Below are 240794 nucleotides of genomic sequence, written 5' to 3' on the forward strand. Positions count from 1 at the left end.
TGCCTTCCCTGCCTCGCGTGCCTCGCTGCCTCGCACTTTGTTACTACCCACCCGCACTCACTCTATATCATGGGCTAAGATCCTGGAGGTACTAATAAATTTATTTTAGATTTGAAATTAAGTGCCATTTCCGGCCATTGAGCAGCTCTATTTTTTCAAATTTTCTTACCTCAGCCCCAACCATGAGGTCCTGGAGACACAATTAATATATATTTTTATTTCCTATTTTAAATTATAATTGCCATTTTCGAACTATGATGGGCTAAGATCCTGGAGGTACTAATAAATATATTTTTATTTCATATTTGAAATTAAGTGCCATTTCCGCCCATTGAGCAGCTCTATTTTTCCAAATTTTCTTACCTCAGCACCAGCCATGGTGGAGCTGAGGTCCTGGAGACACTTAATATATATTTTTATTTCCTATTTTAAATTATAATTGCCATTTTCGAACTATAGTGGGCTAAGATCCTGGAGGTACTAATAAATATATTTTTATTTCATATCTGAAATTAAGTGCCATTTCCGGCCATCGAGCAGCTCTATTTTTCAAATGTTTGTACCTCAGTCCAAACCATGGTGGGGCTGAGGTCCTGGAGACACTTAATATATATTTTGATTTCCTGTTTTCAATTATAATTGCCATTTTCGAACTATGGTGGGCTAAGATCCTGGAGACACTAATAAATATATTTTTATTTCATATTTTAAATTAAGTGGCATTTCCGGCCATCAGCATTTTTCAAAATTTTCTTATCAACCATGGTGGGGCTGAGGTCCTGGAGACACTTAATATATATTTTTATTTCCTATTTTAAATTATAATTGCCATTTTCTAATTATGGTGGGCTAAGATCCTTTCATATTTGTTAATCAATTAAGTGCAAAGATCGAGCAGCTCTCATATTTCAGCTCAAAAATTCTAAATTTCCATGGCTGTAACAGGTTTTTTTTGGGGGGTGGGGGGGGGGGGGAGAAGGGTTCGTGGGTTCGTGTTTGTGTCATTTGCAATCCCAGATATTTTTAGAATTATTAGTTATTACTCACAAAACTAAAAATACAATTTTTGAACGACATAGGGATACAATTTAGGCCCTATTTTGTGTCAGTTGGGGTTTTACAAATGTTTATTAGACATACAACCGTTGGTGGCGCTGTTTAGGACCACATTTTGGGGATCTGGCATTATTTTTCCCAATCTGGCATTATTTGAGACAGGATACGGCATAATTTAAATTTTATCGCTGGCAACGCTGAACTCTGCATGCATCATCCATGATCCATGTGCAATGCATGCGTGGTGTGTGTGATGCTGATTGAGAGAACGAAGCTTTAAAATTAATTGTGTTTCGTAGCCCAAACAGCCCCTCTAAAATTACTCAAATTGTTTTTTTCTCTGCTAGTAAGATGTGTCATTATTTACCTGGGGCCTAGAGATATTGTTCACTTTAGTATAATAAATGTAAATATGATTAGGCCCATGTCTATGTATGGCCTAATAAAAGCCTAGGCCTAGGCTTAGTAGGCCTAAAAATAGTAGTGTTAGATTCGCCGTTGGTGGAACGTTTCGGCACGGGACGTGGACGATTCGCCCCATTTAATAGTATTGTCTAATTTGCAATTGATGATATGCATTTTTATTTTTATAACATGCACTTTCGCAAACAATCTCTTGAGCTCACCCAATTTAAAAACTTTAAAATTTAAAAAGTTAAATTGGACTGGTGAGTTAAATTAAACCGTGCAGTCCAATGCCCAGTTCCGTTCTAGGTGAATAACTTTGTGTTATTGTATTTGGACTCCTGGATAGTTTTTACGATTTCGATCCAAGTCGGCCCTAAACCGTCTCGGCCAAAGTCAAGTCGGCCCCAAGTCAAGTCGGCCTCAAGTCAACTCGGACTCAAGTCAACTCGGCCAAAAAATAATCGGTCAACTCGGCCCCGTTAAAGTATGGAACGCAAAAAGTGCAAATGAAGGGGATTGATAAAATAATATTTCTTCACAATTTTTTAACTATAAATAATTCTGACTTTTAATGAATATTAATATTTAGACAATAATATATTTAGCATAAAAAATAGGAATGATTTCACCAACTTTCCTTTATTTACGTTTAATAAAATTTCAAATTGCACAATTAAAAACAATTTGTAGCTGCGCCTCCCTGCGCCTTTGGCAGCTTTTTCGATATCTATAACTGCTACGTGTTTTCACTGACCGAAATCATGGACAAAAACGATGTACGATCATTTTTTCCATGAGTGGCCAAATGGTGGAACGTACTTTAGGCCTCCGTCTTCGATTTACTAAAATGCGGTACCTGCACGTGTTTTTGTAACACGCGGGTACTTATATTCATATCGGGTTTATATATTATTTAATTATATTTTTTTTTTTATTTCCTCATTTTTTTTAAAGCGTGGATAGTAAGAATCATAATAATATTAAGCACTTTTTGCGTTCCATACTTTATTGTAACAGAGTTTTTGGCCGAGTTGACTTGAGGCCGACTTGACGTGGGGCCGACTTGACTTTGGCCGAGACGGTTTAGGGCCAACTTGACCTGCACCCGTTTTTACCCACCCCGCTTAAAATTGTTTCAGTACTTACTCACAGGTTGTCTACAACGTCTCCCAAGTGTTAACATTTTTAAAATGTATTTTTTAACTAGGCGTAGGCTCTCTTTTAGATAATGAATGATTGCACACCCTTTAGAAATACATTTCACCAGCTTTGTTTTGCAGACATTAAAAAACTACATTTTTTAGAATTTAATTTCTAATGTGCTTTTATATTTTAGAGATCTTCATTTGATCTGCTTTGTGTAGTCATGGCACCACTTTGCAGTCTTTTATTCAATACAGCAGTTATTTGTAAGTACACTATACTCGCTATGATGTTTTATCTACTGAATTTTAAATGATAAATACTGTATATCTTGAATAGATATTAATACATTTTTAATAATTTTAAAATTTCTATTTAGATTTGTGCCTAATTTTGAAAGGTGTCATTTGTAAAGATACTTCTGCAATAAATAAACAAATCGAACAAGTTTATGAATATCAAGGTAATATCCATAATTTGTATCATTATTAGTTATTTAAAAATCATTATTCAAAATTATGTTAACCCTGTATATTAACAGAGGTATAACTATTTTAAAAACAAACCACTGGATAGTTCAATTTAAATTAAAACAAAAATTAAGTGCAATATTTAATAAGGATATATTGTCTTCCTGAAGCAATAACTTAAAAATGATTTTGTATAACTTTATAAATATGCCATTTTAATGTCGCATAATAATTATGATATACGGTAGTCATAAATTCACTTTGACCAAAATTTAGATTGAGAAAAAAAAATTGATTTACCTAAAAAAACAATAATTGAAACCATCAAATTGCCTGTCAGACAATGGCCATTTTTTTGGTTAAATTAAACTATTTATTTTGTCAAATACAAATACTTAGGTACTATAATTGACAACAAATTAAAATGGAAGTCAAACTCTCTCATGATTTCCAAGAAGGCATCTCAAAGGCTCTACTTTCTCAGAAAACTCAAGCAAATTAGAGTTGATAACACTATTTTAATTCTATTTTATCAAAGTATTATTCAAAGTATTTTATCTTTTAGCATTGGATGTTTTTATGGTAACTTTACTGAAAATGATAAGAAAAATATTGAGAGACCACGTAAAATTGCACAACGTATTATTAAAGCTGATCTAACGCCTTGTTCATTTATCTATGAAAAGAGTATTCTAAAAAAAAGTAAACAATATTATGAAAGACCCCACTCATCCGTTACATTACTGTTATAACTTAAATAGATCAAGCATTAGGCTACGACCTCCAAGAGCAAATCTTTGTAGAACTAGAAAATCCTTCGTTGTAAATAGCATTCATATTTTTAATTCTAATGTAAGACGTTAATGCAATTTTTAATAGTTTTACATTTTTAACAGTATTTTTTACTTTTTATCTTGTATTTTTAATCTGTTATAATACTGCACGTTTTTAAATTGTTGCAATACTGTTTTTTTAATCTACCAAGCAAAGTGAATTTCCATTTTTATGGACAAATAAAATTTCTTGAATCTTGAATCTTGTCTTTTGTGAAATTATTATTTTGTTTTTCTATGGAAGTGAATAACTTTAAAACTGCTATTTAAAGTGTGATTTCATATCTTCAAATTTGTTTTTGGGGGACAATATACATCTTTAATTTAGTAATTGTCTTTTGTATTGTAGATATTGCAAACAAAATAATAAATTTTACAACAATTGGAAAAGGCAAAGGTCAAGTGTACACTCGACTGGCAGACTTTGTAGATACATTTGGGAGCAGAATTGCTGGCTCCAAAAACCTTGAAAATGCTATTGGTGAGTCTACTGTTCTTAAAACTACTATATGTACCCACATTCTTCCAATCAAATGACAAAGAATCTGTTTATTTGTTTTATAATACATTATATAAATAAGGTAGCTAATACAATATCATCATCATTATCTACAAACAGTAACTATCGGCAAAAATATCTTAGAAGGTTATATATTCAACTTTTATTGCCACATAAAAAATATGGACTTGGTTGGAGACACAGTTTTATCATTGTTTGCTTCATCATCAAAGCCTGTATTTGTCAGCTGAATTAAACAACAAGGATCGTAAGCCTCATCGTTGCGCATGTATACATCCAATTGCTATTATTACTGAGTGGGAATACAGACATGCACAGTTTTTGTTTGGTATTTGATGGCTTGGCATTAAATATACAACAGAGCTATTAACCAATCAGATGTCTTGAAATATAATTTAAACTAGATTTAATTCGTCACTATGACGAATTATAGGTTATATGCATTGATTTAAATAAAGATAATTGATTGATTTAAGATATTTTGATTGATTGATTTTCTCAGAATCTTTAGTTATTTATAATATATGATAGGATCTTGCTAACGCAAATACAATAGCCGGTATCATAATCCGATCAAAGATCCTTCTGCGTATATAATGTCATAAACCACATTTGTGTTTTTAAATAAATTTCATTATAAATCATCTGTATAATCTATACGCTAAGAAATACAATTGAACAAACAATACGGGTAATAAAAAAAATCTTATTTCGTTTCGTTTCCCAAGATGAGACTCGAACTCGGTACCTTGAATGCTATAGACACGAGCACAGACCATCGAGCCATACACAACTGACTAAAAATTATGGAAAGATTCCTCCGTGTATTTACTATGCAGTATCCACTTTGGTGCAGATAGATTATTACATACCGCAATGAATTATAATGTTTTACTATGATGACATCTTTAAAGATTTTTAAAAATGATGCACTGTCAAACTATATACTTTTAACTTTAATATATGAAATTCTTAAGGAAGAAAGTTAATGTTAAGTTTGTTATTTCGGCCTAAGAAAATGTTATAATTTGTTTGATTGTCGAAATTAATTTTTGTAAATTTAATATGCCATTAATGATGACTTAATCAACTTTTGTTCTCTTAATTTCATAATAAATCATACATATGATACATACACTTCAAGAAAATGAAATAAAAAATCGGTGTTCCCGAGCATTCTAACGATATATATTAATTTTAAAATTTTAATATTTTCACCATTTTGTTAACTTACACGTGCGTAGCCTGTCACTTTTGACGTGCTCGTATAACGCTGTTTCGCGTTGAAAAGTTAATACAATATGATGATATTGTTAAAGAAAGGTTATACAACAGTAATCGGACAAAAACAGTGCGCAATAACGTTTGACGCGCAGTGCGCATGCAAAAATCTGCGCACTTATGGCAATTTTTTAAACGCTTAAAATTGCCTGAAACGTACTCTAATTTCATCGAAAATAAATTCTGAAAATTTTGAACATTTTAAGCGCGCGTACGCATGCGTTATATGCGCTACGCACGTAATTGTATTGCCATATAATGAAATGTGACCTGAAATTTATGAGTACCAAATTTTGTTTAAAAGTGATTCATGCTTGTGAAGATATGATTACAAGCGTGATTTCGTTAAATCGCGCGTAGACCGCGTAATGTTTGATTGCGCACCGTGAAAACATAACCACATCGATTCCTGGCCATAAGGAATATACTCTGAAAAATTGACTTAGTTAGATGAAACTGATATCAAGATAATTGACGGACAAATAGTGCTAAGGAAAGAATAAATAAATAAACTAGATTTAATTCGTCACTATGACGAATTATAGGTTATATGCATTGATTTAAATAAAGATAATTGATTTTTAAAAGAAATATTGATTGATTGATTTTCTCAGAATCTTTAATTATTTATAATATATGATAGGACCTTGCTAACGCGAACACCATAGCAGGTATCACAATCCGATCAAAGATCCATATGCGTATAATGTCATAAACCACATTTGTTGTTACATAATAATAAAGACATAAGTTAATTTTTATCTAGATTTCATTATAAATCATGTGTATAATCTATACACTAAGAAATAAATTTGAACAAACAATACGGATAATAAAAAAAAAATCTTATTTCGTTTCCCAAGGTGAGACTCGATCTCGGTACCTTGAATGCCATAGACACGAGCACAGACCAGCGAGCCGTACACAACTGACTAAAAGTTGTAGAAAAATTCCTCCGTGTATTTACTATGCAGTAACCACTTTGATGCAAATAGATTATTACATACCGAAATGAATTATAATTTTTTACTATGATGACATCTTTAAAATGTATACAAATGATGCACTGTCAAACTACATACTTTTAACTTTAATATATGAATTTTTGAAGGAAGAAAGTTAATGTTAAGTTTGTTATTTTGGCCTAAGAAAATGTCATAATTTGTTTGATTGTCGAAATTATTTTTTTTAAATTTAATATGCAATTAATAATGACTTAATCAACTTTTGTTCTCTTTATTTGATAATAAATCATACATATGATACATACACTTCAAGAAAATGAAATAAAAAATAGGTGTTCCCCTGCATTCTGACGATATATATTAATTTTAAAATTTAGCATATTTTCACCATTTTGTTAACTTATACGTGCGTAGCCAGTCACTTTTGACGTGCTCGTATAACGCAATTTCGAGTTGAAACCTGAATCAAATATGATGATATTATTAAAGAAAGATTGTAAAACAGAAATCGGGCAAAAAGAGTGCGCATTAACGTTTAACGCGCAGTGCGCGTGCAAAAATCTGCGCACTCATGGCAATTTTTTAAACGCTTAAAATTGCCTGAAACGTACTCTAATTTCATCGAAAATAAATTTTGACAATTTTAAACATTTTAAGCGCGCGTATGCAAGCGTTATATGCGCTACGCACGTAATTGTATTTCCATATGATGAAATATGACCTGAAATTTACGAGTACCAAATTTTGTTTAATTGTGATTCATGCTTGTGAAGATATGATTACAAACGTGATTTCGTAAAATCGCGCGTAGACCGCGTAATTTTTGATTGCGCATCGTGAAAATATAACCACATCGATTCCTGGCCATAAGGAATATACTCTGAAAACTTGACTTAGCTAGATGAAACTGATGCCAAGATAATTCACGGACAAAATAGTGCTAAGGAAAGAATAAATAAATAAATAAATAAAGATTTTGACAGAATCAAGAGGTTATATGCATATCATGCATATAACCTAATTAATTGCAGTTAACTACATTTATTTCAGATTACATGTTAAACACAATGAAAAAAGCAGGATTAGAGAATGTACATGGAGAAAATGTGACAGTAAGAATGCTTTAAACAGAATTTATTATTCATAGCAAAGACCCAATTTTATTCTCCCAATATACTAATAATGTCCCTGTTTGCATATCACTTGTTGTAGAGTAGTAGAAAAATAGTAATATCTTTCAAAATTTGGCCATTCACCATTGATAATGATTTGGCACTGATCATGATCAAGACATTTTATGTGTACCTAAATTGAACAAATATGTGATCCGCTTAATCACCCTAACATGATCTAATGGAGAAACATAATTTATTAACCTACTGTAGTTTAACATTATTGTACTTTATTGTTTATATACAAGAAACTTGTGAATAAAAGTGATATCACTTTTAATTATACTTTGCAATAACTTTATTTAAATCAAAATCAGTATAAACCATGTACTTTCCTTTTTGACTTTGACTTTATTTACGTTTGCTTATTCGATTTCATTTAAACAGGTACCTCATTGGGTGAGAGGAAATGAATCAGCAACTATGTTAGAACCAAGACATTACAAAATTGCAATGATGGGTCTTGGAAGTAGTATTGGTACTCCAGAGCAAGGTAACCGTATTTATTCGAATAAACGAGCCTCTAATAACCTTTCCCGGCATTACATACGCCCCTAAAAACCCTCCTGAAGAAAAAAACGCCCCGCATTCATTCGAAATGAAATCATAAGAGACAACAAAAATCTGTTTTTTTTATTGTTGGGTATACCAACATTCTGCAAAAATGTGGGCTGTGAGACTGCTTGAGAAATTTGTTTACAAAATAAATATGCAGATTATTTTTTCCAGCAGCCACACTAGCGGCACAATGTATGTATACATAGTCATAGTGTATAAACCTACGTACTACACCGTAGTATAACAAAAAGTATTTCACCCGCCTTGTTATATTCAACTTTGTCAACGATGTGGATGGGCCAAAAGCAATACATGCACCACTATTGGATGGACTGTGGACTGACACGACACAGTGACATGATGTTGTGTGCAGTATAATGGGGAGACACCGGGCTATGATGAATTTGCTTTACAATTTTCTGTGACCTAGAGGGCCATATTACCATTTTTTTAAGCTCAACCATATACTTTTATGTGTAATACGATATATTTTGGATGTTATGAACAAAACACTTTAAAATCAGTGTGATTGTAATACAAAACGTATTTTATGAAATATATATCAACAGGTCTCACAGCTGAGGTTTTAGTTGTTCATTCTTTTGATGAGCTAACAAAGAAAGCAGACCAGGTGAGCAAATTTATACATAGCACGGCAATCTAACAACTTTGACCTCAGTATGTCTGGCTGTGACAAATACCAACAGTACTGTACTATGTACACATTCTCCACAGCACAGTGTCTATTAACCAAACATTTAATGAAGCCAATTGGCCAATAGAAAATCATTCAAAAAGTTTAGGGTGCGTGGAACCGATTGTGTCGCTCAATAAGCTTAAGGTGCGTGGTTGTTAGATTGCCTTGTACATACCACCAGTGACATTTTAAAACATTTAATGATAATATTTGACGCAACAACAAAACATGTTTGCACGTTTTGTCATAAAGTTTAACCAGATTCTACTATTCTGTCGAAAGTTTAGCAGCATTATGCACGACATCACCTTAAACACTTTGCGGTGTTAATCAGTCAATAAAAAAAACACAAAAGTTGGAAAAACATAAATGCAGCAGCTGACATAAACCACTTAAACAAATGTATAATATTTAATGATTAATAGTCTTTATTCTATTATTCAAACTGATTGTTCTACTTAGCTACATTTAATTTTGTTTTCATATTATTATTGTTGTATTACATTTTTGTTTTTTTTAGGTGCCCAAACCTAAATTTGAAATGAAGTGTAATAGTAAAAAAGCTAAACATTTGTTTTACTTCACTTGATCATCTCTGTTTATACAGGCTAAAGGCAAAATAGTGGTTTTTAATCAGGGATACGAGGGATACCCAACTAGTGTTGCATATCGAGATTATAGTGCGAAAGAAACAGCGAAAGTTGGCGGAGTAGCTAGCCTAATACGATCTGTTGCATCCTTCTCTATTCACAGTCCTCACACAGGTTGGCAGGTAAGCTGTACTTTAAAAATAGATAATTTATTAGTAAGCATAGTTTATTTAGCAGATTTTCAGCATTAGTATTGCTTGAATGTTTGCAAGTTTAAATCAATATGTTGTTAGGAGTGAGGATACGCAACAGTTCTTTTCAAAACTATATATGTGGTGTACTGCAAACTTGATATCAACATATTTTCAGTAATATGAGGAACAATGCTAACATGTAATAACATTTTTTTTTTATAAAGTTTTAAGTATTTCTGAAGGTTCAAATAAAATAGATGTATTTATTTTGCAGCCTGTAAATTGCAGAAAAAAGGTTGTGGAAAATAGATTGGTGGAACCAATTCCAAAATACTTAAATAGGTTGAAATGAAGAGTTTACAATAATTCAGAATGCCTAAACAGTACATACAACTAAACAATAACAAATATAACAGTAACAAAATACAATGCATCAAATCTAAATTTATTCAATTAATACCCTTTTCACATCAGCAAAAACTAACAACTTGTTACTTTTTAACAATTTATGCCTTTGCCAATTTATGTAAAAAGGGTTATTAAAGTTTAATATTTTCATAAATAATATTTTCCTTATTCTTCACACACTGTACTGTATATGTAGCAGTAACATTGGTCTTTACAGGATTATGATGATAATATCAAAAAGATACCTACTGCATGTATTACTGTTGAAGATGCTGAGATGTTGGATAGAATGGCAAATAGAGGTAATATTAAATTACTGGTCTCCCTGCAATTAAAGACCATTGCACTGCGGCCCTGGGTTATCGTCTATAAATCTTTTAACATTAGCTTCTCCCTCTAATGATTGACTCCCTCTAATTAGAGACCAAATAGGCCAATACATCTTGGATCAAAATGTATGCTTTAATATAGCTGTTACAAATTTGATTTGAAATATCACCTATAATTTATCTGTTCTGTTTTTTCTTGTGCAACTTTTGTCTCTAGGAACAAAGATTGTAATTCGTTTAAAAATGGATGCTAAAAATCTACCTCCGGTTACGTCTCGGAACACAGTGGCTGAAATCAGAGGAAGTAAATATCCTGACGAGGTACTGTACTAATTTTTGTTTCCAAAAACACAGTAGCAAGAACCTGACTTGCAAGATGTGAAACAAACCTATCAATCCAGTTCAGCAAAGTTTCAAAATCATTTGTTTTGTTTTATTTAAATTAGGTTGTGTTAATATCAGGTCATCTTGATAGCTGGGATGTGGGTCAGGGTGCAATGGACGACGGTGGTGGCGCTTTCATATCATGGCAGGTAATGATTTTTCAGAATTCGTATTTTCATTTTTATTTTTTTTTAGAAAATCTTTTTTTTTTTTTGTGGCTTGCACTACCTTTATTATTATTATTATTTAAAGTCACAATACAAACTTGTTACTTCTCAATTTAACATCAACAGTGATGTTATTCATGTTTTAATTTATTTATTAAAAAAATTGAAAATAATATCAATAATTATACACATTCATATGCACTTTTAAAAAATAAAAAATATATATCATTTAATAAATCATTACCTATAAGCAAGAGTTTTTTCTTTCTTACACCTTTATTTGAATTAATAATTTATAATACTCACAGAGCTTGTAATTTGCAATGACTAAACTATGTATGTCACTTCATTATGCATGTGTCCTCACTCCTCACCTCACCTTAGGTCCAGACTACATATCGATTGACCTGACCTACGTTGGTTCTTGGTTGTCGCAAATCAAATGCTTCCTATTGTTAACTCTGTTAAAGCTCTACAACTTTATGTGACAAAAAAAATGTGATGTGACCATATATGGACATGATGACGTCATATCACTATTATCATTTGGGCACATACTCACTTGTCAAACTAGTTTGATAGTGTAGACCAAGCTTAAGGCGCTGTAAAAACTTTGACCTAGCTATATACTTGTACATTATTCATAACAGGTTTCAAAGACATTTTAAGCAAAGCATTGGGATAAAATAATGTGTTTACTTATGTATTTGTGTTTGCTAGGCGTTGTCTATTATGCAGCAGCTTGGTTTACGCCCAAAGCGTACTGTAAGAGCAGTGCTGTGGACAGCTGAAGAAGTTGGCTTAGTTGGTTCACAACAATATTATCAGAGGCACAAGGTAACAAAACTGAGGTTTGAGCACGTATCAATTTTTTAAAGCACTTATTATTATACAATAAATTAAATACCGTATTTATTAGAAAAAATTCCCTGTTTTGAGTAAGCAGTCATCGTTAAATTTACTCCCAGCTGGGAGAAACGAATTTGAGTATCGACCCATCCGCACTGAGTCTACCGCTTCTACCAATGTGGCAGTGAGGAAGATCAGGATGAAGGGGGTGGCACTCTTCTTCAATCGTTCACGGTAGCAAATCGTAGACTGACTCCATCGGCGACAACGAGCCAATCACTCCTATTTCTCTTTCCAACACCTTACATATACAGCCCTTATCTCCCTTGGTTATATGCCCACCCCAACCTAACAAACAATAATCCCAGATTAAAAAAATAACAGATGAATAAAACAGTATGCTAAATAATTGCATAAACGAGTTAATGTAAATACTGCAGTAACTGCAGGAGAATAATTTTTGACATAAGCCCATAATGAGGTTTTCATTTTTGCTATTACTCTGTAAGGAAATTAAATCTTAATGAATCCATTGATTTGTCTTGTAGGTTAACATAAGCAACTATGATTTTGTAATGGAATCGGATATGGGAACATTTAAGCCTTATGGCATTCAGTTTAAAGGTTAGATCTCCATATCACACACATAATTATTATCATCATAACTTATCGTGAGGGTACCTCCCTTGATTGTCAGCATATGCTGTTTAGGGTCACCATCTATAAACAAGGTTAAATAAATAAATCATATTTTATATATTTTTGCAATTTCTGTCACCAAGTCAGTTTTATTGCTGACATTTTATAAACAGCATATTATTTTTCTATTTATTTTCTATTTATATAATTACAATATCTTGACAGGGGCTGGTTAAGCACATCAAAAGATGACAGTTTTGTATAATTACAATATCTTGACAGGGGCTGGTTAAGCACATCAAAAGATGACAGTTTTATTATTTTTGCTTTTCCGCTACACAAATAACCATGTGTGGTTTCAAACAATGCTCCAAATCATGTGAATAAATTTGCATTGTTTTTTTTGTTGCAAACAAAACCGTTGCATTTGCTCAAACATATTCACTTAGTGTGAATCAGGCTTTGTTGTCTTTTTAACACAGGTTCACAAGATGCAACAGCAGTTATGAAGGAAGTTGTAAGCTTGTTATCATCGATAAATGCAACAACGCTAAGTGACGATCCTGAGGGTGGTGATGTATCATTCTGGATTCAAAATGGGGTCCCAGGTGGCAGCCTTTTAAATGAAAATCAACGATACTTTTGGTTTCATCATTCTGATGGTATGATATTGAATTTTTCTTTTTGAATCTAGTCTATCACTTACCATAATTAATAGAATCAATGCCCCGCTTTGAATTAATATCATTTTGAATAAACGCCCCAAAGGCCTTATTTATTTCCTTGAATGAATGCCCCGCCACATGCATATACACAATATTATATTACAACACATTTTTATTTAGAGTAGAATTCGGGTCTGTTTCTGCTGCATAATGCAAATTAACCGTTTATTTTTAAATGGATTGAAAATAACAATACCGCGTTTCTGCTTAATTTGTGCTCCGAAATAACTGGTTAAATCAATGGGTGGTCGTTGACAACAATTTAGAAAGTTAGAATTACCCAAAAAGCAATTGGTCCTGGCGGTTAATTCAAACGTTACTGCCGTGTAGTTGACTCGGGGTCAGCAGCTATCAATCAAATAACCGTTATTTTGTGTTGTAGCTAAAAGTTTCCCAGCGATAACTGGTTAAATGGAGTTCTGACACTGAATTGAATGGGTGTTTTTAACCGGTTATTCTGCGCTGCCTTTTACCCGGTTACCACAAATTTGTCCTGTTATTAATTGTAATATTTTTACCTAATACAATATGTTTTATCTATATATTTCACAGGTGACACAATGTCTGTGCAGAGTTCGTATGAAATGGACTTGTGTGTAGCCGTGTGGACTGTTGTAACTTATGTTATTGCTGATTTGGATGAAATGTTACCTCGATAACATAATTCAATCATAATAATATTATTTATTTTAATCACTTTTCAGTCCAAGAAGAACCTACATTTTTTGGTATAGACATAATTCCGTAAAACCTTTAAAGAAGCCCTTCTTGTTTTAAGACTCTTGGGTCAGTTTTTTTTCGAGATGGTCTTCCTTTCAAGAACAAAAGAGGGACAAATTGGACAATATTGATGTATACGAAATTCAGCAAAAGTTTGGCCTATCAACATGAAAACTCAAATGTCATTATTTACCTATTGATATATTTCATCCTAAGACTATCAAATCAACTGTATTTGTTACAGTACATGGAATAAGAAAAAAGGAATTAGTCTGTTTAAGATTATTAGATAATATTGTATAACGCTCACGTTTGGTTTATTAGAATATACATTTTTATTTATTTGTTTAACCATTTTCTTTTTATTTTTATTATAAAGTAAGATTGCTTGTAGGAGATCAACAAAAGAAGAAGCCAAATTAAATTCATGTAACTAGTAGTTATAAAAATAATATATTTATTTGCTTTAACCAATTTCTGATAATATTATACATTTTAATGATTTGTAGAAAAATAGTTAATTTCAAAGTACATTGTGATATTTCGTAAAAACGATTATTGAATTGAAAATTATTATTAGATTGATTGCATTTTATTAAAATAATGTAATTTCTTTATGGGACAGCTGAGTGAATTACAAAGTGTTGATCCTGATGGTACAGCCGATGTTAATATTCCATGGCCTTGGTACGATACCGATATATTTTGCCACTCTCCGCATAACGAAGATTCGGATGTTTCTCTGTTGTGGTAATAAATACACAAATTGCTTTGCCATTCTCAGCTGAATGAAACACTCGACTAAGTAGTGTAACCGTCAAAATCATACGTATCAACAACGGCCAATTCGATTGCGGCATGAATTCAGAATGTGATCCAACTGGGGCATATACATCATTTTGAAAGCTGGTGATGTAATGATGACTTCTGACGAAATATGATAGGCACAAAGCTCGAGAAGTGTCACTATCTTCACCTAGGAGAGGCATTACGGCAGTTTGCCGGCTCATGCTGGGAATAACGAGATGCATTAAACCACACAGGGCTTGGTAAATATGGTATAGCAACCAGTATGCACCAGATGCTGGTGTTTCATTTAATGTTGTCACACTTTGGTTCTCAACACCATTGCTGTCAGCAAATAGCATCCAAATTCTGGTAAGCAATACAAAGATTAATCGGGCTTGTTCACTTTCAAAGATCATATGCACTGAAGACTGTAAAGGCTTATAACCAGCTTGTTGTAGTAGATGGCCGATATGCAATGATGCTGTTGATAGACACGCTGGTCATCTGCTGGGTTTCAATCGCACAATGTGTTTTCATGACGGCTCTTGCATGGACTGAACCAACATTCTTTACCACAGAGTTGGCAAACTGACCTTTAACAAGTGGTTGAATGAGTGATGGAACCGATTTGATTGCGTCCATGTTAAACTCTTTCTAATGATGTTTAGTGCGGCAATGTGATCAGGTTCTGAATTGGCATTGGAAATGTTATCGTTCTGCTGACAGCTGTTGTCCAAGATGACCAGAGCTCTGGCGTATTGATGTCCAACGTTGGGTCTGGGGTTTTACCAATGAAGTCACGTCATCGGAACTACTTTTTAAACAAAGTATTAAAACGAGAGTGCCTGTTGGTAAATAACATCCAATTATTTAAAAATTCCTATACCAGATTAATGTTTCTTTTATTTTAATTTCGGATGTTGTACCTTTATGTGTAAAAAAAGAAATAGTATATTTATCTTTTTTTACCACTCCTTTTAAATATATTTCTTAGTCGTCCGGGCATAATCTATAAGAACGATGTACTGTGTACTTGATCTATTATTTATAAATGATACATAAAATAATATATTGGTTGATAATAAATATGAAAGTTAAAATAAATATTAACAACATTTAATTAAATAAATTTTTTACCAAAATCAATTTTCTGGTAACTTATTGAACTTGAAATGTCTGTATTCAATACAAATAATATAAAATGTAAATATAAACAGGGGTATTTTTCCACAAAATGGGAAAAATTTTCATGGGATACACTAGGCCTATGCCTATTTGCCATCAACTGCAGCTGGCATATAGGCTAGTTTGGGAACTTCAAGAAAAATGGGTTATTCGCACCTTCGAACTCACCCATCCCCTCCCCTCCCTACCAATTCAAGTCGGCCCCGGCCCTCCCTAAATTTTGCAAATTAAAATGCAAAAGATGAGACACTATTTTCAGTTGGGCACTTTATTTTTTTTTACTTATTATATATTTACGCTGCGGATTAATATTGAAAATATGCGTTTTCAGGCGAGAATATTTCAAAATAACAGTACCTCTAGATAGGTGTCTAGAAATCGCATTCTTTTTAAAAATCTTACAACTTCGTCAAATCAGACTCATGGTTAATTCAAGTTGAGACTGAGGTGGTGGATCCTGTGGCTGTATTCACACTTAGGCTAAGGGTAATACTTACCCTTGAAATTAAGAATTCCCTTAACAAAGTGAAACACTTTAGGGGCATTCACATTCACTTACTTACCTAAGGAAAATACTTAATTTAAATAATCATTAATATTTATGAGTTTCCACTTCTATCCAATCACATGGCCTACATGCTATTATTAACAAACCAAACTTCTGTGTAGGCAACCCTCTGTGTTTAGGCATACATATCCTAGGCTGGTTGCGATACTGGGCATAGCATCTCTACCTAGACTCTGAATGTCAAAAAATAGGAAAAGGAAAATAGACCAAGTTAAGGATTTCAAATAACTTTAAACCTTGAGTATGTCGAGTGAGTGAACAGACTTGTCAGTAGTGGAGTTTTGGCTACCACTTCAATGGTCCTGGGTCCTGGACCCGTCACATGTCAGGATTTTTTCTAAGGACAAAATTTACAACTACACTCCCACAGACTTGTAATAAGACTTTGTTTATGTAGAGCATATTGTGTATATGTTTGTCTTGTGAACCTCTGAGGGTCCCTAATGATCAGCATTGCTGGATGGATCACCCTCAAATATAAAATATAAATATAAATATGGTTCTATCTAAAATTATTCAGTACGCTAACACTACTATCAATTGTAGTCAGTTATTTACCAACTGAGCTTTAATTGATTGAATTCTACTTTATAAAAGGGTCTTTTATATGTATTTTACTGCTCCCCCCGTTTAAAAAATCCTCAATCCGTGCTTATGTTGCCGTTCGACACTACGGGGCGCCGTTCCACACTACGGGGGGGGGGGGGGGGGCGTTCCACACTACGGGGCGCCGTTCCACACTACGGGGCGCCGTTCGACACTACTCGTTTTTTCTTACAAACCATGGTGTAAAAGACAAACTATAGTTTAGACAAACCATGGTTGTTTAAAGACATGAAAAAACATGAAAATTGATAAAATTAAATCAGACTTTGAATAGGTTATTTTGTAGTTTTAATCAAGTTAATCACTTCCGTAGAAAAAAATAATGTTTTCACTTACAAAATGACAAAATAAATGGTTAAATTCAACCAAAAACCCATTGGCTGGCAGCCAAATTGACTATTTTTCGCTTTAAATTACAGTTTTTTAGGTAAATACATTTTCGTATTCGATCCAAATTTTAGTCAAAGTGGTTGAACTATTAGGTGACATTAAAATGGCATATTCAATTTAAAAAAAATGTAAGTATTATTTTTTCAGGAGCACAATATTTAATTTGTTGTCGTGGTATAGGCCTATACTGTACAACATTGGTTTGTCTTTTTACACTGAACCATTTTATCAATAAAAAGACAAACCACAGTAATTTATGGTATGACTACTTATATTACTATTTTATTTATTACTAGCAATTATACCCGCCCCAGGGCGGGTTTCAACATTGATTTAAAACCTTCTCAGTACATAACTGTATACCACTCACCTACCTCCATCCCTCTTCAATAACATAACACTCTTTTTTTTTAAACAAATTCTTCCCAGGACAACTTCAGCTTCAAAATGAGAGTGGTATACATAGCTGTGATAGGCCTATGGTTTAAGTACGTTGTAAACTGTGTAAATGAATAGGTGTCACTGATAATTAAAATCTAATTTTGGTATTGCAGCCCCCAGCCTTCTTTCTCTTCTAACCATCCCAGCCACAATTAACTAACCTTAACTCTACTCCAGGACAGTTCAAATGTAGTAACTTTTCCTAGTACAATTCCAATCATATACTTCATTACGCCAGTATTTCCGCTCCCCCTTCTCTCCCCTCCTTCCTCCTCCCTCAACATACCCAAGATACTGGGTGATGTATTTAGACGGTTCCAGTAGGCCTACTATTTAATAATAATGTTAGCCATCACTCCCAACCCATAATCCCTCAGTGGCAGTTTTCAAATGTAGTTTAAAACATTCCCAGTACAGTTTCAGTCATGGTGATAGGCCTACAACCCCTCCCAGCCCCTTCCCAGTGATAATTAAAATAATAATAATTAACAATTTTCCTATCATTTTGATACTCGATATGTTAGGTTGGTTACGTGCAGTAACAAAAATTTGTATAACGAACAAACAAACAAACAGACAAACTCTCTCACTTATAATATCGATAGATAGATCGATAGATGGTGTGTGTAATACAGAATAGGTAGTGTATCGGACGGCTAATTTGTTTTTTATCGAAAACTATGGTTTGTAAAAGACGCAAATTGAATGTTCAAACATTGTTAAAATTGCAAAAAGTTACTCAACTTGTACTTGTCCTACTAATCGAATTAGATTTTGAGAAGAGTTAAAATAACGCAAATCTGACACTGTGGTATTAACTATTAGACAAACACTAGGCCTATAGTTTGTAGAGCATAAAGCTCTGTCTACACTATCAAACTTTACGTGACAAAAAATGTGGTGTGCCCATAATGAGTTGGACACGATGATTACCATATTTGGGCACATCACACTTTTTTTGTCACGTAAAGTTTGATAGTGTACACAGAGCATACAAATAAACGATGAGTCAAAATACAAACACTTGGTGTTTATAAAAAACAAAATGGTTTGTAAAATACGAACTATGGTTTAAAAATACAAGTTTGTTAAAGACATGGTCTGTATAGCAGGCCCGTATGCAGCATTTATAATGGGGGGGGGGGTGCGAGCGAAGCGAGCAACAATGGCTGGGGGCCAGGGGGACGCCAAGGGCCCCCGGTGAGGGTCCAGGGGCCGAAGGCCCTGGCAAAATTTGCGTTATTTGACGTTCTAAAGACTGATTTAAGACTCTCTGTTGTGGCTTGGGCTAGTTGAACGATGGACACCAGAACTTAACGCTTTCATGATGAGGCCAACTCAGCAGGGGTGGCGCCAGGATCTTCCCGACGCAGGGGCTACATTCCCCGACGAGGGGGCTATGCGAGCGAAGTGAGCATCATCACTAGGCTGAGGGGGCCAGGGGGCCGCCAAGGGCCCCCGGTGGGGGTCCAGGGGGCGAAGCCCCCGGAAGCAACGCGTTCTAGCGTCATTTGAGGTCTTTTTAATCAGATTTAGGGTAGCCATTTTTTCCATTTTTTATAATGCATAAATAAAATACTGCGTGCAAAAAAACGATGCGCGATGACTGTTTCAATCCATATTTTTCAATTTAAAAAATAAAAGTTCAAAGAAAATTTAGAAAAATAGAGTTGGAGGTCCCAGAAATTGGACTTATTATACTTCAAAACATGAAAAAAATATATAAGTCCCTATCATGGGTTGTGACTGAGCTAAGAAATGTTTGAAAAATAGAGATGTTAGGTCCCGGAAAATGTACTTCTTGTTCTTCGAAATATGACCAGCTTTATTGTTGGGGCTGAGCTAAGAAAATGTTTAAAACTAGAGCTGCAGGTCTTCAAAAAATTTCATTTTATACTTTGGAAACATCAGGCCTAGAGGCTTAAAAAACGCAAGCGTAGACCTTTTTCAGTCGGGGAAATAAGTTTATTCCTCCCAGGTGTATGCATGCGTACCATCTGGACTTCCGAGTGGTGAGAAATTCATGACATGCAGTTACAGGATATTGAAAATGTAATAACTATAGCTATAATGTTGGCTAAGCGAAAATGGCATGTTTTTGTTGTTTAGTAATGGATGAAAAATTTATTTTAGGTGCCCCACGGTACAGAAGGTTACTTGTAAATTAAAAAATTGGTGAACAAACGAACAATTAACATAATTCGTTTTTGTAAGCCAACTATCAAAATGGTTATGAACGAGTTAAAAAGGTTTTATGAAACAGAACAATTTATTTATCATCAGAATTTTGAGGACAGTATTTTTAATAGAAAATGGATAAAATTAGAAGAATTTATAAATCAAATATAAAATGGTTTATAGAGTAGAATAATTTTTATGAACCTTTATTTAATTTGTTAGATGGATATCTTTGTTGTTTTTGTTTGTTGCTTTTTATTTTAATTTTTTATTTGATTATGTTTTTCCTTTGTAATGTATTATATGATGAAATAAAAAAAAAAAAAAAAAAAAAAAAAAAAAAAAAAATAATTCGTTTTTGCTGTAGTGTAGCGTACGTCGACGCAGTACACGACGTAACCGTCGGTAAACTTCGCCTGGAAAATAACACATTACACATTTTGGTCCCTGGATGAAACTTGATATCACGCGTCTCGACCCAACGTTGAACGATTCGTACAAAGGGATACCGCCAGACAAGTGCGTACCTAGCTAATGTTTAGTAGTAAGTTAGATCGCTGGCAATAATGAATGCATAAAAATGCATATTAGCCCTCTGACGTACTCTCACGGTCAATGGAACGTCGTGGTTTTTTACTGTATATTATATTCCCCGACAAAAAGTACCCGTGTTCCCCGACGGGGGGAGGGGGGGGGGGGGGGGCTAGGCTCCCCGACGAGGGGGATAGAGCCCCCGTAGCCCCCCCCCCCCCCCCGCTGGCGCCAACACTGCAACTCAGACAGCGTCGTACGACGCTGTCTGAGTTGGCCTTCCCTTGTTGCGCCGTATTCGATAGTGTCTGTATTTCCAGACACGTCTTTACCGCCGGTTAAGTTGTCTGTATTTCTCCAGCAAACACTTTACCGCGTACCGCGTACATGAAGCGCTAAGCTATTCTTGTCGTCACATGATCGACTGCGCATGTTTTACATCGAGTTTGTAGTCAGTTCAGATTCCCTAATTTAATTACCGGTATTTTTTCATTTTATATTAGCATATTTTTGTTTGTATACCATTGATAATGTAAATTTTGTATATATATATAATGATATTGTCTTTAATTAAACAAGACAAGAAAAAATACCAACCGAGGAAATAGTGGACCTTTTTGGACTTGGGGGGGGGGGGGGGGTGCGTCCAACGCATCCCCCCTGGATACGGGCCTGATAAGACAACCCATGGTTTGGAAGGGGAAACCATGGTTTGTCTTAAAAAACAAATTCTTGCGTGATTACTTTTGCAAATAATAAATGAGCTTCTTTTCGAGGTTTTTAACAGTATTTTATTGATCATATTGTTTTTAGGCTATTTTAGGCCTAATGTCAGAACAATGTTTATTATCAGGGAATTATGAAGACGATTACTTAATTAGCCTATTACTTTTCCATATAGGCCTACCACCTCCTATATATCTCATCACGGCAGTCTGTAAAGTCTAGGCCTATAGATTTAGCAGTTTTTGCATCGAAAAAAATTAACACTTAAATGTAATGGTAGTATAGCCATTTTCCTAGTAGGGCTATCATCAGCAATGAAAAAAGTAGTCTGAAGACCGGATGACGACGGAGAGTCTTTTTAATTGTTTTATTAAAGTTCATACCAATAGGCCTAGTTACGGCTATTGCATTTTAAGTGTTTTTGACTGATGTTTTCTTTATATATTTAATATGCCTACAAAATGCCTAAAAAAGTATTTAATATGAAATTATTGTCCCCAAAAACATGAAAAATTAATTTAAAAAATTGGTCTCGGACCCATTGGTGAATGACTACACTGATTTTTTAATTTTTTTTTCTCGATCCAATTCATTTGGATTAAAATAGAATTATTCAACAACAACAGAAATTATTTGTTTATGAGCATGATCGCTTTCTTTCTTTCTACAGTGATCGCCACTCGTTTTTGAACAGTTTAAACCCCATTTTTGTAAACAAACTGCTTCGCGCGTTATTTAAACACATTGCATTATGGGAAGCACGTGGGAACCAAAATCTACCATTTCATCGCCGAAGTACGAAGATGGCGGACCCAGAAACAGTGGATAGCAGCGGAGAAGAGGAGAACACAATTGCTGAAGATTTGGTTGTTACCAAATATAATTTAGCGGCTGGAATGGTGAAGGGTAAGCTAACAAATTATATTAAATTTCGGTCAAATAAAATTATCACAAAACCGTTAACTTGTCACTTTTCTTCGCCAGCTGCTGTCATGTAAGTTGTTCGGAAACCGCGTGTTCGCGATGTTTGCTTTTCATAAATAAGGTATTCTGTGTTGCACATTTTAGCCTAAGCATGTAAATGAATATAATTATATTTATAAAAAAAGCAATATGGTTGTTCTGTTGTTTTATTGAAGTAGTGGATATCTCAAATTACTCTTGCATTAATTTAACGTCCAAAATCTAGGCTAGGCTATATAAAAAGGTAGGAATTTACCCACCCGGGGTGACAAGAGTCCCCTCATCACAAGGCTGCATTGCCTGATGATATGTGAGCTATTTCAGTATTTAAATGGTCTCCTAGGCTAGGGTGGACCATTCCAGTATTTCTTTGTGTTTTTGTAGATTTATTTAAAATAAATAGTAATAGGCCTAGCATAGGCCTACTATTTAAATGCATTACATTAATTAAAAAGATTATGCCTTGCTAGGCTAATGCTAAAAAAAACAGACATACTAAAAATAAAATACTATCAATTAATATGCAGATTGCACAACAGTCTGAAAGCCAAAACCTTGAATTGAATCTTGCACAATTTCAGATTGAGGATTTTGAAAAAGTAATTGTTAATTCATTGTTTTTTTTAATTAAAAATTGTAAAATGAAACTGCTGATCTTAACTTAATATTGAATAACTTTTTTTGTCCAATGTTTAATTTAATTTTAAACTGACCCCACTTTCATATTTAATACTATAATAGGACATCAGTTGTCGGTCTTGTTTCCAAAATTGAAAAATTGTTACTTACTGTACTGTTCCATATGTTTTTGTTTGTATCATTCATTAATCATTATTTATGTAAATGAGTGTAAAGCTGGTAATTGGTAAGTTTACAGAGTGTTATGAAACCTTCATAAGCTATTATGTTAACAATTTAACATCAAACAACTACTATTTTTAAGTATCAAAATCTCATTTGAAACATGTGTTTTTGTAAATTTACTAGATCAAGTTTTATAGCATAATTAATAAAAAAAAGCAACTAAACAGTAATGAAATGAAGTTGTGTAGTATAAAAAAAAGAAGATATAAACAGTATCTTAAACTTTGCTACACATTTAACTATAAAATCATGGTGGGGGAAATGAAGTTGGTTGTGGTATCAACATGACCTAAATTATACTGGAAGGTTTTAAACTACTGGTGTAGGGTGGGGCTAGGGAGGAACACCCTCTGGGACGTAAGTGGCATAAGAAAATGTAAACTGGTTTTTTTTTCCATTTCAGTTGTTCTTAAAAGCATAACAGAAAAATGTGTTGATGGTGCCATTGTTCTAGAACTCTGCCAAGATGGTGATAAAATGCTTCTCAGTGAAACCTCCAAAGTTTACAAAAAAGACAAAGAAATGAAGAAAGGTATGTATAGCATTAAGGTAATGTAGTTCTAGGTGTAATAACATGTATAAGATTTATAAAATAAAAAGTGTTGTAATAAAATATTGTGTATAAATCCATGTGGCGGGCGTTTATTTCTAAATTAAGCAATTATTTTGGTACAATAAATTTCAAAGAATATTGAATAAAATAAGTGATGTTTTATTTGTTGGTTTCTTTGCAGGTATAGCATTTCCAGTTTGTTTGTCCGTCAATAACTGCATTTGTCATTATTCACCTCTGAAAAGTGAAGGGTCTGTGTCACTAAAGAATGGCGATGTTGTCAAAATGTAAGAATTTATTGTTAATTGATTCATTATGGTTTGTGAGGTAAATCTTTGATAATGTGATATTAAAACACATCCTTTAAAAACCACCCAAGTACTCTTGTTGCAGGTAAACATCAAGTCAGGACTGTTATTAGCAAGCCCTATTTACTAGCATCTGAGCCTCTGCTTGTCTGTTTTGAAAAGGGTACTTCAGGAAAAGGAAAGTTTATGTAAAGTGACTCCTTGGTTCTACGTGCTTCCAATGCTTGTAATTTTATGTCTTTTTTTGCTTGACAGTGATTTAGGTGCCCATGTAGATGGAATGATTGCCACAGCAGCGCACACATTAGTAGTCGGCGCATCGGCAGACAATAAGATAACCGGTCGAAAAGCAGACGTTATCAAAGCGGCGTATTACTGCTCAGAAGTAGCTCAACGTTTAGTCAAGCCAGGGAATAAGGTATGCAGTTCAAATAAATGCAATTAGTTGGTCCATATTACATTTAAATGTTTGCAACAATTTTACAATCCCTACAAATTAACAGGCCTCGAATTTGGAGATTTTAGGGGCAAGGCCAGTTGGCCTCTGGTTTTTTGTTAACTTGAAGGCAGCAAGGCTAACTTGTAAGGCACAGAGGCCATTATTTAAAAGAAAATTACCGGGAAAAAAATAGGTCAAGCCTAGGCCTAGTAGTAGCCTAATTATAATTGTGTAGAATTACGGGAAAATGAAATGCAATTGATCACTACAAATGCTATTTCTTGTAGGCTAACTTGAGGATTCCCCAGCTCCCATACGGCTGTGGTTGAGAGCGATATACATGTGATACGCAGTAGGCTATGTTTTCCAAACGGCAGCATACCCCTTAAACAACATATTTTTAATAACCACTATTTCGTGATAACGTACCAAAAATGATATCAGATAATAATTAATGGATGCGCTTCCCAAGACAGGGCTGTGAAACGCCCAAAAAACTTCTAGGAAGCGCAAAAAATACTGAAAATAGTGCTGCTGTGGAAATGGCCAATATTGTACTGTGTAGTTGAGAGCGAAATACACGGTTTTAATTAGACGATCAACAGTCTAGTTTTTACTTTAATTTAATTATTAGAACTGTAGCTAGTTCGCCGGTGGTGGAACATCGTGCCTCAAATTCATTGTAGAAAATTTATATTATATTGTTTTACGACCACCTTGTGTATTGAACATTTTAAAATTTATTTATGAAATAGGCTAAATAAAAAGATTCATGATTTCATTTATTATTTGATGAGGGAGCTTTATTCTTAGCTATTAGGGTTAAAAATAACAAAAAGGAGTAAAAAAAAAATTAAAGAAGATGAAAGGGACCTCCAGGGTAACCACAGGGGCTTGTGATTGGCAACTAAAAAGGCAATGTGAATACAATTTTCATATGAATTTGTAAATGATTTATTTCTGTAGAACAACGATATTACTCGTATAGTTGATACTGTGGCAAAGGAGTTTAACTGCAAGCCAGTGGAAGGAATGCTTTCTCATCAGCTAAGGCAGAACGTCATTGACGGAGAGAAATCCATCATCATTAACCCTACTGATCAACAGAAGTGAGTATTTAACATAATAACGTGGTACTAGATGACTTTCAGTAAATGTGAGAAAATTGCTAGGGTACATGTTTGAAATTGTCATAAATCTGAAATTATTTCTCAGATGTGGAGGTACTGTCCATACCTAAACTATCCAAGTGATTAAGCCCTGTAATTCAATAACTGCCCATAAACATCAAACTATATACCCCTTTTCACAGCCGAGCTGTGTCCGGATAGTTTTACTTTTCACACCTGATTTAGTAATCCGGGAATGACACAGGTTGCTTGTATTTGCACTGCAAAATACCAACCCGTGTAAATGTTATAGATCAATCGAGATATTGCTCTCACGCCTTAAGAGACACCCTAGTAACGGCATGCTCATTATACCTCCTACAATCTTTTTATGGCAATACACACAAAAATTGAGTTTTACACCGCAAACACGGGTTCATCCCGGGTTGACTTGACGCTGAATACTATCCGCATCACTTACCAGGTTGGTTCAGCAACCCGGGTAACTTTTACGTCGTTTGCAATGACCTACATTTCCGCATTATTCCATCCCGGGTATAAGATAAGATAACTTTGATTGATCCTCAAAAAGGAAATTCATTGCTCGTCAACACAATAAATACAAAAAAATTGGTAGAACAACCATTCACATAAAAACATCTAAAAAATACAAAATAAGTTAAGTTATTATCATCTTGACTTCCTGTTGTACTGGATGATACCGGAAGGGATAAATTAAGGATTTACAAGGAGGAGCTTCAATCTACCACTTGGATTAAGTTGGTCTTGATTACTTTGTGGAGAGGATGAGAGGCATCAGACTCAATGCGTTCGAAATCTTTCTGGATGTGTTCTAGGTACACATCGGTAATGGAAGGTAGTTCCAGACCAGTCATTTTACCAGCCCGGCGGATGAAAGTTTCAAGGCGTCCTTCATTCCCTCCGGTAACATTACCAGCCCAACAGGAGAGGCAGTACGTCCAAACACTACATACAACGGATTTATAGAACGAAAGTAACATCAGTTCACCGGAGTTAAATTTAGATAAAGTTCTCATACAATACATACATTTAATTTTTTGCTGATGAAGTCTGTATGGTCTCCCCAACTTAGTTTATCATTGAAGACAATTCCTAGATACTTGTACTGGTCAACAACTTCAATTTCGTTGCCTTTGATAGTGATTAGTTGAAAATTAAATTTATATTTAGTCCTAAAGTCAATGATCATCTCCTTTGTTTTTGATGCATTTATTTGGAGATAATTATCGTCACAAAATTTAACAAATCTTTGTATTTCGCTACGATAATTTTTATCATTGTTTGAAACTATGAGACCAATAGTACTAGTGTCATCAGCAAATTTAACAACAGGGCAAAGCTCATCATTTAAAGATCAGTAATCGGAAAGTAAGAAAGAAAAGTTATAAGTACACTTTTGTACATAAATAATACATTTAAATTGGCTTGATTTTTCAGAAATATATTGTACAATAGCAGTTTGGAATTGCCTCCCATAAAATAAAAAATCTGTATGGTTTTTCTTAATGCATCATCTCTATTTAAAATGTTTATTTTATTTTCCAGAAAAGATCACAAAGTGTGCGAATTTCAAGTACATGAAGTGTACGCTGTTGACGTCTTAATAAGCACTGGTGAAGGCAAGACTAGAGAGGGAGACGTTAAGACCTCCATTTACAAGGCCACTGGCGAACAATACTCACTGAAAAGCACAGCAGCCAGGCAGCTGTATGCCAAGTATGACAAACACATGCCTGCATGTTTGAGGTAAGGCCACTAGTGATAATGAATAAAATGGCTTCTTTTTAGTGTAGTGGTGAGAAATGCAAAGAGTGTATATGATGTGGCTCTGTCAGCTAAACTGGTGAAAGTTGCTTTTCTGTAATTTAACTGGCAGGTCAGAGTTCATGAAAATTTAAGTTACGGTACAGTGCGACGTGTGACAATAACATGCCTTTGTTTCTATGATACAAAGATTTGTGTTCAATGCCTCCAGGTTTGCTTTTTTTTTCATGGGTGCATATTAGCTTAAAGATCTTAAAATACATGTCTTCTTAATGTACATATACACCTGGTGTATGTGAGAATAAAGAACAATTGAATTGAAAAATTGAATTTGTATAGGATAAAAGTATTTTTCTTCAATTACAGAGATTATGAGGAAGCAAAAGCCAGGCTAGGAGTATCAGAATGTGTACGACATAATCTGTTGCAGCCATACCCAGTACTTTATGAAAAACCAGGTAAGACTCTTCTCATATTTGTATACAAGGGTGTTGGTGAAGTGGTCTCCCATTATATAAAGAAGAAGAAATAAAGATAATTTTCAATTTATGTAGCGCAAAACACAGGGCGCCTAAACAATCAACAAAGTCAAAATGTAAATAGCACAAAATTAATTAATGTTGAAATAGACAAACTATTGTGGGCGAAGGTAGTATATCAAGTTTGTTAAATATATTCTTTGTTTTGGCCGACAGGGGAATTCGTTGCACAGTTTAAATTCACTACTCTTTTGATGCCAAATGGGCCTCATCGTATAACAGAGGACAAGGTGAATCTAGATTTGTACGACTCCGAATATGCCATTAAAGATGAAGAAGTAAAAGTAAGTTACAACTTATTTTTCTATTGCCAATAAAAAAGTAAATATAAGTCCATTTTTAGAAATAAATGTATTTATTGCAGGAGAAACTGGACTATTTAAAAACATGCAATATAACAAAACAAAATGGAAAATAAACCATTTTAGCTGAACTTTTATAACTCCAGCACAAAAGCATCAATTTGTGCCCTTTTTTTAAATACTTCCTTCTTTTTCTAATTTCTTTTGTTTTATATAAGAAAAATGTGTGTATCTATTTATCATCAATCGTTATCGCCATAGTGTAAATGGGTCCTTAGCCCAACAAAATGAAAACTTCTTAAAGCTCCATAATTTCAACTTGAGAACTAGGAATTTAAAAAAAAAGTACCACAATACTTTGTACGTTTTGATTTACATTAAATAATTTCAATGCCATTGTTTTTTTACAGAATATTCTTTCAGCCTCGACCAGTCGTAAAGCTGCAAAGAAAAAGAAAAAGAAGGTATGCAAGATCACGAAAAACTAAATTGTATTGCTTGCTTTGTATTTTTTTTTTGCATGAAAATGTCCATAATTACTATATACCATGCAGGACAATTTTATAAATATAAAAGGCAAATTACTGAAAAAATGACAATGCTGTATTAGTGGCTGGATCTCAAAGGAGATGCAAATATAATAAACTAAATTTTAAACAGCCAGAAAATAATTTGTGTAACCTAAAATGTTATGTTGACACGGAACTCAACTTTGTGTCGACGTGTACAGAACCAAGCTTATTTCCTTTCAGTTGTCATTGTTCTACTTCGAGCACATACCGATTCCTATAAAACCACGAAGTGCGTCATGCGCCATGACAAGTTGCAGTGAAGTAGCACTCGTACACTGGTTCCGTTAAGTTGATATAAGCGCTCTCACGCAAATACAGTCGAATTCGCGTAAGTCGAAAAATCGCGAAAGTCGAATTTTTATGAGAGTCCCAATTCTTTCCTATACATTACTGTGTAATTTTTATTTGTAAGTCGAATTTTTCTAAGTCGAAATTCGTCGACGTCTTTTTGCAGTCCGAATAAACACATTCTTTAGTGATTTATATCGTATAAGTCGAAGTCACAAATCACGCGGCAACAACGCGCTTAAAAAGCCGATGAAACGTACGTAATTCGATAAACAAACGACAGAGGAGATAATGTGGGACCATGTCGGTTCTTTCAAGCAGGTTGTATAGTATAGGCGGCGTCCTACAACTCGCGCTAGTGTATAGTGTATGAGTTGTTTCAGAGGTGAGAACTTGAGCGGCGTTTTGTGGGTACCCATTTTGTGCTAGACAGATGGCAATAAACAATGGATACCGATTTCGAATAAGAACGGAAATGTATTTATTATACGTTTTCGTATTGTTTCGGGCTTAAACCATAAAAGAAAATACAGTTTATCATTGCCGATAAGAGGCTTAGCATTTATTAGGCCTAGCTAGCTAGCTAAGCCAACTCAATTCAAGAAGGCTCATCGCGTGGGCCGCGACAGGGCAGGGTCTACTAGGCCTAGCCATAGCGCGGCTAGTGAGTGAGCCTAGGCCTAGCATTTTTTTGCAAATCTGTAAGTCGAAGTTCGCGTAACTCAAATTTTTATACCGGTCCCATTAGATTCGACTTAGGCGGAGTCGACTGTAGTTCCTTTTAGTTAAGGCGAGTTCCGCGTCTACATAAGCCGCCTGCCTTAATAATATGTAAAATATTTGTGTTTTTGTTTAGGCTGCTAGCAAAGCTGCTGAAGCAGCTGAAGACCCAGAACCACCTGAACTAGTACAGAGTTAAAAGGCTGGAGAAACACTAGTAACCAGCTAACAAACCAGTCCTCATCTTGGCCTAGCCTAAATCCCAGCTGTGTAGTTGGATGTACTGTACTTCCAAATTGTTGGGCTCACTACTATGCTCGCTGCTTTTAGAGTGTGCATGTGGTTGGGATAACAGTTCACAGTGAAGTTTTGGTTGTAGATCAAACTTTTTTATTTATTCCTATAAAAATTTTGCTATAAAATACCACAGAAGCCATTAATTGAATTAATTTTTAAAATTATTTTGGTTTATATTATAAAACTGCATTTGAATTCATTTCAATAGAAACAGAAAATGTATTTAGTTGTTCTAAATATCTTTAAAAGATAAAAATGATTTCAATAGAAAACGCATTTTAAAACTGTTTTTAAGTGTACGTATAATCGTAACAAATGTTCTTTAAAATCAATTTTACAAAGGTAATAAATTTATATTTTACAACTAATAGTGGGAAAATATAAAAAAGTATATTTTCAAAAAAACTGAAAAGAAGTTTGATATCGCAACAAAATGTTGGGGTGCTAGTATGTTTAAATCATTGTGGACATTCTGTATAAAACACTTACAAATAAAAGCAAAACTTTAGTGTACACCAGTTTAAAATTGAAATTCATTGATTTTATTGTCTACTCATCACAACTCAATTAAAACATGTCTATTATTGAAAGCGTTAGTGTATGTTCATGCTCATACTGTTAAGGAGTGTCAAGGCAACACGGCCACACAACAACTGTATTGCCTTCAGTAAAAATAAAAGGTATGTATGCTAGAGCAAGACTTTTCACACGTCCACCTTTGAATAACGCCCCTTAAAAAACATAATTTTGAATGAATCGCCCTGGGGCATTTATTGTGATTGTCAAAGATCATCTGATTATTTTTTGGGTTTTCTGTAATTTTTGTGTCTTGTGTATATCTAAAACTTGCAAAGATAACATTTTGTAACTTTCTCAACATATCTTCATTCAAGTTGTGTGGCTAACATTTTCATGACGTTTACAATTGCGCAACGTGACTTGGGCGTGATTTTATGAATTTCATGATTTTAACATAGATCGAAAACAAAATAACATTTTAAATTAGCAGAAGTGTAATTTATATCATGAGCTAACTTTCTGTTTAATAAAAATGCACACGAGCCATCGAATTGGACAATTCCTGTGCGTTTTTGATGAAAAGGTTAAAAAAATTGATGTCAAAATTATGCCTTTTTTTAAAAACGTCATAACGTGTGGCGTCCATAGTGACGATTTCAAATCTAATTTGATTATACATTTTAGCATATTGCACCAACTAAAAGCCTTTATTCAATGCCACATTGCAGTGCATCATGGTCTGTAATTCAAAATAAAGTTAAGACTGAATTTGTACTATCCATTTGCGGTTTTATTGCACAAAGTGATAAATATTACAAAAAACCATCAAACCTATTTCTACTTACATTACAAGGTGCTTAGTTATGAATAATAAATAAAAGGTTAATTTTAAATTCACATACTTCTCTGTAGTGCATCTTCACATATGGCATTTGTCTAGTAATACAGTGTCACATATTTATCACATTTTTTTTTCTTTTATTTATTTGTGTTTTTGTGCGCTTTGTTTATATGGATAGCAATGAATATTATAATTTATGTTTACTAGGCTTATGGACCTATAAATTAATTTTGTATAGGTCCATGGATACATAACATCAAATGTGACATTGTATTATAGATAAAGTAGGCCTACAGCAGTGAGAGTCCGCAACTTCTCTAGATAGGCTGAGTTTGGGGTTAGTTGCAAGGGCAAGCATACCCTTCGATCAATCTACATGTGCTATCAAAACCACAAAGTAATTAAAATTAGCTTATTCATTGTCCCATGAGAATATCGAGGTAGCATGAAATCAGCCACCTATAAAATTACTGCTAATTTCCTCTGATTTTCAGTAGGCATATTAATAGCATTCTGCACATAAAAAAAATGACTATACCAGTAGATATTAAAATACTAGGAACTAACTACTGTACTGTATCAGTTGGCTACAAAAAAGTAACTGATCAATGGTACTTTAGGTACTTGTGTTGGAATTACTGACAGTTATTTTAGTGGCCCCACCTTTTGAATGCTTATGCCATGATAAAATACAGATATTTGGTGATACAGTATTTGAAGAAATTATTATTTCAAATTAACATTAACAAGTGAATTATAAATATTTTGAACCACCATATTTTCTCACAGATTTACAGTAATACAAGTTTAAATTGTTTAGTTTGTAAGTAGTATTTACATAGTTGTTTTGATGGTTATGCATCCGCTAAATTCTAACTGCTGACCAGTCCAATACATAGGCTACCACTTACATTTTGCTCAAAAAGCTTGATCAAAATATATTATGACACTTTCAACTTTTTCTTATGTGTTTATTCTGTATTATGGTACTTCTAGATGAAAAATGAAATTGACCCTGTTGCTTACATCTATAAAACATCAAGTGGTAGTTGTATTTGGACTGCTCATGCACTGGGGCCCCTGGCTTTAGCGCTCAGCCATTACACCACTGACACCTAACCATTTTAATTGTACTAATATTTATAAAATGCTATACTAAAATCCTTCCATTGCACAGGGAAACAAGGTTTTGAATATTTTTTTTGCTGTAAAATTCAAGCAAAGTTTACCAATACAATAAAATAATAATACATCTAAAATAACTATCAATCAATTTTAAAACTTATACATTCCACTTATCTAGCACACAAGGTAGGGTGGATTTGGTACTTTTTGGGCGTGAGCAAGAAGATGGCTCCACACACCAAATTTATAACCGACAAGCTAGTTTTAGTTGGTAGATTCCTGGTTTTCTTGGAATCAGTTGGTACAGTTGTTGGCATGCCATAGATTCCTGGTTTTATTCTTTGAGTTTCACAGGAATCAGTTGTACACTTGTTGGTGTTGCTGTAGATTTCCGGTTTTCTTGGAATCAGTTGGTACAATTGTTGGTATTTACATTGTACATTTTCCCTTTCATTAGGGTAAATTCAAAATCGGTTTTAAGCTGTAGATTCCCGGCTCCTAAGGAAAGCTGATGGAGATGAAATCTTTCTAGATATGCCTGTTGGAAAAAAAATCTATGATTTTGAGGTTAAAAAATGAAAACTATACTTTTATACTTTTTTTTCTTGTATTGAATCAACAAATAAAAAGAATGTACACAATAAAATTATTTGCACCATATATGAATTAGTATAAAGTATTAATAAAGCAACATGAATGAAGCAATGGAATTAGTTATTATTATAATATGAAATGGGAATGATGGATTTTATGGTTTGAAATAGAAAAGATCTATAGAATATGTTTAGAAAACATGAAAATTAAATATTACCAGGTTTTAAAACTGGCTCAGAAGGTTGTGCAGTCATCCCCGGTTCACTACATAGAAACAAACATGTTCAAGAAAAGCAAACAACATTTGCATTATGATTAACTGAGTAGCATAATGAATTTATTATAAAGCATTGCAATGACTTAAAGAAAAAAATAAAATAGTATTAAATTCGTATTTGTATTTTGTAGTTTTATTTTTATTTATTTATTTATTATTTTAAGGCCAATTTACACAGATGAGTGGTAACAGTAAGCGGTAAGCGGAAAACAAAAATATAGAGTCTATTTTATTTCTTATGAACATTTCTAAAAACGGGCGGTTGAGCAAAAACCACCTTAGGATAGATAGATTCTATGTGGGACAAGCATACTCATCTATGTAAATTGGCCTTTAAGCGTGGTTCCCACTAGGACGCAACACAACAGTTTCTTTCTGATTGGTCAAATTGCTTATGGAACTGTCTAAGCTAGCTGTGGAAGTTGGAATATAATATATAAATATAACAACAGGTGTGAATGTAGCTTTAGAAGTCGTATACAGCCATCTAAAAAGTGATCTTATAAATTAAACATGTAATGAATTGTATTTGTTAAAACGTGAGAGTGTAGGTGTGATACAGTAGGCGTATAGCACATCTTGATTAAATTTTGTTTGGTTTTAATGAAATGAATAAATGCAACAATGAGTGGAAGTTAATATTACTAGCAGTTTTCCGTTTAATTAATGAATTTATGATGCCTAGCTCTCTCTGCAACTTCATTTTCAAATTTGTTTAAAATATACAATACATCCAAATATATCCAGACTAATGACTGTTTTAATCATGTGGTTTATGAGGAGATAGATTTTGTATCTCTCTATTGAGATCAAGCCACAGAATTTATATTACAGTATATTTAGTATAGGTTGTAGACAGCGATTTAGCATAATATTTTTTAATAAAAGGTAAAATATTTTTGCACACATGGCATATACCCTAACTATATTTAAACTGGAATGTAGTTTTTTTTAAATGCCTGCTGGTGGTGCTACATAAAAAGAAGACGTAATATGTTTAGCGAAACAACAATGATGTTAATATTGAATTGTTGGCCTACTGTTTGTACTAGTGTTGTCTTACACATCATAAATTCTTGAAAATTAAAGTTATTGGTAAACTGTCATACAAAATTCCAATCAGGAAAACTTTGGAATTGATAAATATAACAGGAAAACATAACAATAAAAAGCATTTTAACGGTTTTGGTCAAATTTAATCACAGTTTTTAGATTATTTCTATGCGGTAAGACAAATACAGTAGATAAGCGTGAAGTCGTCATGCTGGAGCCGGATCTAATTATTTATTGAGGTTTGATCAATTAAAGTCAAAATTAATCAGCATAAATGCATGAATTCTGTCGTTTCAGATTTAGAAAATTGCTTTAATTGTAGTACAGCCATTGAGTTTAATAGTGTAAAAAAACAATGTAAAAGCTCTGCCTTGGTTTTATAGAAATAAAATGGAATTTACACATTGTAAAAAAGTGTATATTTCATGTATTTTTTTATCCAATTTAATGATGTAAAAACTCAAATCTTTATATTATACCCAACTAAATACTATTCAGTTCTTTTGATTTGGAAAATACATTGTACAAACCAGCTTTAGTAAAGGGCAAGGCAACTTGTTGAGATTTCAAGCTGAAGTAATGGTATATACTGTACAGGCCTAACTAGACTAGCTTGTGGCGATTGTTTCCCCTGTAGTAATTTGGTGCGCTATACTCTATATTTACGCTATATTTTGAATAGTTAAAACTATTTTGTGTACCAATTTACTATGCTAGATATTATCATATATTAACTATTTCTCTAGCAATCTTTTTACAATTTTTTACGTTAAACCAGTCTGGCAATTGCTATGATCTCTGGTAAAAATGGGAGATATTTAGTTTTCAGCAACTGGATTGATATGATATGAGCATTGACTATTCAATTTTGATTAGCAATTTGCTATGATGCTCTGGAAAGAGATCATATATTAACTAACCATTCTCCAGTGGAAATGCTGGATGAATGTAATTTATCAACAATGCTATTTAAACTGTATTCTGTTTGAAACCGATACTAATATAATGGCTTTCTTTCTTGGTTATTTCCTAATTATTCATCTATTCCTTGTTCTTATTCCCTTTTGAATTTCTACAATTAGTTACAAATGTAGTAAGAAACAAAAAACATTTGGTATTGGTTTGTGAAAAGTTAGAGCGTAACATGAGAAGTTATAGAACTGTCAACATGAACTAACTGTAAGGGTTTAAATAGCATAAAACTAAGTTGTAAAATACAGGTTTTTCTTATTAGTAAGTGGCGTATTGAAGATTTAAAATATGGTTAAAATAGTAAATGAAATGCTGATAGACAGATAATAAATGTTTATGAGTGCAGTACAAATAATTTCATGAGTTGAAAGATTTCATACTTCACCTCACGAAATAATTTAACTTTTAGTGTTAATCTTTTGCAATACTTTTGTCTTTGTGATGCCACCGACAAGCGTGCACACAAGGTAACACAATGTTAATAAGCACAAACATGAACATAGTCTGCTCTTACATAAAACTTGTTTCTGCTGGTGGTAGTGGTAGCAGACGATAAACTGGTGGTGATGCTTCAGGGTTGGCTGCGGGTGAACTGGTTAGTGGTTCCTCTTCAGATGATGGCCTACTACATTTGAGAAAACGAAAGAGTTTTATTTTGATATTCTATTCTTTAAAATCTATAAAGGACCATTTTAAATAGAGCTACTGTAACTTTGGGTTAACTTTCCAATCCAAGGGTCTGGGTTTAAATTGTGTATGAGTCAGTATTTACTAAACAAAGAAAGAAAGACAGTGCATCAAAACAACTTTATATACACATTCCCATTCCCACACAATACCCCGGGACGGGACTAAACAAAGAAAGAAAGACAGTGCATCAAAACAACTTTATATACACATTCCCATTCCCACACAATACCCCGGGACGGGACTAAACAAAGAAAGAAAGACAGTGCATCAAAACAACTTTATATACACATTCCTATTCCCACGCAATACCCCGGGGCGGGACTAAACAAAGAAAGAAAGACAGTGCATCAAAACAACTTTATATACACATTCCTATTCCCACACAATACCCCGGGGCGGGACTAAACAAAGAAAGAAAGACAGTGCATCAAAACAACTTTATATACACATTCCTATTCCCACGCAAAACCCCGGGGCGGGACTAAACAAAGAAAGAAAGACAGTGCATCAAAACAACTTTATATACACATTCCTATTCCCACGCAATACCCCGGGGCGAGACTAAACAAGCACTATGATGTCATTTAAACAGGCTTAAAAAGGAAATCTGCAGTTCAACACACACAGTGGTACCAAACATAGATTTTAGCCGAATGTGATAATCTACCCCGTCAGTTTGAAATTAAAGAGACCCTTCTGATTTGGAAACTTGAACAAAGGGGTACGCAGATTAACAACATGTGACCGGGGTTGATGATAGACACCATGTGCAGCTTTATTTAAAAACATATATTCAGAAATTAAAAACAGTCATGTTGATTAATTTGATGCATATTTTCAATAATCGTTTAAGTGGGTAGAAAGAGTTCTTTACCCAACAGTGACTTGCAATTCTCATGCGAAAGGCTTTCTGATTAATAAAGGCTCTGCCTACACTACCAAACTTTATGTGACAAAAAAAATATGTGCCCATATATGGATAATGTCATATCACTAACATATCATTTTTTTTAATTGTGTCCAGAAATATTTAGTTTATACCAAAAGATTTATTAAAAAATGTTTCCTATTTTGTAATACATATTTCCAACTTCTGTGCTAAGCTCATATTTATTATATGTTGCAGAGGCTCCTCAAGATTAAGGCCTCTGAATGAAATATTGAAGAAAAAAAACAAAAACAAAAAAACTTAAGAACATCATTTTAATTTTTAAATACATCATGTAGTAACTGTTGTTCCATTGTAATATGCATGATTTGAATTTATGAATAAAGGTTTGTAAAAAATGTTATCTTCAGACAACAGGATTAGAGACTGACGACTGTTTGCTCTAGATTCTATATGCCAGGCATACGTTGCAAACAGTGCAGGGTAGGTTTAAAATGAACATGTTTAATGTTAATTGAATATGTGATGACTAAATCTATTTTGTACTTCTACTGGGACCTGAAAATTGGTTTTGTTCAATAAACTTGAAGGCTGTTAGCAGGGGGCTGCAGGTAAGAATCAATTCAATTTTATTTAAAATATTAGGGTATTTTATAGTCTAGCAGTTGTAAAACATACTTTCTTACCTTTTGTATTGGTTTATTGTAAGGTTATATTCATTGCTTTTTCTAGGCCAGGTCATGCCTACAAAGTGTGTAGGGTGCCTCTTTAAGACCCACCCTCAAGCTCACCTCTGAGCCTCGGCCATTTTGAAATTAATGATGATCATTTTTAATTCTTATCTGCAATTGAATCCGGGTCTTCTACATGATAGTCAAGTATCATAGCCAGCTACCCTAACACATAAACAATGTGCAGTGCCATAAGTTGTTTGTTATACTTACTTTGACCTGAATCTTGTTTGATAGACTGAGTTTGGACTGTTGGGATGTGATACTGTTCCAGGGTTCTTTCTTCTATTGTTCATCTTCCTTAGGTCTTTTGTTGATTTTTTGATATTTTTATGGTAAATAAGTTGTTCTCTGTTAAAAAGAAGTAACATTTTAATGCAGTAATGAGAGCTTGTAAAGCTTGGTTTCCACTAGGACGCAACGTAAGGTTGTAATGCAACGCAAAGTGATTTGACCAATCTCAAGCGATAGAATATTTGAACAGTCGAGTGTGATTGGTCAACTTGCTTGTTGTGTCTACGTCCTTGCATTGTGTCCTAGTGGGAACCAAGCTTAAACAAGGCACGTAATACTCTATGGTGATAGTGCTGTAATGCACCGACACTTTCAGAAATGCTTTGCAACTTTTGAGAGAACATAAATTCAGTTTACTCGGTAGATTGTTTCTTGTGAAATACAATTTGTATTGTTCATCTTTTATTCTACTCTCTGACCAGGTAGAATTGTGAAAATGTTTGCAAACCATTTGACTGTTGGGATATAGCCTGCTTTTTGGACCTTCTTTAAACTAACATTTCCTATAAAGAACTATTATGGGTGAGAAGGTTTGAAACTGTACTGATTGTATAGATTTGGTTTGTAGTGTTCCTGCCTTTAACCAGTTACAGTTACATAATAACAAATACAAACACAATTTGTAACTTAATAACTTTTATAACTTACTCTGGTGTGTTAACATTTCTTTTAACGCTGAAAAAAAAAGATGAAACATTTGTTAATAAATATTCTTAAATATTCTTCTAGCCTTCAAATAGTTTTAAAGATTTTATGCAATTGCTGTAGTTTATGTTTACCTCTTAAACCAGAGATATTGGGGCTAGTTTATGGGTAAACTTATACACAAAAATCAAAGGTAGTAGGTTTGAACAGTTGTACAAATCATAATTAGTGATCCATGGAAAAATAATATCCTCATGAGTATGTATATAATTCTTGCAATGCACCCTTAATTCTTCTATTTCCTTTGACTTACAAACTAAAAATTTGAATATTGTAATGCATGTTATAGACCTAAATCACATAAAAACAAAGGAAATGTTTATAATCGACTTAAAATACCTGTTACTAATTCTTTAAGTGTTTTAATTCCTGTTTCCTTTCTTAAGGCTATGTTCATATGAGGGGGTTATGCCTGAGCTAGAAGGTGTACAAATATAAATGATGAGTCATGGGCAAATTGCAACTTGTGAAGAGTACATTGCCTTTAAACTAAAAACAAAATCAGAAAATTATGAAGTCCTTTATTTATAAATTATCATCTTGGCAAAAAATAGAATTTGGTATGAACATATTGTAGATAAATTATTATTTCGACTCATACGGCATAGCGTTTAAAAAAAACTAAAACGTTCTTGCTTTATATAGCAAACTTACTGTATTGGCCGACTCTTGACACACGATTAAAATTACAGTTACATTCAAGAAGGGGTGTTTTCATCCCATTTGAAACATGACAAATTAGGTAGGCCCTATAATGGTATCAATGCTTGTTTTAACACTTTCCTATTATTTTTACTACTGAATTAGAAAATTGAATTTAATTTGTTTGAATGTAATAAATACTAAATTGTAACATTTAATTAATTAATTAATTCATATATACATTTATTCATCAACAGTTTATTAATCAATAATTTAATTTAACAATAATTAATCAATAATGTTAACATACATTGAATAATCAAGAAAATAAATAAACTGATGATTTTCATTTCATTTCATTCATAAAAAAAAACACAAAAATTATAAAACATGTCAAAGATAAAATGCATAAAAGATGAAAAGGATCAACAACAAAAAGCTAAGAGCTTGTACAAGGTTGAAGACCTAAAAAAACTAAACAGCTAAAACTATAAAAGGATATATACAATATATTAATATATAAACAAATCAGGCATAGAACATTAATTCTAAACCGCCCGGTAATATACTGAAATTTAATTAATTAATTTGAAACGATAAAGATGAGGAAATCTGTGAGAATGAGAAAAAGTCGCCCCAACCGAGACTCGAACTCGGACCGCCTGCTTGATATGCAGATGTCCTAACCGTTAGACCACTGGGGCTTTCACGGTATTGTTCGAACTCGATTGGATAGCGACTCTTTAACATTCTCGGCGTGGTACGGCGGAACAGCACTAGTCCTCAGTTGTACACACGCGCACCAGAGATCAAATTGATACGCCCTCATCTTACAGTATTTTTAATCACGAGGCGGGATCTCCGAAGAGATACTTATATATATATAAACAAATCAGGCATAGAACATTAATTCTAAACCGCCCGGTAATATACAATATATTAATATATATATATAAAATAACATTGACATCGGCAGAAATTAAGATTTGTACTTATTAATTAAATTCAACTTATACAATTTTTTAAAAACATTGATGGATTTTGCATTTTTAAGTCATATCTAAGTTGTTCCAGACATGAGGACCTGAAACAGCAATACTATGACTTGTAGAAACTAGTCTTCGAAGAGGAGGTCGAAGTTGACATTTTCCTCTAGTATTGTACTATGATCAGTAACATTTTTAAGGTTTAAAAATCGTAAATCAGGATTATTCAATATTCGGAACATAAAAATGCCAATTTGGTAATTATGAATATCGTCAATTTTTAATACATTATGTATGTGGAAGAGAGGAATTGTTGGTGCACAATAATCAGACCAAGTTATAGCTCGTATCACTTTTTTCTGGAGTTTAGCAAGTTTATCAAAGAAGCATATGAATTAAACCAAATAATGTTACAATAGCTGATAAGAGGTTGACGTAGGGTCATGCGCGTAAAATCGCGCGTTCAAAATTTAAAAAGCTCAAAATTAAGTTTTAATCAATTTAGAGCATGAATTAGGCCAAATGCGTTTTTCAGCGCGCGATTCTTAAAAAGCGTAAAAATACGAATTTTTTGTAGAAATCGCATTCTACTCACCATCCTTAGTACATTCACCGAATTTGAGTTCGTTCCGACTTAAAATAACGCTACACGAGCATGTTAAAAATGACAAAATGCGCACATTAACTGCATAAAAGTGCTGAAAATGATGAAAAATAAGGCATTTTTAAAATGAAAATCATTCTTCAGAATGCACGATGACCCCCAATTTTTTTTAATTATTCTGGAAGCCATTGAGTTCTAGATATAAATTCATGTACACATTTGACGTACAAAATGTTGTGAGGTCACCAAATGGCCACTCAAATTAAAAAATTAGGTTTTTTTCTCTTTTGTCATAGATTATCACATTCAACTGAGCGCATCTCGGTTATTTTGTGCCCGATTTTCGCTAAATTTTTTGTATATGATTGCTCATTTAATTATCTTTCTCATGAGTTGTCAACATTTTCATTTTGATGACGTCATAAAAACTTGAATAACGTAGGTCGTGTAATTTCATCTACACCATACATTTGAATATCTTACAGTTCTTCCGAATTAAATGTGACCTTGATGATTATAATTTATTATGAAAGCTGATGAAATGTAGATATGAATTCATATAAAAATTAAGCCTATCGAATGTTGTGATGTTATCATATGGCTAGTTGAAGTTAAAACGTTGTTTTTAAATTTCTTTAGTCGAAGTTATACAAATTTCAAAGAGCGCGCATTGCGCTTCTACGTGTCAAATTCTCTTCCAATCCTTATATTTATTTGCTCAATAATTATCTTTCGAAATTGTCATCTTCGAGTTTATTTTGATAATTCCATCATACCAAAAAAATAGAACATGATGTGGGTCCCGTAATTTCACCTCTGCTACACTGTATATAGATATACAGATACTGTACATATTGTATATGACACATAATAGGTACAACTCAGCACTATACGGTAAGTGTATATGCATCATGTCATAGGATGGCGTACATCAGCTTTTTACGATCGCATGTTAACGTACGTGCATGTTTAAAAAGTGTTAATTTCATTAAAATGATAAAAATGATCACCTATAATTCGTCAAAGTGACGAATTAAATTCTAGTTTTACTTCTTTTAGTTCTAAAAATTATATATCTAGTCTTATCACAGTTAAGAGAAAGTTTATTACACCTAAGCCATTTATCAATTTTAATAAGTTCAGAATTAACAATATCAATAAGTGTATTCAAATTGGGGTTTGATAAGAACAGATTTGTATCAACAGCGAATAAAGTCGTGTTTAAAATATTTGAAGAAATAAAAATATCATTTATATATATGATAAATAATAATGGCCCAAGAATACTTCCTTGGGGTATTCCATAATTATTAGTTGTGTGTTCAGAAGAAATTACGTTAATGACTGTATATTGCCTTCTTCCATATATATACTTTTTAAACCAAGATAGTGCAGACCCCCTAATACCATAGTATTCAAGTTTCCATAATAAAATCGAATGGTCAATCGTGTCCTTGCTCAGGTCAATAAATATTCCAATAGCAGTATCTCCTCTATCTAAGGCAGCTTGTACTTTTTCAATAAGATTAAGTATAGCCATAAAGGTTGAACTTTTTTTAAGAAACCCATATTGTTCTTTGTGGATGATAGCAAATTTATCTAAAAAGGAATACAAACGGTTATAAACAATACGCTCTAAGATTTTTGATAGAGCAGGTAAAATGGATATTGTACGATAATTATTAAACATGTTTTTATCACCAGACTTAAATAGAGGAAATATCCCTGCTATTTTGCTTAGCTCAGGTACAACACCACTTTCAAGTGATAAATTAAAGATGTATGATAAAGGTGATGCTACATATGGAATAATATATTTAAGTAATTTACTGCTAATGTCATCAATGCCTTCAGAGTTAGATGGTTTCATTTTATTAACAATAGAAATAATTTCTAAATCATCAGTGGGCTTAAAATAAATTGAATTTGGAAAATTGCCATTAAGGTATTGCTTGTAGTTTTCATTTACAGGCAAGACAATATTTTTGGCAAGAGTTTCTGCCGAGCACATCATTAATAATTGACCAAGTCTGCTTTGCGTCATTAGAAGCATTACATAAAATACGAGAATAATAATTACGTTTACTAATTCTGATTAGATTAGTAAGCATATTTCTATATTTCTTAAATTTTGATATATTTAATTGTGTTGGGGATTTTAAATGTTTTTTATATAATACATTTTTTTTATTGATTGACTTAAGAATACCTCTAGTAATCCATGGTTTTTTTTATATGATTTTTTCTTGGTTTAGGTGTTTTAGATGGAATGGTTTGTTCAATCGCATCTTGTATTTCTTTAATAAACATATTATAACTAGTATTAGTGTCATTTGAATTGTAAAGTGGATTCCAATTAATTTGCACAATTTTAGTAATAAGATCATTAATTGTAGTTTGATTAATGATTTTAATTTTTGTAGATGATGCTGTGTTATGTAAGGGCATATTGAGATCATTCAAAATAATATAAATGGTATAATGGTCAGTTATTTTAGATGTGATAATACCAGATTGTAATGGTTCAGGATTCAGATTTCTATAATTAGTTAAAATATTATCTATAAGTGTTGAAGTTGTTTCAGTTACATGAGTTGGATTGTTTATTAATGGAAAGTAAGAGGAAGATTCAATGGTATCAATACATGTTTTGGTATTAGCTTTATTTTTACTAATATCAATATTGAAATCGCCTAGAATAAAGCAGTGTTTATTTTCCTTATTAACTGCATGGAGGACCTTTTCAAGATTATCAGTAAAATCGGAAATCGGAGAGTTAGGAGGACAGTAAATAATACCAACAATAATATTTTTAGTTTTTTGGGAGATTTCAATGAAGAGTGAGTCGGATATATTATCATCTATAGTCAAGTCAGGTCGTGATTTGAAATTTAAACTTCCTTTAACATATAGATTGACTCCACCTCCATCTCTACCTTCTCTGTTTTTGTTTATTATATTGTAACCATCATGTTTAAGATGATCAATATAGGTATTATCCTTTATCCATGTTTCTGTGAATCCTAGAATACTAAATTTGTGTCCAGAGTAAGATAATAGGGTTGATATTTCATCACAATGAAGAGGCAGACTTCGGGAATTTAAATATAGCGTCATTACTAAATTTATCTAATCTATAGATTTCGTTAGGTGCAATATACGTATTATTAATGTTTGCATCATAGGCAGAGGAGACCTGGTCAATTACGTTATCATAAACGTTAAAAATGATTTAAAAACAAGACAGTTTGTTAAAAAAAAAATATAAATATATAGGGTCACAAACTGTCTCGTGAGGATCCTAAGGATAATTTTGTTTTGGCTGATCTTTTAATAGTGATGTATACATTAAACAACTAAGTACTTGTTCCTTCCAAATAAAACATTATTATTTTTATAATGATCTAATGATTGATTTACCAGTTCTGTATTAGATCAGTTGAAATAATAATACATACAAAAGCTGATTCCATAATTGAATTAGTTTTATGATAATATTACAACACAAAAATGTTATTTTTGTTATAATGACTTTAAATCCCACAGTGTTTATTTTGATTGACAGTATTATTAATACTTTTATTAATATATTAAATGAATAAATAAAGAGCTGTCATTTATGTGCAATAAGTAGAAAGTCTTTGTTTTAGTCCCAATGCGAAAAACGTTGGCACAGCAACATTTTGTGACAGACTTTCTTACATAAAACACTGGACATTTAATATTAAGGTGTGCAAAGCGATTACATAGTAGTTTTTATAACTTAATTACAGTAATATCCAAGTTTGTTGTCGTTTTGATGTTCAGTCAAAGATAGGGTTGGGTTTATACTCAGATTATATTAACAATAACATTTTAAAACAAAGTTTTGTGTCCAGATTATCCTAAATTAGAAGGTGGGATTATACTAGGGCATGGGATTATACTCATATAAAGTCCAACTCAGACAGCGTCCTACAACCAGGCCAGAAAATTAGGCATCATGGTTAAAGTCCTCGCGACAACGTAAAAACTAAGCCTGGCACATATCAAGACGACTCGTCTCGTCGGGATTCAACAGCTCCGACGAGTCAAAATGTTTTGTCGGGCCTCGTCATACGACGCTGTCTGAGTTGGCCATTAGGTGTTTGAATTATTAATTAATTAATGATTAAAATTATGATTATGTCATGAATAAATTGATATTCATTCGTTCATCTTTTTATTTCGGAATACCATGATCACATAATATATCCAAAGTTAAGGTTGTATAACATACAGAAAAATATAGTCAATGCAAGAAGTCACTAGAGGGCCCAGGACCTAGACAATTGTAAAATGAAGTGCTTATCTTTTGCATTTTAATTATGCTAGGGCTATCCGTCCCACTAGATCCGTCTATTTGGAAAAACTATCTCCACATAGTCCATATAATTTAAAAATTCAATATGCATACATTAATAAATATTCATCAAACTATAGTGACATCATACAGAGAAGCAATTGAGATAGCGAAAGATCAAGAATAATTTTATCTTTTAAATCATTTTTTTCCCCAATTTAAGAGCAAAAAGAAAGGCCCATGAAGATGGGTATATGTCTTGATCTTTCTGTAGTTTAATTCAATATAATGGTGTACACATGGTTTTAAAAACATCTTTCAAGTTATATTAAGTTCTTTGTTAGTTTTTATGTGTATCAGCATGGTTGATCTTTTCATTTTGTCACTGTGATGTATAAACTATATGATTATATTATTAGTGATGCATACATTACATCTACAATGATGTTGAAGCCCATCACATTTACAAGGCTGGGGGTTAGTCGGCCTGGGTCAAACAGGGTCAAACATTGTTTCGCGTCATCACAGGAAATGTTCTGACTGGATACAACGTTGAATTACAGTAGGGCCATACACTAAAGCAGTCCTCTATTCCATTTTACAATAATACGCTACAACGTATTGTAGGCTAATACCCTACAGTATCTGTTGGCGTTGTACACTAAAATGCTATAACAAGCTTTTTATTATGCATAATGTAATGCCCATGGATATAAGCAATATGGCACAAATACAGTAGGTCTCTAACCTATACCTCTCATATTATATACTAGTTCAAAAACATGAGAAATGTAGATTAATTAAATCAGACTTTGAAGAGGTTATTTTGTAGTTTTAATAAAGTAAATCACTTCCGTAGAAAAAAAAAACGGGGAAAAATAATGTTTTCACTTACAAAATAAAATGATAAATGGTTAAATTCAACCAGAAATCCATTGGCTGGCAGCCAATTTGACCATTTTTTGCTTTAAATTACAGTTTTTTCAGGTAAATAATTTTTGTTTCGATTTTTGGTCGAAGTCAATAACTATTATGTGACATTAAAATGGTATATTCAACAAAAAAATTTAAAAAAATTATTTTTCAGGGGGACAATACATCTTTAATTAATCCATATTGCTCTTTCTATTAGAATACTCATTTATGTGTAGATGTGCAATATATACATTAATTACTATGAATTATTCAATATTAGTTTAAGTGCAATTTCCAAGAAGGATACTCATAGGTAAATATAGTATATCACCAAAGGTTTGTTTCTATTGAGTAGAATTTCTTACCACAAAATGGCTCCACACAAAAAAGAACCAAAATTATAAATAGTTTCAAAAACCTCAATTGATTCCAATCTTGTTCACCACAAAATAGTTTACATGGAATAAGGTATAGCTGCAACGTTTGCGGTCTCAAGCTGACCCCAACTTACACTAAAACGTACAGAAATTGAAATATCAAATTCATTCTACTTACACTCCTTCACGTCGGCAAAACATCAGGTAACCAAGAAGACATGTGACAAGAAACGCAACAGCAATAGGCAACACCACTATCATGTAAAAGCTCTGACGAATGTCTTTTATGCGGCCAGATGTGTATTCTGGTGCTTCAAAATCTCCGCCAAGATTTAACGGTGTAATTTTTTCTGCCGCTTCTTCTACAATAACCTGGAAAGCAAGAATTTAATAAACGGTATTGCTATATTTACACTTAGTGGTTAACATGCTTGCCTTTCAATTCCAAGGTGCAGGGTTCAATACTGGCCTAGTGGTAGGGGTAAATCCTGACCCAGTGCCAGGGCTGTACTCATACTGTAGCTGTTCTACTCTTTCACTTTTTACTTTCTCTCAAATGAGACTTAGTTTAATACAAGGATGATAAAGTTTAGTTTTAGTTTTAGTTTTATCCTGTAATTGGCGAGTAACTTCCTGTTGTATGTGTATGACATTAAAACAAGTAATATAAGTATGTAATGTGTTACACAAGTGCATCGCTATTCAAATTTGGAGCTACAGTACAGCCTTATATATCGCAGTCTGTGTGGCAACAGAAACAATTTGTCTGCTGTTTCTTAGTACAGTAGACCTTTTATTTGGGACACCGTCCTGAGATTTTCCTTTTAATGGTTTTACCAAATATTAAATAAACAATATATATATAAAAAGTTAGTAGCCACTGTGTGAGTAACTTAAATAAGGTATTGTTCAGAAGAAGTTTCATAACCTTAATTAAAACAGGTTGTATGAGGTAGACTAGACATCAAATGATTATTCTTTAATCTTATTTTAATTAAGTAACATATTGTACTTTATAGAATATATTAATATTACCAATTAATTTAAAAACAACCAACTTGTAAATTAAATCGTTAATACATGTTTTGTAATATTTTGTTCTAATAGTGTAATTAGTATTCATTAAAAAGAATTTTTGATCACATAAAATTTAAATTTAAATAATTAAAAGTATAACAAACCAATTTAACATAACACCAATCAATAACAAACTCAGGTGCATATATCTGGTTCCACGGATGCGCCAGAGTATCAGTGTTGTTCCCTGCGTTGTCGCAATCGGAGATGTTGTATTCGTTTATTAACTTGTCAGAAAATGAACTTGAAGAGGCAACTGTAACAATCACACTGTAAAAGTAAAATTAAAATGTTAATGTGTGAATAATTCATAATTAACACGGCTATTGCATAGTCACTTTCAATTTTAAAAAGAATACAACATCTATTAAGGGGCCTCCTTCCATGACCAAACAAAGTGACCCCTTAATAAAGGTGAAACATATACAGTATTTCCTCTAATTCATTTCACATGAAAGTGTCCCCTTAATAGGGTTGTCTATTGAATAGGGCTTGATCACAGTGTTGAAACATATATTGCTTCTTGTTCATTTCTCATGATAGTGTCCCCTTAATAGGGTTGTCTATTGAATAGGGCTTGACCACAGTGTTGAAACATATATTGCTTCTTGTTCATTTCTCATGAAAGTGTCCCCTTAATAGGGTTGTCTATTGAATAGGGCTTGACCACAGTGTTGAAACATATATTGCTTCTTGTTCATTTCTCATGATAGTGTCCCCTTAAATAGGGTTGTCTATTGAATAGGGCTTGACCACAGTGTTGAAACATATATTGCTTCTTGTTCATTTCTCATGATAGTGTCCCCTTAATAGGGTTGTCTATTGAATAGGGCTTGACCACAGTGTTGAAACATATATTGCTTCTTGTTCATTTCTCATGAAAGTGTCCCCTTAATATGGTTGTCTATTGAATAGGGCTTGACCACAGTGTTGAAACATATATTGCCTCTTGTTCATTTCACATGATAGTGTCCCCTTAATAGGGTTGTCTATTGAATAAGGCTTGATCACAGTGTTGAAACATATATTGCTTCTTGTTCATTTCTCATGATAGTGTCCCCTTAATAGGGTTGTCTATTGAATAGGGCTTGATCACAGTGTTGAAACATATATTGCTTCTTGTTCATTTCTCATGATAGTGTCCCCTTAATAGGGTTGTCTATTGAATAGGGCTTGACCACAGTGTTGAAACATATATTGCTTCTTGTTCATTTCTCATGATAGTGTCCCCTTAATAGGGTTGTCTATTGAATAGGGCTTGATAACAGTGTTGAAACATATATTGCTTCTTGTTCATTTCTCATGATAGTGTCCCCTTAATAGGGTTGTCTATTGAATAGGGCTTGATCACAGTGTTGAAACATATATTGCTTCTTGTTCATTTCTCATGATAGTGTCCCCTTAATAGGGTTGTCTATTGAATAGGGCTTGATTACAGTGTTGAAACATATATTGCTTCTTGTTCATTTCTCATGATAGTGTCCCCTTAATAGGGTTGTCTATTGAATAGGGCTTGACCACAGTGTTGAAACATATATTGCTTCTTGTTCATTTCTCATGATAGTGTCCCCTTAATAGGGTTGTCTATTGAATAGGGCTTGACCACAGTGTTGAAACATATATTGCTTCTTGTTCATTTCTCATGAAAGTGTCCCTTTAATAGGGTTTTTAAACATATACTGTATTGTTTCCCGTTCATTTCTCATGGGTTTGAACGCAGTGTTGAGACATTGCTTTTCATTCATTTCAAATGAAAGTGTCCCTTTAATAGGGGTGTCAAAAAGGAGGTGTTCTACTGTACTAAATATAGTATAAAGCACTTTTATACAAAACATGTTACTGTAGGAAGTATGGCTAAACTATTTTAGTGTTCGATATATAATTTGAAGTTTAGCTTGGTAAATGATCCACTATCAATCCTTGGGTCTTCGATCCTATTCGACTCATCATTGCTTCATTCAACTCATGATAATATTTTTCCATTCAACTCATAAACATTAACTATTTGTATACCACTATGTTAGTACTGTATCTGCAACACCTGTGAATACATTGAGTTTTATCCATTATTGTAAGTTAAGTACATTTTGAAAATCTGCAAATTTGCATACTATATCAACGACAGCAAATTTAAATACTATGACAAGTCACTTAATAGGCATTTATATTTTAGGCTCTAACAATGTACCAGGTGGTTCTGTGGTAGTTACAGGCTGATACATACTGTAGGTTAAATGACATGAAGTAAACCATAAAGGACTATTAAAATTATTTATTATTAGAGCTAAATAGTACAGTGAAGGATTTTATTTTTTATTAGATCACAGCATACGTTTTTAAACAAAAAGAAACAGTGGAGGATATAGTAATAAGGAATTTGGAAAAACAAAATATCGGCAGGTCTTACGAAACTATAAATGATGATAATACATTAAACTATAGAGGGTGCTATGAAAAAACTAAAAATATTAGCATCTATAATTGATTATAAACATATATCTTACGGACCGATGTTTGTAAAGCAACTACAGTAAAATATGCACATGTTTCACAGGCAAAATGTCAACATTGTCATATCTTCTTATTGTTTCTATCACCATTGAAAGTCGAAGGTTGGTTTATAGTGAAAAATATTACAAAATGTAATACATTTTTTTTCAGTTTATATATAGTTGGAGAAACACGCCTTTTTGTGACATTTGAAACCTTTTATATGCTTCACTGAAAGTAATAAAATAAACTAAAAACAATCTTCATAAAATGCTAACTTCTGAATTTGGCAGTACAGTTTGACATAACTCTCCTCCAAAGCTATCTATTGCTTCTCTCTTTTGCTATTCTTAACCAGTCTCATTTTGGGTTTGCCTCTTTTCTTTTTCTCTATCCTTGGTTGCTCAACCACAGTCCTGCTTGTTCATTTATTGTTCAAAGTCTTCCAGCATAGCCTGCCCATTTCCACTTAGTTTTAGCAATTGCTTGAAGCAGATCTCAGATTTTTTTATCTTTTCTTCATTACTTTGCATGGTACTGTACATTGTCCACTATTGTTGCTAATTTTATTGTAGATAAATTTGAACTGATTCCAATAATGCAAAAGCAAAAACTTGGCTACATCTAATTTACTGTCACATATGTCATAAGGGAAGATTGTCTGCTGCGACAATACTCTATTATTAATGTATAACTCCTCAAAAAGAAGGTCATTAGGGTTATATCTGGTGCTCTATCTTTATCTCCATCTTTTCTGTAGTCTCTACTTTTTCAAACTGACATTATTTTATTTCAACATCATTTCTTCTGTTGACTTTAAAACCTTCCTAACCATTTTAGTTGTGCATTTCAAATTAAAAAGTCAAAAAATTATAGTCACTGCAGTAACTACAGTAAAATAATTTTAACATGGTCCCTATGAATACCCACCCTTTGTTTTGGTCTTGGTGTTCCAAGCTTGGAGTTCTCTTTCCTGGATCAATAATACTGTAAATAACCAAGTTGATCGCAGTAGGCCAGATGACACGTGTTTTTTCAAGGAAAGTGTTTTGTTCAGATATAGACAACAATTCGATTAGGTTCTTGTTCGTAACATTGAAGACTGTTCGATAGCTCGACGAATCTGTGAAATGAAAGCATGGTTAAATATATAAAGAACTTACATTAATGGGGTGAAATTTGACATGTAGACAATACCAGTTATATTAACTGTTAAGGCCAACTCAGACAGCATTGTACGACGAGGCCTGACAAAACGTCTTGACGAGCCGTCTTGAGATAGCGTTGGGCATAGTTTTTAGGTCGTAGAGAAAACTTTAAACATGTTTAGTTTTTTCCCAACGAGACAATTCATCGAGCCTCGTCGTACAACGCTGCCTGAGTTGGCCTTTACAATGCTGGATTGATCCTACCATGAATAATACCCTAAAGATTTTAATTTTAACTGTAAAATATTACATGTAAAGGCTGGTGTAACCAAGAAAAGACACATTCTAAATTAATTATTATTAAAGGTGCCATTGTACAAGAGAACATAGGCCTATAATATCTTCTATTTTTATTTATTATATAAATCAAAAGGCAAATTACTGACAATGACAATGCTATTAGTGGCTGGATTTCAATGGAGATACAAATAAAATAAGCAAAAAGCTGAATCAATACAATAAAGTAAGAGTAGAAGTAGAGCTTACAGGTAGTACTAACCCTTCCTCAGTGCAAGAAGGAATGGTTAGACTTTTTTATATTTATATATATATATATATATATATATATAAACAATTCAGGCAAAGAACATTAATTCTAAACCGCCCGGTGTATATATATATATATAAACACATTAGGCAATGAACATTAATTCGAAACCGCCCGGTGATATACTGAAATTTAATTAATTAATTTGAAACGATAAAGATGAGGAAATCTGTGAGAATGAGAAAAAGTCGCCCCAACCGAGACTCGAACTCGGACCGCCTGCTTGATATGCAGATGTCCTAACCATTAGACCACTGGGGCTTTCATGGTATTGTTCAAACTCGATTGGATAGCGACTCTTTAACATTCTCGGCGTGGTACGGCGGTAATATAAACACGTTAGGCAATGAACATTAATTCGAAACCGCCCGGTGATAATATACTGAAATTTAATTAATTAATTTGAAACAATAAAGATGAGGAAATCTGTGAGAATGAGAAAAAGTCGCCCCAACCGAGACTCGAACTCGGACCGCCTGCTTGATATGCAGATGTCATAACCATTAGACCACTGGGGCTTTCATGGTATTGTTCAAACTCGATTGGATAGCAACTCTTTAACATTCTCGGCGTGGTACGACGGAACAGCACTAGTCCTCAGTTGTATGCACGCGCACCAGAGATCAAATTGATACGCCCTCATCTTTCAGTATTTATATTATATATATATATATATAATATGACGTTATCCAAATTCCTTCACTTGCACTGATGAAGGGCTAGTGTTGCCCGAAAGCTCTGCTAACTTTTCTGGCTGTTTACTTTATCGTTTTGATTTAGCTTTTCGCTTTTTATTTTTGTATCTCCATTGAGATCCAGCCACTGATACCCACAGCATTGTCATTTTTTTCAGTAATTTGCCTTTGGATTTATATATATATATATATATATATATATATATAAACACAACAGGCATAGAAATAAATTCCAAACCGCCCGGTGATACACTGAAAATTATTTAATTAATTTTTGAAACGATAAAGATGAGGAAATCTGTGAGAATGAGAAAAAGTCGCCCCAACCGAGACTCGAACTCGGACCGTCTGCTTGATATGCAGTTGCCCTAACCATTAGACCACTGGGGCTTTCATGGTATTGTTCTTTAACTCGATCGGATAACGACCCTTTAACATTCTCGGCGTGGTACGGTTGGAACACAACTAGTCCTCAGTTGTACGCACGCGCACCAGAGATCAAATTGATACGCCCTCATCTATAATTCAGTATATTTATTCACTAAGCGGGATCTCGAGAGATACTTTTATATATATATAAACACAACAGGCATAGAAATAAATTCCAAACCGCCCGGTGATACACTGAAAATTATTTAATTAATTTTTGAAACGATAAAGTGTTCCAACCGTACCACGCCGAGAATGTTAAAGGGTCGTTATCCGATCGAGTTAAAGAACAATACCATGAAAGCCCCAGTGATCTAATGGTTAGGGCAACTGCATATCAAGCAGACGGTCCGAGTTCGAGTCTAGGTTGGGGCGACTTTTTCTCATTCTCACAGATTTCCTCATCTTTATCGTTTCAAAAATTATATATATATATATATATATATATATATATATAAATAAATGAAAGACGCTAGTAAATTACCAACTGAACATTTTATTGCACTACAGGCTGTTTCATGAGTATGAACTCAATCTTCAGGTGCTTGGCTCTGAATGATAGTCACAAGTGAATACAAAAAGCTATAATGAAGTCTTAAGGCAAACTGTTTATGTGAACAATAGTATGCTAATTAGCAAGTACAACACATCTCTATTTCCTGGACAGTCTATTGTTAACCAAATTCTTATTATCTAAATTACTGATAATTTAGTAGAAACTATATATATATATATTTTATAGAGAAAAAAGAGCTTAAATCCTATTACATATGTGTTACAATGATGACAAACATGGCACAATGCCTTGTTCAGTGCTGTACAATGACTAAAAGATTTGATAACTAAAAATAGTTTTTTTTCTCTCTCTTGATATAAAAGAACAGAAAAATATAAATACTTTTGAAAAAAAACCCAGTTGTTTTATAGGTGTCATATCTGATATATTTTCCAAGTGTATATTAATTTTTGTGCTTTGCAAATAAAAAATAGCGATGTTATTTATAGATTAAAAATGTCAAGGTACAAGTTGAAAACATATTTAGGTCAAAATAGGATTTTAAAAGTATTATAAATAAAAAGATCACTGTTCAAAATGTCAATTATAAAAGATATTTGTTAACAATTTAATTTTTTTCTTTCTTTTTCTTTTTTTTATTTCGGAAATATCATCCATATTAATAAACGTATAAACAGAAAAAAAATAAATAAAAAATCGTAAACTCTAAACTTAAGTATATATAGAATGCTTCTCCATCTACAATACATTTTGGAGTTATGGAGCATATTTTTGCAAACACAAGCAACAAGGATGTTACCACTATTCAACATACGTTGCATAAAACCATAGGTAGATTTTCGCATGTACTCATTAAAGGAAGGGACACCATGTTCAATAAACATTGCACTGGCACTACTACTTCTAGAGACATTAAGTATACGGCGCAGAGCATTATTGTAACATACATTAAGAGATCTAATATTCTTCATACGATAGCTACACCAAAGGGCTGCACAATACATATTAATACAGTAAGATCTAAAGAGACAACATTTAACATTGGTAGAGCATTTCATAAATTTGCGATTGAGTGAGTTGCTTCTTATACATAAAGATCTGTACTGACTTTGAATGTCAGCCTCATCACTGCAATCACACATAAGAATATGACCAAGGTAGGTAGGTACCTTTCTCAACATAAGCAAGTTTTTTACCAAAAAGTTTAGTAATAGAATTACCTTCAAGTTTGCAAGTACGAGGACAGAAACACATACAAAAAGATTTCTTATCATTAAATAAAACATCATTCTCTTGCAAAAACTCTTCACAAACATGTACCAATTGCTGGAGACCAGCAACTGAGGGGGCAAGTAGAACAAGATCATCCGCATAACTAAGATGATTCAAGATAATGTTTCTACATTGGCAACCCTGGCACAAACCACTTAGTCTACAATTAAGAGTACTAATATAATGTTATAAAGGAGAGGGGACATAACCCCACCCTGTCTAACTCCATTAGATACTGTAAATGCATTTGAAACAGAGTTTCCCCAACGTATCACAAAACTCTATTTCTCATACCAACATTTGAGCAATTTAACAATACAAAGATTAATACCATTGTTAATGAGCTTATTATAAAGAGTCCAGTGATTGACTCGATCAAAAGCTTTACTGGCATCTAGAAAGCAGGCAAAAACTGGACTACCATTTCTATTGTAGTAGTCAATTACATGTTTTAATACAAAGATACACGTATCAGTCGAGTGCTTCTCTTTAAATGCAAATTGGTAGTCATTGGATTCCAGTGAGTTACCGCAATGACTGATCAAAATAGATTCAAACACCTTAGATAATACAGACGCTAAAGCAATAGGTCTATAATTATTCTTATTAGTAATATCACCTGATTTACTCTTAACAATCGGCACTAGAATAACTTTAACAAGATCTTTAGTTACATGACCATGACACAGCATAGCATTAAAGCATAAACTCAATAGGATATGAAGTCGTTTACTACCATATTTAAGATGTTCACCACCCAAACCATCAAGTCCGGGTGATTTTCCTACAGAAAGTTTATCAATGCAATTAGATACAAGATCAGGAGTGACATTAATACCAACCTCAGGCGGACAGTATTCTAGAGTCTCCTCTACAAATGCTTTATGAGTCGTGTTATCCACACAGTTAAACAGATTCTCATAATGTTTGGCCCAATGGTTACATATGTTGTATTCACCACTAACATTATCAATAACTTCAGAGGTATTAGCTCTAGTATCATTCATATGCTTAACACCTTCCCAAAAACCTTTGTAGTCCCTATTTCTGTAAGAAGACTGAGCTAATTTATCAGCTCTCAGTTGTTGATCATTCTGTTTACACGTGCGTAACGCCAACTTAAAACGAGAACGAGACATTTTCATAGAATGAAACAAGGGCCCATTCCTGGGTTTGCCGTTAGTTCTCCATAATAAGAAGGCTTCACGAGCAACGGAATGCAGATCAGAAACATACTCATTCAAGCCCGGCACAATATTATATGACTTACGCCCCTATTCTTAAACCGGACTTTAGTCGTAGTTCGAGCTAAAACTAAAAAAATGACGTCATTTTAATTCATAAATCGAACTTCAACTAAATCACCGACTAAATCAGGCCAACCTCGACTAAATCGAGACGGATTTTGATCGATTTTTTTAGTCCTGGAGGGGGCAGGCTAAATGGTTTTTAAACGATGTTTATAAAAAACGTAACAGTCATTGAGTTGTTTTATTGGCCAGATATTGAAGAATGAAATATCTATATTTATATTAGCTTAATTAAATATACATTGGTATAAGTTATAATAATGAAAATCATCTTTATTTACAACCGTATACAAACTACATTATTTTCTTCGCGCAAGTCCGACTTGAACTACGTCACGCCATAGCGACAATGGGAGATGCGGCAATTCACCACGCGATGGAATGTTTAGGGGGCCTAGCGCTTTCTTGTCACGCTAGGAAGTGCGTGGTTCGTCGCGATCATACTTTGTTGGAGGCCTAGAAAATATGAAAGTTACCGTATCGCCATGGTTCCTAAATATATTTTGAAGATTTTGTTTGTTGTTAATCAAAAGTACTTCACTGTTAAATTAATACTGATCTTGTTCTAATAATTAACGATTAAAATTATTTTTCATGTATATAGTCCTGATGCGTAAAAAGTTTTGTAAGAAAATGGAAAGTGATATCAATGCGCAAAATTTCGTCTGCTCCTCAAATACTCTCTTGTCATTGGCCAATGTTTAGCCTTTGTTACCCAGACGTGTGCAACTCGACTAAAAGCTCGACTTCATTAAGTCGAACTGCAAACTTCGACTACTTCATTTTTGAATCAAATTTGAAGTAATAGCTCGAACTACGACTTTTTCAAGTCGAACTTTGAACTACGACTAAAGTCCGGTTTAAGAATACGGGCGTTAGACCTAGTGGGCTTCAAACATTCACTAGATGCACGTTTTAGGCAAGCAACAATATTGTTATACAGGTCATCAATAGCAAGACGGTGACGCTCATTGCTACAATTAATATTATTACAAGTTAGTGCATCAGTACAAATTTTAACATTACTGAGTAGATGATCAGTACATGTAGCATAATAGGTAATACTTTTAATAAATATAAAAATAGGCAGGTTTCAGCTGTATAAAAAAATCATTTTATTTAAATAATTTTTTTTATGTGTTTTTTGTATTTTGAATGGATGAAAACATTTTTTTCAAATAACATGATACGTGGCAATCAATTAAATGGTAGTTTTGTCGAGATTAAGCTGACCTCCAAAATTAAAAAATTACGCCTGTTTCTAAATTTCTATTTTTTATACCAAACTAAGGTGTAGGCCAAACAGGGGGTTGTCTATTGTATATAATTATTACGGTTATTTTTATAATAATGTAGTTTTTAGTTGGTGACAAAAAGTTACAAATTAGTCATCATTCCACAGCCTAGAAGTAGTCCAGAATTGGGATTCTGGTCCAGATAACCTCCAAAATTTAATGGAGCCTTCCAAGATCATATATCTGTCTGTGATAATTTGGTAAAGAATCTTCTTTTGGTTTTGATATTATCCTGCTAACAGACAAATAAATATTGCCGAAAAAAATTGAACCTCCTTGACGGAGATAAATATTACTAAGTGATATATGTTTAAAAAATAACAGGCTCAGTTTTCAACCTGCCATACAAAGTTGAAAAAGGTGGTTGCTCTAAAGCTATGTCTACAATATCAAACTAGTTTGACAAAAAGTGTGATGTGGCTAAATATGGTAGTAGTGATGCCTAATATGGTAGTAATATGACATCATTGTGTCCATACATTGGCACATCACATAAAGTTTGATAGTGTAGACAGAGCTTAAAAAAACCTTTTATGTGGTAAATACTGCTGACAGATGTGTGATAGTCTTACCAATCAAACTTGAGTCTGCATTTTATCTATGATAAACACTACATATGCGAACTCAAAATAATCGTGTGATTCACAGAAAGCCTCTAGTATGCTGCGATTTTAATTAATAACCATTAGATAAAATACAGCAAAGAAATCATAAAGATATTACTGGGAGTAGAGAATCAGCCGAAAAGGGCAACAACCTTCTTGGTCAAATTTGAATGTCATAAAAGAAGAATGTTTAAATGTTGTTTTTTTTTTGTATTTTAGTAACTAACTTCCTGTATCACTGTATGATCAGTACTGTATCTTCACATAATGACAATATTTGTCGAGTATAATAGGGATATTAGGTGGTACAGCTTCTTGTGTGTATCAAATGTGGTGCCTGAATCATTTAAGATTAGGTTCATGGTTAGGTTATGGTCAATGATACATGTGATGATACATGTGATGATACATGTAATGTTGTATTACATAATATTCCTGAAATCTAGATACAGCACCGAAAATAAGGTGGTTTAAAAGATCATTAACAAGACAAGATTTTTATATCCACTATCCTGATTTCAATTGCAATTTGATACTTTTAACGAAGCGAAGCCACTTATTCTAATCAAGGACTTAATAACTGGAGGCATGAATGTAAAATGCGAATTCTCAAAGAGACCACGTTTCTTATTGTCAGATGTTTAAATAAAATGTCAGGTATTGTATGTGAGTACTGAATTTAGAATGTGAGACAACTCTAAATATAAAATCAGCCTGTTAAAACTATTTTGATATCTACTATCTTGATATCTACTATCTTGATATTGACACCGTAAACACAATTTTGGGTTAAGGTATTGTAAGAGAGTACTTAAAATATAGGGAGGAGACTTTCTAATAAGTTATAAAGTCAGTACTGTCTGTTACTACTATTTTTCAATGTTTTTACAATAACTTCCTTCTCTTGTCCATGGAAATAAACTTTTAAAATGTAAAGGTGAAATTGCAAAGATTATGAAGCACGTTAGCAAACGTCTGAACATGGTACGAACCAATCAGTGTTAGCTACCCATCACTCCACATGACACTCAAAATTTGGCACAGTTTTATTTTATGTCATGTTGTGTAAACAGTTTTCAAAAAACAACTTTTGAAATGTTCACAAAAAACAAAGTGATGAAAAATTGAATCAGCGTATAAAACCAGCCTTGATGCATCACAGAGACAAGGAAATTTTAAAACTACTCCGAATTAAAAATTGATAATTGGCTGAACATGCCTCTTCCCATTGTCATCAATGTGTGATTCACCGTTACTTTCGCATACGGTAAACAACGTGCAGAAAAAAATGCGTGACTCATTCTGCAGCTGCCAGCAGGAAGACTTTGAGTATAATATTGCGCCTGGTTCACTCTAAAGCCACTGACGCTCTACAAGATTAAGGTTAGATGTACACAGCTTTCCCTCAAAATATGGGCAACTAGTAATACTGGATCAGCAGCTCTGTTTTATTTCAGAAAACAAGTGCGAAGGTAAGATATATCAGATTTCATATTACATAGAGTAATCAAAATTATTAAATTAATTCCTTGCAAATTCTAATTACATATATTTTGAGAAATGACTAAAGTTTCAACAAAAATAGTTTTGACTGTTAAGATTTTGTAAACTATGAATTTGTCTGGCATAAAATTGTGTTTTAAAAGGGGGGGTTTAAATGTCCTTAAAGATTATTTTAAATTACAAGTTGTGTTTGTTGAGAAGTTAAGTATTCAAAAACTAAACTGCATGGATTGCTGACCTGATGCAATTTTATGGTATCATCTTCAGAGTTATTGCATGTACAGTATGCATTTTTGAGAAATTTATTTCCAAAAAAAGCTTTCGTACCCAAAACTTTGCATCATTTTATGTTTTTTTTTTTGTTTCGTTCAATTACATAATACTGGTAAATTATATTATTTTTATTGTGGAATATGTATTTAGAAGTAGTTTAGTGCAGTGGCGGATCCAAATTTTTTGAAATAAGGGTGAGAGTGGGAGCCTAAAAAGTGCTGAACTTGCATTTTATTTATAAAAATTTTCGATTCGTACCGTAATAAAAACAAAATGGATTACTAACCCATCAATACTATTTTCATGGATACATACATATTACCTTCAGAGTAGACCTACAGTATTGTTTTTGAAATTGTTTTAATTGGCATAAAATTGAAAATGTTTTGATAGAAGTTAGCAATGACGATCTTCTATATTGTATTTAACCATATTTTATATTGTACTGCCATTTTTCTCTTTCAAACAGACTTGAATTGATGATTGTGTTCGAAGACATGTTTCAATCATTGAACATTTTCATATTTATATGCTAGCTACTGAGTTGATTTGACCTTTGACCCTTCATCTAATCACAATTTAAATATCCCGTCTAATGGGATGTTTATAATTAATTACGTATAACTTAATTACAAGCGCTCTGACACTTGTTCAAGAATAGTGTGATAACCAGCTGAGGATACTCAGATGTAAAATGATTCACACACGTTCTGTAACAAACTTGAAGACAAATATCTCATAAAGGCCCATCTACACTAGATGCTTGTTTGACGATAAATATTCATTTTTCCTACATAAAACAAAAAGAAATTCTCAAACAAAAAAGTTTTCAAAAGAAGCTTTCACCATAGAACTATAGGATAACCATCTATGTTGCCTTTGATGAAAATAATATTTATTCAGCAACTAATTTTACAATTTTTATGTCCTGGTAAATACCACCCTTTGCCTTAGTATTTCAAAATCCTGGGTCCACCACCGAAAATAATTTTCAATTTCAGTGATTTTACCCATGTGGCAAATGGGACTTCTAGAAGTTTCTTGGAATATAAGCGCCCTTCAAATAATTTTCCCTCAAAAACCAGAAAAGTTATTGAACTGGAAATATTAAAGAAAATGGTTTTCTAAAAAGTTCCCCGCCCCCCCCCCCCCCAAACCCCACTCTCAATTGCATTTCAGCATTAAAAGTTAATATGACGTAATAACCACACTAACACTTTTGTTCACCTATCTGGAATACTTACAAGGTTGTAGTCTATTATATTATTTAAATGTAACTTCTTATCTAATTTACATACAAATCGATAGAAATATCTATCAATTTGTATGTTAATTTTATTATACTTATTGCTATTTGTTATAATCTGAAATCTCTAAATTTACCTAATGGCGTTTCTTATCATTAATAAAATTGAGAGGTAATTAAGTGTCAAAGTGATTTCCTTTATTTGACATATGACCTCATTGTATTGAAAACACCACTGACCTGGATATTAAACATAAACACCACTGACCTGGATATTAAACATAAACACCACTGACCTGGATATTAAACATAAACACCACTGACCTGGATATTAAACATAAACATCACTGACCTGGATATTAAACATAAACACCACTGACCTGGATATTAAACATAAACACCACTGACCTGGATATTAAACATAAACATCACTGACCAGTGGAAATCAAACATACTGTAAACATGACCCTAGATATAATGCTGCATTATTTTTTGTATGCCAAGCTTGTGCAAGTTATGTTCCGAAAAGTGTCCCTTAACAAGGTAATCTACTGTTAAGGCTTTGTTCCACTAGGACGCAATGCAAGGACGTAGACGCAAAGCAAGCGAATTGACCAATGACAAGCAACAGTTTGAATAATCCATCGCTTGTGATTGGTCAAATCCCTTACGTTGCGTTATGTCGTTGTGTTGCATCGCTAGTGGGAACCAAACATTAAATAAGGCATTGAACATTGTTATAGATTTGTTAAAGTCATTAAAAGTTAGTAGATTATGTAATTCTTTATAAATCATTAAAAAAGTGATATTGTGTTCAGAATTTTGTTGGTACATTTCCAAGGGCTATTTTCTACTACGCTCTTATCAACATAATATGGACAGCATTCAAGACAGGAAACCATAGAAACTAATAATACCATTCATCCAATTACATAAATATCCTGTCCACAGCCAAGTTATATGCTAAAACAAATTATTTTGACTTGGAAATTGGACGGTTGGTTAATGAAGTTAATTCGTAAAAGCTAATAGTTCAGACAAACATAGATTCTGAAACCAAACTCTGTGATCACACAAAACAGAATAATTTAATTTAATTATTTTTAAAAACCTTTGTGCCAGATTACATTTCTGGTCGGAACCTCCTGGTCTAATTAAGGTCCAATAAAATGTTGGTATTCAATACATTTTTTTAATTAAAAGTAAAGTTTCATAGCCCTTGTTACTGTAGTGTAGCCATTATGACTGTATGTTCCAGGGGGCCTAGGTATGACATTTGGGGAAAATTCAATGGGTTGCATTAGGTTTTAGGGGGTAGGTAATATTCTTGAGCATAGGCCTATTCAATGAAATGAAATCAATGAGTTATATACAAGAGCAAGATGTTTTTATTGACTGCTTTCAAACCAAAATCGTTAAAAAAAATGTAGTTACTGCAATACCTGCAGCAGTATAAATTTGACAGACATGAAATTTAACTTTCATTGCAAATCAAACTAAAATCATATGTTATATTGCATTACGTGTTCAAGCAGATAGATATAGAAGTCTAAGTGTGGGTGGTTTGGAAAACCGTACATTTAGATACCCAGGTTTTTTGGTGGGTGCTGTGTTGAAATTAGCCTGGTGGAAGGCCATAAAAGAACTTTAAATGTGGGTGACAAAATGTGATGGTTATTGTCTCCACACAGAACAAATTACATCCACGCTTGTGATGTATAATTTAAATTGATAACTTACATCATTAGGTTAAAAGCATAAAACTATATTGGATAGATAGCCTAAAGGTAAAGAATAAAAGCGTTCGCATTGAATATAAAGACAATGTACAAAACCGAATGTCTGGCCACCAACCTGATCTGCAACTATTTTAATGAAAATGTTAGTACTTAACTGTATATTGATTTTATATATTTGTGTAGTCAACTGATCTATTAGTAGTTTCTTAACTACATCATTTCAGTATGTGAAGATTAAGGATGAACCGCCCTCAGCTCAACATGGACGATTAAATAACCAATTACAAATTTTATTCGTGTCATGCTCTTCAAATCAAGACTTATGCAATCTGGTTAAAATTGATTGCAAGTGACCCGACTCCAGAAAACACCAACTTGGTGTGAATCTATTTTAGAGACTCGGTGATAATCATATTCAATCTGTGTAAGGTAAAAAGTAGTGCACATACACCCACCTGTTACCAATCTTTAAACGCAACCTAATTGATAATAAAATGGCCTTCAGTTTATTATACAAATCATGAACAAAACGACACATAGAGATCATGTCACAAATTGGCAGAACTCACAATTATATTTGTTTTACTTTTTGAATATATTTTTACATATTTTCGACCTTGTAAAGTTTGAGACATAGTTTTCCTGGTAGAGTTTATGTTATATCAGCTAGTGTAAGTCTAGAAAGTGAATAATACGTGTTAACCTGAACATGTAAATAATTAATTTGCATAGCATGAATAGCAAATGATTACTATGTATATCAAATTAATATGTATTTGTTCCTATGTAGTACTATATCAACTAAATTGAGCAACTTTTAAAAATAGTGGGTGAGTAAAGTTTCTAATAATAATATTATGTTAAACATAATATTAGAAATATCCATATCATATTATTCCAAATAACCCCTGATTAACAAAAAAGACAAATCGATGACACACCACGAAAAAAACAGCTTTTTGGTTTTCTGCTACAATAAAAAAACAATTGGAGTAGCCTGTCAGACAGACTTTACATTTCCATGACACACCAAGCAACTACACAATACAACCATTTTTCAAGCATTGCTTTTGTTTTACAGTATACAGTCTATCTAAACTTGTTATGTATGTTTTTACAATTGAAAATAAAGATTGATTACTATTCTGTGAACCCCTATAATATTTGGTAGGCCTGTAATAAAGTGGTCAGGTTGAAGCGATCAACTGTCCTGGGTAACTACAACCCCCACAAGTTCAAGGACTATAGAAGAATTTACAGATGGGGAGGTTTAGAATTGATACAAGATAACAATCGAAACAAACTCTGAGTTAATAGTGTGCACAAGTTTAAATAAAAAGTCCTTGAAAGAGAGACAAGAATGTGAGTTAAAAAGTAAAATTAATTGGGAGGGGATTGATGACTTGATTCTGTATCAAAATGAACAATAATGTATTCTGCCCTGCCTCTTAATCATCAAAATTCTAAAGTATGGAGACACACAGGCTGGCCGAGCTTAGAATGTAATTATGAGAGGCAACGATATATTTAATATGACAAGGCCTTTTAAAAGTTATGTACCCTGCTATGTGGTGGACACAAGCATGGGTTGAAATTTTAACAGAATAATATGGTGAAGGGTAGACCTTATTACATTGAGTTTGAAATTATACGGTTGAACAAATTTGCATTCATTAAAGAAAAATGTTTTTATAAGTACTGACGGAAGACATCTAATGTGATAATTAAGATGTAGGGAGAGTAGGGGACATATCGTGGCACAACAGAGCATTAAAACCTAGTTCAAAAGTTTAAAGGAAAACATTCATTTTCAATGACAAATCTTTTAAAAGGTAATTGTCTATTTATTCATTTGACAGTAAAGTTCAGACAACTAAAGACTAAAACTAGTATCCTATTCTCACTACATACATATGTTACAAAAATCAGAGTTTAGAGCCTGAGAAGACAATAGCCATAAAATATTAACAGGATAAATGTCTTCCTTCAATGACCATAGTTGAAAATTTAAAACTGGTTCAGTATCGTGCTCATTTTTAAAGATGTATTGTCCCTTTGACTAATTAAAAACAAATTTTTTTTTTAATATTTCGAATAAAAGTGTGTCAATTTGAAGTATCATAATAGTTATTAACTTTCACCAAAAATTTGTTGAAAAAAAAATTATTTACTGAAATACGGACGTTTTTTTGTTCAAAAAAATAACTTTGACTTCCAGTCAAAGTTTTCGATCAAAACATATCTCATAATGCAACGTGCTTGTTTGGCTACTCTGTATGCATAATCATAAAACTTCGCGATCTGTGTGAAAACAACTTCTCAACCGCGACAAGTTGTAAACCATCCTAATTAGCATCATGCATAATGCATACTCGTGGTTTGAAATTTTTGTTTACTTTCGCTCGTGACGATTTTCCAGACGAAATGTAATCAAATCAATTTACCTGTTAATTACGTAAACTTGTTGTTTTTGCCTCAAATTTTCGACTTAAAGTGAATAACTTTAATATTACTTTGATATGGTCAATTTAAATTTAGAATATTTTTTTTTTTCATTTTTTGTGTTTCAAGGGACAATACATCTTTAAAAAACCAAGTGCATCTTTTAGGGGGAGGGGAGGTTACTCTAGTGTAAAGAAAGAAACATTGTTTTAAGCCCAGAATAGAGCATGAACTGGGGGCTGTTTACTAGCATTTTCTCTGCTTATCTCTAGATTGAAAACGGCACTCCTGATACAGAATTGTTTTCCCCATTCTTAGATTTGACATGTGTCAGAGGACTACAATTTTTTATTTCAAGATTCAGACTTATAATTGACAACAGAGCACTATAAGCTACAGAACAGACTTGTGTTGTGTCATAATTGTGGTATATTCAATTGACCAGCTCTACATAAAATACTTTAGAGTGATAATTAAGGTCACCCACTACTTCCCCACTCCCAGGCCTGAGTCATACTATACATACAGTTAATAATAAGTGTTAATTATTAAGATAACTATTACAATAAGAAAAAAATAAGAGAAATACTTATATTATGGGAACACCTTTGGGACATAAAGTGTCTTCATTATAGAGGGTTTAGGCTAAATATAAGTAACAAGGGAAGGGTCCATTATTAGGTATATCCCTGAATAGGGGTATCTAGTTCTAGAAAGATATCTGTGATCTGAGTTTTCTAGACACCCCCTCGAAAATGATAGCTTTTACTGTATTAGAGACTAAATATTAAATTTCAACCATTGTTACCTGTTGTCTCTTCAACACTGATCAACAATTCCACTCTTGCTGTTTTATACGTAGCTCTGTTTAAAGCTATAATCTAGATAAAAAAACAAAATAATTAAATTTAAGCTAGTATAATCAACAATAGTACAGTATTTTAAAGTGTCCTCAATAGATGTGTCTGTTAAATAGGGAGTGTCGCATATATAAATATGAACTATCCAGTAAATTTATTAATTCTATGAAAATAAAAAGATATTTAATTTTTGATTGGTGTTATAAAACATTACTTATTAGAAAACAAAAATAAATATACAGTAGTGTCAAAACACCGCACAAGAGTAACTTAAGGAAAGTGTACATTTTACTGAATTACATTGCTAAATAGACTAATCTTTATTTTCGTTGAGCATAACATGATTTTTTTCTACAAAATCTCGGAAATGGTGATCTCCGTGAATATCCACAGGTTTTCCCAATGGAGAGACACACAAGAAAAAAAAGATAGAGGATATGAAAATAACAATATGATTGAACACCATGAGAGGATATGATTCATAAAGGTAGGCATATCGCTGTCATCTATTTAAAAAATATGGTGTTTAGAAATTTGGTTTTGTGATTCAAAGATGCTATAGGCCATATCAGCAATTCGCATTGAATTAAAGCTCAAAACAAGTATCACTAGTCATATTCAAACACAATACTGCCTGCAAACAGCCAATCAGATACAGTATACCAATTTGAAACTACGTCCCAGCTTACTAAATCAAGCTCTCCTTCGTCCATGTCAAGTATGTCTGAACGTAGTAACACGTTTATATGTTTATATTCTAAACACAATTATCATCATCTTTGACTTATATAAGTTTTTATTTTGTTCTGGTGGAACTAGTCTTAAAGCCCCCTGGGCTTATTTAAGTTTCTCCAGCATAAGTGCATTCTACTTTTTAAAAGATCTAATTTTCTTTTATTACATATTATGATGTACACTTTTGAGATTGAATTGAATTGAATCTTCAAAAAATGAATTTGATACACTGTCTTTCAGTTCCAGTTGGTTTAATCTTATTATAATACTAAATTTTGATTTTTAAATATAGTAGATTACACTTAAAATATCAGGTTACCAAAAGAAATGCTGATTACAGAATTAGTTTTTGATGAATATTCAATATTTATATTTTACCATTGTTAGCTTAGAATTCTTAACACATCTTACACACTTGTTTTGCCTCTGGCGCCTGGATGTAAACACAAACATAAGGTTAGACGATAGATAGCTATTGTTTCCTGCTCTGAATGGTCACTTTACCAGATAGTAAACATTTTCTCTAAAATACTCATGATTCAGATATAATTGAGTTTTCATTGCCGATGAGTAACCAATTGAAATTTGAATTTTGTTTTTATAGTTTGCAGACAAATTTCATATTCTGTCAGAATTGCCTACAAGTCATAACGCAAACACTAACAGATAGAAGAACATTGGAATCATTCGATTTTTTTAGTCAATTTCAGATTTAATTTATGGGAGAGCAAAATTTAACTATTTGTTTATGCATCTTTCTCATACAATGTATTATATGCTGATATAACTTGAAGTTGAACTTGTAGTTCAAATTTGAATGAAACCTAGATTTTCGAAGAAACAGTTTATGGCATTGGCTTGTCTGTGGAAAATCATATTGATTAATAAATTTACTAGATATTTAGGAGCAAAACTAAAAAAGATATGTTTAAATAAACAAATATGAACTAAAACTATATACAATCGGTTTTTTTGGCATTAATCAGCAGAAAAAAACACCAGATCTAACACTAAGTACCTCTATGTTGGTGATTCCTACATCACCCAATTGTGGTGTACCATACAAATAGCCATCAAACTGTGTGTCCTCTTGATAATATTTCAGCAAGCTAGGTAGTCCTGCTTTGCCATCCAGGGCAGGCCGGAATGTGATAGGATTTGAACTTTCTGCGAATGAAGGAAATAGGTCAATTTGATTTAATTATGCAAAAGGTTAATAAACTTAAGCGATGATTTGTAAAAAATAAACTAGTGACGCAAAGACATGGTACATTTTTCTAGAGGATACATTTAAAAGCCAGCGATTTACTTGTTTTCCAGTTAACCTTCAAAAGTAAAAATAAAACTGTTTATAAATAACACAAGATCTTTTCTCATAGATAAGAAATCTCTTGTATTCTTAATCTACAGATCTTTTAACAGAACATAAATTTGTAGTTTAGAAATTTTAGATTATTTAATTTTGCATTTTAGAAAATATTCATAATTGTTTCCTCTTTAAATTCCATTCCATACACTATGTTATAGATCGATTGATTGATATTATAGTCAGAAATGAATCTATGAAATGTGTTAAGAGAATTTAAACTTTTAACTTGGAAAATGGTTAATTCATATAAAAACATGGATTAGTTGAAATCCTTATCAAGGAATACTCATCAAAAGATTAAATGTGTCAGGATAAAGTTAATCTTTTTAAAAATACACAATTCCCTTAGCATTTCCCTGTTGAACTTTCTTTCTAATACAAGTTTGATTATATATTAACAAAATTAGTGTTCCTGCCACTTGATTTCATATCATTTTCGCGTCATATTTTCTACAATTTTTTCCTCCCTACAATTAAAGACTCCCTCCGCCTATAAAGACCGCTGTACTGCAGCCATAGATGATCGCCTATCTTATATTAGCTGCTTCACTTAAACATTCCCTATAATTAAAGACCAAATACCACAGATCAGGTGGACCCAACTGAAAATTTTCCTTCAAATTGATTTACTTTGACATTATCCTCCAGGGAGCAAGATAACCATATAGGGTAATTTAAAGATCCATTTTAGTGCCATTCTGTAGTTGGATGGATTCTAATTACAGACCAAAGCTACCAAAGACCACTAAAATCTTTTTAGTACAAAAGTGGTCTTTAATTGGAGGGAGATGACCGATCATCTTTTTGTAAACATTTTGAATTTGCTGTACATTGTGGTTTGCATATACATTCCCTATAAAAAAATTGTCGGGATCCGGTAAAATCAAGCGGGATTTTCTGGCCAAATGTTTGCATGGGGTAACCTTTGACATTTGATTCAGGATAGAAGCAGCAAACTAATTGAAGTTTGATATAGAATAGTAGGTTTTTAAAAAATTATAAAATAAATAATGAATGTTTGTTGAACAATAATCATATTTTCACTTATTGAAAGTCTGTTAACCTAAATTTATTGAAATTAAATAAATTCATCTCTTTCCATCCAAATATATTTTTTTTAATTAATTTTATATTACGTTTCGTTTTGTGTGTTGTCAACACACTTTATCAAGGTGATGGTCTTGCTGACAACAGCCTTGATGAAGTCACCTGATGTTCTGTGACTTGCATCCTATATTGAATTTATTATTTATATACTATTAGGCCTAAGTTACTTACATTGCTACTAAATACTACAGAAAATGTAAACATGTAAAATAGTGTTCTCACATAAAAAATAAATGTGAAACTTCATTTACTTCTGATATCAGCAGTGGTTTCTCATCTATCTATTTAATGAGGCAGAACATGCATTTATTCGTTTAACACATACTATTCTAAAGTAAATATTTAATTAATCAGCATCTTCCATCTTTAATCAATGTCAAAATCAAAGTCATTCAAAGTCAACTCTAAGATTTTGGATGCATGCAACTAAAGATGGTGCACAAGTGACCAGCTTGTGATTTTCATAAAAACTAAGGGCCACTTTTTTCTGTAAATTGAAAAAAAACCTTCAAAAAAAGTTTTAGTCATTTGTCACAAAGACAACGTTGCAGCTTATTTCTTAGACAACATAAAACCATATTTTATGTAATTGTTTGTGTAATGACATCATTATTATCTATCCAACAATTGTGTTGCAGCTAAAAATTACTCCACAAAAAAAACAGTTTTTTAAACAAATTTTTTTTCAATGTCAGTAGTCCCATTTCTAATGCCGGAGAAAAAAGAATGATTTAAAAAATCGTTTAAAAAACATTTTTTCTTGCCAGCAGAAGCACAGACCCTATATGATAGTATTTGATACATACAAAAATGATTTACTTTCTATAGTGGCATTACTATGATACATTGCACAGCTGAAATGATGACAATTAAAGTAATAAAATTAACTATGCATTTATTCTTCGGTTCCTGCATCAAAATGCAAACATCCTGCCTTAAGGTGTTATCTATTTATAAAATATACTTTATCATTAGACAATAGACCAAGGTCTATATGTAAGGGTTAAGTAATGCGTTATCATTCTTATTAAAAACAAATTAGTGAGAAAGATCGTGTTGATAGGCTTGAATGTTAAAATAGTGGGTGAACTGCACTGTCTATTACTGACCCTAGGAGCTATGTCCGCAGGGGAGAAATCCACTGGCCGAATTATTGGTCCAAACAGGTTGAGTTCAAAGAGGGGTTGCAGAAATAAAAAACACCTTAGTCTGTAAAATTTGATTACAAAATACAGGTATTTCTACAATATTTATGCAACCCTAGAGAGGGAAAAGCTATACAACCTGCCAGACAATTCAAGAACATTTTCTTTCATGGGTCCGTGAAGATATAATGGATGTAGGTGAAAGCTGAATGGAAGCCTACATAAAGGATGTCTCCAGAGGCAGAGAATGAAAACAGGGTGGGCAGAAATATTAGGACCTGTTATCCATGGGGAAGAGAAGTAATTAATATATACAAACAACACACAATATATAAAATTTTTCTTGACATAAGTAAACCAGTGGCGTATATTTTCGTGTATTCATTGCATATTATAAAAACAGAGTTAGTGTATGGTACTTTTGGGAATCACACAGAGAAAACTTGATCCCATGATCTACTATTAACCAATGAAAAACTGACTGAACAAGACTGCACACATGGATTGAACAAAGCCCATTCAAATATACATCAAATTACTATTACCTGCTGCACATTTAGCAAACCAAGAGAATCATTCACTCATCATAGGAAATGAGATTACTGAATAATATTGTAAACACATAAATCTCAATGAAAGATAAGTTATCAAGAACTAAAAGAACTATCAACTATTCATTTATTTATATATACGATTTAATTTTACTTTCATATCATTATTTATCAATAATTTACAATAGTTGCAAAATAATAATTGAAAGTATAATTGCATCGTATATCGCATTCACAACTGCTTTATCTACTAGATAAAAGTACATTTTTATGTCAAATCAAAAAAAATATTACTGTACTTGATAAAATTCTTACATTTTGCAAAGACCAAGCTGGTTTTAGAAAAATAGCACAGTTGCACATGCAACTGTATACAAGACTTTGGGTTGGATTGGATTGGAGGAGTTTCGAGCTTGGATGTGATTAAAATTTTCTATAGTCTCTATCTTTGCAACATACAGTACACATTAAGCCTACATTTTGCCATACAAAATGGCTGTTCTTCTACAGTATCCTGTGTTTTATAAACCACACACCTTTCTGTTTTAAAATTATTGTTATTAAATACAACTGTTTGCTGGTGTAACATTGAATGATGAGGTTGGATTAGATTAGAGTTTTGAGATCAAATTTGATAATTTTGCATAGTATTTCTAATATTACAATCGTTATTTACTGCTTCCGACAAAAAGAATGACTACTACTCTGTAGGAATTGTTTATCTAAGTCTACAGATATGAGATGTCTATAGTATTAAAGTGGGGGACCCTGTCCTTGACAAAATTTACTGGATTGTCAAAGGAAATGCATAGCATGTTCAGGATTTTGTAGGCAAATAAAATTACTTAAAAGTCACAAACCAGTGATTATAATTAATAATATTTAATCTTATGTGCATATATGGAAATCTGTAAAATTATTGTAAAACTATTGATACATATTAAGACTGATTTCACAAATGGTTCTTTTTTTAAAAACTGACACAGACATTTAAAAAGCTAAAAAGAATAAAATGTAATGGGAATGTTTAGTCAATGAAAATATTACTTAAATTCACAAAACAGTCATTATAATCAATCAGGTTTAATCCTATGTGCATATATGGAAATCTGAAAAACTATTAATAAAAAATACTGATTTCACAAATGTTTCTTTTTTTACTCGGGGTACCCGAGTCTAGGACTTACTCATTTTCTCCTCCTCTTCCTCCTCCATCTGGACACTATTGAGTAAAAAGTGCGATTTTTAAAGTACTACTCCTCCCTTATTAGTTGTAGTATTGAGCTGGGGTTTGGCATGAATATACTACAGGCACATGTCCTCAAAGCTATAGAGCCGCATTTTTTATTTTCAAACCGGATGCAGCCATAAGACGTCTTGAAGATGGTACCATATAGCCGTATTTGGTAGGTTATTGATGTGTATGTGACGTCACATCCCGTCTTATGACGTCATTACAGCTTCATTTGCTGTACCCCGAGAATAGTATCGCACATTCCTTTTTTGTTTGTTAATTAATTTGTTTAATTAAGAAGCCACAATGTGTGACGCACACCACAGCGTTATGTTGTTATATGCGGCTTCTTGGCGTAGTGGTTATCACTTCTGTTTAACACGCAGAAGGTCTCCGGTTCGAGACCGGGCGAAACCTTTTTTTTAAAAACTTTATGGTGAAAAGTACTGTATACGCAATATGATATACAATATATCTTTTTTAAATACTTATTTTGTGTAATCGGTAATTATCACTTTTACACATGTTTATTTTGCTTTGTGCTTATTACCATACTTATTTGTAATTTAAATGGATTAAAAAACATTGTGTAACCCACATTTTTCCAAAGAGGTTTCGTAGTGTAGTGGTTATCAAGTCTGCTTAACACGAAGAAGGTCCCCGGCGAAACCTATTTTTCTTAAACTTATGGTGGAATATACTGTATACGTAATATGATATACCGGTAGAGTATATCTCGTTTTATTACTCGGGGTACCTGAGTCTAGGACTCTCTCATCTTTTCCTCTTCTTCTTCTATCCGGACATTATTGAGTAAAAAGTGCGACTTATAAAGTACTACTCCTCCCTTATTCGTTGTAGTATTGAGTTGGGATTTGGCATGAATATACTACAGGGGCATGTCCTCAAATCTATAGATTTTTAAATTTCAAACCGGATGCAGCCATATCACGTCTCGAAGATGGTATTTGGTTGCGAGGTTATTGATGTGTATGTGCATCCGGTCTTATGACGTCATTACAGATTATTTTGCTGTACCCCGAGTATCGCACATTCGTGCTTGTTTTACTTTGTATACACAAATTTAGTGAGAGTGTGTGGCGCAGTGTGTTGAACGTTTGTTGTAAGAAACACTATCTCCTCCTAAACCGCACAACCAATACTCATTCCATTCGAGAGGGGGAACCTTTAATTTCCCTTTTGTCTATGTTTTTGAAGGCATTTTTTTTTTGGCCGAAAAATATGTTTTTTTAGACCAATTAAAAATCACAGGTCATAGATAATTGACATTATGAATTCATGGTGCCCTTCCACTGAATAGGTAACTAGAAATGTAGAATACATTCACAAATATAAGTATATTTTGGAATGTTCACTCCCGACAGGATCTGTCTCTATTAGTAAAGTGTCATTTCTACCCTTTCTGCCAAGCCTTTTTTACACAATTTTTTGAAAACTGTGTAGTATGATAGACTTACCAAGATTATCAAAAGCAAACTTTCTTCTGTCAATCACATAGTGAAAACTGTTTCCCACGATTGCACTTTCTTTAGCAACGACGACGAACAATGCTGATATCAACATTATAAAGACGGATTCCATTATTGCAATGCTATAATGACAAAAGAAAAAATGTATAAATTATTAATAATATCATATAAATTAGTATGAAAATGACAGTAATAGTTGACTTTCCCCAAATCTGTAGTTCTTGTCTATTTTATGTTAGTCCTCCTGTCTGCGTTTCGATTTTTTTCTGAATACGTATGAAATGCCATATGTACCAAAATATTTATTTTTTTAATAATTTTGGTCTGGAACCTAGATCATTAATAGCTAAGTGAGTATTTTTTTAAAGATTTAAACCTTTTTGCTTTTTGGCAGCTCTAAGCTGATTCTATTGGCAGAGTTTTTTTCAGATTTGATTTGAATTTAAAAACAAGAAAATCATTATAAAAAAATAAGTGATAACATAACTACTAATATTAAGAATAAATACAAAGAAGGATATCCAGGATAAGCCTAGCCCAAAAAGCTTTTTTTTTTCAAATTATAAATATTAGAATTGTGTGCACTTTTGGAGAGGGTATACTGGTCCTCTGATGCGGACAGATGAGAACACATGTTGATAAGTGCAAAAAATATATGATTCACAGTGTACTTTTGTTTACACAAGTCATTAGACTTTCTAAACCAAGTCTCAATACAAAGACCTTGGGTAAGCAAGAATTTTAATCCACACAGTGTCTTGATTTATTACAGTATTTCTTGGCTTTGAATTGAGATGAAAACGAATGTTTCTAGGAATTCTTGCAGAAACCTTCTGAGGACCTTCTCAGTCGTTTCAGATTCAGAAATTATTTCTTTCCGTCAACGATAATACTACTACAATAGTATTACATTTTACTTTGTATTTCTCTAACCTGTAAACAAGTATAATGAATGAAACTTTAGAAAAAATGTAGGACAGATGATATTTCCATTTTTACAAGAGTATACAACCATAAAGAGCTACAAATAAATAAATGCAATAATATGTGTCAAGGGAAGGGAAGTAATAAATAAACCAATTGTTGATAGGATCAAGACATGGAGTAGCCCTATCATCGCCACTAGATAGGCATGGGCTACCCAACAACTAATAGCCTAGACAGGGGTGGCCTGGATAGAAGAAAAGCCTGAATTTTACGTTCGTCGTGCTCGATCGTGTGGTAAAGTAACCTGTTGTGTAGGGCTAGGAGTAGGAGTAGTAGGAGGATAGCCTAGCTAGGCCTACTTAGAAACAGTCATTTTATAATTCTACAAACTACAAATAACATTCATCTTTTTCAGAATGAATTTATGTTATTAACTTATCAAAACCTGAGAACCATTAACAATTAGGCATCCTACGTTACAAGTGTACTTTGATTTTAAAAACAAAAACAAAATGTAAACAATGAAACCGCCTCCTCCTCCAAAAAACGGGTCAATCGAGGTCAAATAAAACAACAGACCCATCCATTTTCAGTTGAGGATGTGGTTTTGTTAACATAACATACATTTTTATACAAAATGTATATATATATATAACCACGACCATCAATTTTTAATTTTTTGTTTGTTTTAATATTAAAATGCACATACTTCAATAATATTTTTAACTAAGTAATATTAAAGTCATGTGGTTAATGTGCTTACCCATATTCTAAAAGTGAATGCTGCCACTCACCATTGCTGTCAAAATGGTGGACGTCGAGTGAGGAAGTAGCGAGAAACACCTTGTTACCCATTAATTTTCGTTTAAGTACTCTACTTTATTGAATTTTCTGAAATAAATTAAAAGGAATTAACTAAACTTCGATATATGATTGCTCTGGTAATATTGTGTTGAATTAATTATAAGGTAAGTGTTTGTTGATGAATTAGGTAAGAGAGTTTACTCGAAAGGCCGTAACGTTTGCATGCATAAAAATGCGCAGGAGAGGTACATAAAGTTGGGCAGGCACTGTACTGTGAGTCACTGCTGCTGAATGGGTAGTGGAGGTGGACCGTGAATGTGGTGGCCTACCAAACATAATGATAATAACCAAAAGGTCAGTTTGAAAGATGAAAACATCAGTAAATCGTGGTCGATAATTTAATCTTTTTAAACGAGATGCTTTTTATTTAAATGAGGTGCAAAAAAATGTAGATTTTGGTATATTTTTTACTTTTTAACTTGTTTTCTGCATTTAATTAAACGTAAAAAATACACCTGGTATACAACTGATAGATTGGGCCTGTCTTATTTTACCTAACCTATCGGAGGTAAAGTTATATCAGATTGTATCTCTGAAAGAAACCATTGCGACAGTGGTATTAATTATTCGCCGTGGCTAAACATACAGTACCTTATTCTAACTTCTAACTCTACATACAACAGACCCAATATGAAAAAAAATCCATATCCAGAAAGTCCTTATACGATGACGTTACACACATACCAGCACCCCATTGGCTGGTTATGACGTAATGTAATTTTACCGTACCTTAGCAAACGGAAGTTAGGATACGGTACCGTATCTTTAGCCACGGCGTTAAAAATTAGTAAGGGTTACTGTACGTCAGAGTAGGCCTAGGCCTATATCAAGGTTAACAACGCAGGTAAGCCTACAGTATTTTAAGAGAATTTAAACTGATCACATGGTACACTTCTCGCAGATGTAACTACTGTAGGATACGATTCGGATCAGCTTAAAGCGTGCATGTAATGTAAACAAATTATTAAATTAAAACCATCTCAAATCAACCCAAAAAAAATGATACATTGTCAACATGTCATTTAGTTTGGTACACTAACTGACAAATCCTATATTTTCACTTTTTAGCAAAAGATCATGAGACCTCAAATATTTCAATTCATATTTTTATTATTTATTAATTTTAGCATTGAATATGAAATCAAAGGGGAATCGTACAGTATCTTGGTTGATACAACATTAACATATGTAAGAAACGTTTTGACCTTAATTTAACCCATTTTTACTGAAAATATAATTTGCCATGTAAAGATATAAATTAGAGATTGTTTTTTCCATATTTTTGAGAAAATGCTTTTCAAACTTACAAGTCTAAAATACAGTATTGTATACAAAATATGAACAAGCAAGTCAATTAATTGACTTGTTTATTGATACAGTACTTACTGTAATTTACAAGAGTTGGGTAACTAAACAAATTACACACAGCTAGGATTAAACTGAGATCTGGCAATTGTCAAACCCAAGTGCATTTGTAGTACCAACCACAGTAATCATGTAGTGAGGCTTATTAACCAAGGTTAGGTCATATAACACCATGCCATCATGTTTAGTTAGTATTTGATATGACAGGTACAGTACTGCAGATGTTTAGACTTTAGTAAAATGTTCAGAGATGCATATGGTTATGTTGCTTGGCTGTACAAAATAATAGAGGTTTCCTTAAAAATCGCAGATTAAAATGGTCTTCCCTATTATTAATTATTTTTCTTAATGTCTTACCTTTAAAATCTTTAAAAACCTGTCTATACAGTATTATTAAGTCCAACTACTGTATGTTAGTGTTAAATCATTTTTAAAAGGTTACTGATACTAATTACAGTACAGGACAGAATTATTGCAAAAATCCCAACGCATTCAACACGTTGTCGTTGCGTTGTGTTTGCGTTGCGTTGAACGGCTTTCAACGTTTAGTTGTTTATTCAACGAAAGTCATTATCAGCATGTCAAGTAAACAATTAGTTATTTCAACGCTAGCTGCTGCAGCGCTAGACTGGCCGATTGCACGCCTGAACGATCAGTAACAACAACAGGCAAAATACCTATCGGCAGTCACTACCAGATATTTCCGGGGGAAAACACGATCTCACGTCGTAAAATCAAACAACGTGGAAATTACTGACATCAACACACGAGGCCGCCACCCTGGTTTCCTCAAGAAAAACACCACGTGTGTTATGACGTATTTAACGATCGTTAATGACGACGAAGTAATTAATTTTATTTAGGCCTACATTTTTTAGCTGTTCGAGATTCAAGAGATAAAGTTAAAATATTGTTTCTCTATTTTGGTTTTTATTTTATAATTGTCCCATTGTTTGTTGTAATGTAATTTGAAAGAACTAAAAAATTTGACGTGTCCGACACCCATGAACCAATTTAAATCTTTATAAATCGAACAACATTACATTTTTAAGTACAAAAAGCGTTTTGAATACGTTAACAATAGAGCGTGTTGAATGTGAATCCCATAGCGTTGAACGCGTTGAAAACGTTGCGCGTTTTGAAAAGCATCACACTGTAAACTGATTTAAATGTTGGCTGTTCGCTCGCATATTCTCGCAACTCCCATCCCATTCATACAGTTTCAGGAGGAGGCCAATATAATTATATTAAGAAACAAAACAATAGTATGTTACAGAGAAAACGCCTAAACCTCGCCTGTAATAATATATTGTCTTGCATCAGAATAAAGTGGTTCTTTATTCTGAATTGTTTGGTTATTCAAATATTTGTGGGTTACACCTTGGCGTGAATAATATGGTATGGCACAGGTTTTGATTTTAAAGAAAACGCCTAAAATTGCCTATTGTCATCAAATTGGTCATTCCTATTTCTTGGTTATTATATTTAACGCTTTTCTCTGCATGGCTTACGTTAGGCATCACAATAATTAATTTATAATATATTACATGATAATGATATATTTATGGATAATAATAAAACTAAACGATTTTTTCCCTTTTAATTACGCGTTATTTCATAATGAATGAACTCTTCACCTTTCGATCAGTTCGTCCCTCACGTCACGAAAAGCATGCGTGAAAAAGACGACGACCATGCTGGATCGTTATGTTGGTGGTGTATTGTTGCCTTCCATGGCGGCGGGTGTAGGCTACGTTGTTTTTATAAATAATCGAGAAAAATGTAGTACAGTACTGCGAAGTTTTTAGTTTGGAAATAATTAATTACGATGTGACCTAGCCTCCAAGATTCACCGCCGCCTTAACTTTGGTATTTAATACTCCAGTTAATATAGGCACACAGTAATTAAGGACATGACCACTACTTTTAACTGCGATGGCAGACGCGGCTCATATACACACGGGGCCTACTCGTTAGTAGTAGGCCTAGCCTAGTGTAATATATTAAGCTAGGTTTCCGCGGAAAAATACACATTATGTTTGTTTTCTTAAATATTTGTAATACTGTATTTTATACTATTACTACTACTACTAATACACACTGGCAATCTGTAAATACCATACGAATCCGATTGTTTGTTATTTCAACGCAAACTCAACGCAACACATTGTGTTGGTTGAATAAACAGTTCAACGAACTCAACACTTTCAACGCCAACGGACAACGCAGTTTCAACGCGTTGTCAACACTTTAACAATGCGTTGAATGCGTTCAAAATCTGCAATAATTCTGTCCGGTACTGTACGTACTACTGTACATTCCATGATTGCAGTGAAACTTTAGTCTAGGTGGTGAAATGGATGTCCCTATCCCTCTTTTTAATAAAGAATGCTTTAAAGATAATATACCCTGTATTAAAGGCTAATTGTATGAATAAAATGAATTGTCATTTCTAGTACTGTAGATCTGTGCCATCCGTATCCCAATACAGTTTACTATACTGTACAAAATGTTGTTTAAGAAATAGGATTTTGTTTATCCAGTCTTATAAACTCCTGATTCCTGGTACAGGAATTCCCATATCTCACAGATATTTGACAATAAAGTTTTATCGTATCATAGTCTAAATGGAAAATTACATTGTATGTTATGTTTTGTTGATTGAGAATTGTGTGTACCCTCCCCAGGGCATTTATTCTTTAAATAATTATATGTTATATTGATTTGTCTATATTCAGAGAACATCCCAAATGTCCCCTTCTTTTTCAATGTATGTTAAACAGTATACTCAGCTTATTGTAAAATTTCTCTAATTCTGATGTTAAAGTTTGTTAATGAATAAAAATAATTGTTTCTGTTCACTCGTACCTAGCTCTTTAACTTTAGATGATAAAGTATGTTTAGAGACTACTATTACTAAACACAGGATTATAATCAAAATGTTTTTTTACTCTACCTGTGTAAAAAACCTTTTCCATGGATTTGAAACAAAGAAATTGCTCTTTGCCATGCTTACTTATGGGATGATGATTCATGCTGTATTCCAGGTCTCAAAGGTATTGCGTCCACTGTCATTATTTTACAACATGACACTACTGTATGGAAACGGAGTAATTACTAATAACATGCTACTTATGTACTGTATAATTAACTATAACAGTGTACTGTAGAATGATTACCAGTTTGTGAACATGGTTTTTTTAAATATTTTTATTATTGCATTGGAAGACCAAAACTTGTGCCAATGGTGCTGGTGAACCTTATTCTACAAAAGTCTATAACTAACGTCTAATAATACTTAACTTAAGTATAATATAAAACTCCAAACAACAAAAGTCAAGCCATGATTCAATGTTTTGATATTTATTTGAATGATGATCAAATAAAGATCGAATCGTTGAATAATGTTACTATGTTAGATCAGTCCCTCTTCGTTGGGTGGGTATGAGAACTCGGTGATATATTAATTAAAATAATTTATGATGTATACAGTAGTTATCATTTTTGCAATTAAATTTGCATGACCACTGTATTACTGTACTCGTATTATCTGCACATAATCAATTATTTTTTAAGAGTTAATTTAAATACAATTCTGTATAAATAAATTACTAGAATGCATACAGTACATTGATCGTTCAGGTGTGACTAATGTTTGTATGATATCAATCATTTAGCAATTAATACTCTATTTTGATCATTTTGACAATTATTTTCTATTATAGTATAATACAATATTACTGAAGCATTACGAGAAGGCATTGATATCAGATTAATATGAATATTCTATCTTTTCCACTGTACAGAAAGTACAGTATCTTCTCATATTCTCTGTACTCGGGTACAGTATCTCCACGTGGCATTATACTGTATACTGGCCTACAGTAGTATCATTTACCGCCATGGTATCATACTCATAGGCAAATTCTATACAATGTCGCATGTGGTGCCTGTATTGCTGAGGTTAGGTTAGGCTCTCTCGTGGTACAGGCACTACATGCGATACATACAAAGATTCAGCTAGGTTCAGTCTTTTTACTCGGGGTACCCGAGTCTAGGACTATCTTATCTTCTCCTCTTCTTCTTCTTCTTCTTCTTCTTCCATCTGGACACTATTGATCCAACTTTCAAGTCCTACTAGTTCTTTACTCGTCTGACAGCTTTGAAACATGGCATGCATACTAGGGTAATAGGTGAACAAAGCTATAGAGAGAGAAAATGTTCGTACTTCAACCGGATGCAGAATTATGACGTCATAAACATGGTACCAATCGAAAAAAGTGCGATTTATAAAGTACTAATACTCCCTTATTCGTTGTATTATTGAGCTGGGATTTGGCATGAATATACTATCGGATTTTAAAATTTCAAACCGGATGCAGCCATATGACATCTCAACGATTTTCGTCGTAATATAGCCGTGTTTGGTGTCATTTCGAAGGTCTTGAATTGGAGAATAAGAATATATACAGTGAAACCTATATGATATTGTGACATCATTACAGCTTCTTTTGCTGTACCCCGAGTATCGCAAATTCGTGCTTGTTTTAAAGGAAAGGAACACCCTGGGCTAAATGTGCCACTGTGCTTATAGATAAATGTAATAAAAACATGATTACAATGGTTCAAGGTACAATAGTAAGCAATTCAGTTAAAAAATAGACTTTTAAATGACAACATATCGAAAATTGAACAGCGCCATTTTGACAGGTTAAGAGCAATTATGTGACGTCAGATTAGGTGGACGCATTCAAGCAAATCCAAGCGTCCATCGTCTTAGTACAGTATTTCAATATGGAAGTGCGGGATATAACCATAAATAAAATCAATTAAATAGCCTAACATACCTAATATTTTCGGAATATGGCTTGGAGTTTTTATAATTCAGAAAATTTGGAACCAGGATATACAGAAAGAGAGTTAGTTTTGCGTCGTGCTGATGAGGAAAAAAGAAGAGAAGAAGAACATTCTCGAGCATAACAAGCCGTCGAAGAATAATGTACTTTCGGCCAGTGTATCTGTACTGTATGCCTTACTAGGCCTAGAACTCGTGTTGCACGAAAATAAAGTAGACACTGCATCGTCAACCAACAGCCTCCGTTTGGAAGGTTTGCCAGTTAATTCCCCTACCAAATCTCGTTTGAAACAGCTAGGCAATAAAAGTAACAATAGATTAACAATAGCTGAAAGATTTACGAATTGGCTTGAAGAAAAGATCGATCGAAGGTTTGTTTACCAAGCCAGCGCATGCTCATACCGTGTCATCGCCGTCCTGCATGACCGCATGTCGCGTTATTAGCCAATCATATTAGCGGATTCGCTTAGCCAATAGAAGTGCCGAATGCAACCTCAAATCTTAAAATTTTCGTCGGCAGTATCTGACGTCACAAACAGGCTGCCATTTTAAAATGTCTTGAAAACAGCTTTAAAATCCTGTTTACTAGAAAACTACAAATTCGATTTAAACATAAATTGTGCTGAATATTAAGTTGGTAGGGTTACTTTTATAATAGTTAGGCAAGATAATCGGGTGTTCCTTTCCTTTAACTCATATTCATAAACAAACCATCTGGCACCCTGTAGGTATACCATGCATACTGATAGCATGGTATACCAGGGAGTTGTAACTCCCTGGTATACCAAGCTATCAGTATTTTAGTCAAAATTAATTAATAAATTGTCTATATTTAATACATTGTAATTATTTGATTTTGACTATCCACATGACGAATTACACTTTCAAAGAGTAGCCAAAAATAATGCAAAATTAATAAAGTTGTTAAAACATTTCATTACTTTGTTTATTCTGTTAATTTTCTAAATTGTTAGTATTCAACTATGCATAAAACAGAGCTCTGATTCAATTGGTCAGTAAATTGATCAATATTGTTATTTAAATTTACACAAGGTAGTCAAAAGCTGTATTTTGTTGTCTTTGCCCACAATATGTGTCATCTTTACCACACACATTGTTGAGTTACTTAACCTCACACCTACAGTGTTCACAATAAATGAAAAGAAATGATCACTAACTAAAGCCCAGTTTATATTGATGAATTATGATGCTTTATGCTACAAACAATGCTAACTAACAAAGTTTGTGTAGGCCTACAGTTAGTGTTTTAGGATATATCATAATGCGCCTTACAACAGTACAGTGTATAAAAAATATGTTTGTACCTAATGACTCTGATGTTATTAATGTTGTAATCAAATGAAAGGCCCAGTTCACACTGATGAATTACAATGGGTTGGCCTAACAACCTTGGTTTACTGTAGGCCTGCAGTTAGTATTATAACCCTACTGTTAGTTACCCAGCATAATGTATTATATTTTTTGATAATCCTCTAATATTGAATTTACATTTCTGTACAGTGTGTATTCAGTATGTTTTGTTTTCACACTTGTGGTACAGTCCATTTGTTTAATGGGGTGTCCACTTAAAAAAGACACTGTACCTCATCAAATGTGCTTGCTAGTTCAAAATTGGTGTAATAATGGTTTAAAAGAAAGATACAACATAATATTTATGATTGATATTAAAATTTAGCACTGTGTACTAGAGTAGCCCAATATCTGATTGTTTATTATTATATTAATGATATCAATTTGATTTTCATTTTGCCCAAAGGTGATTTCTCTTAAATTAAGATTATATTTTAGAGTAAATATATTTAGTTTTTAATTTTTAGGTGTGTTTTTAATTTCCTTCAATTCACAGTTGAGTGACAGATTCAGGAAAAGGATAGTACAGTATAATAATTTAGAAATTACTGAAGCATACTGTACTGATGCTGTACCACAAAATACCAATGAAAATTGTATGCCCTGTCAATCATAGTCATATTTTAAAATGCAAACAACAATATTTAAATCCTAACAAGAAATATTCCTACAAAAAATTGTTTATGGTTTTAATTATTTATCTTTGTATTCTATAGTTATTTAATAATTAAAAAAATAATGTTATTTTTAACAATCAGTAGTAAACATTTTGTGTAAATATAGACCCCATTTACACTTTAGCTTTTAGCAAGCCTGTGGCCGGCTCCGAGCCAACAGTGTACAAGTGTAAACACTCTGGGAACAACTGAGCCGGCGCAATTTTGATCTTAGTCTAGAGTAGGCTTCGGGCCGGCAATTGTGGGCTTCGGGCCGGCACTTCGCATAGTGTAAACACTCGCGATCATACAATGAACGTTCTGGGTCAAAGTTTACGAAACTAACTTACCGCTGAACCGCCTTAGCCTTAGGGTCACCAAATCACCCAATGGGTTTAATGTGTCCGACTCGGATTTTAATGAAATTGGTACACTTCTTGTATCAACCTCCAAAAGATCTATCTAAAAAAAATAATCCCTGCAATAGGAGACCATGGATGTAAACATGGAGGTCTCTATTCGGGGAGACAGGCATTCTGTGAGCAAAGAAAGAGCCTGGTAACATTTTCAATGTTTACTTCGGTAACTATAAACTGTCAACTAAATTTCATAACTACAGTCGACTCCGCCTAAGTCGAATTCGCGTAAGTCGAAAAATCGCGAAAGTCTAATTTTTATGAAAGTCCCAATTCTTTCCTATACATTACTGTGTAATTTTTATTTGTAAGTCGAATTTTGTCCAAGTCGACGTCTTTTTGCGGTCCGAATACACATTCTTTAGTGATTTATATTGTATAAGTCGAAGTCACAAATCACGCGGCAACAACGCGCTAAAAAAGCCGATGAAACGTACGTAATTCGATAAACAAACGACAGAGGAGATAATGTGGGACCATATCGGTTCTCTCAAGCAGGTTGTATAGTATAGGTGGCGTCCTACAACTCGTGCTAGTGTATAGTGTGTATGAGTTGTTTCGGAGTTGAGAACTTGAGCGGCGTTTTGTAGGTACCCATTTTGTGCTAGACAGATGGCAATAAACAATGGATACTGAATTCGAATAAGAACCGAAATGTATTTATTATACATTTTCGTATTGTTTAGGGCTTAAACTATAAAAGAAAATACAGTTTATCATTGCCGATAAAAGAGGCTTAGCATTTATTAGGCCTAACTAGCTACTGTAGCTAAGCAAACTCAAGTAGGCTCATCGTGTGGGCCGCGATCGCGACAGGGCAGGGTCTTCTAGGTCTAGCCATAGCGCGGCTAGTGAGTGAGCCTAGGCCTAGCATTTTTTTTGCCAATATGTAAGTCGAAGTTCCCGTTATTCAAATTTTTATACCGGTCCCATTAGATTCGACTTAGGCGGAGTCAACTGTATTTGGAATCTTGATTTAATAAAAAAGTATTGTTTTCTTATCCTGGTATGCACATATTTTTACGTCAGCTCAATAAATCTATTCTTATATTGATATTTGTTACACAATACAATTAATACTTTCATGCTTCATTGCACATTTGACCCTTAACCTTTCATTTCAATCTGGCATGTGTGGAGTCGATCTTTTGATGTACTTTGTACTAGAGTTTATAAACACTTATTATGAACAGAAGGGAAATTACCATTGACTAAATAACAGGTATTTTAATTTAAAATAATTGTAGTGTGAAAGTGTAACAATTGCCATAGAGTAAATTCACAATTCGAACATATTAGGGGACACTTTAAACAGTCGACTATCTTCAAGTAATACTTAACGGAAATTCTTAAGTACAGTATGTGTTGACTTTAGTAAAACACTTTTATGGGAATATCTTACTTAAGTGTGATCATAGAGATATACTTTATACTGTATGATTGGTTACTTACAATACAGTACAGCACAGATAATTTTAATTGAAGACTATTTGAATTGAAGGGTTCAGATCTTGGCTATTAATATTATAATGAATTGTTTTATTTAACTTTCATCAAGCAATGGACATAGGTTCAGTACAATTAGTACTGTAGGCCTTTACCTAAATATAGGTTTCAATGGGTTAGTACACTTATTTTGAGGTTATTTTAAATGGTTGTAGGGCCTAGTAACTGTATGTATTGTCTACTGTAAATTTAACACACTCTATATCACACATACTGTACAGTTACCAATAAAATAGACCAATGTTGCCTCTACTGGTCTGACCTTACATTTCCAGTTAGTCCCTAGTATCCTTGATTTTTAGAGCTTATCACCTCCTTTTTTTATGATTGTTTTCTCACCAAAAATCTGGGCTATACTGTAGGTAGTGAATTAGACAATAACCACCCGGACAATAACCAGTAGGACAATACCCAGCCACCTATTATGGACTGCACCATTGTACTTAAATTTGAAATCCAACATACTGTTATTTTGAACAACATTTCCTCAAACATGTTATTTCACAATTAACAATTAAAATATTGCATTAGATAGCACTGTTTACAACGACGCCAAGATAGTCAACAAAAGAAAACAATTTTTTTTTCTACTGTAAGCCTTGTTTTGCGAATTAACAGCCCACTGCTGGATTATACATGTTAGTACTGTACAAAACATCCGGTGTCCCCAAAATATGGATAGAAGTGGGTGGTGAGATGAACTTTTTTAATAACCTGGAAACTGGTCATTGAGACACAGTAATAGTAGGCCTCACAACTGGAAAGAGCACCTTGCACATTAGTAACATTATTAGAATAAGTTTTGTATAGTCATCAAATTAAGAAAAAAACCAGCCAGTTTGTCTAACGGTAATTCAGTCTAAAACGCTTCTGGTTCAAACACTTTAAATATTGGCATAATGTTATATGAAATAAAGGTGTTTACCTTTACTGGTTCAGTAGGTATAATCAGAAGTCAGTAGACCGTAAAAGGTGACACAGCTAATAAATTTTACATAATAACCTTAATAATACCTGTAATATATTCTTGTACCTCAGAGTATGGCAAATAATACTGTAATGTAATGATAATTATATAAATATAATAGTTTACAGTTTTGGTAGTTGAATTCTTTGCAAATATATTTTTCCATTTGTTTTATTCCCATTCATTTAGCTTTGTTACCTCCGCCAAGGAGTTTACAGTATGTGGTCGATCGTGTGTGTTTGTTTGTTAGCAGGATTATGTGCAAAGTTATTGCCAGATCTTTAGAAAATTGAAACCACAGATAGATATGTGGTCACGGATCACTCAATTAAATTTTGAAGGCAATCCCGACGAGGATTCTCAACTATTTTTGTATGCAGTCGATCGTGTTTGTTTGTTACCTTCGCCAAGGAGGCTAAGTAGTTGTATGCAGGCCCGGGTTGGATGGTGTGCTCTGTGATTACTCAAAAAGTTATTGCCAAATTTGATGAGAATGTGCTGAATACATGACAGTAGTCATGTGGTTCATTGTGAAAACAAAAAGTCATCTATTGAAAGGTTTAACATCATGACAGCAAGTATATTCATGTGTACACTGTAGATCAAGATATTGGATATTAGACCAGTTTGCCAGCTAGTCATATAATCAGGATGATCATGTCCAAGTTGTACATACGAAAAACCCAGAACCAAATATCAATATGATGGTGCCATAAATTTGACAATACTCTGACAAAATATGTGCCTACTGTACGTATGGTGGTCGCAGGCCTATCTATGCTCATGAATTTTAAGTTTTTTTTGTGAATAAAAAAGAAGATATTACAGAAGAACAAGAATGTACAGTACTGTACTCATACACAGTAATGATAGTAGCCAAAATGACAATTAGTTTGGTTCTTTTGCATAATTCCTATTCATTCAATAGGAAATAACTGGTAGTACAGTATGAGACTTTAATTGCTACCTGTATTGCTACACTGTAGGTTATTGACCTCCAAATCCTTGTCTAATAATGACATCTTGTACAAAAATGTCTCTGTGCAATCAAAATAGACTTGTTCAGTCATTCCTTGGGGAATTTTCTTATGTCAATTTTACTCGGCAAGAAAAATTAATTATAGTATGTGCCTTTGTTCATGGTATTATTAATGCTATGCATGAATGTGTCGGACAAACGAGTATACCTTATTATCATCAGATAATAAGTAATTATTTTTAATAATGGTTTTTTTTGCGACCCAGGTTATAGCAATACTTTATAACATAACAATAGATAAAAATACTGATGATTATAGACTACAGTACATTATTATATATTATCCAACATGGAACGAAGTATGCATTTTTTTGTTGATAAGAAATTAACGTTTGGGACCCAGGTTTTAGTGGACGTTTTTAGTAGCTTTGGTCTCTAATAATTATCATTTCATCTACAGTACAGAAAGAATTTATAGTCTAGGACAAAAATCTGAAAAGATGCTTAGAAATCAATTTAGGGGGAGTGGAATGTTAGAGGCTGTCAACATAGCCAGATATCCTAATTAATCCCTTCTGATCACTCTAGGCCCTGTTGACACTTAATTTTTTGCCTCGTCTTGAAATGGCGGCCATTTTACAAAATGGCCGCCAATTTTATATAAAATGTGCATAAAATCGGATCTAAATAAGATAGATGCACGATCTTGGTGTCTAAACACATGTACTTCAGACACGGAATCCATTAGGCCTTGTTCAAACTTCAATTTTTGCCTAGTATTGAAATGGCGGCCATTTTTCAAAATGGCCGCCAATTTTATATAAAATGTGCATAAAATCAGTTCTAAATAAGGTAGATACAAAATCTTGGTGTCTAAACACAAATACTTCAGACACGGAATCCATTAGGCCTTGTTGACACTTCAGTTTTTGCCTCGTCTTGAAATGGCGGCTATTTTTCAAAATGGCCGCCATTTTTATATAAAATGTGGATAAAATCAGATCTAAATAAGGTAGATACACAATCTTGGTGTCTAAACACATGTACTTCAGACACGGAATCCATTAGGCCTTGTTGACACTTCAGTTTTTGCCTCGTATTAAAATGGCAGCCATTTTTTAAAATGGCCGCCATTTTTATATAAAATATGCATAAAATCAGATCTAAAAAAGTTTTTTGGACAAGTAGTTCTCGAGAAAATGCAGATTCAGTTTACTTTACTTTAAGACTGCTCGCCGGCTTTTGAAAATTCTCTCCTATCTCTTAAAAATAGCAGGTCTGAAAATAATACTAAAAAGTGGTCCAAAATTGGGACCGTGGTCCGGATTGCCTCCAAAATGTAATGGAGTGGAACTTGACCACATATCTATCTAACCCTAATTTTGGTAAAGATCTTGCAATAACTTTTTGAGTAATCCTGCTAACAAACAGACAAACAAATGAAAGCACTCAGAAACTGAGTGAAGTACTTGGCAAAATATATCCACTGATAGGGAGCATGTTGAATGATACATTTTTTTGCTTTAGATATTAGCTTGACATAGTTCAAATCCAGCTGGGGTTTATAATTTGGGTACGCGATAGACTACATATATCTCCTTAGCGGAGGTAAATAATATTAGTTTATGTAGGCCTAATAGGAGGGCCTACACAGTCAAGATGAAACATCTGTGAAGTTACATGCAAATGAATTCAACAAAAGCTGATGCTTTAAAATCCTAGTCATGGCTCTATACAAACTAAACCTTTACCAATTTGTAAAACAAATTCCAGATTTTCGATTTCATGAACAGATAAATTAGGTAACCGTTTTGAAAAATGTTAGCTACTGTGCACTTAACTTTAAAAATTAATTAATTAATGGATTCCTTGCCTGAAAAAAACATGTGTTTAGACACCAAGATCGGGCATATACCTTATTTAGATCCGATTTTATGCACATTTCTATAAAATTAGCGGCCATTTTGAAAAATGGCCGCTATTTCAATACGAGGCAAAATCTGAAGTGTCAACAAGGCCTAATGGATTCCGTGTCTGAAGTACATGTGTTTAGACACCAAGATTGTGTATCTACCTTATTTAGATCTGATTTTATCCACATTTTATATAAAAATGGCGGCCATTTTGAAAAATGGCTGCCATTTTAATACGAGGCAAAAACTAAAGTGTCAACAAGGCCTAATGGATTCCATGTCTGAAGTACATGTGTTTAGACACCAAGATTGTGTATCTACCTTATTTAGATCTGATTTTATCCACATTTTATATAAAAATGGCGGCCATTTTGAAAAATGGCTGCCATTTTAATAAGAGGCAAAAACTGAAGTGTCAACAAGGCCTAATGGATTCCGTGTCTGAAGTACATGTGTTTAGACACCAAGATTGTGTATCTACCTTATTTAGATCTGATTTTATCCACATTTTATACAAAAATGGCGGCCATTTTGAAAAATGGCCGCCATTTCAAGACGAGGCAAAAAATTAAGTGTCAACAGGGCTTAGAGTGATCAGAAGGGTTTAATTAGGATATCTGGCTATGTTGACAGCCTCTAACATTCCACTCCCCCTAACTCATTTTTTTCACATTTTTTGCCTAGACTATTACTGCTTCGTATCTACGCGTAACCTTTCGTAGGCTACGCGTATGTAGATCCTAGGTCATTGTTCTCTCCTACGATGTATTGTTCATAGCCTACGATGTATTGTTCTTTCCTACGATGTATTGTTCTTTCCTACGATGTATTGTTCGTAGTCTACGATGTATTGTTCTCTCCTACCATGTATTTTTCGTAGCCTACGATGTATTGTCCTTAGCCTACGATGTATTGTTCGTAGCCTTCGATGTATTGTTCGTAGCCTTCGATGTATTATTCGTAGTCTACGATGTGTTGTTATGAAATCTAGGCTACGCCTCAATCGTAGAGTGGTTCGTAGAAGCATAGACAATGCAAACAAACAATGTATTGTTTGCTAATTAAAATCCTATCTAAAGATAGTAGACGTCAATTTTTGTAGCCGCCCTACTCATCGGTTATCCTAATTTGGACGGAAATCCGCCGACGAAACGACATTGGGCCGGTGGACCTCAGCTCACGTAGAGAGAGCCGAGGCTAGCCTGTTTCGGCGGCCTACACTATAAATGATTTAATCTTACCTTGTTGGGTTAGCGAATTAAAAAAACGACACCTAGGCTAGGACACCAACAAAATATATGCAAAATAAATATATATTCCATATTAAGATTTAACATACATAGACCTTTTTTTAAAAAAATGATTACGACATGTATAAAGAAAAAGGCCCGACCAGAATTTGGAGGGGAAAAAACATGTGAGCTGAGCAGTTTAGAGAGAGTTTTATGTTTCATTTCATGTGACACAAAATTCAGGTACACGATCTTAATTACTGTTTTCTATTGAAAATTTCTATTGATCATACATTCCAATAATTATCGATCTATAGTTTCCCCTATGTTTCATAATTTTTGGGATTTTATTTGTGTTACACGAGCTTGTTGAAAATAAGCACTTTCTTATCAGTGGGGGGATAGTTCAAATTACACAGTAAAATCTCTATTCTTTTGTACACAAATTTTGTAAATAGAGAGGCATTTTAAAAAGCTACGAAAAGTAAACAGTGTGGTAAAAATTTTTTTCAGATGATTAAGTATAGGTAATATAACTTGAATATTACATTTCTGGAATTTTTATTCAACTTCAAATTTTTATTTTCATGCTATAGCAAAAATTATCCACCGTATATCCACCATCTTTTTTCACCTTCTAGGGAGTCACAAGACATGTTATTACATTACGTTAACTACCTAACTACTGAAAAAAGGTCTTCCTGGTTTTTATGGAAGAATTTTGCAAAATTTTGTATTTGGCCATATTAAGGGAAATTCATGTTTTTTCGTCTTGATTTCTGTTACAAATATTTGATTTATGTACAATTAACCAAATATTATATTTAAAATTCATGCCTGTACCTGAGCTTTAAAGTGGTTTTATGGGAAAATTTGAAGGAAATGTTCACTTGGGTCTCCCAAACTGTGGTTTTTGGGCTCTAATTACAGCAAGTCTTTAATTGAAGGGAGGGCTATAATGGTGAAATATAGGCGGATCATTTGTGGCCATATCAGAACGTCAGTATAGTAGTTTTTATCATTCTTCCGTCAAATTATGCTTACATGTTTCTGAGCATGCACATATTTGGACCAAAGTCTGTATTTATTAATTATAGAAAAAGTTAGTTTGGGAAGCCCTGTATTACATGACATGACATGACCTGAATAAAAAGAATATTTTTTAAATAGTCAAAGAGTCAACTATTCTATTCAATGAAGTGGAGCCCCATTCAACGAATAAAACATTCATAATAACACAATTAATTAATCTGCTGCTTCTATCTTTAATTTTATTTGAGGCATGATTTGGTTACGAATATGACTCTACATCAAGTATTTGATTTGATTTGATTTGATTTATTTCGAAATATCCTTAAAAATATATACATATAATACAAATTGATAAACAAGAGACGACTAGAAACAATTAAACTTACATAAAAACACTTACATTGAACATAAAAAATGGATATAACAAGGATAACACAAAAAGTTTAAAATTAATTAAACTTATTTCCATTGTGGTCCTTTAAGTTAAAAAAAAATTAAAAACTACCATACACTCAAAATACATAAAAAATATAAAAATTAAACTTCGCAGAAGGAAGTCTATTGAAAACATAATTGATAAGTCTGAATTAAATTATAGATTGATCTGCTGCTTTTAAAATGTTGAAATAGTGGTTCTTAACATTACGTTTAAATATCCATAGACTTTGATTCAATCGGATTTCTTGTGGTAGAGCACAACAGCAAATAAAAAAGAAATTGTTAATTTAATATTAATGCCTTCAGCAAATTGCTTTTGTGTATGCTAATTCTCTCAATAGTGAAAAAGATGGTGTTTTCATTTTAACCATGTACTTTAGTTACTCAAAAAACAGTACTATAGTATGCTTAAAACTGTCCCTACAAAATCCGGTTTAAACTATGTAGGAGATATCCCCTATTATTTCTTTCATCCCTTTCTATTCTTAGACTACTGTACCCTATTGTAAACCCTATTGTATTACCTTCCCAATTGTATTGTGTGCCAAGTTCATTTTTAATGTTATGCAGATGTACTGTAGTGGAACTGTAATGTAAGTAACACTAATTTATAATTTTGATGGGGACAAAAAAAACATGCAGTATAAACTTTCTAATTTAATTCAATCTTTATTTTGTTATTAAAACATGAGTACAATAAAGACAGTAAAAAATCCCTTAACATAGGTTGTAGGTATGTGTTCAGTTTCAATTTCAATATAAAATGGTAAAATTACATATATTTAAAAATGGCGTTAAAACAAGAAAACTATAATATAAATCTTGTAAAATTACAGATACAAACAACATTTACATGTATAAGACGTACATAATGCACAATAACACTTACAGTATACTATAGTGTTATCCAACATTATCTGTATTGTGTTGATTTGTTCATACATACATTTGGAATCAGTGATATTGGTGGGAATGCATATGCCCATAGTCCGTCCCATTGTATGGACAGGGCATCCACTGCCCACGCACAAGCATCCCGGAACCGTGGGCAAAAAGTCGGGCCGCCCGAAGTGGTCGAATATAAGTGTGGCGATGCTGGGTAGAAGGCGCCATTCCGTAGGACATACAGTAGTGTTTGTCGGGACAGGGCGTCCGCAACAACGTTGAGGCTGCCCGCAATGTGGACAGCCGAGAGTGTGATGTTGTTGTCTATGCACCACAACATCAGTGTCCACAGGTGGTAGCATAACGTCAGGACTTTGTGCCCCCTTGATGATTTATATATGCTACCACGGTTGAATTGTCGGAATGGATATGGGCGTGACGACCGGTCAGGTGAGGCAGAAAGGCCTTCAGGGTCCTTTCGACTGCCCAGAGTTCTAGTTGGTTGGTGTGGGAGCGCACCTTGGCCGTCCAAATGCCGGAGGCGCGAAGTGCACTGGAGCAACCGCCCCAGCCTGTCTCGGACGTGTCCGATAATGATTTTTGAATTGGCATTCAACCTGCCTTTCACCAGCCACCACTCGAGATGCGTTTGAATGAATGCATTTGACGGGACCACTTTGAGTAGGGAGTCTATGTGCGGTTGATAATAAGCCAGCAGATGAAGCTGTATAGGTCTCATGCGTAGCCGGCAATACGGAATTAAGGCAATGAAACTAGCCAGACAACCCAGTGCTCTGAGCCATTCGTAAGCCGTCGGAGCACGAGCAGATATTCGATTGCGTATTGCACTCATTGCAGACGCGATGCGTTGCTGGGATGGACACGCCAAGCCTGTCACAAGATTTATCTGTGCTCCGAGGTAAATTGGTGATTGAGTCGGCACCAGGCACGACTTCTCCCGATTCACAATGAAACCTGCCTGTTCCGTTACGAGAAGGATGTATTGTAGACTGCTCATCAGTCTGTCCTTGGACTGGGCCACGACCAACCAATCGTTGAGGTACATGAACACTCTTATGCCATGTTTGTGGAAGAACGACGCCAGCGTTCTGACTATGCGTGTAACCACACGCGGAGCCGTTGAGAGTTCGAACGGCAAGGCAACGAATTGGTACAGCTGGTCGAGAATTCTGAAACTTAGCCACTGTCGATCTGCCTCTGCGATAGGAACGTGAAAGTAAGCATCTTTCAGGTCTACCGAGGCCTCCCAGTCTCCACGACTTAGACCCAGTAGGATGGATGAGATTGTCTCCATCCGGAACCTCTGGGGTCGAATGAACTGCTTGTTTAGACTCCATCAACTTACCTTGGCTAGCTTCTGAAGGTCGATTTTCTTCTCTCGTTTGTGACGTATAGAACGTTCTCAAAACTTCGTGACTTGTCTTTGTGACAGTACGAAAAGAAATGATGACGGTAACACGTGGAAGTGGTCCCACAAGAGGGCGCTAGAGCAAACTGTACCATTCTTAATGAGGTGATAACTTCAGTAAAATTCTTCTTTTCGTAATTGTTTCGCACTTCGTGGAAAAGGGCTATTGTCGGGTTTATCCAGGTAAGCAGCACTTATAGACTACCAACACTATTTCTGGTTTGTGTAATTATCTGTATGTATGTTGTGTTGATTTGTTAAATGCATATAGATATTAAACATCAAGATAACTGCTAAGTTGAAAATTACTTGTTTACACATGCAGCAGATTGGGAAACCTGTTTTTTAATCAGAAAAAAAGTAGTGTTTTTTTGTAACTGCCAGAGATAAAAAAACAGAACCGTCACTTGATGGCACTGATTTTGTTTCTGTACTGTAGGTTTTAGTGGTCCATTACGATCCGTACTATACTAGTACAACAAGGTACAAATCTGTATTTAAAAAGTAGTATTAACCTTCCCAGTACAATCCTGGTCATTTGGATCCTGATGAGTACATCCATACAATAGCAACTATTTGTCTTGCACACGTACTGTTTAATGCAACCTTTGGTGAAAAGTGGGGATTTCAGATGCCATTTTGGCCATCATTATTACTATTTAGTTTCCAGAATTTTGGACTTAATTTCCAGATTTGAAAGCTTTCAATGGATGCATGCCATAGCTTTAGCACAGATTTGCGAACTTTCTCTTTATATAGATACTGTATATTATTATGTGATGTTTATACAGTAATTATAAATTAATTGTTGTTGTAATATTAGCTAAAATTAAAAAAGCCACTATTCACCAAACTGCAATAGTACTGTATGCCTGTAATCAATCAATGATGAACCATGATTTTAAAACGAAAGCTTTTAGGGTGTAACTGTTATTTTTTGTCTTCATGGTTGAAAGCTCTTAGTCTTATTATTATATATTGGATTGTATATTAAAATATGTGCCAGCCACCCACTGTTTTTATAATAAAAAAAAGAAACTACAAGTAGGTGAGTCAATTTACACACTAAGGAAGGCATGTGTAATTAGTGAGTTATTGTGTTTTTTTAAATAAAATAATAAATGTTAAAGAGTTGAATAGGAAGAACATTTTCATAAGTTGAAATCTTCACTGTTCTATTCTATGGACAAGTTGGCTAACATAATACAGTATATACTGTTCTATCCCGTTGTACATAACTGGAATATTTACTATTACTTTAGTATTTAATTGAGTCATCATTTTACTATTATTAAAGGCTGTACAGTAGGAGATTTAGTAAAATACCACATGATGATAGCAAACTGCTCCATGCAATTCCAAACAAAGAAAGCCATATTCCCTACATTTTTTATCTAATTTCAGAGCACAAACTGCATTTGATGTAAATTTATTACTAAGGCTTAATGCAATAATTTTTTTTTCTTTAAACAGTAAAAATGTGAAATATAAGTGGATTTTAATAATTTAAGCGACCCGCTATAAATAACAGCATGCATTGCGTGCGGATTGATATTTTTTATTTGCTTATGTGATGCACCCACTTTTGATTGATTGCGAAGACAAAACAAATGGAAGAACCGTAATTTTTTTCACTGTTTTGTGTTGCAATTTTTACCTCCGCCAAGATATATTTCCCGGAGAAATCTTATGTAGGAGAATATTACAGTAGGCAGAGGTATGCACTCTCAGAGTGGCTTTCTAGTTTTACTATTGTGTCAATATACAGTAGTGAACAATGATTGTTTGTAGTGGAAGATTTCCTAGTAAAAATATGGAGACTGCCTGCCTCAAGATATTTTAGCATTTTATAGATATATTGGATTTCTAATTAGCTCTTCTCTTACTTATCAGGCAGTTGTTAACATTTGTAAAAGTAATTTATTAATTGTGAAGTCCTATAAAATAATTTTGTTCTCATTGTAGATCAAAAAATTATGTTATATCAAAACTCAATAATTATGTTTGTTTATACTGTACCAACATGCAATCAAATCGTTTTTATAGTTTTTCTTAAAGTATTGAGTACAAAGTAGTGCATGTCACTAACTATAGGCCCTACTGTAGATAATTGTACAGTAGTTGTTATACCTTGCAACTAGATTTATTCATGCAGTAAAGATGTTTAATTGAAGAAGCATTTTTTATCATACATCATTGAGTTTGACGCCATACAACGGACAGACACTACCACCGTGGTCTGTGAGTTTGACAATTGGTAATGAACAGAGACAACTGAGCTCAGTGATGATGAAACTTCCATTTGCAATGCTACTCATAGGAAAGTTAATCGCAAACCTTTTAGAGATTGTGCTTCCACCCATTCTATTGTTTCTCCAGTAGAATAGATCTACTGTAGATCGAGGATAAAAATTAACCATGGAGTTGTAATATCAACAGATACAGTATTGAAAAAAACATTGTACTACTGTACTATTGTATTTGATTGAGAAATATCATTTCTATTTTTTTAGGAGTCTGAATCTAAAATAAAAATTATTGGATTGTTCCACAAGCCAGAACATTTTTAGAAAAGTTTAGCGTTGTGTCCAACAACTTGTATAAACATAGCCTTACACTGGGCGAAACTACATAATAGATGGTTAATTTTTAGAAAGTGTGCTTCCGACCATTCAAAAGTTCCTCCAGCTGAATGGATCTGAATAACAATGATTATAATTGACCTGAGCAGTGGTGTACTGTAGCACAGTGCATAGGTTTTGGACAATCGCGGGATTGGGAGTTCAAGACCCACGCATTGCTTAATGTCTTACGCAATAAACTTTACTTAGGTTGGCCTCGTACACAAGGGTGAAAATGGGTACCTGGTACGGTCAAACCAATTTCACTGATTACACATACTAGATGCAAAATTATGGGAGTTGTCCATTTGTGTTTAATCCAATAACTGGGGTAATAAGGTGAATTGCTTTAGTAGCTTTGAGCATTAAGTACTACAGTTATTTTAGGATTGACATATCAACAATTTAGAGTGACCTTTCTATGATAATTTACGAGAAAAATATTATGATTGTAAAATAAAACAAGCCAGAAGATAATTGAAGATTCTTCAAGAGCTGTTTCAGATCATCCAATTAAAGATAGTTGCATTAGATGGAAAGTAACAAAACAAAAACAGGGCGCACACAATGGTTCTGTACTATATTACTGTCATTTCAATTCATGTGCTATTTTGTGCCTAACAGTAGCTTACCTGGATAAACCTGGAAACATTTTTGGGTTATCCTAAGATATTTTATGGTCATTTTTGTGTGTAAAGTGCTTAGAAACAATGTATTAGGCGCTATATAAGACTACCATTATTGATATTGTTAAAAATGTTAATTTCTATTTTACATTGCAGGTGTGCTGAGTAACTATGGCATCAGTAAAATCAGGCGGCCATCGAGAACCAGGTGTTAGTGTCAGCAAGTTACGTATGCTTTTTGACCCATCTAAAACAGGAACGACGACGACGACAACAACAGCAGCACATAATGTTCAAATTCCTAGTAATGGATCAACAAAACCACCCATTGCACCACGTACAGATTTATCAAAAATTGTTGGGAGAAAGGGAGATATTAAAAAGGACACAATAAACTTTGATGCCCCATCTGTGAAATTAATTGAAAAAAAGAATGTAGGGGTTACAGACAGACGTGCAATCTTTGAGAAGGTCGACAGTCCACCACCAGTTAGAAAAATTGTACCATCAAGTCCACAAACAGTACATAAACGTATTATACCTCTGGTTCATGATAAACAAGCAAAACCAGAGCCTGTTAAAAGACAAAAAGTAGATAGCAATAACAAAGAAGGTAAAGAAAGAATTGAAAAAAAGCATGATAGTGGAATTTCTTTAGATGAGAAATTGAACTTAAAGTCGGATCCAGAACCAAGACATCAAAGTGTCAGGCTCAGTTCGTCTGACAGTGACGGCGATCCTTACGATGAACGCCAAAATCGTATAAAAAACGCAGACGTTACTGAAACTAAACCAGTTCCAAATGTTTCTGAAGTAACAATGCGACATAAGACAAGCCCACGTTCACCAGACGATGGTAGAAGACGAAGTGTGACGGATCCACCGCCATTTATGAAAGGCTCCCACGATGTTCATCACGTAGCAGCACCAAAGGTTAAAAGTCGTGGTCTAAGTGCATCAGAATTAATCAGTTTAGACAGTCAAAATTTACGTAAAATTGGATCTGATCGATCAAGCTCGGTTATGTCGGACGATTCTGAGCCCTATGACACATCGGTCAAATCTCACCGATTTTCCTCACCCATAGACGATGACTTTAAAGTTACAGTAACAAACAATGATAGAGTAGAACAAGATAATTACCGCCATATTGACATTCAAGATGATAATTTTAATAAAGATACTAACAATGTTATTTCTAATTCCTTTGATAATCTACATTCCTATAAAAAACCGGACAGCAACTGGGAACCAAAAGTCGAGAATACTCTTATAGATACCTCAAAAGAGGAATTGAAATCCTCTCCGTCTTTCAGCAATGATAATGCTCCCGGAAAAGAGGACATGAAAATGGATTTTAACAGAATAGAAGAGAAACAAACAGAAAGAGATTATCACTACCAGGTGAATGAGGAAGAGGAGGAGGTAGAGACACAGAATTCTGGAATGATTCAAATTGGATTTAATGTGGAAGAGACAGGGGACACAGAGGAGGAAGAAGACTCAAATGCCGATAGTGATGTATCAGAGATTGGATCATCTGATTATGAGTATACAGTGAATGTTGATGAAGATATGGAAGAGGAACAGGTTGCCAGTGAATATGAACAAAATGAAAAGACTGAAAGTTCACCAGTCAAACCCTTGGTAAGTTGAATTATTGTGTTGTATTTTTAAATATTTACCAGGCCTGATCACTCACCTAACACACTCTAAAATGATATTGAATTGTGCAATTTACAGTCAAGCCTAGTTTGGTCAATTTCTAAACACCAAGATACAAACAGCACACCTACAGCATCCCTGGATGTGCACACCTATTTTCAAAAGACAGGGCCCGATTTACATACTGGTCCTTTTATAAGAACCAGTCTTATATTATAGGCTTGAGCTATTGATCAGTTTTCTAGTTTGATTTATAATTAATAACTTGCGCAATAGGACTGTACTAGTACAGTACCTACTGTAAGTAATTGTATCTGTCCATACTGGCTACATTTTCAGTTTTAGAATTAATTGCCCCTGATTCAAGAATTTGCTTACAATTAAAAAAAAAGCCTGCAAACAAGCTTACATCTTAATAATGTAATTACAGTTAATTCCTTTTTTACAGTATTTCTAATATGTAGTACAGTAGAGTACTTCTGTACAATTATCAGGTGGTAGAACTATTATTGAGGGCAGCAGACATGTTTTTGTTGATCTGACACTTGAACAATGTTATACAGTAAATTATACAAGTAAAATATGATTTAGTATTTAACAAGAAAAACGCATTAAATGAAAACATTGTTTTTTTAGTTTTTTAGTTTTAAGGTTACACAAGACATGTTTTTGTAATAAAATATGGCCAAGGACTTTTAAACATTAACAAAAATTGTGAACTTTTTTAAACTGAATTAAAACAAAATTGTTTAATGTTTACATTGACAGACACTAATAAAGTTATAGAAATTAAAAAAGGTGCACTACAGTATTTCAATTTTGAATTGAAGACAACAGAGCAGATTAATTTCTAAAAAGATAGTCTACAACAAGCTTTTTTGTTGATAGCTACATTAATTTATACTTGAACCACAAACTTCCCTACATAAAGAAGGTACCGGTACTCATTTTAATTGAATAGTGTCAATTTGGTTTCCTTTTTTTTTAGTAATTTGGTCAAACTTTCTTTTTGTTTAGTTCATTCATTATTAATTGAGCATACTGTAGCTCCTACTTGTCAAGTTATACTGTAGCTCCCACTGGTCAAGTTATACTGTAGCTCCCACTGGTCAAGTTATACTGTAGCTCCCACTGGTCAAGTTATACTGTAGCTCCCACGGGTCAAGTTATACTGTAGCTCCCACTGGTCAAGTTATACTGTAGCTCCCACTGGTCAAGTTATACTCTAGCTCCCACTGGTCAAGTTATACTGTAGCCCCCACTGGTCAAGTTATACTGTAGCTCCCACTGGTCAAGTTATACTGTAGCTCCCACTGGTCAAGTTATACTGTAGCTCCCACTGGTCAAGTTATACTGTAGCTCCCACTGGTCAAGTACTAGTCTTGAGGAACTATTTTTTTGTTGGTTGTACCTTTTATTCACTGATAATATTGCGTTTTATGTATTGGTTGTGCAAATTCTTACATTAATAGAACCTTTTCTTTATTGGTTGTGTGTTGAATACGCAAAGGTGTCGTACATACTGTATCTTCAGCGATTTTGTGGCATTTTATTCACTTGTGTAGTGTTTTATTTACTGGTCGAACCTTTAAGTAGTTACTGAATCATTTTCTCCACTCGTAAAGGAATGGTCGGGTTTTAACTCGAATACTTTCTTTGTCACTGGAGTTTTAACCTCTTTTTGTAAACTTTTATTCAGTGGTGTACAGTAAGTTCATCTTCATTGCGAAAGGATTAATTACATTCCAGGAGTATTATTGAAAGAGATGATAACATCCAGCATACCCACTGGTAATTGCTTTCTTGTTCAAATTGGAATTAAGAATAACTTGTTGTTGGAAACAACACAAGGTATTATGTTGTTTCGTTGCAGTTTTTAAAGTTCGTTTAAAAAGTTCTTTTTAATTTCAACTTTATTAAAGAAAATAACCTTTCCAGCTGGAAAAAATAATGCCTGATTTACAGGACCTCTTGAATTCCAATAAAATACACATATAAAGGCTATGTCACATTATTTTCTCAAAAGTACACTTTGAGAAATAATTTTAATTTAAAATGTATTTTAGAGCACCTGTCTCCTCCCTATCAAACAGGGATTTGATTGTATAGGCCCTACAGTAATAAAATCAGGTATACAGTATTAACAGTTTGTAGGTCTATGAGTGGGTTTAGCTATACATCATGAGGATGAATACAGGAAGTGTGTGATGACCAAGCAGATACAGTAGGGGCTCTGGCCTTAAAATATGGTTTAAGTTGTGTGTGGAAGAACCTTTTATTGGTGACTAACTCCACTCCATACAAACTATTAATTAATCAAAAGTCAAATACATATGTTTAATGATTGTTTCTTGGTTTACTATAGGATCTGTCTTCTGATGATTTTGCCCTCGGGCTGCCGGAACCGTACGAAATAGAAGGACTAATCCCAGAAAACACTGACTTCATTGAGTCGGGCGACATCAAGAGGAAGCGTACTCTTCAATTTAGTATAGAACCTATTTTGGTAAGTACTTACTTAACTTCATGTCTATAGCATTTAACTCTAGGACAAACTCATAACAGATTCACTTCTTTGCATTGGATAAGAATTTCACTGAGGTGTAAAGAAAGAGTCAGTGGACAAAAGTGAAATGGTACTTTCAACAGGTACAGTTGCATCTATGCATGCTATGACCTATTTAATACATTGTATTATCAGTGATGTAATTAAAGCCATAAATGCGCCTTGAACTTTTTTTGGTAAGAATTGCCAACGGAATAGTAACTCCTGTGCGAAACCAAGAAATTATCATGTAACGGTAGTTGTGTCGAGGAATTTTAAAGTGACAGAAATTGATTCTGTTTAGTAAAGTAATATTATTTAAACATCATTTTTATTTAAATTATTTAATAAGCCACATCATCTTTTACAGATTTAGTATTTTTTATTTTTCAATTTCAATTGCACAATTGTGACATATCAAAGTATGAATTTTTGTTGTATTTTACTTCAAATACAAAAGTTATTCACTTCTGTAACAAAAAAATAATATTTATTCATGTATAAAAACAGAAAAGAAACGTTTAATTATAACCCAAAAACCATTGTCTGACAGACAATTTAAGTATTTCTTTGATTTATGTACAATTAACCAGATTCATGCTTGTACCTGAGCTTTAAGTAGAGATACGGTGTATTTGCTGTGTATCATTTATTCAGTGTTCAGTACATGTCCAATCAATATCTTAACCGCAGCTTCCTTTGGATCAAATGTTATCCTACACTAGCCATAGCCATCAGCTCGAACTTGAGATGTCTGGTCTTATGGTATAGCATAGGTTAAGCAACCTGACCATCATGATCCAGAAAATGTCTGAAAAAATCCTGACATATGTGACTTTATTGCTACTCCACAGTAGGATCCAGCAAGAGAAACCATCGGTTACTTGTTCCAAAGTAGTATTGTGGCAGCATGTCACACAGTAAACAATACAATATAAATTAAATCCTACAACCAGTATAGAAATATGATTTGTCCATGAACAGTTTTTATTCAATATTCAGTATGATCATCAAATGTAATCCAGACTGATTCTGTTTGCACAACAATAATAATCAATTATAATTCAACAAAACTCCAATCTATATTAAATTTTATTCTTTATTAATGTTATTTTTTTATTTGTTTTCTAATTTATTTATTAAGGCTCGCCCACTACAAGATGTTTATCTTCATTTTTCCGCCTTCATTCTCTGACACATTATCATTATATTATTTGCATTGTATTTTTCTATACCCTTTTTTCAGAGTTTGTAAATAAATGTTATGAAATAAAAAATCTAAAAAAAGAATGCTTTCCTGTACAAAGAAACTATTAATCATTGCCAGGACATTCATTTTTAAGGAACGGTCCAAATTAATGTGCATGTACTGGGAGGAGACTATCTAGAAACATTTCTTGGTGATGAGGAATAAGGAATGGATTTATACAGGAAAGTGAATAAAGAGTAGCTAGGAACAAGAAGACACCGCTAGGAATGTTAACTGGAGTAGGAAGAAATAGGGAAAAGGGGTTGTTGACTGATGGTAAAAGTGTTACAGTAGCGCTAGGGTCACCTCCCCTGGATTCAATGTCATTGTAAATATTGTACTTTCTGACATACTGCCCTCTATTGAAATTACTAAGTTTAATGAAGAAATTGCTCATGGAAAAGTTTCTACTGAATTTACAGTAAATCAGATTGTGAGTGGACGAGGTTGGGGGTGTGGTGTGGTTCCTGATGATGATGATGATGCTAAACTAGATATGTTACCACAGTTACACCTCCAAGATTTATTCTATGTCAACATTCACATACTGTACAAGTACTGTACTGGTATGTTACAGTGTGCTTTCTGTCCTCTATCACCTGATTTGATGTTTCCCTAAATTTCAATGCAAAAGAATAGGACATTAGATTAAGTTCGACAATTAATTTCACTATTTTATCGCCATGCAATGTATAAAGTGAAAGAGATGAAAATATACAATTTTTAAAATTTAAAATAATCTGATCAGGCAAAATTATATTTAAACTCATCATTCTACTGTTCAACTCATAATACAAATTGTAAAGTATATTACTTGTGAATGTTTCATTAAAAAGGTTCTACTTGTGAATTTATGACCAGTTGGGATAAAATAAAAACATTAAAAAAAAAAAACTTCAGGTCTATCTGCGGGCCAAGTAAAACACTGCTTAAATTATTTATGAATATGCACACACAAAAAATGGCGGCTAAAAGGTAGTTAAAATTTGTGCATTTTTGAGAAAGAAGTAGTCCTGGTTTTTATGTGATCTTTGCAAGAGTACAGTAGACTTCCGAATAACATTGGTGGCAAAACTCTTTCAATTTTGTATTCATTTTATGGAATGTTAAATCAGTATACGTAATTTGGATTGATTGGATTCAAGATTCATAGTGGGGGTGGGTGTAGGCGTATTTGTACAATTTAGTTTTTCTTTATGATCTATAGTAATACAGTTAAACTCAACAATTACAGTTTTTCAATTTCAGAGAAATGTTTTTCATTGATTTGCCTGTTTTTCCAATTATGTTTGAACACTTGTTTGAATAATAAATAATAGCATAACTAGTAGTATCAGACTGGTACCTATATAGTGAACATTTGATTGGTTGAGAATAGAAGGTTCTTATTGGTTGATAGGGTTTTGATTACTGTATATATATAGAATAACAAGTCAACAGAACCATAACAAGTTGTTACTTTGTACTGTCTGGGAAGTTTTGTGTGTCACTCAGTTTATTAAAATGGCTGATAATAGTACGGATTGTCCTATACTGGTTGATGCTCACTTGATTTTTAAATATGCAGCATCTATTGTTGCAATTGCTTTCAATCTACTAATCATTGTAATGATTTTAAAATTTAAAAACTTGCAAAATATACCAAATATTTTCATTTTCAACTTGGCTGTACTGGATTGTATAAATGGTGTATTTTATTTTGGTAACAACGTTTGGAGAACATTTTATTGTTTTAGCCCTTCATATACTTTTTGTGTGATTTATCATGGTTTAGAATTGTGGAAAAATTTAAACATAGTTTATGTTATTGTTATTTTGAGCCTTGACAGGTATTTCGCCATCGTGCATTGCATTTCTTCGAAGGTTTACCGTACGAAAAAATCCGCAAAATGTGTTTGTTTTCTAACTTTTATAGCTTCAGGAATTGTTTCCATACCAATATGGGTACATACACACATTCTGGAGTGGGAAGGCATTAATTATTGTCAAATCGGATTGTTCGATGAATACTATAAGTATTACATGTTTTCTCTGAACTATGCAGTACCGTTGATTGCAATTATCCTCTGTTATGTTCTGATTGTGTATGCCATGGCTTCATCACAACAGATTGAACAAAACAACACAACGCGGAAATCATCAAAACGTGTGCTTATTCTTGCTATTTCTATAGTTTTATCATTCGTAATACTCTTTTCACCATTTTATATCGCTGTAACTTTTACAGATCTTCAGTCAGATGTTCATGCAGTGGTTGTTGGCATGTTGTTCTCTCATAGTGTAATAAATCCGGTGTTGTACACATTCATTGGACAAAATTTTAAAAAGAATTTGTTGAAAATGTGGTGTTGCGTCAAGTTTATGCCATGTTTTTCGAGATTTGCACATGAGCCAGCATCCAGCTTTCGAACAACAACAACAACAATTAGACATTCCACCATAAGGTCAAATTCTAAGTCTTCACAAGATCCTGATTTTGGAAAAGACATTCTTGGGCCAAATGAGACTATTCCATTAAAACAAGTGCTGTAGATTTATACAAACATTGATTTAGATAGAATCTGATTTGGCTGCACCAGTGGAAAGGGTTTCACTAAGAATAACAGTGAAAGTTTCTTGTGTTTATTAACAGTAACACTGTATTTAAAATTAATAACAAGTTTCTTATAATAACTTTATATATGCGGCTATACTGCATTGAAACAGCAACATTAGCTAGTGTTTATCATTAACAGAATCCAGTGTGGTGGCACCAATGGCAAGGATTTCACCAAGTAAAACAGTGGGATTTTTTTGTGTTTATGAACAACAACAACAACCTGTTGGTAATGCTCTATCTGAGACTAATGTAATACATGGCAATTTTGCTATTTCACCAAACTGTTTGGAAAACACTGTTATGCCCAGTTATGCCAACGAGCAAGTAACTATATAAAGAACATATAACGTCTTCTAACTCATTCTTTTGTCAATTATTTGAACTATCATCTGCATCTATTCATTTCTAAGACTACAAACTTTACCATAGTTTCGGTTGGTACTCTTGTCTAACAATAGAAGTCTGCACAAAAGCCTTTACTGTACAGTATGTACATTATTATAGGCTAGCTTCTCATTATGTAAGAAAACTATTTATCTGGTTTCATGTTTTAATATCTTTGTGGACTATTTAAACATCACTTCGATTGAACTTTGTACTAAACACAAACTTGTTTGTTGATATAATATTACAGTTTTAAAACTTAATAAACCGAGGCATTTAGGCTTTCAAACTAGATATATATCTTTTGTATATATTAATTTTGTTTGTAAACCAAACCAATTGGTAGTCAGGCCTGTTTCAAATCTTAGGACCTGTTTCTAACTGCATGTAGGGCCGAATAAACCAATTTATTCCAAAAAATATTATCCTACTAAATTTTTGCTCCCAAATATATCAGTTTATATAATGGTTGGTCATTAACAAAAAACGTAAAATGTAATGCGATCAGGTGGTCAAATGGCCAAATTACTATAACTGTCAATCAAATTTAAACCGTTAATGTGTGTTAATAACCTGTTTTTAATGCATTCATACATACTGTATTATACTTGTTATTACAATTAATTTTTAAAGAATTTATTTATTGATTGATTGATTCAGATTGATTGATTGATACCATCTCTAACTGATTTGAATAGTGACTTTGTACTGACTATTGGTAGTTTCTTATTGGTTGAAAGATAATAATGATGAAAAGAGGCAGAGTCTCACATTATTTCAAACATATTAGAAATAAAATAAAAAGCAGCTTTAAACTTTGCAGGATAAGTAAAGTTTTATTTCTATGTAGAAAGGTTTTATTGTTTTTTATATTACCCAATTGTGGTCCAATATATAGGAAAGAAGATATATATTTCTTTTGTCTGTAAAAATTATTGTTATAAATAAAGTGTAAGTTATCATTCTTGTTGTTAGAATTAGATACACAGTACAGTAGATTTCCTCATTTGGTAAAACCTTTTCTTCAAAATGAACAGTTTATATTGTTATCATTTACTGTAGCCAACTCCTATTAAGGGGATGGGAGGGGGGGAGGGGGGTGTCAGAGTTGGCACACTTTGTTGGGTCATAAATGTCCCCTTTAAAGGGGTTCTGTTGTAATTATATATTGTCTATATTATTATAATCAAAAGTGTTTAATTAGAAATGTAAATGTCCCAATTCATTCAAATAAAATTATTAGAAATTTATAAAGTAAATCGAGTATAATAAAGTATACAATATTATGTTAACTTTTTTGAATGAGACAATTTTTTTATTACATTTAATAATCACAATTTCATAAATCAAATTTTGTTCACATGTCTGATGACAGATTGAAGTAGTAGTAGCTCTCTAAAACTGCGTTCATGAATTGAGTATTTCATCTAGCCCAATCGATTTTTAAAAACTTGACAGATTGATAGTACACTATAGGGTTCTCACCAGGAGGGCCGGTCAGTGGGGTTTCAGTACCCGTTTAATAGTCAGTTTCAGAAAGAGTTCCGATTGTAAAATAACAAGATCTTCTAAATATACTGCAGAAGTGAACGTTCCGTCATGGTTTGCACACAGATTACAGACAGAAAGCAACGTTCCGTCATGGTTTGAACACAGATTACACACAGAAAGCAGAAGTGAACGTTCCGTCATGGTTTGAACACAGATTACACACAGAAAGCAACGTTCCGTCATGGTTTGAACACAGATTACACACAGAAAGCAGAAGTGAACGTTCCGTCATGGTTTGAACACAGATTACAGACAGAAAGCAGAAGTGAATGTTCCGTCATGGTTTGAACACAGATTACAGACAGAAAGCAGAAGTGAATGTTCCGTCATGGTTTGAACACAGATTACAGACAGACAGCAGAAGTGAATGTTCCGTCATGGTTTGAACACAGATTACAGACAGAAAGCAGAAGTGAATGTTCCGTCATGGTTTCAACACAGATTATAGACAGAAAGCAGAAGTGAATGTTCCGTCATGGTTTGAACACAGATTACAGACAGACAGCAGAAGTGAACGTTCCGTCATGGTTTGAACACAGATTACAGACAGAAAGCAGAAGTGAATGTTCCGTCATGGTTTGAACACAGATTATAGACACAAAGCAGAAGTGAATGTTCCGTCATGGTTTGAACACAGATTACAGACAGAAAGCAGAAGTGAATGTTCCGTCATGGTTTGAACACAGATTATAGACACAAAGCAGAAGTGAATGTTCCGTCATGGTTTGAACACAGATTACAGACAGAAAGCAGAAGTGAATGTTCCGTCATGGTTTGAACACAGATTATAGACACAAAGCAGAAGTGAATGTTCCGTCATGGTTTGAACACAGATTACAGACAGACAGCAGAAGTGAACGTTCCGTCATGGTTTGAACACAGATTACAGACAGAAAGCAGAAGTGAATGTTCCGTCATGGTTTGAACACAGATTATAGACACAAAGCAGAAGTGAATGTTCCGTCATGGTTTGAACACAGATTACAGACAGACAGCAGAAGTGAACGTTCCGTCATGGTTTGAACACAGATTACAGACAGAAAGCAGTTTGTATTACTACAAAGTTCCTTAGATTTGTTGGTCACATGATGATGAATCAAAATAGTGCAAGATGGATGGAACTGACCGGTGCAGGGGCACAGCCAGTGAGGGGGTCACGGGTGTCCTGAGCCCCCTGATTTTGTTGGGAAAAAAATTAATCGTCAAATCGCAATTTTATCAACTTAAAAATTGAAACAAACAACGTATTGATGCAAAGTGCAATATTGCGTAACATAAGTCGGAACCAACAACGTAAAAGTGCTGCAAACATTGCTACGGGCAGTTTTTTTTCAAGCAACAACAAAAGGCAACTGGGAATGAATGAGGAGGATGAACCAGGTCAAAGTCTATGGCAACTAACGTTGACGAGAAAACCAAGCAGGTTTGATTTCACGTATGTAGATGCAGGAGAAAACACAACTTGGTTCCTGCTAGAGAGCAACGCAAAGACGTAGACACAATGCAAGTGAATTGACAATGACAAGTGACAATTCAATAAATCAATCGCTTGTGAATGGCAAAATTGCTTACGTTGTACTTACGTCCTTGTGTAGGGAACCATGCTTACGACGAGAAGTCAAATGGGGTGGTTAAGGGAGGTACGTTTATACCATCCGACGAGAAGTCAAATGGGGTAGTTAAGGGAGGTACGTTTATACCCTCCCACTTACATCATTTATTATTACATACGATTATAAAAATCATATCATTTAAATTTAATGGTGTATCATATTGATAGACTTGTCGCTAACATTTTTACCAATAAATTTGATCTTGATTGCTTCCAATTAAACCACCAATTTTTTTCCCTAATACAGACAATATAAATACCTGGTAGCTTACTTTTTGTTACAATTTTAGATCTTAATTCTCTTCATTTACATCCACATTGTTCAACAACCCCATGTGTTTGTAGAAGTTATGGTATATGAATCCAACTACTGTATTGTTTCCAATTGTTAATTATTTAGGGTCTTTTTGATTTGCACGTTCATTATGTCGACAGATACCCTATGATGTCTACTGGCATGTCGGCCTATTATTTAACATATCTCTTGTACAGCAGTAGTTACACAACATAAATGGCTTGCGTTTATAAAAATGTATCTAAATGAATTACTATATTAAGTCCATAGGCCTACTGACATTTGGGAGTTGGTAGCTTGATAGTGAACTTGTAGTACACAATGTGGCAATATCAACCATTTTAGATATTGAACTCCAATGTTAGAAAATAACATTGTGTTAGTTTTTTAACCTTCCCTAGAAACACAATCTTCTATAAACATGCATAAAATTGCATAAAATCTACAGTATACCATGAAGAATGTCCCAGTCATGCTGAAAAGTAACCATCATCAAATACAATATTTATTATGGTTGTGAAAATATGTACTACAGTATACCTAACTATCAAAACCCTATGTCTGTTTGACAAAACTAGTCTGTTGGTAAATTAAAATGATTCGGAAGAGATTCATTATTAAAGTGGGGTAAATTAAATTGTTATCCAAGTTTAATTGTTGATTTCTGATCTGAACTCTGTATGCATAATTAATTTTAATTTTTTTTTAAATTTTTATGTAGAAAAACATGTGGGATAAATTCCAGAAAATGTTGATTATTGCATCATAATCTCTTTTTCGGATTATGTTTTTATTAAACAAAATGTATGTAGTATGTCATTTTGATTGGTTCAGAAATGGAAGTTTCTCATTGGTTAAGAGATTATATTGCCTGCTTTATAAATGCAAGGAAAACTGAACAGAATCAGAACAAGTTATTACTTTGATTGTAGAGGACAGTCTGAGAAGTTTATTGAATTATATACTCTGTTTTAGTGTGTCAATGTATTCAAATGGCTGATTATAATATTAGTGATGATTGTTCTATTTCGGTTGATGCTCACTTACGTTTTAAATATGCAGCATCTATTGTTGCAATTGCTTTCAATCTACTAATCATTGTAATGATTTTAAAATTTAAAAACTTGCAAAATATACCAAATATTTTCATTTTCAACCTGGCTGTACTGGACTGTATAAATGGTTTATTTTATTTTGGTAGCAACGTTTGGAGAACATTTTATTGTTTTAGCCCTTCATACACTTTTTGTGTGTTTTTTCACGGATGGGAATTTTGGAAGAGTTTAAACATTGCTTATGTTTTGGCTGTTTTAAGTGTTGATAGATATATCGCCATCGTGCATTGCATTTCGTCGAAGGCTTATCGTACAAAAAAAGCTGCAAAATATGTTTGTTTTATAACTTTAATAGTTTCAGGATTGGTTTCCATACCAATATGGGTACATACACACATTCTGGAGTGGGAAGGCATTAATTATTGTCAAATAAGACAATTCAACGAATACTTTAAGTATTACATGTTTTCTCTGAACTTTGCAATACCGTCAATTGCTATCATTCTCTTTTCTGTGTTGACTGTCTATTCCTTGGCTTCAAAACAAAGGATTGAACAAAACATTACAACAACAAGGCGGAGATCATTAAAGCGTGCGCTCATCGTTGCTATTTTGATTGTCATGGTCTATGTTACACTGTTTGCGCCATTTTACATTTCTGTAACTTTTACAGATCTTCAGTCAGATACTCACGCAGTGGTTGTTGGTTTGTTGTTTTCTAATAGTATATTACTTCCACTTTTGTACACATTTATTGGACAAAATTTTAGACAGAGTTTCTTACAAATGCTTGGATGGAAGTAAGGAAGAACACATGCTATTAGACCACTTAGAAATTGTTGCAAAAAAAAGTTGCACTTTTTTACACATTCATTGGACACAATTTTAGACACATTAAATATTATGCATTAAATACTATTTTTGCATAGCAATTAAAAGACATATAATTCTAAATAGAAACTTGATTTACAAAGTTTACATACCAGTACAAATGTGTAGTTCATAACACGTTACAAAAAGAAATTTTGACACGACCGGATGCATGGAGACTGCCCACATCATTGTTGTATATGGACTTTCCAGGAACTTTTAAAATACATACCATTTAGATCTCAGAAGATGACAGATTAGTGTTGGTTTATCCAGGTACTGCCTGTAGCGGCACTCATACACCATCAGCACCACTAAACTTTAATGTAAAGCTATGTATTGATCAATGATATTTGACAAATGATAATCGCAAACCTTATAAATTGGAAAAGAACAATAATCAAAAGAACAGCTAATGTAATAGGATTGATATCTGACATATGATCAAAGACTGCATCACATTCAATGTACATTACTACATCTTATAAAACTCATTTTATGCCAAACATCACTTTTTTTTATAAACAACTTTCTATAATAAGTTGTTATGAAATTATAACTTTCTAAACAATTACATTTTAACAATTAGATTTTAGTAAATAGTACATAATCTTTTGCTTAATTGTAAAAAATCCTATAAAAGATCAAAAGGAAAAAGAAACTTGAATCGGTTAAACCCTGTTTCCACAGGTAGTTTGTCTATTACTTTTTGGCTGTGAAAACACGCCATACAAAGAGATGGCATGATGTATATTATTTTGCCATGAGGTCAAATAGTAGTGTGGACGAAAGATGGAAAATAATGTTACAGCACACAGGGACTTTCAGTAGTTCTAATAATATAGATATTCTCTCATTTTCTTTGTACATAAACTAAACATCAGTTAATACTACATTTTTTTTCTCCAGTTGATTAAAAAATGTTTTTATCATGTTTTATTGAATTGAATTGTTTCTATTGCCTGGAAAGTGGTTATAGATTATGACATTATGTTTAATGTACTGCCAGTATGTAATTACACACTCATCATTAAAAGTAAACAGTACACCAAATATTGCATCCACTCCAGAAATGTTATGTAGTGTCAAGTTAATGTGCAGCTACAGTAAAATTAATCATTATACTACCTGTATAATAAAAATCATCACATGACTATGAATTCTGAAGAGATTATTTATTAACAGCGTCCTGCATTGACTGTTATGATAAGATCTACTTAGGCCTAGGTGGTTTAAATAATAACAGAAGAATTTCCATCAATATAAGCCTACATTAAAAATAATATTATCAAGTAGGCCGTATAATATAACAGGCTACTACCATGAGTATTGACCAATCACAAACGGTCTTTCATCACATCGATGAAGGGCGAATAACACATGAGGGCGCTATGTATGCATACATGTAGGTTAAATAGTTGATTAATTTCTTCAAGCAAGTTAGGTGGCGCAGCAGGTAAACGTTGTCTCGGGATGATGTGGACTAATCTTCGCAATGACAGGGACACGATAATCACACAAAAATTACTCGGTCAATATGATCGTACTCAAGGAAATATACGATTTACAATCCTTTCATCATAGTCATGTGATGCAATTTCAACCAATCACGTTCACGTATTACATAGGCTATGTAATATAACAGATTATGACTGAAGTTGGACAGTTAGTATCAAGTTTACACTAGATTTGAACTCGTCACTATGGTCGAGTTAGGTTATCCGCCGCGAAAATGCCATGTGCCTGTCGTTGATGATATGATGTCACAACATCCGATGCGCAAAATTTGTACATAAATTCGTATCTACAATTCAACAGCTTTTAGAAAATGTTTTAATCATGAGTATCACTTTTCATTCTGAGGAGCTATAACATATTGAAATTTACTGTAATGATGAAAAAAGTGATCCACAGCATCAAAATATGGGGGAAAATGGTATACGGATATTAGTAGAGATACAGGTACAAATCCCAAAAATGGGACCGAAAATGTGTTGCTAACAAAATAATAAACAATATACACAAATGATACAAAAAGACTTAAAAACACTTTTCATAGCACCCTAGGCTCACGCTAGCTATAAATATTGTTTCAACAAAGTTTAAACAAGGTTTATTAAATAAATGTAGGCCTAGCTTTTTTAGGCACAAAAACAATCAAGATCGAAATAAACTATTTCTTTGTTATATGCTACATTATGCGAGTTATAATATTATTCCAGATGAAAAATATTGATTTTTATATGGTTTTATCCATACGTAATTACACTGGCATTAAAGATATAACTTTAAAAATGTAGACCGTTATGAGCCATATTTCGCCGATTTCTTATCGCGGGGAAATTCCCCACCAGAGACATAAATCGATCGAGAAGTAGGCCTAGGCTTTTAAATTATTTAACAAGTTTGTAGTCGGATTTCAGTATTGTACAGTAAAACCAAAAAACACCACCTCACTACCTTGTGCGATGTACGATCTTTTGTTCTTGCTGTAGATTGGTAGTCCATTAATTATGAGGGTGTTTCAAAATGTGATAACTATTAAAATCGTGTCTCAACCACTGTGTAATCAAAGCGTTTAGTTAAAACTTGGATTCCCTCCCCCCCCCCAAATTGATAATCGATTGAAATATTACCACACCTTGTAATATCATGATCAGTTAAAAAAAATATTGTTATTAATTTAATCTTGCATTAATTAGATTTTGAATAGAGATAAGTATTTCCTGTATTAAACAACAAATTTGAATATTCTTTTTTTTTTAAGAATTAAATCGTAAACCAATATTGAATAATTATTTTAAAATATTCTAAGCAGTCTTTAAAAAAATTATTTTTTTTTGTCGTTTCTCATCAGTATTCTTTTTTTATTTTTTCTAATACTGGATTGTAGTTTGGCTGTATATTTAAACTTTTTTTGCCTTAACTTTTAAATAGATTTGCATGAGCACTGGTAAACATCCTTGTTAAAAGCAATCCAGTTTTTCCATTTTGAAATAAAGTTATTAAGAGCCATTGTCTGTAAAAATCAAACGCCCGTATTCTTAAACCGGACTTTAGTCGTAGTTCGAGCTAAAACTAAAAAAATGACGTCATTTTAATTCATAAACCGAACTTCAACTAAATCGCCGACTAATTCAGGCCAACCTCGACTAAATCGAGACGGATTTTGATCGATTTTTTTAGTCCTGGAGGGGGCAGACTAAATGTGACCCGATCTCGCAAAACCCTCTCTTTGTCGGCAATTCAAAATTCACGTAATCAGTCAGAATAAGTCCAAATCGACTACCCTGGCAGATTACATGTTTTTGCATTTTCGAAATGTTTCACTATTTAAGAATACGTCTACCTGATTTAAACTCCCGAAATTTAATTAAAATTATGAAAAAAGAGAGTTTTAAAAACATGTATTTTCCTCAAGCCTAACAAATTATTCACGATCTACGCTAAAATTTTGCGTAAATTCAGTTGAAAGTTGACGAGTTTGACGACATTTTGATCGCCAGTTCACTGCACAATGTTGAAAGGTCACACATCAAAATAAAGCTCATCCATTTGACATTCCAAATATGGAAGTTTTAGGGCGGAGTTTAAAGAAGGAACCAATGAAAACTTTGATTTACTATGACATAATTTCAGAAAATTCGGTTCTTCGAAGTTTCTGGAACAGCGAACTGCGTGTGTTGCTATGGCGCATCATCGCAATAACAAACGTTATTTGTCAACGCGCTAGATGTTATACGCTCTACGCGCGGAAATAAAAAGTTGTTTACATTTTTGTGAGGTTATTTTCATTTTACACACAGCATGTCGTAAATTGGAATAAAAACGATTTTGATATTCAAAGTAAAGTGTTCGGCGTGTTCTGCAATAGCTGTAGCCTGTATTTGTTTATACCATAGTAAAATAGACAATTCACGTCATAAATTCAATTGTATTTTCTATATTTTTTTGGGCTAGGCCTTAATTTTATTATGGTTTTGTAGGCCTACTACTAGACTAGTACTACTATTACTGGGCCTAGCTTATTGTCAATAAATAGTTTTCTTTATACATTTTATATCCAATCGGCTCTTAATTATTTATTTAATTTATTGTCCAGTCCTTTCATCTTAAATGTTTTTTAAACTCATTGGATTCAAGTCCAAACATTACAGCGAATCTTCCATGTTATAAAAAAAAAAAATGTATTAAATCGTCAATACAATGTTAGTATCTAGCAAGCTGTGACTCTGCAAGGCGCCAAACTTGTCTAGGCTAGTTTACTACTAACGCCAGCCCCAATGTCGATGCACCGCTGCCATACACGGCCTGATAAACACCCATCAGTAGGTCTTAATACAGTACAGGCGATGACGGCGAAAATCTTAAAAGGCCTAGCTAGGCCTAGCCTAGGCCTGCTTAGTTTTTCGCTGTTGATATCGTAAACATCTCCGAAACCAGTTAAAATAAGCTTGACGTTATAATGCTGCTTTTCAATAGTGCAAAATAGTTAATTCGAGTGACTAAATAGGTTAAAACGGCGTCTGAAATCAGTCAAATTGACTATGATGTGCACGCTGCTATTATATCGCACACACTTCCTGGTATGACGTCATTGTGCCTTAGACCAAAATACCGCGTTGTTACGGAGCGAGTTTTCAGCGCGTATCAAAAAGAATTTCATTGCAAACTTCAAACGCGATTTTCTCGTAAACTAATTGAATGATTTGTAAGTTTTTAAAATGTAATAACTTTTTAAATATTTACTCAATTTTTATGAAATAAACACCACTACAAAGCTTATGATTCAAATAATCCAAATATATAAAAAAATACAAAATGAATATTTCCGACAAAAGTAGGGTTTTGCCAGATCGGGTCACAAATGGTCGACTAAATGGTTTTTAAACGATGTTTATAAAAAAACGTAACAGTCATTGAGTTGTTATATTGGCCAGATATTGAAGAATGAAATATCTATATTTATATTAGCTTAATTAAATATACATTGGTATAAATTATAATAATGAAAATCATCTTTATTTACAACTGTATACAAATTACATTATTTTCTTCGCGCAAGTCCGACTTGAGCTACGTCACGCCATAGCGACAATGCGAGATGCGGCAATTCACCACGCGATGGAATGTTTAGGGGGCCTAGCGCTTTCTTGTCACGCTATGAAGTGCGTGGTTCGTGGCGATTATACTTTGTTGGGGGCCTAGAAAATATAAAAGTTACCGTACCGCCATAGTTCCTAAATATATTTTTAAGATTTTATTTGTTGTTAATCAAATATACTTCACTGTTAAATTAATACTGATATTGTTCTAATAATTAACGATTAAAATTATTTTTCATGTATATAGTCCTGATGCGTAAAAAGTGTTGTAAGAAATGGAAAGTGATATCAATGCGCAAAATTTCGTCTGCTCCTCAAATACTCTCTTGTCATTGGCCAATGTATAGCCTTTGTTACCCAGACGTGTGCAACTCGACTAAAAGCTCGACTTCATTAAGTCGAACTGCAAACTTCGACTACTTCGTTTTTGAATCGAATGTGAAGTAATAGCTCGAACTACGACTTTTCCAAGTCGAACTTCGAACTACAACTAAAGTCCGGTTTAAGAATACGGGCGAAAGATTTGGTGGCAGATGTAAAAAAATGGATTTCTCTCAAATTTTTACCATGAAAATAGACATTTCAATAAAAAGCATATCTACAACATTCATTTTAATTTTTAGCCTCCGTTGCCATGACAACGGTCAATTATCCAAATGTTGATGTTTTTGCCATTTTTCACAGATTTTCTATAGTGAAAAAGTACAACCAAAAATACTTACAGTATACAGTTTTTGTTTATTGCAGTGTAAACAACAAGTATTGAGTTCCATTTTATGTAGAAAAAAAAAATTTACAAAATGGAGTTTGGTTGATACCATTATTTTAAAAAGGGGTGTTTAAAAATTTTTTTTTTTTTTATAAAAGTATACCTCATAAACGTACCTATAACTTCCAAAGTGGTGTTTTTATATAAATGAGGTTTTGTAATTTGATAGTCAGTAGGTTTTTCAACAATAATCATGAAAAAAAAACTGGGGTAAATTTTGTACATAGGTTTTGTGTTGCCAGGAAAATACGGAAAATACAAAAAAATACAAACAAAACATTAAGAAATAAAACAAATGAAACAAAATTTAAATATGGCTAATCCAATAATAAAATGTATATGTGGCTTGTCATAATGCTACTAGAGTCATACGAATAGTTAAGATAAAATACGAGAATGTGTTGCCAGGTTTATTTCAATTAATTGCCAGAAAAACAGTATTTTAGTTGATGGAAAATAATGTTAAACTTTGAAATAATTGCGTCGAGGTTTTTATAAATTTTTTCATCTATTTTGTGTAGAGAGATACAGAAAGACGTCCCAAAAAAATCTGACCTTTTAAATAGGTCATTTGAGGTCAAAAGGGTCAGAATGCAAAACAGGTACAGGTCTCCACTTTACTACAACTATTACCGTAATGTTTTATCAAAATTTACAATATAGTTCATAAGAATTCTCAACAATTTTCATTTTTTTCCTATAGTGTTACCTTAGCAACCATTTCTATGTGTAACTAAGGAAAGTAATTTAAAAAAACGAAAACAAATTGGCGTATAAATACAAAGAATTTATTGCATTTGTAATTTTTTACCTATAGTGTATTGTTTCTATACGTAACTAAGTACAATATTTTTAATACGGGGTTTCATGACTACAAAAAATTGATTACATTTTCCCAAATTTACTTATCTACTGAATCCCAGGAAATGTCTGATCTTGTGAAAGGGTCATTTGTTGGGTCAAATTATGTCAAAATGTATTATTTATGTTATCTTAGAATGTGTTTCTATGCGTAACTACGGATAATTGTTTTTTAAAAATACAGTTGAACCTCCCGTAAGTGGCCACCCTCGGAACCTGGAAAAGTGGCCGCTTATGGGCGGTGACCCCTTACAGAAGATTCTGCCGATTAAGGGCCAAAATCACGTATTATGGCTATGCACGATATTCTTAACGCAATGAGCCTCTCAATTTTCCAGCTAATTGTATTATCATTTATAATCAGGTGGTTTAGTATTTTTTAGCATTTTCAGACAAATTTTAAAAGCTTTTATCATAGGAAAAATGGTCGGTCAAAATCTAAATAATATCTCAATATTAGTTACCATAGTAACTGTTGCTATGCACAACTAAGGGAAATTAAATAATTATCAGATAATTATTAATTAATAATTACTACTGAATCCAACCATCACAGTAAAAAAAATATAGAATTTAAAACCAATATTTAGTATAAAGTGCGATATTTTACATGCTGACCTTAAATGAAATTAAATTTCACATAATGGCTTCAATATTTGTTATGTAGCATTAACATACGCCTGAGTATATCATTGACTTTTGATTGGTTCAATTTTGGGAAGGGGAAAGTGGTGGATCCAAGAGTTTGAAATAGTTAAGGGTTGGAGGCGAGGGTCTAAAAACTTGGGGTGGAAGGAGGGAGGTGTAGGATGGAGGAGTTTGAATCTGTCTATTGGTTGGGGCAATGGTAGCGGCAGTGTGGGTGGTGCTTGTCTGCATGAATTTGACACTCTATAGTAGATGATCGACCAAAGTGTTGTACTTTATCTTTTTTTGGTTATTGTCGGGGTGGGGGGAGGGGGGGGGGTATGGGAGTCGGAAGTGGTAGTGGATGGGCATGTGGGATCTGCTTAGGTTAGCAAATAGAAGAAGTAAAAAAATGAACGAGGAGCTTCAAAATAAGAGAGGAGTAATCTGTTGCAGAGATTAAAATTCACAACAAATTTGCAGAGGATATAACCTATAAAATGACATTAAAACTTGGAATTACACAATCTATAATTAAAAATATTGGTTTTTTTTCAACAACTAGAACTATATAAAACATTAAGAATTGTTCTGGCCAATGAGTTTCAAATCAGATAATCAAAGAAAATAAAATGTTTTTACTAATATACCATGTTTTTTTTTTATAAAAATGCCTATGTTTCTTGCAACACTGCTTGTAGATTTTTAAATTACCCCAGTATTTTATTTTAGAAATCACTTATTAAACATTAGAACTACCTATTTGTAATAAATCAGCTAAAAAATAGCGTTATGGTGAAGTAAAGTTTAGCTGTATTTAACAATTTAAAACAACTGAAAAACACCCCTTTTTAAATAAATGGTATCTCCCAAAGTATAAAATCAAAAATATAAAAACAAATTTGAAACAGGTACACAATACATTGTTATTATGCATACACTAATTATTTTTTATAATTAAATTAACAAACAAAAATATCGTTCATCAAAGTAGTACCAATATCCATTTTAAAAAACCTTAAAAAAGGACAAAATTTGTCAAAAACACAAAATTGGCCATTGCCATGGAAATATATGTGTGAAATAAAAACATATTTGATTTCTCTCAACACATATATAACCATGTGCAAAATTTGAAAGAAATCCATTTTTTTGAGTCTGCCACTATTTTTGATATTTCTTTGATTCTTACAGACAATGGCTCTTAATATTTAATATGAAGATGAATTAATCTGTTTTGGAAAATTATGTTTACATAAATGCATAATTTTATTAAGCATTATATCACATGTTTTGTTTAAGGCACCGGGACAAGAATACTCATTTTTTTTCATAATACTAGTTGTTTTTGAAAGAGTGTGCAGAAGAGAAGTTGTAGTACATACAAATAATGTAGGCCACTATGTATTTTCGTGTCATTTTTTTGTTAAAAGCAAAATTCCAGCTGATTTAGTTTCTTTAGGATGTAAAATAATGAAAAAAATATGTTGCCAATTTTTTTAAAAAGCTTAAGGGTGTCAAATCCAAGATGGCCGCCTATACTTAAAATATCCAATAAATGTACCATATTGGACAAAGTAACACCCATATTTCAAAATACGGCTGCATCATAAGTTATTATTAAAGATTGACTTATAAGGTGGTTAACTATTAGAAGGGGGGTTACTATTAGAGTGTGGGTTACTATTAGAAGATTTACGGTATGACAACAACATGGTGATTAACACAAAATGTTGACCATCAGGAGGTCTACAGTATTGACAGTATGCTTCTTCATATTAAAACATCTCATAAACTTCTTCTGTTAAACTCTGCCAAAGTCCTTCAATGAAATATTTCTAATCTTGAATGTAAGATGACCTTCCTTCGTTCTCTACTATTGTGTCCATCAAACTTCCACAGACTGATCTGCGATCCCAACAAGCTTGTTCAGAAAAAAATCTCATTTCACCGCCAAATACTCCTACTTATACAGTAATGTACCGGCTGACTATGTGATACTACAAAGAAGCTCTATAGGAGTCCTCTTTTACTTTGATAAGTTTGTCACCTGTATTCTTCATTAATCGGGATATCATCTCTCTTTAAATGTTGGCTTTCAAACTCATCAACTAGATTTGCCAGCTCTGACGAAATCATTAATTTGTGTTATCCTGATGATTCCACACTTAATGACCTTGATCAATTGATGTAAATCCAGCAAGTACCACACATACATGTCCTCTCATAAATTCCAATATCTGTGTAATTTGTTTCAGGGTATGTTCAGACTTACGGAGTTATGCTTTCGTATCACAGCCAAGGTCATATTTTAATGAACGTAGTCGTAAGAACAAAGTGTTCAGATTCATTGCAACGAAGTTGCGTTACAAACGGATATGATGTCACTCGCTGGCGATTAACCAAACTCTAACGCACGTATAGACCTACCTTCGTTGTTATTAAAAGTAGTAGTGGTTGGGGTAGGAGTTACAGGCCTAGGCCTAGACCGAACACTTGGGCTCGGCATTATCGATGGGTTGTCAGGCATACCAACCAGCCGATCGTTTTGGGGTTTGGGTTTATATTTGGTCTAGGCCTAAAATATCATTTATGGCAGAAAAATGTTCAAATCCCGTACTTGCACCGGCTCCAGACTTATTTACTCGGTCTTTCGCCGCTTTATACGACGACCCCTTCAATTTCGTTTGGATATAATTTAAATCCTTCTTTATTATGAGGATGGCCCATCTGCTAACGTGTCCGCCATCTCGTTGAACACAGACATCTTGTTTCCGGTGCTTTTACGCCAGTTTTTCACTTCCAACCGATCTCTAAACTCAGGGCTTCCCCACAATGAAATAAGGTATTTTACTTTGGTTTCTCGCCAATGCGCACGCTTCGATGACATTTTAAATTAATTAATATAATAATATTAATAATAATAATACTGTATAGTGTAACAACAAACAAAAGGTATGATTTTTTCGCACGTTCACCGATCACAACAAATGGATCAGCTTGGCTATACGATGAGGAGCACATGTCACGATGTGATGTGGCGAATATTGTAATTTGATTGTCTAGATATCTAACCTAGGTCATATTCATCGATGCGTGACTTTCGTATTGTAAGCGACGTCCACTAAACTCATACCTTGAGCTTTCGTAGCGTACGAAATATCAGTGTCGTACGAGGTGGCTTCCACTAATCTTTTCCTGGTTCAGACCTATGGACTTGTACGCCGCGTACAATACGAAAACATAACTCCGTAAGTCTGAACAGGCCCTCAGTAATCTGTTGATTGATACAGCAGAAGTAACCAGCCGTAGTTTAGGTGGTCACAGGCAAAGAAATAATTGATAAAAGCATGTTTTCTTTTCATGTGTTCCATTTAGATTTCGTCGACTCTCTGTATTCAAGTTAATATCTTTAGGATCAGCGTCTTTCAAACAAAATGATACGTCACTTAGAATCTCTTCTCTGTCTGCATTTCTAGAAAAATGTCAGAAGTTGTAGAGAGAAAGCAGAATTAGTGTGCTTCTTTCCTTTAGAGATGTTTTCCATTTAAGATATTTGTGTCACTGGTTGTATTTAGTAATACAAGTTCAGTTTCAACAAAAGCACTGGCCTTAACACTATTTTCACAATGATACATGTCCAAAAGTCATATACTTTACCGGGTCGAAATAAGAATTGCTTCTTGATGTCATCTCTGGCCACCTCCACTCATCTTGGTCATCAAGTCATTATCTTGTCTTTCCCTAGTACATAGTTTTTATACCACAATCATGTCATTAAACCAGTGTTAAAAATTGTTGTGTAAATATTGACTGTCCGGATCGATCATCATTAAATGTAATTATTCTGATTCTCAAGCTTAATTGGAAACTGAGAATATTCGGATTAGTCCCTCCATGGACCGACGACAGCCAACCTTACTGTTAGTTATTCTCAATTTTGATGAATAACACCACTCAATGTAATTCAACGTCAACTGGAAAACAGACAATGACGCCACTGTTTTTTATGTAATATAAATACTGATGACAAACATTTATATTACTAATGAATTACATTAAAAACTTGCACATAAATATTAATAATGCCCTTGAACCATTTACAAAAGTGGTACGCTAAACCACTATTAGGGGACACCTAGGACTTTAGTCATAATTTATGTACAAATGTAGGATAAATTCCAGAAAATGTTGATGATTGCATCATAACTTTTTCCAGTTAATATTAATATTGTCGCACTAATTTTTTATTACACCAAATGAATGTCAAATTGATTTTTAAAAATTTATTTCATATATCACGGTAAACAAACAAAAAGAATGACGCAGCGGTACACACACAAAATGACGACATTCAAAGAGTAGAACAAACAAAATTTCTCGGTGTCTTCATTGATGAGCAGTTAACTTGAAAATACCATCAACGAATTGGTGACTAAAATATCTAAAAGTATAGGAGTAATCAACAGAATTAAATGTTTAGTTACTGTAAATATTCTCCGTACCTTATATAATTCTCTTGTTCTTCCTTATTTTTCATATTGTAATGTGGTCTGGGGTAATACTTTTCAATCAAATCTTACTAAATTAACATTGCTCCAAAAAAGAATCATACGTATAATTTCAAAATCTTCTTTTACAGATACGGGTCCTCTATTTAAGGAACTTAATATAATGACACTTAAAGATTTAAATACTTATCAGCAATATATTTTTGTTCATAACTGTATTAATCATAATTATCCTCATAGATTTTACGATATGTTTAAATTTAATGTTACTTTCTATAACTACGACACTAGGTCATCCTCTTATATTCATCTCCCAAAACACAGGACTACTATATTTCACCAAAGTATTAGATACTCTGGTGTAAAACTTAGGAATGTTTTGCCTCATTTGTTACAAAACATACATAAGGCCAAATAAAAAAATATACTTGTTAAGCGTCACACCCTCATAAATTTTCAGGGGCGGGGGGACGGTTTTTTTTTTTTTTTTACTTTTTATGGAGGTATATTTTTGCGCGGTGGACGTTTTGGCCCACTTTTTTTAGGACGAAACGTCAAACTTTTAAAATGCGAAACAGAACAAAATTGACTATGTTGTATGAAATATTATTGCCTATGACAAAATTGATTTTTGTATTGTTTATATCCAGACGTAATTAAAACATTAAATTTAATTGCCACCAAGCGAAATTGTAGGCCCTAGGCTAACTAATCCGTCCAAGCTGCTACCCCCGCCTCACTCATCGGCCATCCGCCGTCTCTCGCTCGACTCATCTATCCAGGAAATTCCCTATCGCGAAATTATTTGGTCTCAATAATACTAAATAGTGGGCTGATTTATAGTTTGAAAACAGCTTACGGCATTTCTTAAGTGAATTTTTATTTAACGTATTCATTCTTCTTTGATGAATCCTTTGCCAATTGCTGTGTAAATCAGTATTTAAAGTTGTGATGCAAAAAGTGTATGTAATTATTCCACAGGTAAGGAAACCCATCACCCAACAGGACCTCTCGTGGTGTGCCGATCTCGAGCGCGAGATCATCGTAAACAAAATTGGTAGAGTCCATTATGTATGGGGTGTTTCCTATTTACGAACCTATAAAAAAACGCGCTTCGACCACTGTGTAGGCAAAATATTTATTTCGTTAAATCCCTAAATTGATAATCGCGTATTCTGTAATCACGTGACTTATGATGTAATCCTCAGCGACGTACTAAATGTACATGATTTAATGTGTTGGGGAAAAAGCCTGCAGTTTACCACATTACATGATTCACGGTGCTATTCGCGTTTCCTTGACGTAAATCGGCGGCGTGTAAATGAAACAATTGTTTTCACCAAATTGCCGTTGTCGACATAGAGCGATCGGCGGCTAGCGTTGACTAAGCTAAAAAGTACGTATTTTTCAAAAATTACACTAGCCTAACAAACATTTGCTAGTTTTGAAATTTTCAACTAGCAATTATGAAGAATCTACTAGCAAAATGCTAGTTTGCTAGCGTGAATTTCGAGCCCTACTCTGGAGCTGGGCCGAGCCGCTGAACTTTCCGTTGTATATGGGTTAAAAAAAAAAATAAATAAAAAGAGAGGCGGCTGGATAATCAGGAGCGGGCGGTGACGCTTAACAAGTATGTTTTTTTATTTGGCCTAATGTAAATAATTAAAAAAACTGCAAAATATTATTTATTATCAAACAATACTTAGCTGCAGGGGTTTCGTTAGTAGCCGGCAACCGGCGCATTCGACCGTCTACTTTGACATTTTCATCGGCTACTTTCTGTCTACCTAGGCCTACACGGCCTAGCCTAGGCTAGCTCCCGGCGCGAGTACTTTTATTAATCAAGAACAATACGTACGTGTTTGTTGTATTTATTACGTTCTCGCAACGACACGATGATGATGGATTAAAATAGGATTGTAATTAAATATTTAATCAATTATTTTACCATGTAATCTGTACACGAAAGGGACCTAAAACTCCTTTAAAACTTTTCGCACTGTGTGTAGCATGCGTTTCTCCGAGGCATTGTTAGAATCCTTCAACCGTGACGACCTACCCGACGGCGAAATACACCCAACGCGATTCGCTTAAAATGACATCATATGATGTACTGATATTTCTGTGGTTGAGCCTCTCAGAATTTCACGAAAATTCTTTTAAACATGTAAAAATTAGATATTTTTTTATGATATACGATTTATCTATAAACAACTCGAATTATAAACTACCTAATATTTCGAGAAAACATTTTTAGAACTTAGACATTTTTTTTATAGATTTAAAATGAACGTAACATGTACAACTATATTATCTTGGCGTAGGAAAACAAATTTTAATTTGTGAGAGGCTCAACCACGCTGAAGGTATAGTGGAGGAAGTCCCCTCCTGGACCGCATGTAGCCGTTTTGCGTTGAAAATTGTCGTACGGGCTTGTGTGGTTCGTGTCGTTAACTGTATCATATAGTTAATATGATGCATTGGAAATCAAACTTATATGATCTTTTAGATTAATAAGTAAATAATTAGACACCAAAGCCATTTTTTCATATAGTATATTTATTCTCACAGTAATTGATAATCAAAAATTGTTTACTAGGCCTAGTGAAGAAAAATAGCACGTCAAAGAAATCGCGCGCATAGTAACGTATCGTAGTTGAATCGTGGAAAGCAAAATACTGCTCTGGGACGCGTGCCTCTCGGACTCCTAATAATAGACCTAGCCTAGGCCCTATATTATTATTATTAATAATATATAATATTATTATTGAACTTCCTAACGTCATAAAATAAGGAACCACGCATTTTAAATTAATAGTACATAACAAATGGGAGTAAAATAATTGCTAAATACGTTGCTAAAGTTTCGTGTGTTTATATGTTGTTATTGTTATGCTATTTTTTTGTAATTAGTATTTTTTAAAAAACACAAATATGCAGGTTTTTTTTTCTCAAATATTTAATATACATAAATGCAATAAAAATAAATATATTTATTTCAAATTAAGCATATATTTATGTGTCTATAAACTAGTTTAAATTACCTATATAGCTCTAGAAAGCCAGAGCTTCCAGGGGCCATCGGCCCCTCGACCCCGACCGGGGGCCCTAGGCGGCCCCCTGGCCCCCAGCCAATGGTTGTTCGCTTCGCTCACAAAGTTCTTTATTTATGAATTCAAAATTCTCCTGTTACTTTTTTTTTCTCCTCCTACTTAAAACCTTAATGCAACCCCTGTAGCTGCCATGTTTTTTGTTAATATATTTACCTTTAGCAATATTGAAAATGTATTAATATGATTTATACTACAATTGATATGTACCGCTTTACGTTTTATTGTTATTTTCATTTCTATGTCTTATAATTATATATATGTTTTGTTTGTTTTTTAATGTTTTGTGTTGGCGTCCCTGACACAAGCTTTGCTTTTTTTGGTGACGCCACCGTTTTGGAAATAAATGTTGATTTTGATTGATTGATTGATATCAGATTCTGCAATTAACAATTCAATTACTGTACCATCTGAGTACTACTGTATGCATTGTTCTTTAGTAATTTAAACTTCTATGTGGTAAATAAAGATAATAAAGATACTGTAGATAAAGATTTCATTATTGTCCCCTGAACAATTTAGTGATGATTAACCTTCAATAAAAATACAAGATGACTATTCAAATTGCATCAATCATCATTTTTCTTGTTTTTTGGATTAAAGACATCTTTAATATGTTTGTTTTCAGTTTAAAATAAAACCACCATATGTACACACCTTACATAATACTATACATTACATACACAATAATCATATGTGAATATGTATATATAATCGATCAGATGTCAGGCTATGAATTGCCTAACATTCGTTTTCAACTACCCATTCTGTCCGATATGTTACCACTTTTTCAAGTTCATATCTATTTTATCATTAATTTTTTTTGTGCAATGTGCCATTCCATATTTTGGAGATATTTTAGTTGGACTAAGAAATATTTTAGTGTGCTTGTAAAATTGATTGGTTAAGAATAGGAAGTTTCTCATTGGTTGAGAGATTATGTTTAATTGCTATATAAAAAAACGACAACAGAATCAGAACAAGCTGTTACATACAGTACTAATATTGTAGAGGAAGGTCTGGGAAGTTTGTCGAATTACTGTGCTGTATATATATATACTCCTTTTTAGTGTGTTCAGTGTATTAAAATGGCTGATAATAATATTAGTGATGAGAATTCAACATTTGATTGTCCCATTTTTTATTGATGCTCACTTGATGTTTAAATATGCTGTATCTATTATTACAATTGTCTTCAACCTACTAGTCATTGTAATTATTTTAAAGTTTAAAAACTTGCAAAATATACCAAATATTTTCATTTTCAACTTGGCATTACTGCACTGTGTAAATGGTGTATTTTATTTTGGTAACAACGTTTGGAGAACATTTTATTGTTTTACAGGTAGCCCTTCCGAAACGTTTTGTGTGTTTTATCATGGCATGGAATTGTGGAAGAATTTAAACATTGCTTATGTTTTGGCTGTTTTAAATGTTGATAGATATATCGCCATCGTGCATTGTATTTCATCAAAGGTTTACCGTACAAAAAAAGCTGCAAAATATGTTTGTTTTATAACTTTAATAGTTTCAGGATTGGTTTCCATACCAACGTGGGTACATACATACATTCTGCCGTGGGATGGTATTAATTATTGTCAAATAAGACATTTTGAAAAATTCAAGTTTTACATGTTTTCTCTGAACTGCGCAATACCGTCGATTTATCCTCTGTTATGTACTGATTGTCTTTTTCTTGATTTAAAAAAAAAAAGATTGAACCTAACTTACCACGTGTGTTCATTGTTATTACGTTGATTGTCATGGCATATGTTACACTGTTTCTGGCATTTTACATTTCTTTAACTTTTACAGATCTTCAGTCAGATACTCACACAATGGTTGTTGGTTTGTTGTTTTGTAATAGTATAATACATCCATTTTTGTACGCATTCATTGAACAAAACTTTAGAAAGAGTCTGCTAAAAATGATTGCTTTGAAGCAAAGAAGATGAGCACAGGGCTAACGGCCCCCTAGAAATTAAAATCCAACGTGCAGTTTTGAACAAATCCACCGCACGAATGTGATGATGTACCACATTTTATACCATTGTTTTTTAGCGCCAACAAAATGACGAAAACATAAGATAGTCTAGTATTGTGATATTTTGTTCTATACCGATTTAAAACGAATTACAATAATTATTGAAAATGACGCTCAGTATTGCTTACAGCACAGTTTAGCAACTGCAGGGCATAATTCGAACAAGCACAATATGCTTTGTAATTTGATTATAAAGTTTATTTATTTGTAATTCATAATGCAACAAAAAGAAACAATATTGGATTAGTTCATGTTGTAGATTACTGTTCAAGTAACTTTTAAATCATAGCTTTCGAAAGATCATGGTTTATCCAGGTATTAGCACCACTCAGACTATCAACACAAATGGTTTGTATAATTTTGCTATACTTCTATCGCACTTATTTTACACTGTAATGAATATGCCTCACTACTGTAAACTGTTATTGAACAAAAAGATGATTAAATCGTAAACCATCAAAAACTACATCATACGAACCAGATTTTTATTGAAGTGGGACAATTGGTAAAAGACTGTATAGTTAGTGCTCTAACTCTGTTTTTCTTGACTGTAAATTGTTGAACCAACTTCTGTAACTCAATTTACAGTACAGTAGGTTTGTCTGTTTGTCAGCCTTCAAATATTTCAAATGAGATTTAAATAATAATTTATTTGGAAGCTACATATTTTTTAACAGAGGAACTTTTCTTGAATGAAGATGCTTATTCTGTTTATATAATTATATACAGTAAGTGTATTAAGTTTAGGGTATGTGTATTCGGGAAAATACGAATACGATTACGAAAACGGATACGTCACACATTTGTGAAACTTTTTAGCTGATCCTCTTTTCATATTCGTAAAGCGTATTCGTGTGGACGAATATCACCAGTCATATTCATAACTACAAAACGAGTATAGTTTTTGATCTATTTTGCACATTTTGCATTTGAATTAGGAACGATTCATTATTATAATATAATTATACTTTTATTGAAAGTAATTTACTAAAGTAATTTACTAAAATGCCAGGTCAATTTTGATAAATAGCAGTTTTTAAAGTCCTCACTTGCTTTGATGTTACGCTAGGCCTAGGCAGCCAATCAACCTGCGCTTCGCTCAAATTTACCGACATATTTTGGACGGCGCCCTCAATATTTCGTTTCCATGCGAAACAGATTTTTACTGGCTTACGAAAAACGAATACGTGTGCGTGACGTATCCGTTTTCATTATAGTATTCGTAAGATTGCGAAACCTCCCTATTGTATGTGATATGATTAAGAAAAATATACAATTTAGTGGACAGGAATATTTATTTGATTTGCTGTTAGACCTTTTATATGATCACTGAACATATTGTATTTAAAAATGATTAGTATTTAAAAATATAGTATTTAAAAATATATAGTATTTAAAAATATATATAGTATTTAAAAATATATAGTATTAAAAGTATATAGTGTTAAACAATATATAGTATTTAAAAATAAATAGTATTTAAAAATAAATCGTATTTGAAAATAAATATTATTTAAAAATGTATAGGATGCTTATAAAAAATGTAATTTTGTACATTTGTTTGGAGCTAATATTCTAATAAAATATTTAAATTGTAACATGGTTACGAAATATTGTTTTTATCTCCTGTTAATTTATAACATTAGAGAGGTTTCGCAATCTTACGAATACGATCACGAAAACGGATACGTCACGCACACGTATTCGTTTTTGTAAGCCATAAAAAAAAAATCTGTTTCACATGGCGACGAAATATTGAGGCGCGTCCAAAATATGACTGCAGTAAATTTGAGCGAAGCGCAGTACGTGTTGCTTGGTGCTTGGCTGCCTAGGCCTAGCGTAACATCAAAGCGAGTGAGGACTTTAAAAACTGCTATTTATCTAAATTGACCTGGCATTTTAGTAAATTACTTTAGTAAATTACTTTCAATAATTCTATAATTATATTATAATCATGAATCATTAAAATGTGCAAAATAGATCAAAAACTATACTCGTTTTGTAGTTACGAGTATGACTGGTGATATTCGTCAACACGAATATGCTTTACGAATATGAAATGGGGATCAGCTCAAAAGTTTCACAAATGTATGACGTATCCGTTTTCGTTATCGTATTCGTAAGGTTGCGAAACCTCCCTACTATCAGTATTGTCTGAAAAAAGTAGATTATGAAACCTGGGTACTGTAACCAAGATATGTATGTATATGTACAGCGAAGTTCTCTCCTTCCCCCTGCCCCTCTCTCCCCCTGCAACTCCCTCCCTCCCCCTGCCCCTCCCTCCCTCCCCCTGCCCCTCCCTCCCTCCCCCTTGCTACGGATCATGACCATGTTCAAAAAGTAATGAATCCTTTAACATTACAGGTATACCGAAGATTTAATTAAGTTTACTCAATGTCTTTTTTTTGCTTTGGAGATTTCGATCTGGGTGTAAAGTATTTTCATTAATAAGTAAGATGGATTAATATAGATTACTGTATATTATTACATTATTTGTGCAAATTGAAGTACAGTATTACCATAGTTTAATATCATGATCACTTTTTAAATTTAAAAAAATAAAGAATTAAATCTTAAACCAATAATGAATAGTTATTTAAAAATATTCTAAGCAGTCTTTTTTGTGGTTTCACTGCAGTATATTCTTGTAGTTATGCTGTTTTAAATTTTAACTTCTTTTGCCTTAACTTTTAAATAGATTTGCATGAGCACTGGTACACATCCTTTTTTATTGGGCACCGGGACAAGAATACTCATTTTATAAAACATCTAACTCGCTGGAGCCAAACAAAGTCCCTTTAATACTAGTTTTTTGTTTGTTCTGAATAGGATAGTAGATAACATATATTGCCTAGTTTGTTTGTTTGCTAAATATTAGGAGTGTTCCAAAGGAGGAGTTCTACTGTATGTTTAATTTTAAAGAAAAGTAGGGTTAGGTTAACTATCTTGGGTGTGGGGTAGAGGGAGCTGAAGTATTGTGAAAGTAGGGTTAGGTTAACTATCTTGGGTGTGGGGTAGAGGGAGCTGAAGTATTGTGAAAGTAGGGTTAGGTTAACTATCTTGGGTGTGGGGTAGAGGGAGCTGAAGTATTGTGAAAGTCTTTAGAGCTGGCACTTACTTGGAAATGAAATTTATAACAGTTTTCACTGTAATTACAAATTTTGTAAATATTGACTGTCTGGATCGATCATCATTAAATGTATTTATTCTGGTTCTCAAGCTCATTGGAAACTGAGGAGATTCAGATTAGGCCCTCCACGTCCCCGGGTCATTCCATCTCAGATCACCCAATGAGTTAAACCCTACCTCTTCCAATTTTGATGAAATTTGGTATATGGGTGATTCATAGCAATTAAAGCCAAAATTTCAAATTTTAACTTTATCGGACCAACGGTTTTCAAGATATTGCAATTTCAATTTTCGGGCGTGTCCGCCACGTTTCAAAGAGCTGTATCTCGGGAACTATAGGTTCGATTTTAAAAGCAAAGGTATTTTTGTAAAGGGGAGACCATAAGGAATCTAAATATACTAATTGTGTGTGTTTTATGTTAATTTTAAGTTGAATAAAACTTTGACATATATTTTGACCTTGAAATTGACCCCGTGGAACACGCCCGATTTGTTGGTGACTATCACGAAAAATGTAGCCCTACGTGTCAACTACAACATATAAAAAAATTGGAGGGTTTTTTTTCTTTGTTTCCATGAAATTACAATTTGAAGTTGACATACCTCTTCCTTTTAGTGTATTTTTGGTGTCTGTCCATGCATTACTTCAATGTCAATTTGATGTATTCCAAAAATAATTTTATTTACAAACTAAATATTATTATAATGTTACAATTGTCTATGTCTGGCCTTTACTCCTTGTCATCTGGCCAATTCAAACAGTATTTAGAAATGTTGTGGCGATCATTTTGGGAAATACTGTAATTCCTAGTCGAATAGGATTTTATAAACGGAGAGGCTATAATACAATGTACTTTTGATTCAGGAATCCAACAACAGTCTTCTTTGGACGGCCAATAAAAGGTTTTCGCTGGCCCATGAGGATGCATAAATTTAATTTGATAATCCCCAAACTCTTCTGAGACATCCACAACCAAACCAATCCATGGGACACCATCATAACTACAGCACACAAAATTCTGAAGTCTAATAATGGTGGGTTGTGTATCCGCAACAATTTCATTTTCATCACTGAAAGATTCTTGAATCACTACCACATCCGGAGGGTTTATCTGGGTACTAAGTTTGTAGACCTGCATCTGTGCCAGAGAAACAGGAACAAAGCGATGATATTTAAATGAACCCTTGATGGTCTGGGCGAGGTTGAATCTCGGCTTTATTTCTTTTTCCACAGTAGATACCGCATCTATTCCCACATGAAAAAAGTTGATGCCTGGAATGTCCATATGAGCGAGTCATATGGCCGAGCGGTTAAGGCAGGGTCACCGTTTACCGTACCTAAAGAGCCAAGAACAACATCGGCAAGGGTTCGAGGCCGACTCGCTCCTAGTTCTGGTGGTGGAAAAAGTCTTCTCGGATAAGGACTATAAACCGTAGGTCCAGTGTACACAGTTATAACCTGTGTGTACTTTAAAGAACCCAGTTCATTATTCGAAAAAGAGTAGGGGGTTACCCCGGTGAACTGGTTCACACAATAGCCCCTGTATAAGGGGGATTACCACCTATCTGATAGGACAGTGATTAATTCACTATTGGTAATCCTTGGCCACATTGCCTAAAGACATAAAATAAAAATAAAAAATTACACAGTAGTCGAACATACTAAGTGTTCACACTGTGTATAAGTATAACAACACCAAAAATACACTAAAAGGAAGTAATAATAATTAGTAAACAAATTGTAATTTCATGGAAACAAACAAAAAAACCCCTCCAATTTTTTTATATGTTGTAGTTGACACGTAGGGCTACATTTTTCGTGATAGTCACCAACAAATCGGGCGTGTTCCACGGGGTCAATTTCAAGGTCAAAATATATGTATATATATATATATATAAGTTTTATTCAACTTAAAATTAACATAAAACACACACAATTAGTATATTTAGATTCCTTATGGTCTCCCCTTTACAAAAATACCTTTGCTTTTAAAATCGAACCTATAGTTCCCGAGATACAGCTCTTTGAAACGTGGCGGACACGCCCTTTTTTGCGTAAAAACCGAAAATTGAAATTGCAATATCTTGAAAACCGTTGGTCCGATAAAGTTAAAATTTGAAATTTTGGCTTTAATTGCTATGAATCACCCATATACCAAATTTCATAAAAATTGGAAGAGGTAGGGTTTAAAATTCCATTTTTTTTGGGTGAACTGAGATGGAATGACCCCCCCACGTCAGCCAGAATTACCTTTATTTATTCTCAATTTTGATGAACTCAACACCACTCAATGTAATCAACGTCAACTGGAAAACAGGGGATGATGCCACTGTGTTTTATGTAATAAACGACGGTAGTATATTAAATTACCAATGAATTGCATTATAAATTGAAACTTTATTTGCACATAAATATTAATTATGTCCTTGAAGCATTTAAAAACGTAGTACGCTAGAACCACTATTAAGAGGACATTTTTACACCATAATTAATAATCTGTGACTAGCGGTTTCCAAGATATAGGGTAGATATAACAAATGCCGCCATTTTTTTTAATCATTCAAATTAAAGGCTTTGAATTTGATGGCCGAATTTCACTTGGGATCTGTCATATTTGTAATCAGCTAGGTCGAAACATCCAAAATCAAGTGGATCCCAGCTTCTACCAAAAAAATGCTTCTTACATCATTTCATGTGAAATGGAAACCTGTTTGTTTAATTTAATAGAGTTTTGCAGCATCTATATCAATTACACCTTAATGATACCAGTATATTGTCATAGGTCATTATTGTCTGCTTAACTAAACATTTGAAAAAAAAAATTAATTAACTGATAAAATTCAAAGAAAACATAAAGTCAATTGGTTTTTTTGTTGGTTCATAATAACTGTTTATCTTTCACTCTCAGTATTAATCTATATTAAAATTATAAGTAGATATTTTAGATTAAATTTCTGAATATTATCAATAACAACTATCAAATCACCATTTGATTGGTTCAGAAATCAAAGTTTCTTATTGGTTGAGAGATTATATTGCTTAATGTATAAATACAGAAGGACAACTCAGCAGAAGCAGAACAAGTTATAATACTTTGTAGAGGAAGGTCTGGGAAGTTTATTGTATTGATACTCAACCTATTTAGTGTGTCAGTGTATTAAAATGGCTGATAATATTACTATTAGTGCTGAGAATTCAACAGATTGTCCTATACTGGTTGATGCTCACTTGATGTTTAAATATGCAGCATCTATTGTTGCAATTGCTTTCAACCTACTAATTATTGTAATGATTTTAAAATTTAAAAACTTGCAAAATATACCAAATATTTTCATTTTCAACTTGGCTGTACTGGATTGTATAAATGGTGTATTTTATTTTGGTAACAACGTTTGGAGAACATTTCCATGTTTTAGCCCTTCGGAAACTTTTTGTGTGATTTATCATGGCTTGGAATTGTGGAAAAATTTAAACATAGTTTATGTTATCGTTCTTCTAAGCCTTGATAGATATATCGCCATCGTGCATTGTATTTCATCAAAGGTTTACCGTACAAAAGAAGCTGCAAAATATGTTTGTTTTCTAACTTTCATAGTTTCAGGATTGGTTTCCATACCAATGTGGGTACATACACACATTCTGCCATGGGATGGTATTAATTATTGTCAAATAAGACAATTTGATGAATACTTTAAGTATTACTCATTTTCTCTGAACTATGCAGTACCGCTGATTGCAATTATCCTCTGTTATGTTGTGATTGTGTATTCCATGGCTTCAGCACAACAGATTGAACAAAACAACACAACACGGAGAACATCAAAGCGTGTGCTCATTCTTGCTATTTCTATAGTTTTATCATTCGTAATACTCTTTTCACCATTTTATATCGCTGTAACTTTTACAGATATTCAGTCGGAGGCTCATGCATTTTGTGTTGGCATGATGTTCTCGCACAGTGTAATAAATCCGGTCTTGTACACGTTCATTGGACAAAATTTTAAACAGAATCTGTTGAAAAGTTGGTGTTGCGTCAAGTTTATGCCATGTTTGGCGAGATTTGTACATGAACCTGCGTCTACTTTTCAAACAAGAACAACTAAACTTTCAACCATTAATTCTAAATCTTCACACGATCGTGACTTTATAAAAAGCAAGCCCGAGACTGTTCCATTACAGCAAGTACAATAAACCCTTCAAGATAAGATCTATTTTTGCTCACATCTTTACTATACTTTATACTATGCTACTTTTAAAGCATTGTATTGCATCAATTGGACTAGAACGTAGATCCCAATGATTCAGACAGATTATAAAGATATTCGCAATTAAACCATGTCCATTTGGGAAAGAGATGATAATAACTGCATCTTTTTAATGAGAACTTTATAGTAATGTCTCATTTGTTGTTGTGTTGTGAAATTATTGATACCAGAACACGCTGCAGGCACCAGAAACATCCTAAAGCAGTATATAGGAAAACTGAACATCTCTGAAAAACACTAAAGTTTGCATGAAAGTAGCATGATATAATTCTCAATAAATCCTGAATCATCTGAAAGGTTACTACACAGTCCCAAGAGACAGGTGTGTACAGTGCACTGCAAATTTGTTGGGTCAACTCTGGCCTCTGAGGCTCTGTTTCTGCGGCATAGCGCCGAACACACCAATTATTTCAAAAATGTAATTAGTTATCCGCTTGGTATACCAAGCGGATAACTCCTTGTTATTGTATGAGATCAACAGTTTTTTTCTGTATTATTAGTTATCCGCATTCAGCGGATAACTCCTTGTAACTGTCCTTTTTTATCATCTTTTTTTTTTCTGTATTCTTCTTTCTTTCTGTCATTTTTGTGTCACGTGTAACTCAAAAACGTGTAAACATAACATTTTATAACTTTGTCAACATGTGGGCATTCACGTGAAGTTGTGCACCTGCTATTGTGAATGACGTCAGAGTTGCGAAACGTGACTTACGCGCGTTTTTATGAATTTCGCGTATTTAACATAGATCGAAAACCATATAACATTTTAATTTGAAACTTAGAAAAACTTTAAGTTATATCTTGCACTAACTGACTGTGGGAAAAAAATGGCATGTTTCACACGAAGTTACGCGCGCACGCGCGTTTAAAATTTCAAAATGCGAAAAATCAATTTCTAATCAACTTTCTACGCGTTTTATGTCATTTTGAGCATGTAAAAAATTCCCACACGAGCGCATATTTTTACGCACGCTGTGCGCACGTAGCGTTGAAAACAATTTTTTTCTCGTGATTTATGTTTTTCCAGCCATTTCAAGTACTTTTACCAACTTTTAAACAATTTCGACTTAAAATTAACGTCATACGAGCACGTCGAATTGGATAATTTACGTACGTTTTTGATGAAAAAGTTAAAAAATTCCTTAAAATTTGTCAAAATTATACCTTTTTTAAAACAGTCTTAGTTTCTAAACTAAACGGTAAAAGTTATTTTTATTACGTATTCTGGAAGATGATGAGTTGTAGATATCGTATCATGCATCAATATTGCTAACAGGACATTTTGACGTCATCGTATGGCCATGCGAATATAAAATATAGGATTTTTGTATCTTTCGTCATAGAGCATCACATTTAATAGAGCGCATCTCCACTTATCCTTTTTTCATTTTAACCCAGATTTTGATATTTTCTAGGTCAATCAACTACCTTTCGCATGGGTTAAAAATATTTTAATTTTTTTGACGTCATCATGTCTAAAAATGTAAATAACGTGGGTCACTTATTTTCATCTTTACAGTAACTTTCAATCTGTTATAGCTCGTCAGAATAAAAAGCGGTAATCATGATTAAAACGTTTTCTGGAAGCTATTGTATTGTAAATACAAATTCATGTCAACATTTTTCCAATCCGACGTTGTGACGTCATCATATGGCCAGTTGAATAAAAAAAGTCGTATTTTCATCTTTTGCGTCATAGTTCATCACATTTAAAAGAGCGCGCATCTATATTTTACGTATTCAAATTTCTTCTACATGTTAATATGTTGTTACTGAGATAATATTCATCCGAAATTGCTATCTTAGTGTTTCATTTTGATACCGTCGCCATGTTAAAAATAGGAATAAACGGGGGGTCCCGTAATTTCACCTATTTTACACTGTATGTAATATGTATACAGATTTACTGTTTGTACTATATACTATATGACACAAAATTGACAGAATTCAGCACTAACAACATATCATATTCATCAGTTCAGGTCATAATGCCATAATCTTTTTCCGTGTGGAATATTCCAACGTATGACGTGCACGTGGCGTTTGTCGTGCGGATAACTAACTCGTCAAAGTGACGAGTTACATGTCTAGTTCTTCTTTCCATCCTTCCTTTTTGTGGATCGCGTTTCTCTAAAATGTGTAAACATAACATTTCATAACTTTGACAGCATATGGGCATTTACGTGAAGTTGTGCACCTCCTATTTTTGAATGACGTCATAGTTGCGCAACGTGACTTACGCGCAATTTTATGAATTTCAATGATTGAACATAGATTAAAAACCAAAAGTCATTTAGTATTGACACTTTGACAAAATTCAAGTCATATCAGGGGCAAACTTTCTACGGATTAAAAATGGCATGTTTCACAAGAAGTTACGCGCGCATGCGCATTTAAAATTTCAAAATGCGCAAAATTAATTTCTAATCAACTTTTTACACGTTTCATGTCATTTTGAGCATGTCAAAAATTCCCACAGGCGCGCAATTTTTTACGCGCGCGGTACGCACGTAGCGTTAAAAACATATTTTTTTCTCTTGAATTATATTTTTCAAGCCTTTCCTAGTAATTTTGAAAAAAATTTAGACCTTTTCCAGTTTAAATAACGCCATACGAACACGTTGAATTAGACAATTCGTGCGCGTTTTTTATGAAAAAGCTTAAAAAATCATCAAAATAATGTCTTTTTTTAAACAGTCATAGTTTCTAAAGTAAACCGTGAACCGTTTATTTTTATTACAAAATCTAGAAGTTGATGAGTTGCAGATATCGGATCATGCATCGATAAGGCTAAAAAAACATTGTGACGTAATCGTATGGCCACACGAATGTAAAATATAGGATTTTTGTCTGTTTCGTTATTGCTCATCACATTCAATGGAGCGCATCACGCTTATCTGTATTCCTTTTTCTCCTACATTTATATATTGTCTAGGTCAATCAACTTTCTTTAGCATGAGATAAAAATATTTTAATTTTTATAACGTCATCATGCCTAAAAATTTTAATTACGTGGGTCATTAATTTCATCTTTACAGTAAATTTTAATCTGTAATAGCTCGTAAGAATAAAATGTGATAATCACGATTAAAACGTTTTCTGGAAGCTATTGGATTGTAGATACGAAATCATGTAAACTTTTCGCCAATCGGATGTTGTGACGTCATCATATGGCCAGTTAAATAAAAAAAGTCGTATTTTCATATTTTGCGTCATAGTTCATTACATTTAAAAGGGCGCGCATTATTTCACGTATTAAAATTTCTTCTACACGTTAATATGTTGTTGTTGCCGAGATAATTTACTTCCGAAATTGCTACCTTCGCGTTTCATTTTAAAACCGTCAACATGTTAAAAATTGCAATAAATAGCGGGTCCCGTAATTTCACCTATTCTACACTGTATGTGATATGTATACAGATTATACTGTGTATACTATATGACACAAAATAACAGAATTCAGCAATAACAACATATCATATTCTTCAGTTCATGTCATAATGCCATAATCTTTATCTGTGTGCAATATCCCAACGTATGACGTGCACGTGGCGTTTGTCGTGCGGATAACTAACTCGTCAAAGTGACGAGTTTCATGTCTAGTTTTTATATTGACTGCATTTCTGCTAAATTTTTGCTCCAAAATAACCGTTTAAATCAGTGGGTGATCGTTGACAAAAATTGTTAGACTTACCCAAAATGCATTTTGTCCGGTGGTTAATTCAAACATTACTGCAGTGTAGTTGACTCGAGGTCAGCAGCTGTCAAATCATTTTGTGTTGCCTTTTAACCAGCAAAATTGTCCTGTTTTTGCTTCCAAGAAATTGGACTATTATATTCAGAGGACTGTCATTCCTGGAAGTTCAAGTTTTGTAAACTCAGTGGTACCTGTGAAGAGAGTGATTGATTATAACTAATTGGACAGTGTAAATATTTTTCTTTGTGGTCTGGACCCAAAGCCTGTTCTCAAGTTGCCTCAAAATTATTGGATTGTCTAGTACAATTTTGGGTTGACTTATAATGCAATGCATTTTTAAATCAGGTTGGTAATTGCATGATAACTGGAAGTTTGAGATGGATACTGCTATAAGAAATTTAATAGGCAAACTCACGAAATGTAATGACGCCATTAAGTATTAACCTTCCTGTAGGCCTGCCACATTTTATTATTTCTCTTGGTCAGCTCGATGAGCTAACATAAAGTGCTTAGGCCCTACTCTTGACCTACTCAAATTAGGTCAGGACACAAGGCTTGAATAATACAGATAAGTTGTACTGTACCAGGCCAGCCTAACTCATAGTGTGAAGGGCTCCTTTTATATGTCTCTGTAATGTAAAATGTATTATTCTGGTTCTCAAGCTTAACTGGAAACTGAGGAAATTTGGATTAGGCCCTTCAGGGATTCAGGGACCCACGGCAGCCAGCAGTGCAGCGCCTACCAGATCAGCACACAGGGAGACAATCCCCTACTCTTTTCGAATAGTGTACCAAGTTCTTTAACGTGCACTGTTAAGTACAAAGGACCAACAGCTATACATCCCATCCAAAGGATGAGGCAATGGGAGTAAAGCATCTTGCCTAAGGATGCAATTAGTATGGTACAGATAACATCGAACAGATGCCTATCACATGCTAGTCCGATATTATCACTCTATAAATTTAAGTGTCTCAACTAAGTTGTTGTGGCTTCTGTAACTATAGGATACTTGTTCATTGGAAGTATTCATAAATTAGTATAATAAAGTAAAGTAACATTAAGTTATGTAAGGTAAACATCTGACTAACGAACTTGCTCCCTTACACAAGCTACTTTAAAGTAAAGTATTACATTATCAAATATCAGTAGTGTCACATTTCAAAGTTCAATAGATTGTAATGCAATATAGATTGTAATGTATCATTAGTATGTAAATATCACATTTGAACAATTTTAAACTTCATGTTTGAAATCCTATTTCTTTATTATACTGTATTTAACACTTAAATAAATTCATGATATTTGATTGGACGATTGTTGGTCACATGATGTGCAATAGTACGCACTATAGAAAATTGTTAAAACAATCTATTTTTTTTTCATACGGGAAAACATTTTTCAAGACAGCTACTGTGATTCTTAATATGAAATACAACAACGCCACCTATTTTTAAATTAATAACTACAAAAATTGAAAATTGATCATGTCGCGGAGGAATTACGGAGAGAGAGATACATACTTATTATTTAGACCAAAAAAGCATTTAAATTTTTGATCGTTTATATGATTTTGATTAATGAGAACAATGCTATACAAGATGTGGAATCGTTGGAAGCTGTTGCCTCATAGAAATATAACCTTTCATCATTCACCTCATGCCATTATTTGTACCATTCCACTAATAAACATTCAATATTTGTATAATTAATATAATTCATACATAACCACATGAATGAAATTATTATTCTGAATAACAAAACAATGTTTGCTTGATGTGATATTTAAAAACAAAATGTTAAAACCAGATTACTTGCTAAAAATGCTATTTCTACCATTACCAATGATGCTAATTCTATGTGAACACCACATAAATTGGAATTGGGTCCAGACATACTGAGTTTTTGATGGAAAGAAAGAAAGAAAAACTGACAGAAAAACAGAACTGTCAGTTTTTCATATTGGGTTAAATTACATTTAATTTTAGCATTAATTTATAATTGTATTAAAGATGTATTGTCCCCCTGAAAAATAATGTTTTTGTTGTTGAATATGCCATTTTAATGTCACATAATAGTTATTGACTTCGACCAAAAATTGGATTAAAAAATGGTCAAATTGGCTGCCAGCCAATGGATATTTGGTTGAATTTAACCATTTATTATGTTATTTTATAAGTGAAAACGTAATTTTTTTTAGTTTTTTTTCTACGGAAGTGATTAACTTTATTAAAACTACAAAATAACCTATTCAAAGTCTAATTAATCTTCATTTTTCATGTTTTTGGGGGACAATACATCTTTAATTCTTCTGTATTGAATTTTAGCAAACTAGCAAGTCAACATTTGATTGGTTCATTCAAGTGTCTTTGATTGGTTCATTCAAGTGTCTTTGATTGGTTCATTCAAGTGTCTTTGATTGGTTCATTGTTTTTGATCGGTTGAGAAATTGTATTGCTCTATAAAACACAATGGGACAACTGAACAGAATCAGAACCAAATGTATTACTTTGCAGGAAAGGTCTAGGTTTTATTTATTGTTGAATACTCAGTATAGTGTGTCACTCAGTGTACAGTATAACGTGGCTGATATTTAATAGTAGTACAGTCAACTCTCCCAATACCGGACACCCTTGGGCGGGCATATATTTTCCGGTTTTTCGAAAGTCCGGTTTCCTGAAAACATTTTTAAAGTCATCACGTTGTCACTGAAAATGCTTTGAATCACCGGTCCGAATGCTGCCCGGTACGATCTCCTAGCGTAGGGAAGGCCTAGGCTATGATTGTATCAATCTAGTTTTAATTAAATAAATACTGATAGGCCTGGCCTACTTTATTAATATTAAGCTAATTCAATTTACCTTTTTTAAAAGTTACATTATTTACTGTACCAATAAAACATGTTACAATAGTAAATTATTGTTTCTCAATGTGTTTTTAACGGCAAAAAGGCCTACGTACGTACGTACGGTGAACATAATTTCGGTCTGTTTATTGTTTTTCGTGAGCTAGCTAGCAGCAGCAGCAGCATGGTGCAGTGTGGTGGGGGTGATAAGGGCTTTGATTGATGCGCATGTGCAGAGGTGTCATAACCAAATAAAAACGCCCACACCTAGACCACATGTTTTTTAAGCTCCTTTATTTTGACGTAATTTGATAGCAATAAACGAGCCAAGCAATAATGACACAATAATTAATTGGTAACATTTCAAAGTTTATTAACACTAGTTAAGTCAAGTTCATTCCGTTTACGTTTTGCCATAATGATTTCCAAATTTATAATGATGCACATTTTTAGTGAAACATTCCTTTTTAAAGTCCTATTGCAATTGTGAATTTAACAATAATTTAAACAAAACAAAGACACAAAGTGGAATGTAAATTGAACTTTATTAAAAAACAATTCATATGCTAAAAAACAGGGAGTTGTTAACAACTCCCTGCTAAAAACAATAGATAGCGCTTCGATGTGAAAAAGCTCACCGCAGTTCGATACGCAACAAAGCAATTGCCGCCTCGTGGGTTAACAATGAACTGACCTGTCAATCACAGTGTAGTGCTCCATGGCAACATTATTTGATCGTACCGCGAAACGTCGTGCACTTCATGCATGGTCAGGGTATGGTTAAAAGCTTTTGTACATTGTGAATGTATTGAATCCGAGTCAGCGACGACGATGTTGCGTTGTTTTCGTAAATATTTGGAGTTTTTTAACTGTCAGTCCGGTTTTCAGACGCTAATTTTCGTGTTTTGTACTTCATAATTTGTCCGGATTCCGGAATTGGGTATTCCGGTTTTCATAATAAATTACAGTACATTTAGAATAGGGACAAATTGGGCCCTCCAAAAAAGTCCGGTTTTTCGTGAATTCCGGTTTTGGGAGAGTCCGGTATTGGGAGAGTTGACTGTACTGAGAATTGTCCTATTCTGGCTGATGCTCTATCCTACAAAAAAAGTGCAAAATGTGTTTGTTTTCTAACTTTTATAGCTTCAGGATTAGTTTCCATACTTAACACACATTGTACCAAGTCTGAACATACCCTATGTTTATTTATAGTGTTTTGCAGAATATGTACCAAAAACATTTATTGTCACCCTCAATAGGTCATTACTGCCACATTAGTTTGACAACAACTTTAATACAAAAAAGGTTTACTGATAACCGGTTAGAATTTTTTTTGTTTTTGTTTTTTTGTTATTTTATTAGGCAACAAAAATATGCTTCCTCCCCTGATTTTCAAGCAGCATCTGTTTCTTTTTTTTTAATGACATAAAACCAATTAAAAATTCTTATAAATAAGGAACAGGAACATTTTTTATTGCATTGCAGTATTAAAATGTTTTTTTAAAGTTGTTAAAATGTATGATAGCAATTCATTTGTTAATGTTTTTAAGAGTTGTTGTCAGTTTATTTAAGAATTGAAGCATGAATTTGTGTCGATGATCTATTAAAATATTGTACATTAACAAAAAGAATACTAAATGCAAAAACAATTGCCCTCTCTTCTCTGACATTTATTAAGAGGTTGACGTTTAACAATATTTGTTCAAAACGCTTGTTATACCTAATTTAGAATTATCCTCTGTTATTTTTAATTCAATTTCTGATATTCATGCCACAAGGCTTCAACGTGTTCAAAATAGGTTTGTTAGGTTTCTTTGTAAACGTTTTGATGTTATTAATTGTCTCGAGCCTCTTCAGTTTAGAAGAAGTGTGTCTGATTTAATGTTTCTTTATAAGAGTGTCAATTGTCTGTTTAGTTGCAACTGTTGCTATCTTTTCAGTTTATATGCTCCTTCTCGTAAAACTAGAGTCAAGTCCACTTTTTATGTTCCGTTTAATAGAGTAAATGTCTCAAAAAGGGGGTTTCAGACACGATTGCCTAACTATTTAAGTGAGGTAAATGTTGCTATTTTTTTCAATATTTATTCTTCATTTAAGACTCATTGTATTTTTTTTTAAATAATCGTGCTCAATAGGCTAATTTTTTACTATTTACTTATTTATTCACGTTTGCTTCATATAGAGTATTTATTGTATCTGTTTTCAGTTTCATACCTTTAAGTGGCAACTTCCGTTGCTGTTGGTTTTGATGAAATAAAATAAATAAAATATATATATATATATTTGCTTTTAGCTTGCTCTCAGTATTATAATGTAATGTACATTTAAAGTAACAAATACTTTATTAATACACATTTTAGATTACATTTCTGTGTAAAGTTGATGATTTTCATACTTCGTATTAGAGTTTTAATTGAAGTGTTGTAATTTGTAATTTAAATATTATCAATAACAACTATCAAATCACCATTTGATTGGTTCATAGATCAAAGTTTCTTATTGGTTGAGAGATTATATTGCTTAATGTATAAATACAAAAGGACAACTCAACAGAAACAGAACAAGTTGTTACTTCGTAGAGGAAGTCTGTGAAGTTTGCTGAATTATATACTTTAATAGTGCGACAGTATATTAAAATGGGTGCTGAGAATTCAACAGTGGACTGTCCTGTGGTTGATGCCCACTTGGTTTTTAAATATACAGCATCTATTATTGCAATTGCTTTCAATCTACTAATCATTGTAATGATTTTACAATTTAAAAACTTGCAAAATATACCAAATATTTTCATTTTCAACCTGGCTGTACTGGACTGTATAAATGGTGTATTCTTTTTTGGTAACAATGTTTGGAGAACATTTAAATGTTTTAGCCCTTCGGAAACTTTTTGTGTGATTTATCATGGCTTGGAATTGTGGAAAAATTTAAACATAGTTTATGTTATCGTTCTTCTAAGCCTTGATAGATATATCGCCATCGTGCATTGTATTTCGTCAAAGGTTTACCGTACAAAAAAAGCTGCAAAATATGTTTGTTTTCTAACTTTCATAGTTTCAGGATTAGTTTCCATACCAATGTGGGTACATACACACATTCTGCTGGTGGATGGTATTAATTATTGTCAAATTGAACAATTCGATGAATACTATAAGTATTACATGTTTTCTCTGAACTATGCAGTACCGTTGATTGCAATTATCCTCTGTTATGTTCTGATTGTGTATGCCATGGCTTCATCACAGCAGATTGGACAAAACAACACAACACGGAGAACATCAAAGCGTGTGCTTATTCTTGCTATTTCTATAGTTTTATCATTCATAATACTCTTTTCACCATTTTATATCGCTATAACTTTTACAGATCTTAAGTCAGATGTTCATGCAGTGGTTGTTGGCATGTTGTTCTCTCACAGTATAGTGAATCCTGTATTGTACACATTCATTGGAAAAAATTTCAAACAGAATATGTTGAAAATGTGGTGTTGCGTCAAGTTTATGCCCTGTTTGGCGAGATTTGTACATGAACCTGCGTCTAACTATCGAACAAGAACAACTAAACATTCAAACATTAAATCGAAGTCTTCGCATAATCGAAAATCCAAACCTGAGCCAAACGAGATTATTCCATTACAACAAGTAGAGTAGACCCATAAAATAATCTACATGCTGTTTGCATCTTCACATACCTAATACCATGCTACTTTTAAAACACTGTAGGCTCCCTATTGCTTTAGAACAAAGAAGTTAGAAGATGATAGTAATATTGGCAAACCTTCAATTAGAAAAGAAGATAATAACTGCATCTATTGAATGAACCTTTAAGTTTGTAACATTTTTAAGCGCCTGGAGCATGTTGCTGCAACCAGAGAACCAAAACATTCTCAAATGTAGTCAGTTGTTAATGAAAAATGAATGGGACAGAGTAACATTTTAAAGTTTGCACTAAAGTAACATGATGATAGAATTTCTCCGCTGTGTGTCCTACAAATTTTCATGGTCAACTCCAGCCTCTGAAGCTTACTAAATCCAGATGGACGGACATCCATTAAAATTAAAACGATTTATCCAGGAACATCTCTGGAACCTCAAATTTTAAAAACGCACCCTCATGATAAGACTGGAGTGGTTACTTGGACAGTGTAAATATTTATTTTTACATTGGGTTTTTTTTTTAGTTCATTACTGGTTGTTGTTAAGTAATCTAAAGCTATAGTACAAATGTATAACCTCTCCTTTTTAAAGTGGGGTTTGTAATGGTATGTATATTTTGTTTTTATTGAGTCATATGATGTCAAAATTCATGTTAAATTGCTATACATAGTTGCATTCAGATTTCAAGTTAAGTAGGGCTAGTTCTTACCTAAGCTAGGCCTATGCAAACATATTATTGTTTAAAAAGTTTTGTTTGTGTACCACAAATTGTGGCTTATAATTATAGGGTAGTTGTGTGTTGCAAGTACATATTCACAAATGCACTTTAGTATACAGTAAGTAAAATTAAGTCATGTAGTATACATCTGACCAATGATTAAATTAGTTATAAATATCAGTAGTGTCACATTTCAAAGTTCAATAGATTGAATGTAATATAGATTGTAATGTATCATTAGGATGTTAATATCACATTTAGAGTTAAAAGGTAACTTCATGTTTGAATTTCTATTTCTTAATATAACAATGCCTCGTTGACACTTCAATGTGTGAAAATGCGTCCATTTAATGTTACATACTGTCACACATGTTACAAAAAAGTTACGCCTTTTGTGAATACATGATTCACATTGTTATGTCTGATAGGTCACTTGGTCTACATGGGCAACATATGCGCGTATCCATTCAGAAACTCACCATGCGCAAATTATGATCGCCTATGTTGTGTATTGTGTAGACATGCATTGCGCACAGTTCACAAATTATTCACAAACTTTTTCACAAAAATTAGTCACTTATGATTCTCATTCAATGTAAGCAGTGCTGGACCAAAAATAAGACCCCATTTACACTTCAGCTTTTAGCGAGCCCGAGGCCGACTCTGAGCCAAAAGTGCACAAGTGTAAACACTCTGGGAACAACCGAGCCGGCTCAATTTTGAGCCTAGTCTAGAGTAGACTAGACTAGACTAGAGTTCTGCCTCAACCATAGTTTAAAGTTTACAAAACTTATTGCTGATGAATGGGAATTCTTCATTGAAATTAAATTGGTGAAGATGTATACACGAAACGGAAGACATCTTCGATCGATGACAAACAATGCCGTGCAACGAAGTGTAACCAACAGAAACGAAAAAAAAAACACCATAGTGTATAAGCATAGGCGCCGCATGGTGTCCTGAAATCTCCTGAAAACGCTATGTTAACATTTGATTCTTTTTTGCTAAATTTCGATAGGCCTAGGCCTAGTGTAGATCGACAACGTTTAATAATATTAACTTTTTAAGACGGTTGGTGGGCGCACATGAGCGGATATGACGTGAATGTAGCGTAATCGTATCATCGAGCACTCTTCCGCGAGAGCAAGTGTAAACACAATATTAGGGGCCCGAGGCCGGCTTTTTGGGTAAGTGTAAACACATTGCGGGCTAAAAAGAAAGCCGGCTTGGCTAAAAAATCGTTGATGAAGTGTAAATGGGGTCCAAGTGTCAACAGGGAAACATAATGAAATGGAATTTATTTTGAAGTAGGTTTTTTTTTTTCAAAAGGTGTGGTTATTTTGGAAATATTTAAAACCAAAATGTTAAAAACATGAAGTTGTTTTCTATTTCTTTTTATTTTAACCAGTAATGAAATGTCAGATCAATAAATAATGTGAAATAGTAAATAAATTGGATGGAATAATAAATTCAGATGTATCACTGCGTAAAGCCCATGTTTCTCATGTTTGTTTTATGTATATTATAGTAGAATCCAACCTTTGGAACATATCCTATTTAGACACCTTCTCATGAAACAAACAAGGGACAGTACAGTGGCGGATCTAGGAGGGGTGGGGTGGGGGGTGGGGGTGAATATAGTGGCTAGCTAGACGTAGGTTCGACACACCTGACTCTTTTAATTAAGGAGAGACTAGAGTAGGCCTAGAGCTAGGGTTAGCATTATTGTTGTGTAAATAGGCCTACATAGTGAAAGAGCTAATATTTTAATTACTATTTATGAATTCAAGAGTTTAAAAAGAAAACACAATTTAAAATTTTCAGAAAACACACACAACTGAGTTATTTTTAAAACACACACACTCCTACTACACCAGCGTCACATTGTCTAGCTCGAACTGTGCGTGTGAATGCTGACGTCATCAGAATAATATCCCGGGCCATTTCTGTTAACGACCGCCCTGGTCCGCCGTGTGTGCACATGTTTATAGTGGTATTCTTATTTACGCCCCTGTACAAAGTGGAGTGTACAATATCATGAATTTTTTTTTTCGCGTACAAAGGTTTTTTATATAATAATGGTATGTAGTAATGTATAAACGATTAAAATAAACAAGAAACATGGTGTTCTTTTATTATTTCATAGGCATAAAATAAACATGATTCATGTTTTTATATATTTATATCTGTATTTTATAGTTAACTGTTTTTGAATGATGTTGTATTGTTTTATGTTTCAAACCTGTTAGTGGCAGTAATTATTGCTGTTGGTTTTGATTGAATAAAATAACAATACAATTTCTTGTATGTACATATGGCCGAAAGTGTGTGGCGTATTTGGCATTTTATTGATTTTGTGTTATAGACACAGCGATCAGTGCAACCATTATATACTAAATAACTAAACTACATTGAGTTATTCACCCGGCTGTAGGGTATATATCTGGGGTTAACAGACCACCACAACGCAGTACACACACCATATCAGAAGCATTTTTGGGGTACCGCGTGATCAAAAGTTCTTTTCGTTTGAAGTGTTTTTCGATCAAAGTTTATTATTAATTCGTCGAAAAAGATCCGTACAGTATTTAGGAAGGATTTATTTAAATTTACATTATGTAATATTTGTTATTAAATGTGATAGAAACAGTTGCTCTAGCCTATTAAACAGTGTGTAAGCATCTATTTTTTCAAAAATTTTCTGACGCTTTGACACTTTCGTGGTATGTTTTAACACTCTGACCAACCCTATTAAGGGTCACCTTAACATTTTGACTGACAGTGGTTTTTTCTCATACATGATGTGCCAAGCCATTGCAGGATGCTGTGTGATTCTGAAGTCCATTGCATGTTTCAACGGGTACCATTCCGACAGCTGTATTTGTAACCAGATTAGTTATTTTCAAATAGTATATTATTAAGGTCCAGACTGAATAATGTCCATATCTTTAGTAAACCAATAAATTAAACCCTGAAACAGTGATATCTTTCTGTTTGACAGTTAAAGTCTACTGAGCCAACTGCTAGGTGAAATGACCAAGAAGAAATTTATCTTTTAACACTCTAGCCAACTCTATTAAGAGGACAACCTACTTAAGGTGAAACTCTGTTGGGTCCTAATGTTGTCCCTGTTTTGTTTCAAAGTTCTACAATCTTTGAAACTGAAAAAGATAACTATAACATCAATTGAAAATATTTGATTAATTTAGGAAACTGTTCTTAGACAAGATTTTTAAAGTGGTGCTTAACATACTCATCTCGGAAAATGTACTAGGTTCTTTAGTACGGTTTATCTGAGAAAATATTTTCTGCGACTGAGCCCTCAAAATGTTTCTGATATTATGAATATCGATTACAGTTCAACGGCTTGACCACTCACTCCAATTCATTACCATTTAAATGTCTAAACTTTTTGTATTTTTAATTCTGCTTTACGAATACTACCTACCCTATACTATTATAGAGAGAGCGTTTGTATGGTTGTTTCTAAAAACATATTCAATGCAAACATACAACATATGGGGTATCAAAATGACTGGAATTGTACTGGAATTGTATTGGAATTGTACTGGAAGGGTTTAATTTAATGTATCAGTGCAAGTATTTACACTTGTTACTTGGATGTTAATGGGATCCAAGATGTTTTTGTGAAAGATTTTCCATAATGCCTGCCTATTTCCAAAGTAAGCATAATTATAGACTCTTTATTTTATTCTTTTTTTTTGCAGGTTTTTTCCACATATTCCAATACAGACTACGATCGTAGAAATGATGATATTGATCCGGTGGCTGCTTCTGCTGAGTACGAACTGGAAAAGCGTGTGGAGCGTATGAATGTTTTTCCAGTTCAATTACTCAAAGGTTTGATTTTTATCTTAATATTTATACATGTATTGTTTTAACTACTATAAGTCATTCCTGGATGGTGCTTTTGATTCGTGGGCTCATTAGACTATGGTGGCTGGATTATATTTATTAATTTGTAAGGTTATAATACAAGAAAATTTAAAATAATTTTCACATCCATATTAAATTATTGAAGCTTGCGATAGCAGAGAAAATGATGTAACTACTGTATGACTTGGCAGGGCCATAAGTGATGTAACTACTGTATGACTTGGCAGGGCCATAAGTGATGTAACTACTGTATGACTTGGCAGGGCCATAAGTGATGTAACTACTGTATGACTTGGCAGGGCCATAAGTGATGTAACTACTGTATGACTTGGCAGGGCCATAAGTGATGTAACTACTGTATGACTTGGCAGGGCCATAAGTGATGTAACTACTGTATGACTTGGCAGGGCCATAAGTGATGTAACTACTGTATGACTTGGCAGGGCCATAAGTGATGTAACTACTGTATGACTTAGCAGGGCCATAAGTGATGTAACTACTGTATGACTTGGCAGGGCCATAAGTGATGTAACTACTGTATGACTTGGCAGGGCCATAAGTGATGTAACTACTGTATGACTTGGCAGGGCCATAAGTGATGTAACTACTGTATGACTTGGCAGGGCCATACAACTTTCATATAGTGTATCATACAAATTGTTCACCTGATCTGAGGTTATGTTGAAATTTATATCTGAACAAATGAACATCACCATGTTTTACAAGATTATATAAACATAGTTTCAAGCACCTGTTTCTCTCTGGAGGGTACATTTGATTGTTAGTCCACTTTCCTATTCTTTTCATGTTATATGTTTATGGAACCATGGTTCAGTAGGAGACAGATTTAATAACAATTCACATCATAAGATAAACATGTGATTATAGGTCTGTTTCTGCTGCATAAAAATAACCATTTTAAAGCGATGTGAATGAATTAACTCCATTTTAAATCCATGCAGAAACAGGACAGTTTCGTGGTAACTGGTTAAAAGGCAGCGCAAAATAAATGGTTAAAAATACCCATTCAATTCAGTGTTAGAACGCCATTTAACCGGTGTTCACTGAGCAATTTTTATCTGCAACACGAAATAACAGTTATTTAATTGACAGCTGCTAACTTTGAGTCAACTACACTGCAGTATTGAATTTGAATTAACTGTCAGGACCAATTGCAATTGGGTAATTGTATTTTTGTCAACGACCACCCATTGATTTAAACGTTATTTCGGAGCAAAATTTGAGCAGAATTGCAGTCAATATAAAAATGTTACATTTTTTAAATAATCGGTTTAATATTTGGCGCTCTGCAACAGAAACAGATCCATACAAACCATGTCCAAACAAATCACAATTATGTTTGTCTTCGTTATCAGTGACCGTTCTTTTTATGTCTGGGTTGATGCTGATAAAAAGGTCAAAACATTTGTACCCTTTTTCCTTCCCATTCAGATTTTGATGTTCGCTTTTTGTTGTTAAATTCAGAAAACATTTATCATAATCATGGAACTCCCTCCCTCTAGAAAATATAGTATAAGGTATAGACCTAGTATGGTGTGAATGTAGGCCTCTCTCTATTCAATTCAGATGAGGTTTATAAGAAATGCTTACCAATTTTTTTTTTCCTGAACCAGGATTTCCCGGGGTATAGTCCCACCCACCAAAGTCGGCCCAAATTCGTGTTCTAGAGTGGTGGGATTATACGAGAGGATACCAGTAATAATTTAAATTTTTTAAATTATTAAATTAATACTTTCAGGTAAAAATGGTTTAGGTCTCAGCATTATTGGAATGGGCGTAGGAGCTGATGCAGGGGTAGAAAAACTTGGAATATTTGTTAAAGGTATAACAGAGAATGGTGCTGCTGCTACTGATGGAAGGTACCTATTTATTTCCTCTTCTTATAATAAGTGATTCTATCATGTGAATCACCCAAAATCTGACATCTTTTGTTCTCATTTTTTTTCTGTTTTTCTGCTATATTTGAAAGAAGCAACTTTATTTGGATACAAATTTGACATGAATTTGATCGCAATATTCTACTATTCAAAACTTTCGGGAAAAAGATACTTAATAGTAGATATTGTAAAAAAATATTACAATTATCACTATCATATCAATCGGTCCAATAAAATATATACTTGTTAAGCGCCACCGTCCTATTTTGGACACAAAAAACTACACAAGTACACAAACTTTGTGTAAAGTTTATTTCAAAGTCAATGTTGATGACGTATTAAAAATGTAATACTTTTCAAAAGTAAAAAAAAAGAATTGTTTACATTTGTTTAAAGAGTATATATTATATATTTTGGCCTAATCAATTTTTATATTATTCCGTTATTATTTTCCATTTATTTTATTCCTTTGCCATAGTTAATCACCAACTATTTCTTTTAAATATAATTTCATCATCTCCTTTCATTCGGAAAAGTAGTGGTCTATGTATTCTATAATGAGAAATGAATGCCTTAATAGGTTGTAAGGGAATATTGTGGTACAGTCAATATATGTATCAATTTATTACTATAATAGCTTACTGTACTGTTTTAAATTAAATTATCAGCCAATTTCATTACAATTGTAAAATAAAACATGACCAAGCAATTTTATTAGTCTGATTGCTTCTGTATCATATGCCTTTGGAAGCAAAATAATAATAATGAATTAAATTTATAAAGCGCTTTATAATGACAGAAACAAACTCTAAATGCTGTATCAGTACCACAGCGATCAGTGATGTTTGCATAGAGTTTCTGTAATAAATAATAATAACAAAAAAATATATATATAAGTTCATTCAATGTGAATCACACATGAATCACACAAAGTGTAGGCTAGACCTTTTTATCTTCAGGTCTTTTTAGGCCTTTACGACATTCTCAAAATACAACAGCTCGTCTAGGCCCCTAGACGTTTGTAACACAAAAATATTTTAACTTAAGCTACATTGGCTAGAATTGAACTTTGAACTAAAATACAGTAGCATTTGCGAAAATAGCAATCAAAAATGTCAAGAGGTTAATTTTGAATTATTCTGTGTGCGGTAACTGCATATATAGTATTTTCATTCTGTTCTCTAGTAGAATTATAAAATTATCATTAATCTAAATTGATTGCATTACCATTCATCTGGTTAATTGTATTGTTTATTACACGTATTTTCTGAAATAAAGTATGTGTTGCATCATCATCATCAACTGTATTCAATATGTTGTTGTTACAGAATAACATAATTATAACAATAATAATAATTGATTTCACATACGCCATTGGTAATTTTGTACTATTTAACCGCCAGTTTCTTGTTAAATTGTTTTTTTTTGTCACCCAATATCCACATAAAAAAAAATGTCAATATGGAGTGTGATAAAAAAAAAAATGAGAGTATGTTGCAATCTGTTGACATTGAATAAGAGATAGAAACAACACAGGTTAATAATTGAATTTAGACAAAGCAGAGGAGTGTTTAAAAAGTAATATTATTATTATTATTAATTGATTTTATAGGATTAATGTAAGCGACCAGATAATAGAGGTTGATGGAAAGAGCCTTGTAGGAGTAACACAGAGTTATGCTGCACAAGTACTTAAAAATACATCTGGACATGTAAAGTAAGTTGCCTTGCTACAGTAAAACCTTTTTCACATCTACAAAAAGTAACAAGTTGTAACCAGGTCTTTTTGAGGTTTTACTGTGGTCCATGGTGAATCATTTGATGGGACAGTAGGTCAAATTAGATAGAAGCACTATAGTCAATCTAAATTAATACCTCAATGGGTTTTACTTTTATTATGATTGTATTGGCAAAATGCTGAATCAGGTCACTTGGTTCCTGGGGCACGAAACTTGATCTCTTGATTTATTTATTTAATAGGTATTGAAGTGAATAAAATGAACCTAAAAATGAACTAGTGTCCACTCTCTAAGGGATTGATTTAGAACTTTATGGATAAAGATATTTGTGTTTATTTTTTGATAAATAACATCTTGAACTCAGAGATAAAAACAATTTTTATTTTTATTTAAAGAATTCTTATTGGTCGTGAGAAAGATCCTGATAATAGTGAAGTTGCGAAACTCATTTCTGAATCTTTATCTCAGAGTAAAGTACAACAGGAACATTCACCTGTAGAACAGGTAGGTGCTAAATGAGAATGTTATTCAGTGGCTATGAGTGCTCAACGGCTATGAGCGCTTACTGGTTAAACCCAGGGGCAGAGCATGAGCAGTCTCAGTGCAACTGCCCAATTTCAGCAAATTGTATAAGAATATATGATGTGATAAATCGATAACATAATGCAAAAATGAAAGAGAAAAAAACCAAAAGAGCAATGCTCGTTTTTATGTTTATCCTTCTGAACAATGACAATAAAAACATGACAATGACAGGACAATACATACACAAATAAGACAAATTACTTACACAAAGCAAATATAGGCTGAGCGTTGGAGGGGCCCCTTAGGAGTGCCGAACCAGGGGCCGCTGCGTTGCACGCTTCTGATGTTATTATTGGAAAAATGTTCATTTTCAGTAATCTACTGTATAACCAAATGTAGAGAAGTAGCAATCATCCAACAGCGATCAAAGGTACCCATATCAGGATTGATACATTGAGACAATATAACACAATTATAGATATACAGCATAAGAATAACATTTTACTGTAATAATTAAAAATAACATTATTTTTATTAACAAAAACAATACATGGAAAAAAAAATATCAAACAGAATTGAATTTTCCACTGTCTGATGAGTAAATGAAGACCACCTGAGATTAAAAAAAAAGCGAAAAAAAAAAGCAAATTTACCATACAATATAGAATTGTGATGCATTTATAATAAGAATAACCTTAGTTCATGAAATTTTGGCCAATCCTACCAAGTCATCTAGACCTAAAACAAACTTTTCTTCTGTAGCTAGGCTCGCACTGGCCGATCGCCAAGTCGCCATGGGCGAAAACGTTTCTAGATTGGCGAAAAATAAAACGGCTACTTTAGCCATTTTGGCGATGACATATGATAAAATAGATAATTAAATAATCATTTTGGCGAAAGCATAAAGTCCAACTAAAAGGTCCATTTGTCGATCTCCAAGCATTTATTTTGTTCGTTATCACGTTGTTTACTTCAAGCTCCATTTTTCGTAAACTTGTTTCGTTTTACCAGGCGTCTCTTTGTTATTTCAAAAAGATGGATAGCAGAGGTAGACTGCACAGAGAGACAGACGTTACACGACACATGGATGATGAAGTCTACCCAAACTATCACGTGTTGTGCGCTGCACAAACGATCGACTACGTAGCCGACGGTCGGCTAATTACCGGGATTGTCTATTTTTCCGATAGAGGTGTACTTTTCAGATTAAAAAGAAACATTATAGTATCTTCGATGGATGACGTCTTAATCTTATCGAAATCAAAAATGTATGCGTTATGCATTTTAGAGTCTTCCAATTTAATGTAGTTTCATATTTTAGCCTTAATAAACTTCCCTCGTGCGTCAGTAGTGTAAACAAAACAACATGCGGGAAATGGTAGAGGGGATTTAGCTAATTAAACACACACGTGCATCTGAGCGGGGCCGGCCGCCGGCTTCTGTGTTGTTGTGTAAATAAATAATAATCGGATACGTTTCTCGCCCTGACAGAAACGCTTCGGCGCAGCCTTGAGGGATGGAAAGACGTGTACTCTGTGCTTTGGCCTATATTATCTTACTTTTAACAACGATACGAGTGTTCGTTTGCTAGGAATTTTCCTCAATATTTTTAGCATACGATATACCGTTGCGTTGTTGTACATAATTTTGTAGGCCTAGGCCGGCGGTTCTGCACTTTCGCACCTCTTGAGCATACCCAATTTAAAAACATTAACCCGCTGCGCGGCGGTGATTCTGAGTGATTCTAGGACACGATTTTCGCCTGGTACGCCATGGAAGCCGTCACACGTACACACAAACATAACCAGCCAAGCGTAAAAAACAAAAGTAACATAGCGTTCAGGGGATTTCAGAAAACTGTAAAATGTTTCTTATTAAATTGATAACTGTATAGATGCTGTATGATTAAAAACAATTTGAACAATTGTTTTGATCATGTAAAAAAAATACAAAAAAAAATATTTTTTTTAATCATACAGTGATTTAGGCATGGTTCTTTATCTCAATGCCTTACAAAAATGTTCAGGGAACAGTGTATAGACCTGTTGACATAGATAAATTGACTAAAATGTTTTTACCACTATATTTCAAAAATTTAAAATTTTGGCTATAAACCGATTCATTTGGCTAAATGAAAAAATTTGACTTTAGCCATTTTGGCTATAGATAAACTGATTTGACTAAAAAAAAATATTTTGACTTTCGCCAAATGGCTAAACAAAATGAAATGTTAGTGCTACCCCAGTGTAGTCCTCCCCCTTTTGTCCTTTTCATCCTTAACTATCCGCATTCTTGCACTTGCTTTCTCTATTTTGGAGGAAAATCCCCTGTAAAATTTCTTGACTTTTGCAGAAGTGAACACAACTACATAAAGTAAAAATATTGGCGAATTGGGCTTTTGTCAATGCGTAATTTGTATAATATTTTAATCATTTTTGACTATTATTTCGAGATGTAATAATTTACATTGGAGAAATAGGTAAATTAGTTGTATTTTCATCGTTTGAGTATTGTAGGTGTATTCATAACTTAGAATAAGGCTCTAAAAAATTAGGTTTACTTTTATTTGTTTAGGACAGAAACAAATTTCCTTTCAGAAACCAGTTCATGTCTGTGAACTTTTCTATAAAAATAAATCATTATCTAGCATGTGTGTGATTATAGTCATAAATGTCAACTCAAGTCTTCATTAAAAGATGAGTACTGTTAAAAAAAAAAACAATAGAAGCAAAACAAGTTATAGTTATGGAATGGTTGGAATTTTCCAATAGAATAAAAAAGCAATTTTATTATTTTCACCTTTTTGGCTATTGTCTGACAACTTTTAACACTCATGCCACTCATAAACACTTTACGTTTGCTGCTTTAAAAGTTTACCGTTTGTTTAAGGGTATAGAATTATTTCCATAGCGAGACATCGACTGGCTTACAGAATACAGCCTTTTTTGTTGTTAATGTTTTTAATTATTATGCCAATAATCCTTTACTGTCATCTTGTCATGTGTATGCACGCAACATGCAGACAATCCATTGACTCTCTAAAAGGTTAAGTAAAGGTCTTATATTGTTTCCCTGGCTTAAAGTAATCGATTTCATATTGTACTAGAAAATTAATTTTCTTAAAACCTTTTACAGGAACCAGATTTATTAATTTTTCGTATGCATCCAACAGCAAACTAACTGTTCAATTACAGGAGTTGCATTTATAAACTAAAGTTTGCTTCTTACTTGACCGCTATATAAGGATGGTGCCATTAGGCCAATGGTACATCAATATTGTTGTTTGGTCAACTCACTCATTGTGTCTTCATCCTTGTGTTGCATCTAGTCAGAAAAAAGCTTGTTTCATTTGAACCCTGGCACTTGGTCAGGATTGATAGCTAGTAATAGACATAAACTTAGTTAATATCACATTTAGTTTGTTTTAATAGTGCCTCAGAATGTTGCCAGTATTATATTGTTATTTAGAATTAAATGAATTAGCAGCTGTTTTTCCCCCAAACTTTTGTTGAAGATAGAACTTTTACCTAGGTGATGTTTTCATTTTAATATTTCTTAGAACTATTTAAGTTTATAAAAAAAAGAAACTAATACTACTATGTTTTTAAATTACATTACCTAAACATAACATAGCATATACATATTCATTTTCTGTTTCTTAAATTAAGATACAACATTATTTTTCTAATCTAACTGTGTCTTGATGTTCAATCTTGATTAAATTTTGAATTTGAATTGATTGTTTTACATAAAACAAATTATAAGCACACGACAAGATTACTTTCATGTTCACAAAATTAGTACATGGATTCAATGCTATATTTGATGGCGGTGATATCATACAGGTATTAAGGAGCTATAAAGTTGCGACGACCAACGATCTAACTAGGTCAGGGAAATCGATGTCGCATCAGTCATTGTCTGGACCTAGAAACCATCAAAACTGTCAAGGTGGGGAGCTAGTAAACATGTCCAAATATTGTACGTACAATACAATAAAGTAACATTATGTATTTCGGTTGTCGAAAATCAAAAGTTCCATTTTAGCATTGTTATGATATCTATTCTGTACATTCTCCTGTTTTTAAACGTGCTCTGCCTTGTAGTCTGATGGTGTGTCGTGGAAATCCAAGGTCACTTTTAACAATTATACAACTATTCTGAATTAACCGGGGGCCGGTTTTGACACACAATAATCGCATCAAAATGTAATGCATTATAAAAATACAAGCTGTGCAAAAACTACAGTTATAGTTTTACAGTAGAGTCTGTCACGGTTAAATATCCCCATTTGGACACTGGATAAGGGCCACTTATTCAAAATTCACAAGAGAAATAAGATAAAATTTCCTATTGCTCGATTACCAATAGGTGACAAATCCATGCACACAGAACAAATATACACACAAAATACTTTATAAACAAAGTCTTAGAAACTTTAGAGTACTCCTGACATCTTACCAAGCATCTTTACAACCAATACAACACAGATCAAGTTTGTTTACACTTGCATGCAATAGGATCTCACTGTCCAAAGCTTTCCAAAATGTCCAATCCACTGATGATAGAAGTTAATAAATAAAGTTTATTATACTTTATTGTAGAAGTTCAAAATAAAACCAAAGGAATGATGTAAATTACGATTTTAATCTATCCCACAGTTTAACAAGTTGCCTACAGTTGGCGTTTTTGCAATGTGCGTTTTTAACAGTATTTTCTACAGTATTTTAACATCATGGCCTATTAGTAGTATTTTTAACACGTTCACTGCCACGGCGTATTTATACGTCAACAATTGCGTGTCGCTACTTGCCAAGACGTAATACTACGTCAAAATCGTAGCACTTTTGTATTGTATGTAGAATCACTGGCAGTGGTGATTGGAACAGGAATTATCGCATGGCAGTTTATGAATGATGTACGTAAATGATAATCTAAAAATAAATGTCATATGTTTGTTTGTGTTTATTCCCTCATGCATTGAATATGGTTGATACGATGGCGCCCTCACACTCAATATAATCATCTCAAACATGTCATAAATTGCGCTAATAGTAAATAAAAATAATAAAGGATGAAATGATTCAGTGTGGTTTACTGTTTTTATCTCTCGATGATAGGGTGGGTCGGAGGATGGGGGTCAGATATTGACCCCAGCTTGTGACGTCATTGGAAATAAATACTATAATTACGCTATAATAATAATAATCATTTTTTATTTTAAAATAACACAAAATGGCATGTAATACACAGCCGGTCATTTCTCATCTCTTTGGATTACCGGTACACATTTTATTTACTCGTGATATGCTTTGAAGCAGTTGACTACACAGAGGGAGGGTCTTTGAGGGCAGACAGGACAGTAGTAGCGTGTTTCTTTTCTAACCTGTGCATTTGCGCAGACAACGCATCTTTTGGCACGATTGGCTTTCTTTTCCGAAGCTGGCAGCACATCAAGGTAATGAAATGCAGCAGCACCACGGCGAGCAGCAGCTACTGGAAATGCATTCCTTCCGCGCCCGACTGCTCGTCCGCGCCCTCCTCTCATTCTTGGGCCACGCCCGCGGGGTACAGGTCTACCACGCATCACCACTGCTGGGCCTACGTCTGTGTCATCCGAAGAAGTGATACTATGATCACTATCTGCATAATCACTACTCATGTCATCTTCACTATATTCATCAATTGATCGCATATCAGAATCTGTATCTACATCATCTTCATCGTCTGCCATAAGTATAGCTATAGCTTGGTCAGCACTAATGTTTCCCGCCATTGTGAACAGCAATGTGGGCAGTGATGTACCGCATGCACGTGGACAATGACGTATGAGCGTGGACAATGACGTATATGAACAGTTTGACCGATTTTAGCGCGGAAAATCCCCGACGTATATTTACGTTCCTGGCAAAGTCAATAAAATTGTTGGACCATTGCCAGTGACGTATTTATACGTCTCAACGGTTTTTCCCGCCATCGTATTTTGAATGACATCATGATAGTCTGTGACCAGATGTTACACTTTCAAACTGTAATTTAATATGTAAACGGGACTTGGCACTGGGACAGAAATGACGGAAAATGCCTTGGCAGTCAATGTGTTAAATATATCGCTTAGTGTCCTTTTCAGATGTTTGAGCATTTTGCAATCCATTTGATCTATGAACAGAGTTGCCACCTTTATCCCTGGCAATTTACCTAATTGAGAATAATGTAATAATACAATTTTTGAAGAACTTTTTAATGTACAAACACTTTTACAGTACAAATAGTATTTTTTTTTTGTTATTCTTCTTTCAAATACATGATGTTGTTTAATATCGGGTTGATTTCTTATTACCTAGAATTGGTTAGTACATGTGTAGAACAAATTACTACATTGCTGACAATACTTTACAAAATAGGTCAACCAATTAGATGCAGATATGACAAATGATAGTTTACTTGCATTGACTATGCATGATTGTACAATGCAAACATTTGAGTGGGAATTACTTGAATTCAAATGCGTTATGCGAGGCAGTAACGTTAGTGAAGAATTTACACATGAGTGGTATGTCAAAGCGTATGCACACGCAAATTTAATGTACCCGAACTTAATAATATGAAACATATGTATAATACATTACAATTAACCAGTGAAATATAGATGTCATCTTAATTTTGACATTTATATTCCCATGATATATCTTTCCTGATGATGAAGTTATGGAGAAATATGAGATTGTTTGAACTTTGAGAAACTATATTCAGTGAAAAGTTGTGGACATATAATAATAATTTATAGTAAGGATAAAGTTAGTTTCAGAAAATATTGCACATTTATATCGGAGTTGCTGTAGGTCATTTATTGTCCGCCCGTTTCCCATAATTCAAATATTAGGTTGCCAAAATAATCACGTTAAATAAAAAATGTACAACATTTGATAAAAAAACTGGTCCAACATTGCTTCACCCCTAGTGGGGGATTGAACAATTTGCTTGAGTCCATCAGAGCATAAAGGTCCAACATTAGTTCTATTAAAGTCTCCTATTAACATGATTGTGGCTTATGGGTCCTAATATAGTCAATGCCCATTGTGAGGCGTTCTATCAGCATCTCTCGTTGGTTGTTTTCAGCGATATATACCCCGGCGAGAGCAATGTATGGCGTTGCTCTGGGGAACTTTGAATGTCTTACAGTATCAAAAGCCAAACTACTTCTAACTCAGGCCGTACAGTTATTTCATCAATAACTTCGGCATTAGGTTGATCCTTGACAAATATTAAAACACCACCGCCTTTTTTATGTTGCACTTATTAAATGCTAAGAATAAGTTATATAACTAGGTATCCCAATGTAAAATTTCAAATTAATGATGGTACTTTTTCTTTCAGTTAATCAAAAGGAACTTACTGAACATAAACTTTTGCAATTTAAATGATTAAAATCGGATTATCCATTCAAAAGTTATCGTCGTTGAAGGTGCCAAAAATGAATGAAAAATGGCATTTTTTCTAATTATAATTGGAACCATTTTTGAAGGGTTATAACTTTTATATTAATAACTTGAAAGTTCTAATTTTTGCTAAACCCATAGATACCACAGAGTTGTACAAGACTATTTTTTTTTTGGGGGGGGTCCTTGAAATTTTTTTTTGAGATATTGACCTCCAAAATTTGTCTTAGGGCTTTTTGCTCTCATTTTTTCCAAATGTCTCAAAAATGCCCAAAAAGTTCCTGTCTTTAAATGATCTGTAACTTTTGAACCAGTGTATGAATAGACTTCTTTTTTTTTTGCATTGCATAGAATGTAATACAGTATGTATTTTAGTAAGATTATTTATATTGCAAATTGCCTGACCGACGGTAATTTAGTAATAAGCTGAGAACTGAACCACCCTGCAAGGAAAATGGTCAATACTTTTATTTTCAATAGGGATTATTTTTTTAAGTGGTTGGTCTTGTTGGCCTCTTTGCACGACGACCACGCAAAGACAAATAAAACAATGTAGTTTGTCAAACAGAAATATAAATTAGCTTCAATTCAATACTAAATTCCCCAGATTTTGATAATGAGAAAGACTAACAATTTAATTTTTATCGGAAAAATTGACATTTGAGGCGGATGTACCTAATAATAATAACCGATTTACATATCAAAATAAAGAGTATTTAAAGCCTGATAACATGCAACAAACATTACTCCACCACCTATTATGGTCGCCGAGCGATCGTGTTTTGAAAATTGGTAGGTTTTTTCCGAAGTTATTTTTAGCGCACGGATTTCGGCTCGTCGGCTTTTGTACCTCCTTTTTAACTCGCGTTTTCTATTAAAATATTTAATAAACATAGATTAAAAATATATATAAATAAACTCTTAAACAAGATCTTTCTAGACATTTTATTCACATGGCTACATAAGAAATAGTATACTTTTAACTTCAAAGACATGTCACTTTTTGAAATTTCACGAACATGTTAAAATCGCCTTAACGAAAATCCGCTTCATTGGGATACCTAATATAACTCATTGCATTCGTGTAAAGGATATTTGGTAGAAATGCTGGACTACTTTTCCTAGGTTGACCATTATCTTGATTTATGTTTTAAGTTATATGAACAAGTGTTCTGTTGCATGTTTTTAGGCTTACTAAATAAAGATCTACTATTACCTTTTCTAATCGTTATTCGTGTAGTTATGGATCTACGTAACTTTCTTCCACCACGTTTTTTTCTTGGTTTACTTCTATGTTTTCTTTTGAAGTAGCTTGGCTTTTCACGCACACAAACACACACTTGTATAGCATTCCCATGCTTTGTTGATATGCAAATTAGGTGACGCTCCCGTTGACGCTACCTTTTGCTGCGTAGAGTGATTCAAATTCAAAAACGAAAATTACACCAAAAAACAGCAAAAAGAATTAAAATCAAAAACATTACACAAGCGAAGACAACACTGGAAACAGGAGCGAAGACGAGATAACATCAAAAATGGTTTTTAAAAATGTCAAAAGAAGAAAAACAAGCAAATTTAACAAACAAAATTTCAAGACGACAGCAGTGTGACCAACGCCTTTTTGACTCTTCAGACCTTACAAAAATAAATTAGGCCTAGATGATGAGCGTAAACTAAAATGGGAGTTTTTTGTGGTGTTTTAATTATTTGATACTGGGAAGCTACGGCAGGGTCATGATTGCCAAATGTATTTTCAGGTTTTCAATGTTAAAGAACAGTAAGAATAGCGTCAGTGATCGATCTTTTCATAAATTAAATCAATTAATCAGATAATTGTCTGTGTAATAATTATGTTTAAAATTATTTTGAATTATAATGCAATTCTGCAAGTAGTAAGAACAAATCAGTATATTTGAAGGTGACATTATATAAATAAATAAAGACCAACAAAAAAACAACTTTATGATGTAAACTTTCATGCATTGTCATGGATGTATACATAGTTCTATCTGAGACCTGATCAAAATGTTTTAAACGCAAGGCATTGGAATGCTGATCTTTGTTTCTGAACACCTTGGCTGTTATTGCCACGTATTATTGTATGCCTTTTGTAGATAACGCTACCTTAACGCAGTAAGTCTGAACAACCCTTATATTATATATTATTCTTGGGGATAGGGGTCCTTAAATTTGTTTTCTGTCTATTGTAAAGTTTTCTATCAGCATGGTTGACCACCTAGTTCTCTGTTGATAAGTTTAAACATAGGTTGGTATTTTACAGTTTAAATACAAGCAACCCATATCATTCCTTGGTTACTAAATCAGATGTAAACAAGACATTTATCAGGACACCACACGTTTTCATCTTGGCAGGGTAAAAGGTCTCTACTCCATATGTCATGGTTGCAATGATGCATTGATTAGAAAACTTTGAATTACATGCACTGCTGACATTGCATATAGCCTCATCCATTATATGAACTCCTTTGTGGCATCTTACCAGTGTTAATACAGTATTTTAAAATAATAATTTAAATACACAAAACACTACAGTATGTTGTACTTGATAAATGATTTGGGACACTGTTTCTCGGTCAATTATATTTCTTTTTGTCATGTTCGTACCACATGTATTAGTATTTATACAAAGAGTTTTTATATACGGTAGATTGGCTAGAGGGCGAACTATATTATATCACAGTTTAAAAGGTGATTCTTCATGGTGTTGAGAACCATCTACAGTATGGTATTATATGAACTTTATCCCTAATTGCAACACTTTAAAGATCCTTTCAGACCAAAATTGAAACATAGCCTTTCATAGCCTCTTTTGCATAAAAATACAGAAGCAGTAACTGTGACCTACTATGGCCTAAAAAAATGGATTCTTTACAAAATTAAAGCAACAGAAAAGTGATGTAACGAAAAAAACACTGTTTTCTAAACATTTTTTCCTTCCTTTTTTTGCAATGTTTTCATATTTTTTTCTTCAATTCCTCAGTTTTAATTAAACATACCTATACTGCTAAGCAAATCTGAGTGAAACTGCATTCAATAGTTATTAAAATAATATTTTTCAACCAGGCCTACTTCTGTTGGTTAAAGACACCTTCCCCACAATTTGTGATGTTTTGTAAAAATAATACATTATATTACTTTAAAAACATTAAACCAGGTCATTCCTTGTCTTAAATGTACGTTTTATGGTAAATTATGATAAAGAGTGAGAAACAATGCACTACCTAAGTAGCTCGCGGCGAATGACCTCTCGTGGACGGTCTTTAGGTCTAGCCTAGGTAGGCTTAGTTTTGTAGGCCTAGCTGGTAAACATCGATAACGTACGAACATCGTACGCTAGCTATATACCTAGCCTGACATTGTATAGTTGCTGCATTAAGTGTCTTTCTATTTTTGCCAGACTCCGTTTGATACAAATTGTGGAAAACCAGGTATTTTCGCTGAAAAGTCTTCCAATTGTTTTGGCCTCACGATCGATCGAAAAATTGGTGAATTACAGAAGAAAAAAAAATATCAATCCGCACGCAATGCATTTTTGGGATTTATAGCGCGCTATAAATATTAGAATCGACTTATTTTTCACATTTTTAACAATTTAAAGACGAAAAAAGTTATTGCAATATTATTATTTTTACATTAAATATAGTTTGTGATATTAAATTAGATCTAAAAAACATAGGGACCATATATTTATTTGGAAGTTGGCATCTGAAAAATACTTAAAATATGTAGTGCATGACATGACAATTGTCAATAAACAAATCCTAATCCTTCACCCCCAAAAAGCCTATAGATTCATTCTTATTATTTTTACCATTCTACTTCTTACAGAATAGCATTTTGAAAGAAGGTGTTATCCTAAGTGCCTTCATAAAGTTTATCAAAGAAGGGCCTGTCTAAATAAAATAGAAGTTAAATCCATTTTTTCAATGAATGGCATTTTCTTTCCTTTTTGAAATGGCTCCTCACAAAAAACTACAAAAGGAAGAGATTTAAATTCCAATGGATCAATTTTTATTGCAAGCCAGTCACAGTCCCTATTTGATGTTACCTCAGAAGGTCAGTGAACTGTTTGAACAACTCTCTGTGGACAATAATGATGCATTGCACAACTTCAGTTACCAACAAATTTGAAACTGGTCTTTTAATTAATTATTCTGCCATAATGCAGTTGTTCATTTAAAACAAACTACCAAAATAGGTTTTTAAAAATCCTGTTTTGTCGGTTTTTTTTTTATAGAAACCGGCCATTTCGATGCATGAATTAGCCTCAATACACTTGATATTTGATATCCAATTTAATTGTTTTTGGATACTGAATAAAAAATAACTATTATAGAAATAATCGATGAAAGTAAAATAATCGTATTTTAATATTAATACTGGTTACGTCTTTGATAGTAATTTGATCGATTGACCGAATCAACTTTAATAACGCCTCGGGTGAACTGGAGCCTTGGGAAATGTACCATAGTGATATCTATGAAGTAATTAGAGTGACTATAAATAAAAGAACAATTATATTGTATTATCATATCATATAATAGTGTCATTAAACCAAATCAAAATACAGCTCCCTTCTAATTAACCCTCTGGGTCATTCCGTGTCAAATCAACCAATGGTGTATAGGTCACTTCACGAATCTGGATGACATTTTTTTAGGGTACCTCAATATATAGTATAGCAAAGTTTTTGCATTTTAATTTACGTTTTTTATTTGGATTTATGCAATTTTTAAATTAAAATATAAAGTATTAATACCTAATGAACATTTATTCGACTGGTTCAATAAATTGGGGTTTTTAGTAGAAATTAAATAGAGAAGTACACATATTTTGAGGCCATTATAAGGTGGGATTGACCATAGATACCAATTTACAGCTTTGTATCTAATTAGAGACCAAAGGCCACAGTTTGGATGGACCAAACCTGATTACATTATCCTCACTTTTCTGGGAGCAAGATAACCATTCTAACGTTTAATTTAAAGACCACTTTGCTAATGAAAATTTCAAAAGTACATAAAAGCTTGGCAATCTAATCAGGGAGTTCAACTCCCTGATCTAATCTTATTCTGATTTGAGTTTAATACTTTTAACTTCTTTTACTTCACAATCAAAGCAAATGGTACATCAAGATAAGAACTTTTCATAACAAATGTTACTTTGCACAGTGAACTAGATTTACACATAAAACTTTCATCTCTCCTAAGGTCCCTTAACTCCACCTCATCTTCCAAATGATGTACCAGGTTCTTCAAAGGCCCTGTTTCTGCTGCCAAGAAAATACCGTATTTTATACGGTATTTTTTGAATACCGTATTTATACCGTATTTTTTTGCCAGAAGAACCTGCGCTCATAAAAAAAATACCGTATTTTGTATACCGTATTTTCCCCACAAAATTTGTGGATAAAATACAGTATTACAAATTTATACCATATTTTTTGTACCCTTTTCTGCTGCCAATAAAAAATACCGTTTTTTTTTTTATCAGCGACATGAGGTCGTGTTTTTATTTTCTGTCGCTGTCAGCTGTTTTACACAGGTGTACAGTCACAGTATTTACTATATAAATCTGTGTGGGGAAGGAGGGGGGTGGGGAAGCTAACATTTCCGGCCAACTAAAAGGTAATAAAAGGGACAACCACATTTATAAAAAAATAAAGCAGGAGTACTGAATAGACTTCTCTCCAAAGCAAGTAAATTCAAAGCTGAAGAGCCTGCAAAAGCAGTACAACATTGCTAAAGACAATAGGCCCCTAATTCGGGGAGGGAAAGAATTACTTGTCCCCATTACGATGTTTTCTGTGCTCTCAACATCTCTATCACTAGGGTTAGGCTGTTGAAAGTGAGACATAAAACTTCCTTTATTGCGACTTTTCATTACCGACCAAATAAATGAATGGCAATTTTGGTAAAAAGGATGAAATTTAACAGGACCACCCAAGAAGTATTGTTAGCAGAAATGGGGTACTGAAAAATACGGTATAAAAACAATATCACATGGACACAAGAACCAATCAAGTTTTTAGGAATATACGTAGGCTATAGGTATGTAATGGTTCTGAGACATCTCGTAGAATTATAGAAGAAAGAATAATTGTAAAGCTTGGCACTCTTGCCCCTACCGGCATAAATGTACAATTTAGATCTTTTAAACATTAATTTTGCCAGAGACATTCACATATTAACAATTATTTACACTTAAAGCTTTTGTCTTTGTTTTAAATTTCCTGCTTTATAAGCAACCTTTTTTGCTTTGTACCCCATAGCTTTTGGAGGCGTGCCTTTATAACTACGCCTTTTGTTTAACATCTTTGATTGGCTGATTTGTTTTATTATGTAATTTTGTGACTTATATATGTTATTGATGATGGGCTATGCCCGAAACATGTCGCAAAAATAAATCTATATTGAGGCAGTTTTAACTTATTTGATCTTGATTTTTTTCTATATCCTGCCTATGCAGCTCTTTGATTTATATAGGCTATGATAAAGATATATGTATTAAAAAAAACTGGGACGAAAAAGTTATTGAACTACAAAACGTTCTTCAGTTATGGAAAAAAAGAAATCTAACTTTCTTTGGAAGAATAACAATCATCAAAACGCTTGCAATCTCTAAATTGATTTATAACCCAAGCATAATTAACGTATCCTTACATATAATTCCACTTGTACGTACCCTTACATAAGTTCCACTTGTTGAAAAAATACTTTATAATTTTCTGTGGAATGGTCAACGTGAAAAAATTTAAAAACTTGTTCTTATTAAAAAAAGCATGCGAAGGTGGCTTGAATATGATAAATTTCAACTCCGTAATAGATTCATTAAAACTAACATGGATAAAAAGATTACTCAGTCCCGATCCAGGAAAATGGAAAAATATTCCGAAATACTTTATGTATCCAATAGAATACACTATAGGTGCTACTCAGCTTAACTTTGAAGATCATATTGACTTGAATAGAATGCCTGATTTTTATGTATCAATGTTAAAATCAGCGGTTAAGTTGAATAATATTGTTAGTGTAGTTCCACAAAATATAGAAGACATTTTAAAACAACCACTTTGGGAAAATAAATATATAATTTCCGCAAGTGGAAAAACTCCTTGAATCAATTATCTAAAAAGAAAAATAATCAATAAAATTTAATTTAATTAAGAAATACACAAGAATAAACTTAAACGTACGGTATACAGTATATTTTCTTGATTTAGATCAATTGTTAGTTTACCATCATTATTATATTATTGTTTTCTAGGAGGCGCCCGAGTCCGGGATGACCGAGACGCAACTGGTGCTAGCCAGGATTTAAACTAGAACTATTAAAATAAACCTGGCTAGCAACGAGGGCGTATCCCCATACTTCGGTTTGGGTTTAGCTTTACAATATTTATTAGTTTGTTATTTTATCATATAAATAATAAAAGCAATATTATGTTCAAAATGTAAAACTATACAATTTTATAAAAGTATTCAAACAAAACATAATCTTATAATGCAATATACCATTTTATCATATATATTTATATTATATCGAATCTCTTTTTAATACTGAATATCAATCTTTATATCGTTTTAGCTCTGTAATATAAATTTTCTCTGTATACATGTTTGTTTTATCTAGATTTCAACACAATATCAAAATATTTTATATAATCTTTTAACCTCTGTCTGTGTAATATCACTTAAATATTCATTGATAAATAGATAGATAGACATATATACTGTAACCTTCACCATATTGTTTATCATTGCAATAAAAGTGGGTTTCCCCCACAAAAGAGAAAAAAAAAATAAAAATACCGTATTTTATACCGTATTTTTATACCGTATTTTGAGCAGTTGTAGCAGAAACAGGGCCATAGTGACACAAGCAAAATGGGGCATATTAGACCTCCAGTTTTACCTGAAAAAACTTGTTCACCACCATGGTGTCGAGGAGAGACTGCTGAACCTGTGCCAAATGTTTAGACTATTGTTTGCAGTGCCCATGCCTTAACCGCTTACCACTCAAATAGAAATAGTGTATCTCTATTCAAGTTTACAGCAGGATTTCTAGCTTAAATTTTACATAAAATAATGCATTCAAGTATTTCCCCCTGCCTTTAACCTGTGTTTTTATTTTGAAATTCTTAGTATGGGTGTGTTTACTTTACTTAAGTTTCTTGGAAGGTCCCTGGATAATTAACCATTCCTTAACAAATTTTTAATAGCATTCTATCTTGATTCACTGGGGCTTTAAAGGCTGGAGTTGACCTGGCAAATTTTTAGGGTATACACTGGACTTTATTGAGAATTCTATGCAAACTATGTTTCGAATCTTGAATTTCCGGGGACTGGGTAAATGGATAATTAATCATTCTTAATCAGTTTTTATTACAAAATTTGTGTACAAAAGAATTTAGAGATTTTACTGTGTAATTTGAACTATCCCCCACTGATAAGAAAGTGGTTATTTTCAACAAGCTCGTGTATCAGTATTCAGTATTTATTGGTACTCACTTTAGAATCAGTGGCACACACCTTTCGGTGGTGCGTCCATACAAATATAAACAACAACATATAAAAGGTAAATGATGATAAAACTTACATAATTAACTTACATTGAAAGAAAAAAAGAAAAAAAAAAGAAACAAATATACAGACAGTAGTAATTGCACACTTGAATAGATACTTAAGAGCAATAATTGTATAACGAGCAAATCAATATATCGATGCAATAGGTCAGTAGTAAATACACATTAGGGCCTACTTACAAAATGTCGGACAGAAAAAAAAAATACTTATACATAGTAAATAAAAAAAAACATAACTAAAAAAAAACAAAAAACAGAATAAAGGTACAATAGGTGAACAGTATAAATAATACATAATCATGTTAAAATTACTACATAAATCGAAATAAGCACAAATATATGTTTATATGTACTTGAAATTATAGATATAGCAAACAGCAAGTACATGATTTTATTTGTTTAATGATTAGTTATTGGCATATCTAACTGGTCTATCAATGTATAAACCAAATAAGGTAAAATGTCTGACAGAAAATAAAAAATACATAGAAAATAAAACTAAAAAACAATTGAATAACAGTATAAAGATACACAAAGAAAATCCCAAAAATTATGAAATATAGGGGAAACTATAGATCGATGATTATTGGAATGTATGATCAATAGAAATTTCTTGCCCGCACCTGGCCTTTAAGTATACACAGTTTAAGGGTATGTTCAGACTCACGGAGTTACGGTGGAGTTATCTACGTAAGGCGTACGGTAATCCGTGGCGTTAAAAGCCAAGGTGTTCAGACACAACGATCAACATTCCAATGCCTTGCGTTTAAAACACTCTGATCAGGTCAAAGCAGATAGAACTATATGTATACATTCATGACAATGCATGAAAGTTTACATCGTTTACATTGTTTTTTTCATTTTTATTTATATAATGTTTACCTTCAAATATACTGATTTGTTCTTACTACTTGTAGAATTTCATTTTAATTCAAAATAATTTAAAACGTAATTGTTACATGGACAATTATCTGATTAATTGATTTAATTTATGAAAATATCATATTACTGACGCCAACTTTACTGTTCTTTAAAATCTGAACCTGAAAATACATTTGACATAGCTATTTCGCTGTCGTATCATAGGGTACGGGTATGTAGTTGCTGTCTGCTAATCGTGGTCGTGTATTTTCATTGGTTAAGTTTAAAATCACTGATGCATCACTGGATTAGCGTTATGAAATCTACCCTCTCCCGCTAGAGTTATTAACGCCACTGGCGCGGAGTAACAGCTTTTTAACGCTAATCCGCGGCATGGTTCAGACACAAAAATATGTACGCCGCTTACATAACTCCACCGTAACTCCGTGAGTCTGAACATACCCTAAGTGTAGCATTGTGTAATTGTTATATTAGGCCTATTTGGCTTTAACTATGACTACATTCTGACATGGTATGGTGTAGTTGAAATATAGCAACTATAGCAGCTATAGCTGAGGTTTCAGGCAAGTGACCAATGTGTCACAGTAGGATAGTGATATAACAGCTATCCCAAGGTTGCTATTATTTGCTATTATTAATTATACAGCTATTTGTTTGCTATTATTGCAGTATCAGGTATAGCAATTACACAGCTATTTGTTTGCTATTACTTGCTATTATTGCTGTATCAGGTATAGCAATTACACAGCTATTTGTTTGCTATTACTTGCTATTATTGCAGTATCAGGTATAGCAATTACACAGCTATTTGTTTGCTATTACTTGCTATTATTGCTGTATCAGGTATAGCAATTACACAGCTATTTGTTTGCTATTCTATTGCTATTTTTGCTGTATCAAGTATAGCATTTACATAGCTATTTGTTTGCTATTTATTGCTATGACCAATCTTGCGCCTTAGTGGAGTGGCAAACTTGCGAGGAAAGTCTTTTGGAACTGTAGTGACCTTACACAGATACAAGCAATGGATATTTATGCGAATTTTAGGCAAATCATACTATGTACGTCCAAAAATGTAAATTGTTATTCGGTTCAGTTCAGTTTTTGACCTATAGTATTAGATTTGAGGAAAAATGCTGTAATAGCAGCATGTCTTCATGCTTGCAATTTATTACCCAATTTAAATGTATGATTTTGATCATTAGTACAGGTCAGGAAGTTATCAAGTAGAACATTAAATTTGTATTACAAAAGTATATAGTTTCAATAATGGTCTTCAAAAATGGCATATTAAATGCAGAACGTGTCAGATTACTACATTGACCGACATCTCCCTAAAAAGCAGTCCTTTCTATGATAAAGCGCATCCTCTGACAATTTCTCATAGCCTTTTCCCTACTATCATTCTCCTACTTTGATCTCACCGTAAACTGCCATATTAAATAATTCATGTATTCTAGAAATTAAATTATGATTGACAGCATACAGTATATTCAAAAAGTTGGTACAAATGTCCAGTTTACTGATCTTCTGCAGCATCATGTTGTTTTGGTTGTCTTTATTCTTGGTTGCATGTTCCTCATGCAGTTTTTAAATAACTCACCTCCATTTAAAAAATGAATTTACCTGGTTCCTCCTCCAACCCCCTCCCCGTCCTAAGTAAAGTAAAATAATTTATGCAGGAAATATATATTATACAACTCCATCCACCTTTTCAACTCAACATTGTGATACTGTAGGATTAAGACAGTTAATTTTTAATAATCTAAAAATTAAAAAAATATGTCATTATTGGGAAGCTTTTGCATTTATTCTTCTACCTATAAAATAATTTGCCTTTGCTGTGTGTATTGTAACTATTTAAACTAAAGAAAGGTTTTTGCAAAACTGAGGGCAGTATAACAACATTTTATCAGATTAATGTATTATTAGCATCTAGCTACCATGTTTCATTGTGTTAGGTATTAAACCATGGAATATTGTTTTTTTTATCCAGGGCTGCAAATTAAAGGGGTATTTGGTCGCATTTGCGACCTAATTTTTCTGTTTGCGACTAAAGAAACAGAATAGGTCGCGATAAGATCGTCTGCTTGTGCGAGTTGTTTCAAATTGAAGTTCAGGTGTGTTTTCCCTATTTCACACACTGTGTTGTAATTTAATCTCTATACTACGGAAGGCTCAGGTGTTTCCACTAGTCACCGCCGCCGCACGCAAAGGAGTCCGGTTCATTCAAGCGTATAAAGCCCCTAAACATTTTACACTCGTTGTGATTGGAAGTTCGTCCATTTATTGCATGCTGCCTTACTCAATCACACAAAAGGACACCAAACACACAGCACAGTGTGACGTGCTATACGAGCACGTTAAAAATGACAAAATGCGCACACTAATTGTACAAAAGTGCTAAAAATGGTAAAAAATAAGGACTTTTTAAAATTAATATAACTCTTCAGAATGGCAGATGACCCCCAATTTTTTTAACTTATTATGGAAGCCAATAAGTTGTAGATACAAATGTATATACACATTAGACGTACAAAATGGTATGACGTCATCAAATGGCCACTTGAATTTAAAAATTAGGAATTTTTATCTTTTTGTGTGGGTTATCACATTCAATAGAGCGCATCTCCGTTATTTGAGCCCGATTTTCGCACAACTTTTAGTATGTGCTTGCTCAATTAATTATTCTTCTAATGAGTTGTCAACATTTTTATTTTGATGACGTCATCACGCGTAAAAACTTGAATAACCTAGGTCGTGTAATTTCAGCTACACCATACATTTGAATATCTTATAGCTCTTCAGAATTAAAGGTGACCTTGAAGATTATAACTTATTATGAAAGCTGATGAAATTTAGATATGAATTCATATTAAAATTAAGCCTATCGGATGTTGTGATGTTATCATATGGCCAGTTGAAGTTAAAAAGTAGTTTTTAAATTTCTTTAGTCAAAGTTATACAAATTTCAAAGACCGCGCATTGCGCTTCTACGTTTCAAATTTTCTTCCAATCCTTATATTTATTTGCTCAATTCATTATCTTTCGAAATTGTCATCTTCGAGTTTATTTTGAAAATTCCATCATACCAAAAAATTAGAACACGATATGAGTCCCGTAATTTCACCTATGCTACACTGTATATAGATACAGTATATACTGTACATATTGTATGACACATAATAGGTAGAACTCAGCACTATAAGTGTATATGCATCATGTCATAGGATGGCGTACATCAACTTTTAACGATCGTATGTTAACGTACATGCATGTTTAAAAAATGTTAATTTTATTAAAATGATAAAAATGATCACCTATAATTCGTCAAAGTGACGAATTAAATTCTAGTTTCTTTTGTTTTTATATAAGAAAAGTGTATGTTTATTGTTCTAGGAGCAGCTTTAAGACCAACAGGGATGGAAAAATAATATTACTGTTACAGCTAAATGAAAAAAATGTAGCCTAGGTAACCATGTACAGCAGTTAACCTTCCATAAACCCCCCCCCCCCCCCCCCCACCCCCAACCTTGCAAGTTGTATCTAATTGAAAACACATAAGCAATAATTTTATATTTTTACCATAAGTTTTTTAATAGCATAGAACTCCAATAACCAAAAGTAATAGCAATTGATCCCCAGTTGATGGTTGCCCTTTCATGAACCTAATTTAATATAAAAAGCATGTTTTTAATTAGAATAAGGATAATATAGTGTTAATGCTGTTTTCCCCATGGTATACTATAATACTGAACTTCTCATGATATATAGCACTATATAAATCCAGGATATTATTATACAGTTAATAATTTAATTATGTGGTAGGCATACTGTATTTATGTTTATTTGTCCCCATTATTACTTTATGAGGAGCTAACACAGTTTATGGTGTGGTAGTTTTTTTTAGGTACTGTTTTTGTAGATGGCGCTATTACTATTATTGTGGAGGTACTACATTTTGTCATTTAATTATGAAAGTATTTGTTTATTTTTAGCTTTATTATCTATTGTGTCAACAATTTGTCCCTTTGCACTGTGCCACTGTAGTAAATAATGAGAATCAGTGGATAATAAAATATTGATTAACTTGTTTCGGTTTCGAATTCAAAAATCAGTTTTGGTAGTATCTTATCAAGCATTGCTGAAAATGCTCTCCTTACTTACTATACCAGTTCCTCATTTGATGATTATTCATGGTTGGTTGTGTACAGATTTCATTATTCTTCTTGACAGTAATCGAGTTGACTTCGGTGATATTGAGATCATCATCAAGAACCCAAGAAAAAAGCCATTTTCAAAATTTACTAAATACTGAAATGATTTATTTGTGCATTATCATAAAGACTTTCAAAAATACTTTTCATGCCAGCTATGAATATTGTTTCAACAAAAGTTTTAAAACAGTTTATTAAATAAAAAAAAACAATCAAGATCGAAAACGTGTCTCTACCACTGTGTAATCAAAGCGTTTATTTAGTTAAAACTTGGATCCTCCCAAAATTGATAATCGGGTATTCCAGTTATCACGTAATTGATTCACGGTTGGTTGCATGTTTCATTTTTTACACGTCCAGCGGAGGTGAAATATATTCGCCAATTTGGTGAATAAGACAAGAATTTGTCACCATTTGGTTTCACAATTGCCGTTTGGCTCACCAAAAAAAAAAAAAAAAAAAGCTGACCTTCATTTTTGTCAGTTGGACGTGGCCAACACAATAATTTTTTTTTTGCCTTATTGTTATCTTGCTAAATTGAAAATAAATGACTAAAGCTGTTTTAAGAAATTTAAAATAGTTCAAACTCAGACAGGCACGTAATGTTGACCCGAGTTTCTCTTTTGTGACCAATGTAACTAACCACAGAGCAACACATTTCTCTTTGTTGTAAAAATGTACTATGTGAAAACAAATTGTGAAATTGGCCATTCTTAATCTGATAATGACATTTTTAACTTCAACGCATTATTATTTTAATGTGTAAAGCAATTTTATAGATCATCAGTTTGAATGATAAAAAAAACATTAAGAGCATCTTTTTTTTATGCAGATACTGCTGTAGATCCCGGGGGGGGGGGGGGGGGGGGTGACTTGTATATAAACCAAACGGGGGAGGGGGGGGGTGCCGCAGCCACTTAGAGACATGTTTTACTGAAATATACTACGGACTTGAACTACCATTTACCAAACTCCATGTGCTCTAAAAAGACGGCAGAAACAAGGCCACGCCAGAGAGGGCGCAATATTTGTACTGGTTCCCGGCATGATCTGCGCATGGCCAAAGAGACCACCACCGTTCATGGCAAATTTAGACAAGTTTATCGCGCGTCCGCTGTGTTGCATGACCGACCGATGATCAAGAGTGGTCACAGTTGAATGATTTTTGTCCTAGGCCGGCCGGCTATGTTTCGTGTTCTGCTGATACGAAAACAAAACTCTCAGGGAAAACTCTATTCAAAGGTATTTAGCGATGGGGCCCCGCGATGGGCTTATATAGCCGGGCTTATAGCATCCAGTATGCTAAAATCCCTGCAAAAATTGGCGATAAATCGTGACATTTTGACACGGGTGGGCGGGCCAGGGACTTAAACTACTAATTTCACCCTGTCATTTCCCACACTTGTGCTACCAACTCTCCATATTTTCACACACTTGTGCTACCAGGCCCTCGAAAATATACCCGTAAATGCGGCACCTCCCCGTATGGAAATATTTAAGAGTGACCCCCCCGGGTGTAGATCCTACAAGATGCTATTAGTTGTGCTGATTAGCACGCCCCAAAAGAATAGGATCGTTATTATTGCTGTTGCTCAATGTACCATTAATGTTGCTATAGGAAGGCTTATTAGTGTCAAAAGTAACAGAAATATTAACATTAGTCTATTTTGTGCCCAACTTACCCGGATAAACCGACATTAGTCTATTTCAACCGACAATTTATGTTTATCCAAATGCTGCACTTTTAGCCTTTCGACATCACTTCTGGTTTGTATAATCGTTTTGTATTAATTATTTTGAAAATGTCATGGAAAAATAATGGGAAAAAAGTACATGTTTGTGTTTTACGGTTTGTTATCGACAAGAAAAAGGAATGACCAGAATTGTACTGGAAAGTTTTAAACATTGATAATTTTATATCCAATATATGGCGGCCTTTTGTGACATCTGAAATCACCATTTTTCACAGCATATGCTGCTGTTGTCCAAATGAAACAAAAAATGTTTTCAATTGCACATATGGGGTATCAAAATTGTAGCCTACTGGGAAGGTTTAAAACTACATTTAATACTTACCCTGGTGTTGGCATAATGTTTAATATTAATACAATTACCTGCTGTGAATGATTGATATCTCAAAATTAATATTATCACTCAAAACTAAACATGACAATTTAAATTTGATGTTAGTGATAATGCTGGTACCTATCATTGTTCTAAATCAAGTAATTTAAATAGGTTGTCTCAATTTTCAACATTTGTCTAGTTATTATTGCTTAATATGATTTCATAGTGGAATATAATTACTGGTCAAGTTCAAGTGGTTAAGGTTCAGGAAAAAAGTCCTCATTTTGACAGCTATCAATTATTTCCTCTTATCCCCCATGGGTGAATTTTCTCTAATACCAGTACAACATTTACATCTTTTCAATTTTATCTTTTTCAGAAGGCCTTAATTGTTTTTATGTTTCAGGGAACCCCTCACGATGTAAAGCACCTTTTTGGGGATTTAGAGGGCTATCCCTGGTACCATACAAATTATTTCATTTTTTGTTTTTTTTGTATTTTCCCCTAAAAACATGAAAAATCCAGATTAATAAAATAAGACTTCAAATCGATTATTTTGTAGTTTTAATAAAGTTAACCATTATATAAAATCAATCCAAATGATCTTTAGTTTTTTGGGCTGATAATGAAGCAGGAATATCATGTACGGTGCATGAAAATCTTTTCTATTTCCATATGCATGCATACAGCAGATGCTAGTATACCTAGAAGAGGCCTGAGGAGAACACTAACCATGTGCTCCTTGCCTGGCCAGCACTGTTAGCCATATACATTATGAGATATGGGGAATCTACTTTAAACCCAATAACAACTCACTCTGTTAGATATCGCTTGACATACAAACTATTGCCTACATGTTTATAAAAATATGTGATTGTTGACATAGAGATGTAATAAAATAAACCACCGTGATCAAACAAACAATTGACAGAAATATACAGTTATGATTTTATGAGCCTCATTTCTTTACTGGTAAAACACCAGGCCCTGTTCGGACCCATGGCGTTAGACCGTTTTAGCGTACGATGCTAAAAGAATGTGTGTCTGAACAGTTGGGGATTAGCGTACAACGCGTCGTACAACGGTTGTAGTGGAAAACGGTTGATAGTACCGTTTTAGCGTACAACGGTACTGTAATTCAACGTTGTATCCAATCAGAACGTTTTCTGTTATGACGCGAAACAAGGTTTGACCTAGGCTGACATCTTGTATCGTCAATGTGTGAGAGATGGATTTCAACAACAAAAAAGCCAGAATAAATAAGGCCTAACTAGGCTAAAAATACAACTGTTAGAAAAAACTAGGCTACAAACTACATGTATCAACTGATTACCATTATATTTTCTAACAAATGACATAAATATTTGCACCTTGTATTTAAACATAGTGACTACGATCCCGTCCCCTTTTAGGCCTAGCTAAGATAAGAGCCATTCACGCATTTCATTCAAGCTAAAAACTAGCGTGGAACATCAAGTCACTCATTCATTATACAAGGCAGACAAGGCTTGACAAGTTTAATGCTGAAAAACTCCTAAAAAATTCAGTAAACAAACAATTGTACAAGAGGGAAGCTGTCTCTTTTTTATTAGCAAGTTAAGGGTTATTTTCAACCAACTGGACTGGACTAATCACAATCAATTTTTCCACCATGTGGTTAACACAATCTCCATCTTCATTAGGAGGCCTGCTTTATTTTTGTAACAACACGAGGCCTGGGGAAAATGTTTTTTACTACAAAATAAAAACAATAGAAACAGAAATTTTGCTTTACTATATTTTTGTAAAATAAATGCTGAGGTATGTTTTATTTACGGCAAATTTTGTCATAATTGTAGGGCTTAGATCTAGGCCTATATACAGTGGAAATAATGATGAAAGCACATGAATATGCAACTAGAAACAACCTGAATGACGCACTTCCGTTGTAACGATAATCGTACACTATGGGTCTGAACACCTAATTTTTTTCTCTGCGGTTTGTAATGTGACCTTGCTAGTAACGTTGTAAGGTAAAACAGTCATGGGTCTGAACATAGCCATAGGTACTGTATGTTAAACGGTCTAACGCCATGGGTCTGAACACATAGCCATAGGTACTGTATGTTAAACGGTCTAACACCATGGGTCTGAACATAGCCATAGGTACTGTATGTTAAACGGTCTAACGCCATGGGTCTGAACATAGCCATAGGTACTCAGGGGTCCCAAGTTGTAGAAGTCAAATTCCTGGAGATTTTGTTGTGAAAGTTAAATTTGGTATTGCGGTGAAATGGCGCCTTGCTGTAACGCGCGAACAACATTACAATATGAAAACACATATTAAAAAGTACAATAAAAATACATTTAATCATCTCTATCCCATACAGTATTACAGTATTTACATATATAATAATTTAAATGTTATCTCTTTACAGCTTTACTATATAGTATAGCTAGTTTTCTTGTTTGAGGCTATGCTCAACTATCATTGATGTAAAAAGTACATCTGCATTCAATAATTGTTGATCTACGGAATCCACTGTACTTCTCCTAAAAAGCTCCTTTCAACTTCAAGCATTTACTGAAGCTGCTGCCTCTGCATGTTTATACTCCCTAAACAAAAGTGTCAACATTAGTGTTACAAAACAAACATTTTCATAGGATCATTATCAATTTATCATGGGAAAAATGTTTGAAAAATTAATTTGAATATTGTTTACAGTTTGCTTAGGCCTAGTTCATTCAGGATTGGCCTACCTAGTTAGGCTGAATATTTAGGAGATAGGCTAGGCTGATTATTTATTAGGCCTAGTAGGCCCAAGATAAGTTGTTATTTACAGGCACAATCGTCCTGGTCCTTAACACCAGTCCTTATCTACTACAGGCTAGGCCAGCTATCCTACCTTACCTACTACACTACAACAGCCTCTAGCCCTAGGCTAGCTAAGGAGAAGCCTATTTAGGCTAGAGCCTAGGCCTACTATTTTATCTCCTATTTTAGACCACAGACAGCTAGCGTAGTTTAGCTAGCCTATCTACAACAATATTATTAGCAAACTGACAGAAATAATATTAAAAATAAAGTGTTAGTGAATTATTTGTTTATTGTTTAAAGTTTAAGGATCACAAAAACTACTTACTTACTTCTACATGCACTTTGGCCGCACGCAATCCTTCGTATTTATTTACACCGAAAATCACGCGTTGCACACACAGTACATCTCTAGCTAGCTGGCCTTAAAAGGTTCACCCTTGACCTCAATATTATACAGGGGTGGGGGGGGGGGGGGTACGGTATGACTTTGTGAACTCTGGTTTAAAACTGCAATAATATTTTCAGTTCTTAGATGGATTCGGCATTGTGGAGATTTTCTTGATTATAACTTTCTCTAATAAAATTAATTGATAAATGACATACACTCCCAACATTTAGGGCGTAATTAAATTTGTTTTTCATTTTTATGCCATGGTCTAACTTTTCTGTTCACCCACCACCCACCATAATTATGATTCACACACGTCACGTCACGCTCTCTCGATCGCAGACAAAACAGCATGCGTTCTCGGCCGAGTTAGAAACAAATGAAATAAACAATTTTACAAGAATGAAAAGACTTCTTTTGACTTGGGCGTTGGATATTAATTGACAAAACAAAGAACCTAAAACAAAGAGGTTTGCTTGCTTTAGAAAGTTATTGTTAATTCACATAAGCTTTCTTTCACTGCTTGATTGAATCAAATTCCTGCCAGCCATGTATGGTTGGCTAACAAGTACAGGTAGGGCCTATGAAACATAATATCTGGAATCCGGGAGATACGTAAAAAAATAATAATTCCGGGAGAAAATGTATGTTTACCGGGAGCCCGGGAGACGGGTTAAAAATCCGGGAGGCTCCCGGACGATCCGGAAGGCTCCCGGACGATCCGGGAGACTTGGGAGGCCTGGGTACTGTATGTTAAACAGTCTAAAGCCATGGGTCTGAACATAGCCATAGGTACTGTATGTTAAACGGTCTAACGCCATGGGTCTGAACATAGCCATAGGTACTGTATGTTAAACGGTCTAACGCCATGGGTCTGAACATAGCCATAGGTACTGTATGTTAAACGGTCTAACGCCATGGGTCTGAACATAGCCATAAGTACTGTATGTTAAACGGTCGAACGCCATGGGTCTGAACATCATCATTAGTTTGCATCAAAAATAGGTCTTGAATACCAACCAATGGGGTCATAGAGATAGACCATGTGGTGGAATTTACATAGTGCTCAAAACCTTTTATTGAACATATTATTTTTGTAATATAAAAATGATATGTTCAATAAAAACTACGTTTCTGCTAAATATGTGCTTCCAAATGCAATGCGGTCAAACATTCAAGATGCGACAGTAGATCAATCTAATAACCTGCATGTGCATTGTAGTTGTGCATTGTAGTTGTGCATCAACAACCAGTTAAATTCCAACATCCAATTTATTAGGTGCAAATTTAACAGTTATTTTAAGGGTGCAGGAGTGTGTTTATTATCAGTTCCTTTTTTGTGTAAAATATTGTTCTTTTCGATCATAAAATCAAAGATCAGACAAAATTTACTGCTTTAAAAAAAAGTTAGTTTCATGTCTTTGATTTATTTATTATTTTTTTACAGAAATTGTCTATTCAGTTTTTAAAAAAATGATCACAATTTTACCAAATGTATTGTTTGTCTCATCCAAAAGAAGTTTTAATCTGGACATGAAAGTAAAAGGAATTTACAAAATCTAGATCTTTGTTTGTGTACAGGGGAGAAAGTGGTTTTTTTTATGTCTTGTTATATCCATTTGACCAATCCACTTGCCTTCTGTTTTATATTGGTCATAGGTCATTCCATTAATACTACTAATGTTATTTTATTTATTTTTATTGAACTTTCTGTTGAATAACTATAGATCAAGTAAATAATCACACTTTTATTTGATTTATAACATTCTTTGATGGTTGTTAACATCAACTCTAAACCTCTGTAAATACAACCATATGTTTTCATTACTAAAGAATGCTTTTTATTATGAAGTTAGGCTTTTACAGTAGCCAGTTACACTTATGATACTATGATGTCAGTATCTAACTATGCTTATTTTGGACACAATTCAAATCTTTCCTCTAAGACCTATAAATATTGAATACCTACCCTACCTTCCTCACCTTCCTCAAACCTCTAGTTTTAAGTCCAATGAACTAACTATTTGAGATGTATTTTAGGCTGGCCATAAAACAGGTTGTTACATTTTGTTGTTCTCTTTACATGTTTTTCTCTGCAAATATAAACAAAAATCCGATATCACCATTTCTTACGATCACATTTTCTCCTGATATTTGAGGCCTGGCATCACAAAAGCGGCGCAGAGTCGCAACCAGAACTTTTGAGATATTTAGCCTTAAAGTTCAGAATGTGAAAAACGGCCTAACCTGTCCATTTTAAAATTTCAATAAAAAACGATACTATAAACACTTATCTTTAACATATCAAACTCTTGTTCATAAAAAAATATCATAAGTATGTGAGGAAATTGTATTTTTGTTCACTTTCTTAACGCCGCTTTTGTGAACAAGCCGCTAACCCGAATCACGTCATGTTTGGTACTTATTTGTTTAGAAAATATATCAGCTACCATAATTTTTAACAACATAAGGGATTTTTTTAAATCTAGCCTATGGAAATTGGTTTTATTAAGGTGTTAGGTTGCTGAAATTTCTAACAAGAATTTGTGAATCCTTGACTGTGATTGGCTATAGAGATAAATTACGCTCTCTAATTGGCTTATGCTTTTGTTTACTATGAATCAGCATGGCTTCCGCTTCCATTGTAGTTTCTCGAATTCATACGTTTCAACATTTTGTGAATATTTAGGAAGTTAATCTTTATTTTTATCCATATATTTTTTTTTTAAATAAAAAAAAAAAAATATTATGTACCACACAGTGATGCTATTTTCTTCTCAATAACAGCAAACTAGTCGAAAACAGATAGTCTTGTCACATAGATTGGCGGTACTTCATTGTTGATTTTCTCAAAATGAAGATTTCCTGAGCTAGAAAGTGACTCATATGTTTTCATTAATAACTATTCATATAATAAACCAATTTTAATAAACAACGGCTCATTATAAAGATAATTCAGATAATATTTATTTAGATAATAATGAATGAATATGTACAAAATAGAAAAAAGATATTAAAGTGAACATAGATAAAGCAGTAATTGGTAGTCATTATTATCATGGATCCCTTCTAGAAGTTAAAAACTTGTCTCGTAGGGACCCACAACAAAACACATTACTAAAAAAAGCTTATTAAATACAGATTACAAATACTGTATATAAAAATCTAAAAAATTATTATTTCCGATACTACGCCGATTTTGTGATGCCATGCCTCATTTATTTATATTTTATGGCAGTTTCAAACAATGTTTCCACTAATGCCCAAAGTGAGGGCTGATTGAGGGCAGCAAATAATTAGTATAATTGTATGTTGACAGTTTTTGTATAATTGCATCATAGTTTGTTAAGAAAAGCACTTTGAAAACAACACGGGCACAAGTTTTTTTAATCATTGTCCTGCATCTCCTGCAAATTTCCGGAAGTGGCCATATTGATTCTTGTCACACATGAAATACAGAGAAATGCGAGACAAACATTTGTAAAAATCTTTAAAAAATGTAAGCTGAGTGGAAAGTGCGAGTTGCAAGTTGAAACTAAAAAAAAAAATTTCATCTTCTCCTACACATACACAATTCAAGGTGGAGATTCTTTTTAAATGTTTATTTATCGTTTTTAAAACTTAGAGTTAGGACTAGGTTGTGATCAGGATAAAAAATATGGTACTGCATTTTTTTGTAAACTAACTAGAAATTTTTCATTATAAATAGTTCTAAATGTGACCTAATAGGGAGGTTTCGCAACCTTACGAATACGATAACGAAAACGGATATGTCACACATTTGTGAAACTTTTGAGCTGATCCCCATTTCATATTTCGTAAAGCGTATTCGTGTTGACGAATATCACCAGTCATATTCGTAACTACAAAACGAGTACGGTATAGTTTTTGATCTATTTTGCAAATTTATTTTACACATGTATTTGAATCAGGAATGATTCATGATTATAATATAATTATAGATTTATTGAATATAATTACTAAAATGCCAGGTCAATTTTGATAAATAGAATTTTTTTAAGTCCTCACTCGCTTTGATGTTACGCTAGGCCTAGGCAGCCAAGCACCAAGCAACATCGTACCTGCGCTTCACTCACATTTATCGCAGTCATATTTTGGACGGCGCTTAATATTTCGTTGCCATGAGAAACATATTTTTACTTACTTACGAAAACGAATACGTGCGTGACGTATCCGTTTTCATTATCGTATTCATAAGATTGCGAAACCTCTCTATTATGTGACCTAAATGTCTTATATATCTGAAGGATTTATAAGATGAATGTTGGCAGCTTTCAATTGTAAGAACTAGTTCTGTGAGAGAACTCAAACATGAAACTAGGTGAAAAAGAATTGTGTGTCAACTTGCAACATGAACAAATTGACTGTATTTACCAACTGTGTACTGCTCATTTAAAAGTCTTGGTTACTCAATAACCTATCAACATACTTGTCAGTTAAAGTTTGATCATTTTGTCGGAGAGCGTAGGCCAAACAGTTACTCCCCAGGAGTTCCTCAGTTCTAAAATGGCATACGCCATTCACACTTACAACATAACACACGTTTACTATCTCCTGGGATAATCTTACCAAGTAAAATAATTAGGTAAATATGCGCATATGTTGTATTGATGTAATCAGTACAGGCCTATAAAGATTTACCGACATTACACACATTCATACCAAAGGTGATAATTTGTAATTACTATATGTAAAAATCGTTCATTTGTGAATCAGTATTGGATTAATATCATTTCTAAGACAGAATTGGTATTCAATTTATTTATTTTTTCAGCAATCATATAAACAACCACCGACCTCACCGAATGGCAGCGCATTTGGTGATGTCTTTTCGGATGATGATCAACTTGTACAAGAAACTTTTGAGTTTGAGGGCAGCAGCTGCAGCGAAATCACCTCGCCTCTGACATCTGAACCAGAGGTCATTGCCCTCAAGTTAAAGTTGAAAGAAACCGAATATAAGAATGCAGTACATGAGGCAGAAATTGCTAAGCTTAAAATTCAGGTAATGTATTAATTCTATGCATATAAATCATCATCATTAGCTCTGGCTAGCATTTTTTGAAAACATATGTTTTACTTTGGTTGTTTACCTTATTTTGAGTTAGCTTTGGTAGGTATTTCCCGTAGGTAGTTTAAGAGATAATATTGGTTTGAATCGTAATTTACTTGATTTATAATTGTTATACGAAACAATTCTAAGTACATTTTGAATTTTGAAAAAAATAGATTTCAAAATTATAGCCAAAAAACTGCAAATAGAAGTAGGGAAGGATAGGATTGATAATGGGATGAAATCTTATCTTGTAATAATATATCTTCTAGCAACACCTACAGTAATAGCTCCAAAATCATTAAAGATGTATTGTCCCCCAAAAACATGAAACATGAAGATTAATAAAATCAGACTTTAAATTGACCATTTTTGCAATTTTAATAAAGTTATTCAGTTCTGTAAAAAAAAAACCCAAAAAATATAATTTCACTTATAAAAAGACAAAAGAAATAGTTAATTTTAACCAAAAACCATTGTCTAACAGATAAATAATTTTTTTTGCGATTTGTTTGGTCAAAGTGAATAACTATTACATGACATTAAAATGGCATAATCAACAAAACATTTCAACAACAAAAAACATTTTTCGAGGCACAATATATCTTTAAATGAAAAATCAAAAAAATCTTTTCAGTTCTATTTAATGAACTTTATTTCTCATTCTCAAAACATTAAAAGCATCAGGATGAAATGTATCCCAGATGATGTTTATGAACATACTCAAAATTACATTATCATTCAATTACCTTACAATGTAATCTACTTTATTTTATGGAAATTAGGATAGAAACATGTGCATGTGTAGCCACATTAATGCATATGAGATTTTTTTATGTACAGTAGAACCTTCATTTTACGTACGGTTCGGACCGATAGGCATGCGTAAAACATGGGATTCGTAAAATCTAGGTTGGCCTATTTTTTAACTCCGAATACGTAGATCGTAGCTAAAAAGGCTGCCGTGTTTGCCTACTTTACTGTACATCATGCAGGTGGCCAGGCTTACAGGCGTAGCAAGATGGCCTAACTAAAAAGGTACAGTATATACAGGCTGTGCGATAATAAAGTGTAAATTAAAATATCCATGTATTTTCAATTAATAAAAATAGTCGCTGCTGTATAAGTGTAGGGGGAATGCATGTATGTAGCTCTCTCACATAGCAAAGTTCCTCACACAGCCATGGCTTTGTGCTTTGTTGTTAAATTGCGCTCTCAATGTAAGAAAATGATGACGTCATTGGTTATTTTAAGCGTACGTAAAATCCAAGGAACGTAAAATCAGGGTACGTAAAACATAGGTTCTACTGTACATGAATTGTCTATCGCTACTTTTTGCCTTGATAGCAATAAGGCACACTAAATTATTTCTGTTAATAGATAGCCTAATGGAAACTTTTAAACTGTATTACAATTTGGTAATACATTCCCTCTCTCTAGCCTATAAGGTCCATTTTAACCCCTTTTCTGTCCTCCTGAGTGATTTTGAAATTGCACTGAATTATAAAATTGTTTTTTCTATTGTCTATTTATATTATTTTGTCTGTTAACACGTTTATTTGTCCTTTATGGCATCAGTAGCGAATACAATTGAAACTAGAACTTAAACTCGTCACTTGAGGACGAGTTTGGTTATCCGCCAGCAACAAAACGTATCTTGCGCATTCAAGTACTTTTCAGTTATGACTTTTCCAAAAAGTAGCCAATTCAAAATTGAAACTGCCCTTTCAGTGTAATAACCAAACAAATCCTTTTATTTAATTATTTTCCCGTGATGAGATTCGAACCCGGTACCTCTGATACCAAAGTCGGTTGCACTACACATCGAGCCATATGAGCACCTGCTGAAGAAAATCCGAAGAAAGAGTCCTCGTTCCTTCGGTATGTCGTGAACCCCTCGATGCAAGTTGATTATTACATATCGAACTTAAATCATAATTTTTACTATGATGAAATCTTCACAAATTTTAAACAGTTACATATTATGAAAGTGCATACTTTTAAGTTTTATATATTAACATGTAAAGAAAAAAGATAAACGTTATGTTTATTGTTTTGCTCTTTGAATATGTTTATGTTTGTTTGATGATAATTATTTCAAAAATTACATTTAATAAGCAAATAATGTAGCCATCAAACATTTTTTAACATTCAAGACTATAATAAATCACACCTATGATTCATACACTGCAAGAAAATAAAATAAAAAATAGGGGTAACCTGGCGTTCTGATGAACTGTATCATTTTTAAAAGTAGACATATTTTGCAACATTTTCACATTTTTTTACGTTTTACGTGCGCAACCGGTCAAGTTTAACGTGCTCGTAGAACGCCATTTCAAGTTGAAACGTGAATAAAATAACGTAAAATTGTTAACCGAAGTTAGAAAAACACAATTTATGCAAAAGAAAGGCTCATACGCGTTCCCTGCGCCGTGCGCGCGTAAAAATGTGAGCACCAGTGGCAATTTTTTAACGCTTAAAATGACTTGAATCGCGTAGAAAGTTGATTAGAAATTTATTTTTCGCATTATGAAATTTTAAACGCGCGTGCTTTCCATAGAAAGTTTGCGCATGATATGACTTGAATTTTCACAAAGTTTCAATACAAAATTACTTTTAGTTTTTATTCTATGATCAATCATTGAAATTCATAAAATCATGCGTAACTTGCGCTGCGCAACTCGGACGTGACCGAAAACCTTATTACGACATCTTCAGATAGAGGTCAATCTTCTGATAAAGTTATACAATGTTATGTTAAGAAGATTTAGAGATACACTAGCAACAAAATTCGTGGAAAGAAAGAAGAATATAGAAAAAAAAAAAAAGAAAAAAAAAAAAAGATCCTGAAAATAACAAGGGGTTATCCGCTTGAGGCGGATAACCAATTAAACTCGAATACTGGATGTACTGTACTTGTCCAACTGGCTAATTTGCAAAAACTCTGGATTTCCCAATGTGTGTAATGGAAAAAAAAATTGGGAATTTTGGATTAAGAAAAATCTGGGTTTGTTTTTTTTTTTTTAAGATTTTACAGTTTTTAATTATTATATTTTAATTAAAATTCAAACACATAAAAAACCCATGCCTTCTTAACTAAACTACGTAAACTAGTCGGGGTTTTTTTTTGGTATGATCTAATCTAGACCAAACCAGGAATTTATTTAATTTCGTCACAACAAAATTACAGAAATATTATAGAAAATAATATCTGCGAAATTGGAAAAAAGACAGAATTAGATACATTACCATTTTCTGTATAATAAGTACCGTATATTTCGGTGTATAAGTCGCACTTTTGACCTCTAAATTAAGGGTGCGTCTTATACACCGAACATATGCCTCGCCACACAGATTGTACATATCGTCACCTTGTTGGCTAGGCCTGAGTAGGCTAGGCCTCTTATAGCTACAGTGTACTAACGTAACGGCAACCTGCCTCTGCCTAGTTTTCAAGGCATTTTAGCGTGATGTTATACTAAATATGATGAAAAGATTTGTTCATTATAGAGCTGTTTTAGGCGCTCCGATAAAATTTCATTTGTAAACGTTTACGATTGGAATAGGCTAGTATTTATTTATAGTTATACGCACGATTGCCGACCACCGTACCCCCAGCGCAAGCCCTTCTTGGCGGCCACATGGTGTACGGTATTCGACTAGTATATTCTCCAGTTGATTATAGCATGGACCTAGCGTACACACTTCTTGGATACATAGATACTAATCGAATACGATTGTCCGTGAAAACGTGCGCCCTCTCGAAATGATCGAGCGAGGCTAGCCCACACACGTGCGTGTTACACACACGGTCATGCACTCGATGTTGCGGGTACGAAACTCATGAATAACAAGTTAGACAGAACTTGTTGAGGCTGGGCGCGGCCGAGCCTAGGTAAGAAAAAAGCTAAATAAAGAACGCCGTTGTAGATTAACAAAATATATTATTACAATACTATTGATTACAATTTAAAAAAACATTGTTTTGATGAAAATATAAAGTGCGTCTTATACATCGACGATATAAATAATACCGATATTTTACTCTCAGTTAGGGGGTGCGTCTTATACACAGGTGCGACTTATACACCAAAATATACGGTACTGTATATGATACAGGGAAAAATGCCACCAAACAATTGCGATTAGCAATAACGCCTGACCAATCTGAATTTGTATATAATAGTAGTATATAAAACATAGTTTTGTACTGCATTTTTATACCATTTTCTTCGACACTGAAAAATGATCACTAACATTGATGATATATGATTGTGAAATAATCTCTTTTCACAAGTGGGACGTTGAAATTGTTTACCAGGAAAGAAGTAACTAGTAAGAATGCATTGAGGTTTTTCAGATTAGAACGGGAAAATGATAACGACGCAACCATCATAATATACAGTAGCTCATTTTGCGATACCATTTTTGTTTACACTGAAAAATGTTCACTGACATTGATGGAACATGATGGAGAAATAATCTCCTTCACAAGTGGGACTTTCAAATTGTTTACCGAGAAAGAAGTAACTAGTAAGAATGCATTTAGGTTTTTCAGATTAGAACCCAAATTATAATATTACTCGCTTCGCTATTCTTGGGTTTCTAACTATTCAATCCTGGCGACATGGCGTGATAAAAATCGTGTTCTGGACAAAGTGTTTACATCCATAATAAATGATGTAGTTAAATTATCAGTGTGAATTAGTGCTTAAACAGGACATATATTGTAATCAGAGCTTGATATCAATACCTACCTACTAAAATTGCCCTGATAAACAATAGTTTATTATAAACAAATCTAAATTGCACTGAATTGTTTATATTTTAAGCACTTATGATATTGATATTGCTATAATATTCCACCAAATTGTAACATTATGCACTGAGGAAAAGTTTATTTTGGCCAAATGTCAAAGCTGTAAAATTGACTACTGATAAAAAAAAAAGTCGAAAGTGACAACAATAACTAGATTTGAACTCGTCACTTTGACGAGTTAGTTATCCGCACGACAAACGCCACGCGCACGTCATACGTTGGAATTTTGCACACGGAAAAAGATTATGGCATTATGACCTGAACTGAAGAATATCATATGCTGTTAGTGCTGAATTCTGTCAATTTTGTGTCATATAGTATATACAGTGCAAACGGTATAATCTGTATACATGTTACATACAGTGTAGAATAGGTGAAATTACGAGACCCCCCGTTTATTCTTATTTTTAACATGGCGACGGTATCAAAATGAAACACTAAGATAGCAATTTCGGAAGGACATTATCTCAGCAACCACATCTCTGAATCCTCCAAATACGTGCCCCACACAGTACAAAAGGCTATTCGTAAATTGAAAAATTCGTAAACTCGTTCTTGAATAACTCGATACATTCTTTGCTGTATGAGCGTACGTCGAGCGATACGTGTCTGTAAATTACCAAGAGTTGCAAATGAATTGCCGATCCTGGTTCAGACCTATGGAGTTGTACGCCGCGTACAATACGAAAGGAAAACGCCGCAGGTCTGAACCTTGAAATCCCTGGATGTAACATAATATTGACGCGTGTATCGTACTCATACAGTGAGCTGGTGCACGAACGATTCATACAAAGGACACCGCCAGACAAACGCGTACCTACTGTTTAGATCACGGCAGTCAGCATGCATAAAGTAGGCCTATTCCGTAAATCTTCTAATTGTAACCCTGGGTTCTTTGATTGTTTTTTAAGGGTGGGTAACTATTAGAAGGGGGATTACTATTAGAGTAGTGGGTTACTATTAGAGTAGTGGGTTACTATTCATCTTAAATTAGGCACTTGAAAATAGTAACCCACCTCAACTATTCCGGTCAGCAAATCATAGCAAAATAATAAAACAGTACGAATAAACAAATTTGTTTGAACTCTAACTTTATTTTATAAACTCAAAAACACTCAATCCTCCCCACTCTCGAGATCAACATGCATTATCTCCTTATTTTCAAAATACGGCTGCATCATAAACGACCAGTCTTCAATTAATAATGTAATTTTGTCAATAGTTTTTGTCACTCTAATATTAACCCCATGTGGGTTACTATTAGAGTAGTGGATTATTATTATAAATTGACTTATAAGGTGGGTTACTATTAGAAGGAAGGTTACTATTAGAGTGTGGGTTACTATTAGAAGATTTACGGTATAGCCTTCCGACGGACATAAAAAATGTGTGGCTATGAAGTAAAGTACGTGTATCAACATCATAGTGGATTATAGTGAATATTAATATATTACACTAGTAATATATTAATATATTATACTAGTACCGTACTGACGCGGGTATAAGCCCACCCCCCTTGAACATGAAATAACGTCAAGTTTGGGGGGTGGGCTTATACCCGAGGATCCAAAAATGCCGATCGTCAAAAACAGCACATGTACACTGTGTATTCCACCATGCGAGCGAGCGCCCTCACGTGTACGACGTTGCCTCTAAATACACGAGGTGTAGAGTGTCTGAAAATTAAGCTTATAGTTCGTGTAATTTATCGTAGAATATCTTATTTTAAACATCAATTGAACAAGAATTTATCAAGCAAAAAAGCAAGTATACAATGTTCGTTACATAGAAATGTACCAAAGAAATTTAATAAGCTTGTTTATGGCAGCCGATACCAAATAGTGGTTTTCCGTTTTGGCGACTTGTAGCGTCGTGTGTGAAGCGATCATCGACCGCGATGGAGTGTAAACAAAACAGGACCGCTAGGCCTGATATGGCCTAGCGTATATTAGCCTAGCTTGGTTATGATCAAAGGTAGGTGTATTCGGTGTATGGACGTCGCCAAATACAAAATAATGTATTACGACACACACTGTAGATCTTCGAATTAATGGGTGGGCTTATACCCGAGTGCCTAATTTTTCATGAAAATTAGTCAAAAGTTGGGGGTGGGCTTATACCCGAGTATGGGCTTATACCCGCGTCAGTACGGTAATATATTAATTTATATAACACCTAAATAAATTCCTGTCATTTGATTGGATGATTGTGGGTCACATGGCATGCAATAGTACGCACTATTAAACGATTGTTTAATAGTACTTTTCGAAACATTTTTGTGTACGAAAAAAAAGTCTCGCGGATGAAAAAAAATCTAGTACACAAATTATCCTATGATATGGCCGGCTCTGTACTGTGAAATACAACAGCGCCACCTGTCGTCTGGCCTCAGTTTCGTTTTCTTTTAAACATTTGTGTACGAAAAAAAAAAACGTTTCGCGGATAAAAAAAATCTAGTACACAAATTACCCTATGATATGGCTCTGTACTGTGAAATACAACAGCGCCACCTGTCGTCTGGTCTCGGTTTCATTTGTAAACACCACCGCGAGATATGCAACAGCAGCAGATATTTGTGTACGATTTGGACATATATGTACTAATTTCATTCAAAAAGGCGTTTAAATTAGCTTTAGATCGTTTTTAGGATTTTGATTAATTAATGGGGACATCCCTACAAGACGTGGAATTGTTGGAAAAACCATAATTAGCCTAGATAAGTTCCAATTGTCTGTCGAAGTTTTGCCTTTCAGCCAAGCTAGTACTAGTAGGCTACTAGGTCTAGCCTAGGCCATGCTAGTATTAGGCTAGGCCTAGCCTAGGCGTTTTAGCCTTGCTAGGCCTAGGATTGTTTGTTTGGTTGTTTGTTGACATAATTAACACAAAAGTAGGTGTGTTTACGAAATCCATATAAATATAACATTTAATATAAAATTATTAAAAACCAAATGTTACTGTTTTTAATCAATGTGAATGAAATGTAGTAGGCTTTGGCTAGGGCTACCTTTTATTTGATTCAAATGACAAGAATTTATTTAGATGTTATATAAAACAAATAATGAATGTTTATGAGTGTAATGGTACAAATAATGGCACTTGGTGAATGATGAAAGGTTATATTTCAACTCGGCTGCCTCGTTGAAATATAACCTTTCATCATTCACCTCGTGCCATTATTGTACCATTACACTCATAAACATTCATTATTTGTATAATATTACACTATAATATCTATGGTATCATGTACTGTAGTTTACATTATAGCATCTGTATCAATATCATCTATTTACATTGATTAACATTTAATTTCCTCAACAAATAATTTGTAAAATAAGATACTATAATGTAAACTACAATACATGATACCATAGATATTATAGTGTAATATATTAATATATTACTAGTGTAATATATTAATATATTACTAGTGTAATTGCTGTAAATAAATATAGGTAGAGCTATAATAAACATTGAATTTGCCTTCTCACACAAAGTTCATATTGAACTTGAAAGCAAAACAAAATACAGAGTGAATGATCATAACAATCGGCGATTAAATAGTCCACGTGTGTGAGGAGGAGAAAAAAAGTATGAATATGATCGTTTTGTTCAATGGTAGCATGCTGCATGAGAGTGTCTTTTCCGACCAATTACAGGTGCCATTTATCATGAATGTTATGTGCGAGAGTACCATTTCCGGCCATCTAGGGATGTCATTTAACAAAATTTCCTCCCCACAGGGCGGGGCAGTGTCCCAAATACTTAGTGTCCGAACCCCCCTTGACAGATCCTGGCTACGGCCCTGAACCACATATTACCGTGTAGGAGAAATTTGAAAACGTACAATATAGATGCGCGCCCTTTTAAATGTGATGAACTATTACGCAAAATATGAAAATACGCCTTTTTTTATTCAACTGGCCAAATGATGACGTCACAACATCCGATTGGCAAAATGTTTACATGAATTCGTATCTACAATCCAATAGCTTCCAGAAAACGTTTTAATCATGATTATCACGTTTTATTCTGACGAGCTATAACAGATTGAAATTTACTGTAAAGATGAAAATAAGTGACCCACGTTATTTTCATTTTTAGACATGATGACGTCATAAAAATTAAATATTTTTAACTCATGCGAAAGATAGTTAATTGACCTAGACAGTTTTGAAATATCTGAGGAAATGGAATACGTATAAGCGAGATGCGCTCTATTTAATGTGATGAGCTATGATGAAAGATACAAAAATCCTATATTTTATATTCGTGTGGCCATACGATGACATCACAATCAGTCGCCATATCAATGCATGATTCCATATCTACAACTTCTTCCAGAATATGTAATAAAAATAACTTTCTCCGTTTAGTTTAGAAACTACGACTGTTTAAAAAAAGGCATAATTTTGACGATTTTTTGAACTTTTTCATCAAAAACGTGCAAAAATTGTACAATTCAACGTGCTCGTATGACGTAATTTGAAGTCGAAATTGTTAAAAAGTTGGTAAAATTACTAGAAAAGGCTGAAAAAACATAAATCACGCGTAACTTTGTGTAAAACACTCAATTTTTTTTCAACAAAAAGTTAGCGCATGATATAAATTAAACTTTTGCAAAGTTTCAATTTAATATGTTATTTGGTTTTTGACCTATGTTAAATACGCGAAATTCATAAAATCGTGCGTAAGTCACGTTGCGCATTTCTGACGTCATTCACAATAGGAGGTACACAATTTCACGTAAATGCCCACATGTTGACAAAGTTATAAAATGTTATGTTTACAAGTTTTTGAGATACATGTGACACATAAATGACAGAAAGAAAGAAGAATAATACAGAAAAAAAAAACTAGATTTGAACTCGTCACTTTGACTATTTCGGGTTATCCGCGCAAACGCAACATGCACATACTTAACCATATGAACCTCGACAATTATTATGCCATCCTATGACATGAAATAAATATGTTTACAGTGCTGAATTGTACCTATTATGTTATTTACAGTTTTAGACATGATGACGTCATAACAATTGACATATTTTTAACTCATGCGAAAGATAGTTAATTGACCTAGACAGTACTGAAATATTTGAGGAAATGGAATACGTATAAGCGAGATGCGCTCTATTTAATGTGATAAGCAATAACGAAAGAGTAAAAAATCCTATATTTTACATTCGTGTGGCCATACGATGACGTCATAACATCCGAAGGGTAAAGATTCTGCATGAATTCATATCTACAACATATCTGCCTACATATTAGATTAAAAAAATTGGGGGTCATGGGTGATCCTGAGGAGCTATAATAGATTAAAAATAGGCATAATTTTGACAATATGTTGTCACTTTTTCAACTAAAACGCGCGCAAATGGTCTAAATCAACGTGTCGCTCGCGTACCATCTAGTAATTGAAATTATGTCAATCTTTATTTTAATCACTAGGAAAGGCTGTAATAACCAAAAAAGATGATGAAACAGGACAGTTACAAGGAGTTATCCGCTCAATGCGGATAACTAATGAACTGGTTATTAAAACTTTGACTGCCAAACACAACGCTTGACTGCCAAACACGAAGATCTTCGTGTTTCGCGTTTTTTTACGAAATCCGGTAGATAGGTTAATTATTGGTATTATACTATAAATATGGACACTATATTCGGTCTGGACCGTCAATATTTTACTATTTGATAGTAACTAATCTGGCTACGAACAACTGTCAAAATGGTACCTGTTGAAATAACTAACACCGCGCATCACAGTAGCGCGTAGAGCGATAGCTTGGCGCATTGTGTATCGGTCGCGCGCTAGCTATGCCGCCGAAGCATTACAAAGGTTTTTGTGGATTGGCATGTTTGTTTGTTATCTGAATAAAAAATAATGGAGTCATTTTGAATATGAAGTCTTTAATTTTATTATTGTATGTATACCCTAATTGTTTTGGTGTTTCACTGTAAGTGACCAATTTTCATGCAACAAACTTGTTTAGAAATGGTATGGATATTATCATCAGTTTACTAGGCTAGTAGTACTAGGCTAGCCTAGGCCTAGTGATAAAACGGTCCTGGACCAACTTTAGGCCTGGTTAACTAGGCCTGGTGTTGTATGTGGATTTTGGCGAAAAATTTATGTAAGATTTATGATTTATAAATGTAATACATTTTTCGATAGTGATAACTTGTTTTTATAGGCCTATCGGTCTATATTCGGTCTGGACCGTCAATATTTTACTATTTGAAAGTAACTAATCTGGCTACGAACAACTGTCAAAATGGTACCTGTTGAAATAACTAACACCGCGCATCACAGTAGCGCGTAGAGCGATAGCTTGGCGCATTGTGTATCGGTCGCGCGCTAGCTATGCCGCCGAAGCATTACAAAGGTTTTTGTGGATTGGCATGTTTGTTTGTTATCTGAATAAAAAATAATGGAGTCATTTTGAATATGAAGTCTTTAATTTTATTATTGTATGTATACCCTAATTGTTTTGGTGTTTCACTGTAAGTGACCAATTTTCATGCAACAAACTTGTTTAGAAATGGTATGGATATTATCATCAGTTTACTAGGCTAGTAGTACTAGGCTAGCCTAGGCCTAGTGATAAAACGGTCCTGGACCAACTTTAGGCCTGGTTAACTAGGCCTGGTGTTGTATGCGGATTTTGGCGAAAAATTGATGTAAGATTTATGATTTATAAATGTAATACATTTTTCGATAGTGATAACTTGTTTTTATAGGCCTATCGGTGCCGTGTAAGTAACTTTTTCGTTGTTTGTGGATCTCACCGGGCGATATTTTCATATTGTGAATAATCGCGAATATCTCAACTTTCTTGTGCGAAACTACAAAAAACTAAAAAAATGGGTTACTTTTATTTTATTATGATTTACATATTGCGATTTGAAAATCTATAAATCAGATTACATACATAGTTTCAATCAGCTTTAATAAAAACATCGAATTGGGCTAAAAACGCTGACGGTGGCAGTTTCTAACTGGAAAAACCTCTGGCAGTCAAAGTAATAATATTGATTGATGACTATGAAGTATGATAAAGTGGTTAAATTATTGACAATATATAGTTATACATCTATGTAAACTTCTTCATTAGAAAGAAGCAGCTGTGTACACAAAAGCTTAGTCTGAGGAAACTTTAACCTAACTAGTCGGAAAGTGCATAATTGCAATTCTGTCCTACTTTTTGTCTATTGTTCATATTTATAATTCCCACTGTCCCATACAAACACTCAATTTTTAAATTGTTTAATATAGTAGTATACATATACTGATGAATGTTTATGAGTGTGATGGTACAAATAATTTTATGAGGTGAAAATTGAAACGAAAATGGAATTCCATGTTCTGCAATATATTAAACGACTCGTTTATAGAACCATTCGGTAGAAATTATGCTGTAATACAAAATTAACCAATCAAATAGTGGAAAGCTGATACCTATTGGCCAGATGTGTACAATGAACTAGAGTACATTGAACTGGAATATTATGGTTGTAAATGTTAATTAAACATCCTGACTTCCATGTATAAAGATATGATAATGATTTAATTTACATAGTACCTTGCCGCATCACTACATCGTTTGACTTTTTACTCTTCTGTAGCATGGAATACCATTACAAATTGCAAATTTGATAATTGTATAGCGTCATCAATGACGACAACGAGTATTTAGTATCATTCACTCTGATATAAATTCACATTAGGACCTCATGACCTTATAAACATGTTGTCCTGTCATTGGTGAACATTCAAAGACAATAATTATTTATACCCCTTTCACACCAAAACTCTGGAGTGATCTCCGGAGACACCCTGGGGTGTGTGACCATTCAAAACGTCGAGAAACTCCGGAGATACCCCTTTCACACCAACCTAGCAACACTGGGGTTTATAAAATGAAATTGTAAATGTCGCCCTCTATTTTGTTTGTTTACATAGCGACGATCATTAGAATCATTTTAATTAACAATATTTTAAATTTAATAATTACTTTCAAAAGTCTCAGAAGTAATATAATGTTTTATTGATACTACTTATTTTTTATACCCGTTATATATTTTGTACAAATATTTAACGTATTTTGAAATAAAACTAAAGCAATGAGTGATCGTGTGAGGATGATCTTTTGACCCTAAACACTTCGGAGTTTGATGTTGGTACCTTTCACACCAAAACACCGGGGTGTCCTCGCAGTTTGCTCTCCGGAGAATGTTCAGCTGTTCAACCCCGCAGTTTTAAACTCCGGAATTGCTTGATTTTACCTTTCACACCAAACAGTGGGGGCGTCAACTCCGGAGTGTCTCCGGAGTTTTGTTTTTGGTGTGAAAGGGGTACTAGACACTTTTGAACATAATTTCTTCCTTTCAAAATCGATGCGAAGCTTTATTAGACCAAAGGTTGTAACTTCTATGTTTAACAGGTTTTTAATTGATGGACTATGCCTTCATAAATAAAGTCCACCAACCATAAAATATGTTATTTGATATAGTAATAAAGGTTATTAGGTTATTTGATGTCCATATTATTCACCAGTATTATTTTTAATTTTATACATGGTCACAATCAACCTTAACATAATTTACATTTTCAATAAAATTCCCACTCGGTATTATTATTTACCTCCGCCAAGGAGGTATATGTAATCGGTAGCGTGTGTTTGTCTGTTTGTTTGTTAGCAGGATTACTCAAAAAGTAATTACAAGATCTTTACCAAAATGAATATACAGATAGATATGTGGTCAAGGACCATTCCATTAAATTTTGGGACCATTTGGGACAATGGTCCCAATTCTGGACCACTTTTTAGTATACTCTTCAGACCTGCTAGTGTTAAAAGATAGGACAGAATTTTTCAAAAGCCGGCGAGCAGTCTTAAAGTAACAAATAAACTGAAATTGAATTTTCTCGAGAACTACTTGTCCAAAAAACTTCATTTTTGTACATATGTATTATTTATTATGAAAGTAAGAGAACAAAAGTTTATTAAGTCATCATTAATCGCATATATAATTTAAAAAAATTAATTTCGACAATCAAACAAATTATGACATTTTCTTAGGCCAAAATAACAAACTTAACATTAACTATCTTCCTTCAAAAGTTCATATCTTAAAGTTAAAAGTATATAGTTTGACAGTGCATCATTGTTTTACATTTTTAAAGATGTCATCATAGTAAACAATTCTAATTCATTGCGGTATGTAATAATCTATCTGCACCAAAGTGGTTAATGCATAGTAAATACATGGAGGAATCTTTCTATACAACTTTTAGTCAGTTGTGTATTGCTCGGTGGTCTGTGCTCGTGTCTATGGCACTCAAGGTACCGAGATCGAGTCTCATCTTGGGAAACGAAATAAGATTTTTTTTTTATTATAATCCTTATTGTTTGTTCAATTGTATTTTTTAGTGTATAGATTATACACATAATTTATAATGAAATCTATATAAAAAGTAAGTAATGTCTTTATTACTTATGTAACAATGTGGTTTATGACATTATACGCAGAGGGATCTTTGATTGGATTGTTATACCGGCTATTGTATTCCCGTTAGCAAGATCCTATAATATATAAAAATAATTAAAGATTTTGAGAAAATCAATCAATCAATCAATATTTTGTTTAAAAATCAATTATCTTTATTTAAATCAATGCATATAACCTATAATTCGTCATAGTGACATAGTGATTTGTAACTTTAAAACATAATTTGATTTAATGTGCACTTTTTTTTATGCGAGTAGTTTAAAAAACGTATTTCTTTTCAAATTCACTCATTTGATTTTCACGTTGCATGTGCTATTGTTAGTCAACTGAAGCTATTGTTAATTGAAAGGCTTGTTACATAACCTTTACACCAAACTCGCCTACACATGCTTGTAGTGAAATTAGCCTAAATCACACACAGCATTAAGACACACACAAATATTTAAATATTTTTTTTACCGGAGAAATCTTATGTACGAGAACTTTACAGTAGACGGAGGTATGCACTATTATTATTATTATTATTATTATCAGTTTAATGAAGCATTTTGCTTTCCTTCAACACTGAAAAAATGTTCCCTGACATTGATCTCTCCTCACAATTGGGACATGCAAAGTGTTTACTGGGAATGATTATATCAGTTAGCATGATCACCAGTGTATATAAAATGTCTAGCACTATAGGTGTTGTTTACATAGACGAATATAGTCTTTATCTGTGTCTATGCTTATATAAAGATTATACTGTATTTGTGTATATTTGTGTCGGTCTAGATTTCAATAGGAAAGTAAACAGTATAGCCGGTATATTTAGGGAGTATGTATGATTATAATGTGTACAATACAAGAGAGAATATATCGTAAACCTTTTACCTAATAAGGGTATGTTCAGATCTATGGAGTTATGCTTTCGTATCGCAAGCAGTGTCATATTATAATTAGCGTCGTAACAGAAAAGTGTTCAGATTTGCCTAACTAACGCTTTCGTTTCAAACTGAAGTGTCACCGATTTGGACGAACATGTGGTATGCAGGAATAATTTTGATTAGTTAGAGGTCAAAATCGTTGATGCGTAAGCGGCGTACGAGGTGGCTTACACTAATCTTTTCCTGGTTCAGACCTATGCAGAGTTGCATGCCGCGTACAATACGAAAGCATAACTCCGTAGATCTGAACAGGCCCTAAGTTGTCATAATACAGTATATATTGCTAAATATTCATCATGTTGTCAACATAGAAGGTAGAACATACTGTATTATATAACATTCTATTGGTAAAATAATCTTAATAGCTATCACTCAATATAATAGATAAAGTTTATTTAATACAATGCATAAAACATTTGACCTTTAAAGAAATAGATGCCTTTGAAACTAAATCTTATGAAAAATGAAAAAGTTTTTTTGAAAGCAAACTATAGAGGGCACTATAACAGTTTGAAAATTACATCAAACCATATAGGGGACTATTAAAAAATGGAACGATATTGGCATCTATAATAGTAAACATCATAATAGTAATATCATGGAGTGCCAAAGGCATACAAATGCGGGAACTACACTCAATATTTCATTTATTAATCAATGCATAAATTTATTATTAACAACTAGACTGATGTCTATTAACTCATCTACAGCCTAGAGGGATATTTGTTATGTTCATCCAAAAAAATCCAGAGAAATTGTATTTAGCAGGAGAGTGGGAGATGACACAATACATTAGGAGACTAATGTCATTTTCTGGAGATTTGAGAGGTCTGAGATTGTTTGTAAGCATGAATATGTAGCTATAGCCTAATATTATTTTCTTTTTTATATCCTTTTCCAGGTCTTACAATCTAAAGGTTGGGAATCGGAGGAAACACGGCTAAAGACCCAATTAGAAAATGCAGAAAAAACAACCAAAAACATAGAAGAGCAACTGGTCATTAGTCAGAATAATGCAGAATGTACAAAATCAGAATTGGTAGAGACCCAGCAGCAGTACATGGCACTTGAAAAAAAATACCATAAGGCCAAGAAACTCATCAAAGAATTCCAGAAGAGGTGTTTACTTGGTTAAATTATCTTGTCTGTCATTTATAAATGTTATAGGAATGATAATTAGAGTTTTGTGATAAGAGAGTCTTGTAGTATCTGACCTTTACCCTGAGATTATGCAAGTCCTCATCAACGAATAACTCACTTATAATAATATGTACTGAAGTATATTTTTTTCCACATCAAATTGCCTAAAACAATAAAGATACAAAATAATTATAATTGTCATTTTTGGAATTATAAAAGTAAAACTGTATTTCTGTAAACTCTTCTTAGAGGGAAGCATAGACAAAAAGGGTTGAGTTTCAAGAACAAAAGAGGTCTCTGCTTACGAAGAACTGATCCTCTGCTTAGAGCTTAAATTAATTAAGATTTTCCATCTAGTATGAATCTAGTATATCTATATATAATTTATTCTGTGCCTGTGATGTTTATATATACACCACTATGCTTTATATTCATATTACTGCACTTTGATAACTTGGTACTAAATACAGTAATTCAAATCATCACACGAACCGGCAAATCCGCGAATGTCCATTCCAAGAAAATCGCGAATGTAAAAAAGGCACTTTTTGCAGTCATTTCTCGCATTATTTGTGGTAGTTATGTAAAAATAAATCACATGAATAATTTTAAATTGTCCATAAAAAAATGTACTTATTAAGATTATTTACCACGTAACTTGCAGCTAAGCGATATGCGACGCATATTCGTCACTTCGTGTGAACAAGAATCTTATGCAATGACTATGAAATATGCGGTATTAGCCGTGATTGCCTGGTAATAAATAGGCCGTCCCACGTAAACATCTTAGGGCCCTAACGATAATAATATAAAGTAAACAAATTATTCGGTTAAAAATGCAAAAGAACAATCACAAATCAGTTACAAAATATAATTTATGTTAGATAGTTAGAATAAACGTTTTTAATTCAATATTCCCATAGTAGACCTAAGGGAACAGTTAAACAATCATTTTGACGGTCTATTGTAAAATACGACTTTTCAGCATATTAGGCCTACAATCATTTAGACATTCATGGCCAATATAGTATATATTAAATAACATTAAATGTGTTATCTACCTTTTCTAATACAGTATTAAAAGGCTAATTTAAATTATTTACTAATTTCATGTGATTCCGTAGCAATGTGGTCTTATTGTAGGGCATATCACAGAATAATGTGCAGACTACCCTATATAGTATACAATACTATTTAGTATAGCCATGCCTCCAAAGATATTTAGTGACGCACTGATTATAATAATTATACTGTAACTAAAAAGCAAGAACAACAAATATAAATACTCTTAACATCAAAATGTATGAATTGTTTAATAAAAATGTGTATACAGAAATGAAAGTTATTATCCTTAGTAGCAAATATATATTAATGCTACTAAATTTTTCGCATAATTTTTCGTATCTCCTCCAAAACCACTGAAGGTACGTGCTCACATTTGGCACAATGATGTTTATTGATGGGCCGCACACGATAGGCTATGTCACTTTCTCGAATTTTAAGGATAAACACACTAAAAAAAGGCAAAAAATTGCAGTAATTTGACGTCTCAGCGACCATGTTACGTCACTGTATAAACTACCTCCTCTGTTGTGTACCGCCATGGCCGGATCTACAAATAACATGCCGGGCCGCTAAATTAACAGTTTTTAGTCAACCGATCGAATGAAGTTTTAATTAATTATACCTATCCTCGGAACAGACTGTAATTTGTAAATCATGGTTTCGCTCAGTGAGTTGAATTGAAATATATATTTATACTGGGTAACCTCTTCAGTCAAAGACTGGTCTCCCAGAGGGCCCAGTTGGTGATCAGTGGCTGTGATGTACTAATACACCGGGGTAACCCCCTACTCGTCTCGAAAGATGTACTAGGTTCTTTAAAGTGCACACGAGCTAGATGTGTACACTGGACCTACGGTTTATAGTCCTTATCCGAGAAGACTCGTTCTACCACCAGAACCATGGAGTGAGTGAGCCTCGAACCCCTGCCGATGTTATGGCTACGTAATTACGGTTCCACTGTCTTAACCGCTCGGCCACTCACTCACTCGCTGTGACCATTGATATCAACGCTTAGTAGGTTCGAGTTCAATCTACATGTGTAATAATTAAGTATCACTGTTTAAAGCTAAAAATCAAAACTAGACCACAATGTAATTACAAAACTAGCAAAAAAGATACGAAAAAATACACAAAAAAAACATGAAAAAAAGAAAAAAAAAACATGAAAAAAAATGTAAATGAAAAAAAAAAACCACACAAATAAAATGAATCCAAATATCCTATGTGTCATGTTTCCACAAATAAATAATAAATAACGTTTTGGGTTTTATGGGAATATAAAAAACCATGAAATAAACAAAAATTTAAATTAAAAAAAAAACACACATACACAACACAAAAATAAAACGAATCCAAATGAGTCTCGTGTTTCCGCTAAATATCAAATATCAACGAAAAATACACCCAAAATGTTTGTGTCCTAGCGCATCATCTAATTTCGACTACTTTTTATGTTTAGTCCGTAATCATTGTTATTATTCCAATACTTCTTAATTCGATAACTTACCAATTCATTTTTTATCAATAAAATGTTTTAATCTCTGCCGACTGATTGACAGAAGTCTGTCCCACTCATGCACGTGGTCACTTTCTGAGGCGCACCCCAAATCCAGTATTGCTTTCATTTTGTAGCTTAAAGATATTTTGAAGTAAAGGAATATTCCGTGTATAACAAAATCAGTGGCTGTAAGTAGTTCCGAATTTTATTGTTGACAATTTTTTTGTTTAACAATTTGTCAGGGGCCGGGAAGTGATTTTTTATTTCGTAACAAAAGTTAGGGGAACCTTATGTGAAAGATAGCCAAACTACTTAAGTTCCTAAATATAACTAAACCTAACCCTCTATAATAATAATAATCCCTATCTCTCACTATAAAGTAAAAAGAACTTGCTCATCTGATTCAAACCCCATACATTGACATGCAAAGTCCATAGCCTAATCCACAGACGGCTCGACAGAAAACCTTTGTATTAGCGAATTTTTAACTCATTTCTAATGTAGCTTATGGACATGATTAATGAATATTCATGTTTCTTTTGTGACGTCTCATGAACTTATGTACTAAAGAAATATCGTGGCCGAGAAAGGTACGCTTTTATTATACTTAATAATCATGCCTTGTGAATTATTATTAAGGTAGACAAAGCGTTTCTGCTAGACCACAATTTAATTACAAAAGTAGCATATACGTAACAAATCTCCCATACAAATTGCAAAACATCAAAACCAGTAAAATCAAAATAAAATGTAAATGAATAAACTTAACAATTCGTGTTTCCGCAGCAATGTGTTATTCATTCGATTTTTGTCCACTTTTTTTTTTATCTCTACGTATCAAATAATTAACACACGAAAAACACCCAAAATAATATAGTTTGGCATTTTTATACTTTAGTTATGTGTTTCGCGCATCATCTAATTTACACAGCACAATTTTTCTTAATAGCGTCTAAATATTTCAAAATACTTAGGACTATAACATTGATGTAGGCCTAATCGTTACCGTTGTTGTAATTTAATTCAATGTACTTGATAGTGCTCTAGTGAACGTACGAAAGAACAAACATCGAAACATTGCATTAAATTTCAATTAGATTACTAAATAATTTATCATTAACCACATAAATCAGTTTGTACTGGGTAAAATACTGTTCAATATTCTATAACCTATCCTCAATCTAACTTCACGGGACTGAAAATTGTAATGTTCCAGTATGCAAGAAACCAATCATATCACATGCAATTAGTAACGAATTGCATATTCGCTGTTTATTGAGGCGCAACAGTCTGCGCGTTTTAGTCACAAAGTGACGAATGATTATAATATCATAATATATTCGCCAAATTATAATTAAAATAATTAATTAATTAAATAAGATACGCAGTTGATATTTGCATCAATTGTTTTTTAGAATAAATACTTTCGAAATATAAAAAAAAATTGTTGTGCCAAAATGACGATTCGCCAGTTCGTGTAACGAAATATATTCAAAAGTACAAATAAATTTATTCAATACAGAATTAAAAATTGGACTAATTGACAGCACATTATTATGAACTAAAACTGTTACCTCCCCACCCCAGTATTAAAAATGATGGAGTCCATTATTATTGTTTATTGTCCGATTTATATTCCCTGAAACTTATATCATAAAGTTGTTTTAAATACTTCAGTTTAATATTAATTTTAAATAACTGACGATTTAATATAATATCAAATCAAATTTGAATTCTAGCACATTTTGCTAGAACTCCACTGGCTGTCCTGGCTGTCATTTCATATGAACAGATGTTTTTTGGGAAAAATCTAATTTTAAATCTAATAACATGTACTGAATAGTCAGGCTTTAAATGAATTGTTTACACCAAACATTTTGAAAATTTTTCTTTAAACTTCAGTATTAATCTTAATTGACTGATTTGATTTAGTTTCGAATTGAACAATGAACAAACTCACAATTTGATAGTATTATGAGCAGATGCTTTTGAAATATTATTAGGTATATGTTTTAGTGACAATGTAATTTACATAATTGTATTGTAGAGCTAGATAAAAACACCTGGCATGTTAATTTCTGGGGGTTATAATTGTCCCACCAGATGGTTATTGCCTTGTCCTTCTGATGGGATGTAAAGCAATCATGTGTACATATGTTAAAATTCTTATCTTAGAAATTCTTATTTTTTTATGTTAGCTGAAGGAAATGTTTTTTTTCTCCAAAAATCAGATAGCAACCTAAACATAAAACAAAGAAGGCAATGTTTTAACAGTTATATTTACTTAAAAACAATATTAAACAAAAATAACATATTGAATACTGTAAACTCTTTACTTTTTTCTACATCCCTAAAAAATAATTACTAGATCATTAGACCATATGGTGCAGGTCTAGATTTAGGCCTACACTGTTGCTATAATGATATTTATGTATGATTACATTTTTTCAGGGAGGAAGAGTTTTTGTCGAGGGAAAATGATCAATTGAAACTAATACAAGAAAGAGATCTGAAACAACAAGAAAACATTGACAAATTACAGAATAGAGTAAGTTAATGAATGCTATCAATAAAATAACTCATTTAACCATTTAATATTAAAAGTAGCCTTTACTTGAATTCATGTCACCCAATTTTAAAAGATAAATGGAAATAAGTTTGCCGTCTCGGTACTTTTTTTGTGTTTTTATCCTATTGATTTTATATCAGAATAAAGAAATGAATGAAATGCAAATGGATAATCCATAACAATCATTAAATGTTAACTGCTGTTCACACTTTGGTTGATTAAACATATACCTGTACCAAAATTGATTAAGGACGATACAAGAATGAATTTAGAAATAGCAAGGAAATATTGAAAAACTTATAGTTGGGTTCCCACTAGCAAAGGAGGAAAGCGAATTGACCAATAAAAAGCAATAAAATATTCAAACTATTGCTTATGATTTGTTTAATCCACTCAAGACGTGGGCTTATGGCACTTATGCACAGGGTGTCTAGAAAACTCAAATCTAGAAACCTCACAGTTTTCTAGATCTAGAAACGTCAGATATCTGAGTTTTCTAGACACCCCAATACACACCATGTATTCAGGATACACTTCATATGTGCAGGGCTTGATATTTCACCCTGGCAAATAATGCATGCAAAAATGAGGCGCGACTGACAGCTCAGAAATGCGTAGTAAAAATGAGTGGGCTTGAGAAATAGCTAGTGGGTTATTTAAACTCGCAATAAACTAGTAGTAGTCTAATAATTACAATGTCAAAAATCGAGCCCTGATGTGGTATATTTTTAACCCTGCACTATAACAACAATCATTGTTGTATAATAAGCTTTGTTTATTTCACAGATCAAATATTTGGAAAGTGGTGGATCTGTTTCTCCAAAATCGTATCAGCTGTCGCCTATGGAAGATGGAGGAGGTTGGAAGCCATTATATAATTTCTTTTTAATTAGCTTGTGTGGTTTGGTTTCCTACATTGTTTGATTTTTTTTTATTAACAGCCAAAACTGATTTATTGCTCGGTTTAAATTTCCAATTAATTTCGAGTCCAGTAAAGATAATGGTATTGTATTTGATACGTGTCAATATCAATGTAAAAGACAAAAAAACAAAATGTTTGTTTAAATTTAATTTAAAGTGTATGTATACATGGTTAGGGTTACATACAGACCTTAATTGTTTTGTAATTCATTTCATGTGTTAAGCTGTTTCTACACTATCAAACTTTATGTGACAAAAAATGTGATGGACATGATGATGTCATATCACTACCATATTTGGACACTTTTTTTGTCAAACTCATTTGATAGTGTAGACTGAGCTTTAAAAGCTTCATGTCATCCAACATCTTCAGCTAACTAGGGATTTAATATTAATACACTTTTAAACTGGAATTAATGCTTGTTCTGGGAACTTTTGGAAAATAGGGCCCCAAAACTATTGTGATTTATGTTTGAGGTAATACGTCCATGCACAATCAGTTGTGTGCCCAGGATTTTGAACTTTGCCTAACAATTGTGACATGAAGGTCAAATTGAACCTAAAATTCTATCTTTTTGCATTGTTGTTTTAAAAGTTAAATTATAGTGGGGGTCGGGTAGTGTCTGCTGGGCTACATTACCCCTTACATCTGCCCATGTTTTTCTAATAGTACCCTGTCAATTGCTATACTAACTGGTTATTAAATCATGATTGAAATCTTCATATAAAATATTCATCCCTTAATTCTCTTTCAGGCATTATTTTAATCAGGCACTATTTCAAAATAGTGGCCTGCTAATTAACGCAATGTAATTGATTATTAAACTGTAATGGTTTTTTATTAGAAGCAGGAGCTTTATTCCAACCAACTAGAATTGCATCATTTGAAGATATTCTAGAAGCTGAGGGAATGAAAGAAGCGATTTTAAATGAAACTATTGAAGGTAAATAATGTGAAAACACATACACAAAAACATTAATAATTTATTTCAATGATACATGTAATACAGTACATTTAGCCTAAGTACTTACATTGATACATGTAATACAGTACATTTAGCCTAAGTAATTACATTAATAAACTTGCACTTTTGCATTATTGGCGCAGTCAAATTATGAACAAATGAAACACAAGGACTTTGTATTGGCGGAAACATCAAAGAACAAACTGATTGATCTCACTTGTATAAATTGAGCATTATTAAAATAGAAATGTTTCTATTTTGATTATTACATTGTTCCGAGGAAAACTCCTAAAGCTATGTTAATCTCCCTAATTTTATGCAAGAGTTTATTATTGTAGTACGTCATGATTGGCTACAGTTTAGGTCATCTACATCATAGCCAATCACTGGACTTTAGAAAATTAAAACTGACGGCAAGAGACATGGTATGTTTGATCTCAAATTGATATAGGGCCTGTCCAACATATGTTTCATTTTTCTATATTCAATAATACACAGAGTAGCAACAATGCTTTTGTAGCAGACCTACCACATAGCGTTTAAACAATTCAACATTTACTTTTAATTTGATTATTTATACATCCTCTATATATCTCTTTATTTAACCTCACATTAACAGGTTTTTTTTAACTTCTTTTAAGAAAGTCAGCAGTAATATAGAGTTTATGTCAACAAATCTAACTAGCAAAAGAAATTTTTTAATTAACTTAATTAATTCAAGTTAAATTTACAGAAAATAGCAGATCAAAGCTATTGAAAAGAATTAATATTTTTTTATATTTACTTCAAACAAAAAAAGAAAATTAACTCCTATTTTTATTAGGATCCAAATGAAATTAAAGTTAAGTAGTGCAGAAATTTTAACTAGCAAATATAAAAAATCTATGAGCAAATTTCTAGGTTTGCTCATCCCATGTGAGTTTGTTATAGTGGTCGTACGAGTGTCTATTCAGTTTTTTTAATTTGGAAATTGACATCCATAGTCATCAACAAAAAGAACAAAAAGTCAAACAGAATAAGTTTTTTTATTGATCCTTTCGGAAATTCATATAAAAATATGGATATTATTTAAATTATTCACAAAAAATAAATATAACAGAAAAAATTACAAAATGTACAAAACAAGAAGACACAGAAACATTAAAGATGAATAAAAAAGATAAACAAATAAACAGGTAATCATTGCATTCAATTATTTGTAATTTTTTTATTAAAAAGTCAAATGTCCTGTGGTATGATGGAGAGAAGATACCGGTCGGTGTGAGAGTTCAGTGTCCAAAAGTGACCACTGCCGACTATGTAAAGGTAGTTAATTTTAATGTCCTTTAAAATAGATTGAAATATTCTGGACACTAACTAGCAAGTACTAACTACCCACTCATCCTTCCCAACAACACTTCTCTTGATGTCTGTTTAATTTAATGTAACAAAAGCTATCAATATCCAAACAATAAAAGTCATCAATTAGATTATAAATTGAGATTAATGGTTGACTGTTCAACTCTATTTTAAACAGCTATAACAAAATGTCTTTCTATAGTCATAGTTTTGTCTCTTAATGCCAATTTACACAGGGTGATAACGTCAAGCAGTAAACAGTAAGCGGTAAATATACAATGCAATATAACAATGTTATTTCTTATGACCATTTAAATAAAATGTGGAGCTGATGGGCCGTTGAGCAGAAACTCACTCAGGATATATACAGATTCTACCTGGGACAAGCCATGCTCTTTTCTGTTTACCGTTATCGATTGTCTGTATGTTGACCTTTACTGTATACATGTCCCTTTGTAACAAAATAATATCACATCACATGATTTTCTAATGTCGTAGTTTTGTCCCTCACTATATACATACGAAATAACATCACATATTGTACCTTACTTTACACATGTCCCATATACGGATTGATCAGGGAGATCTAAAACACTTAATGCTTTTACCATAAACAACTTTAAATTAGATTTTAATCTTGACTGATTAATACACTTCTAAAATGTTTATTCAAAAATCAGTTTATTCTGAATTTCATCTTCAGAATACTAAAAACTATATTTTTATATCTGGTGAATTGCAAGCAATAATGTTGTCTATTGTGAACATTGACTTTGTGGCAGTGGCAGAAACGCTATTGCGGATATGGCGCTATATAAATCTCCATCCTTATCACAAGGTAGCTTTTGATTTGTGACAAGCAATGACCAACTACGCATTAGTTAGTTCATTGTGTGCATGCAGGAATAATGGCAAAGTTTGGTCATAGGTCCTCAATCATCGCAAATCAAAAACTATATTATAGGTCCTTAACGTTTTTGTTTGCCTAAATACTGGGTGCTCTGATAGAACAGTCTTGACTGAAGAGGTCCCCTAGTAAAAAGAATAAATAATAAATATATCTGAGTTCTAATGGATAATTTGGAGAATATGTGTTGACAGTAGATCTTTCTTTTGCTTTTTAAATAATTTCAACTTTATTACGCTCACATACAAAAATAATTATCACTGGCTAATACAATTTTTATGACACTTTTTACATTTTTGCTAAAAATTATATGTTTAGAAGGTACAGTCAGTTATGGATGGGGTTATGTATTGTTTCATTATATACCAAGGTCATTTTGCATTTCAACACTTTGGGTTGGGCTTTACACCCCAGAATGAATGAATATACAATTCAGTATTTAGGGAAACATTTATTTTAAATATATAGCTATGCTACATGACATCCCCTTTTGTCTCACTAGTATCCTGGCTTTGTCAACCACTCTCACCAGCACTATCCCCTTCCCCACTCTCCTATATCCCTGACTGGCAATGGGACTATCAGACTGGACAGTTACTATGTGGTAAGATAAATGGCATCCACTCCTGCTGTGAATGACGCCTTGTTGTACAGCTCCATCCTAGCGTCCGTCTTGAACACCCTGCATTTTGATTTCCCAATGTCATATTGAATGAATTAAACCGATCCTCACTAGATTCCATCCCTCAGAATGATATGTTTTTACATGAATATGCATTTATAATGGTAACAAAATACAAGAAAGCTGACTTATTTTCTAAATATCACCTTAACCTAACCCTCTAAATAATAGAAGAAAAATGATATTTATTTTACATTTTAGCCACCCAACAAAAAGAGAAAGAGTTTTTAACCCAACTAGAGAATATGCAAAGCAGAACACTACCTGCTATGCCATTGACTGCTCAACACAAACTTCTGCTTAATATTATGTCATTCTAGTTAAGTTATCGATATGCATATTCATGTACACATTTTGCGGGATGGAAATTAGTTCTGAATGAAGTCCGTTTTCCCATAAAATATTTTATGCTATAAAAGAGTACAATTTTGTAGTGAATTTCGAATTAGACACAGAGGCATGGCATAATTTAAATTATTGTATTTTTTAAAAAGGTGAAACGCCATTGAAAATGCAATATCATAACCCCAGCTGTGTTTATGCTTAGTGGGGCATAGTAGTAGCCTATGGGGTAGTGATAATGATACCCCTGACTTTTTATACATGCTGGTCCAATGTTTGGCTTTATAAACTTTATATATTTTTTTAATAACTATAAAACTGTACCAATGGCATAACAATTTTATGGAAAGATAGAATTTAATTGCACTTTTTCTTCTTGTCACAAACTCATCTCATTTTTAGCATCAGTTGCCGTGCCAACACACTTAAATAATAGTTTGATTACAGTCGTTCAGTCATTTTTTTTTTTTTAAATCACAGATTTCCTTATTTCTGCACTTTTGCATGGCATCTATTGATTTCAGCATTTGTCACTCTATTTCTGTTTTAACCTCTATGAACTACAGTAGAACATCTATTAAGCATTAGGCCATAATTTAAAACATTATAATATTGTTTCATGTGAAAGTTTCCCCTAAATAGGGTGTCTGAAAGAAGGTGTTCCACTGTAGTTTGTTTTTTCCCATTTTGTTTGCATATTCTGTTGTACCTACATAATTTTTAATATTCTATTCTCGTTATTGCATACACCTGTACATGCCTGTTTTATTGACTAACTTCATATTGTTGTACAATGAATGTAAGAGTACAGTTGAAATAGCAAATGAAAACGTTCAAACCATTGTACAAATGAAAAATATTTAATTGAAAATATAAATAGTTTTTGGTCAATTTGCTGGAATAACAACTTTTTGTGTAGTGTTAACAGCATTCAGCTAGGCCTATCAAACTCTGATGAGTCGCGTCATGGCTGATGTTCCCCACAGTGTTGGATATTAAAGAGCCTTTGATTTGCGATGATTGACAACCTATGAACATGCTGGTCAGGAGAATCCATGTGTCGTTAAACATCAAAAAGTTGAGGAGCAGGGAAATGTCCCAATTTCACAATTTTGTCATATTAGGGAAGTTTCGATTTGCAGTGACTAAACTATGTAATGTAAATTTATTGTGCGCATTCTGAAATATTAGGGCGCGTGTCCTCGATACAGGTTTGATAACCGACGACATATAGATTGCCGTGAGCTAGGTTGGTTGTCGCAATGGAAAACAACGCAGCGTTATCAAATATCTAAAACATAAACCAAACTCTCTCAATAACTCCTCCACATAGTAAACTATAAAACAAATGCATCAAGCTTAAACCATTGCATCTAAGCAATATACTATAGGGTTTAAAGCAAGTGCCACACAAAAATAAAAAAATGTTTCGAAGCGACATACATACAATACATGCATATTAAGTGAAAAGATTATTCTTTGCATGATTATGTTCTGGCCATCCGCAGAATTATCTTTTTACTCGATAAACACGTAGGCTTGCAAAACGTCTTGAAAACGAACATTTGCTAATGATATGTTGCATGACACAGTCTATTGATTTATGAATCAAATACATAATAAAATGGATTAAACATCCACTGATCAATACTCTAGTATGCAAATGACAAGGATCTATGTAGGTTTTGTATAATAACAAGATATTATATTCCTAGATTAATAATATCAGCAATTTTTATGATAGCAATTTTAGCATGATAAATAGTGTTTAAGATAGCATGTCATCCATAATCTTCAAATTTAGTTTGAAATTAAAGAGTGAATTCATGTTTTTGTTAGTCAAATCAGGTTGATAGTGAGTCTAAATTGCTTGAATAAAAAAATAAATGTAATACACCTGTATCAAATTCTTCATTAACTTTGTTTTCCAAATACCTAATTAAAGAAACTTTGGTTTATCGAGTTGCAAATTATAGCCTGGACATTTTTTGTTTTATTTCTAATTCTTCACTTTAATATTAGACATTTTAAAGTGCAAGAAATTAAATAAATTGATAATAATAATAATAATAATAATTCAATTTATGTTTAAGTTTAAAATAATTGTATGTTTTCATTCTAGAACGATTTATTTCAACTTATCTGCTTTCCCAGAATAAATGAAACAAAAAAACAATTATATATTTTTCCCCATGCTTTGTGATGTTTCAGCAGCATACCTGAAGTTAAGCTTGGTATTTCTTTCTATTACTATTTTGCAAAAGTCCATTAGCACTCCTAATAGGCAGAAAAAATGTACGGATACGTCACACACACACATTTTCGTAAGCCAATAAAAATCTGTTTTGCATGGCAACGAAATATTAAGGGCGCCGTCCAAAATGTGCAAAATAGATCAAAAACTATACTCGTTTTGTAGTTACGAATATTTGACTATTCGTCAACAGGAATACGCTTCACAAATATGAAATGGAATGAAATGGCGATCAGCTCAAAAGTTTCACAAATGTGTGATGTTTTCATTATTGTATTCGTAGCGTTGCGAAACCTCCCAATTATTGTGTTATGTTTGTAAAAACAAGGTATCCAAAGTTTTAAATGTCTTAATTGTGTTGTTTCCAACTTATCTTTATCAGCATCATCCCCTGTAAAACCTTCTGAGAGTTTCTCAGATGAGGGATCATCAACTGCTGATGAATCAGCTAGGAGTTGTCGCACTGAACTAGAAAAAAATCTGGAATCAAAACTTGAAGGTGCTTATAATGTAAGTAATAGTGCTTTTGCATCGGGATGGTAATTTATTAGCGCATGCATATAAGCCTAGTATATTTCGTTCCGACTTCCTTTGGTCGAATTTGTTCGGTCGTTCCATCTCATACATGCCACCAATGTACAGGGTCTGTGTTCGGTCTTTCCTTCTCAAACACGCCCACCAATGTACAGGGTCTGTGACCTAAGGTTACGGAAGAGGTTGACCGTTGTCACTTGTGTCCAAAATCAATGTTTACAACTGTCACGCTCTGTTATATTACTGTCCCCTTTTGTTTAAAATTAAATTACCTGGGGTACATTAAATTAAATAACTGATTATGTTTACATTGAAAAAATAAAGATTATTTTTAATAAGCATATTATATTGATTTTATAAAAAAAATTAAATACAAAAGGAGGAATAGAATAGAGTAAGCGATGAACATTATAAATTCATTTTAACTGTGTTTTTTTTTTGTCAATTTTGAAATACCATAATTTAAGTAAGGTGAAATAAAGTGATTTATGGAAAAAAAATCTATAAATTCTAAATTGATAACCGAGCATGAACCTAAGAAGATAATCTGTTTCATAATTTACAAAACATAATTTTGTATAGCATAATACTGGAAAAGTAGGGTTTGTCAAGCTAGTTTTTCTATCTTCTGTAATGCCAAACAATAACATCATTTCAAATAAAAATACCAAATATGGTCATCTTAAATAAAACTCTGTTTATTTAAATACATACAGGATGAAGAATTGGGTTCTCTGTTACCGGGAGCTGGTATGTTAGATATAAGCAAAGAGAAGTCTAAAATCCAGCTTATAAACAACAGCAGTTTAGCAGGACGAAAAAGACCAACAAAATCAATTATATCTGCTACAAGTGGTAGTGATATTTGGGAAACTACTGAACTTGTAAGCTTTACTCTTTTTTTTAATTATTAAAGTGTATATTTATTCTAATAGGAAGAATTTATCAGAATGTATATATTTATTTTACGGTAGAAATTTCATTAAACATTGATTTAAATTCATTTGGGTTTGCGTTTACCCGTATAGTGGACGCGAACTACCTATTTGTGACTTTGTTAAGACCTTTCTGTGACCTAATTGTAGGTAGAGAAAGTGGCAGACTGAATTCAGCATGCGATCGTCACAATGAAATTTGTTTACATTTGACGCAAAAATCTGCCTTTCTAACTTTGTCAAATGGCTAAAGGGATTAAATTAAAGCCTTTAAAATGTTTCCCAACTTCAATGGGGTAAGTATCGGTTGTGTATGGTTTAGAAGGAGATATACTAACAATTTTCAGGTTAGTGATATTGTGTGAACCAAGAACATATGATATTTTTTCCTGATATTACCTTTATTAATTAGAATATGAGGCAGTCAGCGCCACATTTAACATGGCATGTTTATGTACCATTTTTTGTACTTTCTTTATTACATTGTTAATAAGAAACTTCAAATTAATGTTAATGACTTATAATTTGCTGAAATACTCATGATCATTAACTTAATTGAAATTAATATTGCTGTAGCTGTGTCAAATTAAACAAAGTACAGCTACAACCTTTAATTATCTCTCTGACCAATCCAATTTTGTTAAAGAAAATTGTAATAATAACGATTCATTGACATACACCATTTATGTGAGCGGTGTAAAATAGTATATAATAGTATAAAAACATAAAGCTATTAAACATAACAGAAAGCACAACTAATTTACAATAAGATATAGAAACAATTATACCAACGAGTCCCAAGTGGAGCTGTAGCTTGGAGGTTACTTACTCCTTACCATTGCAATCTCAAGGTGAATGGTTCAATCCTGTCCTGGTGTTAGGGTTGTAACTCATGACTCTGTTACTACACTCTCTTAGCCTCAAATAAGACTTATCAAATAGTTTATCCATTCCTGTAATTGGCGAGTTCCTCGCTGTTGGATGTATGTAATTTTTTTTAAACTGTTCCCAGCTTCAAATAGCACATTTGAAACAGTTTTATTTTGTTCTTAGAACCCACCTTTTTTATTGTAAGCGCTGTGAGACATTAATATAATAAAAGTTTAAAAATATTATTAAACAATACTTTATACCTTATTTGGCAACAGGTTAATAATAATCTTTCCTATAATAGCGCTTATTGCACAATCCTTCCAGATGCTTCACACTAATCCGGCCATTTATTGGATCAAACATATGTATGAAAACATACTACAGTACCATAAAGCAGCAGCTAGTAATTAGCGCAATTGTGTTTTAAACCATTTTTTAAACCTGGGTGGAGAGAGGCAAATGTAAAGTATCTTGCCTAAGAATGCAAGCAATGCGACGAGCTTTGGATTCAAACATACACAGCCCTCATTATTATCTGCAAATTAATAGGCTTTTATGTTCTCCCCATTAGCAGCAGTACATTGATTCTGAGCACACTGTTTACTAGAATGTAATGCACAAAACACTTTACATACATGCTTTGTACTATTTGGCTTAACTTTAATGGTTTTAAGATCCGAGTGAATTTAAGGATATATAGCTTTGATTAATTTACCACTTTTTAAGTTATTCTGCGTCATAGTAAATGTAAATTGTAATCCAGTATGTAGATTGTTCAGTTTTCGTTTATTGTCGTTTACATAGATATGATTATCATTTTCAACTTTGATATTCCTAATTCACTTCACATAAAGGAATATGTCATAACAGATGATTTGTATGTTATATCAAAAGGAAAATTAATGAAATAAGAATAACAATGTTGTCATGTGACTTATCCAAAAAAAAAAACATTTTTAGTTTGTTTGCAAATATTTTTTAGGTTTATGTATACAGACATTCTAACCTTCCAGATTTTCCTGTGAGCCTCTCGAATTTTCATCCAAATCTCCTGAAATGTCGGTTTTAGATAAAACTATTTTTCAAAACCCATTTTTATTGTCTTAATTCTGGTTTTTAGAAGGTTTATTTTGGTATTTAATACATAATTTCATACTTTTTATTCACATTGTTTACCTAAGAGTTTCAAATGCAAAAAATCTGTTAATTAATTCTGTTTGGATTTGTTAACAAATAGACCTTCCGAAAATGGTTAACTTGGGGTTTAGAAAGTCTGATTATTGATTACAGAATTTCTATTTTATCAAACTATTGAAATAAACACTATTTTGGTTATTGTATTTAGTTTGTTAAATAGAAATTGTCAAATTCATTTGATACCACAGACCTGAAGAACAATTACAATCATATTTATGTATATTTCATTAAATACAATGAAACTGATGGTGACTAGTGTATTCATTGTATTTGTAAATAATAAAATAAAAAATAAAATAATTATTATTATTTGATCTCTTTGTAACATTTGTTATTCTGTGTCCTGCATGCATTCAATTCCATGATTATATTTGAACTGATTTTCTGAGAACTAGTTTAGTATGAAGTAAGTTATAGTTTATTAATTAGGGAATTTTCTAATTATTTTTATAGGAGGAAGAAACGCATGTTGTGACACAGGAAGAAGTGAAAGTAGAATCTGCTGGTATTAATCGAGATGCAAAACAGAGGCTGGCTCAAGAATTGGAATCAAAATTAAAACCGCTTGAACCTCCAATCAGAACTAAACGAGAAAGGTAGTTTTCTTTGACTTATAGTTCAAAATACTCAAATACCAAAACAGAGATTTAGTCATTATAGTCAGAGTATCTTTATTTGTCCATTTAAAAATTAAAAGAAATTTGGTAAGAAAACTGGCATATCATATAAACAGTAAAAATTACACAGAAAAATTGCACCAATTTATACTATGTTTCTAGTAATAAATGAATATGATATTTCTATTATTTTTATTAAAGTGCAAATGATTGGAACTGAAAAACAGTACAGATATTATCTTTTAATACCTTCCTGTCTAATTACTGCTATTATGAAGTACGATGTTCGTACGTTACTGCTGTTTACCAGCAAGGCCTAGAAAACTAAGCCTAGGCTATGACTAAAGACTGTTCATTTGATTCGATCTACTTTAGGTAGTGCATTGTTTCTATCTTTTTATCATAATTTACCCTAAAACGTACATTTAAGACAAGGAATGACCTGGTTTAATGCTTTTAAAGTAATATATATATGCATTATTTATACAAAACGTGAAAAAAACGTAGGGAATGGGACTTTAATAACCCTTGAACAATTGAGGGGGCTATATAAATGTTTCTATTTCTGAGTGCACATGGTTTTGGTGGTAGAACATGTATTCTCCAATAATACACAGGTGCATTGTTTGTAGACAAAATGCTTGTTGTTCACTTTAAACAAACCATTACATCTTTTGAGTAGTGGGTTACCCCAGTGTACTAATATTGTCTTTATTTTCACATTTTAAGCAGTTTCATAACTTTAGTTGGAATGTTCTTTTGGTATTTTGTGCTTACTTAAGAAGTTGAAGTGTGCCACAAAATTGCCTGTTACATTATTGTACTAAATAATTAATATGATCTTCTAGAAGATATAGAGGGCGGACGAGAGACACGAAGTTGTTATGGAGACACGACTTTTTGAGCTGAATAAAATAACAGTCTTTACTTGTATTTACATCTGTCTCTAGTTTAAGTATCTATAACATATTGAAAACATAACATAACATGGTGACCCCGACCAAAGGACAGGAGAATTAATCAAGATTCCTTTGCGTAAAATAACGAGAAAGTCAGCTAGGCTAGCTAACCCCTGCACCGCCGACAGAGCGCCGAGAGAACGTTGCAGTGAGGCGTCCAACAAGTAAAAACGTGAAACCGTGAGTAGCGTTGTACAACGACGTACACCATATCATGGCTTACGCAATCCCACCGCCAAAGGCAATGACCTTTGCGGTAAGCGGTAACCTAGAGAAGGCTTGGATAACTTTCAAGGAGGCCTGGGTAGATTACAGAATTGCTGTAGGCCTTGACAAAAAGAACACTAACATTCAAATTGCTACACTAAAATCAATCATGGGAGATGACTTCCGTAAGAGACTAAAAACATTAGGGCTCACAGACGCAGAAATAACAGACCATGACACAATATTAGCAAAGTTAAGGAACATTTTAAGCCCACAAGGAATGTTCTATACGAACGGCACAGATTTTACACGGCAAAACAAGAAACTGGCGAGACCATCGACCAATATTTTGTCCGTCTAAGACAATTGGCAGAAGAATGTAAGTTTGATACGAAAGAAGACGAGATGCTAAGAGACAAACTAGTAATAGGATGCTCTGACGCGGCTGCAAAAGCCAGAATCTTTCGTCTAAAAGACAAAAACACTGATCTGAAAACAACACTAGAAAGTTTGAGAATCAGCGAGGCAGCAGACAAGCAATTAAAAGCGTTGGATCACGAGACTAACAGCAAAGTAGAGGCAGTAAACTACAACAAGCCTAAATACAACAAACACAAAAAGCAAAACAAAAACACAAACGCATCTGGGAGCCCAGAGTGCCGAAACTGTGGAACGGTACACAAACCGAGACAGTGTCCAGCGTATGGCCAGTCATGCAGAAAATGCGGAAAACGAAACCACTGGGCCAAGAAATGCTTGTCTGGGCAAAAGAACCCCAGACATGCGCATGAAATACAGACGACCGCAGATGACCTCGATGACCCAGCAAACTACGGGTTTGACCTTGACGTGATTAACATTGATACATGCGAAAGCAGATCAACCAGAGGTGTAAAATACGCTGTCATAATAGTTAGAACCGACCACCAACAGAGCATACGCCTTAAAGCGAAAGTTGACACAGGTGCCGCGAAAAATATACTAAATCACAGCACATACAGAGCTCTATTTGGTCCCCGTCATCAAACTGAGAAATCGCCAGTAAACCTCACAGGCTATGGAAACATACCAATCAAAAGCCTTGGCAAAGCTTCAGCACGTAGTGTTGAACACAATCGGATGAAATTGAACAATGTGGAGTTTATCATAACCGAGAAAGGTAACAACTTGATCAGCCATGATTTATGCTGCAAGCTAAACATTGTCCGATACCCATGTGAGAAAGAGCAAAACTGTTGCACAAACTTTGATATTGAAGTGTGAAAACATCACAACAAAAGAGCAACTCATTAAAGAAAATCACGAGACATTCAAAGGAGTAGGAAAAATCCAGAATGAATACGATATCGAACTAACACAAGATGCGCAACCAACCATAAAGCCAGCCCGAAGAACGCCAGAGGCACTGAAGATACCGCTACGCAATGAGCTAAACAGATTAACTGACCTAGGAATCATAAAGGAAGTGCGAGAACCAACGGACTGGGTCAGTAACATCGTACTCGTAACAAAACCGAACGGAACACTCCGTATTTGTTTGGATCCTCATGACCTCAATAAGGCTGTGAAAAGACCACACTACTACGCGAAAACCTTAGATGACATACTCCCAGATCTGCGCGAGGCGAAATACTTTTCAACGCTAGACCTCCGAAGCGGGTATTGGAATATACCACTTACCAACAGATCACAACTATTGACAACATTCAGTACAATTTACGGGAGATTTTGTTTCACAAGACTACCGTTCGGACTGATATCTGCACAAGACGTTTTCCAAGTGGACCTAGATTGCATATTTGGCAATATTCCTAATGTCTTCTGCATCAAAGATGATATCTTAATAGCAGCCAAAACCAGTAATGAACATGAGAAGGCCATACAAGATGTCATGAAAGCATGTAGAAAGGAAAACATCAAACTAAACCCTGATAAGTGCCAAATTAACAAGCGAAACGTCAAGCAAGGACATGTACTCAGCAAAGAAGGAATTGCACCCGATCCAGCAAAGGTAACAGCAATACAGAACCTAAAAGCACCTGCCAACAAACAGGAATTGCAATCGCTCTTGGGACTAGTACAATATCTGTCCAAGTTTGCGAAGCTGAGCCATCTAACAGAGCCTATAAGGAAGCTCCTACAGAAGGATGCAGTATATGAATGGACACCGAGCCATGACAAAGCGCTCGACAACATAAAAGACGCCATCATAAACACTCCAGTCCTCACTTATTTTGATGCCAGGAAAGAGATCACAATCCAATGTGATGCAAGCATGAAAGGCCTATGAGCAGTGCTCATGCAACAAGATAAACCAATACATTACGCATCAAAATCGCTCCTGCAGAGAAAAATTACAGTAACATTGAGAGAGAAGCACTAGCTGTCATAAGGGCCATAAAACACTTCAGATATTATGTGTTTGGACGCGAATTCACAATCTGCTCTGATCACAAACCATTAGAAGACATCGCCAAGAAGGACATCTCAAAAATTTCAAGCAGACTCCAACGACTGATGCTGCAAATGCAGGATTACAAAGGCACAATCAAATATGTACCAGGCAAAGAAGTCCCGATAGCAGACTGCCTCTCGCGCTGCATAGACACTAATCAGAGAACATTTCAAATTCCTGATCTTGATGTCCAGATTAACGAACTGACTGATACGAAATTATTCGTCTTAGATAAAATAAAAGAAGCAACCGCAGCAGACAACATGCTACAAGAACTCAGCAAAATTATACTGAATGGCTGGCCAAACGAAAAAAACCAGTGTAACGAAACTACACATGCGTATTGGCAACATAGATACGAACTAGCGATACACGATGGTATAATTCTCAAAGGCTCCAGAATCATCATACCAAAATAGATGAGACCAAGAATCCTAAACATACTCCACAAACAACACCAAGGAACTGAGAAGACCAGACTGAGAGCCAGACAATCAGTATACTGGCCAGGAATTAACGCAGACATAGAACGTATCATAAACAATTGTGATGCATGTCAAACCCACCAAAGAAGCCAATCAAAACTACCAGTAAAACCCATTCATACATCTGAAGCTATGGAAATTATTGCAATCGACCTGTTTGAATTTGAAGGAAAGCAATACCTATTAACAGTTGACTACTTCACATGATACATATGGGCAAACCAAATGATAAACACGACAAGCAATACAGTCATCAACAAGCTCGAAACCATATTCTCACTGTTTGGAAATCCCACTACAATCATTTCAGACAATGGATCGCAGCTTACAAGTGAAACACTGCAAGCATTCTGCAACAACCACGAAATCATCCACAGAACAAGCGCTCCACACCACCAACAAGCAAATGGGAGAGCTGAACGAAGCATGCAAACACTCAAAGGCATGCTAAAGAAATCAGAGAAAGGCGAAAAGAGTTTAAATGAAATTCTTGTCGCATTGAGAGATACCCCCATATCATCAGACATTCCATCACCATATACATTAATGTTCAACAGGAAAGTCAAGAACTCTGTACCAAGCATAAACTTCCCAACGCAGAGAAACAACAATCATATCCAAGCTAAAGCACATCGCACAGAAGCATACGCTCAATATCATGCTGAACCACCACCACTTCAAGTCGGCAAGGAATGCAGGTTCCAGAAAGCACCAAAAGGTATGTGGCAACCAGCCAAAGTTGTTCAATGCACCTCCGACCGCAACTACACAGTAATAACACCAGAAGGTGTACAATACCAGCGAGATCGAATAAACATACGACCTACACCAACTAGCACCCTGAGAAAACAACCTAGTGAAAAACAAGCGATCACACCACAAATAACTGGGAAACAAAAGACAAACATCATACCAACCCAGCAAACGAGACCTAAACGAACCCACACTATGCCAGAGAAATTCAAGGACCACATCATGGAATAAACTACAAGATAAGCATCCATGATACTTCACGTTTGTAAATAGTTGTGTTACAGAACTGTTTAGAGAGAAAGTTAATTTTCATAGGGAACTGTTTGAAAACGTTTAATGAACAATGACTGTTCGTGAGTTATTATCGGTTTGAGACTTTAGTGTTGATAACCATACTCTACATAATGACAATAATAACAATAACAATAATGACCACAGACAACATAATAATATTAAACTCTTTATTATTATAATATCCACTTATGCATAACCGCAACTTTTCCTTAAGAAGAGGGATGTTACATTATTGTACTAAATAATTAATATGATCTTCTAGAAGATATAGAGGGCGGACGAGAGACACGAAGTTGTTATGGAGACACGACTTTTTGAGCTGAATAAAATAACAGTCTTTATTTGTATTTACATCTGTCTCTAGTTTCAGTATCTATAACATATTGAAAACATAACATAACATTGCCATACCAATAAACCTTTGTTTTAACCCCAATAGGTACAGATATATCATCTGTGCAAATACTTTATGACGAATCACTGTAAAGGTTTTAGCACTATCTGTTTAATAGTGTTATAAGCTCAAACTGACTCACAAAAAAAGCGTCAGCAAAATGATGTAAATTTAAAATACAGTATGTATCCATGTGTTCTTCTAGCCGGTTGGAATACATGTAGATAGTGTACCATCTTGCGGATGAGACATTAAGCTGTTGTAAAGAACAACAGAAAAATATGACATACAAATTGTGTTTTCACTTGAACCATTTAATTTGACTATAGGCACATGACAATATATACAGTAGTATCAATTTGTTCACAAGGGAACCAAAACACATCCTGTAAAAAACAACAAACAGCTTGATGTCTGTTTTAATCATTAAAGAATGAATAAACATTTAATCCCAAGAGTGTTTTGAGTTGCATACAATCTAATCATTTTTGGAGTCATATAAACTCTACCCATCTTTTGAGTCATATAAACTCTACCCATCTTTTGAGTCATAGACTGCCTAATCCTCTTTTGGAGTCGCATTAAGTTTACCCATCTTTTGAGTCGTGGACAATCTAATCAAATGTTGAAGTCATACAAACTCTACCCATCTTTTAAGTTATATACAACCTTTTTGAGTTTCATTGTGATTACCCATCATTTGAGTTATATGTATCTAATCATCTTTTGAATTCATAAACTCTACCCATCTTTTGAGTTTAATCAGCATAATGAATATAAATATAAACATAACATGCAATCTACCAAACAAATGTTTTTTAATACCCTGAAACAGTTTTGTTATTCTATAATGCTCTTTTTGATGAATATTCAATATTGACATTTGGCTGATTGAAGAAAATGCATTTCATGTAATCCTCAAGGTTATCATCAATTTTCATTATTCCAGATGCTTTGAAGTTAAATCTTAGATTTTCCAAGTACCTCAAAGTATGTAAAAAAGATTAATTAAAATTGCTATATCTAACAATAGTAATTAGTAATGTCAGAGAAAATGAACCAGAAAAAGTGTATTGTCAGTTTAAATACTTAATGAAGATTATCACTATAATTAGGTTATATGCATTATCATGCATATAACCTCTTGATTCTGTCAGGATCTTTATTCTTTCCTTAGCACTATTTTGTCCGTGAATTATCTTGGCATCAGTTTCATCTAACTAAGTCAATTTTTTAGAGTATATTCCTTATGGCCAGGAATCGATGTGGTTATGTTTTCACGGTGCGCAATCAAACATTACGCGGTCTACGCACGATTTAACGAAATCACGTTTGTAATCATATCTTCACAAGCATGAATCACTTTTAAACAAAATTTGGTTCTCATAAATTTCAGGTTATATTTCATCATATGGCAATACAATTACGTGCGTAGCGCATATAAAGCATGCGTATACGCGCTTAAAATGTTCAAAATTGTCAGAATTTATTTTCGATGAAATTAGAGTACGTTTCAGGCAATTTTAAGCGTTTGAAAAATTGCTATGAGTGCGCAGATTTGTGCATGTGCACTGCGCATCAAATATTAATGCGCACTGTTTTTGTCCGATTACTGTTGTATAACCTTTCTTTAATAATATCATATTTTATTCACTTTTCAACGCGAAACAGCGTTATACGAGCACGTCAAAAGTGACAGGCTACGCACGTGTAAGTTAACAAAATGGTGAAAATATGCAAAATTTTAAAATTAATATATATCGTTATAATGCTCGGGAACACCTATTTTTTATTTCATTTTCTTGAAGTGTATGTATCATATGTATGATTTATTATGAAATTCGGAGAACAAAAGTTGATTAAGTCATCATTAATGGCATATTAAATTGAAAAAAATTTATTTCGACAATTAAACAAATTATAACATTTTCTTAGGCTGAAATAACAAACTTAACATTAACTTTCTTCCTTAAGAAGTTCATATATTAAAGTTAAAAGTATATAGTTTGACAGTGCATCATTATAAAAAATTTTTAAAGATGTCATCATAGTAAAACATTATAATTCATTGCGGTATGTAATAATCTATCTGCACCAAAGTGGTTACTGCATAGTAAATACACGGAGGAATCTTTCCATAACTTTTAGTCAGTTGTGTATGGCTCGGTGGTCTTTGCTCGTGTCTATAGCATTCAAGGTACCGAGTTCGAATCTCACCTTGGGAAACAAAACGAAATAAGATTTTTTTTAATTATCCATATTTTTTGTTCAATTGTATTTCTTAGTGTATAGATTATACACATGATTTATAATGAAATCTAGATAAAAACACAAATGTGGTTTATGACATTATATATGCAGAAGGATCTTTGATCGGATTATAATACCGGCTATTGTATTTGCGTTAGCAAGATCCTATCATATATTATAAATAACTAAAGATTCTGAGAAAATCAATCAATCAATATATCTTCAATCAATTAATTATCTTTATTTAAATCAATGCATATATAACCTATAATATGTCATAGTGATGAATTAAATCTAGTTTATAGTTGACGTTGTACTTTGGCTAAAAGCTTTATTTGAAAGGTAGGTCACAGGATAAAAATGAACAGTGAAAAGAAATACCATATTTATTCGAATAAACACCCATGGATTCATTTTAAATCTTATATTATTTAATTTACAGAGAAAAATCAGATGCAATCTCTTCAGACCGATCATCAACTGCAAGTCTACCGCCCTCTATGCCGCTTCTCAGAACGACTGCGCCATCAGATTCAAGTGAGAGTGGTATTACGCTTGTATCTTCCAAGCCTTTGTCTGACAGCAATCCAAATTTAAACCAATCATCCATATCATCATCATGGAGCCCAAACATTTCATCACCATCAGCTAACTACTCTAGAAGTTCATTTGAAAGTTTGACAGTTTCACCAACCTCTCCAAAGTCTGGAAAAGGTATTTTAGGAACTTTATGTTTACATGCTCTTTTCTCTATCACCCACAGACATGCACAATAGTCTGGCGATCATCGATGAGCAAACAAAATACACGTCTTGAACATGAAACTACGCTTGTCAAATGTTACATTCTGAAACCTATTGGAGTTATATCGGGGTTAAGCGAGTTCACACACACAGTACTTATATTGGATACTAGCAATTATACCAGCCCCAGGGTGGGTTTCAAAATGTGTTTAAAGCCTTCTCAGTATGCCAGTATCTCCATATACTCACCAACCTCCACCCTTCTTCAATAAAACCACACACCCTTTTTTAAAAACAAATTCTTCCCAGTGCAGGACAAATTGAATTCAACTTTGGCTTCAAAATGAGAGGGTGTCACAAACTCCCTTTACGTATGTTTCTGAGCGGTTGAAAATACTTTAGGAACTATCTTGTGACATAAAAGTATACACAAAAAATCCACAAAGTTTTAAAATAACTCAAAAACAAAGCTTTAATTTCAATCAACTTCAACTTTCAAAAATCCAGTAAGCACTTTAAGCAACAGCTTCACATAACTTTTACAATCGAATATCGAACCTCTAATATCCAACAACCTTACAATAGTTTTACATCCCTTTATATACAAGATGTTCCTATCCTTCTAGATCGTTCGTTATACTTCTTATTCTATTGGATTACAGTTTCTATTAATAGCACTTCTGGAATGTTCCTGATTGTTCTTATTAATTATACATGGTTTCTTAAATCTAAACATACTGTACTAGAATATTCATGTAGACCATATGCTACTCTATTTGTTAGGAATGGTAATTTATTACAGAGGGGTATACATAGCTATGATAGGCCTATAGTTTAAGTACGTTGTGTAAACTGTGTAAATGAATAGGTGTCATATTGACTGATAATTAAAATATCTAATTTTGATACTGCAGTCCCCAGTCTTCTTTCTCCTCTAACCATCCCAGCCACAATCAACAAACCTTAACTCCTCCCATGGAAAGTTCAAATGTAGTACAATTCCAATCATATAGGCTACTTCATTCCTCCCTCCCAACACGCCCCAGATACTGGGTGATGTGTTTAAGACGGTTCCAGTACAAATTACAAAGAACCATCACTCTCAACCCATAATCCCTCAGTGGAAGTTTTCAAATTTAGTTTAAAACATTCCCAGTACAGTTTCAGTCATGGTGATAACCTATACATCCCCACCCCAAACTCCCAGCCCCTTTCGAGGGATAATTAAAATACTTTAACATTTTCCTACCACAATTCTGGTCAATTTGATAGCCTACTACTCCTAGCCTAAGAAAATCCTGTGAAGGCCATCTTCCACCAAATCTCTGGACTTTTTGAAATGTAGTTTAAAACCTTCTCGGTACAATTGCGATCATTTTGATACCCCATATTATGTATGATTATATGCAGACACAGAAATTTGTATAACGAACAAACATCAAAAGTGGGCCATTCTGACCACATTTTGACCCCTAACTTGGATCCTAGATGGCGGATGTTCAAATATAGTTTAGAACTTTCTCGGTACAATTGTGGTCATTTTGATACCCCAAATGTAAGGTTACGTGCAGTAACAACAATTTGTATAACGAACAAACAAACACACAAACGTACAGACATCCTGCATTAAGATGAAAAATTATGTTTTTGACAACGCGCGCCGGAATAATGAACGTTCAGAAAGGCTACGCTAGTGCGTTTTCTGCAGTACCATGGACGCTAATAATATCGATCTTCAATAAGATGGCCTAGAAATTGGACGAGCAAAACTAATATATGTCGGGATAGGTATGACCAATTTGACTAACCAGCAGTTACTTTTAGAAAACTGTATAGGCTGCCAAGTGTCGCTGTCATTGATACAAATAAATAAATGTTGATTTGATTAAGTTTAGAGCAAATGATTTTCATAGGTATTTCCTACTTTTGTGCTCTTCCTCTATTTCAAGTAATAAAGCATAGTAACCAGAAGGCGCTCTCTCTTCTTGGGAATGAAAATGCGGAGATAAAATGTTATAGCGCCGTCATCGCCAAGAGAAAAAAGCAAGGATTTTTTCTTCACAAGACATAATTTGCTGCCCTCTAGAGTTTAATTTACAATTTCATTCTGGTGATTGCACCTCAACAACACCACCTTTACATTTCAAAGGCCACATAATTATGTGCAACAAAATTGTTCATATTTCATAATACAATATAAAGTATGACAACAATTATTACATGTTTTATTCATTCACACATTTAAAGAAATATATAACTCATTGATAAAACTATTATTTATATATTTAAAATGTTCAGGATTTTGTCTGTCTGTTGCCCAAGGTTTTGCTGATCTGTGGCAAGCAATAACTCACCAGTAATCATCTCAAATTGTTCTTTTGCCGCCAATGTCAGCAAATAATTTGCATTTACTTTAATAATAGTTTGAAGAAGACATTGATTGATACAAAACTTAAGACTTCTTTAAACTCTTGTAATCTTAATATTTAACCTATATTTTATTTTCTATCTTGAATTAATACATGATTGAGCAACAGTCAAGATGATTTTGTGTTTCTCATGACTGATCTGCGATTTTCTTTTTCAGGCTTTTCAAATTTGTTCTCAGGCAAATCATCATCTGAAGATGATCTGCTTTCGTGGATGCCAGGAACTGCTAAAGGTGGAAAGGGAAAGGGCAAATCAAAAAACAAATATACAATTTCAGCTGGAATTGAGGTAACATATGTTAAAATCTTTTAAAAGGAAAGTGATTTAACAATAGGCCTATTTACAAGAAAATGTTATGGTATAGTTTTTATTATGTAATAACACATTTTATTACATTTAACACATTTGATAGACTGAACCTCCAAGAAAACCTCATCACATTCAAGATCGACCAATCACAGAATGGGATACAACGCATGTGTCCCAGTGGCTCCTGGGTAATGATCTTGAAGAATACATTACTGAGTTTATGGCACATAATATCACTGGTCCTGCTCTGTTACAATTGGACACAGCTAAATTAAAGGTAATTTGGAATTTGAAACAAGTTTTGTTTTATTTGTTGCTATTGCTTAGGTTTGTTTGGAAAATTTATTTAATTTTCTAGCTTGAAAGTTTATTGTAAAGAACATACACAACTAGAAAGCCACTCTGAGAGTGCATACCTCCGCCTACTGTAAATACTGAAATACTGTAATCACAAATTATAACTCTTGCCTCTTGTACAAAAATGAAGTTTTTTGGACAAGTAGTTCTCGGGAAAGTGCAATTTTAGTTTACCTGTTACTTTAATTCTGTCCTATCTTTTAACACTAGCAGGTCTGAAAAGTATACTAAAAAGTGGTCCAGAATTGGGACCATGGTCCCAAAATTTAATGGAATGGTCATTGACCACATATCTATCTGTATATTCATTTTGGTAAAGATCTTGTAATTACTTTTTGAGTAATCCTGCTAACAAACAAACAAATGAAAGCACTCAGAAACTGAGTGAAGTACTTGGCAAAATATATCCACTGACTCGGAGCATGTTGAAAGATACATTTTTTTGCTTTAGGTATTAGCTTTACATTGTTAAAATCCTGCTGGGGTTAATAATTTGTGTAAATAATTTTTGATACAAACAATTCCGGCATTGCAACAATGACCTTTCTAAAATCAAGATGGACCAGGATAATGATCGAGGAGTGTCTTGAAGCTGTGCCGATTTGCGGTGCCTCTGCCTTAACCCATGTAGTAAGCTTAACCGCTTGACCAGGCGACTAATGTTTTGGTCCATATCAAAGAATATGTCCATGTTAAAAGAAGACAGAATGCGTGCTATTTAATATATCGTACGGAAGATAAGCTTTTGTGACAAACAATATATCAATTTACCTGAAAATCAATAGGCATGTTCTGTAAGTATATACCTTATGTACAGAAATAAGGAAGGACACACACTGGTACCAAAAAAACTAATTATCAACTAACAATAGTTTAATTTGAATAACAATAGAACAGCAACGCCAAAAACAAACGGGTGAATTTTAAAAGAAATAGGTTTTTTAAAACTACTCGTATGAAAAAGCCGGTACATTGAATCAACTTTTGTTTTAAAATTACAAATCACAAATTATAACCCTTGCCTCTTGTCCAAAAATGAGGTTTTTTGGACAAGTAGTTCTCGAGAAAATGTAATTTCAGTTTACGTGTTACTTTAAAACTGCTCACCGGCTTTTGAAAACTAGCCGGTCTGAAAATAATATAATTTTTGTTATTTGTGAAGTTATTAATAAACCAATTTTGTTGATTTTCAATAGGCATGGTCTGAAAGTATATACCTATCTACACCCAAAAATTCTGAATAATAACTTGAAAACTGTAGGCGCTATCGTGCTAACAAACAAACAAAAATACAAACAAACAAAATAAATACTATACTTGGCAAAATTCTTTTTGCCAAGTAACAAACTAGCCCTCGCACATAGCGCATGCGCGATACTTGGCCAAATTAAAATTGGCCTCCAGATCTTGACCCGATTTTCACCAAAAGTGTGTGTCTTAATGCTGTGTGATTCAGGCTAATTTCACTACAATCATGTGTATATGAGTTTGGTGTAAAGGTTATGTAACCAGTCTTTCAACTAACAATAGCTTCATTATAACTCTTGCCTCTTGTACTAAAATGAAGTTTTTTGGACAAGTAGTTGTCGAGAAAATGCAATTTAAGTTTACTTGTTAATTTAAGACTGCTCGCCGGCTTTTGAATAATTCTGTCCTATCTTTTAACACTAGCAGGTCTAAAAATAATTCTAAAAAGTGGTCCAGAATTGGGACCGTGGTCTGGATCTTAACCAAAATTGGGCAGCGTCGTCCTTGCACCAGGAAACATGTATGGTAGTAATTAGGAGTCATTCGAATCAAATTGTGAGCGCTAGAGTGATGACAAACAAACACACACACACACACACGCACACAAACTGCACCAATCAGCATACTTGGCCAATTTTCAATTTGGCCAAGTAACAAACACACGCGATCAATTACATATACCTCCTTGGCGGAGGTAAATGAGAGGAACACGATAATTAAACCACATTTAATTTAGAGCTCTGTCTACACTAGTAGTAGACAAAAAGTGTGATGTGCCCATCATCGTGTCCATATCTGGGATCATATTTTTAAATTTGGTAATGTAGACAGAGCTTTAAAGCAGAAATGATTCAATAGTGCTATTACCATCTTCAGTGAGTGAATCTTATTTTCTAGCTTACAAGTTTAGTATAAATAAGCACATACACCTGAGAGTGAGAGGAACATGCAAAATAAAACACAAAGTTTATAAGTTCAAATACATACTAAGCAAACTTATTTTCATTTGTGCCAAAGGCTTTACTATCCATGTGGTTAAGGTATGTTAAGATAATTTTAACATTAGTTATTGCAACCTGCCAAATTCTCTATGTACAGATATCTCTATAGTAATATCGTGGAGAAACTTATTTCTCTATGATATTAATACTTTTCCTTTCTAGTTTAGATATGGAACTGTCAAATGGCATCGCCCAGTGTGACCTTATGACCCTGTATTTCCGATACAGTATTTTCAATGCAAAATTTACAGATAGGTTCTTTGAAAACTGGATATATTTTTACCATATACAATTACAAAAACAAATTTGAATTGAGGACTAAATTACAGCTTATATTTGCTTTACATTAAAATATTTTGTTATGCTTTGTTCATAGGCTCTAGGTGTGAATAATAATGCAGACAAGGCTACCTTTAAGAAGAAAATAAAAGAGATGAAAGCAATCATAGAGAAAGAAAAGAAATCAGCAGAAAAAGAAGCCAAAGCGAGGGAGAAGGAGCAGAGAAAAGCAGCAAAGTTTAAATCAAAATAGAATTATTCAATACAAATTAATTTCTTGTATTTCTTTTTAATTTGAAATATTCCAAATTTTTTTGTATAATAGGTTATTTGAATTTTGTGTCACTATTTTTTTGTCTTTAAACAAATAGTGAAACATTTTTTAAAACAGGAAACTTCTCGTTAGTTTTAAGTGCAGTTGATGACACAAAAAAAGTGTCTGCCTGTGTAAGGTAGCATGCTTTAGTGAACAGTTTCACTAAATGTTTACTTATGAGACCAAATACAGTGATTAGAGTTTGTGATTTATATATTTTTTGATGAATGTCTGTTTGTGGAGATGTCCTGTTACAAGAGGTATTCACAATTGGAGGTTTACCTGTTCACAATTGGAGGTTTAACTGTTCACAATTGTACTAGGACATCCACTTCTATATTAACATGATCCATAACAATTATATATTCCTAAAATTTCTAACATTTTTAAATACAAGAATCTATCTTTAGAAGTAAATACTCAGTTATAAAAACAGCCAGTTTATAGAATAGTTTTTATATTTCAAATTCTAAACTGATTATTTGATAATTATTTTGAATTTATTATTGGATTTTTTTTCTCTTCATGAAAATTATTCTTAAACTTTATTCTTAAAATTGTATCTTTGCAGATGTACCATTTAGTTTTGGACCACTTTTAGATATTCTAGGATTTAGTCTTATAACCTTTAGTCTAGACTAATCTTCACCTTTAGTCTAGACTAATCTTCACCTGCAGTCTAGACTAGTCTTCACCTGCAGTCTAGACTAATCTTCACCTGCAGTCTAGACTAATCTTCACCTGCAGTCTAGACTAATCTTCACCTGCAGTCTAGACTAGTCTTCACCTGCAGTCTAGACTAATCTTCACCTGCAGTCTAGACTAATCTTCACCTGCAGTCTAGACTAATCTTCACCTGCAGTCTAGACTAATCTTCACCTGCAGTCTAGACTAATCTTCACCTGCAGTCTAGACTAGTCTTCACCTGCAGTCTAGACTAATCTTCACCTGCAGTCTAGACTAATCTTCACCTGCAGTCTAGACTAATCTTCACCTGCAGTCTAGACTAATCTTCACCTGCAGTCTAGACTAATCTTCACCTGCAGTCTAGACTAATCTTCACCTGCAGTCTAGACTAATCTTCACCTGCAGTCTAGACTAGTCTTCACCTGCAGTCTAGACTAGTCTTCACCTGCAGTCTAGACTAATCTTCACCTGCAGTCTAGACTAATCTTCACCTGCAGTCTAGACTAGTCTTCACCTGCAGTCTAGACTAGTCTTCACCTGCAGTCTAGACTAGTCTTCACCTGCAGTCTAGACTAGTCTTCACCTGCAGTCTAGACTAATCTTCACCTGCAGTCTAGACTAATCTTCACCTGCAGTCTAGACTAATCTTCACCTGCAGTCTAGATTAATCTTCACCTGCAGTCTAGATTAATCTTCACCTGCAGTCTAGATTAGTCTTCACCTGCAGTCTAGACTAATCTTCACCTGCAGTCTAGACTAATCTTCACCTGCAGTCTAGACTAATCTTCACCTGCAGTCTAGACTAGTCTTCACCTGCAGTCTAGACTAGTCTTCGCCTGCAGTCTAGACTAGTCTTCGCCTGCAGTCTAGACTAGTCTTCGCCTGCAGTCTAGACTAGTCTTCGCCTGCAGTCTAGACTAGTCTTCGCCTGCAGTCTAGACTAGTCTTCGCCTGCAGTCTAGACTAGTCTTCGCCTGCAGTCTAGACTAGTCTTCGCCTGCAGTCTAGACTAGTCTTCGCCTGCAGTCTAGACTAGTCTTCGCCTGCAGTATAGACTAGTCTTCGCCTGCAGTATAGACTAGTCTTCGCCTGCAGTATAGACTAGTCTTCGCCTGCAGTCTAGACTAGTCTTCGCCTGCAGTCTAGACTAGTCTTCGCCTGCAGTCTAGACTAGTCTTCGCCTGCAGTCTAGACTAGTCTTCGCCTGCAGTCTAGACTAGTCTTCGCCTGCAGTCTAGACTAGTCTTCGCCTGCAGTCTAGACTAGTCTTCGCCTGCAGTCTAGACTAGTCTTCGCCTGCAGTCTAGACTAGTCTTCGCCTGCAGTCTAGACTAGTCTTCGCCTGCAGTCTAGACTAGTCTTCGCCTGCAGTCTAGACTAGTCTTCGCCTGCAGTCTAGACTAGTCTTCGCCTGCAGTCTAGACTAGTCTTCGCCTGCAGTCTAGACTAGTCTTCGCCTGCAGTCTAGACTAGTCTTCGCCTGCAGTCTAGACTAGTCTTCGCCTGCAGTCTAGACTAGTCTTCGCCTGCAGTCTAGACTAGTCTTCGCCTGCAGTCTAGACTAGTCTTCGCCTGCAGTCTAGACAAGTTTTCACCTGCAGTCTACACTAGTATTTCATTTATTTACCAGATGTTCAGCAGTCTAGACTGGTCTTCTTCTGCAGTCTAGACTAGTTTTTACCTGTAGTCTAGGCTAGTTTTTACCTGTAGTCTAGGCTAGTCTTTACTCCTCTTTACTCCCTACAGTCTAGATTAGTCTTCTCCTACAGTCTAGACTAGTCTTCACCTGCAGCCTAGACTTTCCAATATTAACATTAATTATCTATTTTTCTTGTACATATTTGACCAGTCCAATTTTTGGACTTTTATTTCAACAAAGACCTTTATTGCACCTTACATGTTATAATAATATAATACTGATGACCAATGATATAATATTTCTTTCATTTAATTTTTAACTAATTCATGTTGTTGCTGTAAATTTATAATTAATTGAGGCTGTATTTTTGATTGAAATTTTATAAAGAAGCTGATTAAATAGTTAGGTAAATAATTAGAGAAGCAATACATTAAAGAAATCAACGTTAAAATGTGTTTCTTTAAAATCTATTTTGACTTACTTAAAAATGATTTTTTTTTCTTGTCCTTTGTAACACTTTTTTCTTTGATAAAAGAATTTGTATAGCAGAAATAAAGGTTGTATATATTCTTACAATAAACTTACGGTCACAAAAGATGTTTTTTAAGCTGTATGAATAATGTTACTAGCAATAGAGAGAGTAGTTGAAACGGTGATAGGGAATAAATTGTGGCTTCCGATAAATGTCCAGTTTTTACTACGTAAACAGGTACAAGTCTACCGTAATAATTAAAAAAAGATTGTAAATACTCGTGTAGGTTCTGTATACTTTATAATCTTATTGTTATTTGTATAACTATTTGTAATCAAGGAAACAAGATCACATTTTATATTTGTGTGTTTTGAAGAAGTAGTTTTTGGGCCAAAAGTTTGAAACTTTGTTTTGGTAGATTTTGTTTCAAGAGATGAATGTATAATGGGATTTATAAATTATTAAAAATAAAATAATTATACTTAAATATGCTCTGTCGGTAGTTCCATGGGGAACACTGTATTTATTCAATTGATTTTTTGATGCAACATTTTAGATAGTATGTGCATTGTGAGAAAGATGATAAAATGTTTTTTTTAAATTCTAAGACGCGTATATTTTCACATAATTGAGACCAAATAATTTAGATTGGGGATGCAGAATAATGGAATGGATATGAGAGAATGAATTTTCATTTCTGTGATTAAGTGGTCTACATATTTTATCACCTTGAAATGGCTTTTCCCTTAACTGAATAACTGTTTTATAAACTCAGTAATTTGTTTTTGTAACTGTCCATTTTGCCATAAATAATATTATGCATAGCAATATATTAGGAATTAAGTTTTGAAATTGTTAATAGGGAGTTTTTGATAGCAAATATGTATGATGAGAGGTCATAATGTCAATTAGCTTTTGTTGTTAATGAGGCTTAAAGACATTACTATAGCATGTACAATACGTGTGTGAAGGGTAGTGTTTTAAGGCTAACTATTCGGGCTACTGTAGATTAGTTATCACAAACTAAATGCTAATTGTAACATTTGAGTTCAAGCCTTCCATTTCAAATGGTTTTCTTACGTTTTGAATGGTGAATTTGTTTCTGTCTACAACCCAAAGAAAAATCTAAAAGAATTAGACATGAGCACTTACAAAATGACTGTGTAATGACTGTGGCTTTTTCATCTTTTTGAAAACTCTCTAATAATGGTGGTTTGCAACTGCCAATCAGATTATCAAGATTTTAACTGTACTCAAATTGATGTGACCATTTTCAGGTAATTGAACCACTACAACACCTTCTGAGGTCCTTGATATAGCTTGTGCTGGTTTTACCAAATTCATCTGATTGGCAGTTGCACATTATAGTTAATATACTTTATCATTGGTATAACTGTATAAACTTTTTATATCATACTTATTCCCAAAATATCATTAAGTGAAAATTAACTAAGGTATTTAATATTTGGATTTTAAACCTATATTTATATGTTACCGTTATAACTGGATTTCAACTGAACTAAAAGTCTCATAGATATGTAAGCGACACGGCAAGTTTCTCCCAATTCTTCTACATCCAACCAGAGCCTGATTACAATTTCAGGTCGCTATTAAACAGTAAGCCATTTTCAGAATTGAGTTGGGTTAAAGTTTGGGTCATTCAAGTTCAATCTAGATATCTTAATACTGAGATATATATTGATTTTGTTATTTGATTTATTTACTTGCATTGCAGTTGAAGTCTAGACTAGTTTTCTCCTGCAGTCTAGACTAGTCTCCTCCTGCAGTCTAGACTAGTCTCCTCCTGCATTTAGACTAGTCTTCACCTGCATTTAGACTAGTCTTGACCAGCAGTCTAGACTAGTCTTCTCTTGTAGTCTAGACTAGTCTTCTCCTGCAGTCTAAACTAGTCTTCTCCTGCAGTCTAGACTAGTCTCCTCCTGCAGTCTAGACTAGTCTTCTCCTACAGTATAGACTAGTCTTCACCTGCATTTAGACTAGTCTTGACCTGCAGTCTAGACTAGTCTTCTCCTGCAGTCTAGACTAGTCTTCTCCTGCAGTCTAGACTGGTATTTACTACCTACAGTCTAGACAAACCTTCTGCAGTCTTTATATCCAATCTGTTTTGTTCTTTCTTAAGCTAAACTAACCAAACATTGCGCTTGCGGTGCGAATACTTTTATTTACATATCTGTCCTTCCATTCCATAGGATTCTGTATCAATATGTGAGTGAACCTAAATGGTTGAATAAAGGTCATTTTTGAGGGAATAAAATTAATATAATCGTGTCTGTTACTTACATTTTATTTGTTATTGTCATTGCAACAGGGAAATGTTTTTTATTTCGCCATATATTATATTACAATTATCAATGCATATTACAATTTCCATAAATAATTATTAATCCATTTACTCATAATTTTCAATTATTATAATAGTTATGATATATAATTACCATAATTATTTAGCATTATCATAATTAACAATTTTATTAGTTATCCGCATTCAGCGGATAACTCCTTGTAACTGTCTGTTTTTTTTTCTGTATTCTTCTTTCTTTCTGTCATTTTTGTGCAGAGCGTATCTCTAAAACATGTAAACATAACATTTCATAACTTTGTCAACATATGGGCATTCACGGGAAGTTGTGCACCTCTTACTGTGAATGACGTCAGAGTTGCGCAACGTGACTTACGCGCATTTTTACGTTTTTCGCGTATTTAATAGATCGAAAACAATTTAACAATTTCAAATGAAACTGACTGTGGAAAAAAAATGACATGTTTCACATGAAGTTACGCACACACGTGCGTTTAAAATTTCAAAATGCGAAAAATCAATTTCTAATCAACTTTCTACGCGTTTCATGTCATTTTAAGCATCTCAAAAATTCCCAGACGCGAGCAAATTTTTTACGCATGCGTGTGCACGTAGCGCAAAAAAACTTTTTTTCCGCGTGATTTATGTTTTTCCAGCCTTTTCTAGTAATTTTACAAACTTTTAAACAATTTTGACCTAAAATCACGTCATACGGGCACGTAGAATTGGATAATTTTCGCGAGTTTTTGATGACAAATTTTGACGAATTTTTTAACAGTCGTAATTTCTAAACTGGACGGTCAACTTTTTGTGGATGACATATTCTTGAAGTTGATGAGTTGTAGATATCGGATCATGTATTAATATGGCTAACCGGACATTGTGACGTCATCGTATGGCCACGCAAATATAAAATTTAGGATTTTTGTATCTTTCGTCATAGCTCATCACATTTAATAGAGCGCATCTCTACTTATCCGTTTTCCATTTTCACCCCGATTTTGATATTGTCTAGGTCAATCAACTATCTTTCGCATGAGTTAAAAATATTTTAATTTTTATTACGTCATCATGTCTAAAAACGTAAATAACGTGGGTCACTTATTTCATCTTTACAGTAAATTTCAATCTGTTATAGCTCGTCAGAATAAAAAGTGATAATCATGATTAAAACGTTTCCCAGAAGCTATTGGATTGTAGATACGAATTCATGTGAACATTTTTCCAATCCGACGTTGTGACGTCATTATATGGCCAGTTGAATAAAAAAAGTCGTATTTTCATATTTTGCGCCATAGTTCATCACATTTAAAAGAGCGCGCATCTATATTTTACGTATCCAAATTTCTTCTTCACGTTAACATGTTGTTG

General features: G+C 33.4%; 6 protein-coding genes across 8 annotated transcripts; 5 read left to right on the top strand and 1 right to left on the bottom strand.

Moving 5' to 3' along the window:
* The first annotated feature begins 1288 nt into the window (after positions 1 to 1288).
* LOC140040817 (carboxypeptidase Q-like) lies at positions 1289 to 15981 on the top strand. The gene is made up of 15 exons (XM_072087039.1): positions 1289 to 1402; positions 2801 to 2873; positions 2987 to 3070; positions 4260 to 4391; positions 7727 to 7788; positions 8236 to 8341; positions 8976 to 9037; positions 9711 to 9875; positions 10513 to 10597; positions 10842 to 10945; positions 11071 to 11157; positions 11896 to 12012; positions 12573 to 12648; positions 13146 to 13325; positions 13941 to 15981. Exons 2-15 carry the CDS (start codon positions 2831 to 2833, stop codon positions 14045 to 14047), a joined length of 1410 nt encoding a protein of 469 aa, XP_071943140.1. The 5' UTR covers positions 1289 to 1402; positions 2801 to 2830; the 3' UTR covers positions 14048 to 15981.
* Positions 15982 to 22297: 6316 nt separating this feature from the next.
* Positions 22298 to 30795, top strand: LOC140040819 (proliferation-associated protein 2G4-like). Its single transcript, XM_072087043.1, has 10 exons — positions 22298 to 22428; positions 23753 to 23881; positions 24084 to 24189; positions 24466 to 24628; positions 25616 to 25758; positions 27346 to 27546; positions 27931 to 28022; positions 28260 to 28387; positions 28816 to 28869; positions 30122 to 30795. Exons 1-10 carry the CDS (start codon positions 22326 to 22328, stop codon positions 30182 to 30184), a joined length of 1182 nt encoding a protein of 393 aa, XP_071943144.1. The 5' UTR covers positions 22298 to 22325; the 3' UTR covers positions 30185 to 30795.
* Positions 30796 to 30834: 39 nt separating this feature from the next.
* LOC140040818 (epsilon-sarcoglycan-like) lies at positions 30835 to 75423 on the bottom strand. 3 transcript variants are annotated; one of them, XM_072087040.1, is made up of 13 exons: positions 75329 to 75423; positions 74727 to 74889; positions 73945 to 74078; positions 68079 to 68227; positions 66274 to 66346; positions 51315 to 51507; positions 47999 to 48164; positions 46996 to 47189; positions 38916 to 38942; positions 38187 to 38324; positions 36178 to 36288; positions 33579 to 33625; positions 30835 to 33305 (listed from the first exon to the last, which is right to left on the bottom strand). In XM_072087040.1, exons 3-13 carry the CDS (start codon positions 74066 to 74068, stop codon positions 33244 to 33246), a joined length of 1284 nt encoding a protein of 427 aa, XP_071943141.1. In that variant the 5' UTR covers positions 74069 to 74078; positions 74727 to 74889; positions 75329 to 75423; the 3' UTR covers positions 30835 to 33243. The 3 variants fall into 3 exon arrangements, with proteins under 3 accessions (XP_071943141.1, XP_071943142.1, XP_071943143.1); XM_072087041.1 differs by having other exon boundaries at positions 74680 to 74889; XM_072087042.1 differs by lacking the exon at positions 33579 to 33625.
* Positions 75424 to 75699: 276 nt separating this feature from the next.
* On the top strand, positions 75700 to 235106 carry LOC140040820 (uncharacterized). The gene is made up of 19 exons (XM_072087044.1): positions 75700 to 75851; positions 98195 to 99685; positions 102069 to 102209; positions 150925 to 151057; positions 152853 to 152973; positions 154604 to 154708; positions 155126 to 155234; positions 186446 to 186676; positions 202890 to 203107; positions 208143 to 208239; positions 209047 to 209119; positions 210027 to 210125; positions 216052 to 216179; positions 216920 to 217087; positions 219662 to 219804; positions 228065 to 228336; positions 230953 to 231083; positions 231208 to 231381; positions 234087 to 235106. Exons 2-19 carry the CDS (start codon positions 98210 to 98212, stop codon positions 234240 to 234242), a joined length of 3975 nt encoding a protein of 1324 aa, XP_071943145.1. The 5' UTR covers positions 75700 to 75851; positions 98195 to 98209; the 3' UTR covers positions 234243 to 235106.
* Positions 104962 to 107565, top strand: LOC140040822 (somatostatin receptor type 2-like). The gene has a single exon (XM_072087046.1). It carries the CDS (start codon positions 105001 to 105003, stop codon positions 106027 to 106029), a length of 1029 nt encoding a protein of 342 aa, XP_071943147.1. The 5' UTR covers positions 104962 to 105000; the 3' UTR covers positions 106030 to 107565.
* LOC140040823 (somatostatin receptor type 5-like) lies at positions 110715 to 113274 on the top strand. The gene has a single exon (XM_072087047.1). The coding sequence runs from the start codon at positions 110931 to 110933 to the stop codon at positions 111795 to 111797; it is 867 nt and encodes a 288-aa protein (XP_071943148.1). The 5' UTR covers positions 110715 to 110930; the 3' UTR covers positions 111798 to 113274.
* Positions 235107 to 240794: the final 5688 nt, after the last annotated feature.

This window comes from Antedon mediterranea, chromosome 2 (assembly GCF_964355755.1).
Source record: "Antedon mediterranea chromosome 2, ecAntMedi1.1, whole genome shotgun sequence".
Lineage (NCBI taxonomy): Eukaryota > Metazoa > Echinodermata > Crinoidea > Comatulida > Antedonidae > Antedon > Antedon mediterranea.

Excerpts from the sequence above, each read along its gene's own strand:
- LOC140040817 (XM_072087039.1), top strand. The coding sequence starts at position 2,831 with ATGGCACCACTTTGCAGTCTTTTATTCAATACAGCAGTTATTT. Across the intron at positions 10,598-10,841 it reads GGATAGAATGGCAAATAGAG|GAACAAAGATTGTAATTCGT; the intron begins GTAATATTAAAT and ends TTTTGTCTCTAG. Across the intron at positions 12,649-13,145 it reads TTATGGCATTCAGTTTAAAG|GTTCACAAGATGCAACAGCA; the intron begins GTTAGATCTCCA and ends TTTTTAACACAG.
- LOC140040819 (XM_072087043.1), top strand. The coding sequence starts at position 22,326 with ATGGCGGACCCAGAAACAGTGGATAGCAGCGGAGAAGAGGAGAACACA. Across the intron at positions 23,882-24,083 it reads AGACAAAGAAATGAAGAAAG|GTATAGCATTTCCAGTTTGT; the intron begins GTATGTATAGCA and ends GTTTCTTTGCAG. Across the intron at positions 27,547-27,930 it reads CACATGCCTGCATGTTTGAG|AGATTATGAGGAAGCAAAAG; the intron begins GTAAGGCCACTA and ends CTTCAATTACAG.
- LOC140040818 (XM_072087040.1), bottom strand. The coding sequence starts at position 74,068 with ATGGAATCCGTCTTTATAATGTTGATATCAGCATTGTTCGTCGTCGTT. Across the intron at positions 66,347-68,078 it reads TAGGAATCACCAACATAGAG|ATTATAGCTTTAAACAGAGC; the intron begins GTACTTAGTGTT and ends TTTTTTATCTAG. Across the intron at positions 47,190-47,998 it reads ATTGGTGTTATGTTAAATTG|GTTATTGTAGAAGAAGCGGC; the intron begins GTTTGTTATACT and ends CTTGCTTTCCAG.
- LOC140040820 (XM_072087044.1), top strand. The coding sequence starts at position 98,210 with ATGGCATCAGTAAAATCAGGCGGCCATCGAGAACCAGGTGTTAGTGTC. Across the intron at positions 151,058-152,852 it reads TCCAGTTCAATTACTCAAAG|GTAAAAATGGTTTAGGTCTC; the intron begins GTTTGATTTTTA and ends TAATACTTTCAG. Across the intron at positions 208,240-209,046 it reads TTGACAAATTACAGAATAGA|ATCAAATATTTGGAAAGTGG; the intron begins GTAAGTTAATGA and ends TTTATTTCACAG.
- LOC140040822 (XM_072087046.1), top strand. The coding sequence starts at position 105,001 with ATGGCTGATAATAGTACGGATTGTCCTATACTGGTTGATGCTCACTTG.
- LOC140040823 (XM_072087047.1), top strand. The coding sequence starts at position 110,931 with ATGGCTGATTATAATATTAGTGATGATTGTTCTATTTCGGTTGATGCT.